This window comes from Puma concolor, chromosome A1 (assembly GCF_028749965.1).
Source record: "Puma concolor isolate L17-30 chromosome A1, mPumCon1.1.hap2, whole genome shotgun sequence".
Lineage (NCBI taxonomy): Eukaryota > Metazoa > Chordata > Mammalia > Carnivora > Felidae > Puma > Puma concolor.
The window spans coordinates 205,470,258-205,682,080 of record NC_141667.1 but is presented as its reverse complement, the minus strand read 5'-3'; the positions used below and the strand labels follow the sequence as shown (position 1 = coordinate 205,682,080).

General features: G+C 37.1%; 1 protein-coding gene, 1 long non-coding RNA gene and 1 pseudogene across 6 annotated transcripts; 2 read left to right on the top strand and 1 right to left on the bottom strand.

Moving 5' to 3' along the window:
• Positions 1 to 10,953: 10,953 nt before the first annotated feature.
• Positions 10,954 to 11,387, bottom strand: LOC147584726 (lipopolysaccharide-induced tumor necrosis factor-alpha factor homolog pseudogene; annotated as a pseudogene).
• A 4,854-nt stretch (positions 11,388 to 16,241) lies between these two features.
• Positions 16,242 to 178,331, top strand: TDRD3 (tudor domain containing 3). Of its 5 annotated transcripts, XM_086710868.1 has the most exons (16): positions 16,242 to 16,376; positions 74,121 to 74,205; positions 79,487 to 79,552; positions 93,580 to 93,740; positions 98,865 to 99,006; positions 105,228 to 105,299; positions 107,843 to 107,992; positions 113,231 to 113,371; positions 116,137 to 116,293; positions 116,969 to 117,094; positions 136,595 to 137,445; positions 142,529 to 142,654; positions 153,523 to 153,608; positions 172,895 to 173,020; positions 175,964 to 176,003; positions 178,070 to 178,331. In XM_086710868.1, exons 1-15 carry the CDS (start codon positions 16,336 to 16,338, stop codon positions 175,977 to 175,979), a joined length of 2,346 nt encoding a protein of 781 aa, XP_086566994.1. In that variant the 5' UTR covers positions 16,242 to 16,335; the 3' UTR covers positions 175,980 to 176,003; positions 178,070 to 178,331. The 5 variants fall into 5 exon arrangements, with proteins under 5 accessions (XP_086566994.1, XP_086566986.1, XP_086567002.1 ...); XM_086710860.1 differs by lacking the exon at positions 175,964 to 176,003; XM_086710876.1 differs by lacking the exons at positions 175,964 to 176,003; positions 178,070 to 178,331 and adding an exon at positions 156,808 to 156,887 and having other exon boundaries at positions 172,895 to 173,005.
• Positions 166,379 to 169,299, top strand: LOC147584725 (uncharacterized). Its single transcript, XR_015252704.1, has 2 exons — positions 166,379 to 167,868; positions 168,100 to 169,299. It is a non-coding gene; the product is annotated as an uncharacterized LOC147584725 (long non-coding RNA).
• Positions 178,332 to 211,823: the final 33,492 nt, after the last annotated feature.

The window sequence follows — 211,823 nt, the reverse complement described above, 5'->3', positions numbered from 1 at the left end:
AATATTATCTGTCAACAAAAAACTGCATCTGTTCTATTTGTTGATGACTGATAAAACAAAGCAGTTTGAATTGCTGCTTTGAACTCAGTGTGGGTTGAATTTCTGCCCCAAGTATTTCAATCATAATAATATTAATGTAATAAATGTTTAAAATATTTGTAATTAATAATAATAATATTTGTGTCTGATACTAAATAGCACCAATCATAATGAATACATAAAATTAATATATATACACATCTATGTATGTGTATAATTTTACTATATTACTATATTTCTATTCTTATTTTTACATTATAGAGACTGACTGAGGGGAAATAGGTATCTTCCTGAAACACTAGCTGTGAGTCCCAGCTACATTCTGTAAACAATCAGGGTCTGGCATAAAATACATATATATTTTTTTAAATTATGAGAGGAAACACCTCTACTTCATTTGACCACTTTTTTCCTTGTACTTCTTACCTTCAGTAAAGCTTAAGAAAAATAGATATCAATTATTATGAGAGAAGAGGCAGAAGAAATATTTTATAATAGTAACAGAAATCCCTCTTTCTAAAAGGCATCTGAAAAATAAATATATTGATACATTTACAGAATTAAACCTAAGAGATGGAGGCATTTTAGAGTTCACTTTTAATCATTTTAAAAATATTTTTTTCAAAACTCGACATAAATATATTTCTCTCTGAGCATCAACCCTGAAATGGGTTTTCACGACCTCACAGTAGTTTTTGTTTTGGACAAATCAGGCAGCACAGGGCATTTCTCGGAACAACACTAGAAAATGGAACATCTTAAAGTATTAATTAGTTTTCCCAACGGGCAACGTTCTGTCTGGTAGTTGCATTACTAACCAATAACCTGGCATAAAATAAATCACAGATATGTCCAATAATGTAGCACGAGAGCAAGTATTGAATCACAGTGCAGACTGAAGGGAGTGACACAAATCAGACACCACAGTGCCTGCAACGTAGCATGCAATTCATACATGTTAGTTTCTCATATCCCAGGATTACTGTGGCTGCCTGACAGATTACCCCAAAATTTAATGGCTTAAAATAATAATAATAGCCACGTATTCTTTGTCATGGTTCCTGCGGTTCAGGAACTAGAAATCGTACAGGACACTGCAGGCTCAACTCTTCTCTGATCCATGCTGTCCGAGGCCTCAGTGGGAAGAGCCAAGGGCTGAAGTCTGAATCATCTGAAGATTCATTTACTCACACGTCTGGCAGTTGCTGGTGATTATCTGTTGCGGGCCTAAGGCTGTTGGCTGGAACTTCCATGCATGGCCTTTCTGTGTGACCTGAGCTTCCTCACAATACGGTGGTTGGGGTCTGAGCGCAAGCATAAGCTAGATGCGGCAAGGGGGCGGGAGGGTGAGGGAGAGGCTAGACTGAGCTGTTTTGTCTTTTGTGATCCAGCCTCAGAAACCAAGCAGCCTTACTTCACCCATATGGGAATGGTCAAGGAAGTTATAGAGACTTAAAAGGAACAAATGATCAACCCCACCTGTCAGTGGAGGCATGTGAATGTCACACGGTAAGAAGAGCATATGGGGCAGGATACACACTGACACAGCCATCTCTGAAACTTGCCAACCTACCATTAATTTGAAGAAATAAAATTACACTTGAAACCATACAAATTTGGAGGGTCTAAAGGACTTCATAATTCAATTATTCACAAAGCCAACACTTTAGGGAAAAAAAAACTCTCTGGAGTCCCTGAGAAGTAAATGATCTGAGTGAGGCCATTCAACTGGTTATTCTAGTGACAATAGTGGAGCCCAGGTTTGCCAAATTTCAATTCTATCATGATTTATTGTATCAGTATTCCATTAAATGTGACTGAGTTTGTTCATTGATTAGAAAAAGGGCTTAATGTATTTAAAACTATCCATCCATTGTACCAGAAATACAATTCTTATATATGAGAAATTTGAATTATTGAAACTAATATTGGGGGAGGATGTTTCCTAGCTGAGGTGTAAAAAGTGTGTAGATGCTAATGCAACCTCACTTGAAATCGCAGGCAGATCAGGTCTGTGAAAATTTGGACCACAGTAATAAACTAATAGTTAACACTTAATCAGCAATGATTTTTATTTGACTTCTCAGAATTTTGATGGGTATCTGAAGGAATGATTTTGGATAACTTATGTCTACAAAAATAGACCTGTTACTTTCTCTTCCTCTCATTCTGAGTCAAGCAGAAGCATTATAAAATTACTCCATTTATCACCCTTTTTAAAAACATTTACTGAAACACTCAACTACTTGAAAACATCATTACAGGTTTATTTTGTTGAAATTTAGAGAACCACCCCCCAGCCTCTTCTATCTGGCTGTCCTCTTTATTGTTTTATTCTTTGCTGTTCCCAAAACCAACCTTCCTTTTCTCACCTTTAAGTCTCTGCCACCTGAAATCCAGGGTAGCTTTGAGAGTTTACAAAAAGCACAAAAATGGGGTTGAATAGGCGGTGGAGGATGGATAACCTGTTACCAGAAGTTTAGACTCAAACCAGTGCTGCCATTGACCAACTACAAATTCGAGCCTCAGTTTTGTCACCTGCAAGATGGGTATTTTACACACACACACACACACACACACACACACACACACACGATCTCTAACAGCTTTGTTGTTAAGATTAAATGAGCTAATACATAGAATGATATATAACATATTGTAAGAACTCCCATTACCTAGCTCATACAAGAGTTATGAGTCAAATTTTCTTTCTTTCTTTCTTTCTTTCTTTCTTTCTTTCTTTCTTTCTTTCTTTCTTTCTTTCCTCCTTTTTCTTTTAATGTTTATTTATTTTTGAGAGAGACAGCAAGTGGGGTAGGGGCAGAGAGAGGGAGGGAGACATAGAATCTGAAGCAGGCTCCAGCCTCTGAGCTATCAGCACAGAGCCCGATGTGGGGCTGGAACCCATGAACTGCGAGATCATGACCTGAGCTGAAGTTGGATGTTTAACTGACTGAGCCACCCAGGCACCCCAAGTTGTTGTTTTTTAAACACTAACTAGATAGAACCAGTCTGCCCAGCAACTCCCTTAATCTCCACTCACATGATCCTCTTCTACAAGAGCTGATCTGTGCCTAAAGATCTTTGTTGAGAAGTAGAACACAGGTAATAGGATAATTTTGAATGAGCAGAGGGGCAAGACAACCTTTTACTTGTTACTGAGACATTTTAGGCATAAAAGTGAACATGAACTGACTTTTTCCCCCGGGCTTAGAAAATTCCCTTTCTAATGCTTTACAGCAAAAATTATCAGACGTGACTCCTGGCTGGTAATTTACGGCTCTCACTATTTTTAGCCCTGGAAAGTCAGTGAAGGGATTTAGATTGTGAGAGCAGTCTCAAAGCCCAGCTAAACTTTCTGGCCTAGTAACATTCTATCCAAGTGCAGAATGCCAGCTAGTACTCCTACAGCTGCTGAGCAGGAACAGAAGGAAAGAAGAAAGAAAGAAAGAAAGAAAGAAAGAAAGAAAGAAAGAAAGAAAGAAAGAAAGAAAGAAAGAAAGAAAGAAGGAAGAAAGAAGAAAAAGGACGAAAGAAAGAAAAATTGTACAAGCTACACTCCCAATTTTGTCATATCCACATACTTCCTGTATTATTATTTGCTTAATATATGTTTTTAAACAGAGCCACTCTTTTTAATGTTTGTTTATTTTTGAGGGTGGGGGGAGGGGCAGAGAGAGAAGAGAGAGAGAGAGAGAGAGAGAGAGAGGATCTGCAGTGGTCTCCGTGCTGAGAGCAGAGAGCCCAATGAGATCATGATGTGAGCTGAAGTTGGATGCTTAACAGATTGAGCTACCTAGGTGCTCCTAAATGGAGCCACTTTTTAAAATCCTATGTGTATTTAGACAAGAAACTTTATTCACTACTGTAAATGGAAAATCAGAGTAAGTTTCCATGAATAGAAAATAATTATAAAAAATAATTACAATGAAAACTAAGTAACATTGTTACATTATGGTTAGAGATTGTTGTCTACAGAAGATTTTGACCTTCAGGCCTGCTATCTTTTTTTTGTTAAAAATGGAGGTTGGCAAATGCTAGAGGGATGTTAGAAATACTTGCTCCAAACAGACACCACTTTTTTGAGGCCATTAGACAAACTGAAAGAGAATTGGAAAGGAGAGCAACTTCCTCACAATGTTTTTGATTCAATATTTATTGAGTCGATGTTATTTAAATCATGTCCACAAGGGCACCTGGGTGGCTCAGTTGGTTAAGCGTCTGACTTGATTCCCACTCAGGTCATGATCTCATGGTCATGAGATCAAGCCCTGCATTGGGCTCTACACTGACAACACAGAGCTTGCTTGGGACTCTCTCTCTCTCTCTCTCTCTCTGTCCCTCCCCTGCTCACCCTCTCTTTCTCAAATAAATAAAAATTTAAAAAATAATAAAATACAATAAATCATGCCCACAAACAGTATGGAAATGCTTATGATAAAAATAATAGACATTTCATGACAAAAATCTAGAAATGATGTCTATGTCTACTTGTCTCATATTTGGGAAATGGTGCATTGGGTAAGAACGTGGTCTGAGTGTTGGATAGACGCAGATTGAAATCTCAGATTTGTCATTTAATGGCACAGCTATCTTGGAAGGGTTATTTTACCACCATAATCCTGTTTCCTCATTTGCATTTAAGAAAATACCTTGCACATTCAACAAATTTTGTTGTGATGATAATGAAGATGAAGATATGTGAATATCAATGTACAGGATGAGCTGAGGAAGGGGACCGTATATAGTTTCTTATTGTTTTATTAAGGTGTTGGCTTATGGCTTGTCAAGCAAATATATTTTAACTTAATTCAGTTTATTTGGTTTAATAATCCATCCACATTATCTGTCCTTCAGGATAGCAGTTCTTCTAGCAACCTGAGTACAGCTTCTGTACTTCTTTGCTCCTTCTTCCTTCTCCCTGCTGTTTACTGTGGTTGTGCCCTAGGCTTAAGAATTGAGCCTCTCCTCAGCATTTACGTTACTCCTCACAACCTGTTTGTAAGGCTTCAACAAGTTCTTTAAGAAGATGACTCTAAAAATCAGCACCTCCAAATCTGCCCTTCATCTGTTTATAGCCCACATTTCGACTCGATACTTGGCATAGTTTGTCACTTCTGCTTCAACATGCCCCAAATTGGCACATTCATTTCATCCTCTTCTCATCAAGGACCCCACTATTTTCCGGTTACTCACGAGTGTCGGAGCTAAGTGTGTGTGTGTTGTGGAGTCAAAACACTCAGGGATCTTAGCTCTTCCATTTATAAATCTGACTGAAAATTACTTGTCAGGATGAACTCACTAAATAAATACACACATATATTTGGATACATATTTTTTTCTTTTGATAATACATATGCGGATATATTTTGGTCAAAACTTCCCAATAATGCAAGAGAAATGGATAGTGGAAGAAATGCCCATAAATAAATATAGCCGGCATCCATTTTACACTGAATTTTCTTACCTAACTGACCACTCTAAAGCGAGGAGTTAACATTAGTTGGAAACAAGGTGAGGAATAAAGCATATTCATGTGTTCTTTCATGTGCCTTCTTGTGAAATGTTAGTTCTAAAATTAATTCCAATTAGTTTTGATAAGTCTTATCAGTGTGCTGAAAAGTGGCATGAGTACCAGAGAGCAGGGACAAATGACAATGATTGAACTCTGGAGAGAATATGAAGACAGAGCTGCATGTTAGGTCGGGTATTAGCGGCGAGCTTCGAAGAGGATAAATGATTTGTAAAATATTTATATGGTAATTTTGTGAACAGTGAGAAAGTATGGGAAAGAATCTTAGCAAATTTCATTAAGTATGAATATTACGACAAAAGTCTACAAAGATCTTTGCGGGTAATTTCCACATCTCTTTAAAAACAGATCATTCTTGGGGTGTCTGGACACCTCAGTCGGGTAAGTGACCTACTCTTGATTTTGGCTCAGGTCACGATGTCATGGTTCCTGGCATTGAGCCCTGAGTTGGTCTCTGTGCTGACAGCGTGGAGCCTGCTTGGGATCCTCTCTCTCTCTGTCTGTCTCTCTCCCGCTCACATGTACATGCTCTATTTCTCTCTTTCTCTGAAAAAAAAAAACAAAAACAAACAAACAAAAAACAACTTTAAAAACAAACCATCCTGGCACTGTTTTAGATCATCTGTGGACACCAAATACTTATGGTCTCTGCACAAAACAGCATAAAAGGCAAGTTTAATGGCTTTAAGGAATATGACAGAATGTAGTACTTGAAGTATATTGAATGAAATAACTAAAAGATATGTAGCCTAACTTTGTACCATGAAGAAAACAAAAGGGGCCAATTCCTCTTGTACATACTTATGAAGTGGCCTATGTTGTAAAGTTGTTGGAAAGTGACTGTCCATGATTTTTATTTGAATTCAAATGACTATGGTAAAATTGGAATATATACAGAAGATACATTAAATTGTGATGATTGATTTTATAAGTGGGTGCAACTAGCATTCTTTTAAATCATATGTTCTTAAAATTTTACTTTACAAGCATTTAGTAGGAATACAACTATGGTAGATAGCTTTTGGGGTGTCTGCTCAGGTAAGTGCCTCAATTGCCAGCTTTTTCTCATGTGGCAGCCTCTGTGTAAAACGTGATCCCATCCTCTGACCATACTGATTGAACCCCATGCTGAGCTCTTTACCCATGCCATGCCAGATGCCTTCTCTGAAATTTCTGTTTGGGATCAAGAATGTGAGATGGTCTCTCTGGGGGATGGGACCAAGATACATAAACTCAGGAGCTAAACACACACACTGTCATACAAATTAGAAAGTAAAGAGAAAGAAGAAAGCAAAGGAGAGTAGGGAACAAAAGAGAGTAGAGATGGAATCTTGCCTGGGAGTCTGGTGGCTTTCAGCTATTCCTTCCTATTCTTCCCAAGGTTCACCACTTTTGTGCTCCTGGGTTCTATAGGACCCCCTGTATCTTTATTCATTCTATTTGAAAAAATTGCTCACTTAAGTCAGCTGTTACTGAAATTGAAGAGGCCTGAAACAACATCTCCTGTATCTACCATACTTTCAGTGGAATATCAAAACTACTTAATGTAGATTTGGAAATGTTTAGTTGAAATCTCAAAGACATTTGAAGTACTCAGTTACTTATAAAAAATGATTAATTGAAATGGGTATGTAGGATACTTAGGTCAGGTAAAGCAAGAAATAAGAAATAATATTTCGAATATATGAATGTAATTCAAACAACAAAGAGAAATAATATAAACAGAATCCTAAAGTACATATCATGAGAAGTGTTGCAGTATATTAGATGATAAAATCCTTAACGAGGGCAGAAGACTCTTCAAGTTGTTACAACGACCAACCATACTGCACATAGATGTGAAACACTAAGATTTCAGAGAATAAAAGACGCCACAATAATTCACTCTGCCATATTCTCATCAGACCTGTATATGTTTTTGTAAAAATAGTACCTGCTAGTTTTGGAAAATACACATACATTTAAGGGCATAAAATCGTGCTGCTTCTATGACCACCCAGATATCTATATTAGTAACATTTATGTGTATGTCCTCTCAATCTTTTTCTTCACTTATAACTCATCTTCCTGTATTTATGTTCAGTTATGCTCATATTTTGTTGTATTTTGTAGTAACTGACAAAACCCACAGTGATAATTTCCGAAATTTAATGTATTAAATAAAATACATGGTTTCTTCCCTAAACAGCTAGAATGGAATCTCTATGAGGACAAGGACTCCATTGGTCTTACTCATGGCTGCCTACCCATGCCTAGCCCCTAAGTAAATACATTTTGTTAAGATAATATTTGAATAAATAGTCTAATGCAAGCACACACATATACATAGCACAAAATCAAGTTTAGTTTATAATTAGTCATTTTAATAATAAAAATACAAATTCTAATATTATACATAAGTTTGCAGCTTTGATTGGACCTTCATGGCACTCACTACAATTGGAACTAATTAACTGTGTGTACATAACTTAATGTTTTTATCCTCAGACTATAAACTTCAAAGGCCGGGATCATGACTGCGGATATTACCTGCAGTGCCTCGCACAATGATTGGCTCCTAGTGTGGGTTTAATACATCCCTGTTGAATCAATAACTGGTTTATTCATGTAGCCTCATGGTTCTCAAAACTTCTTTTTATTTGCTGAATGCTTCATTCAAATTAAATCTGTCATCAAAATGCAGTGTGTAAAGCAAGTTAAAGTAGTGCTGTTCAGCTTTGAGTGGGCTTGGAGGCCTTGACTCCAGCTTCCTGACCCTTCTCCTTGTCCCCTACTGTGGTTCTTGAGGCACCATGGAGAGCCACTAGGGTTCCTTAGAAAATCCTTTGATAAGCCACTGAACCCATCCAACCACTTGGATTCCTTTTTGTAACATTCATCTAATGGAGACTTAGTACCTCCATCACCGGGGAACTCACACTGTTTTGAGGTTGCCTGTTTTCCTTGTCGGACTGCCTCTAGGTTAAGATTTTTTTATTATATTAAGATGAAGTCTTCTCTATAGTCCTTAGAACTACCCTCTGAGACTGACAACAAGTCTAAATGTTCTTGTACATGTGTCTTTCAAATTTCTGAGGGTCACTATTACAGTCTGGTGGGGTTTTTTTGTTTGTTTGTTTTTTTGCCCTCCTCTCCTTTTTTTTTCTTCCTTATTTTTTCTCATACTACTTATATTTCGATTATATTGATGATATAACAGAACAGTATACTAAAATAAAAGTATATTAATGTTATTGTTATAAAGTATCATGTAATAAAAGTGTTGCAACTTGCCTTTTTGAGGTATTTAAAATGTAGCAATAAGTATAAATAATAATATAAAACCATCCATATTCTTACTACTCAAGGAACAGTAACTAATAGATTGTCATAATTGCTCCTATTCTTTTTTTAAAGAAATAAACTTAACCAATGAAGAAAAAAATCCTCTTTGGCAACTACCCTCATACCCCACCAGTATTCTGAGTTTGTCGTGCGTCCTTAAATCGGTTTTCATTCTTCTACATACATGTGTATGCATCTACACATCCAGACATAAATAAATCTGTTCTGTCCAGTATGTAGCCACTGATTTAAATTTATTAAAATAAACTGTAAAAAATCAGTTTCACCATTGGCACTAGCCATATTCTTTTTTTTTTTATAAATAATTCACCAAATGAACAAAAAGACTATTTTTTAAAAAGCAGATTAACACCAAAGTACTATGTAGTATCCATATCCATTGCAAAGATATTTACTGGAACTTTCAAAACATCAAATGAATAAGCCGAATCAATGGTTACAACGATAATTGTCAGCCAATATACCAATTTTTGTTCAAGGTCTAGGTTGATTCTACATAATGTTATTCACGTGCATTCCCTGTGCCTATTTAGTATCAAAATGGGGACTTTTGAAAGTCAAGCCCAGCTTATCTTGATTTTGAAGATGAAATACAAGCTAATCGAGAACTCTGGATTGCTGATTGAGTCATAGAAATCATGTCTTCTGATGTATTTCTGAAAAATAAAATCAGAAACAAGATTCTTTTGAAACAGTCAGGTCCCCAAGCTTTCCAGCACCATGGTACCAGGATGTGCTCAAATTGTGCTTTCCTTTGTCTTTCTAAACTCACCACTGGGAACCCAAAAGGGAGTCTCACTTTAAGAGTTCCATTATAGAGATTTAAAAAGAAAAAAATTTTTTAAATGTTTATTTCTGAGAGAGAGAGAGAGAGAGAGTGCGAGCAGGGGAGGGGCAGAGAGAGAGGGAGACACAGAATCAGAAGCAGGCTCCGGGCTCTGAACTGTCAGCACGGAGCCAGCCATGGGGCTTGAACCCACGAACTGTGAGATCATGACATGAGCCGAAGTTGGATGCTTAACCGACTGAGCCACTCAGGCGCCCCCCATTATAGGGACTTTTAAGAACCACACAGAACCCACACAGAGGCAGTGGATAAGATTATCCATTACTTTTTCTGTTAAGAACAACAACAAAAAGAGAGCGCACTGGCAAATGGGAAAATGATAGCAGTCATATGGTCAAGAAAAATGGTTCTATAAATGTCTCCTTTCAAATTATGTTCAAAGGTGTTTAAGACCAAAAGGGGGTTATAAAATGGTTAATACAAACAATTCCTCTATAAGAAAAAGGCTCTTCATGTAAAGTAGCTGAGGATCTGGTAAAAAGAGCTGAGGGAAGGCAGATCCATGACAAGATCCAGCCCTACACTTGTATCCAGCATGCATTTATGACCTCATGCGTGTGTGTCTTGTGGGTGTGGATAGCTCCTCCTTGTACTTAAAAAGGAATGAAGAAATTAAAGTGAATTTGTGTGCTAATGAAAGCACACAGTTACAGACTCTGAGAGCCACGCCCTTAGTTTATAAGGCAAGATTTCTATCATCAGAAGTGGGAACAGATGAACATGATGGCAGGCACTAAAAGCTGGGCTTGCCGTATTCGGGCCAGAACAGTCTCAAAATTAAGGCAACCTGTGGCCTCTCAGTTTGAGACGGCCCCCAGGAAGGCCCACGGAGGCAAGAAAAGAAGCTGGCCAATGGCCAATTACCAGAAGATATTCAGACGGGGCAATGGTCACAGTTAGATGGGGTGACTTGGGGTCACGGTAGGTGGGAAACCCTTGAACCAACACTCAAGGTGACTGTTTTTGCATGTCCTGTGCACGACTCCAAGCAGCAATCTCTGGGCTTTTAGAGGTGTGTTAATTTTGCGATATTTTTGCCCCAAAAGAAGACATGAAGGTGAAGCCCCTAGAGCGATGAGGCCCCCAAGATGAAACCCCCATCCCCGGGGCTGGACTGGGTAAGAGTTGGAGAGCACTTCCTGCAGCACGTGGCTCCCTTCAGGTCTGGCAGCCTGCTACGTAAATGCTTTTAGTAGGTGCCTAGAAGAGCTTTGCAGTTGGGACAGTCGTGGTCCACAAGTGCATCCGGACAAAAAGGGATGAAGCAGCAAGCAACCAGCTATGCACCCCAGCAGGCACAGGCTCCCCAAAACGGCCAGGTGAGGGCGCCGGCATGATAGGACAGATGAGTCTTTATCATCTTGTTGCAGGAAGGACAACACATCTGGACTGGACGGTTGAAAAAGGAGTCCGGCTACTGCACTTAGTCTGCCCAGCAGTTGCACTGGGGACAGGCAGTGGCTGGGTGTAGTAGCAGGAGAATTTATGCCCTTCCAATTCGGACTCTTCACCAGCCCCATGGTCGGCCCTGGCAGCGGGGCAGGAGGCATGGGGAAGTAACTGTTGCCGGCTGGCACCGAGAAAGACCCGGAGGGCTGCCTGGTAAGATTCTGGAACAGGCATTTTACTGCCACTGGCGCTGCCTGTCCTCACTAGCCTTATTCCAAGTGCACATGTAGCCACATGTGGCAAATGGCTCCTATTCCCATATTGGACAGTGGAGATATAGAATATTTCCATCATTGTGGAGACCTCTGTTGGTATATATATTTTAGTATGTGCTTTTAAAATTTCACATGATGTAATACTGTTTATGTTTATAAAGCTGCTAAACTATTTTGTTTTGTTTTTTAACCTGGCTCTATGTTGTTGAGATCTGCCCAAATTTACATAGAGGTCTAGGGTATTCCTTTAAACTGGCATAGAGCATTTTATTTTATGAGCATACCACCTTTTTTTTTTTTTAACCCATTTATCCTCAATTGAACATTGGCGTTGTTTCCATTCTTCTTTAAAAAAAAAATTTTTTTTAATGTTTATTTATTTTTGAGATAGAGGGAGACAGAGCATGAACGGGGGGAGGGTCAGAGAGAGAGGGAGACACAGAATCTGAAACAGGCTCCAGGCTCTGAGCTGTCAGCACAGAGCCGGACGCAGGGCTCGAACTCACAGACCGTGAGATCATGACTTGAGCCAAAGGCGGACGCCCAACCGACTGAGCCACCCAGGCGCCCCTGTTTTCATTCTTCTATTTGAAAGCAATGTGTCAGCGAATATCTTTCTCTGGAATAAGTATGTAAAAGTGAAAATGTGCAACCATAAGGTATGCACATTTTTCAATTTTGTTAGATATTGCCAAATCACTCTCCAAAGTGGTTGTATCAACTTTACTTTTATGAGGAGTGTATTAGGAATCATTTCCCTGTATCCTTGTCAACATTTGATATTCTTTACTAGTTTTGTTACTGGGTCAGATGAAAAGTGGAATTTTATTGATAGCCCATTGCTTTAATCACTATGTTGCACACCTGAAACTAATATTGTGGTTATTGATATGGTTAAACTTTTCACATATTTATTGATTGGATTTTATTTTTGCATATTGCCTATTCATACACTTTGCACATTTTTCTAATGGGATTTTTACCTGTTTCTTTTATTGTTATTTTTTTAAATCTTTTTTAAACCTTTTTCTTAATGACTTGCAGTACTTATACTCTTACTCTACATACATATCTGACTAATATATCTTAGTACATAGTGATCTACTTCATTTTTTGGTAATGTCTACATGGTCCCTATTATAACTTATTTAAATATTCCCTCATTGTTGGACATTTTAGTTACCTTCAGGGTTTCGTTATTACAAATAATACTGGTACCTTATTGGCTCCCATAAGCATTAATCGTGCTCATTGAATATTTATGGTTCTCTACCTTCTGGCACCTGGTGATTGACTTTCTGTGTTGTCGTATGTCCAGTCCTGGCAGGGCATTAATTTCCAGTGTGAGATTCTCCAGAGTCTTTTTTACCCTCTACTGCTTTGATCAGCAATGTTACTGGTTAATGCTGTGTCAAGATTCTGGAGTGAGGGGGCACCTGGTTGACTCAGCCAGTTGAGGTACTGACTTTGGCTCAAGTCAAGATCTCATGGTTCTGTGGGTTTGAGCTCCGCACCGGGCTCTCTGCTGTCAGGGTGGAGCCTGCTTCAGATCTTCTTCCCCGCTTCTTCCTACATCTCCCTCAGTCACGCTCTATCTCTCAAAATGAAACGTTTTTTTAAAAAAAGGAGTGTGGATGATCATGATGATCAGAGGCCTTCCTCCCCACCCTCCAAACACCCAGTTTGGACAGAAAGTTTTTTTTCTTGTCTTTCTTTATAAAAATAAACACTTTGAATTAAAAGCCACTAACATTCTGTGGTTGTCTGTTGTCATGGCATGACCCCATTTGTCCTGATGGCCACACCCTATTGCTTGTATTTACTAGTTAAGAAACTTTAAAACAAATGGGGTTCATCTGCATGGTTTAGAATCACAGAATTCTAGAAGTTAATTTCTAGAGGTCAACTATTTTACTCTTCCTCTTAAAAATTCATCTCCTAAATCATATCTCCTAGAATAATGGCTAATGGGGTAACAGCAAATTCCCTTTTCTTTAGTTTGTGGAATCCCAGTCCTTTTGTTTGTCTATTCATCAGTTCATGGACATTTTGGATTGTTTCCAAACATCATTGGCTATAATGAATGATGCTAATATGAACATCAAGTACAAGTTTTTGTGTGGACATTAGTTTTTATTTCTCTTGGATATATATACCTAGGAATAGAAATGCAGACTCATATGGAAACTCTATGTTTAACTTTTTGAAAAATTGACAGTTTTCCAAAATAGTTGCACAATTTCACATTCCTACCAACCATGTATGAAGATTCCAATTTCTTCATGTTCTCATCAACACTTGTTTTCATCCATCTTTTCAAGTATAGCCATCCTAGTGGGTGTGAAGCATCTCAATTGTATTTTTTCCCCCCTAAAGTTTATTTTTGAGAGAGAGAGAGAGAGAGAGAGAGAGAGAGAGAGCAGGGGAGGGGCAGAGAGAGAGGGAGAGAGACAATCCCAAGCAGGCTCTGTGATGTCAGCACAGAGCCCTACTAGGGGCTTGAACTCACGAGCAGTGAGATCATGACCCCTGCTGAAATCAAGAGTGGGACCCCTGCTGAAATCAAGATTTCAAAAAAAAATGTTTATTTATTTATTTAGAGAGATAAAGAGTGAGAGAGAGCACAGGGGAGGAGCAGAGAGGGGAGAGGGAGAATCCCAAGCAGGCTCCCCACTGTCAGAGCAGAGACTGTTATACAGGGTTTAAACTTCATGAACCGTGAGATCATGACCAGAGCCAAAATCAAGAGTTGGACACTTAATCGACTGAACCACCCAGATACCCCCAGGATGATGATTTTAAAGAAAAGTGGAATCCCCCCCCCCAATTGTTATAGACTTTTGCTGTAATATTCATATGAAACCGAGCCAGGCAGTTGCTGTTTGTTATTTTTAGTGCCACTCTGAAAGCATGCATTTTACTTATTTTTTTTAATTCAATAAATTATTGTCATTGTTTTTGATGCTAATATTGTACCAAATTTTTCCAGTGGTTATCCTAAACTCATTCTTTAAAATATGTGTTAAAGTAAGGGAATACAGTGTTTCGTGGAGCATATTATTAAAGTTATTGTAAGTGCTTTGCAATGGTAAATTCACTATACCATGAAAACAAATGTATAAAGGACTCACAGTTAAGTAATTCTGATACTAGGACAGCATATCATTTTCATAGTTAACAAGTTAAACTAATTGCACAATGTAAATAATCGGTAAGAGTGGATTCTATTTAACAACCAATAAAAAATATTAGCAATTTGAGCCATCTATTTACCTTCAGAATGGTAAATCTTTTCCTGACTCCTGTATATGATGACTGGTGCCAATAAACTGAAATATACTTGCAGCCAAGTGTATGGCCTAAACACCGTATGCTACTGTAAATTGCAGAGAATAGGATGAAATTATTTCTGATTCTAAATACTTGGAAATATGTTTCATTAAAATTAGTTTCTAAGCAATGTGCTTGAAAACATATTTCGATAGCATTATTGTTAAGAAAGGCATCGAGATTTTAAAACTATGAGTTGGGAAGCCCAGAGTATGTATCCCAGTTAGGAGAAAAATTTGTATTGAGTTTTAGCTCCGCCCACAGCAATTATTTCCTTCCTTCTGTAACTGTCAATTTCCTCCCCAGTCCCAGGAGCTTCTCTGTCCAGTTCCGCAGTCTGTCTTTGTGATGATGGTTTCAAATGAGGCAGCCGCGATGATACGGCTTAAGTTCTCGGTTTCTCCCCGAGACTTGACAGTTGGGGCTGGAACCACACAGAAGCGTCTTTATCTCGAGTACTCACAGAGGTGGAAAACCAGAGAGGGCGGAGCAAACTTTTAGGGAGCGTCTCCCCAGCCCGCGGTCTCTTCCACCTGCTCCTCCCCGATTGGCTGTCGTAAGTCTCAGCCGTCCAATCACGGTGGCGCGCCCAGCGCGCCGTTCCGCGACGCCGACGCGCATGCTTACTCGGGGACCCGCCCCTGTGCTTCATCGCTCCTGAAAGCCGGAGAAGGACACCAGCGAAGCTGTGGGAGCCAGGCCTGGCTGTCTTCGTGCTAACGTCACAGGGCTGCGCTGGGACTTTGGACGGGTCCAGTGGCAGAGCGACATTGAAAACAAACACACAACTGCCCGATTTACTCATGTCCCTTAAGTGGAGGTTTTCCTGGGTTGACCGTTTTCATTGTGGTACAATCTCTGCAAACTGATTTGCCTGTGGGGACTCGAAAAAATGCGACTTCATTCTTTTCTTTGCGTCGGGGCAGATGGAAAAGCGGGGTTAATGGACCGAGTATTTAAAAAAAAAAAGTAAACTTTTCTCTTGTGCAGGGTGACCGGGGTTACCGTTCCTTTGAGTTTTACTACCCCGAAACGAAACACTTCCTCGCAACCGACCCATCCCTCAACCCTAGCATATCCTGGTTTCTGTGAAGTGACCGCCTCTAGGCGCTAGAAATGCGGACGTTACTTTCTGCTCTAGAAAAAACGTCCCCATTAGTTTCCAAGGTGTACAACTCAGAAAAGTGACCCAAAACAAAAAATAATCAGCTTTCGGTGGAGAGGCAAAGTCTCGTGGTCCTTCTTCACAAATTGGCCAGCGACCTCCCGGCCCTAGACGGTCCTTAGCGGGGGGTGGCGGGGGAGGAACAAGGCCTCCGGCGGGCTGCAACTACCAAGCTCCACGCCAGGCCTGCCCCTGCGGCCGCTCGGAAAACGCGGCGAGTGGAACCCGCACGCGGAAGCGCCGGCCGCACTGAGCATGCCCAGTTGCAGAGCCGACCAGAGGAGTTTTTTTTTTTCTTTTCTTTTCTTTCGTTTTTTTTTTTTTTTTTTTTTTTTTGGTCTCAAGTAGGAGGCCTACCCCCCCCACCCCCACCCCCAGCCCCCCACCCCCACCCCCGACCTAAGCAGCTACCATGTCTGAGGTCCCCGGCGCGGCGTTGTCCCAGGCGGGTTGGTAAGTGGCAAGTCCCGCCGGCCGCCCGGCCGCGGGCGCGGGCCGGGGCCCCGAGGAGGGTTGGGGTTGGGGGCGGTGGGTACGTGTCGGGGTAGGCGGAGGCCGCCGCCTGCCCCCGGCCTCTCTCCGGGCCCTCCGGGCCGGCTCCGCCCCCGGCGCCACGCGGAGCCGAGCGAGTCCCCCAGCTCCCCTCGGGGCGGCGGCGGCGGCGGCGCGGCCTGGGCCCCGGGCGGCGGGCGGCGGGTCGGGGAGAGGCCGGGGGGCCGCTGGCAGAGCAGGCAGGGCGGCCGGCGGCCCAGGCCCGAGCGGATCCGCCCGATAGGACCTGCCGCGCCGTGCGCGCCGCTCCGGGTGGTGTTGCTGCGGCGGGACGAGGGGAGGCGAGGGCTGGAGAACCGTGTGCGGCGGAGAGGGGCGAGCGCGGCCGGAGCCCGCGGGCCCACGGGCCCGCGGGAAGTTGAGGGTCGACCCAAGCAAAGCCTGTGCGGCTGCCTGGGCCGCCGCTTCTTTTCCGTAATTTCGGAGTAGTGTACCGACCGGTGTGAAGCTGCCCTCCGTGGCACACTCACAACTTCTGAAGCTAAGAATGACCTCCTTGTCGACTCGTGTGGGTGCTCCGTAGAACTTTTCTTGAAGCGATGGCAGTGTTCTGATTTTTAGACACGTTTCACGTCAAGATTTTAACATCTGAGAGCAACAAAAAATTATGCGAAATTAAGCCGTTTCTGAAACTGAGGTCATTGCAGTTGTTAACATTGTTTAATTTAGTAACGCTTTTCCAGGCCTTCATAGGCACAGAGAGGAGAGGTAGGAAGGATGAAAAAGATTTGCCCCTGCTCTCTGGCAGTTCACTCTCTTAGGGAAAAGAGCAGAGAGGGAGGCATTCAAAGAACGAACACAAAAACGGAGACAGTGGCAAACTGTACAGAGGGGCAGGCAAATGTGCTATGGAATTGGAGGGGAAGGAGAGCTCACTTCCTAGAGAAGTGGGTTTTGAAAGACGGCGAGGAAAGGGCTTTCTAGGCAGAGCCACTGGAGATGCAACACAGAAGTAGGGAAGCGCTTATTGGTTTGCAGAACTGACACTAGATCCTTGTGGTTCGTGGAAGTAGGAGGGTGTCCAGTGAGGCTTAAGACCCGAAAGGTTGGGCCAGATTTAACACCTGTATTTTGAAGAGGGGGCTTCTGGCTGTTCAGGTTAGAAGACTAGCACAGAACTGTTAAAAGCAACTTTACCTATCTAGAAAGTGGTGGAGCTGAAAGGTGAGCACAGGGGGGCTGGTACTTCCCACTGTTATGCGTTGTTCCTACAGTTTTTCCGTGAACACCATTAGCATAACAGACTGTGGAGTTAAAAGCTAACCCTACCCAGTTTTACTTTTGTTCTGGAATTTCTACCTTCAGTTTCTTTACCTCAAAGGATGTATTGAAGAATCTTGGGTCACTCTTCGTTTTATTATTATTATTATTATTATTATTATTATTATTATTATTAAAGTTTCTTTATTCAGAGAGAGAGAAAGCACGCAAGCATGGGAGGGGCAGAGAGAATCCCAAGCAGGCTCCAAGCTGTCCACACAGGGCTGAATTTAGGACCCAATCTCAGGAATCATGAGCTGAGGTGAAGTTGGATGCTTAATTGCCAGAGCCACTCAGGCGCCTCCTTGGATCACTCTTCTATTTCAGTTTTTTTCCCATGCTTCGTTAGATTGAGCCTTAGTTCTTCAACCTAGTGATACAACTTCAGGTACAAACTTGGTCTTTTACTTCTTTCCAACATGACCCCACCTCCTTTAGAAAGGCTAGTCTTATATTTTGGTTCCAAACACATACTAAATTGTTCTTTTTTGGTTTTGGACCCTAAACTCCATAAGGGTGGGGAACTATAACTGATTTTTCTGTGTATTTTTGGTGCCAGGGAGCCACTACAGTGTAGGTTTTCAGTAAAGTCTCATACAACTGACCTTGGGATGCCCCTGCCAATTAGAATTCAGACCCTGCCAATCAGACTGCTAGCAGGGGTTTCCACCCAATCTTAGATAGAGTGCCTCCCTTTGTTATAAAGCTAAAGGAATGTTATATTGTAACATTTGTTACTTTATATCACAAATTATCTGTTTAACATGTTTCTTTTTCCACCAGATTTCTGTTGCTTTTGTAAGGCAGTGACTAATGAAGGCAATAGTAAGCCATGGGTCTAATAAGACTGTTTTTCTAGGAATTTTGGAGTTACATGTAATTCCTAATGGGTCTTGAATGGGTTAGATTTGTGCCAAACAAAAGGATCTCCTAGGCGTTCAGGTGGCCTGTATAGATCTTACATTTAAGTACAGACTTACTATGTTAAAATACAGAATTTCAAATGTTTAGGCAGAGAAGAGTACTAGAAGGAGAATTGATGACCAAAGAGTACCTCTGACCAGTTTATTCCAGTTCTGATATTCTCAGTTTCCTCTAACTCTTGAGATTCTCTGTTATTGTCACTGACAAAACCATTTTTCTTAGTACTTAATCTATTCACTTAATGACTTGTAGGACTTAAAAAGAAATAGATGCTAACCTAAACTATTAAATCCTTTCTATTATCTTCACCTAAAACAATAGGTTAGGGTAATATCTTATGCCAAAAAAGCTTAGGTTTCTAATCTATTATTCCAGTTTGTTATTTTCTGAGTATTTTTCCCCCTCCTAAGTCCTGAATCTTCATTAGAACCCCCACAAAATCAATATTTTAAAATATAACTCCAACAGTAGCCACCCTGGCAGACTTTACAATAATTTTTTTCTTTAGTGATGAGTAGCATAGAAAACATCAGGTTTTGCTGATTTGAACTTTAAAACTTTCAGGGACTTACACAGTATGGTGATTATGTTTAAATAATGCACTAAATAGTACATTGATCTTTTGTGGTACTTAGTTATGTGTGGAATAGACTTCAGTATGAGAGGAGATTTTACTTAATTTGTCTAGATAACAGATTTACTTAATACCTTTTTGGTTTTTCTCCTTGGAGAATCCCTTAAGGGGGATTTGTATATTTCTACTAACCATTTGAATCTTTAAAATTTTTATAGAAATGTCAATCTTTTGAAATTTTTATTTATTTTAAAGTTTATTCATTTTGAGAGAGCGAGCGGGCGTGGGAGAGAGTATCCCAAGTAGGCTCCACAGTGTCAGGAAGGAGCCCATTTTGGGGCTCCAACTCAGGAACCCAGGAGATCATGACCTGAACTGAAATCAAGAGTCAGATGCCCTACCGACTTTCAAAAGGTGCCCCAACCTTTTGAAACTTTAAAAAAATAGAAACATGTTAGAACACAATTAGTTGTGATTTTGTTTTTGAAAAGGTGGAGCGCCTGGGTAGCTCAGTCAGTTAAGCGTTTGACTTTGGCTTTAGGTCATGATCTCATGGTCCCTGGGTTTGTGCTGACAGCTCAGAGCCTGGGGCCTGCTTCTGATTTTTGTGTCTCCCTCTCTCTCTGCCCCTCCCCTGCTTGTGCTGTCTCTATCTCTGTCTGTGTCTCTCTCAAAAATAAATAAACATTTAAAAAAATGAATGAAAAAAAAAAAAGAAAAGGTATTTTCCATAGAATTAGTGGTGGTATAGCTTAATGTCTTCAGGTGCGGATGAAGAAACTGAAGCACCACGGGAATCAAAAATTTCCTCAGTTACAAGTAGCAGAACCAAGAATAGAGCCCAAACGGGCGGAATAAAGATTCAAAACTCATTTCCATCAAGCCATGGTGACCACTTCTAATTTAAATTGTTGATAAAAAAAAATGATACATTTTAAAATAGAAAATTGGATTTAAGCGTTTTGTGGTGTGTAAATTTACTTTCTTCTTTGGGAAAGATAAAGTGCTTATGCTGAGGAATGGTGATTTTGGAAACAAAGAAACCTTTATCTTGCAGTGGCTCACCTAAGGGCTGATTAGGGTTATCTGAAAATCTGGTTAATTGTGTATTTTTCTAAGTCTGAGAATAAGGTCTGAAAAAGTAAGACACTATATTGTATGTCTTTGCCTTACTCAGCAGTTTGGAGTTGAAGACACCATAAGGTAGCATTAGAAATAGTGTGTTTCCATTTGTATTATGAACATAATTTCTGAGAAACTCCAGGTTTCTAACATAACAAGGCTTAGCCAGGTTGTGCTCTGGGATTTTTGTTTTTGTGTTTTGGTGAGGAGGGCAGGGTTAGAGGGAAAATAGAAGGATGAACACAAAGGTCTTCTTACCTTGTTTGCCTTGAATTTCACCTTCCCTTTTGGATTCTCTCTCTTTGATGACTGGTGCTACGACCACACTGACCATCCTCTGGCCCAAGTGTATACTCCTCTCCCTTTCTTTCACCTTGAGACACCTAAGAAAGATGATAGCTTGTAACAGTCTTTATCAAAATTTAGTGCTGAAGAAGAACAACTTTGATATATATTTAGATGGATATAGTCCATCTACAAGTTCTGTCCATTTATTATTTAGGAAGCACAGTGGCAGTATGGCTATAAAGTGAATGCTGTCTTGTCTTGAAGGGGGCCTGCCCTATTCCACATGTTGCCTTGAGAATGATATTTCAAAGTGGTACTTCAGGACATTTTGCTGGAATTTGTAATTCCTGACTTTTAACCTGGCCACAGAGGGAGAGCTTCTTTTCCCATTCCATCACGTGGAAGCTTCCTTCCAAATACATTAATGGTCATGACCAAGAAAGTCAGATTCCTGTCCTGTAGTCCACCCTGCACCTTTCTTGTATGGTTTCTGTTTTCTGAGAGACACAACACTTCCTCAGGAGACTGCTGGTCATTGATCCCAGTCTTTAAGTGAAAAGCAACCTGGGGCACCAGGTTCTGCAGTCGGTTCAGCGTCCTACTTCCGCTCAGGTCATGATCTCGTGGCTTGTGGGTCTGAGCCCCATGTCAGGCTCTGCGCTGATTGTGTCTCCCTCTCTCTGCCCCTCCCCCGCTCACATCTGTCTCTCTCTCTCTCTCTCTCTCTCTCTCTCTCTCAAAAATAAACATAAAAAAATGAAAGAAAAAAAAAAAGAAAAGCAACCTTTGCAGTACCATCAATATAAGTATACCTTTATGCACTACACTGTTGATAATAGTCAGACAATAAGAGTTTATACAAAGAGTATGTGAAATTTTGCTCCCTTATATTCCAACATAATTCTTAGACATAAGTACATTTGTAAAGGATATTAGTAGTTCTTTAGAAGGTTGTACATTAAGTGCAGGATATTTTATTATCTAAAATTATATTCTATCATTACCACTTTGATATAAACATACTCTTGGTATACTCTTTTGGAAAGGATAAGAACCATGAACACACTTTTTAGCTGAAACAATAATAGATCATGTTCAAGAACATTAGAAGAAACCAGTTGATTTATATTTTGGTTTCAGGGGACTTATCAGAGACCTCCTATTTTGAAACATTTCCCATTTCTTTAATGAGCATTTGTAACTATCTCTTTGGTTTACCTTGTTTGTGAAATTATAGTTCAACAGTAATAAGCCTTGTTGACCTTCTGCCTCAAAATATGTTACACATTGCCTGGCAGCTTCTGATACTATAAAGTGCTAAAAAAAATGACTGGATATTCTGTTAAACTGTGCAAGTTTTCAGGTTTCAAGGTGCTGTTTGCAGTGATTTTTTTTTTGGTGAATAACCTATAAATCTAGTTTCAACTGCCTGTAGACTTGACTGCCTCAAGCATAAAGGGGGTATAAAAAGAAACTTGCTACCTCAGCAAGTTGAAAATAATTTTCTCCTCTCACACAGCAGCATTTGCTAAATCAAGTAAAAATTACATAGTAACATTTCAAGAACCATAAAAATATAACTATATCAACTTTTTTGGTTTATGTTTTCTCCTTTTGACAAAAGAATATTGGCATTTTGACTTACCATGTTGCAGTTAAGTCCCAACTATTTAGAAACTGTGATTTTTTTGTAAGATGTAGGCTCTGGAAGTAGCTGAAGAAGACTTTGCCTCCAGATGATCTTTAGAAGAAGTAGACTGCACTCCCAACAATGCAAAAATTTTTGTGTAAAAATTGAGAAACATTTTTATGAGGTCATAGAATGAAAACAAAAGCAGAGAAGAGGGGGCAAGAAATATGTGGTGATAACATAAAATGTTAACAAGGGTGTCAAATCAAGGATACTGAGAGCAGAAAGGAAGCACACTGGTGATATAGAGAAGGAGGAAAGAACCACATCGTGCTCCAGGACTGGACAGAGCCTACCTGTACCTTATTACTATAACCCCTATAGGTTTCACACCCTGACTTGATAGGTGTAAGTCTGTGTGCATGCATGAGCAGTTTTTATACTTATTACAGTTTCACAGCCTTTAAAGTGGAGACAGATAGCTACCCTCATCTTAGGATGGTGCTGCTGAAGATATGGTATCTTTACAACAATAAGTAAGTCTCTGCAATAATGCAGAGAAAGATGTAACCCTATATAGTAATGTGTGTACTGAAATACACGTAGTAAATGTTTATGCATCTTGTACACAAGGCACTGTTTGTTTTGGTGATGATATACTAGTTGGTCAGAATTTAAACATGTCATATACTGGTATTTTGCTTGAGAAGTCTGGGAAGCTTTTCAGAACTAGTGCTGTATAAGCAGGGCATGTTATATACGCCATCTCACATGGTGTCTAGTCTTTGTCTAGGGAAAAAACAAGGCAGATTCACTAACACATTCATTCAACAAATAATTATTAAACATCTTGCTGTGGCAGACTCTTTAGTTCAATCAGATGTAGTCTTAAGGGGAGAAAGCCATTAATTACTTCAAACATTGCACCTGTAAAGTACACTAGAAATGAAAAGGGACATGGTTCTAGATGAGCTTATAGAAGGGAAATTTGGTGTCTTTGTGGTGGTCAGAGAATGCTTCCCTGAGATCTGGAGGATGAGTGGGAATTAAATAGACTAAGTAAGGGTAAAGCAGCATATGCAGAGTTCATAGGGCAGTAAGGAACATGGTGAGTACAAAGGTCTGAAGGACCAGGATGAGTGGAGGGCAAGACAGAGGTGGTATAGTGAGGCGGAACTGGGAGACACTTAGGGTCTGGATCATGTAGCTCAGGCCTTGTTTTTATTCTGGAGGCAGTAGAAATCAGTTGGAAAGTTTTATCAGGGGTTGGGATGGTTGAAGTAGGGATGACATCATAGTTAGATGTTGAGAAATGCTTGCATTGAAGAAAATGGCTCAGAGCTTGGCTTGAGTAGAGTGGTAGAATGGTGGTGATGATTGCGATGGAGAACAGAGATTGATTTGATTGGTATTTGAGAGGTCAAATGGACAGAACTTTTAGATGGACTATATCCATCTAAATATACGCATCTATATAGGGGAAAGAGAGAGAAGGAGGTGTCAAGGGGTTGATTTCTGGGTTTCTGGCTTGTATACCTAAATTGATTACAGTATGGTTAGATAGGGAGTCTTAGAAAAGGAGTACATTTTTGAGGGGTGGATCATGAATTGAAGTTGGACATTATTTGAGTACGAGGTGCCTTTGAGTCATCTAAAGTAAGATGTCAATTAGATATTAGGAAATACTAATCTTGCACTAGGAAGAAGACTGGATTAGAGATATAAATATGGAGTCACTTGGGTATAGCTGATGACTGAAGTAGTGCATGGATGAGATCATCTAAGGCTGCACTTTCCAGTACAGTAGACATTAGCCACATGTGGTTACTGAATACTTGAAATATGTCTAATCCAAATTTGCATGTGATGTAAATGTAAAATACACACCAGGTTGGGAAGACTTAGTACCAAAAAAGGATATAAATATCTCTCATTCATTTTTATATTGTTTGCATATTGAAATAATGCCATCACTATATTGTGTTAAAATATATTATTAAATTAATTGCCCATGTTTCTCTTTACTTTTTAAAATGTGACTACCAGAAAATTTAAAATTACGTATGTGGCTTGCATTACATTTCTATTAGATAGCACCTATCAGTGATCTAAAAATCAAACTTTAAATAAGAAGAGGCTAGGTGCAAGCACTGAGGAATTTCAGCATTAAAAATTTTTTTAATGTATTTTTTAATTTTTTTACATACATTTATTTTTGAGAGACAGAGCATGAGCAGGGGAGGGGCAGAGAGAGAGGGAGACACAGAATCCGAAGCAGGCTCCAGGCTCCGAGCTGTCAGCACAGAGCCGGACGCGGGGGCTCAAACCCACAAACCACGAGATCATGACCTGAGCTGAAGACGCTCAACCAAGTAAGCCACTCAGGCACCCGGGAATTTCAGCATTTTAAAGGAGACTTAGCTTTTTAGGAGCTGCAGGGCAGGGCGGGGGAGCATTGGAATATGAAATCAGTGACTTTTCTGAAAAGAGAAAATGGATATGTCTTTAAGAGTTCTGTGATAAGATTATTTGCTTAGGTCAGTATTGGATTACTGGATTGGATTATTAGAGACTCAGAGCAGTTTTTAAAAACATTTTTTATTTTTTAAATTAAAAAAAAATTTTTTAACGTTTATTTATTTTTGAGACAGAGAGAGACAGAGCATGAACGGGGGAGGGGCAGAGAGAGAGGGAGGCACAGAATCGGAAACAGGCTCCAGGCTCTGAGCCATCAGCCCAGAGCCCGACGCGGGGCTCGAACTCGCAGACCACGAGATCGTGACCTGACTTAAGTCGGACGCTTAACCGACTGAACCACCCAGGCGCCCCTAAAAACATTTTTTAAAACTTCAGACATTTGAAGGTCTCTTTTTTTAATTCCCCCCCCCCAAATCCCCTTAAAACTCCTGTAAATATAAAATGCTTATAAAATTCAGCTGCAACTTTTCAGAAGACAGTCAGTCTATAATGGATATTAAGTGAAGAAAGATATTAAGAAAAAAATTTTTTTATTCTATTAAATTCCTAGGCAGGACCTTGAGAAGTTTGAAAATTAATAAATTTTTAAAAATACAGAATATGAAACATTAAGCATAAATATTGATGGGGAAAAAACTTACATAAATTAAGCCAACAGTTTATAATGGAGTTAAGAATTAATTCAGTTTAAGTTTTGTTTTGGAAGAGAAATGGGGATGTATTTAAGCTTAAGTGTCTGGAAAGTTGGTAGATGATCATGATAAAGTTAGTGAAATAATTTTTCCTTTTGCCATTAATATATTCTAATATTGTTAGATCAAAAGAAATAAGTAAATATTTGGTTTTTCCAAATAGTTAAAATAGTTTGATTGATGTCTTATTTTGTAAGCTCCTGTAGGACGAGGATGAAGTCATATCTCTGAGGTGTTCTGGCATTTAGCGGCGTGCAGGGTCCACAGTAGGCATGTACATGCTTGTGGAATGAATGTTAGTACCATTGTAATTTAGTCTCAGTATGTTTCATCATACTGTTTTTGTGTTCTCCAGGAATATGAACCTTTTTAAGCCTTGTGTAGAGGAGAAAATTGTTACTTGTGAAATGAATGTTGTGAAATTTTAAAAACTAGTTTTATGAAAAAATGTAATTTTTACAGTAATGTAGGAAATAACCTGTTATACAAGCTTTCCCTATCTTTAAAAAATGTTTATTGTTTTAGGGGCGCCTGGGTGGCTCAGTCAATTGAACGTCTGACTTCAGCTCATGTCATGATCTCACAGTCCACGGGTTTGAGCCCCGCGTCGGGCTGTCAGTTCAGAGCCTGGACTCTGCTTCGGATTCTGTGTCTCCCTCTCACTGTGCTCCTCCCCCACTCACGCTCTCTATCAAAAAATGAATAAACCTTAAAAAAAATTTTAAAACATGTTTATTCTTTTCTTTTGAGAGAGAGAGAGAAAGAGCACGTGTGTGTGTGTGCAAGCACAGGAGCAGCAGAGGGGCAGAGAGAGAGAGGGAGAGAGAGAGAATCCCAAGCAGGCTCTGTGCTGTCAGCCCAGAGCCCCCAAGCAGGGTTCAATCCCACAGACCAAGAGATCATGACCTGAGCCGAAATCAAGAGTCTGATGCTTAACCCACTGAGCCACTAGCACCCCAAAGCTTTCTCTATTTATTGATATTTGCTTCTAACTGAATACAAACATACACACTTACAGATATGTTGATAACATTTCTTGCATGGGACAACCAACTGTTTTGGGAGGGGTTTGAAATGTTCTTTCTCAAACCAATGTTAATAGAAACTATTTTCAGAAGTTTGTATAAATTTTAGTATAAATTTGTCCTAGGTCCTAATTATTTCTTTACACTTTTGATATTTTATGGGATACTACAAATTTTTACTTTTCCTTTTGATGTTTCATAATTGCTTGTTATGTCGGGGTCCCTGGTTAGAAAGGCATTAGGAGAGGAGGTTATCATTCATTCTGTGGCCTTTGATGAGGCAGAGAAGTGGACGCTGGGACACTTCCCAGGTTATTAGGCTGGCATAAGGTTCCAGCCCACTGGGTTTTACGTGAGGACCCTGCCAAGCACAGGTTGCTCTTTTGTTAACTTTCAATTATGAACAACAGAAAAGGTCATATATATGTTACTAGTTAGGGGAAGGCCTTCTTCTCATTGGCCTTCCTCAGTTTACCAAACTCAGAATGGCACATACCATTGGCACTTTTTGCTTGAGCTGAGAGCCTAGGTTGGTATGCAGAGGCTTCTGTTCCCGGGAGTTTGCCAGATCTTTTGTCCAGGCTGCTTGCTGAATCTCTGTGTTTCACTCTACATTGTAACCGTGAGATTTCTCCAGGATTGTGTTAATTTGACTTCTTTCCTTAGTTATGCTTCTTGGTACAGGTTAGTACCCAGGCTCTGTCAGATTCCTCTTTGGACATTTTGAAGTTCTACAAGATCAGGATGTTGTTTTTCCTTATTTTGGTTGCTGCTGATAAATTTTTTGACCACTTTTTCTGGTTGTGGTTATGTGCTTTGTTTTTACTTTTTTTTTTTTCTTTATTGAGTTGATTACACATTTGTCAGAAGTCTTCATAAGCATATGTTAATTAGGTGTTTCCTTTCATTAAAAAATGAAACTATTTCATATACATATATTAAAAATATGATTGCTGCAACAATACCATGAAATTGTGTCTGTGTTTTACATCATTGCTGGTGCAAAATAACGATCCCAAATAACATTAACTTTGTCGGTAGACATATCTAGCTATTCTTTGCTACACAGAGACACCTGCCATTTTACTCAATAAATTTTCTACCAGTTATAAGGAAAAGATTTCTTTTGTAGGGATAATCCCCAATTGAAAGATGTCTTCATATAATTAGATGTAGCTTCTTAACAATGAGAGGTTAACATTCAGATTTTGTTTTGACATCATGAAAAAGTTAATCCAGTGTAGTGGTGTAAATGTTAATGGGTACAGAGTAATAATATTTAAATGATACATGACAGAAATCATAGCATGCTTTCTAGAGTCGGATTGTCTTGAAAGGGCAATAAGGCCTTGAACTTTTTTCCAATTTATACTTATGTGAATAAGCATTTATGTTGATATTATTTTAATTAAAATGTAAAACTGGCCTGAGGTATACCCTTCTTAATATTTACAAAACTTCTTTCTATTAGTTAGGTTGAAAGTTAGGCTGATATACAGAGACCCCACATTACAAAGGTCTAAAGAACATAGCCTTTTTTTTTTTTTATTTTTTTTTTTTTCCTCATCACAGAAAAACCCAGTGTTGGGGAATCTGCTTTGTGCTGTCATTTATGGACCCAAGTTCTTTCCATCTAACTTTAGTTGTCCCCTAACTCCTGCTACTCCAAGTGTGGTCCTAAGACCAGAATCATTAGCATTACCTGATACCTTGTTAGCAGTGTAGAGTCTCAGTCTCTACCACAGACCTACTGAATCAGCATCTGTATTTTAACAGGGTTCTCCTAGTGACTTTTTTGTACATTTGAGTTTGAGAAGCACTAGTGTTTTCATGCACATAGGGTAGCTGCGACATCAGGGTTTTAGTTAGCAGAAGGGAAAGGACAGCTGAGAGCCATAGAGTGAGTTCCCTGATGGGAAAGGTGGCACACATCACTTCCTTGGTTTCCAAGAACTTAATCTCACCTACCTAAAAGGCATTCTGGGAAATGTGGCCTAGCTCAGTGATTCTCAAGCTGTCTTCCAATTTTTAAAATTTCCAGTTTTTCACACATCACTACCTTTGTGAAGTACAACATCTTGCAGCAATGTCAGACTGCTTTTAGAATTTCTAAATGGCTTGCCTCAGTTTCTGTACATATTCCATCATGAAGCAGTAACAAAGAGTTTGAAGATTGGTACTGATCAGTGGACCACACTTGAAGTACTTCCCTTCTACCTGGACACATTTTGAATTTTTCACTTACTGATACTGTTCAAATTATGGTAAAGTTGTATGAATTTGGTATGAATGAATGAAGTGAAGCACTTTTTATTTTGTACTTTTGATTTGATTTAATTACTTGCTAATATTCTACTTTTTTTTTTATTTTTAGTGATGATCTGATGTGTGGAAAGGACTTTGCAGTTTGCAAAGCCCTCTTTCTCTAATTATATATCATTCTATAATAATAAGTAGGTTGTATGTATGTATTATATTTGCTTATAAAAGACGATTGCAAGCCTTCTTGGTTTAGTCATGTGGCTGATACCTAGTATGACACATTAAAGAGTGATCATGTTTGTATGAGAAAGTACCTTTCCACTGCATTTTGTTAACTTTCTTATACTTTTGGTTATGAAGTAATATTAGTTTATAGTTGGTGTTATGAGACTTATCTGTGCGGCTGTTATATTGGCTGACATTGCTTGACATGGTTTGAATTATTCCTGCCTAAACATGTTTTCATGAAAAATAAAATTGAATTGGACTGTTGGTGGTCTTTTAAAATGTTTTACTTTATCACAATAACTTTCATGTGTAAATTGAATTGTTTATCGTTACTGGTAATGCTATCCTGCCTTAAGCAAAAGTGTATTTAAAAGATGTATGATTATAGATTTCTATGTATCTAAGACATGTATTTTCAAAGTGGAAAAATAGGCTGTTTGACTGAATGTTTTTGTTATATTCAGCTTGCTTTTTGCTGTTATGGCTTGCCTGGTATTGCCCTGCAGCACCATTTTTTTTTTTTTCTTTTTTGCCTAAGTACCCGCTATGAGTGAACTAAGAAGTCAGCAGGATGTCAGCATTGTGAAAGAGGAATAAGCTTGCAAGCTTGAATTGATTTGTGTTTGAAACTGAGATTAGTAAATTACATGATTTAATTTTTTTTTTAACTTTTATTTATTTTTGAGAGAGACAGAGACAGAGTGCGAGTTGGGGAGAGCAGAGAGAGAGGGAGACACAGAATCTGAAGCAGGCTCCAGGCTCTGAGCTGTCAGCACAGGGCCTGGTGCAGGACTCAAACACACGAACTGTGAGATCCTGACCTGAGCCGAAGTCGGCTGCTTAGCCCACTGAGCCACCCAGGTGCCCCCGTAAATTACATGATTTTACATAGTTAATTCATATTAGAATTAGTAGTTAATTAGAATTATATCACAAAACTGGGTTTTCATGAGTGATTACTTTGAAAAGAGAGTGGTTGTGAAAACAAAACTCTGTGTTCTTGATTTTCAGTTAAATTTATACCTACTTTTTTTTTTTTTTTTTTTTTTTATTAATTTTAAGCGTTAATTGAAGTATAGTTGACACACAAATATACCTGATATGGTTTGTGTTAAAAGCACGGGCTCTGAAGTCCAACTCTCTAGAACCAGGGTCAGTCCTGGTTCTGCCACTGATGAAATAACCTTGAGTACATTAATTAAACTGCTTGCTCCCTCAGTTTATTCATCTCTTAAATGGTGCCCATTGTAGCACCTAATCCATAGTATACTTATGAGGATTAATGAGTTAATACACACAAAGTGTTTCAGAACACTGCTTGTCGTATGCCGAGTGCCCAATAAATACTTGCACTCTTTCTATTGCGTGTTAAGCCTAGACTCTCATAACTTACTGTAGCCAGTAAATAAATTCATGTAATTTGCACATGTATGGATTTCTGAAATTGTGTTACCTTTGAAAAAAATGTGTTCTTTATTTTAGAATATATAGTCTCTTAAAGGGTTACCTTGATAAAGACAAAATCCTTATATCTTACGGGTTTCAATGTGGGTTTTGAATCTCATTATAAAGTATGTTTTAGCATTTGGTAGTCTTATAAATGTTGGTGCCTCAAATTAAAGATAAATAATACAGGTTGAATATTTCATATATTATTTTACTTGTACAGGAAGAATAGACATTTGAGAGAGAAAAACGTCAATATGCAATCTATTATTTTGGATATGAATTTAGTTAAGTCTCAGAAGCTGAAGGCAGGTAATTTAACATTCCTGTTGAAATGTCGCATTGTTATTAAGTATTTACCTTTTAGTGTTATAAATAAGGATTTTATTTAAGGAGCAATGGGATATCCTCCTTAAAAATTAAATGTCTGGAGCCAGTTATGTAATATGTAAATTTATGGAACAATATACTTTAAAAAAAATTTTTTTATGTTTTTATTTTATTTTTGAGACAGAGAGAGACAGAGCATGAGCAGGGGAGGAGCAGAGAGAGAGGGAGACACAGAATCCGAAGCAGGCTCCAGGCTCTGAGCTGTCAGCACAGAGCCCGATGCAGGGCTTGAACTCACAGACTGTGATATCATGACCTGAGCCGAAGTCGGATGCTTAACCGACCGAGCCACCCAGGCGCCCCAGAACAATATACTTTTTTAAAGATTAAATACATTTTTAAAGTACATTTTAAATACATTTTGAGTCAGGCTTAAAAAGGTTTTTTTTGGGGCGCCTGGGTGGCTCAGTCGGTTAAGTGTCCGACTTCAGCTCAGGTCACGATCTGGGTCCTGAGTTCGAGCCCCGCGTCGGGCTCTGGGCTGACGGCTCAGAGCCTGGAGCCTTCTTGCGATTCTGTGTCTCCCTCTCTCTCTGCCCCTCCCCCGTTCATGCTCTGTCTCTCTCTGTCTCAAAAATAAATAAACGTTAATTAAAAAAAAAAAGTTTTTTTAACGTTTGTTTATTTTTGAGAGACGGAGACAGAGCGTGAGTGGGGGAGGGGCAGAGAGAGAGGGAGGGAGACACAGAATCTGAAGCAGGATCCAGGCTCAGGGCTGTCAGCCCAGAGCCCGATGCGGGGTTCGAACTCAGGAACTGTGAGATCATGACCTGGGCTAAGTAGGACACTTAACTAACTGAGTCACCCAGGTGCCCTGATTATGGTTTTTAAAGAAAAAGGATTATATAGCTTTATCCTAAGTACAGAGTTGGCAGACTGTGGCCCAATTTGACCTTATGCTTACTTTTGTAAATAAAGTACTCATACACAGTTAGACCAGGCTTTTGTGCTGTGGACAGAGATCAGTAGTTGTGATAGAGATCCTATGGCCTGCAAAAATACCTACAAGTTTTACTATCTAGCCCTTTACAGAAAAAGTTTACTTAGCTTTACCCTAAGTAATTAGTGAGGTAGATTTATTAGTCAATTATTAGAAGAAGTTGGAATAAGTAGTACATGCTACTTATCCAGTATTTATCAAAAATAACTTTCTAAAACAACCACAATCCTTGTTTATATCCTTATTTGTAATGACTGGTATGAATGGAGCTGCCTCACAGATTAGTAAATCCTAACTATTTGATAGGAATGTGCCGGTACTGGTAGTGGGGCTTTCTATCAAATACAGAATTGTTAGGTGTTTTTGAAATGGTCTACTGATTTTAATAGAACTTTTCCATTATGTCCTAGGGCAGATAGAAATCCTTCATTGGTTTCAATTGAGAATTTCTGTCACACCTGGACAACTTTTGGATTTTATAGAAAACCTAGACTACAGATAGTTTTTATCAAATCAGTGTACTGCTTAAGGAGAGGAAACAGTGGATGTGAAGTTGAAAAACTTGTTAAAACATATCAGTCCTGTGTAAAATATAGAAGTCAGTCATTAAATAACACATTGGGTAACCAATCATACTTAAATTAACCTAATTTATTTGTAAGAAGCTGTTTTAGATTAGAAATAGAATTCATGACAAAAAAATTCATGCCTTGATAGGACAAAGATTGAAGATAAAGTTTTTAACAGTGTTCAGGGGATTAGGCACAAAGGGTCTAATAAGATCCAGTTTTTCAATATCCGTTCTTATACTCATTCATATGTTTCCTTTTTTGGAATGTGTCCTCAAACTTGTAGAGTTGCCGGTCCCACCATGTGGAGATTCATATTCACTGGGATCTATACACAATTTCCGTTTTTGACATTATTCTGATCATAGAAATTACGTTGCTGTTTCATCAGAACTTTTACACTTCATCTAGCCACGTTGGTATCCTGGGGTATAACTAGCACAGTGATAACAAGCAAATGTGCCATTTAACAAATGTAACCAGTAATAGGCAAATGCCATTACTGAGAAAACCAGACCCTGAATTTTAGCTAAATTAAATAGACTACTGCAATCTTGATGGCTCATCCACACACTTGAAAAATATCATAGTTTGGAAGAGTACATTAGTTTTTCTGTAAAAATCATGATTATTTTTACATATCATATTGTAAGATATGCAAATTGAATTGCTTTCTTTTCTCAAATGGCCAAGTTTTGTATGAATGACTTAATGGATTCCCTGTACCACCCTGGTGCAGGGATCCATTGAGAGTTTTAAATCAGGACCATGAAAAAATCAGATTTGCTGAGTTTACAAAGATCACTCTGGCTTTTATTTCAAAGATGGGTTGAGGGATTAATATTCTGGCAGGGACAATTTAAAGAAAAACAATCTTTAGAGATAAACTTCATCAATGAATTTTTTCTTAAGGGAAATTGAAGAAATGGAGAATTCTGGTTCTCTCTCAGTGCCTCTGACTTGTTTCTTTCCTCCCCAGCAATTTAAAAGTAAAATCAGCTAATACAACTTATTCTATTGGTGTTAGTGCTGACAGCTTTTTGATGTTTTTTGCTTTAGAGTTCTTAAATTTGTTGGATGCCTCAAAACTAAGGTATTTATTGGTTTTAAATTTTTTTTTTTCAACGTTTATTTATTTGGGACAGAGAGAGACAGAGCATGAACGGGGGAGGGGCAGAGAGAGAGGGAGACACAGAATCGGAAACAGGCTCCAGGCTCTGAGCCATCAGCCCAGAGCCCGACGCGGGGCTCGAACTCCCGGACCGTGAGATCGTGACCTGGCTGAAGTCGGACGCTTAACCGACTGCGCCACCCAGGCGCCCCTGGTTTTAAACACTATATAAAAATATAATACATATTTTTGTAAATAATGTATACTTGTATGAGATATATATGTTTATATTTATGTAAAAAAGCTTTAGAAGATAGGTATTTTGAAGTGTAAAGATTTTTTTGTTTAAAATTTTTTTTTTAAATGTTTATGTATTTTTGAGAAAGAGAGAGATAAGAGAACACGAGTGGGAGAGGGGCAGAGAAAGAGGAGACACAGAATCTGAAGCAGGCTCCAGGCTCTGAGCTGTCAGCACAGAGCCTGATGTGGGGCTCGAACTCACGAACCGTGAGATCATCATCTAAGTCAAAGTCGGACGCTGAACTGACTGAGCCACCCAGGCACCCCTGAGGGGTAAGGATTTTTAAAGGAAGATCAGGAAGACCTCATAATGTATTTCTTAGATCTAGATTTCTGAAGAAGAGCAGGAATGTTATTTTTTTTTTTTTAACTAATGATGTTTTAGGAGCATATTAATGAAAAAGTAGTCAGATGGGAATACTTGCTCTCACTTTTCTCATGACTGAGCTGATACAGTCAGCTATGGATTCCCTTCTTATTTTAGTGCTGTTTCCAAGCCAGTAGGTGAAGCTATATTTAAAACATTCATTTAATAAGTAAATATTCATTAAGCAAGACATTTTTCTTCAAGATCTGCATTTCCTTTTTAAGAGACTATTATATGTATTCCTTTTCTGGTATTTTTCTTTGTTTTGAAAGTCGCTTCAATGCTGAGCGCATGTATGACTGTGTTCATATGTAGAATTCTATCACCTACGCCTACCATTGCTTCTCTTTCCTGCTGTAGTCTGACATGTGCTACTGAGATGCTTTTGTTGAAGTTACCAGTGACCTCCCACTGAGGTACATTTCAGGCCTTTCCTAACTGACCTCTTTGCTGCATTGGAGAGTATTGGTCAACCCACTCCTTGAAATTCACTATTGTCTCCCTTAACACTGCAGAATTCTTGTTCTCTTTATCCTTCTTGATTCTTCATTTGCTGTCTTTTTATGGTATTCTTATCCCACCCTTCCCTGCCTTTTCTTACTCTCCCTGTTGGTACTACCAAAGTTCGGTTTTTATTCTACATTCTCATTCTTCTTACTTTAACTGATGAATCTCATTTGATTTCATATTTAGACTAGTTTCTACATGCTGATGATTCCTAAATCTGCCTAAACCTGTATTTTAAAATGTGACACATTTTGAAATACACAATTTGTATTATCTTGCTGTACAATTTGAACTAAGTATCATAAAGGCACCTCAGACTTCAGTGTTTCTAACTGTGCTTCTGTTTCTCAGAAGAATGTTTCCAAATTCTCTTTCTATTCTGGCTTAGTCGGTGGTACACTCATCTCACCAGTTACCTAAGAGTCTGTTTTACCTATTCTCTTATATTTAAATGATGAATCAGTCCTGCCTGTTTTACCTTTTGAGTATTTTTCCACTTCAGGCCTTCATTCTTGGGAGCACGTTAGTAGCTTCCTGATTGGTCTTCTTCCTCTCTCAAATCCATCTTTTTCAGGGCTGTTAGAATAAGTTCTTTAAAATGGCTGTTTAACCTTTAGATTTCTCTTCACCTGCAGGATGAAGTCTGTTTTCTTTACAAAGATTTGTGCAGCCTCTTGTTTATCTCTGGCCTCCTTTCTTGCTCCTTCCTCTCCATAGTTTCCATTCTAACAACATCTGCTCGTTGGTCTCTCATGTACATGGTATACTGGTTCCAATTATTGTGTCATGTCTCATCTTGCTGTTTCTGTCTTTAATGCACCATTTAAGTTAGTTGATTCTTTCCTTTCATTTGATTTATTTTTTAAATGTTTATTTATTTTGAGAGGGAGAGAGAGAGGCAGACAGAGAGAGGGAAGAGAGAGAATCCCAAGCAGGCTTTGCACTATCAGCACAGAGCCCCAGGTGGGACTCAGTCCCATGAACCCGTGAGATCATGACCTGATCAAGAGTTGATGCTCAACCAACTGAGCTACCCAGGCGTACCTTGCCTTTCATTTTAAAACATAACCGTCATCTTTTATAGGAAGTCTCTAACAGGAATAAGGTGTCATGTCTCTGAGTTCCTACAATATTGTATCTGTAGCTAATTGTGCTATCTCTACAACTCAGCTAAGCTTCACTGAAACTGAATTTATTTCAGGCAATGTCCATGTTCTTTTTATCTTTGAATTCCCAGGACTACAGACTCAAATGTTTACTGAATAAACTAAGTGATGGGACTTTTCTTTTTTAATTGTAGCATAATTAACACACATTAAAATGTGTAGGCCGTGTTTAGTGGTGATTAAGTTTTGATAGTTGTGTGCACAGAATGTAATCACCATTCCAAACAAAATACAAAATGCCACTGTCACGCAAGAAAGTGTTCTCCTGTTTTGTCTCTTCCACTGGCCTGTTCCCTCCTGGTCATCTTTTTCTGACATTTGTCACCATGAATTAATTTTCCTGTAATTAGACATCATAAAAATGGAATTATTTTTGTCTGACTTCTTAGAAGCCTAACATGTTTTTGAGTTTCATTCATGCCCTTGCCTGTGTCAGTTAGTTTATTCTTAATATTATATAGAATTTCATGTTTACATATGCCATAATTTGTGTAATTACTTTCCTGTTGATAGCCATTTTGGGTTGTTTTTCATGTCTGGTTATTAGGAATAAGACTGTGAACATCTTGTACAAGTATTTTTGTGGGCATATGTTTTCATTTCTTTTGGATAAATATCTAAGAGTAGAATTGGTGGATCCTAGGGCAGCTTTATGTTTATCTTTATAAGAAATAGGCACTTCATTTTCACAATGGAGGTGACATTTTCCATTCCAGCCAACAATGTGTGAGACATTTGGTTTCTCTACTCCCTCATCAAAATTCAGTGTTTTTAGTCCTTTTAATTTTAGCCATACATACTTACATGATATGGCATCTCATTGTGGTTTTAATGTGCTTTTTCTTGATGACTAAAGATAGTAAGATATTGATGTGCTTTTTCATGTGCTTATTATTTTATGAAGTACCTATTTGACTCTTTTGCCCATTTAAAAAATTTGGATTGTTTGACTTTTAAATATTGATTTGTAGGAGTTGCTTATATGTTATAGATAAAAGTCTTTTGACAGTTACATATGCTCTGAATGTCTTTTTCCATCTTTTATTGGTTTATTTCATTAATAGTATCTTTTGATACTAGGAGTGTTTGATTTTGGTAAAGATCAATTTTGTCATTTTTTTTTCTTTCATGATTAGTGCATTTCATGTTCTCTTTAAAAATTGTTCCCCTACTTCAGGTTTGTGAAAATATTCTTTTATGATCGCTTTCAGAAGCTTTAGGCTTATATTTAGATATATGAACTAATTAATTTTGATGTATGGCGTGGGAAAAAGGCTGTTTTATTTATTTATTTTTTTGTGCAAATATTCAGTTGTTTCAGTAACATGTGTTGAAAAGATTTTACTTTCCCTGGATTGACTTGACATTTTGGTTGAAGATCTATTGACCATATCCTGTGGGCCTATATTTAGACACTATTCCATTTCATTGTTCCAGTTGACTTTCCCCATGCCCATATCATACTGTCTTGATTGATACAACTTAATAGAAGAACTGATATCAATTAGTGCGAGTCCTCATGTTTTCTTTGGAGTAATTTGACTATCCTTGATTTTTTGCATTTACATTAAACAAATTTTTTTAATGTTCATTTATTTTTAGAGACAGAGGTAGAATGTGCGTGAGGGAAGGGCAGAGTGAAAGGGAGACACAGAATTGGAGGCAGGTTCCAGGCTCCCAGCTGTTACCATGGAGCCTGATGTGGGGGCTCAAACTCACAAGCCATGAGATCATGACCTGAGCCAAAGTTGGATGCTTAACCAACTGAGCCACCCAGGCGCCACTTTACATATAAATTTTAGAATCACCTTATGTATGTGTTGAACAAAACGCATTCAGACTTCTGATAGCTAGAAGATGGTAATAGTGTAGTAAACAACCTCTCCAAATCTCCTTAAACTATGTAAGTGATGAATCACAGGAATCTACCCCCAAAACCAAGAGCACACTGTATATACACTGTATGTTAGCTAACTTGACAATAAATTATATTAAAAAATTAATAAATAAATAATAAATAAAAATTCAGATTTTACAATACACATTTTCTTTTTTTATATAGGTTTTTTTTTTAATGTTTTTATTTATTTTTAAGACAGAGAGAGAGCATGAGCAGGGGAGGGGCAGAGAGAGAGAGAGGGAGACAGAATCTGAAGCAGGCTCTGGGCTCTGAGCTGTCAGCACAGAGCCTGACATGGGGCTCAAACTCATGAACTGTGAGATCATGACCTGAGCCAAAGTCAGACGCTTAACTGACTGAGGCACCCAGGCGCCCCAATACACATTTTCTTAAACTACAAAAAAAGCCCCCAGTCTCCTTAAACTATACAAATAACTGCACACATATAAAAATTCTGTGTAAAAACCACACTCTCAACGTTATGTAAAGGCAGAGAATGCTGAAACCATCAAACAGCTGAGGGTAAAAAGAAAACATTAACAGAAATCAGCACCATGTTTCCACACACTACCACTCCAACCTTGTCTTGCTGTAGGGTTTGGTGATTCAAGGCAGACTTTGTAAAACTTTTGGAAAAGAAGAAGAGAGATGCAAATGAAATGGCTTGAGAGTGAATAGGAATGACTACCAGAAAGATGAAATCTACCCTAAATCTGAAAATACTAAAGTCGCTTGGTACACCAGAAGAGTATTTTAAAGTATGCATATCTTAAAGGTACCAGGTTCCAATTAAGGCCCCCAGGTGGGAGATTTAAGGAGATCGATACTGTAGAGTTTGCCAGGCATACGACATAAAGAGTGTTAGATGCCATATATGCATGTGCTTTGGGGCTCTCTATTCCATTTCTTTAATCTAGGTGTCTGTTTTAATTACTACTGCTTTGTGGTATATCTTAAAATCTGGGATTGTGATACTGCCACCTTTGTTCTTCTTTCTCCAGATTGCTGTGGCCATTCGAGGTCTTTTGTGGTGCCATACAAATTTTAGCATTATTTGTTCTAGTTCTGTGAAAAATGCTATTGGTGTTTTGGTAGGGATTGCATTAAATCTGTAGATTGCTTTGAGTTAGTGTGGGCATTTTAACAATATTAGTTCTCCCAATCCATGAGCATGGAGTATCTTTGCATTTGTTTGTATCATCTTCAGTTTCTTTCATCAGTGTTTAATAGTTTTCAGGATACAGGTCTTTCACCTCATTGGTGAAGTTTATTCCTAGTTATTTTATCCTTTTTGGTGCAGTTGTAAGTGGGATAGTCTTCTTAGTTTCTCTTTCTGCTACTTCAGAAAGTGTATAGAAATGCAACAGATATTGATTTTGTATGCTTCAATTTTCTGTATTTATTAGTTCTCATAGTTTTTTTTGGTGGCTTCTTTAGGGTTTTTTATGTATAGTATCATGTCATCTGTAAATAGTGAAAGTTTTACTTCTTCCTTACCAATTTGGATGCCTTTTATTTCTTTTTGTTGTTTGATTGCTGTGGCCAGGACTTCCAGTATTCTGTTGAATAGAAGTAGTGACAGTAGACATCCTTATCTTCTGATCTAAGACAATGTTCTGTTTTCCCCCACTAAATATGATGTTAGTTGTGGCTTTTTCACAGATGGTCTTTATTACGTAGCGATACGTTTCCTTTAATCCCATTTTATTGAGAGTTTTTATCATGGATGGATATTGAGTTCCATTAAATGCTTTCTGCATCTATTGAGATGATATGATTTTTATCCTTTGTTTCATTGTGATGTGTCACATTGACTGATATGCAAATATTGAACTACCCTTGCATCCCAGGAATAAATACCACTTGATCGTGGTGAATAACCTTTTTAATATATTATTGTATGCAGTTTGCTGATATTATGTTGAGGATTTTTGCATCTATGTTAATCAGAGACATTGGCCTATAGTTCTCTCTCTTTTTTTAGTGTCTTTATCTAGTTTTGGTATCAGGGTAATGCTGGCCTTGTACAATAAATAAATAGTAGAATAGATAAAGCCTTTCTTCCTCTTCTATTTTTTAGAATAGTTTGAGAAGAATAGGTATTAACTCTTCTTTAAATGTTTAGTAGAATTCACCTGTGAAGCCATCTGGTCTTTTCTTCAGAATTTTTTGATTACTGATTCAATTTCACTGCTAATAATTGGTCTTTTCCAATTTTCTGTTTCTTCCTGATTCAGTCGTGGAAGGTTATGTATTTCTAGGAATTTATCCAGTTCTTCTACGTTTTCCATCTGTTGGTGTACAATTTTTTACATTATTTTCTTACCATCTTTTTTATTTCTTTGGTCAGTGGTTGCTTCTTTTTTATTTCTGATTCTGTTTACTTGAATGACCCCCCCCCCCTTTTTTTATGAGTCTGGCTAAGTACTTACCAATTTTGTTTATCTTTTCACAGAACCAGCTTCTGGTTTCATTGGTGTGTTTTATTGTTCTTTTTTAAAGTCTCTATTTCATTTATTTCTGTTCTAATCTTTATTTTTTCCTTCCTTCTACTGGCTTTGAGCTTTGTTATTCTTTCTCTAGTTCCTTTAGGTGTAAGGTTAGGGTGTTTACTTGAGATTTTTCTTGCTTCTTGAGGTAGGCCTGTATTGCTGTAAACTTCCCTCTTAGAACATCTTTTGCTGCATCCCAAAGTTTCGGACCGTTTTGTTTTCGTTTTCATGTACTTTTTGATTTCTTCTTTGATTCCTTGGTTGACCCATTCATTGTTTAGCAGCATGTTATTTGGCCTCCATGTATTTGTGTTCTTTCCAGATTTTTTTCAGGTGGTTGATTTTTAGTTTCATACCAGTGTGGTGTAAAAAGATACATAATATTATTTCAGTCTTTTTGAATTTATTGAGACTTGTTTTGTGACCTAACATGTGACCTGCTTTGGAGAATGTTCTATGTATGCTTGAAGGTATCTTTTAAATATTAAAGTCATATAAAAATAATTTTCAATATATCATAACTTAAGGAATTCTGTACTTCTCATGCCTTTTTGAGAAGTCTAGGAGATGAGTTTCATTCAACCAAATGATGTTTGGGAAACTTCGTCAAAAGGTTTGATGGTGAGCCTCTTAAAACATATATAAATATATGTGTAAGGTTGAAAGAAAGATGGGGATGAGGATGGAATACTAATGTAAAAATGTTATATATTGTGACAACATTAGAAATAAAGAAACTAGAAAGCAGGAGGAGAGGTGAGAGGGAAAGAGGAAAATAGTCAGTGGGTGCCAAAAGCACCTGATAAGCCAGATTTTAAAAAGTTAAATGAGGAAACTGGACCTAAGTGGATTAAAAAAGATAATGTACAAAGGCACTACTAAAACAAGAATATAGAACTTTGTAAAAACAACAACAAAAAATTAAAGTTAGCAAATTATACACATCTTGTGGACAAAGAACCATGCTAAAAATATCAAAATACAGTTTATAAAATATTGGGATAAAATGTCTCATATAACAAGACCCAACTATATTCTATTTATAAGAGGGATACTTTAAAATAAACTGATTCAGCTCTGTGCCTTCCCTGCTCATGCTCTCTCTCTCTCTCAAAATAAATAAACATTAAAAAATTAAAATAAAGTGATTCAGAGTGGTTAAAAGTAAAAGGATGGACAAAAGCAGGATGGACAAAAGGACCAGATATATGGAACAATATGAGAACAAAGATAGTGATCTTGGCATCAGATATGGTAGAATTCGAGCCCAAAAGCATTAAATGTGACAAAGAAGGTTAATGCTAAAACCCATCCTGGACAATTAAAGTATTACACTTATGACTATTTATGCATCTAAGAGCATAGCAACTACCTTTCTGAAACAAAACCCACAGGAGATGTAAGGACACAAAGATAGAAGCGTAGTGCACTGCACTGCTTTCGCTACTAAGTAAATCAAGAGGACAAATAAGGAGGTAGAAGATCTAAATACTATAATCAATGAGGTTGATCTTATGGGTGCATAGTGAATGCTACACCTTGATAATAGAGAATATACATTCCTATTGGGTACCTATGGCACATTAATCAAATTCATGATATATTAGATTACAAAGAAAGCATTAGTAACTTCCATAAAGTAGAAGTATTACAACATTTTGATTACACTGTGATAAAACTAGAGTTTACTAACATAAGTAAAATAGTCTCTTCCATCTGGAAATTAAAAAAAAATAATCAAACAGTTCCTTGGTAAAAGGGGAAATACAATTAAAATCATGGAGTTAAACATAGCAGCAGTGAAGACACTGCATATCATAATTTATGCAATGCATTTAAAGCAATGATCAGAGAAAAATTCTTTGCACTAACCATTGTTATCAATAAAAATGAAAAAATAAAAGTAAATGAATTAAATTTTTAGTTTCAGAAAAAACTAGAGGAAGAACAACAAAGCAAGCCAAAAGAAAGCAGAAGGAAGAAAAATAATAAAGATAAAAAGCAAAAATTGATGAGGAAGAAAATAGAAAAACAATAACTCTAATAAATAAACCAAATTCCTGGTGTGTTTTTCTCTCTGGCTATATAGTAGCTTTTTAAAAATTATCAGCTTTATTGATCTCATAAAATTCACCCTTTTAAAGTGTACAATTCGGTAACTTTTAGCATATTCACAGTGTTGTGCAGTTGCCACCACTATCTAATTCTATAACGTTTTTATTACCCAAAAAGAAGGCTTATACCCATTAATCATTCCCTCCCCTCACCCCTTTATATTCAAGCGCCTGGCAACCCCTAATCTGCTTTCTGTCTTAATGGATTTGCCTATGGATATTTCATATAAATGGAATCATACAATATGTGGCATTACGTATTTGGTTTCTTTCATTTAGCATAATGTTTTTATGGTTTGCTCATGTTGTAGCATGTATCAGCCCTTCACTCCTTTTTATGACTGAACAGTATTCCACTTATGGAAATAACCACATTTTCTTTATATGCATTCATCACTTGATGAAAAGTCCTGTTGTTTTTGAAAAAGTTAACAAAATAGGGAAATCATTACCTAACTTACTCAAGGGAAAAAAGAAAATACAAATATATAAAATAAGAAATAACAAGGAGAATTAGCAATTGAAGCCAAATAATTAAAAATATCATGAGACCACACTGCAAATACTTTTGAAAACGTATGTGAAATAACTAATTTTCTAGGGAAATACAAATGACTGATGTTGACTCTACTGGTGTTAGAAAGCTTAAGCAAACCAATGACCATAGAAATAATAAAGTTATCAAGGAATAACTCCCAAAAGCATTCAAGCTCAGATACTTTTGCAGGGGAATTCTACCAAATCTTCATATAATGTATAATCTAAATGTTTTGTAAGTTATTTCAGAAAAAAAGAAAGGAAAACTTCCTGATTTCTTTTATAAAGGAAGTGTAACACTGAAACCTAAACCATATGGACAGTACAGTGAAGGAAAACTACAGACAAATACAACTCATTAATGTTGACACAATATTTCTAAACAAATAATAGCAAACATAATTCAGTACTACATTAAGAAAGAAATATATGAGCTTGATTGAATATTAAGAAATCTATTAGTATCATGGACCATATTAATAAATATAAGGAAAAAATCATATGATCTCCATTGATGCTGATTTTGAAAGCCTTTGAGAAAATTTAGCATCCATTCATGATAAAAACACTCAAGAAAATAGGAATGAAGGGATACTTTTTAAGCTGGATACAATGTTATATCATTTAGTCTTAAAGCCCTTGTTTTACATAATGGAGAAACACAGAAAATCATTAACAAAGCAAGGATGCCCAGTACTCTTAACTATTCAACACTGTACCAGAGATATTAGCCAGGGTATTAATCAAGATAAATCAGGATAAAGAAGTTATAAAACTGTCTCAGTCTGCAGATGATATGATATACCTGAAACCCCAGAGAATCAATGAAAAAACTAAATCCGACAATAAAATAATTTAGAGAAGTAGCAGGATGTAAAATTAACACACAAAAATCAATTTCTTCATACACATGAATAATAAACAGGGAACAAAATTGATAGCGATGTTTACCATAGAAACAAAGAAGATTAAATATTTAGGAATAAATTTAACAAATGTGGAAAAGCCTGTATGAAGAAAAATTTAAAGCACTCATTAAAGATACAAAAGTAAAATTGGAAAGACATCTTTGTTCTTGGATAGAACAACTCAACATTATAAGGATGTCAGCTCTCCCTAAGTTACTTTATACATTGAATTAAATCACAATAGAAATATCAACAAGTTACTTTATAGAATTAGGCAAATTGATACTAAAATTTATAATAAAAAACATGTGAGAATATCCAGGAAACCACTTAGAAAGGAACAAAAAAACTATGAGTAGGGGGAATAGCCCTATCAAACATTAAATTATAAAGTCTGTATAATTATGGCAGTGTGGTATTGTTGCGTGAATAGAAAAGCAGAAAGTCCTGAATTAGACTGAAGTACAAATGGAAACTTAGTATGTGGCAAAGGTAATGTCTCATTCTGGTGCCAATGAGGAGAGAGAAACCCACACAGTAATCTGAACAGAGACAATTTAGAATAAAAATTATGAAGTGTAACCGGATATTGGAAAAATGAGTCCGTATCTAGTAAGAAGCAAAGACAATTCCAAAGAATATAGGAATAACAGATATAAGGAGCAGCTATTACCCCTTACGAGGAAGAACTTCCTCTATCCTAAGGGGCTGAGATTCACACCACATTGAAGAAGACAGTAAATGGGAATGGAACTGCTCGTGGTCCTGCGCTGGAAGTCACTTCAGTAGCTTCTTAAAATTTACCTTTAAGATGTAAGGAAAAACTGTTCACAAGGGACAAATCTTCCTGGAGTCACTCCACTATGCAACCACCTGAGAGATGGTGCGCCCTGATGGTATTGGCCATGCTGCCCTGTAGGAGCCTATTGTACAAGAACACTGGAATCACGAAGCAAAACCCTTTTATCCTGCAGTCCCCAGTGCTCTCTACTACGAAGGTTAACATCATTCCAGCTGGCAAAGAAAAAATATGTAAAGGGCTCAGATTTATTTTCACAGTTCAGGCAACATTTGGGGCTGAAAAACAGATTTATGGCATAAGCAGCATCTCAAGGCAGTACAATGAAGGCTCATTTTGAAAGTACTCGGACCACTTGGTAGCCATTCAAAGAAAGGTAAAATTACATCCGTGTCTTTATACCATACACAGAATAAACTCCACATTGATTACAGTCTACTTAAAACCATACATGTAGTAGAAGAAAATGTGGAAAGGACAATTCATATACAAAAAGAGACAAAAATGGTTCTCAAACATATGAGAAATTGTTCATACTTATGGAGACCTGCAAATTAAAGTGACCCTGGGATATCCTAGAACACCCATAGGATGGCAAGTTTTTTTTTAAAAATATATATATGACATATTGTGTTGGCAAGGTTGTGATGAAACAGACACTCTCCTAGGATGCTGTTGTGAATGCAAATTGGTATAACTATGGCAGAGTGAAATCTGGCCCTGCTTCCTCTCTTCAACTGTCTTGAAGACTTGGAATGCCTTGGAGTGCTTTCCCCTACTTCTCCTGAGAGCCTTAAGCCTCTGGTAGCTGAACAATCTGAGCATCTCAGGGGACTTCTCTCAATTCTTTTGCCCCACTTCCTGCTTTTAGTAGTTGAAAGTCTGGAGTGTTTAACTCATTACTTAATATAAATATTAATATGGCTTATTTTAGACTCCCATTTCATTGTTTTCTCCTTATCTCCATTGATCTTTGTATCTCTTTTTTCTACCTTCTTTTTTGGTATAGCATTTATTTAAAAAAATTTATTCATTTTTGAGAGAGAGAGACACACACACACACACACACACACACACACACACACACACACACACACGCTGTGAGTGGGGGAGGGGCAGAGAGAGGGAGGCACAGAATTCAAGGCAGACTCCAGGCTCTGAACTGTCGGCACAGAGCCTGATGTGGGGCTCGAACCCATAAACCATGACATCATGACCTGACCCGAAGTCGGACGCTCAACCGACTGAGCCACTCAGGCGCCCCAACATTCATTTTTTAGTATACTGTTTTGCCTCCTATATTGACCTTTATTATACCTTTTAGTGTCATTTTAAAAATGGCTGCTCTTCAAGAGATTTTGGTATGAAACCTTACGTTATCATAGTTTACCTTCAAATAATAATAACTTCATGAACACTGTAAGAATTTTATAGCAGTGTAATTTTATTTATCCCAGCCTGCCCGTTGTTCTGTTTTTTTCATGTATGTATCCTTCACAGTATTTTTATTATTTCACTTTAAGCAATCTGTAGAGTTAAAGAAATTTACATATGTATGTAAAGGTATTTTAAAAGATTTTCTGTATTTACATACATATTTACCATTTCAGATGCTTTTAATTCTTTCCTATGGTTTCATCTTGTATTATTTTGCTTATGACTAATAACTTCTGTTAGTATTTCTTATATTGTGTCTCTGCTAGTGGTAAATTCTCTCAGCTGTTTCCTTTTTGAAAGATATTTTTTCTGGATATAGATTTATAGGTTGACTTTTTTCCTATTTCAGTACTTTTTAAGATGCGGCTTTATTTTCTTCTGGAATGAATTGTTTCTGAAGACAAGTTAGTGGAAATTCTTACATTTTTCCTCAATACGTAATGTGTCTTTATTCTCTCACTGCTATTAAATTTTTTTTTTTTTTTACACTGTTTTTCACTATCAGTTTGAATGTGATGTGCCTTGCTGTGCTGTGGTTTTCTTTATATTTGATCTGTTTGGGGTTTGTTGAGCTTTTTCATCTGTGGTTTGGTATCTTTGATCCGTTTTAGAAATTATGTAGACACTATTTTTTTATATGTTCTCCTTCATTTTCTCTTTTATTTCTTTTTAGAGCACTACTGACACTCCATATTATTAGCTCCTGTTATCTTGGATTTTCCATTCTGTTAACTCTTCACTTTTTTTTTTAATAATTTAGCTACTTCCTTTTTATCTAATGTTCAATTTCACCAATCCTTTACTCTTTTATGTCTGCTATAAAGCCTATTTATTGAATTTATTTCTGATCCTGTATTTTTCATTTTTAGCATTTCTATTTTTTATTGTTTACCTATCCTTTGAAATTCCTCATCTCTTCCTGCTTATTGTTCAATTTTTCCATACCTTTTTATTTATAGTGCCTACCAGTTTTGACATTTGACTCACCTCTATTCTGTTTTTTTTATTTCATCTTTAAAAAAATTTTTTTTAATTTATTTATTTTTGAGAGAGAGAGACAGAGTGTGAGCAGGGGAAGGGCAGAGAGAGGGAGACACAGAATCCAAGGCAGGCTGCAGGCTTGGAGCTGTCAGCACAGATCCCGACGCGGGGCTCGAACCCACAAACCGTGAGATCGTGACCTGAGCTGAAGTCGGACGTTTAACCGACTGAGCCACCCAGGTGCCCAAACTATTTTATCTTTTGATTGTTACAATCTATTTTTGCTTTATGGTATGCCATCTAATTTTTTATTGCATTGTTTTTGTATAAAACAGCTGTAGAGAATGAAACAAATACTCATTCCCATGCCCTTCTTCTAGATATGCAGTGAGGAGGGATGAGTTAATCAAATTTGTGGTTATTGTGGCTTTTTTTTTTTTTCTTCAGTTTTAATTTGTGGCAAATCACCACTAGTTCAGTTGCTTTGAGGATAGGGTCACAACTTTCTCTTTGATAGGACCTGGGATCTGAACACTGGCAGATTCCAAGGATCTGCTCTTGCTTCACAGTTAAGCTGCCATCTTTAAAACTGTGGGAGATCTGTTTCTCTCCGTTTTGCTGCCTTATCAGACTCATGATTCACGTTCTGCTTTTTGTGCCTCTTTCAGCCCTGTTGCATGTTTCTTCTATTAAAGCCTGGAGTGCCTTGGAATGGTTTCTTTCAGCTTCTACCTTACTCCCTATAGTTGAAAACTTGGCATACCTGGAGATTCAGAAGTGGGGAAAGGTGGGGGGAGATGAGAAGTTCTTTCTTCTCTCCTGCCCTGCCATAGTCCTTTGTAGCTGAAAGCCTGATGTGTTCAGAGGTTACCTCTCAGATTTCCTGCTCTAGAATTATTCTTCTGTAGCTAGAAGTCTATTGTGCCTCCGACAGACTTCTCTCCCTCGTTCTCTTTCTCTCTCTCTCTGTCTCTTTTTTCTGGTCCCAGCTTTTGGCCTACAATACCTGAGCACTTGGTGAAGACTGGTGTGAGATGGCACAGATGGTCCTTGGGTGTCTAATCTGTGAGACCAGACTACATGTGGCTATAAAGTTTGTTACAAGTCTAGCTGATTTCTCCTTGCTCAAAGGGTTAAATTCCTTTTACTTCACCAGGGATGGAATCACTGTGGATCTCTTCTCTCCTGTGAAGGACTAGTCACTTTCTGGAGTTTAATCCCTAGCAGTTTCTTTGTGGCTTCAGTTCTCTAATGGGTTTAAAAATCTATGAATTCGTTGTTTTACCAGTTTGCTTTGGTTGAACGGTTGAGAGTAATGGTCTCTTGCCACTTTGTGGAGCTGCTTCTCTTCTTGATATTTCTAATTTCATAAAACTTCCTCTCTTCATAGTGAGAAAAATGTGGAATTAATAACCAATGAATCATTCTTCTCTTGATTTTGGGTACCTTTATAACTTCATTCAGTATAACAAGTTTGATGCACTTGAGGTAGAATATTGACTCTCTACTCTTAATTTAAAAGAACAGAAGCTAGCTCGTTACCCTAGACTGTTACCGAGCAAAGAAAGGTTCCTTTGAGTGCACCTTGATGATCGTGACATGGAACTTCTGAATTGGAAACTGCATGGTCTTGTAGCCCGGCTCCTTTATTTCCCCCACGGGAAAATATCGCTGTGTTCTAGCTGGCCACAATGAGGTTGCGTGTAATTCCTGGTAGTCTAGCTAGTACACTTTCATTTGTCTTTAGTGCAATGTTTTTATTCTTTACATTTCCACTTTGTAATCTTCAGTCTGCTCTGGCTATCCTTATTTTTCTTTTTTTCCCCCAGACATTAATTTGAATTTTAAAATGTTTACAAAGACAGATTATTTCTCTGGGGTTCTAATTATTTGTATTTGTTTCTCCTGTAACATAAATGGGATCATACATATAAATGGGTTTAAAGTGTGTTACAGTGGCATTAACTAAAACTCTTGATATTACTGTGTATGTAGTTCATTATTTAATTAAAATATAGATTAGTAGTCATGAATAATGCCTTTCTTTGAATTATTTTATGCAACAGAATATACTTCTTCATAAAAATTGGACTTTGATATTAATTTTTGAGATATGGGATTCCAATACAAATAATTTCAGTTTATTTTAATTATAAAAATGAAAAGCTAACCATTTCAAATATGTAATAAACAGTTAGCAATGAATGACTACTTGTTGAATCAGAGAAAGATAAAAAGATAAAATGAGGTCTTCCAGGAATAGGTGCCACCACAAGTTTTGTTTGATATTTTTATGAATGACAGATAAATGGAGATAAAAAAATATGGGGGGTTATTATGACAATTAAATGACATTATGTATCAAATAATTAGGATGATATCTGGCATTTAAAGGTACAGTATTTGCTTGTCATTGTCATCATAATTGTTATTACCATCATCATCATTTTTATCCTCGCCCCATCTTTGTTTCTTTCTGCCTGTTCTGATGATTACTATCATATTCTACACACACTTTCTTATTACTTTGCACTTAAACTTGTGTGATAGAATTTATTTATACTTTTTAGACTACCTAAAGCAGAACTTTTAATCAGGACACTGCCTAATTCAAGAATATCTTTTCATTGCTCATATGGTCAAACCTTTCTTTTATTTAACTTATTATTACTCACTTAACTTACTCAAAATTTGTAGTAGGTTTTTTTAAATTAAATATTTGTTGAATAAATTGAATCAATGGTTCTATTATAGCATTTATAAGATTAGATTACAGTGAAAATTCAGTATATGAATGGTTGATGATACTGTTCTGTTTTTATTTATGTAAATAATATTTCTTATAAAAGATACTCATTGATTTAAAAAAAAATTAACGTTTATTTTTGAGAGAAAGAGAGCATGAGTGGGAGAGGGGCAGAGGGAGAGGGAGACAGAATGTGAAGCAGGCTCCAGGCTCTGAGCTGTCAGCACAGAGCTCAACATGGTGATCGAACTCAACCAGTTGTAAGATCATGACTTGAGCTGAAGTCAAACGCCCAACTGACTGAGCCACCCAGGCGCCCCAGATACTCATTGATTTTTTTTTTTTACTTTTTTTTAATGTTTATTTATTTCTGAGACAGAGAGAGACAGAACATGAGTGGGGGAGGAACAGAGAGAGAGGGAGACACAGAGTCCCAAGCAGGCTCCAGGGTCTGAGCTGTCAGCACAGAGCCCCACGTGGGGCTCGAACTCACAAACCCTGAGATCATGACCTGAGCTGAAGTTGGTCGCTCAACCGACTGAGCCACCCAGGCACCCCTATACTCATTGATTTTTATCAATTGCCTAAAATTTATATCAAAGTATTATATGCTTATAGCTAGAAAAAAACACCAAAGGATACTGAAGGACTTAACAATGAAAACCGTAGTTCCTGCTCCTCTGTCTCTCCCCTTCCCCCATCCTACTTTAATTCTTAAATATTTCTGATGGTTATTTTCCTCCTTGAGAATAATAAGCCTTTATCAAGCTGTTTTGACTTTATAAATTTTAAATTTATATATATTTTTCTTATATTTATCTGTTGATTCATGGGATAGATGAATATTTAGCCTATCCTACTACTTGTCTACCCTCCCTAATAAATTTAATGTTATTTTTTAGAAGCCTATCGCTTGCCCCACTTCTTATCTGTATTTTTCCAGTGTCAAGATAGATCATATGTACATTTTGTCATGTTACCATAATTAAGTCTTCCATAGCTATTATACTGGCTGACACTGTGGCCACAATTAAATTCATAGTATTTCTATTATTGTGACTGTAAATTTTCTTTACAGAAAATCATGTAAATAGCTCTGATATTTTCTTTCTTATATAGTTTTTTGTACTTCCTGTAGTTTCTATTTGCCATTATTACTTATTGACTTTTTTTACATTGCTTGCTTTATCTATTTTTCAGTTCTTTTAGATAGTGGTTCTCAATGGCAGTTTTCCCAACACCCCCACCCCCATGACATTTGGTAATGTCTGGAGACATTTTTGGTTGTCACAACTCAAGGAGTGTCACTGGCATCTAGAGCCTAGGAATGCTGTTAAACATCCTACACTGCACAGGACAGCCCTCTACAACAAAGAATTACCCAACCCCAAGTGTTAATATGTAAGGTTGAGAAACAAAAATAATCACATGTGAGGAATGCCTTCTTCTCCTTGTTTTTCCCACCTTGGGCAGCTCCTTCTGAAGTGTTCCCTCCTTTTTCTAGTCTGAAGTTAATTTTTTTTTTTTTTAGTTCTGCTGTGCATCTCTCTTTTGAGATTTCAATTTATCATTTTCTTGTATTGGGTTCACTTTCTGGTTCCATTTTCTTTCTTAGTTTTTTTCCATTTCTTTATTAGGCCATACGCTTATGTAATTTAATTTGCTATGAATGGATGGATAAAAGTAAATTTTCTTAGGCATTCCATGTCTGAAACTATATTTATTTTGCCCTCACACCTGAATGATATTTTGGATAGGTGTAGAATTACAAGTAGAAATCGTTTTCTTGAAGGCATTAATTACAAAAAGTCTGATGCCAGCCTCATTCATATTTCTTCTTCCTTTTTCCTTCTTCCTTTTTATTTGCTGACTGTAAGTTTGTTAGAATCCTCTTTTTATATCCCTGGTATCTTGAAAATTTACAGTTAAGTATCTGGGTACTTTCCCCCCTCCCCCATTTATTGTATTGGGAACTTTTTTGCTAGGTTATTTCATTATTTATATCTTTAGCTTTGGGAAATTCTCTTATATTTTTTCCTTGCCAGTTTCCTCAATACTCTTCTCTTTCTACAACCTTTATTTAGATATGTGTATGACCCTCTGGATTTTTTCTTTAAGTTCTCTTCTTTTTGGCAGTAAATAAAGCAATTTAAAAAAATTAAAAAATTTTCCTGATAAAGAAGATGTCTCAGGTAGAAGTTCCCTTTGACTCATATCTTAGTCATATCTCCTTCTTTCCTTTTTCAGAAGCAACTGTACTATGATTTTGGCACATATTCTTTTTTTTTTTTAATTTTTTTAATGCTTATTTATTTTTGAGAAAGAGAGAGAGCATGAGTGCGAGTGGGGGATGAGCAGAGAGAGGGAGACACAGAATCCAAAACAGGCTCCAGGCTCTGAGCTGTCAGCACAGAGCCCAACGCGGGGCTCGGACCCAGAACTGCGAGATCATGACCTGAGCCGAAGTCAGATGCTTAACCGATTGAGCCACCCAGGCATCCCTGCATATATTCTTTAAGGTCATTAAAGAATACATTGACCTTTATGTGTACATAAATAATATGTAGGATTGCTTAGTGAATAATTTAAGAATTTATGTAGTTATTGTTTCACATCTTACTCTTTCTGTCCTCTGTCCATGCTGGTATACAAACATCTATTTGTAAGCTCCCCGAAGGCAAAGACTTTGTCTTGCTCATTGTGGAATCCCCAGCACCTAGAACAGTATCTGGCATATGGCTGGGCCTCAATACACATTTCTTAAGTGAGTCAATATAGTTTGTTTTTAATTGCTATGTAGTAGTAAACTGTGTGAATGTACTGCATGTTTTTTTTATTCCTTCCCACACAGATTGACAATTTAGGTCATTTCTGATTTCCATGCTTCTTCTTATAAAAGTGTTGTGAAGCACCCTTATGTGCTGCATCTCTTTGTACTTGTGTTTCAGATTTTTATCAAGATTGCTTACCTAGAGTGGGATGGTTGGGTTGTGGGAAATATGTTTAAAATTTTTAACTTTTAAAATCATGGTTTTGAAACAAGTGCTATTTTTCCTTTTTTTTTTTTTTTTTGTTTTTTTTTTTTGTTTTTTTTGTTTTTTTTTCTTTGAGTGCTCTGCATCCTGGGGCTTTAGTTTTACATTATTCTTTCTTGGAGACTGTCAGCTTTTCAGAATGGTAATCTCCAGCCCAGGATCCAGTCATGCCTGACACTTGAAAGAGTTAACCTTTGATTTTAAGTTATGTTAGCCGATTATTTCTCCTTTTAAAAAAATAATTTTTATCGAGGTACACTGTACAAAGCTTAAAATTAACTATTTGAAAGTGAACAATTCAGTAGTTCTTTTACTTTTTTCTCTTATCTTGTATTTTTTTGTTTTACTTCCTGAGAGACTTCCTAGACATTTTCCAAACTTGCTTTTGGGTTTTTAATTTTGATAAGTATTTTAATTTCTAGGAATTCCCCTTTTTAAAATATTTTTTTTATAACACTCTGCTCTTTTATGGAGTCTTCTTTTATGGATGCTTTAATATGTTTCATGGTGTTTTGTTTTTCTTTGATCTTTTGACTCTAAGGGAAGTAATCAGAGATCCTTTCCTCTTCTGAATTATTTCTGTTTCCTCTAGTGCCATTTTTTTCTGTTCGTAGTTCTTGGTCTCTGTTTCATGTTATAGACTTTTCCCATTTATCTTTGGTATTTGGTTATTAGTTCTTACTTTAAAATGAGCCAGGAGAAAAACTGTATACCTGGAAGGGACTCTTTCTGAAAGGCTTTGCTCTGGAGTGACAAAATGGATTACTTAATAACTCAGTTTAGGACCTATAAATGCTAGAATGGGATGAACTTGTTTATTCCCGGGTACTCAGTGTCTGTACTTGCTATCTTAGTTCTTCCCAAAGAGACTCTGGCTTCCTTAAAGAAAAACCTTCTATTATATGTTTCTTTCTCTTTCCTTTCCTTTTCCTTTCCTTTTCCTTTCCTTTTCCTTTCCTTTCCTTTCCTTTCCTTTCCTTTCCTTTCCTTTCCTTTCCTTTCCTTTCCTTTCTTTTGTCTTGTCTTTTTACTTGTTTGTTTGTTTGTTTGTTTTATATGGCAAACACCTGGCTGCCACAGTTCGAGTGTATGCCATCGAGTACGGACAGAGGGAGTAAGAAAATGTCAGCCAGTTTTCTCCTCTACTGTTTCCCCCTTCCTCTTATTCCTCTGTTTATCTGCAGCTCAGACAACTCTTTTAACGTCTGCTGCCCACAAGGCATGTCCATTTGGCTGTCTGGCAGACACATCAGAGCCAACCTGCCCCAAACTGAATTCATCATCTTTCCCCCAAAACTGCTTCTCACTCTTAACTCTCACCATCCATCCTCACTTTCCTTATTTCCCCTGACTCACCAGCTACTACTATAGAATTTCATCTCTAAATGCCTCTTGCCTCTTGCTGGTTATCGATACCCTCCTTGTCACTGCCCTGTTCTAGGCTATCTTCATCTCTGATTTGGATTGATGTAATAGCTTCCTAGTCAGTGTCTCAGACTTTAATATTGTTCCCCCAGTCTGATTTTCTATTGTATGCAGTCAAAAACATTCCTAGCTGATCCACATGAGAGTTAGAAAAAGAAGAGGTCTGAGGAAAGTACCTTTTTTTTTTTTTTTTTTTGCAAAAGCAAGGCTTTTATCACAATTATCCTGAACGTGAAAATTCAAGTTTTGCTGTGGCATGATGAGGTCCTTTCAGAGAGATGGTGGAAGAACCAGAGGGAAAGGAGCAGCAGGCCTGGAAAGGTGGAACTATAGTTGTTGGAAGCTGAAGAAGGTATATTTTGGCTTTAGAAGTCTTTAATGACTCAGACGTAGATGGGACATTAAAGATGATCTCTTCTAATTCTCTTAGTTTATATGTGATTAACCTGAGGCACAGCAGTGTGAGTTCCTTATCTCAGGTCACACAGGTTTTGAACTTTGACATTTTTTTACTCTGGGTTTAGTGTAGGTACTCAGAGTATAAACTGGGGCCAGACTCCTGGGATTAGTATCCCAGCTCTATTTGTAAGCTATGTGTCCATGAGCAAGTTTCACCAAGCTCTTTGTATTTGAGGTTCCTTATCTGTAAGATGAATAATGCTAGTATATACCTCATAGAATTGTTGTGAGGATTCAATAAGCTCATATGCACAAAGCACTTAGAACGGTGTAAGCACATAACACATACTAAATAGTGTTAGCTGCTGTTATATATTAATGTAAAGCATCCTGAGTTTCATTGGCCTAACTTATACACTGTGTCACTTAATGTTTTCATTTTATAATACAAGAAAATAGCTATGGTGCTATAATATGTTCTCCATGTGTTACAAGGATTACAGTGTACCCCTGGTATTGGTGAAGGATATGGCCTGATTCCTTGTGAATACCACTGTAGAGTATTGAAAAGTTGCCCTAAGACGTGGATATGTGGTGGTTGGCAGAATTCTTCTGTGACTCATTCCTGTAAAGCAGCCATTCAGCAGATGTGCTTCAAATTTGTGACTGAGCAGAACTACACGTTACTATGTTGAGACTTTTAGGGTTACTTACAAATAGTGTTAAATCCTCATACTAATATGTTAATATAAAGTATGTTCTGGGGCACCTTGGTGGCTCAGTTGGTTAAGCGTCTGACTCTTGATCTCAGCTTAGGTCTTGGTTTCAGGGTCGTGAATTCATTGGGTTCTGCGCTGGGCATGAAGTCTACTCAAAAAAAAAAAAAATTCACGTATATATGTGTGTGTGTATGTGTGTGTGTGTGTGTGTGTGTGTGTGTGTGTGTGTGTATGGATGTTCTGAGGATGTTAAATGGCAAAGTTAGGGTCCCTCATCTAATTAACTCTGTATTTAAAAAAATAGAAAAGCAAACAGGTTGTTGATTGCAGGACTTTTCAAATCATTTACTATTTTAGGTTAGCTTCTCCTGTGACTTTCTTAAAAGGCAATATGGTAAATAGCCAGACTTATTTGGTCTTGAGATTGGTTGTTTTGGCAAATGGTGATCTACTGGATTTTGTAGAACAATAATCAATTGCCTTAGAATTGTATTAACATGGCTCAATTATAAGTGAGATCTTTTTTTTTTAATTTTTTTTTTTTTACATTTATTTATTTTTGAGAGGCAGAGAGAGATAGACTGTGAGTGGGGAGGGACAGAGAAAGAAGGAGACACAGAATCCAAAGTAGGCTCCAGGCTCTGAGCAAGCTGTGAGCCCAGAGCCCGATGCAGGGCTTGAACCCATGAACCATGAGATCATGCCCTGAGCTGAAGTCAGATGCCTAACCGACTGAGCCACCCAGGTGCCCTGAGATCTTCTTTTATTAAGGTAGACGATGTAAGAAATTTCAACTTTGTCAAATAAGAAAACTGCGAGTTGAGAAAGGTATAAAATTAACAAATAATATCTTATTTACTTATCACAGACTTTATGATGCTGTATGCCAGTTTAACCTCACAATTGTGGAATGTATTACTGATGCTACAGTTTGCATATAGAACATACTTTTGACTACTATAATTTGCCTATCTTACAACTCTGATCTTTTTTGCACTCATGTGAATTACCATTCACAGAAATGACTGATAATTAGTTGTGTTCTTTCTAATCTCAATTGATGATAGCACTTTCTCCTAAGAGCCTACGCTGATCTTTCCATGCAAACTTAACTGCCTCATTCATCTTACTCATACCAAGTACATTGGAACAGTTTTGTTTCTTTTTATTATAGCTTTTTGTTTTCATGTCTACCAGTTCACTGGACCATGGACTGTTCTTTTTTTTTTTTTTTTTTTTTTGAGAGAGAGAGAGCGAGAGAGAGAAGGAGAAAATGAGTGGGGGAGAGGCAGAGAGAGAGAGAGAGAGAGAGAGAGAGAGAGAGAGAGAGAGAGAGAATCTCAAGCAGGCTCTGCGCTGTCAGTGCAGAGCCCAATGTGGGGCTGGAACTCACAAACTGTGAGATCATGACCTAAGCCGAAATCAAGAGTCAGATGCTTAACTGACTAAGCCACCCACGCTTCCCTGGACCATAGACTTATTCAAGATGGGTCTGAGCTTTTACCTTTGTATTATTTGTAGTGCCAAATAAGTCCCAAATAAAAATTTTGCTGAGGGAAGGAAAAAAATAATTCAGGAGACTGAATTAGCTCTAAAGAAACTTTAAAAAAGTTTTGTTAGTGTTTTTGGTCCTGTAAAAGTCCAAATTCTTGTAACCTAATTTCTGCAACCTGATTTACATAAGTGCTGTTACACACACTAGAAACTATATTTGTGTCTATATTCATTGGCAATGAAGTTTCAGGTTTTTTGACAGATAAAATAACAAGGTTTGAGTCTTTATTTAACATTACCTGCAGGATGAATGTACTGCCAAAATATGGGTTTCATATTTTCTAAATTATGGAAGTTAAAAAAATAGATTCACAAAATACAATTTTGTCAACGTACAGTTTTTTGTATAGACATGTTTTTAAAATAATACTTCCCCAAATACCCTTACCTGTTGCCAGTTTGACTTTTATTCATTTTAGGATTATTATTAACATGTGTTTAATAGAAATGTACATATTTAGTTATTTGTTACTATTATATGATTAAATATCATCTTTTTCATGTGTACATCTTTAAAGTGGGAAGCATGTTTTTACTGGAAAAGATGATGGCCTTGTCTTATAAAAGTTCAGATTTTATAATCTGTAGTAGTTCCTGATTTTTATATGTCAGCTATTATAAAAAATGCTTTACTGCCCTTTTAAAATTAAGAGTCATATCAAGGCTGTTTTCGTGATGAAATTAATGAAGATGTAACTATTACGTGACACGTGCTGTTTCTGGACAATCCACACACATGAGAATGAATACATTGATATATAAATATAAAATCATGAGTTTATCCTGAAACTTCTATTTCTAGTACAACACCAGAGGTTTATTTCTAGCCGTCTACCATCTATATTTGTATCTCCCTTCTCCAACAGTGAGAACCTTGACTTCCTAACATCATCAGTATATTTCCTCATTTGTTCAGAGTAGTTTTAGAGTTGCTACATCACTGTGGAAAAAGAAACCTACTAGAATTCAAGATTTGTTTAGAGTTTCTAATGTTTAATTTAAATGTTTAATTTCTTGTTTACTTGGTTAGTTTATTTTGGTGTGGTTACAGTATTAACATATAGATCATTTATTTCTGTTTGTATTTAATTTTAGGCTCATATCTTGCTAAGTTTTATATTTTGAATGTATTTATCATTATTTCCAATAACAAAAAAGCTGTGAGGCAGCTCTGGTTATTGTAAAGACTGGACTAAGGATTCAAAGGCTTTTGTTTTGTCTAGTGTTGCTACTTTCTGTGTATCATTAATAAATTAGCAAACTTATCTGAAATTCTGGTTCCTCTCTTCTATGTCTCTCCCTTTTTATGTTTACTAAGGTATTGTTTACATACAATTAAACTTGCCAATTTTAAGAGTGCAGTTTGATGGAATTTTAATATATGCAGTTGTGTAAATGGATTTTTCACCTTTCAGCTCCTTTGTATTTGATACCCTCCCTCACCCCAACTCTGAGCACACTCTGATCTGCTTTCTGTCAATAATTTTGCTTTTTCTAAAATTTCATCTAAATGGAATCACACTGTGTAGTCTTTTGTATGTTGCCTTCTTTCACTTGAGATCATGTTTTTGAGATTCAGTCATGCCATTATGTGTATTTTTATTTTGTTTATTTTCATAGTGGTATAAGTATGTTACAATTTTAATAAAGTCCATTCATCAGTTGATGGACTTTTGGGATCCTATAGTTTTTGCTGTTATAAATAATGATGCTTTAAACAGTCATGTACACACTTTTGTGTACTATCATTCCTCTTTTGCATTATTTTTATAGTGGTTTTCCTAAGGAGTATAGTATATGATATCCTTAACTTTTCATACTGCATTTATTGTTAATAATGTACTACTTTATGTAAAATATAGACATGTTGCAGCATCTGTCTTATAATTCACTTAACTTTTTCCACTGTGCTTATCGTGCTGTTAATTCCATTTTATTTCACAAATAGTTTTCCATTCTAGAACTTTAACTTGATTCTTTAATTGTTTATGTCTCTGCTGAAACATCATCTCTCTGCATTGAAAGCATTTTTTCTTAATTGAGAATAGTTATAACATTTATTTTAATGTTCTTATATTTTAGTTCCAACATTTGGTTCATCTTGGGATCAAATTTGATAAATTTTATTTTTTTCTAGAGAATGTGTTTTATTTTTTGGTTCCTTGGTTCTTTGTATGTTGGGTAATTTTGGATTGTTTTCTGGGTATTATGGGTTGTTAAGTGGTGGAGATTTTGGTTCTGTTGCTTTTTACTGATGATATTGTTTCCTAAGTTGTAGATGGCATTTTTTTTTTTTTTTTGGCTGGGCATGAACTGAAGACTCTTCATTTGTGCAGCAATTCCATTTGTCGTTCAAATCTTTTGTCTTGAGCTGGTTTGCCATGAGTCTTTTCTGCACATGGGTTGTTCAGAGGTTGTCAGAGAGGTGGGTAGACAGAGCCTACAGATCCCCTCTCTGGGTTTGTCTCTTGCCTGGTTCCCCCATACCCTTCAGTGCTCCTGGTTTCCTTACTTCCTTTTTCTGTTCCCCAGAGCAGAAAGATTGTTGATATGTCCTTGTGCACACTTGCTTCTGGACTGCCAATGAACTGCACTCTGACCTGGGCTTAAAGCACCAAAGACCATAAGGTGCTTGTAGCTCCCTGTCTTCCACATCCAAGTGAGCATGCATTTCCCAGTATTTTCTGCTCACTTTGTAGTAGCTTTAGTTGATTCTCGTTTGTTTTTTTTTTTTCAGCTTTTTCTTGCAGGGGACTGAGGGTGTCATACTGCTAATAGGTTCTTACTCCATCATACCTAGAACTGGTACTTTAGACATCATATATTGATCCCTGTCTTTTTTTTCTTTTTAAGTTCATTTTGTGAGATAGCGCATGAGCAGGGGAGGGGCAGAGAGAGAGAGAGAGAGAGAGAGAGAGAGAGAGAGAGAGACCTAAGCAGGCTCCACACTGTCAGTGCCGAGCCCGATGTATGACCTGGGCCAAAATCAAGAGTTGGATGCTTAACTGACTGAGCCACAGATGCCCCTGATTCCTGTCTTTTTAAATGGCACTAACAGTGCGCGTGCGCACACACACACACACACACACACACACACACACACACACACACACACATATTCCCCTAATAGGTATGGAAATCCCAGGAGTCAAATATGTCAACTTGAACTCAAGAGTCTGAGAGAGCATAGGGAGGGATCATGTCATTTATTTAAATTCTTATTCAGTCATTGAAAGTGCCTTGTTAATTGTAAAGCTCTCTGGGGATATTTGTTCATCAAGTAAGATTTCTTAAAATTAGAAATTATTTATAAATAATCATTTTTATTAAAACATTTAAGTATTTCCAAAAGCACAATCATAATTTTAGAGCTTAAAGTTCTTTTCTTCTGTTCTAATACATATGACACAGCAGCACCACTTTTAGAAATATCTTGAATAAAATATTAATATTTGTCCTCTGTTTCATGTCTACAAAGATACTCAAGGAAGTGTTGTGTTTTTTTTTTAATTTTTTTTTTTAATGTTTACTTATATTTGAGAGTGACAGAGCATGAGAGGGGGAGGGGCAGAGAGAGAGGGAGACAGAGAATCCAAAACAGGTTACAGGCTCTGAGCTATCAGCACAGAGCCTGATGTGGGGCTTGAACTCATCATGACCTGAGCTGAAGTCGGACACTTAACCGACTGAGCCACCCAGGAGCCCCAAGGAAGTATTGTTAATATAAAGTTAGTAATAGCCTGAATAGTTAAAGTATGGTATAGCCCCTGTGTGGAAGGGACTAGTTTGGTCTATTGAAAAAGATGAAATGGGGAAATCCATATGCTTAAAATGGAAGTTGGCCATGATATATTCTTAAATACGAAGATTTACTGCCAAAACTTTTGTATAAAATGATTCTGTTTTTATAAGCAAACAAATATTTTCTTCTAAATTCCACTCTTATTTATGTGTATGTATATTACAGGGATATATATACCTAAGATTGTTAATAGTGTTTATTTTTTAGAAGAATTAGGGGAGGACCACTTTTAACTTTTTATTATACCTGTCTACAGTTTGTATTTTATTATTTTTATAGACTTAAAAAGTCAATCAAGTTCACACAAGGAATTAATCAGGAATAGCTAATGAAGGCATTTAATTTGAATAGAAAACGTGCTTCTTTGTAGATTCTAATCTAAAGGATTATTTTTCAAAAATGTATTCTTACTGAATTTAACTAGTACTTCCCACATAATTACTTAAATTTATAATAAGTGTATTAGTTTGCTGTGGCTGCTGTAACAAATTGCCACAAACTGTGTGGCTTAAAACAGCAGAACTATGCTCTCAAGCAGTTCTGGAGGCCAAATCAGTTCTTTGACTCTCCTTGCTTATGGGGGTTATTGGCAATCCTTGGTTTAAGACCTCCTCACTCCAGTGTCCGCCTCCATTGTCTCACGGCCTTCTCCTCCTCTTTGTGTCTCTACCCTCTGTGTATCTGCTTCTGAACTCCCTCTGCCTTTCTCCTCTAAGTTTTCTTGTCATTGGATTTAGGGCCCTCATAGATAATCATCTCAAGATCCTTCACTTATCCGTTAAGACCATTTTTCCAATAAAGGCACATATTTACAGGTCCGAGAGATTAGGACATTTTGGCACCACCATTTAGCCCACTACAAAGAGATATGAGGATATATTTAAATGATGTCTTCCAAGCTAAAAATTAACACTTTCTACTACAGCTTTTCAGTTTCAAAAATTTGATCAACACAAGGCATTTTGTGTGTAAGATACATTAAAAAAATGAAAATTAGAATGCATATTTATTGACTAAGATATATATATATACACACACACACACACACACACACATATGTGTGTGTGTGTGTGTGTGTGTGTGTGTGTGTGTGTGTGTGTGTGTGTGTATGGGGGCTGTTTCACTGTTTGGGCAAATAAGTCACTTGTTTAATATTTAATTAAGTTGGTTGCATATTTAAGTGAACACTCTTTTATTTTAGACCTCTTTCATTGTCATTTCACTTTAATTTATGGAGAAATGTTATATTAAAAGATGATAAAAATATGAGTACATATATTACAAATAGGTATTTGCCCTAATTGCCTATGACAATTGAAGTAGATTTTTGTTTAAAGTTTTAAGTAAATGGTATTAGTTTAAATAAATTATAAGTAAATGATAAAGTGTCTAATTTTAAGATTAGTTATTATAATTATAACTCTCTGTACAATATAATTTTAAGTTTATTACTCACCAGATATTTCTTGACATCATTGTTTTATATTTTGATGTAAATGGCAGATTGGGCAAAAATGATGGCAATGTATTTATTTTGCATTGGAAATTCTATTTGGGGCAGAAATAAGTTGCACAGTCTCATGAAGTTATTTTTTTGTTACAAACTATATATATTTATTCATATATGCAAAGTTGGAAGATATCAACAAATTAAATAATAAAATTTTTCCATCTTCCTAACAGTTTCCTTCTATTCTCAATGAACTCTTTGTCAGTAATATGTTAGAAATATGGAGTTCAGGCTTCCTATAAAGAAACATACACACCTTGACTATTAGTTGTAGCCTTTGAGGAAATTCCCTTTATTGTTTAGCAATTCTCATTCTTTTTCTTCTAAGAACCCAGAGGGCATCTTTGAATATCATGTTTCGAAAATATTTTCCAGAACAAACACCAAGAGTATAGTGTTTAAGAAGGAAAAAGAAGTATTATTTACTTAGCATCTACTTTATACCAAGCATTTGCTAGTTCTTTCTCTTTTTATTCTTGAAAACAACTCTGTGAATCAACATTTTCAGCATTATCCCCATTTTTTTTTTTTTTTTTATTCCTTGGGGGTAGAAACTGAGGTGCAGAAAGATTCAATTGGCCGGGATTCCACATGTATTACAGGGCGAGGCTGAGATGTACATGTAGTTTTACCTTACTAAACAGCACAGATCGGATGGCAGTCTCTCCAAGCTTTTCGTAAAAATGCCTGCTAGTTTTTGCTGTGGTATCTTACATTTTTAAACAACCTTTCTTATACGGACTTAACTGAGTGTGCAGTCTCCTGGAGTTAATCCTGGGAGGTCCTCAGCATGAACTCCACAGATACTGATGCTCTATTGTAGCAGTCCACGCACAGGGCATCGGGCCTAAAGCGAGGCTTTCCACCTGATATGTAGTTTTATAGCTGTCACCTTTGGGCTGAGGAAAAGATGACAGCAATATCAAATGCTCTTACATTTTAAAATATGAGTTACTAAAACATAACCTCAGCTCTGCTTCTGAATTAAAATATGAAAATGTTGAATTAGATGAAGGATATAAATTATAACCTCCGATGAAAGTAAAAATATCCAGGATTCATTTTATACTTTTAAATTTATGTGAAGGTCTGGTTAGCAAAAACGAATAATAACATGGTGAGGTTCCCATTGCCACTATTCTTTGTAATATATCAATTATGGGATTTCACAAGAATTACTTATAAAATTTTACTTGCTCAGCTGTTATAACTTTTTTATACCAAATAAGCATTCCAGGGGTAGTCATCATCATAGGTTGGTTTATGTATGGGGAAATATTTTAATATTTAAAAATGGGTTTTAAAAAATAGAAGTTTATGATTTATTGTCAACTATCTTCTTATGGTTATTATCTTAAAATTGCCATGCTTATTTATTTTAATGTCGGAGAAAAGCAACTATCGAAATAACATAGTTATTCTTTGTAACTACTCCACAACAAAAAAGCATTATTCTCTAATAATTTATGTATATTTTTCATAAGTCTCTATTTCCAAAGAATGAACATAGGATAAATTATCTTTTGATACTCTTTAATTTTTTTTCTTATGAGATCTCTCTCAAATACTAATAAATAAGTTTGTTTTTAAATCCTGAGTGATCTTTATAGCAAACACAAATTCTAAAATTGTAATAGTCTATTTTATTTTCTTTGATATCTCTCCTACCCCTTAAAAGCCAGCAAATGCCAGGGTGCCCAGGTAGGCTCAGTCAGTTAAGTGTCCGACTTTGACTCAGGTCATGATCTCATGGATCATGAGTTCAAGCCCTGCATCATGCTCTGTGCTGGCAGCTCAGAGCCTGGAGCCTGCTTCGGATTCTGTGTCTCCCTTTCTTTCTGCCCCTCCCCTACTCTGTCTCTCTCTGTCTCTCAAAAATGAATAAACATTAAAAAAAGAAAAAACCTGCAAATGCCAAAACTTTTATTTTAAAGGTAGTACATCTTTGGAGTCATACCTTTCAGCAATAGGATGATATTTTCCTTTGTGAAGCAAGGTTGTCATCTAGTGGTGTTTTCAAGTAGTACATCTTCAGAATTCACTAATAAAACTTCAGTATTTTAAAGGGAGTGCTTCGCAAAAACAAATGTAGGTTTCAGAACTTAAACACTTTCAAATCTTTTAAATTAGGTATAATAACTTTACAAAGGATTTTCCTTTATAACTTTTTCTAATTTCTATCGTCCAATGTTTAATGTTGGGTCAAAAAATTTTTGTCTGGCCACTGAAATGCTTGAGTAGTATGGGTATTAATCATGATGTATATCAAGGCTTTTTGTTTTGTTTGTTTGTTTGTTTGTTTGTTTTAAATTTTTTTTTAACGTTTATTTATTTTTTTTGGGACAGAGAGAGAGCATGAACGGGGGAGGGGCAGAGAGAGAGGGAGACACAGAATCAGAAACAGGCTCCAGGCTCCGAGCCATCAGCCCAGAGCCCGACGCGGGGCTCGAACTCACGGACCGCGAGATCGTGACCTGGCTGAAGTCGGACGCTTAACCGACTGCGCCACCCAGGCGCCCCTATCAAGGCTTTTTGTAATGCTTCACGTATCTATTTTTTTCTTAGTTTTTGCATATTCATCCTGTTTATGCAGGTTAATTTTCTGAAATTGTTACATTTAAAATGGTAAGGTTTTTATGATGATCTCTGCTTTGGTGTTTCTATTTGAATAATACAAAAATTTGAAAAGTTAGTGTGGAAGAAATTAAATAGATTTTCTGAGGTGTAGTGAGTGTGTGTAAGCATGTACTTGTGGAAAAAATTTAATGTCATAGGTTAGCTTAATGGAAATGGTGTACATTTGTGTATGTAAAGAAATCATAAAACTAAGCACTTTTAAAAAATAGTTTACTTCTGAATAAAATAAGTTTTATATTAAAAATAGTTTACTATATTAAGATCAACAGTAGGTGATTGTACTTTAGTGGTACTTTAAGTAATACATAACTTTTTTCATCTGATCCATTCATACATAAACCATAGAGAAAATTAAATTTCGAGCTAGTGTTGATTCAGGTCCTTATTTTAATTGTTGGAATAAAGATTCCAAGAATTCGCTGGTATTTATTTTGACATAGTAGGTGTCCATGTTACCTAAAGAAGGAAAGAAAATTATAGTTATAGAAGAGATACTTGGTTGTTAATGGAAATGAAATAGAAGACCTCTTTTTTCATTTTTATCTTTTGTGTGTCATAGTACGTTCTCTTCTGAATTATCTTTAGTAGTGTTTTGCTCCTCCTATTCTCTGTGCTTAATAGCGATTTGGGCATAGAATCCCATGGGTTCATTCAGCTTAACTGCTGTCATATCAATTTGTATTGTTTTCAGTGATTTTTTTTACCCATAATGTATCTATAAACTGTAATGGATATATTGATTCCATCTGTACCAAGGGATCTGAAGCAAATTTTGTACCAATTTTTGTTAGCCCTTGGTATTGTACTAATCTTGCTACTCAGTGTGGTTAAACACAGGCATACCTCAGAGATATTGTGCGTTTGGTTTCATATCACTGCAGGAAGAGGAATACCGCCACAAAGCTAGTCAAAGTAATGTTTTGGTTTCCCAGTGCATATAGAAGTTATGTCTTCCCTATAGTCTATTAAATGTACAGTAACATTATGTCCAAAACAATGTGCATAATTTAAAAATACTTCATTGCTAACAAATGCTGTCACCTGACCTTCAGCAAGTTGTGATCTTTTTGCTGGTGGAGGGTCTTGCCTAGATGTTGATGGCTGCTGACTGATCAAGCTGTGGTTGCTGAAGATTGGGGTGGCTATGGCAATTTTTAAAAATGAGACATCAATGAAATTTTCCTCATCACTTGACTTCCTATCATGAACAATTTCTCTGTAGCATGTGATGCTGTTTGATAGCATTTTACCCACAGCAGAACTCCCTTCAAAATTGGAGTCAGTACTCTTAAGCCTGCGGCTGCTTCATCAACTAAGTTTATGTAATATTCTAAGTCCTTTATTTTAATAATCTTCAGGGGCGCCTGGGTGGCTCATTCGGTTAAGCGGCCAACTTTGGCTCAGGTTATGATCTCGCGGTCCGTGAGTTCGAGCCCCGCATCGGGCTCTGTGCTGACAGCTCAGAGCCTGGAGCCTATTTCAGATTCTGTGTCTCCCTCTCTCTGACCCTCCCCCATTCATGCTCTGTCTCTCTCTGTCTCAAAAATAAATAAACGTTAAAAAAATGAAAAAAAAATCTTCACAGTATCTTCACCAGGAACAAATTCCATCTCAAGAAACCACTTGTTTGCTCATCCATACGAACCAACTCCTGATCTGTTTAAGTTTTTATCATGAGATGGCAGCGGTTCAGTCCCATCTTCAGGCTCCACTTCTAATTGTAGCTCTCTTGTTATTTCCACCACATGTACAGTTGCTTGTTCCACTGAAACCTTGAACCCCTCAAAGTCACTGATGAGGGTTGGAATCAACCTCTTCCAAATGCTTGTGAGTGTTGCTATTGTGACTTGTCCTATGAATCAGGAATATTCTTGGGGCACCTGGGTAGCTCAGTCAGTTAAGCGCCCGACTTCAGCTCAGGTCATGATCTCACAGTCCGTGAGTTCGAGCCCCACGTCGGGCTCTGTGCTGACAGCTCAGAGCCTGGAGCCTGCTTCGGATTCTGTGTCTCCCTCTCTCTTGACCCCTCCCCTGCTCACGCTCTGTGTCTCTCTGTCTCAAAAATAAACAAAAACAATTAAAAAAATTAAAAAAAAAAAGAATATTCTTAACGGCATCTGGAATGGTGAATTCTTTCCAGAAGGTCTTTAGTTTAGTTTGCCCGGATCCATCAGAGGAATCACTGTCTATGGCAGCTATAGCTTTTCAAAATGTATTTCTTTTCCTTTTTTTAAAAATGTATTTCTTAAATAACAAACTTCAAAATCTAAATTACTCCTTGACTGCAGAATGGACACAGAATGGATGTTGTGTTAGCAGGCATGAAAACAACATTAATCTTGTACATCTCCATCAGAGATCTTGGGTGACCTGGTGCATTCTCAATGAGCAATAATTAATTTGAAAGGAAGCTTTGTAACTGAGCAGTAAGTTTCAACGTTGGGCTTAAAATATTCAGTAAACCATGTTGTAAAGAGATGTGCTGTAGTCCAGGCTTTGTTGTTTTATTTATAGAGCACAGGTAGAATAGATTTAATGTAATTCTTTTTTTCTTAATTTTTAATGTAATTCCTTTTTTCTTAATTTTTAATATTTATTTATTTTTGAGAGAGACAGAGAGCAAGCAGGGAAGGGGCAGAGAGAGGCACAATCTGAAGCGGGCTTCAGGCTCACTGTCCAAGCTGACAGCACAGAGCCTGATGCAGGACTCGAACTCACAAACTGCAATATCATGACCTGAGCTGAGGTCGATGCTTAACCGACTAAGCCACCCAGGTGCCCCGATTTAATGTAATTCTTAAGGGTGCCTAGGTTTTTCAAAATGGTAAATGATTGTTGGCTTCAACTTAAAATCAGAAAGGGTCAACCTGTCCTTTCAACCTTTGAAGCTAGGCATTGACTTCTCCTCTCTAGCTATGAAAGTCCTAGATGGCATCTTCTAATAGAAAGGTGTTTCATCTGCATTGAAAATCTGTTGTTTAGTGTAGCCACTGGCATTAATGATCTCAGCTAGGTCTTCTGGAGAACTTGTTGCAGCTTCTACTTGCCCACTCGCTGCTTCATCTTGCACTTTTATGTTACGGAGGTGGCTTCTTCCCTTAAACCTCATGAACCAATCCCTGCCAGCGTCAAACGAACTCTGTGACTTCCTTACTTCTCTCAGCTTTCATAGGACTGAAGAGAGTTGGGGCCTTGTTTTGGACTGGATTAGGGTTTGGCTTAAGGGAATGTCATGACTGGTTTGGTCTTCTATCAAAACCATTAAAACTTTCTCCGTGTTGGCAATAAGGCTGTGTCACTTTCTTATCATTTGTGTGTTGCCCGGAATAGCCCATTTAATTTCCTTTAAGAACTGTTTCTTTGCATTTACAACTTGGCAACTGGTGCAGTGGCCCAGCTTTCAGCCTGTCTCTGCTTTTGACATGCTTTCCTCACTAAGCTTAATCATTTTAGCTTTTGATTTAAAGTGAGAGATGTGTGACTCTTCCTTTCACTTCACACTTAGAGGTCAACGTGGGGTTATCAAATGGCTTGATTTCAAGGGAATAGGAAGGCCTGAGAAGGGAGAAATGAGAGAGCAGTGGTTGGTGGAACAGTCAGAGCACACACAGTTATTGATTAAGCTTACTGTCTTACATGGATGTGGTTCATGGCACCCCAAAACAATTACAATAGCAACATTAGAGATCACTGGTCACAGATCACCATAACAAATATGATAACAGTGAAAAAGTTGAAATATTGTGAGAATTCCCAAAGTGTGACACACAGGTAGGAAGTGCACAAATGCTGTTGGAAAAACGACACCGATAGACTTGCTTGACACAGGGTGGCCACAGACCTTCCATTTGTAAAAAATACAATATCTGCAAAGCACAGTATAGCAAAGTACAATAAAACAAGGTATGCCCGCATTATATTTTCCCAAATTGTATTCATAAATAGGAACTTGTAAGCCATTTTCTCCCCCCTAGAGGAGGGAATTAGCAAGTTATTTCAGTGTCTCTGGGATATAATAGCAAAAACTGAATTTTTTTGGCAAGTGTGTTACAATCCACTTACACTATGGGGATGGAAACAGGATAGGCAGAGAGGATAGAGAGACGTTTATTTGGACAGTTTTTAAAAGTATTTTTAAATGTTTTGACAGAGTGCCTGCCTGGCTCATTTGGTAGAACGTGTGACTCGTGATCTTAGGGTCATGATTTCAAGCCCCATCCATGTTGGGTGAAGAGCTTACAAGTGTGTGTGTGTGTGTGTGTGTGTGTGTGTGTGTGTGTGTGTGTGTGTATACACATATATATATTAAATGTTTTGAAGGTTTACAGTAGGTTATTAACTTCCATATTTGATAGGACCGAAGATACCTTTTAATATAAGTGATTTTTAAAATTATTTCATGTTTTATTCCCTTCTTTCCACATACAGGCTTAGCTAATTGGAAGTTAGTTATCTTTATTTTTATTGTGTCTAAGCAGGAATTCATTTGTTAAAATTCCCATTTTGACATTTAGACAAATATTTGGGCCAGTAATCTCAGTGTGGTAGCAAATAATCATGTATAGATCAAAGACCATAAAAACCACACAAGGCCATTTGACTTGGGTTTTATTGCGAGACAGTTAAGACTGCTGTATACCATTCAGTGTTCAGATATGTCCATTTTTTTTTTAAGTTTATTCATTTACTTTGAAAGATCGAGAAAGAGCATGAGTGGGTAGGGGAAGAGAGAGAGGGAGAGAGAATCCCAAGCAAGTCCTGTACTCTCAGCACAGAGCCCAACGTGGGGCTTGATCTCACAAACTGTGAGATCGTGACCAGAGCTGAAATCAAGAGCCAGACTCTTAACCAACTGAGCCACCCAGGTGCCCCCCGTTATTTTTTGATTGAGTTCTTATCCATTTGGGAAGAAGGTTTTCATTCCTAGTTTTCTCATTGGCGTTTGAAAGAATTTTCTTGTGTCATCAGCCTAATTTGTATGTGCAGTAATTGATTCTGTCTTTGATTACTTTAGGAATTCAGGTCTCAGTTCAAACTTGAATGGGCATTCATTGCTTTAGTGGATGAAGATGGGTGGAAGGGAAGAAAACTTTAGTGTTTGCTTGTTAGTATTTCTGGCTAATTAATTAGAACATTCCTCTTCCCTAAAAAAATATGTGGAGTCTGGAAATCTGAAGTAAGGATGAGTTCCATATGTCTAGTTAGTAAAATGTTTAGGCCAAGCTAAATGATTTGACACTTTTTTATTTTGATGTAGACAACTCTGGTAAGAATATTTATTACATGTATAATTATATGCATTGCTTTCCAAGAGTCCTACAAAGTGATCTGAATGAAAGTTCTTTATTCTTCTGCTTGAACAGGAAGTCAGCCATGAATATTACATCATTTGAGAGACACTTGTGGTACAAACTTGCATGTGGAAGACAACTTGAAACTATACAGGAGCAAATAAGCAGATAATTTTAATAAACTAATATGATTAGTAAGTACAAAGTATGTGTTCCACCTGCAGGCTGAACTGTGTTTTGTTTGGCTTATATATTGCTTTACAAAAAAACTAAAAGCTAAAAATGAGAAGATCTGACAGTAATTGCTTTACCTGTCCTCCTACAGTCACCTGGATGCGAATTAAGGCTATCCCCTTTAGATGGGGCATGTAGTCTTCAGCTTGTCCCAGTCCTCCTCATTAGATTTTCAGTGTAGCCAGTGAATAAGTTAGACTCAAGGATTTTACCTGCTTTCAGAGGAATGAATCAAAGGGTAATTGACTGTCTTTTGTCTCACTGGTAGTAAGAGGTATTGATGGTGATCCACTATCTCAATTAGATAAATGAGATTAAAATGATAATATTTGTCTTATCAAAGTTTTCTATCAATTGAGATTCTTGAACTATAGTTTGGGCACGTTTGTTTTATATGCCCAAGTGGGTTCTGAACATGAAATGAAGATGGTTCTGGCAGTAGTACTTACACTGTGTGACCCTTCTTATTGAATATATATTCAATATTTGGAATAGGAAATCCCCTCTTCCCCAAATTGGTGGATAACAATGAATTTTGGAGCTTTTACTTCTAAAGTGAAAAGAGTTGCTCAGGATTACAAATTAAGTGACTCTGAGTAAGATGGGATGTTAATGTCTTCTATTTGTGAATGAAGGAAGCAGTTTCTAAAATCTTTTTTTTTAAATGAGCACTTATTAAACTGTGACTTAAAATGGCATTATTTGAAGTTAAAATTCGTGAGAAATGTTAGTCTATTCTGTGAGTATCATGAAGAAATTTAGCCCTCTAGTGCCTTGCTTGTCAATAAAATGTATTTCAATGTATTTTTAGTACAGAACAGCAATGAGTGATTTTATAATGTTACTGTTCCAAAATCTCCACTAGAATGGAAAAAAATGTATGTGTTTGCTGTTTTAGTAAACAAGAACTCTCTGGGGTTTGTTTCTTCTTTAGGATCTATGCCTTTGGGTTTTGCCAGCTCAAAGATGGTACATGGGAACTGATTACAATTCTCTTCCCTCCAGGTCCGTATTGCAGATGTGCACAGGGATCAGATCTGGCACACCTGCTCCAGTTTTCCCTTCCTTTCTTTCCCAGTGACCACATTAAGGCTGGTGAATGTTGTGTTTTGTTCTTTCAGTTAACTGCGTTACTGTGGTGCATCTTGAAGCCAGTTTGGGCATTTGACTTTTATCATTTGCTTTATCCCTTTTTATTTGTTTTATTCATGGATAATGTTGGAGTATTAAATGTTTACAAAAACAAAAGGATTAATTTGTAAATCTCAGGTTACTGTTAATTTAGATTCAGTCCCAGTGAAAATGGTACAGTATTTATACAAGGATCACCAAGGTGTTACTGGGAAGACCTGTGAATGGGTCTCTTGTTTCTTGATAGGAGTATAGTGGTAAGGCTCAAATCCTTCGATTTTTCAAAATATGAAAGATGAATAAGGGAGACTTGTAAGACATGGAAACTGAGACTCAGCCACATTTTAGAATTTGTTACGTTCAGGAGGCCTTTTAAAGGCATTATTTGAAAGAAATCACATGATATTTGACTTCCACATGTATCAAGTCAAATTTTCACCTCCTTATGGCTTTGGCCTTGACAATTTTTCTTAGACTTTCCCTTTTTTATATATGTAGAGTTAGGTATTTTTGTTGTGATAACAATTTTTGAATCTTTAATTATTAGTATTCTCTGATCTTTTATGATGAAACTAGGCATATTTTTATTTAATATATTATTTTGGAGTTCACTGACTGAATTCGCCTGGTTGTGCTGTTTGTGTGTGTATTGGTGAAATTGCCTAGTTGTTCAGGAAATTGATTTGTATAGGTATTGGCTTATGTTAGTGAGCGTATAGTATTTCTAATATTAGCGATTGTAGTTGATAAATAAAAATGGTGTGTTGTAACGAAAAGACTGATGAACTGGGACTCAGGAGGCATTGTTTTTTTTAACTTTGTGTCACTGAAGTTTGTGTTTTCAGGAAGGTCAGTTAACATCTTTGGGCCTTCTTTCCCTCATCTGTAGAATTGAAGAGGTGAATTTTGATTATTTTTAAAGATTTATTCCAGTTTATCTGTCACCCTATGATCGTTTAAATCTTAAGACTTGCCTTTCTAAAAGCAAAGTATTAGTCATTGTATACTATTTCCACATTGTATAGGAATTTTGAAAATTGTGTTTTTTGTTATCACTTATTCAGGATTTAAGATACCACCCATATCTCTCTGTGTACCATTGCTTTCTATAATTGGTCTCAACCTATATTCATCTCTCATTTCTTCCCCATTTTCTAGCCAGGATATTCTAGGTTTTTGCCTGTAGAAGGTACTTTACACATTTTTACTTTCATGTCGTTCTTCATACTATTCCCTTTTTTGCACTCTTTCCCATCCCCCAGCCACTTTGAGGCACTATAACATTTTGTTTATAATTATTTTGGCCCTGCATGTTAACTGTATATTTATTGTGTGGTGTTGTATATAAGACAGTGAACTCCTTGAAGGCAGGTGTTTAATTTTCATCATTTTACTAATCTTATTAGTGATGCACATAATACTTTTCACATATTAAAGAGGGACTTAATATTTCTAGAAGTGAATTTATAAAATGATTAATGACATGTAGTCAGCTCTTTGGTTGCTGTCTCCAGGTAGTTTACATTGACAAGTGTCTTAGAATCGGTCTGATGTTGGGAATTGATGGTGGAATTGCTGGCCATCAGGAATGACCTCGAGTTAGTTCTGTCAGACTAACACTCCTGTCTCTTTTTACTGGAAGAATATCTGTAGGGGCGATGCTGGCACCGGCCCTTTGGTTAAAGGTCTTAATACTGTTTATGAAAGTTGTGAGATGTTAATGGTCATTTGTATAGGTGGACTTTTGGGAGATGATACCTGAATTCTAGAATTTATCAAAGAAAATAAAATGCTTGAGTTGGGCATGTATGAATGGGTAGAGATGATCCCCCACCCCCTTGGATTCAGTCATCTTTTTACTCTTGAATTAATTATTGTGTGCAATAGATGTGTGGTTGATAAAAGATCAAAAGGCAATAAGGCAATGAGTTAAAAAGCTGAAAAGAGAATAGGAAAGTAAAAGGCATAAGATAAAAAGTTGCCTCTCTTTCTGCCACTTTAAGTTGATAATACATATTAAAGCATGCTGGTGAATATTATGTACAAGAAAGGGGACCTGAGAAGATAAAATGAGAAAGTAGCGGAGAAGCAAATTATCAGGGATTAAATTTAAATCTATGTTATTTTTAGTTCTATTTTAAAACACATCTCAAATCTCTAAGAACTTCTGTATTAACAAATATTTAAGTCAAATATTATATTTGCTTAACAGTAAGAATAGCTCATACGTTCATTAAGAAGTATTTATTTAATGTTTATTCATTTATATTTTTGAGAGAGAGAGAGAGAGAACGGGAGAGCGGCAGAGAGAGAGGGAGGCAGAGGATCCAAAGCAGGCTCCACATTGTCAGTGCAGAACCCAGTGTGGGGCTCAAACTCACAAAACTGTGAGATCATGACCTGAGCTGAAGTCAGATGCTTAACTGACTAAGCCACCCAGGCACCCCAAAAAGTATTTTGATATTTAAATTTCTCAGAAAGCATTTGGATAATTTTTAATGCAACATCCTTTTAAGGATACAAAAGATAGAAAACATGCATTGCCCATTCTTGTTCTATCAGAGATTGTAAATAGGGAATATCTAAGGCCCTTTCCCTAGTATTTGTAGTAGAAGCATTTTATAGTACAGAACAAAACTGCATGTTGACTTAAGAAAATAATCTTGGTTAATTTTTATTTTAGAAAATATTAAGCCATTTATTTTATTTTAACAGGTATCTTTCAGATGAAGGCATTGAAGCTTGTACAAGTTCTCCTGACAAAGTCAATATAAATGACATCATCCTGATTGCTCTCAATGTAGGTTTTGTTTATTATCTTATATAAACATTTTAAATCTGGAAGCTATGTTCACGAGAAACCTCTTATAGAATAAATTGGATATTAAGATAAGTAATATGGAGGACATCTTTTATTTTTATTGTACATTTTAAGTTGCAGTGATGTTTGTTGAATTTGGTAATCTCGTATCAGCCCATTTTTTAGAAATATATGTTTCTTGTAACATCTATTATACAGAATCCAGTGAAAAGAAAAAAATGCAATTAAAACTCTCATTTCCTCCTATTGATCAGTTATAAAATTTCATAACATTTACAGTAGATACATAGTAGCAGAAAAAACTGATCATATTTATTAAAACAAATTACCAGTTAACATAGGAACTGTAGGTAGGTTATAGCTTTTTGACAGCTGTATTTATTGTTTCAAAATAACTTTTCCTGTTAACAAAAGTAATATATATTGTAGAACACTTTAGAATACAAAAGTAAAATAAGAAAATTAGGGCTATTTATAATTACTGTTAATGTTGCGTATTTATTTCTTTCCAGTCTCTCTCCCTCCACCTGTCTGTAATAGCCCTATCTTTTTCATGATTGGGATTGGCTTTTGAATTTTTTTTGAAGTTATAAAAATTATTTGAAATTTAGATGTAAGTTAAATGAATATTCTTTTTTCAGTTTTGTAGTTACCCCAGTGAGAGTTTTTTCATATTGCTTTTATAATAACAACCTATTAAATTATAATTTAATCTATTCAGTTAAAATTATACATTATGATACATAGTCAACTAAATTTATAAGAGAATTACTGCCTGATGAATCCATCATATCACTGCAAAAGAGGTATAACATGAAGCAGAAATGGTAGCAACTGATAAGAACATTTAAGATAAAATAAATGTATAACTGTGTATAACTTTTTCTTTTCAAATTACTTAAATTTACATATAATTAAATGGACTTAAACAGATAAAATTTATGTTTCAATTCTGTCATTTTTTTTTCAGCTTCTTTAAATTTTATTCAATAAAACTAACAAGATCATTTTTTGTTCTAAGCTGAGAATGTAGGTTTTTAATAATAGACTATAAAATTTTTTAAAGTAAGCTTTAGAAGTTATGCATGTTATCTATGACTCCAAAGGGAAATATTCCCTATACACTTTTTTTTTTGACCTGTACCCTAATAAGTGAATTCTACTTTCAAAAAATAGTGAAAGACCTCTATTCATTGAAAAAAATTTCTAAAGATGATGAGGAAGAGATTTCGTGACAATCTCTGCTTTTCTTATTTTTCTTATATATTTAGATAAATAGCAATGAGCTATCTATAATTGGGTGTGAAGCTTTATTATTTTTTAAAAGCTTATTTATGTATTTTGAGAGAGAGTGAGCCCACAGACACGTGAACATGAGTGGGAGAGGGGCAGAGAGAGTGGGAGAGAGAGAATCCCAAGGAGGCTCCCACATGGGGCTCAATCTCATGAGCTCTGAGGTCATGACCTCAAGAGATCAAGAGTCCGACATTTAACCGACTGAGTCACCCAGGTTCAGTTGTAAAACTTTAAAATAAATCAAGATGAAGTATTTGTCCTATGCACATAAGAGGTAATGATAACCATTATTTTATGAATTAATTTTTTTATAATTTTCTCTGAAATATATGGTTGAAAATTCCAGCCTAAGCTATCATGCCACATAATAGGAAAAAAAAATACTTTTAATTAGGATGAGGTCTACACCAGACAGATAATCTACTTTGAACCTTACTTATCATCTTTAAATAAAATCAGGCATTTCTATTGAATTCTTTCATCTTTTGAGTGATCAGTAGCTGAAAAAGGCTTCTATTATTTATTCTTATTACATATAACTTATTACATATTGGGAGAATAATCCATGCATCAGCTTTCTTATGTCCCCCTCCTCCTGTGTGGGGGCACACTGAGCTTGTTCCTTTGTCCAGCAGTGAAAATGCAGTAATATATGTGCAGGTTTTCCCTGCTATCCAAAAGTAGAGCATTCCTATGAAAATTTTATAAGCCAAAATGGTGTAAAGTAAAGAAGCAATTACCATTAATTTATGTGGAAAGATTTTAGAGCGTTCCCAGACCTAAAAAGTAACCTCTCTTAGGCTTTTCTGACACCATAGGGCATATCTTGCTAAAGGATGTACAAAATAAATCAAGATAAAACACAGATGCATACAACACAGTTCAAACCTACTGTGGCTTGATGCTGAGATGCTGAGTGTGGTTCCTGGGGAAGGAGCTTAGCTGTGGCCCTCTCACTGTTTGCGGTGTGTTCTGTTTCTATGAAGGCTTACTATAAAACAAACACTGAACCCTATTTTTGTTTTTCTCCTTTTTCTGTAAAATGAAAATCTTCAAATTTCTTTCAGTTAGTGAAAACTCACGTAGGTCTTTTGTGACAGCAAAGTGGCATAATGTTAACTTTTGCAAAGCAAGGACAACTGGACACTGTTTCTGCTCAGGGAAGTCCACTGGAGACCAGCACCCAAGGCATTGATTGGACTGCTTACAAAAGTACTCTGTGCCTAAATGAAACAATTCTAGACTCCTCCTTCCAAAAAGCAGCTATTCACCATAAATCACATTGTTTATACAAATATATATAGTCTAGGCAGTGGACCACATTTTCAGTTAGGAGATGGTTCAAGTACATAGTTCCCAGATGTCAGCCTAGGGCCAACCTTGTGAAAGCAGGCCCTTCTAAAAACAGCAGCTACATAACTCATTTCTGTATAGATTTTTATGTTGAAAAGGAAGACGCTTAAGTTTTTACTCTACCGAATGGGGAGTAGGAATATTAAGAAATGACATTGAAATCCAACATGCAGTTTGGGGATCAAAAACCTGAATTATTCAGAAGTAAATTAAGTGATAGCTCAGTCTTAAATTACTGAATACTATGTATTGGTAAAAATTTAAAAATAGATTTTTAAAAATTTCTTTTAAGATTCTGTACAATATAAAATGATTTGCCAGATAGATATTCCATTGAACTCACTCAATAAATAGTCAAGAATCTTTTGTATGTGTGCACACATGCATGTCTATTTATAGGCTAAATATTTCTCCTGCATAAATTTTTATGTACAATATCAATGAATTTTTGGACCCACTTGTCCTACTTATCCTGATATAATGGCATCTGAATCAAAATTGCCTTTGCAGTATTTATAAATTGACTTTGATTTTAGGATGCTTAAAGATTTGGTAGGTCATTTTCATTTTGCTAAAAGAATAATGAAATAATATTCATTATGTGGGTACAGCACTTTAAAAGTTAGGCAAACTTTGAATATATTGTCTCCTTTTAGCCTGATAACAACTTTGTGAGGTAGGATTCATGATATTTTTTCCATTTCATAAAAAAGTAAATTACCTGAATTTAGAGAATTTGTGACAGTGTCCACAGTCCTATTAGTTAATTACAGTTTGTAATGAATCAAAGTTTAGGATTTTAGTGTCATGCTTATTTCTACTTCTCATTTTAGTTTATGTTACATTTCGTAATTACTGCTAAAAGCCAGAAATGAGGGACCATGATGTATCATAAAATTTGTATATATTCTGTTTCTTATACATATTTAAATATTTTAGCCTTTGAATGACTTCAAAATAATGCCTATATTTTTATGAACTGTTAGTTGTATTACTGGCTTGATGATTATTCATATTCAGATGATAGCAAAATGTACATGTCTTATATTCACTAAAATTAATATGATAGCTAATATTCATTAAGTGCTTACTCTTTGCAGTTTATTGACTAAGTGCTTTGCGTATATTGACATTTAATCTTCAAAACAATCCTAACATAGGGAAGGCTAATATAAATAGTTTTTGCCCATCTGTTACTCAGTATTTTCAAGATGAAAAAGCTTGCAACTTGAGATATGCTTTATAATTTTTTCACTCCATTATTGGTTAGAGGCTACAAACATGATAAAGCTGATGATGCATTGTTTCACAAGTGTTTTGATTTGGGGCTTAGTTTGCCTGGCAGTTCCATTTGGTGAGTTTGTAGCTTGGGAGTAACCCTTGCATTAAATTGAGAAATAAAATATGAATTATGGTGGTAAAAGACTGGGCGATTGTGTAATTTTATGCTCGTTTCTTAAGCTGATCACATACTGATATTTCAAATAAGAGGATGTTCTATTATTGTAGGTGGTCAAAGGAGACTATCCTACTTCTATGTATTCATTTTATATTACAGTAATTTTAATCATCTAGTGTTTTCCCCTTGAGTCTAACATGAATTTTTGAACAATTTATGTGGTTAAATGCACTGTTTTCTTTTATTTTGCTCTTAAGGAGATGACGAGCTACTGTTATTATATTTTAAGGAATAGCAAAACAATATAAATTTGGTTAGCAATCTAACCTCACACTCCCAGTCACCAAGATAATTTCTTAGCTTAAATAATTAGGCCTTCTTCATGAGTATTGACAGTTTTCCTCTGAGCAAACTTCTACCGTTCCTTTAGTTTGCACTTCCTAAAGAGGACAGTATCCTTTGCGGTTCTGCTTTTTATGTAAATTGTACAGTTGAAGTTTTGTTTTTATGTCAGAAATGCTATAACTTTGTTTATGTCAGTCCTTATGTTTTCCTTTCGATGTTTTGCTTTGGTTTGCTGAGAAATATGTACTTCTGCACTTTCATAGAGTTAGTCATTTCTTCACTAATTTAGATTTCTATAATTTATTTAAGCAAATGAAATATACTTTTACTACAGTAATATCTTACTGTTCTTGCTGTTGCAGTTGTGTTGTTCCCTAGGATATTTGTATGTTATGTAGCTTTGTTTTGGGTATCACAGCTTGTAGAATAATGTGTTTTTGTGGCTCTGCATAGCAAGGTCACATAGGGTTCAGTTATCAAGAATATATTCTGTTTGTGTATTTAAAAGTAGTCATTTGGTTTGGGCTTGGGCATTAAGTTTTTTAGTAAGACTACAGTTTACATAAAAGCAAGTGTTAGGTTTTAATAGAGAAAATTTAGTAAGTTAAAAAGTTATCAAAAGGAATATGACCAGAATTAAGTCCTTAAACATTACTAGTCAACTTACCAGTGTACTTTAAACAACATATGTATGGGACTATGTTATTTGAAAAGATTGATTATATGTCTAGATCTCATAATCAGCTAAAAGATACTTAAATTTCATTCTATAAACCTTAAGTAACTTCATCTTTGTTTATGAGTAAGATTAGATTTAGATTTACTTTTCTCTACAATTATATTTTAATAATAATATTTTTATTTTAGACAGACTTAAGAACAATTGGCAAGAAATTCCTCCCCAGTGACATCAATGGTGGAAAGGTAGAAAAGGTAAAGAAAAATGTTAACTTCCTAAGTTATGCTAACTACAATAAATATGAACATTTACTAAATTATTGCAATTATTTTTTGTCAGTAAAGACTGCAACTGCAAAATATTTTAGAAGTGAATAGATTATAGAGTCATCCTCATAGTAACTTTCTATACAAATGGAAATCAATTGACTTGAACTTTTAAACTTTTGGTGACTTTTTCAACATTTAAAACAAAACTTCTGTTTCAGGAATTATAATTATGGCACACTTACATGTGAGACTTACCAGATATTGCTGGAGTTCAGGACAAGGATCCTTTTGTACCTTTTAATTTTAGTTACCTATTTCCATATTTATTTAATGAATTTATTTATATAAAATTATAAGATTGCGAGAGGATATCAGAAGCAGTTTGTCAAAGCTATGCATTTGGTTATTGCTGTCATTTTGCACCACACACACACACACACACACACATATATATATATATAAATGCATAATATATATAATATAATATAATATAAGTTATATATCATATAATTAGATATCTTAGAATATATATATATATATATATATATTCATGTTATGAATTTTTTCAGTGATCTTTTTAAAATCCGGGATACAGTTTTTAGGTACCAGCTACTCAGTCTTTTACTTCTTATTTATTTATATTCAATTTCTTCTTTTTATTTGAAAATACATGTAAATTGTGTCAGCCAAGAATTTTATGTGCTGTTGGTCACTTTTTGAACTTTTAAAGAACATCATTATCTATAATTTAAATAAATACTTTCAGTGTTTATGTTTAGACTTTGAATAAATAGTCTTATAATTTTAACATTTAGATATTTAATATAGTTATCAGATGTTTTAAATTTTAGATAATTGTAAAAGATCTATGATGTAACAACTTCTCTCATGTTTCTCACATTTTCTAGAGATTAATCCATTTATGTAAATAATGGTCATCGTTTAGGTGGAAAGAACCATAAGAGTTTCTAATCTTACCTAGTTTTTCTAAATTTTTTCTTAATGTTTGTTTATTTTTGAGAGAGACAGAGAGTGAGCAGGTGGGGGAGGGACAGAGACAGAGAGCAGGAGTCACTGAATCCAAAGCTGCACTGACAACTCAGAGCCTGACATGGGGTTTGAACGCACGAACCGTGAGATCGTGACCTGAGTCGAAGTCGGATGCGCAGCCAACTGAGCCACTCAGTTTCCTCATAATCTTATCTAGTTTTTGACACAAATACTCAGAGAAGAAGTCTATAAACTCCTCAGCGATTCATTTTAATGTTTAACAACACTCTGTGTCAGCAGACTTTAATTATATTTTGATCTAAAGTTCTTATGCTACAACTTAAAGTTCATGTCTTCTTTATCTTCCCTTGGAAGTGGAGAACATCTGCTTACCTTCTCTTGGGAGTAATTCTTCATATAGAGGACTTGTAAATGTCATTGCCACAGGTTTATTTTTGCTAAAGCTAGTTTATCTTGATTCCTCTGTTATTCTGTCGCAAACTTTTCATTGAACTTCATTGTTCTCAGAGTTCTCTCTGGCTTCTGTACATCTCTTCTTTTTGGTTGTAGTAGTAGTTCTCAGACTTCAATGTACACCAGAATCACGGTGAGGCCTGCATAAAAGATAGATTGCCAACCCCTCCCCTTCCCTCTCCCCCCACACTTTCTGATTCCGTTGAACTGGGATAGTTCAATGAGAATTTGTATTTTGGACAAGTTTCCATAGGATATCGATTCTGCTGGTCTGGGAAGCATATTTAGCAAGCTTCTGGATTATAGAACCCCAGATTAGGCAGCAATCTTAGGTAGGTCTGATGAGTGTAACAGTTCTTTACCAGAAAAGTAACTAACATGAAAGCAGTCTGTGCATACCTTACATTAGTTTATTTAAGAAAATTTCAAAGCTTTCTAGGTTATTGTTTTCCATGTTCTTGATGTGTCTTCAGGGATTCTGAGAGCGCATCTCTGCTGTAAGCTTGTGGGGATGTTGCTGACGAGGCCTGTGTCTGCTTCTTCCACCTTCTCAGACAGAGCATCCTTGCTTCAAAGAGTTTTTGCCCAGTGATCTCTTTAGGATTTCTTTTGAATGCAGCTAACAACAATGAAAAACACCTTAAAATCTTTAAATGTAGAATTTTCTGTACCAAATTTTATCTTTTAAAATATTCTTAATACTAATGTATCTTTAGGTTATGCATAAAATGAGAAGATTTAAAATAAACCCTTTACACATGAAACAGGAATTGTGTTGGATATCCCTTTCTGTCCTTTGGTTATATTTTTTCCTTTAATTACCTATTTTTAGCACTAAAAATAACTCTCTTCATAGTACCTGTATTAATATGTGAAGGTGTTTTGAAAAATAATTTTAATAGAAATTTTAGAAGCTGGCCCACAGGGAATTGCTCATTTTATTTGCCTTTTGTTCAAAACTCCATATGTTGTATAAATATATAACTATTTTTAGGCTAAGTAAATGTTTAAAGAATATTTTTTTGACATGAATTATTTGTGCTTTTTTCTAAGATAGTACTAACTCAGTATAAGCTACTTTATTTGTGCCTTTATTGAAATGCTTTATTAACCAGCATTTTACCATGTTAATGATGACTGAATCCTTATAAATTTATGGCTCCAGTCACTAAATTATGTTTGTTATAGTTCATGTTTAAAATAAATTTTAAAAAGATTCAAAATAAATTATTTTAATCTGTGCATAAGATAAACAATAGTAAGCAGAGTATTTGTAAATTGTCTTAATCTGTGCATAAGATGTAGGCAATATTTAGTAAACAGAGTATTTGAATAAATAATCTGTTTTTTGGACATGTTGGATTTTGTTATAATAGTATTTTTTAGTTATCTTTTATATTAAAAAAGGAATGAATGAATACAAGAGCTGGGTTGTCCAGTGATCATCCAAATAGATCATCTATTTACATAGTTATAAGTATATGCTTAACTTCCCATAAACAGTTTATGTTTGAGCTTTAGGCCATAAAGATTGTGAGAGTGGAGGGAACTGTGGTGGGGAAACCACCTTTTGCAACTTCTTTACTGAGTGGTTCACGGTAGGCTTTGCATTTCTCAGATATAAAGTCTTGAACCTAGGCTTATAGTCTAAAAATCATGGAACAAAGTAAAAAAAAAAAAAAAAAAAAAAGTAAAACCATTCTTTCTACAAAACTGTTTCGTATTTTTTTTTTTAATTTTTTTAACGTTTATTTATTTTTGAGACAGAGAGAGACAGAGCATGAACAGGGGAGGGTCAGAGAGGGAGACACAGAATCTGAAACAGGCTCCAGGCTCTGAGCTGTCAGCACAGTGCCCGATGCGGGGCTTGAACTCACTGACCGCGAGATCATGACCTGAGCCGAAGTCGGCCGCTTAACGGACTGAGCCACCCAGGCGCCCCTGTTTCGTATTTTTAATATTTTTTAAGCTTAATGTTTTACAGTAGTCATTTTCATAGTTTACGCCTCTGAACCAAAGTATATAAATAGAATTATAAAATATAGGTTAATATAAAAATGCTTTGTTACCAGTCCAGCTATGTGATGACATTATGCATTATTGTAGAACCCTAAAAGGGAAAGGCTTTCAGGTCTGCGTTTATTTTTTGCTTCTAAGTTTTGGAAACGACTGGTTGTACATGCCTTTTTAAACATGAAACTGTGGGTAAAGACCTGATTTTACAAATGGATGGACTGTCTCAAAGCTTCAGCAATACCAACATCAACCACAAGATGGCTTCACTGCCTTAAAATTCAAAGTGAATGCCCTCTTACCAGTAGCCTAGAAAATTAGATGTTTTTAAAAAGAAAAATAATTGAAAAAAGTTTTTAAGTTTTAATTTAAATAAAATTGTATCATGTTTTATGTATGTTAATTTATTCTGTGCTAATAATACAGTTTGTCAGTGTTCCTTCTAATGAGTTATTAAAATTAAGCATACACATTTATTTTTCAGAACAGTGGATTACTCTGAAACATTGATTTTACTATGCAATAAAGCATAGTAAATAAATAAAATAAATAAATACAAGTGCTCATTGGCAATTATTAATAGAACTGTGGAGTTTAAAAACGACTGCATAAAACAATATATATTAGCCACATACTCTGTTCACTTTACTTTTTTTTTTTCCTAATTCTCCCAGAGAACAAAAAGCTAACCAGGTGAAGGATAGACGTGTGGAAATAGGGAAATGATACACTAGTAGAAGGGTTACTTTGGACTGGGAGTCCTGCAATGTTTTCCTCATGTTTCATTTGCTGTAATTGCTCTGAATGTAAGAGAAATCATGTTCTGTGCTGTACTTTGATGTATAAATTGATGCTTTTTGCAGGGGATCTCAAGTTTGGGAAAACCTATTCAAGATTATGTCTATTTCTCACTTAACAGGCTTTTATAATATCCTGTTTTTAAAATTTCTAAGAGGTAGAAACTTTTAGATCTTCTAGTAAATATCACCATATTTATGATTCAGAAAGGGTTTTTTTTTTTTTTGGCTCATTATCATTATTATTTCTTACATTTACACTCTTGCTGTATGTGAATATCACTTGAAAATTTTGAGATAAGGATGAGGGACTACCTTCGCAAAGCTATTTTTCATCATCCCCAGTGCTTTTGACTTGTTTTCCTCTTGTTTTTTGGTTTTTTTTTTTTTTTTTTTGGTGCAAGCTCCTGTCCTGTCTAGGAGAACCCTGATTTTCAGCAAACTCTTCTTTTTCTCCACCTTCTCCTCTTTACTGAAAATCTATTCTGTCCCAGATACTATGTTAAGTAATTTACATCCAATATCTATGTAGTCTTCAGAAGAACACTGAAAACAGAAAAGATTTTTTACTGCAGAGATGCAGTAACTGGAACTTTCTTAAAATCTGTCTTTTGTTGCTACAGCACCTTCATATTGCCATGTAAACACAATGTCTTCCCCTCACTGGCTAGCCAAACTGCTGTTTATTCTTCAAATCCTCACTCAGATGCCACGTATCTCCTAATTTTCTTGACCCCTTTTGAGCAGAATTCATTTTTAAGCATTAACATTTCCTTTGCCCTTTATACCTATATATGCTTCTCTATGTAACAAATGTTGTAGTTTTGGAGCATGTAATAGAAAGATGACAGACTTTGGTGTAAGACAGATCCACATTTGAATTCTAATTCTGCCTCTTACTAGCTGAGTGACCTCTGGCAGAGTACATTACCCTCTGCTCTCAGTTTTCTCATTTAAGATACACAGTGATCCTAACATACTTTATAGATCTGGAGGTAAATTATTGTAAAAACACAAGGAAATACTTTATTTATCAAGGAGTTTTGAATGTTGTGTTTGTGCTAATAAGTTCAAGAGATGCAGAGATAACAGGACAGCCCATGCCTTGTTGGAACCAACAGCCTAATGAGAGATGAAAAAACCTCCATGTTAATGTAGTGAAACACATGCTAGATCAGAAGTACCCGTGATGAAGAGGCAGCTGTCTCAGCTTGGTGAGGCGGAGAGGTTGCTTTTCTTGCTAGACTATTAGGTCTTAGATGTGATTTTCAATGAGGTAATAGTGAACAGATCCTCATTTGGGGACATATTTAAAATCTTAGTGTAGGGTGTATACACACAAACACACACATGTATATGTATATATATATACATGTATATATGTATATACATATGTATATTCAGTATTATTCAGTATTATTCAGTATTATTTCTGTATATTCAGTATTATTTCTATTTGGAAATTTTTGAACAATTAAAAACCTATTTTATTGTACAAACTGTAAAAAATAGAGCTTGACAAAATCTTGACTGGTAAGATAAGTGTAGTGGACGTTTATGATTCCTAGAACCTGAGTTCTTTTCCTGTGCTGGGGTGGGGAGGAATTTCCCATCTTTAGAGTCTTGGTGGTGGAGAAGAAGAAAATTGGAAATAGTTTTTCCCTAGCCTCCCTTGCAACTATGCTATGCATCCGTACCTCTCAGCTCTACTCGTCAGGTGAGCTGCTCCGGGCTTGGGCTAATCACACAACTAAGCGGGAACTGTGGCAAATGCTCTCTGCCGGGAGTAGAAGCTACAGCAAGGCTGAGTCTCTGGGGTAACAGCGGCAGAAGTGCTGAGGTAAGCGTCCAGGGCGGGTGAGACTGAAGGGACGAGGCATGTAGGGTGATGCTTGCAATGTGCAGGGTCCAGCTCCTTAACAGCTCCTAAACGCCGATTATCAGCTTGTCTTCCCAGTTTAGAGTTCAGTGACATCTAGTTGGTACTTGAAATCAGTCACTGGCAAATGCCACCAACACTAAGGCTTCTCATCTCCCCCCCACCCGTCCCAGAACTCTTTTACCGACACACCCCTGCCCCCAGACCAGTTCTGTGGTTTGACTGTGAGTGGTTTTTTCCGCTGGGTAGGCGGCAGACCTAGTTCTTTCATTCTCCTGACATTTCTGTGGACTACGCAGTGTCTTAATTTCAGAATATCATGTACGTTATTTAACTATTTTAAGGTAATATTTGATATGTACAAATATATATGTTTTAAAGCTTAATAATGGTGTGAGTACCTGTGAAACCTCAGCCTGATATAGGAGCTAGAACATTAAAGTGCCACCCTGCCTACTTTATGTGCCCTGGCGCTTCTTCCCTCCCACACCAAGAAATGGAGTTCAGTTTTACTTGACTTTTAAAAATATTCCTAAACAATATGTGGTTTTGTTTTTAGGCTTTATAAAATGATAACATATTGTCTGCTTTCATCATTCAGTGTTGTATTTCTAATAGGTGTCCGTGTTGCACATGGCTATTATTCATTTGTTTTCTCTTCTGTGTAACATAAACTGTGTAAATATACCTCAGTTTACTTATTCATTCTTCTATTGATGGATATTTAGGTGCTTTTCTTCTTCTTTTGATAATAGATGAACTACTTTTAGGAACAAATTTATATATTTTTCCTGATGCATGTATGTGAGTTTCTTTGGGGAACATAACCAGGGATTGAATTATTATGTGCTAGAGCTAAGCAAATGTTTGACTTTATAAGATTATGCCAAATAATTTTTCAGAATGGTTGTGCCAGATTTATCTTAACTTCAGTAGTGTATGGGAGATACCATTAATCTGCATCATTTGTGACTCTTGAAATTATCAATTTTTTTCTAATCTTGTGATTTTAAATATGTTATTCTCCCTTAGGCTATTCTTTCCCTGCCCACGCCCACCCCCGTATAAACTTGAGAATCAAATGACCAAGTTTCTTAAAGTATGTTGGGGTTTTGATTGAAATTGAATTGCCCTTGCAGATGAGCTTTTAAAGACAGTTGACATCTTTCTGGTATTATATTACCAGTGAAGGGTTTATAAGTTGCCTCTGTCAAGAGAAGAAAAAAGCCCTGATCTGTAGCATTTGCTACTTTTTGTAGCAAACATATTACTATCATGGCTGGTTATAAGCTACACCATGAAACCATTGATGCCGGAATTGGGAAGAAATGTGCATCAAAGGCTCTTGTCAACTGGGACAAGCTGCCTCTAGCACATTCCTAGATGTATCTCTTCACTTACTTAGCTTTTCCATAGTTTTATAATTTATTAAAAGTATACAGGTCTTGTATCATTTGTAAGCTTTATTCCTGGAGTATTTTATTTTTATTGCTATAAAGTGGTTTTTTTTAAAGATTAGTTTTTTTCTCTTTGATAATTGTACACTGACTTTAAATTCTGCTACCTTGTACTTAATGTTCTTAATACTATATCTCTCTCTATTTTTTTGTTTTCTTTATAAATTTGCCTTTTGTTGACATTTCACATGAGTGGAATCACACCACTCGTACTCTCTTGTATCTGGCTTCTTTCACTTAATATGTTTTTGAGGTTAATGTGTCAGTAGTTTGTTCCTGTTTATTGCTGAATAGTATTCCATTGTATGGATAGACCACTTTTTTTCTTTTCATTCACAAATTGATGCACATTTAGACTGCTATGCATAGTTTTATTTTTTCACTGCTAATGAAAGTATATTGATGTTTATATTATTTTTTCTTAAATCATTGATTTGAATCTTTACTCTCTGCTTCTTGATCAGTCTTGCTAAGTAGTAGTTTCATTAGTTTTTGCTAACCTTGTATTTTTGTTTGCTATTTCATTAGTTTCTCTTTATTATCTTCTTCTACCTTGGTATAGCTCATTCTGTTGTTCTTTTTCATAGCTTATTAGTTTAGCTCACTTTCTTTTCTCTTTTCTAATGTAAGCTATTAATTTTTTCTCCCCTCACTGCCTTAGCTACATCCCCGAGGTTTTATACGTGTTATTTTCATAATCATTCAGTTCTAAACATTTTTCAGTTTATATTAAGATATATTCTTTGCCTGTTTTAATCATAAAATATTATCATTTGTCTTTTTTTTTAAGTTTATTTATTTATTTTGAGAGGGGGATGGGAGGAGGGGCAGAGAGAGGAGAGAGAGAGAATCCTAAGCAGACTCCACGCTGTCAACATGGAGCCCAATGCAGGGCTGAATCATACAAACCCTGAAATCATGACCTGAGCCAAAATCAAGAGTTAGATGCTTAATCAATGGAGCCATCCAGGAGTCCTTGTCTTTCTTTTTGTTACTGATTTCTCATTTAGTTATATTTTGATCAGAGAACTTGAACTGAGAGCTATATTTGAAATTTCCTAGAGGCTTATATTATAGCTTGATATATATTTGTGAATATTATATGTTTGCTTGAGAAGAATATTTATTCCCTAGTTGTTAGGTTCACAACTCTGTATAAATTTTCTAGACAGGCTTATTATTTTATAGTCTGTTTTTGATTAATTCCAAATTCTCCAGGCCTTAGAAACTTAAATTTGTTTCTTTATTATTATTATTATTTTATGATTCTCATGCTTTGTGGCTTGTTTCTTTGTGAGTCTCTTGATATTTTCTTGTGACTTCATGTTTCTTGATCTTTTTATATGGGAATCCTGGGCACCTGAATCAGCAGTGCTTTCTTCTAGAAGGGACATGTGGAGCTAGTGGGGGTACTACTAATTTACAGTGCGTTGAGGTTTTGGCTAAGGTTAATTTTGCTACGTTTTCACTAGCCTGGAGTTGAGGCTCTCTCAGCTGCAATGCCATTACTACCAGAAGCAAACATAGATATTCTCTGGAGGAAAATGCTCTCCAAATTGAGACTTACCATAGATGCCTGAATGGATGGTGTGAGGAATGTTCTAAAATTTCTAACATTATAAAAAGTTGTCTTTCACTCTAGTTTCTTGAGTCTGATATTATCCTTATAATGGGACAGAGTGTGACAAAGCATACTTTTATCCCCTGTGCTCTTTTCCTGCCCTACCCTTGTGTTTATTAAAATAAATTTTGTTGAAATGGTATTAAGATATTAATGATTTTAAGGCAAAGAAGTAGGTTAAGAAAGAGAGCATCGTAAATGCTATTTAAAGCCTGTCCTTCAGGCTTTTAAAGAAGGTAAAGCAGAACCACTATTTCTTCTTTCAAGGCAGTTTTCTGGAATCATTTGCTCAGTTGCTTGGACCCTAAGGTAGAGATGTGAGTAGTCTAGCCAAAAACTTCTCTAGATAAAAGTGAATGGGAAAAAAATGACCCCTAGAAAATCTTATTGAAACTTTGGAAGTAGTGATAAAAAATGAAATGAATTATGATTTTAAGTACTTAAAAGGACTCTGGAGGATGGAACTGTCTTTATTCTGTTAATTTTAACTCACTTTGCAATAATGTGATGCTAATGTTGTTAGGTTTTGATGGAGCAAATTTATTTCTCAAGGAAATTGATGTGATTATAAAAAGAAATGGCTACCAGATATTTCACAGTAAGTAAAATAAACTGTCCAAACTTAAATGGTTTCTAGAGTCCTAAAAAAATTACAGTTTCAGCAGTTTTTCCAGGTGTGATCAGACTGTAGATAACTTGTTCCATGTCATCCGGCCTTTAGAGAGACTGATAAACAAGAGTGCTATTGACTATGATCAGTAAACTGATGGAGTCATTTAAATCTGGTATTCCGTATCAGTTTAAATGACTGGTTAGGAGTTCAGATTACAGAGGTGTCCATCTTTTTAGAAAGAGAAAGGAATGAAGCCTGGGTGAATTTTTGGGGGCCTCAGATAATATTTCTGGCAGATACTTGATATCATTTATTATGATTAGAAATCTTTACCTAGAGAGACAATGATGAATTCTTCTTACCTATTTAAACTTTTCACAGTCATTTCTTTTACTTGTTCCTTATTACTTAGGCAAAAGAGAAAACCGGACATTAAAGGAATCTTGGGCAAAGATTAATCTTTGTTTTTTATTACTTTCATTTAAAATTTATATGTTTTTTTTTTCTTTTTTCACTTTAGAGTTGCCCTTGACACTAGTTGGACACAGATTCTGAGGCTAAATCTCATTCAGTTTTGTGGATGCCTTTAGATGATTTCAGTTTCAGGGTTTAAAGTTAGGATTTATAAACTTAGAACTATATATAGCATTTTATTCTCCTATTTGTGTTTTATTTAGATCCCATACATCTGTATTTTGTCTGCTACGGAGTATAGTAAACTGAATATTGTGAAAATAATAATGAAAAAGAATCTTTATCTGCTGGCTTCCTTATAGAATCTTTCTGAATTATGTAATCACTGATATTAAGGCTTGATGATTTACATTGAGAAGTGATTATCACAAGACTGTATAATTTAGGAGATTCTAAGAGGAGTCTGATAAATAGTACCTCCTTTTCCACTTAGCTTTTGAATCAATCGAGAAGTAAAGAGTGAGAGATGTGGGTCAAAATATCAACTTTATAATTGATAAAAATTACTTCGAAAGTTGTGGTTTTATTGGAAGACCCGAACGGGCCTATTAACTGAACCACAAACCAGGAGGACTTAAATACTCCTTTATGATAGTGCCAATCCAGTGAAGATGCTGAGTAAATACCTCCCACCTCCGGACTCCTAACTAGATCCCAAGAAAAAGAAAGTTGACGATGAGCCCAGTATATACAGTATCTTCTTCCCGGTCAGATAAGTCAGTCATTCCATAAGGGGTGTATTAGTTTTCTAACGTTGCTATAAAAATTACCACAAACCTGGTGACCTGAAACACAGACATGTATTCTCTCATTGTTCTGTTGGCCAGAAGTCTAAAATCAGAGTGTCAGCAACTTTGGTTCCTTTGGAAGCTCCGAGGGAAAATCTGTTTCATGCCTCTCTCCTAGCTACTGGTAGCTGTGGGCAGTCTTTGGCATTCCTTGCCTTATAGATGTGAACCTCCAACTTTTCCTTCCATCTCCATGTGGCCTTTGCACCGCGCATCTTTCTGTGTGTATTTATACTGTGTATTTATACTGTGTGTTTATTTACTCTTATCTTGTAAGGACACTCATCACTGGATTTCTAGGCCATCCTAATTCTGGATGATCTGATCTTTAATTTTTTTTTTTTTTTAATGTTTGTTTATTTTTGAGAGAGAAAGAGCACGAGTGGGGGAGGGGCAGAGAGAGAGGGAGACACACAATCCGAAGCAGGCTCCAGCCTCTGAGCTGTCAGCACAGAGCCTGACATGGGGCTCAATCTCACGGCCCGCGAGATCATGACCTGAGCCGAAGTCGGACACTTAACCGACTGAGACACCCAGGCACCCCTGGATGGTCTCATCTTTAGATCCTGACCTCGGTTATGCTTGCAAAGGCCTTTTTCCCAAATAAGGTTACATTTACAGGTTCTGGTAGATTTATGTTTTGGAGGGGCCACTATTCAATCCACTGAAAGGGCAGAGAGGCCAAGAATTGGAGTAATTAAATAAGTAAACTTGGGGCGCCTGGGTGGCTCAGTTGGTTAAGCGCCCAACTTGGGGTCAGGTCGTAATCTCATGGCTCATGCGTTTGAGCTGGGTGTCGGGCTCTTTGCTGACAGTTCAGAGCCTGAGGCTCACTTCTGATTCTGTGTCTCCGGCTCTCACTGCCCTTCCCACTCATGTTCTGTCTCTCTCTCTCTCAAAAATAAACAAACATAAAAATTTTTTTACAAATAAGTAAGCTTGTTGCTTGCTAGGAAATATTAGGAGTTGGGGACAGGTGTTACTTCTGATTATTCCCCAGCTTTTTGTTCCCATGGTCAGCTAGGATGTATGAGATCAACAAAATGGTCATTTTCCCACCCAATTTTTGTGTCATTGGCATTATCTTCAATTTTTGTTTCTTTGGTGGAATCTTAAAGCTACTTGTCTGTTTTGTATTAGAGGTTAAAAGCGAACAATATAAGGTATATATCCATTTAACTGCATACAAATAAGAGGCAATTTATTACAACACATTGAAAACAAACAAAATAAGCAAAGGTGTTCTCTCAACCCTCATGGGATGTAGAACTGCCCAGTTCCATAAAGATGCATTGTGATCTGTATGTCATATGGACCGAGTCAGGGTGCCCTTGTCAGGCTGGATAAAAAATACTAGGAAAGTTCCATTTCTTTCTTACTAAGAATTATATAGAAGCAAATGTTTTACTCTCACAGTTCAATGGATATGCTCTCCCTTGGATGCATAAGTCTCACTTTGGAACACCTAAATCTAGATCATCTCTGATCGTCCAACAGAACTTTTTGTAGTGATATGGATACTTTATATCTGTGTTGTCCATGTGCAGAACATTTGAAATATAGCTAATGTGACTCAAGAATTAATTTTAAATTTCTTTTGATTTTCATTAATTTAAATATAAATTTAATAGCTGCATGTGGTTGGTGGACCATATTGGACAGCACAAGCTACACATATGTCAATGTCTAAGCAAAAAATACTGAGAGTAGTAAAATAAAGAGAATGGTGAACGTTATAATAACAATAATCTGCCTATGGCTTAATTTAAATGTCCTTATTTTAATGGCATTAACAAAGCAGAAGAAAAAGTTCATCCTGAATTAGCAGCTTATCTGTACTTGTTAAGGGTTTTGGACTTGTTTTAACTTGGAATTTTTTATAACTGAAAATTGGATGAAATTTTAGTCTCTTGTCTCTAATTATTTTCTTTAGGACTAAATTTATATCAAAATTATTCCTCTGTAGGCAAAATACTGGTAAATATGAAGCAGAAATTTGTTAACTTGGGACATGCTTACTTGAGAAATTAAGTGTAAATGTCAATCATTTCACATTTTCTTTGCAGAAAATATAAATTAAATTAATGTGCACAGAAAGATTGTACTTAAAAGACTATGTAACAAAAAAGTAGCCTTTTTTTTTTCCATTTGTAGGTATGATACTGCTTGAAGGTATAATATTTTATAATGTGGAAAATAACACTTTATGGTAAAGTTATTTTTCAGGCATGTAAGCAGATTTTACCATCATTTCCCAATTATTTCATAAGTATTTTATTATATAAAATTTTCAATAGCAGTTAGTCCATCAATTTTATTTTTGTGTTTAAAATGTGGCCAGGCATTAGATTTAAATATACTTTAAAAGGTAATGCAAAAATAAGTCAGGTATAGCCTACACTTCTTGAACTTTATATGGTTTAAATTTTGGAATTTTGTATTCTTCATTAATGCCAGAAGAGGGTGTACTTTAAACTTGATGTTTTTAAACAGTAAACATTCCTTCCAACTGGTGCTGTAAAGTCGATGTCCCTTAAAAAATTACCAAGTGCTTTAATTTCAGATTGTCCCTTAATGTACATGGGAGGAGATGGGGGGAGGTGTATGTGAATAATTTAGAGCACATGACACTAAAAACACCTATTAACACTGAACACCTTTAATCCAGAAACACAACTTTGTTTTCCTAAAGTTTTCTCATTACTTTCCAAAAATGAATTCAGAATTAGTGAATTCAGACGACCCTTCTGAAGGGTCTCCCCCAAACTCTGATGTATGTAATATAGTTTCACTTTTGACCTTATTTAACTGAAATTATTATAAATGAGAAAGGAAAAGAGAAACACAATAAATGAAAAACAAAGCCATGGCTAGAAAGTGATATTTATTCCTTTGTGTTTTGACAGCTTGAAGGTCCATGTGTTTTGCAAATTCAAAAAATTCGCAATGTTTCTGCACCAAAGGACAACGAGGAATCTCAGGCTGCACCAAGAATGCTGCGTTTGCAGATGACTGATGGTCATATAAGTTGCACCGCTGTTGAATTTAGTTTTATGTCCAAAATAAGGTGAAACTTTATTTTGTATATTTCTCACAGTGTTTGAAAGTGCTATTCAAAATGGATTTTGTTTTACACATTTTGGAAAGAAGAAATGAACTCTTAAGTTCACGTTACAATTTTTCAGAAGATATTAACGAGTGTTTGTATTTCTGCTTTATCTGTATAGGAAAATAGGAATGGATTTACTTCCTCCTTCCTTAAATGTTAATTATAAAAACAAATTCAGGGGGCGCCTGGGTGGCGCAGTCGGTTAAGCGTCCGACTTCAACCAGGTCACGATCTCACGGTCTGTGAGTTCGAGCCCCGCGTCAGGCTCTGGGCTGATGGCTCAGAGCCTGGAGCCTGTTTCCGATTCTGTGTCTCCCTCTCTCTCTGCCCCTCGCCCGTTCATGCTCTGTCTCTCTCTGTCCCAAAAATAAATAAACGTTGAAAAAAAAAATTTCTTAAAACAAATTCAGTTGTTTTGTATGGAGAGTTTTTTTTCAGTAAATTTTAGGTCATTCAAAAATCTCTAAGAACGAACAGAATTTCTTTGAATGTATTACTGCTGCTTCTTTGACAGCTGTGTCCATCACCCTAGAAGTTTTATAGATGAATGAACTTTCTTAGGAAATGACTGAAGCTAGAGAGACGTGCCACTCCACTATCTGAGAGGAGAAGGAACTTCATAAGAAACAGTTTTCCAAATCCCTCTTTTGGCTATTTTTATGAGAAGTTTTTATTTTTATTTGAATAAAGTTGATGTATAACATTGTGTACATTTAATTGTACAGCATGTTACTTTGATACACGTATATTATGATTGCTAACATAACAGAATTTATTACAATACATAATTATAGTATAATACTATTGTCTGTGTTCATTATGCTGTATATCAGATTTCAGTGGCTTATATACTACTCGTTACAAGTTTGTGCCCTTAAATACCATTAATCTTATCCCTCTCTGCCATTCCCTGGTGGCCACTATTTTATTCTCTTCTTACAGGTATAACTTATTTGGGTTCTACATGTAAATGATACACAGTCTTTCTCTGTCTGAATTATCTTGCTTAGCATAATATGTCCAAGGTCCATTCATGTTGTTGCAAATAGCAGAATATTCTCCTTTCTCATGCTAAATAATATTTATTGTGTATATGTACCACATCTTTATTATGCATTCATTTTAGTTGTTTCCAGATTGTGAATAATGTTGCAATAGACATGGGAGTACATATTTGTGGTTGAAATCCTGTTTTCATTCCCTTCGGGTGTATACCCAAAGGTGGGATGGCTGGATTGTATGGTAGATCTAATTTAATTTTTGAGGAATCTCCATATTGTTTTCCATAGTGGTTGGACCAATTTACATTTCTACCAACAATGTATAAAAGTTTGCTTTTCACCACATTCTTACTAACATCTGTTGTCTTTTGTGTTCTTGATGATAACCATTCTAAGAAGTGTGAGGTGATACCTCTTTGTGGTTTTGATTGGCATTTCCCTGATGAATAGTAATGTTGAGCATGTTTTACATGACTGTTGGTCATTTTGATGTCTTCTTTGGAAAAATGTCTGTTCTTCTCATTTTTTAACCAGATTGTTTTTTATTATGTTGACAGAGTTCTTCATATATTTTGGATATTAACCCCTCATCCAATATATAGTTTGCAAAAATTATCTCTGATTCTGTATGTTGTCTTTTCATTTTGTTGTTTTTTTTGCTGTGTAGAAGCTTTTGAGTTATCAAACCCATTTGTTGCTTTTTGCTTTTGTTTTTGTGCTTTGGGTGTCCTCTCCAAAAAAATCATTGCCAAGACCATTACTGATAAGCTTCTTCCCTGCATTTTCTTCTAGGAGCTTTATGGTAGCAGGTTTCATGTTTAAGTCTTTGGTGCATTTCAAGTTAATTTTTGTGAGGGTTGTGAGTTGGGAGTCCAGTTTCACTGTTCTGCTCATGTTTCTATGAAAGGCTTTTAGAGTCATACTTGTTGGAATGGATAAAAGCACTGAGAAGGACTTTATCTTCAGTGTCCCCATTAGTTCAATTTGAGCAATTTTATGAGGTGGCAGTTTTCATTGGGAATTTTCTATGTCATTTTATTTTTTTTTATTTTTTTTTTCAACATTTATTTATTTTTGGGACAGAGAGAGACAGAGCATGAATGGGGGAGGGGCAGAGAGAGAGGGAGACACAGAATCGGAAACAGGCTCCAGGCTCCGAGCCATCAGCCCAGAGCCTGACGCCGGGCTCGAACTCACAGACCGCGAGATCGTGACCTGGCTGAAGTCGGACGCTTAACCGACTGCGCCACCCAGGCGCCCCTACTATGTCATTTTATATGCTCATGTTTGCTGTTCTGGGTCTTGTGAGCTTTTTCACTTAATGTAAACTGCTAGACCACACTCCTCTCCTAAATGAGTGGAGGTACAAAGGTAAAAAAAAAAAAGTTTAGATTTTGCCTCCAGTAGCTCCTCTGCTAAAGAGGTAGCTACGTAAGCAGGCAAGTTATAATAAGTATATATCAACTGAAAGGTAGGAGTATAAAAATTTAACTCTACTTGGGGGAGCCAGAAGTGAGACTTAAAATATGAATAGGTGTTTTGAGAGAGGTGAGAGGGGGAATAGCACATGTAGAGACATGGTGTCCTGAAAACAAATGAGTGAAAAGTTCCATTTGGAAGAGCTTACATGATTTGAGATGGTGGTATGTAGGCAGAAATGTGGTAGGTGGAGGCCTTCTATGCCATGCTCATTAATTTCTCTTCTTTTTTCCCCCCTTCAATCTGTATCTGCCTCTGGTAAAGGAAGTTCCTTCCTTAGGAGATATATGTTTGTCTGAAATATTGATTTTCATATATAAATTGGGTTTTATTGATTTTGTGATTATGTTGTCATTTTGAAGAGTAGGTTTCCTGTTTCTCTGGAGAAAGACAGCCTCTCTTCTTTTGACAAATTCAGTCAGACTCCCTACAAGGGAGTTCACAGATGACTCAGGAAGACTTGCCATGTAATGGCTCCTTCTCTGATTTTACTGCTGTGTATTTCTCTGAGGTAAATGAAAACACAAGATTATCCAGAGAGAAGGGTCCCTTATGTTGCCCTCTGTCTTTTGTTGAATTTATTGCAGTTTGACAATTGAAAATAAATACTACCACTTGCTCATTGACCCATCACTGAAGTAGTATGTCTACTTTTGTGGCTGTAAAAGCAATAGTCTTCAGAACTGTTCTTACGTGTGAATATTTGAAGACATTTTTCAAAGTAAGTGTGGTTAGTGGTTATCTCAAAAAGAGAATAACTCACTAGAGAAGATACACTGGGATCTGGTACCGACTGGGTTCCTCCAGTAGACATTGCATTTCTCTGGGGTGCTTTTTTTTTTTTTTTTTTTTTTTCCAATTTTTTTATCCTACCTCCTGAATGGCTTGAACTTTTAAACACCTGCTTCTCACTGTTTTTGTTTTTTATCTTGTTTTGCTTTTTTAAAAATTGCATTGAAAAGAGAGTAAAAGCACTTTGGGGCGCCAATAAAAATAGTAATTAAACCAAAATGTACTCTCTGAATAAGAGTTACTTAGGGCCTTAAAGGTGATGTAGTAAAAATTATATTAAAATTTTAGCACCTATTTATCCTTTTTGGGACTAGAGCTATCATTTAATGTGGTGAATGGGACTTTTTATCATTTATCCTAATGAAATTGTAAGTCCATCTTCAAATAATTTGACAGTTTTTCCCTCTTAACCTATTAAGGAAAGTTTAAGAAAGGTACAGTCATTTTATACAAAAAGTAGTTTATCATTTGTTTTAAAATTAGCTTTTAGTTTTTTTTTTTTTTTTTTTTTTAATTTTTTTTTCAACGTTTATTTATTTTTGGGATAGAGAGAGACAGAGCATGAACGGGGGAGGGGCAGAGAGAGAGGGAGACACAGAATCGGAAACAGGCTCCAGGCTCCGAGCCATCAGCCCAGAGCCGGACGCGGGGCTCGAACTCACGGACCGCGAGATCGTGACCTGGCTGAAGTCGGACGCTTAACCGACTGCGCCACCCAGGCGCCCCGCTTTTAGTTTTAAATTATTGTACCACAACGTAAATGTCCCTGTAATTTGCATCCGGTTGTTTTTTAAGTTCTTACGTAGTTTTTTTTCTGCTAATTTATGTTTCTACATTTTCTAATTTTACCAATTTGTAACAAATTATTGGCTAAAAATGGTTTTGAAACTAAGTGTTTTTTGTTTTTTTTTAATGTTTATTTTTGAGAGAGACAAAGAGAGCACGAGCAGGGAAGGTGCAGAGAAAGAGAGGGAGACACAGAATCCAAAGCAGGCTCCAGGCCCTGAGCTGTCAGCACAGAGCCCGGTGAACTGTGAGATCATGACCTGAGCCAAAGTTGGACGCTTAACCGACTGAGCCACCCAGGCACCCTGAAAAATAAGTTTTATGTAAATGATATAATTCAGTAATTATAGTAGTTTCTTTAAAGAGTACAGCACCCTGTACTTAGAACTTTGTTTTTAATCCCTAAATGATGATACAGAATTATGAAAATCTGGATCTGTCATTCACCTGAAGTTGGGAAAAATGTCTTCACTTAGTGTCACTGTATTCAGTTGTGCTGATAAATATTGTCTTTAGTTTACTATACTTACTACCACAGAAGTCTCTACTTAAGGGTTAGGTTAGGCAAGGTTATTCATGACTCTTTGTTCTGTAAGTTACGTGGGATGACAGAGTGACAGAGCTTGGGATCCTCAGAATAATTTTTATCAGATAATATCTTACTCTGTATAGGATCTTTGAGGCTTTGAAAACAGACATATTGTATTCCTTCTTGTTAATAGCTGTTCTAACAACCATCTTTCTTCAGAACAGACCAATGATATCAACACTTTCACTGATTTTGCTGTTGCATCTATCAGCACATGGTGAATATCCTGAACTTTAAAAAATGTGAACAATGTTAAGCCATTTCAGTATGGTTTTCTGATTCATCCTAAGTGCTTGAGACTATGTAGCCAGTCTCCTGAAAAAAAGTTTCTCTATGAGTGTGTTTTGAAGAACTTGACCAGGTTCAGGACTGAATTCCAGTTTGGGGAAGGAGCACCAATGTATTTTAACTCTTTTTCTTTTTTCCTTGATTTAGCCTGAACACACCACCTGGAACTAAAGTGAAGCTCTCAGGCATCGTGGATATAAAAAATGGATTCCTGCTCTTGAATGACTCAAACACCACAGTTCTTGGTGGTGAAGTAGAACACCTTATTGAGAAGTGGGAGTTACAGAGAGTAAGTGCAAACTAAGAAAAATGGCTAGAACTTTAACAAACTCTACTCTTTTTAATGTATTCTGGGTTTTAAGATCTTCCCATAGTAAAAAGTAAAATTAGTCTTTTGTGTCAGAGTTGAATAGAACGGAAAACAGTGATCTTTACAGAAAACTACCTTTGATTAGCATAGTTTGTCTTCAGAAGATGTCATTTTTCAGTATTTGCTACATTTTATTACATATTTTTAAAAGTAATTCTTTACTGACAAGTTTTCAAAATTCCCAAGATACCTGTTATAAACTATGTGTAATGTATTTGTGTGTAATTCTGCAAAAGCCAAATATTTGTGAATATATATGAATATAATGTATGTCTATTTGTCTCAGCTACAAACACGCGTATGTACAACTGAAAGCAAGTTGTTTGTGTAGAGTGTCGCAATAACGGAGAGATTCTTACTGTATTTGTTTTCCTAGGCACATTAGTTGGTGTTTTTCCCATTTATGTTAACGATATCTTCATCCTTCTAGTCATAGGTTATCTAAGGGTTGTGTGTCTAGTTTGCTTCCAGCAACCAATTCTGTTGATCCACTGCTGTCAGATCTCCTATCCTTCCCTTGCTCTCCAGTTCCATCGCTTTTGCAATAGTTTGTCTTTTTATTTTCAGTTTATTTCTTAATTTTTAAAATATTCACAACTTGATTATTTTAGTTTACGTCTTTTGCATCTCACACCTGGACTACTGCAGTAGCCTTTTCAATGGTATCTCCACATATCCTTTCTCCATCTTCTAATTTATTTTATTTACTTCTGCAAGACTATTTTCCTTCAGTATCACTCAGAACATGTCATACCCTGCTTTTATTTCAAATGTCTTTATTTGGCATTCAAGGCTATTTATAGTCTAGCCCTAGTTCCAGTTTACCTTTTTAACTTCCTATATTATTTTACATGGATTTTGTTCTAACCAAATGGAACCACTTACTCTTTCTTTGCTTCTCTATGCTTTCCTTAGTTATACTTTCGGGGGTAAAATCTTTTTCCACATTTACATCATTCATCTTGTTCTCTTTCTCCTGATCCCTGAATGGCCAAATTGTCCCATGCTTTTAGACCCAAATCAAATGCTTGCTTCTTTGCCAAGTGAAGTAGTTGGTCCTTTATTGAATTCTTTGAACATTTTATTTGTGTTAAGTATATTACTTTTTACCTAGCACTAGAATTATGTTTACTTATCTCCTTTAATAGATTATAAGCTTCTTGAGGTCAGAATTGTTTGTGCCTTTGTTTAATTCCATGAATATTTGTTGAACAGTCTGTAGATACTGTGCTGGACCCTTGCATCAGGAAACCATGTAATCCTCCTAACAGTCTTATAAGGGAGTATTATGTCCATATAGATCAGGAAATGCACTTAAAGAACTGTTAAATAATTTATTTTATGATTACAGATCTAATAGATGACAGATCTGAGCCTCCTCTAACACAGAAGCTCAGGATGTGTACATGCAAAAACATTATAACAAATGATTGTGGAATGAATGAATTATAAAGCACATAAATCTAATTACTCTTTGATCTAAAATTGATGTTCCTGTGCTGCTCCAAATCTTGCCTGTTACCTGGAATGAGCCAAGGAACCTAGTAACATTTGAAGATTTTCCTATTTTATGATACATTATTCTTTTCTGTTTTCTTGCTTTGAAAGTGCCTCTGTTTGGGAGGTAAATAGATAAAGAAATTTAGGCATATATTTTATTCCTTAGTACTAATTACTTACAATACTAATGTGCTACCTTTAGGTCTGCTGTACTATGCAGTATAAGATAATGTTCCCTACCTGCATTGTTTAATTAAAATGTTACAAAAGCAGAAGTGGCTTGATAGTTTTACATAAATAGCCAAGATTATGAACCTTGAATTTCCCAGAGAAATCCCACCCATTTCATGTAACTCTTTCCTTTCACAAGTTGATAAATTATATTTTTATTATTAGACATTTTTTAGAGTGTGGTAAGATGCCATTAAGTCAGACCAACATCTTACATTATTTTCCTAATGCCAGCCAAAACTACTTCACTAACTGTAAAATCAATTAAACATTCCTAGAAACTTCCTCACTCCTAAAACACACCCCCCCCACACACAAAGATTATTAGTAGTTTGATAGTTATCTTTGTAATATTTTATTATATTATGTTTACACTTTGTTTCCTGAAAACTGTGTTAATATTTCTTTTTAGGGGGCAATAAAAATTTATACTAAAAAGTGTTTAAAACATCTTGCAATGATTATAGTTCTCTTGATTTATAGTTGTTGCTGCTGTTTTAATTTGGTAACCGTAGCCATGTAGAAACCATGGAGAGTTTAATTACTGAAGCATCTGGCAGGTGGTACACATAGAAATCAGATGTACGCATAGAAACCATAGACCATAAAGTTAATTTTCAAAAAGGGTCCTAACCATTTTGTAAAATAAATGGGTTAAGGGGACATGGGCAGTATTTAAACTGTGTGCATGTTTTGTAGCTATAACAAATTGTGATAGGTGAAGAGAAGAAGAAAAACTCAAACCTCAAAATGTTTTGTACATTTGGCAAAGACCAGTTCTAGAGAGTTCTGTGCCAGATGTAATTTGCAAAGTAATGTAGTTTCTGTAACATTTTAGTGCCCCCCACCCTGTTGCCATGACAGATCTGGGTTTGTTTGTTTTTTCTTTGTGTGTGTGTGTGTGTGTGTTTAGTAATGTATACATAACATAAAATTTACCATTTTTACCATTTTAAATGTAAAAATCAGTGGCATTAAGTACCTTTATATTGTTAAACAACCATTACATCATCCATCTCTAGAATTTTTATCTTCCCAAACTTAAACTCTGTACCCATAAAACAACTTCCCATCCTCCTATACCCACCTCCAGTCTCTGGTAATCGCCATTCTACTTTCTGTCTCTATGAATTCAACTACTCTAGGTACGTCATATAAGTGAAATCCTGTGATATTTGTCCTTTAGTGTCTGGTGTATTTTACTTAGCATAATGTCTTCAGGGTTCATCCATGTTGTAGCATGTGTCAGAATTGCTGGACTTTTTTAGGCTGAGTACTATTCCATTGTATATTCCATATACACGCACACACGCACATACAGCATTTCAGTGTTTTCTAATTCATCCATTGATGGACATTAGGGTTGTTCCTACCTTTTGGCTAATTGTGAACAGTTCTGTTATGAACAAGGTTGGACAAATATCTGTTCAGGTTTCTGCTTTCAGCTCTTTTGGACATACAACCAGAGTAGAATTGCTGAGTCATATGGCAGGTAATCCTATGTTTAATTTTTTGAGTAACTGCCATATTGTTTTCTACAGTAATTGCACCATTTTATATTCCCGCCAGCAATGCACAAGGGATCTAATTTCTCCACATCCTCGCCAATCCTTGGTATTTCATTTTTTATAATAACCATTCTAATAGGTGTGAAGTGGAATCTCATTGTGGCTTTGATTTGCATTTCCCTATGCTTAGTGATATTTAGTGCTTTCCATAGGCTACTTGTATGTCTTCTTTGGAGAAATGTTTATGTCCTTTGTCCATTTTTTAACTGGTTTGTTTAGCTTTTGTCCTATTCCTGATATTTTCTGGGCATCAGTTCTTTGAGATGTATGAAATACAAATATTTTTTCACATTCCGTGGGTTGTCCTTTTACTCTATTGATAGTATCCTTTGATGCACAAAAGGTTTTAATTTTGATGAAGTTTGATTTCATGTTTTTTTTCTTTTGTTGCTTGTGCTTTTGATGTCATATCCAAGAAATCATTACCAAATCCAGTGTCCTGAAACTTTGCTTCTGTCTTTTTTTCTAAGAGTTTTATGGGTTTAAATTTAGGTATTTGATCCATTTTAAATTAATGTTTGTATATGATACAAGTTAAGGGTCCAACTTCATTGTTTTGCCTATGGATATTCAGTTTTCCCAGCACCATTTCTCTCTTTCCCCAATGAACGGTCTTGTCCACACTCTTCAAAAATGATTTGACCACATATGCAAGCAAGGGTTTATTTCTGGGTTCTTTATTCTTTTTGTTCCCTATGTCTGTCTTCATGCCAGTACCACTCTGTTTCGATTATAGTAAGTTGTAGTAGGTTGTATAACTGAGAAACATGAGGACTTTTCAGGATAGTTATGGTATTCAGGGTCCCTTGAGATTCCATATGAATTGTAGGATGAATTTTTCTGTATCTGCAAAAAATTTCTTGTGATTTTGATAGGAATTGTATTAAATCTTAATAATATTGATATCTTAATAATATTAATTCTTTCAATCCTTGACCATGGGATATCTTTGCATTTATTAATATCATCTTTAATTTCTTTTAGCAGTCTTTTATAGTTTTCAGTGTACAAGTCTCTTAAGTTTATCTCCCAAGTGTTTTATTCTTTTTGATGCTATTGTAAAGGGAAGCTTACAATCTACAGTGGTTTTTTTGCTCAGTCTAGTTCTCAGCAATGACTTTAGGGAATTCATATGCTGGTTTCTGGAGCCTCTTTTCTCCACATGTCCCTCTTTTACAAAACTCTGCCCCAACATCAGCCTGCCTGAAGTTGATTCTCTCAGGTTGGCTCTCTGCGCTGACTGAATCATGCCTCTGAGCAGACATGCATAGCTCATATGGTTCGATTTTGTTTATTTCTCTTTCTTTCAGGGACTATAGTCCTGCACTACTTACTGTCGTATGTCTTAAAACAGTTTTTTCTTACAAGTTGTCCAGATTCCTGCTTGTTTGTAGAGGGAGGTGAAGTCTGACTTCTGTACATTCATGAGGATGAGAAGTATCAACCCTGTAATATGTTTTAAATTATATAATCTGTATTGACAGATGGCATTATTAGCAGTTTGTGTGAGTTTTTAAAGGAAGTTACAGTATAAATTGAAATGATTGATGCTTGAATATCTTGATTATTCAAGATAGGTCTTTCCTATCTGAGGAAAGACCCCTAGATAATTGAATACGCTGCTGGTTTTTAAAAAGTAGGTTAACATCTTATGTACAGCTTGTAAAGAAATATGACAGTCCTATAAAGTTTATATTATTCTTTGCTTAATCAGCTGAATAGTCTTGTACAGACCCTGCCTCTCAAGGACTCAGTCTCACAAGACTACTTCCTTGTGCCAGTTGCAAATAGTGGGTCCCTGGGTTACCCACATGTCAGTACGTTGTGGGTACAAATTGGTGGTTCCTGTGACCTCCTGCTTGGGTTTGATAATTTGCTATAATGGCTCACAAAAATCAGGGAAACACTTTACTTACTATTAACAGGTTTACTATAAATTTAGGATATTGTAAAAGACGCAAATGAACACCCAAATGAAGCTACAAGATCTAGAAGAGTCCTGAACACAGGAGCCTCCGTCCCTGTGGAATTTGGTGTGTTCTACCCTTCCAGCACGTGGATGTGTTCATCAAACTGGAAGCTCCCAGAACCCTGTTGTATAGGGGGTTTCATGGAGGCTCATTATATAGGCAAGATTGACTAAACCACTGAACATTGGCGACTAACTCATTCTCCAACCTTCCAATCATATTATTGGAGCCTCTGGCAGCCAGCCCCCATCCTGGAGCTATTCAGGAGCCCATCAATAGTGACCTCATTAGCATAAACTCAGGTATCCTCAAAGAAGCTTATTATGAATAACAGAAGATGCTCCTCTGACCCCAATCACTCAGGAAATTCCAAAAGTTTTAGGAGCTCTGTTCCAAGAACTGGGGAAGAAGCCCAAATATATATATATTTTTATTACATTGCAGTATCTCAAATATTTGCTAGTAGATTTTATGTATAAAAATTTATTTTGAAGATAATTTTCAGGTAATATTTGTCTGTCGGATTATAGTTTTAGTGCGCTTTTAAAATTTTTGTTACCGTTGTTTCTTGTCTTGAATTAACTCCTTGTTGAAGAGGGTATTTTTTTACTGTGTTTTCTTTTTATGGGAGCAGGTTGGTAAGTACTTCTGAAAATTCTATGTGAATGTGTAGTTTAGTATGGGAGATGAGGAGAGAACCTTTGCCTAATTATTGCCTAATTACACAAAATGTTTTTATGTAGTTTAAAATTATTTATACAAGCCTTTTTTTTTTTTTTTCCTATTCTATATAAGAATCTACTAACATAAGTGGATTCCTGGTACATTGTAAATGGTATAATTTCTGTCTTATGACTCACTTTTCTCACAGAGCTTGTCAAAACACAATAGAAGTAATATTGGAACTGAAGGTGGACCACCTCCTTTTGTGCCTTTTGGACAGGTAATGACTTCCATGTTGGCAGATGAATTTAATCAGCAAAAAAGTGTTTTTCATTTGTATTCAAGCTGTGTTTAGTTTTGTGTGGAACTATTCATTTAGAGGTCATGGAGTTATGTGGAAATCTATTAAATACAGAAATTTAATAATTGTGGTTTTTTTCTTTAACTACATTGTTGGTGTAGATTCTTTTCTCAAGAGCTGTTAACCAAAATATTGAAGCAGTTAAGAGGCATACTTGAAGAGCAACTTATAACTAATTAAGATAGCCTGGTGGTAGAGGCTTTGTTTTTTTGTTCTTGTTGTTGTTTTTTGTTTTTTTGAGAGAGAGAAATTCAAAAGTAAGACAGATGTATGCTGTAATTTCGCACTTTTTTCGGTAGACACAAAAGAGGGAAAGGAAAAAATGAAAATGTCAACAGAGAGGTGAGACATAAAGGTGCGAACCCAGAGACAGGGAAGGGCATCACTGCACTTTAGTGGGGTTTTTGTCCCAGTTGTTCTTTCCTGGATTCTAATCTTCGGCCTTGATCCAAATTACCTGTCTCAATCAAGAACTTAATTTTATTTCCATTTGATATTTTTCTTTTTAACCACAGCAGCCCTGATCCTTCTCTTACAGAAGCTAAAAGTTTCCTCCTCACTATTTTTCAACCCACCCTCTGCAAAATGTTACAGTGGGGTAACTCCTTAGCTGCCTGGAATCTTGGGCCTTCCTGATTTTACTCAGCATTCCACTGTTATTCACAACAGTCTCCTGCAGCCTTTTCCTGTTTTATCCCTGATGAATCTGAGATTCATCCCTGTGGCAGCTTGCTCTTTGCTTCATGATAGCACCAACATTTAGCTGTTGGTAATCTGCCTTGCGTTTGCTCTTCATTTGCTTCATTCCACCCAGATAAATGGGTGGAATCTGTTGACTGGCATCCTTTTGAAACACATTTTTGTAAGGTCAACTCAAAATTGAATTAAAGTCATTCTCTCATCATGGCTATTTTGAAAATAATTTAAAAATATGTTGACTCTACTGTGCTTTGGAGCAAGGCACAGTCAAGATGAGAGGAGGCATGATGCCCTGTGATCTGATCCATGTTGCTGATATTCTCTCTCCCACCAATGTCACAAAAACCTTCAGAATGCAAACAGAGTGTAAACAGTCGAATGATTTATATTTTAATAATATAAATACATGTTTGCAAGAATTTGCTTTCCTCTTAAACATTTTGGTGATAATATTTCTTTTATGAATTACTCAGAGAAACGTAATTTTGAGAGAGCGCAGGGAAGAGGCAGAGAGGGAGGGAGAGAATCACAAGCAGGCTCCACGCTATCAGCTCAGAGGCCCATGTGGGGCTCAATCCTACAAATCATGAGATCATGACCTGAGCTGAAATCAAGAGTCAGACAGACACTTAACCAACTGAACCACCCAGGCACCCCTTATGGTTTTTTAAATTAGGAATATATTAAAAGGTATAGTTTCACTAATATTTCTTATCCAGTCCATTCTAAAATATTCTTGTTCAGTTTATCTTAGCCTTGTACATGGGTTAAAGATAGATAATGCTGGATGTGTGCCAATAGCAACAGGATATATTAATATTGCTGAAAACCTGTATTTGTACAACACATTTGTGTGAGTATATGTTTTTCTTTTTTTATTAGTGAGTTGAGAAAAGGCTCATTTTATAGGATTTTTACTGCTAGGATTGGAAGGGAGAACAGAATTCAGGGCTTATTTTTAAGCAGTGTTGGCTTTTTAAAATTATCCTAAGAAATTAAAAATCAAAAACTTTGGGGGCAGTTGGGTGGCTCAGTCAGTTAAGTGTCCAACTTCGGCTCAGGTCATGATCTCGCGGTTCGTGAGTTCGATCCCCGCATCAGGCTCTGTGCTGACAGCTCAGAGCCTGGAGCCTGCTTCGGATTCTGTGTCTCCCTCTCTCTCTCTACCCCTCCCCCACTCTCATTCTGTCTCTCTCTCTTTCTCTCTCTCTTAAAAATAAACATTAAAAAAAATTTTTTTTTAAAAAATCAAAAACTTTGTAGCCTGATTGAGAGAGCAGTTATGTTTTTAGTTTTTAGTTTGTAAGTTCAGAGACAGCTCTTTATATTTAAAATAACCATACTATACTACTTAACCGTCATATGCATATTGTGTCATAATATGGAAATCAAACTCTTAATAAAAAACTGAACTTGTCTCTTCTTGTACAGTAGTATAGACTGTTTGAAGTTTAAAATTATTTCAAGTTATTATCCTAAAATGCTACATAAATCTCTTGGTTCAATGTGTGTCTTAAATATGTGCCCTATTTTAGATGGCCATTATGTAGCTTTACATTTTATTTACCAGTTACATTTATTTACAAGTGACTTTAATCAATTCTCTACCTTTATTTTTAAATCTTTGGGAAAGAATTAAACTTTTATGAGCTCTCAATTGTTAAAGCAACACAAACCTTTCTTTTGAGGTGTTACTTTCTTATGAAAAACTTGGATCTCTTTTGGAACTACTGAAGTGTTTTATTTTTCTCTATTATTACCAGAAGTGCACGTCTCATGTCCAAGTGGATAGTAGAGAACTTGACCGAAGAAAGACATTGCAAGTCACAATGCCTGTCAAACCTACAAATGACAATGATGAATTTGAAAAACAAAGGACTGCTGCTATTGCGGAAGTTGCAAAGAGCAAAGAAGTAAGAAACTAGATCTTTATAAACTCTTATTCTTTGTCATTATGTTCTATTTAAGTCACTCAGAATCATTATTGTCTTTCCATATAAGGTAACTAATTCAACAAACTTTCGACATTCTTCTTGTATATTTCAACAGTAGAAATGCCCTGGGCCTTTATGGAGCCTTAAGCTCACACATTTTGCTCACAAGTTCTTGCTAGCAAACCACTCTTCTTTCCTCCCTTTTCCTTTTCTTCTTAATAGAGTAACAACGAAACACAACATTTTTCATGATGGCAGAGGATTTTCTGTTGTTAGTTGGGCTAGATACCACCTGTGAGGAATGCAAGTAAAGATAGATCAGAAGAGGGGCGCCTGGGAGGCTCAGTGGGTTAAGCATCTGACTTTGACTCAGGTCATGATCTCACAGTTCGCAGGTTCAAGCCCTGTGTCGGGGCTCTGCACTGCAGCTCAGAGCCTGGAGTCTGCTTCAGATTCTGTGTCTTCCTCTCTCTCTCCCTCCCCTGCTCATGTGCATGCATGAGTCTCTTCTCTCTCTCTCAAAAATAAATAAACATTTAAAAAAAAAAGATTGATCAGAGGATAAATCATGGCTTAGTATTAACATTTTTGTTAGTTTTCATTCTTCAATCTACTTAGTAAAAAATAATTTTTTTCTTTGGATCCTGTACATTTATGCCCTTCCCACACACACACACACACACACACACACACACACACACACACACATCCATCATGTTCTCTTAACAGCCAAATGGTTTTCTTTTAATTATTTAAAATTTCTTGCTTATTTGAAATAGGTGTTTTCTCTAGTTAGTTATTCATTTTAGACTTTGAGAAGAAGTTTAAGTTCATGAATTAGTTGCTTAGACAGACTCTCCTTCTCTTAACCAGTGAGATTAGAATACTTTCCTTTATTTAAAACCAGTAATAAAGCTTAGCTAACAACTGCTTTCCTATTTAATTTTGAAGTATAAGTAAGAGATTTATTGAATTTTGATTGTTCTTCCTGCAGTGTCTTTCCGTAATCAGTCTGATCCAAGAGCACAAGCTCTGGAGTCAGGCAGCCTGGAAGTGTATCCTGCTGACAGCCTTCGATAAGTTACTTAGCTTTTCGTACCTGATTTTTCTTCATCTTTGTAAAGGGGATAATAACGGCACCCACTTCATATGGTTGCTGTTAGAATTAAACTGATAATCTTTAAAACATTTATAACGCTGCATGTGGCACAGTTCAAATTTTCCTTCACTGAAAGCTCTCCGTAAATGTGACTATTGTCATTCCTTAGTGTCTTTTATGTTCTAAGGTACATGCTTTTAAAAATCGTTTTTCATGCTTCTGAAATTAATGCATTTTGCATAGTTTACATAAAATATATTTCTTTTTTCCTAAAAGGCTGTTAAAATTATGGAATTTAAAAAGAGTATATGGGACATATATCAATTTCTTAATGATTATAGGAAAGTTGTTTTTTTGATGTACATTTTTCTCACACAAACTTTCCTTCCAAAACTTTGATGCAGGGTATGGCTATTTTCTAGAATATAGTTAAACTGTAATATGCTTCATTTTTTAAAGCCATAATTGATCACATTGTATTTTGTATAAATATTTGATAAATAAAGAATCCTAGCTTTCCAAAGCAAACTTAAAACTACTCAGTTTATATATGAGAGAACTGATGGTGGTTCAAAACTACCCGAACTTGCCCAGTGTTACCCAATGGCAAATTTAGGTCTAATCCTATGTGTATTATAGATTATCCTTATATCTATAGATCTGTCTCTATAGGTAAGTACACACACACACACACACACACACACACACACACACACACAAGCACAGATTTATATTTAATCTAAATGCCTGAACAATGGAGCACCTGGGTGGCTCAGTCAGTTAAGCATCTGACTCTTGACTTTGGCTCAGGTCATGATCTCACAGTTTGTGAGTTTGAGTCCAACATCGGCCTCTGTGCTGACAGCACAGAGCCTGCTTGAGATTCTCTCTCTCTCTGTCTCTCTTCTCTCACCCACTTGCTCTTGTGCTCTCTCTCTCAAAATAAATAAATAAACTTAAAAAAATAAATGTCTGAACAGCAAAATCATAAGAGCACAATAGTTTTAGAAAGATGTTTTATGATCATCCATTCAAACAATTATGTGGATTTGGTAGAATTTAGTGCACATGATCAAGCCATGATTTTCATATATTTTTTCCATTATTTGTTTATTCAGCAATCTTATGAAAATCTGTATGCAAAGAAGTGTTCTAAATGCTTAGATTAAGAGTCCCTGGGTGGCTCAGGTGGTTAAGCATCTAACTCTTGATCTCAGCTCAGGTCATGATCTCTTGATTCGTGAAGTCAAGCCCCACATCAGGCTGATAGTGCAGAGCCTGTTTGGGATTCTCGCTCTCTGCCCCTCCCCTGCTCATGCTCTTTCTTTCTGGATCTCTCTCTTTCTCAAAATAAATCAATAAACTTTTAAAAAATGTAAAAACTAGGGGCACCTGAGTGGCTCAGTCAGCTAAGCACCGACTTCAGCTGAGGTCATGATCTCGTAGTTCATGAGTACAAGCCCCACGTCGGGCTCTGTGCTGACAGTTTGGAGCCTGGAGCCTGCTTCAGAATCTGTGTCTCCCTCTCTCTCAGCCCCTCCCCTGCTTGCTCTCTCTCTCTCTCTCTCTCTCTCTCTGTCTCTCTCAAAAATAAACACAGACAAAAAAAATTGTTTTTTTAAATTAAAAAAATAAATGCTTATGTTAAGTCAGTGAACAAAATAGACAAAAGATCCCTGCCCTTATCAAGCTTATATTTTAGTAAAGGAGAAAACTATTTATATGTAAGTCGTATGGGAAGTTAGAAATCAGTAAGCTCTATAGGAAGAAAAAAAATAAAGTAGGTTGGGGAGTTGGGAGTACTGGTTGGGGATGGGGTGCACCTAACATAGGATGGTCAGAAATTAAGAATTCTTTTTGTGTAGTTTACATTCTAGTAAGGACACTAAATAATATAAACATGCTAAATAAATAAGTTTCAGATTTCAGTTTTAAATAGAGTGATTTAATTAGGTCCCAAGATGATGAGATCTGAGCTAAGACTTGAAGGAGGTAAGAGAATTAGCTATGTGGTTACCTGAGAAAGAAAAGTCTTTACAAAGGCTCTAAAGCAGGAGTATGTGTTCAAAGAATAGGAAGGTAGCCGGTGGAAGCAGAGAGAACAAAGGGACAAGAAGTAGACCATAAAGTTAATGGTGATAATGTAGGTCAGCTTATATATGGCTCTGTGAGCCATGTTTAAAAAACTGGTCTTTATTCAGAGAGAAATGAGAGCCTTTAGAGGTGTTCAGCACAACAGTAACATCAACTGACCTACATTTAAAAAAGCTAATTGAGGGGGCGCCTGGGTGGCTCAGCCGGTTAAGTCACGGATCGTGAGATTGAGCCCTGTGTCAGTCTTTGCACTGGCAACAGCCTGCTTGGGGTTCTCTCTCCCTCTCTCTTTGCTCCTCCCCCTCTTGTGCACACTCTCACTCTCTCAAAATAAATAAATAAACATTAAAATAAATAAATAAAAAGCTAATTCTGGCTGCTATGTTCAGAGTAGATTGTAGAGAAGAAGATTGAACCAAACAGGTTAGGAAATTATTGAATGATCCAGGGAGGGGAAAAATGATGGTAGCTTGGATGAAGATGGCAGCTGCATAGGTGGTGTGAAGTGGTCAGATTATGGAATTTTGAAAGTAGAACTATCACAGTTTCTGAGATATTGAATGTGGTACATGAGGGAGGTATCATGAATGATTCCAAGGGTTTTGCCCTAAGAAATTGGCAGGTTAGAGTTTCTTACTTTGAATTAGAGAAGACTGTAGTGGAACAGGTTTGAGGATAAAGATTTGGTATTCTGTTTTGATCATAGTAGTGTTGAAGTGTGCCTGTCAGACATCATGTGGCTTCGTAGGCAGTGAGACAGAAGAGTATAATTGGAAAAGTGAGCTTTGGAAGAGATGCATTTGGAAGTTGTAAGCATATATGGATGCCTATTTAAAATCATCAGGCTATATAAGTGATGACCTTCCAAACTTCCAAATCTATTGCATAAACCAAAAATTGAATGAATCTAGTAATGCACCTTTGGTCTTTGAAGGTGTGGTTTTAATTTTGGTTTAAATAAAATTTAAATATTGTGGTGGTGTATCAACTACATAATAGATATTTTATACGTTGTCTGGTTAATGCTTATCTACTATCATTTTTCTATTTCTCAGGTTCTGTTTATTTATATTTTCATCAGATTGAAAATAATTTCCCAGTATCTCATAAATTTATATCTAGGATGTTTTCTTACTGTAATAATTTTAAAACACATGTAAAAATATTTATTATTATCACTAATAACAATCAAGTCTTGACTTCTTCCTCTTTTATTGGATCTATTAGAGCTCTAAAGATGCTGTATGACCACATATTTAATTTAATACTGTACAAGTAACAGCAGTGGGTTACTTTTCAATCATGAATTTGTATCTTTATGACTAATGTCCTTTACATTCTTGTCTTTTTATAATAGTTTTGATGAAAATGAGATCAGAGCAGATTTTCAAATGTGATTAAACATAATTATTGAAATAATTCAAACAAAATAAGAAATAAAGGCTTTAAAGTTTTCTATACATAATTAGTAAGATAGCATATTATGTAATTAATGTAAATAGTAAGTTAGTGATGAGAATTTTAATCCAGTGTTAAAATTCACATTATTTGTTTACTTTTTAAGTTTGTATAAATAATCATATTATTGGATCATGGACATAATGTAACTGATTCCTAGACATGTTGAGTGCCTTGCTAAAAATAGACTTGCTACGTGTCTGGGTATATAACCCAGCTCTCGTGATTTATCAGTCGTGTATCGTGCCATAGAATTATTTTAACACCTAAACTCCATAATGCTAATATTATTGTATTTTCTTCTATGTTGTTGTCTACTTCAGTTTATTCTGATGACTTGCCTTGAAGACTTAACGATGCTAATTTTGTAAATTTTTTATTGCTTCACCCGGACTTGTGGAAAGAAGAGATGATGGCCAGTACATATTTTTTGAAAAGAATCAGTTAGCATAATTGAGAAGCGTTTCGTTACTTGTTTTACCAGATGTTTTTGGTTGCAGACTAGTCTTGAGAACTATCTTTCCATATTATTTACCTACATCTCTTTGTCTTTCACTTATTTAAAGACCAAGACATTTGGAGGTGGTGGTGGTGGTGCTAGAAGTAACCTCAACATGAGTGCTGCTGGGAACCGAACTAGAGAAATCTTACAGAAAGAAAAGTCAGCCAAACCGGAGGGGAAACATGAGGGTGTCTACAGAGAACTGGTAAGGCCAAAGAATCAACCACAGAGTTAATGTGTTCTGCCTTATCTGGATGATTTTTCTGTCCTTTCTCACAACCACTCCTGGCTTTATTCAGCACGTTATGAATGAACTTTACAACTCTTAAGAAGGTTTTCATTAAGGATTGTCGCTAATCGTGGAGCATCTGGATTGTTTGAAAGATAATTTACTTAAAACCTCCATCGTACTTAAATTTCTAATGTCTGAATTATGTCTTTTGGAATAGCTTGATGAAAAGCCATCACATTTAATAGAGGACATTTAATGGAGATTATTTTGTATAAGATGATGCCTCAGGAACATCCTTTCCCTTCCCTTCTCCATATCCTTCTCAAATTTTCTGTAAAGTGATTTTGTTTTGTTTTGTTTTGCTCTTTGTAAAAATGTATTAGAACAAGTAAATGTGTATTCTGGTCTCATTTGCAAAATATACTTGGATTTTTAAGATAAATGATAGGAGTCAAAGTTATTTCTGGTATGCTGCAGTGTTCTCATACATGAGAGAACTGACAAGAATTCTTTTTCCTCTGCCTTTAGAAGTTGAATGACTTTAGATGCTTTTATCTGTAGAGTAGGGGATACTAAGACTGACTTAAATAATAGGGATTTATTATTTCACATAACTAGAAATTCAGAAGTAGATGGTTACAAAGGTTGATAAATCCAGCAGTACAACAATGTTGGAGCTCTGGTGAGCATCTCTGTGATTTTTTGGCTTTCTTCTCAGGGATACAGGACTCTTTGTGTATCAAGTCTTCACACAAAAAGTTCAAAGGCAGGAAGGAAAGGGTGTAGGTCTATTTTATCAGACAAGAAAATATTTTCTGAAATCTCCAGAAAGTTCCATTTATGTCTTAACGACTAGAGATAGGTCACATGTCCACTTCTAAATCAGTCACTGGCCAAGGAGAACTATGGGCCAGGCTGTCTCTTCCTTGAACATAGTACCATTTCATGGACTTTTACAAAAGTCAGTTTCAGGTTAGAGTAGATACAGCGAACTGAAAAAATATGGTCCCTAACTCAAGAAGCTTTCAAACTTCAGTAAATTGAGAATACTTCTCTGGGGATGTCTTGCCATAGAACATCAGAGACCAGCAGTTTGGGGTTGTGGCAAGGATTAAACATATGAAGGGAGTGACATTGCAAAGATGGTGGAGTCGAGAGCTCCAGGAATTGGCCTCTCCACCCAAACAACTATTTAGGTGACAAGTACTCTCTGAAACAACGGTTTTAGAATTCTGAAGGCTGGTAGTCAAATACTTGAGGATCCAGAATAGTGAGTAATGAAGAAAGAGGATAATGGAACAGAGACTTCAGTGATCACATATCACAAGGAATATAATCCTTGCAAAGAAAGTTTGGAAAAGTCACTACACAAACTTACAACAGCAGCTTTCATCAAGTAACAATAGCAATCCCTGAGGAGGAGGGAGAATCTGATTTCCAAAATTACTGCCATTATAGTATTCAAAATGTCCAGTTCTCAACAACAAAAAATTACAAAGCCTACCAAAAAACAGCAAAGTACAACCCACTTAGGGGAAAAAAAAGAAATTGACAGGAAATTTCCTTGAAGAAGCCCAGGCATTGGACTGACTAAACAAAGACTTTAAATGCACTATCTTAAATATGCTCAAACGTCTGAAGGGAACTGTTGACAGAGAACAAAGAGAAATCGAGAGAACAATATATGAACAAGTGGGGAATATCAGTAAAGAGAGATTATTAAAAAAAAGAAACCAAATAGAATTTCTGGAGCAGAAAAATACAGTAACTGAAATGAAAAATTAGCAGATTCAACATCAGACTGGAACAGGCAGAGAAAAAAATCAGTGAACTTTGATACTGGGCAATTGAAATCACCCAGTCTAAGATGCGGAAAGAGAAAAGAGTGAAGAAAAAAAGAGGATAAGGGACCTATGGGGTACCATCAAAAAATTTCTTTATGGGATATGTTTATGTTACTTAAAAAGTTCTTGAATTCTACTCAGCTCTAGATTTTTCAAGGAGATTTTGGTTCATGGCATTTTAAGGTAGATTTTCCTATTTGAGGTACAGGCTATCACAGCATCATAGATAGTATTGCTAATGAGTATAGAAAGAATACTGGAACAGAGAGAGTAAAAAAAAAAAATAAAACTACTGAGATAGCACCTTTTTGTTAGCTTCATTTTATCTTTGCAGTTTTGGAGAAGTGAAATATTAAGCAAGAAAAGTTTTCATTAGATGGTTTTCACTGTATTATTTTCAGAAGCTTCTTTCTGACATATATGATTTTCTTTCTTTTCCTTTCTTTCATTCATTCATTCACTCTTTTGTAATGGTAGTTGTAAAGTCAGAGAGTACTTGAGGCACAACCCCACATATCATACAGAATTTTCCTCGACTATTGGTATGAACAAACAGCAAGTGGATGTTGTATTAGTATGGCATTTTTTCTATAACCATGAATGTAATTTTTAATTTAAAAACAGTATACATAGGGGTACCTGGGTGGCTCAGTCGGTTAAGTGTCCGACTCTTGGATCAGATAATGATCTCACGGTTTGTGAGTTTGAGCCCCGCATTGGGCTCGAATCCCTGCCTGGGATTCTCTCTCTCCCTCTCTCTCTGCCCCTCTTCCACTCACTCTGTCTCTAAAAATAAATAAACTTAAAAAAAAAAGAAACTATACATATACTTAAAAACGTATACCTTGCTTATTTATTGGCCATTAGCGTAGCTTTGCTTTTAATTTCTTACAGGTTGATGAGAAGGCTCTGAAACACATAACAGAAATGGGCTTCAGTAAAGAAGCATCGAGGCAAGCTCTTATGGATAATGGCAACAACTTAGAAGCAGCGCTGAATGTACTTCTTAACAGCAATAAACACAAACCTGTTACAGGTCCACCTCTGAGAGGTAGAGTTCATTAAGCCATGTGACAGATAGTATTGTTTGCATTTCTGGCTGAGGTTTTGTTGCTGGGCGGGGGGACAGTATAACTTCATTTACTCTTTGTGGTAAGAGGAAGGAGCACCAGTTAGGGCATCACAGAGACTTGTGCAAGTTCCTCCAAGTTTCTCTGTCTTCATCTTTATGTAAAGTAGGTCTAATAATACCTTACTTAACAGGGTTGTTATAAGTAATAGAGAAAATATAATATGAAATGAGTAGTTCTGTTAATTATTTTTAGAACTATGCCCCTTGTATAAATGACTAGTCTGCAGACTTTTAAAAATTATCAAGAACATGACTTTTATTTAGTGCTATTCTTTGGTCATTCAAGTCTTAATCCTCTATTCTTTTAAAGGATTAGTGGTTACAGAAAAATTTTATAAGAATGATTTTTTTCTCTTAAAAGATAATTTACATGAACAAATTCAAATTTCCAGATAGATCATTTAGAGGACTAAAGGTACTAGTTGATATAATCATTTTAAAAACGTATTTATTTAAAAGATGCAGAATATACAGAAAAACGTGAAAAGAAAGACATACAAAATCATACTTGAGGTGACTGATGATTCTTTTTTGGTGTATTTTCTCCTTTTGTTTTTGCACGTACAATAAACGTGTCTTGCTTTACTTCTTCAGGTAAGGGAAAAGGCAGGGGGAGAATAAGATCTGAAGAAGAGGAGGAGCTGGGAAATGCAAGGCCGTCAGCTCCAAGCACGTTATTTGACTTCCTGGAGTCTAAAATGGGGACTTTGAGTGTGGAAGGTAGGCTACCTTAAAATAGATTGCTTTTTATTTGTTTGTTCTTGTAATGTTTATTAATTTTGAGAGAGAGAGAGAGAGGGAGAGAGAGAGAGAGAGAGAGAGAGAGAGAGAGAGAGAGAGAGAGACAGTGAGTGACTACTGGGGAGGGGCAGAGAGAGAATCCCAAGCAGGGTCTGCACCGTCAGCACAGAGCCCAACACGGTGCTCAAACTCACAACCTGTGAAATCATGACCTGAGCCAAAATCAAGAGTTGGACGCTTAACAGACTGAGCCACTCAGGCTCCCCTAATGTAGATTTCTTTTAAAAAGACCAAACTTTAGAATTGCACCAAAAAAAGTTTAATAAAAGAACTGACAATACAAACTTCTATCTGGGTGTTGAAAATTAAAATTTTTAAATTACAAATTTACTGTTTAACAGAAGCACAGAACAAAATTTTTGATTGTTACAGTCTGAAAATACAAAAGGCAGCTTATTTTGCCCTCTAACGCTAAAATAGGTAATATTGCCAAGATCTTTCCCCCAACTTCACTAGATAACAGATTTAGCTATGAAAACTGATTGTTATGTTGGAGAATTTATTATTATATAATTTTATATAACACTTTGTGAAATTGGCCTATCTCTTCTTTCTCCACATATTACATATTTTATGGAAATATTCACACAATGAGTGAATATGCTCCCACAATATGATGTATTCCTTAATATGACATATTTTAGTGATTAACATAAATACTGAAAAGATAAAGAATGTTAAATGTGTATCTTTTTTCTAAGCATGGGATAAGTAAGTATTTTCTAAAATAGTATATTTTTAAAAATATGAGTCCAAAACATTAGGAAAATACCCTTTTTTCTTTTAAATTTATTATTTATTTAAGAGAGTGAGCATGAGCACAAGCAGGGGAGGGACAGAAAAAGGGAGAGAGAGAGAGTGAGACAGAATCCCAAGCAGGCTCAGCACTCTGTGCTGAGCCCGGTGCAGGGCTAGATCCACAACTGTGAGATCATGACCTGAGCTGAAATCAGAGTTGGATGCTTAACAAGTGAGTCACCCAGGTGCCCCAGGGAGATATACTTTTAAATTCAGTTTTCTCTTTCAGATATATTTTTACTTAAAAAAAAAAAGTTGGAGATAAAATGCTATGATAACAAATTTGAAATGTCCAGATTTCATGAAAATGGAAGCTCATTGCTAGATTATATAGAAAAGGCAATGTATTTTGAAAAAGTGTTTGATGTAGGTGAGATTTGTAAGCACACATTTAACAGCAATGTTTTCTTGGTTGTAAAACATAATGTATTGGTTTTCCATTGCTGTTGAATAGATTACCACAAATTTGGTGGCTTAAAACAATGCAAAATTATCTCATGGTTTCTGTGGGTCAGGAGTCCAGGCAAACTTAGTTGGGACCTTTGCTGAAGATCTCACATCCTGAAATCAAGATTTCAGTTGGGGCTATGACCTTGGCTGAGGCTTAAGGTTCTCTCCTAAGCTCACTGGTTGTTAGCAAAATTCAGTTCTTGTAGATTAAGACCAAAGTCCCCATTTTCTTGCTTGATGTTGCCTGGGGAGTGCTTTTAGCTCCTGGAAGCTCTCGAGTTCTTGCCACCTGATCGCCTCTGTAGGCAGTTCACGTCATGTTTGTTTGCTTCTGTAAAGCCAGCAAGAGAATCTCTACTGCTTCTTCAAATCTCTGCCTTTCTGATATTTTTGTCCCAACTTCCTTTATACTCTCCCAATCAGAACTTTGGTGATTTTCTTTTACCTTTCTGTCTCCCTACATTTGCTTTTGACTCCTGCAGTATCTCCTAAATCATAATGAGGTTGAGACTGAGATACTAATTTTGCTGTGACCTATGTGCTTATAATGCTTCAGTTCTCACAGAACATATTCTATACCAACAAAATGAAATGATATTAGCATTCCATTTGGAAAAAGGTATGAAAGTTAATTAAGATACATGACCTGGATACTACACTCAAAAACAAATGTCAGTGTCTTCTGAGGAGACAGAAGTTTATGAAGACTTCTGGTAATATAGGGTATTGTTTTAGTAGATGTGTTTTATTTATGACACTGCTATTAATATGACACAGAATCTGATAGCATGTGAGAAAAAATATGGACTTTATAGTAATAATATTCCAGATCCTTGGCTTTTACAAGGTGTATAATCTGACCTTCAGACACGTGTGCAGAGGAATATTGGATCAAGGACAGGCCAAGTAGAGGGAGCTCTGGGCATCCAGGCTTAGAGGCATCAGATCACCAGTTCCCTATCTTTGGGACAGTGTGGGAGAGGTGGAGCCAGAGGGCCAGAGATAGAAGTGGTAAGCTGGGGATGGATCAAAAACATTTTGTCCTAAGGAGTTTTTATTTCATGTAGATGGCAGTGCAAAACTGTAATGGCTGTGAAACTTCACTGTGAGAACAATGGAGTTTGTTCGGTGCTTTCAGGCAAAAAAAATTTTTTGTGTCTGCAAGGGGGAACATGGGATTGAGACTGAAGTGAGACTGCATTATATGGGCTCCGAGGAATTCTTCATTCTGTAGATGTATTTTATGTAGTATTTATTTGTACCAGGACTATGGTAAGTGGTGGGGATATAGAATATAATAAACTAGCTCTTTCAAAACATTTGGGGGAAATACAGGGATCTTGTAGCTCTTACCCCAAAGAAGCTTACTGTCTACTTTGTGAGACAGAAGAAACCACAAACTAAAGAGACACAGAAATACTAATTAAAAAGGACTTTATCATTTACTTAGTATAAACCACACTGAACAGCATATAAAGGCTTAGCAGAGGCTGTTTCGAATACAGTAATCAGACATGATTTATATTTGTACAGGCACACCTTGGAGACATTAGAGGCTCAGTTCCAGACCACCAGAATAAAGCATATATTGTAATAAAGTAAATATCGCAATAAAGTGGGTCAAATTATTTTTAAAATTTTTAAATGCATATAGAAGTTATGTTTACGTTATACTGTAGACTATTTAATATGCAACTGCATTATGCCTATAAAACAATGTACATACCTTGATTAAAAAACACTTTAGTGTTAAAAAGCGCTAACCATCATCTGAGCTTTCAGAAAGTCATAATCACTGATGATAGATCACCATAACAATGTTTGAAATATTAAATAATAATATTACCAAAATGTGACAGACATGAAGTGAGTGGTGCTGTTGGAAAAAATGACACCAATAGACTTGTTGGACACAGGGTTGCCCCAGACCTTCAATTTATAAAAAAATGTAGTATCTGTGAAGCACAATAAAATGAGGTATGCTTGTAATCTATAATATTTAAAAGTTTTAGTGCCAAAATAAGACCAACTAGTTATTTTGAATGACTAGAATATACTTTAATCAGGCAGACTTGAAAATACCGTTTGGTTTAATATTTCATTGTTTTAAATGTTTGACCAGAACCTGATTCTGTCAGTAGCAGCTCTTCTGACCCTAAACTTTTTCTTTAATGATGTTGACATCATTCGTAACAGATTGATTATAACACATGACCACAAACAGCTGGACAATAAAATGATACATATATATCCTGAAGATTATTGTGCTTGTAGATGTTTCTCATATTGTCCTGTCTCTGCCTTCATGTAATCCTATTACAATGAAGGTGATGGAATAGATGTGAGTGCTCTGTGTGTGGTTGCTCTCACCATTATTCTTTCTCTCGCTAACCCACTCTATACTACTAGAGTTTTCTTAGGTGAGCTGGGGTTCATAGTAAAATAAATGGATGAGGCAAACAACTGAATTGTTTTTCTGCTCATTTTATGGTTTTATGGTTTTTTTTAAATTGAAAATAAAACCTGAAATAACTTTTTACTGTCATAAAATTGAGTCTCCGTGTTGGTCTTCTCTTAGAATTTGGTCATTGTTCCATAAATACTATGTTCTAAAATTAACACTTTGTTGATGGGAGAAAATGTTGTCCATTTTCCGAAGGAAAACCTAGAAGGCTTTTCAGGATGGAGTCTCCATAATGTTTAATGGTTGAATGCCTTATGGATAGCTAACGAAAAACGTTAGGATCTTATAATTTTAATGTTCAAAACATGGGTGTCATCATGTGGGTCTGTTATAGTCCCAGATTGATTATAAAGAAATAATCATTATTCATCATTATTCAGTGATACATATATTTGGGGTTTTTAAATTTTTGTTTCTAGTTTAGCTGAATAATCAAATCTTTCTTCTATGTTTTGTATCATATGATCTGTCTGAGGATTTTGTTTAATGTTAATACCCTAGAAATCATCTTTTGGCCGAGTAAACAAATGTAGGCCTGGATGGACTTGTTATTATCATATCCAATCCTGTGTAATGTGTCAGGCTTCTGGAAAAAAAAAAAATGCATCCTTTAAGAATGAGCTTCTGACAAATTTAAGGCATGTTAGTAATACTTTTACTTCCACATTATATCATATATTTTTGTCTAAAAGTGGGCTATCATTTTTTATTCTAATTTTTTAAAACTTTCATCAGAGGTCGTTGATCATCACATGTACTTTTTTTTAGAGAGATTTTCTCTTAACATTAACTTTTTGTTGTATCTTTAAATTGGAATCAAACATAATTCTAGTTGACATTTTTTTTATCAGTATTCTGAAAAAAATGAGGCTGCCTTACATTGTTTTCTGAGAGTAATCACTAATTAAAGTGTTTCTCTGTGACATGTGATGACTTGGTGTCAACTTGGGAACATTTAACTGACCACCTTGTGATAGGATTGTGTCCAAAAGGTTCTTATATAGAGATTTTTTTAAATTTCGTTTTACAGACTGGATACTATAATTGGTGACTAGATTATCAAGCCAACTTTCAAAAATCATATACTTTGTGCCATCATATACTTTATCAATATATCGCCTTGTTATACATAACTACCATTTAAATCAATGTCCATTGGGAATATGTGTTTTATTTTATTTTATTTTTTTTTTTAATTTTTTTTTCAACGTTTATTTATTTTTGGGACAGAGAGAGACAGAGCATGAACGGGCGAGGGGCAGAGAGAGAGGGAGACACAGAATCAGAAACAGGCTCCAGGCTCTGAGCCATCAGCCCAGAGCCCGACGCGGGGCTCGAACTCACGGACCGCGAGATCGTGACCTGGCTGAAGTCGGACGCTTACCCGACTGCGCCACGCAGGCGCCCCAGGAATATGTGTTTTAAATTTCAACTTGAGATGGAAAGAATAGGTTTGATTTGTTCAATTATTATGGAAGCTTAGGTTGGCCAGAGATGGGAGTAGGAATACCCTGAGACAATAACTTTACTGTTTTAACTTTCTACATCTAAATAAGACCAGGAAAACCTTAATTTGTTCTGAATGGGGAACAAAAGACATGGTGAGAATAGTGGACAGAGTAACTGTCTTACATTTGTATTTATCTATTATTCCCTCTTTGATATAGCCTATCCTGTAATTGTATGTTATCAATTTTATTTATGTTTCTTCATATCTTGCATCGGAATTGTAGAAAGCAGAATAAAGAATATAACTTACTCATATGTTGAGTAAACACTTGGAAGAATATGAAGAACATATTCCACCAAATAGAGATATTTTTATGAAAAGGATAAGATTTAAATTAAACAAATATAGGAACTAAGAACTCATCTAACATTTATAAATGTTCATAGAGTTCTGTAATTCCTCAAGAAGCACAATTATCTATTTCTGCCTTTTGGCTTATTGGTAATAATTGAGAAAAGCACCTCTTACCTAGTTATATCGTGCCCTTCTGCTTTCGAACTTGCCAGCTTGTGTCTTTCTTGTAGGGCATACTGAAGGAACTAGGAAGTACCCAACACCTTCTTTGGCTACTTTCTTTAACAGCATCAGCTTCCTTCATTAGATGGTCTCAGTTTCAAGACCATAGACTACAGTTTTACTGCACAGTGAGGAGTTCAGACTTCCTGTTAGGGGATGCAGAGACTCTCATGATCCAGCACTCTTTTTTTTGCTAAACAAGTTTTACGTTTGAGGTTCTGTCACTTGTATCACCCTATTTTCTGGCACCAACTTATAAATTAGTTTGCTTTAAGATGTAAGCCAGAGAAATACAAAGAAAGATTTTTTTTTGCCTCAATAACTGGAAAATTGTTCTGCCTCTGAATGCTGCTTTTTTTGTATACTGGCAGACTGTCTCCATGTGGTAACAATAATTGATCCAGGTAGCTCCAGGTGTAGCATAAGGCCAAGATATAAGGGGGCATAATGACGTATAAAGATACACAGGTAGAAAGACTCCATTTTGCAAGTGAATATTTGGCGGGGAAAGATAAGTATCTATCATTGCATAATTATTGGTTACCCAAGTTCAACTGAGTTCCACCAATGATATTGGCATTGTTGTATGTGGAGTGGCTAGGACAGAAACCCAGAAGACTTGCACAACCATTGGTGTCAGATATGAGATAAAAGGTAATACAAAAATATATTTGTCAGAAACAGGGAAATGGTCCTCATATCTAGGAGGTCAGATAGAAAAAGGCCTTCTGTCCCCTTAGTCTGAAAAACACAGGACATCTTAATTGATTAACTGATATAATTGATTTCATCAGTATCATATATAAGGAGAAAGGAGTAGTTCCCACCACTACCTTCCCCTGGAAAGCAGGATTCTATTCCCAAAAGAAGGAGAGAATTGTCAAGATGCTGGAATAGAGAAGTACAACTGATTCTACTACTAAGTTAAATTACAACTTTTGTATTTATTAGTTGTATGTCTTTGGGAAGGTTACATAACCTCTTAAACCTTAACATCTTTATTGGGAAATGGGGGAATAGTAACAGCACCTAGCTGTCGGGTTGTTGAGAATATCAAATTAGATATGGCGCATAAAATGCTAATTACAGTGCTTGACACTTAAGCCTCCACATAACGGTAGTTCTTCCACCAGCACCACTACCATCATCTCCATGATTAGCAACAGTAGCAACAGCCTCCTTCACTCATCACCTCCTCGTCTCCACCCCCACTGCTCTACTCCAGGCCTTCATCACCCCGCCCCTGACTCCTTGCAGAACTTTATCATCCCATTCTCCATATTGTGGTCAGCGATCTTTCAAAACACAAACTTAATCCCACTACCCTCTTGCTTAAAATACTCTATTATCTCTTCTCATTGTCAGAATAACATTCAGACTCTGCTATGCATACTGTTTTTGTGGTGTTCTATTACTCTATATCCTGTGGGTTTTGTGAGAAGTAGTATTTACTTGGTTAACATTACTGCCTAATTTCAAATTCTGCATAATATTCAGTTGTAAATAATATATTTAGATATTGGCAGATATAATATTGGTGGTTGACGGGTAATTGACATGAAGTTTCATACTTTTGATAGTTGTTAGGTGTCTTTTTTGGTCTTGTTTTCTTTTAATCAGGTTTCAAGTCAGCTTAAATAGTTTGGCTTATAGATTTATAGCTCAAATTTTAAAGACTGAAGAATAGGAAGTATGGGAAGGATATGCGATATAATGGTAATAGTTCAATTAGAAAAGCAGGAAACTAAGTCAGGAAAAGAGACTGTGTATGTGTTAGGCTACATGTTCTTGAGAAGGGTTTCCTCAAGAAAGGATTGCCCAAGTAGAGATCTTCCTTGACTTAAGATAGGGTTACTTACTAGTAAACCCATCGTAAGTTGAAAATATCGCAAGTCAAAACACATTTAATACACCTAGCCTAAGGTGTATACACTGAACATCATAGTTTAGCCTAGCCTAAGTTAAGCGTGTTCAGAAAATGTACATCAGCCTACAATTGGGCAAAATCATCTAATACAAAACCTATTCTGTAACAAAGTGTTGAATGTCTCATGTAATCTGTGGAATTCTCAAATGAAAATACTGTGAAAATATTCTGCAGTGCTGCACATGTAATGTCCTGATTCTAAATGTGAATTTAGTAGTTATTTAAATTTGATAATTATATACAAAAATTGTGTGTGGATTTAGGGATAATTTTAGTGAAAATTTTTAAAGGAAATATATAGAAAGTTGGTTAAAATTAGCTTACCAAGGGGCGGCTGGGTGGCGCAGTCGGTTAAGCGTCCGACTTCAGCCAGGTCATGATCTCGCGGTCCGTGAGTTCGAGCCCCGCGTCAGGCTCTGGGCTGATGGCTCGGAGCCTGGAGCCTGTTTCCGATTCTGTGTCTCCCTCTCTCTCTGCCCGTCCCCTGTTCATGCTCTGTCTCTCTCTGTCCCAAAAATAAATAAACGTTGAAAAAAAAAAAAAATTAGCTTACCAAAAATTCGAAATGCACTTTTTAAAACATGTCTTAGAAGGACATTTTAAAAATAGGAGCTAAGAATTGAGGTTAATAAATTCTTTGATCATGTACCACAGAAGTGTATTATTTCCTGTTGTATCTGTGTTACCTGATAAGTTTAGAAAAAATTAAAAATATAGTCAACAAAAGAAAAGGAAAATGGCCCATGGTCTCATCACCATATTCTGTTTTTGTTTCTGCTTGAGATCATACTTAAATAACCTGCATTTTTTTCCCAACAATAAAATATAACTCTATTTCTATGTAATTATATATTTCTGTCAGCATGATTTTTAATGGCTGCATAGTAATCGATTATAATTCCATTAATGCTGTTAGTAATTTGAAAGTTTCCAAATTTTGCTTATAACAATAACCTTCTAAAATAGTCTTTTAGTTAAATTTGGTTAAATTTACATATTGATGATTATTTTTTCAGACACATGTACAGAAATCAAATTATGTGGCATATTTTTAAAATATGTTAACCATGCTATCAGTTATGACATATAATTAATTTTCTTTGGTGCTTAGATCTATAGAAGAGATACACAGCTTTGCTCAGAATACTAGGACAAGTGAGCCTCTTTTTCATTTTTGCCATTCTTCTGTTTTCCTCCTCCTCAATTAATGGTCCATTCATTTAAGCATTTAATGACCATAAAATAAAATATGTGCCATTATTGAATATCTACTATATGCTGGGAACTGTTCTAGGTGCTTTGCATACTATTAATTCATAAATCGTTTAATCATCTGCAAATGCAAAAGATACATTGTTATTTCCATTTGACAGATAAGTTATAGGCTTGGAGATAAAACATATTACCCGTAAGAACTAAAGATCTGGAATTTGGACCTTTGTCTGTCTGATTCCCAACTCAGAACTCTTTCTACCATGCCCCATTTCTAAACATCTGTTGGGTTTTTGGGGAAAGAGCAACCGACAGTTTAATGTTAAGATACACCAATTTTTAAAAACCAAGGAGAGACATCAAGCAAGCAGTTGTGTTTAGAGATCAAGTAGAGGTGGAGGAGCCAGCAAAGGAAACTGAGAAAAGAGCTGAAAGAAGTAGGAGTATGAGAGTGAGTGAGAGACGAGATGAAAAGTGTCCATTGAGTTTACATAGCATAAATAGCACACAGGTGAATGTTAACAGCAGGCTGTGGGAGAAGAGGCGGGGGTGAGGGAATGCCCTGTTTTTTAGCTTTTCCTCATTTCTGTGGTGTAAATATTTCCACTGTGGCTGATCTCAGACAATCAATAGTTTAACAATCAGCTTCCAGATTTTCTGAAAATTTAATGTTAGGTCTTATACAATGTTCACATTGGGTCCAGCACACCACTGATTGAAGACCTTGACAAAAATAGTGCTAGTAAAGTGGTAGGATTGAAAGATAAGCTGAAGGATATCCAGCAGATAATTGTTATATGGATATTAAAATGGTGATTTTGAAGAGAGTGATAAGAGAGAACACATTTAATATCGCATGAAAAAGTGAAGCTAAATGCTTGAGATGATGGGTGATTTCTCTTCCTGCCTATCACATAATATTTTTTAAAGTTTACATTTTATTTTTACAGTATTTGGAAAACATAATCATTTAATAAGTACTTGTATTTGCATGTACCTACAAGGCATAAGATATAGTCCCTGTTCTTATATTTTGTAATCTAAATCAGAACTCATTCAGAATAAATTTGTAGAGGAAAGTTTTTTGTTTTTGTTTTTGTTTTTTTTAATTGAGGAAACAAAGTATACAGATTTTGAGCTGATAGACTAATTTTCAGAGCCGAAGAGTTTTGTGATTATTGCAGAATATATACAACATCTAAAGACAGTTTACACAAAAAGCCCTGATTTGTATCATTGAGAAAATTAGTTGAGAATTATGTATAAAATGGCTGAAATACAGATCTAGGAATATTAGAATGTGTTATGCTTCATTTATGATGTGAGTTCATGTACTAATCAGGTGAGACCATCTTTTTGTAGCAAATACCTTTAATGACTTATGTTTATTTTGTTTCACTTGTTGGAGGATTACTCTCAGTTTCAGCTATTCTACCAGAATCATTTTCTGTATCAGTAGGTAACCTGTTGCAGTGGGGTACTGTGGCTTTTTAAAAATAGTATTCTAGCCCATAAATGGACATTCCTTTGCTTTTTCTCTCTAAAAATTCTCCTTATTTTCATTTTTTGCCCCTAAAAATAAAGTACCTTTAAATGTCACTAGCATATTTTGGCTTCAAATTGTGAAAGTTCTCATTTTTGTTTTGCTATAGTTTTCTGTGAAATTTGCAAGAAATGTGTTACAAAGATAATGTGGAGTCTAAAATTATCATAGTCATGATCCTGGAAAATACTAATCAGCTTGGAAGAAAAGATCACACAAGTTAAGTTTAGTTTCTTACGCTTGACAGATATTTCCTGTATGAGAGTTTTAGTTGTTCTGACACACCATCCTTTGAGTTTTTGCAAGTTTGATAATAAGTGACATTTTAGTTGACGTTTCCAGTGTGTTTTTGCAGTACACATTGATATTTGAGTTAAAGCAGAAAGATACACATTGTATTTCTAAGTGGTTTGTGACTCACAAGTTTAGCATCTCTTGTATAAACTCCCAGTTTATCAACAAGGGGGACATTACCTGACTCAACTGAGTCGACCAATGAACAGCTGAACGAAAGGCATCAGTGGCAGTGAGTAATATGGGGATGACAGTAAGGCTGCAGTGCCATGTTGGATTAAAAAAATTCTTGTGTTATTATGTGTCCACAATACGCTAGGAAGATGAAATAATCCAGCTTGAGTTTTACAAGAAACACGGAAGTATGACTGACAGTGCTCACTTGGTATTAGAGTTGGTTGCTGTCTGTGGGGTTGAAGGAGAAAAAGTGAAATCTAAGTTGAGATCTGAAGAGAAGCCAGAAGGGCGACTCCTGGGACACCTTCAGGCACTGTGCAGGCATGCAAGGATGTGTGATCAAAATATACTGAAAACACTCAAGGGGCCCCTGGGTGGCTCAGTCAGTTAAGTGTCTAACTCTTGATTTTGGCTCAGGTCATGATCTCATGGGTTCATGAGTTCAAGCCCCGTGTCTGGCTCCACACTGACAGTGCAGATCCTGCCTCTCCCCTCTCTCTCTGCTCCTCAACTGCTTGTTCTCTCTCTCTCTCTCTCTGTCTCTCTCTCTCTCTCTCGAAACAAATAAATAAACTTAAAAAAAAAAAAAAGAAAAGAAAACAGAACAAGACTTTTCTCATTTACCAGGAAACAAAACTCTGTTTTAGAGTGCCTATTAGTTACGGATGAAGAAAAGGCCAAACTGGCTAGAAAAGCCCTCTGAAGAGGACATTATGCGTTTAATGTGTTTAGGGGTAGAAGAAAAATTAAATGAATCCAGTGGCATATTTTGCATATGAGATGTGTGATGAAGCTATACTCCTGCAATTTGTTTATAAGGAAGAAAAAGAAGGAAAATCAGCTGAATTAAATATATGTATTTTCATTTAATGAATTGACCTGTATAGCAAATGCTTTTTTTTTTTTTTTTTTTTTTTACCCTGGCAAAAATATTTTTATGGTAATGCTAACCTGTGTTCTGTGAGGAAATACTGAAAATGACTCCTGGTTATTAATGACTTAATGTTACCAGCACAATGGTATTGTTGTTGAGGCTGTATAGCAGGGAGGTTAATACTGGAGTCTGGAACCTGAGTGCTCGGTTAATCCCAGTTCTACCCCAGTTCATTGTATGCCCTTGGTTAAGCTTCTCCCCCTTCCATATTTGCAAGGTGAGGGTGTTCTTATAGTCGTACCCTGAGCTAAGCTCATTTGGTCATTTACCTATGTGAGCAATCCCAGTGTACTCCCCGAACTATGAACCTTTTGTTTTCTTTTGCACCTGTAAGCACTGGCTCGGACTCTGCCTGCCTTTTGAGCAGGACTGGAGAACGGGCAGCAGTTGTACTGTGGGTGCACGTTGTGTTTCCTCAGCGTTCTTCTATCTGTTCGTTTATAGCAGCGGTGATTTTAGGCGTCACACCCACCCTTTCTTTTTCATGCATTTTTTTCTCTCTGTTTTTGAACAGGATTTGCGACACTAAAGGATTAATTCTGTGAACACTGAGTATCACACATGTTTATTTGTGAGCTTAGCCTTAAGCTTAACGTTCATCACAATTAAGAGAGAGTATCAGGAAAATTAAAAAAAGAAAAATTACGCCTTTGAGTAATGAAAGAAAATGCCATGTCCAATTACTAATGTTCATTTTTGTGTCTTTTTTTCTGGAATTTGCTGTTTTTATTTGGCATAAAGGACATCAATTTTGGGGTATTGCTATTTGTAACTGTTCCTCCCTTGAAATTAATAATTACCAGTGACTGTGTTTTTACCTAAAATTGGGCCTGCCAAGATTTTTTTAGGAACACATTAACTCCACGAAGCAAGTTTCCAGGCCAGGACTTTTGCGCATGCTGTTCCTGCTCCTTGGACCACTCTTCTCGACTTTATTGCATTGCTTCTCATTCTTTAGAGCACAACCGAAGCACGGCTTCTTCAGAGAAATGCTCCCCCTGAGTTGGTATATACCCACTCCTCCCAGTTTTATATGAGTCTATATATCTCCCTCTTTGTCTTTTTCACAATTTTAAGCTGTGTTATTAGTTGGTTTACTTATTTGTTGTTTACTTCTTCCCATTATACCTAAAGCAGCACCGGATAGAGCACTTAGGAGCCTTACTACTGCTTTGTATACAATGACTAGAACGGTGTTGATGCTTGTCCATAGTCAGTGCTCACTAACTATAGTACAGAGTAACTTAATGAAGGAAATAGGTAGGTAGCATTATTCCAGTTTTAAAAGGTAACACAGCTGCTTAGTGGTAGGACTGGGACTTACTTTCAATTGTCAGTCTAATTCCAAAGGCCCTATATGGGCCATAAGAAAAGCAATTTCACAAATATTTTCTAATTGATTCTTCACCATAATCTTGTAATAAATATAATTATCCACACTTTCCAGATGAAGAAACTGGGGCTCTTTGGGACTTTATTAACGACGCATCACTCGGAAGTGGGAGAATTAATTTATTTTGCTTGAGCTCAGTGTTTATATGTTGTGCAGTCTTTCTCTGTAATCACTTGAACTCAATCTAACTCTGTCCCAATGCTTTCATGCAAACCTTTCATACAGAAAATAATACAGGGAAGTGTATTTTCTATTTCAGTATTGCCCTCTTAGCTGAGCCCAGGTGACAGTGTTAAACAGGTAATGGTTTTGAACTTGGAAACTTGTTCCATGCCCATTGCTTTTAGTAACTGTATCTTTCTTTGAGCAAATACTTACTGAATACCATCTGTTTGCCTGACTGTTGTAGCCAGGCACTGGAAAAAAAAAAATGCCAAGTAAGGCCTACACTCCACCTTTAATTTGGTTAATACTTAATAATATTTAAAGTACCCTCCTTTAAGAAAAAAAAAAAACATGCAATATCAAAAAGAATGAGATAACTCTAGGTACTGACTTGGAAAGATATGGCGGCCAGGGAGCCTGGATGGCTCAGTTGGTTAATTTTACAACTGACTCGGGTCATGATCTCGCATTTCGTGGGTTCGAGCCCCACATCAGGCTCTGAGTTAACAGCTCAGAGCCTGGAGCCTGCTTCCAATTCTGTGCCTCCCTCTCTCTCTGCCCCTTCCCCGTTCATGCTCTGTTGTGTGCATGCGCTCTCTCGCTCTCTCTCTCTCAAAAATAAACATTAAAAAAAAAGTATACTACAGCCTATGAGATATGGGTGAGTCTGCCTTTTTGTTGTTGTTTAAAATTTAAAAATATGTATAGATATATCTGTATGGCTTATATAAAAAGGAAGGATAACCTCTGAAATGTTAATAGTGTCCATCCCTAGAGGTGGAATTGGTTAGGCAGAAGGTAGTACTTTTATTCTGTATGTATTTTTTATGATAGGATTATTAGCAATTTTTACTTTTTAAAATATTTATTAGTATTTTCTAAGATAGAAACATTTTAAAGGGTATATAAAAGAAATTTTATCTAGAGAATGTTTATAATATTTTAAGTAGAAAACAGTATTAGAGTAAGATTTTGATTTTCTGATCTAAATTTTCTCTATAATATGACTTACATAATTTGACAGTAAAGTTTTTACTAAAGCATTCTTTCTGCCCTATTTGCAACAACAAGCACAACAAAAAACCAAACGCAAACAAAAAATAAATAGAGTCAGGTAAGGATCCTAACTAAAGTTAGGGATTGTGGTAGGGGAGTCCTGTAAATAGGGAAGTGCCTTACCATCCAAGTGTTGTTTAAATTGGCTTGCATGATTATAATGCTAATAGTAATCGTAATAATAACAGTGACCGTTAACATTTACTGAGTGCTTATTAAAGCCAGATACTGTTCTAAGTACTTTGCATGTATTAAACTTAGTCAATCCTTTGAGGTAGGCTCTACTGTTATCCCATACCTTAAAGATGAGGCTCAGAAAAGCTGTATCTTACCTAAGGTTACAAAACTATTAATTGGCAGAGCTGTGGTGTAACCTATGCAGCCCTTCTGCAGAGGTTGTACCCACACACTTGCTACCTCTGGGTGTCAGTTTGTGAGATTCTAAGTTCAGCCAACTGTTAATAGGGGTTTCGGGTTGTTTTTTTGTTTGTTTGTTTGTTTTTTCTTGCATTAATGGAAAGAGATTATTAATTTTAGCTCAGGATTCTGGTAATATCCAAAGTTTCCTGGTATCCAAATTTATTTTTTCAGCCCAACAGGGATTAGGAAAGAGCCTTTGTGATTGCTGCATCTCACCAGAAATGAACAGATGTAGGTGACAGAATTGTAACTAACATGTTGTTGGTTGCATTCTGTTTTGTTTCTCTAGGCAAGCAGCTTGGCATAGTGGAAAGTAGTGGTTTCGTTAGATTTGAGTTTAAATTCTGGCACCAACATTTTCTAGCTTCTAGGCTTCTTTGTTTCTTTTTGTAAAATAAAGATAATACTGCCCTTCGGAGTGGTTATGAGAATTACATGAAATAATGTAAGCAAAAGACCTTCTAAGTAGAGTTGTCAGGCACATAGTAAAATCTAAATAAATATTAAGTCACTTCTTCTTCTGGTAGATGTCTCAGAATAAATTGAAGAGTCATCTTGGGAAACAAAACGTACTTGATTTTCTACTACAAAATGTAGGTACAACTGTGACTGCAAAATGAATATTCAGCAAAGAAATATTAATAGTTTAAGATGCCTGATTAATTCAGCACATTCTTATATACAAACCAAATAATTTGTGGCAATTAATAAAAAATTTTAATGATCCATGCATTTGAACTCATGGGAATGTAAAACATTATAATCAGTTATCTTATAAACATACATTTGAAACTCGTGATCTAGTGTAGTAAGAACATTTTATCATAAGTCAGACTGAACTCATACAGCAATCTTTTATTAGTTTTTTTCATATGAACTTTTTTTTAAATTTAATTTAATTAATTTTTTATTTGAGAGAGAGAGAAAGAAGAACTTACTGGGGGTAGGGCAGAGAGAGGGAGAGAAAGAGAATCCCAAGCAGACTCCACACTGTCAGCACAGAGCCTGATGCAGGGCTTGATCCCTCCAACTGTGAGATTATGACGTGAGCCACAATCGAGAGTTGGACACTTAACCAACTGAACCGTCCAGACACCCCTCATAAAAGCTTTTTTTTTTTTTTTTTTTTTTTTTTTTTACTTGACCCGGCTCAGTCAGTGGAGCATGAGACTCTCAATCTCAGAACAATGAGTTTAAGCCCCATGTTGGGTGTGAAGCCTACTTAAAAAAACAAAAACAAACAAACAAACAAACAAACAAAAAACAGAAAAAAAGAAGAAGATGAGGGTATCACTTTGATCTTTTAGATGTCACAGTTTCGTCTATTTTGTGATGAATTTTTCCATTATTTTTGCTAATATCCCTTTTTTTCTCCCATTAAATACTAAATGTTACCTATTTCTATTTATGTGTTTGTTTCATGTTTCTTCTTCAGGTCTTCAAAAAAAAAGCCTACATTTTATTCCACTGCCTATACAGAAAAGTATCTCGGTATATTTATTGTTAGAGTGACTGTAGACCTGGCCAGTAGTGTTGAGTAGTATTTTGGGTGGTTTGAAATCATCATGCCTTTGGAAGAATGTGGCAGAGAGCAAGTAGATTCTGAGTGGAGAACTGAGGAACTTTCTGTTTGATTTTGGGGTATTTCTTTATTTAAAATCACATTTTCCACAATTTAGTAATTAGGCATATTCTGCTATTTATTTAATATGTTAGCTCAGTTTCAAAATACCTACTCTGTATCTGACTTCCTTACGTAACAATGTAGGACAAAAGATCTTAGGGTTAAGGAAGTTCAAGAATGATGAAACATTTAAGAACCTTCCTTTCTTGACTTACTTTTATTTTATTTTTGAAAAAAATGGATGTATATGAAAACTATATTCTTTCAAAAGCACAGTTGTATTTTCTGCCTTATTTAGTTTATTTCTAAGAGCTATTTTTATTTAATTTTTTTTAATGTTTATTTATTTTGAGATAGAGCATGCACACACATGCTCACGTGGGTGTGAGAGCAGGGAGGGACAGAGAGAGAATCCCAACCAGGGTCCCTGCTGTCAATGTGGAGCCTGATGCAGGGCTCAATCTCAGGAACCATGAGATTGTGACCTGAGCCAAAATCAAGAGTCGTACGTTTAACTGACTGAGCCACCCAGGCACCCCACTTAGTTAAAAGAATAATTTTTTTAATGGATTTTTCCCTGACAGTATTATCTCAACATAATAATAAAGTATATTCATATATAATGTATATTATAATATACAATGAATGTGTATTAGTAAATTACTCATTTTATTTTTTACTCTAATGTACAACATCAATTAAATAAATATGGCAATCTTTTTTTTTTTCCTTTTAGAGGAATTGAAGTCAAGTTCTCCCATATTGTGTATACATGGTTATCCAGATCCCTGTCTGTAGTGCAGAATACTTAGTTACTCTCATGATGACCTAAGTTATTTGTGCTTCCTGACCATCATAGATATTGGTGGCCCTTAATGGAATAATTTAAGAAAAAATCTATTCCTAATCATAGTACATCCAAAATGCTTACTTCTGAAATATCTATTCAAACCTAATTGACGACAAATAAAATACCTTCATATTTGACTTATTTTGGAAGCTGAAAATTGTCTTCAACTCACTGTACATGGGACCTCTCTCTGTTAAACAAATCTCATAACACCTGTATCTGAAGATGGCTGGTGGGGCCTATTGATAATGTGTGTGAAATGCTAGCGTGTCATGCTTAGTACATAGCAGATAGTCAGCAAGAGGCAGCTGCTGTTTTTATCCCCCAGTAATGAGTGGAACAAATGCCAGTACATGCTTTATGCTGAAAATGCTCATTTGTGTCCTGCTTATGTTCACTATTCTTGCTTTCCTAAATCTTCACTCCTGGATAATAATGCCAGCAGAAACCAAAGGTGACCATTTTTCTTCTCTCTAAAGAAGGATTTAATATTGACTACAGTTGTTAAAAATAGGATAGTTGTGTTATATGTATAAAGAAAATCTTGGGAAAAGTGATTTTTAAAAAACATCCCTGTAAACAGTCTTGGCTACTATTTGAGATCTTGCATATTGGAAACATGTATTCTTTGTCGAAATTAATGGGTGATTTGGCTGGATGTAGAATTGTACTTAGGAAATAATTTTCCTTTAATTTCAAAGACATTTAAAGCCTATTAGACTGGCTTTAGCTTCCAGTGGTTCTGTTGAGAGGTTTCTTGCCAGTTCGAGTCTTGATTTTTACTGTGACTTGTTTTGTCACTCACGAACTTTTAAAGGTCTTCTCTTTATCCCTGTTTGAGACATTTTACCTGGTACCTTTTGCCTCTGGTGGGTGTTTGAAAATGTATGGAGACAGTTTTGTTCGTCACAGTAACTATGGAGGATGCTTTGATTCTTTAGCATTTAGTAACTGGAGGTCAGAAAGGTTAATTTTCTTGCATTGCAGGAAACAGTCTCACCCAAAATGTCATTAGTGCCACTGTTGAGAAATGTTGTGACCTTGTGTATGACAAGAGAAACAAGACATGTACATCAAAGACCACTCAATATGTTTGGTAATAAGGTTACAGACATGCTGTGTGAAACAGTGAAGGAAGAAAGTGTAAATGGCATTGTTACTAATTGAAATAGAATGAAAATCACTACATGAAATACAGCCATTAAATTATCTATGAGTATATATTTACCATGTTACCGCTTTGGGTTTCTAGTTTGACATTATCTGTGCTATTATGCTTAATCATATTTTTGACACTTTTTTCCATATTTCCAAGTAGAGTTGTTCTTAATTACTAAGTCAAAGAAATTACTCTTTTCTGTAAGTAGGGTATCTGTTTGTACTCTTTTTTTAAAAAAATTTTTAATCTTTGTTTTTGAGAGAGAGAGAGAGAGAGACAGAATCAGAAGCAGGCTCCAGACTCTGAGCTGTCATCAGCACAGAGCCTGATATGGGGCTCGAACTCATGCACCATGAGATCATAACCTGAGCTGAAGTAGGACACTTAACCAACTGAGCCACCCAGGTGCCCCTGTAATCTAAACACTTAGCAATTCTAGATGCAGAAAGATTTGAGGAATAACATTTTTGCAAAGGCTAGAACCTGACTGCCAATGATAGCTGTACATATTTAAATTGAAGTGGGATTCAGGAAAGGGTTGAGGAGGGTTGTACTTGTGTTCTTTCATAGCAGCTTCTGGGTCAGCAGTTTGCAATTCTGTTTCATTACTGTTTGGGGGAAGTGAATTACCAGAACAGCACATATAGATAGCTATGTTATAAGAGTACAAACATTCAAGGACAAAGACGAATTCCTTTTGGATTATTCTTTACTTCATTAATGCAGCTGACCAGGAAAACTACATTAGAAATACAGAACTATAAGGAAGCAGAGAGGGATTAAGATAATGAGGTGGGAAGGTAGTGGAAAATGTTAAAATAGCAGTTTGATAATTTGTATTAATATAATTTGTTGATATTTTTAAATAATTCAGTATTAATTCAGAGTCTTCATTTTAATATGCATATAATAACTTTTACTTTTCAGAACCTAAACCACAGCCGCAGCAGCTTCATCAGGGACAACACCGATTGTCAAATACTGAGCAAAATGGAGTCAAAGATAGTAATCAACCACGGTATCTGCCTCGAAATGATACCAGACAGCCAAGAAATGAAAAGCCTCCTCGTTTTCAAAGAGACCCCCAAAATTCAAAGTCAGTTTTAGAAGGCAGTGGATTACCTAGAAACAGAGGTGCTGAAAGACCAAGTACTTCTTCAGGATCCGAAGCATGGGCTGAAGAGAGAATCAAGTGTGATAGACCCTATTCTAGATATGACAGAACTAAAGATGCTTCCTACCTTTTAAGCTCTCAGCACAATGATGGTGCTTTTAAAAAAAGGGATAACTCTATGCAAAGCAGATCAGGAAAAGGTCCGTCCTATGCAGAGGTGAAAGAAAACCCACTTCCTCAAGAATCCATTGACTATAATAATCAAAAACGTGGGAAAAGAGAAAACCAAACGACAAATCCTGATCATTTTTATGACAGGAAACCACGAACAATAAATAACGAAAGTTTCAGTGGTGTAAAAATTGAAAAACATTTTAATGTAAATACTGATTTCCAGAATCCCGTCCGAACTAATAGTTTCGTTGGTGTTCCAAATGGAGAGACAGAAATGCCACTGAAGGGCAGGCGAGTAGGACCTATTAAGCCAGCAGGACCCATCACAGCTACACCCTATGATGATAAAGTATTTTACAATAGTGGGCCCAAAAGAAGATCTGGGCCAATTAAACCAGAAAAAGTACTAGAATCATCTATTCCTATGGAGTATGCAAAATTGTGGAAACCTGGAGATGAATGTTTTGCACTTTATTGGGAAGACAACAAGGTATGCATGCTGTAAGGTTTTCATATTCTAATGTTATTAAATGTCACCTCCTAGTGAGACTGTAGAAGGCCATTGCTTTGGGACTATGAGTTTTGTTCTATGGCTGTATCTGTTTAAAGTCTTTGAACAGATTTATAGATACGTAATTTATAAAAGAGGAAAAATAAAATATTTAATATTTTTTATGGATCCTTATAGAGAATCAGTCTCATAAAATTTGGTTAAGTAAGGTCTGATTTTAGATTGCCTATCGGAATAGTATTTAAAAGCGATTAAGTAGAGTTGATCAGTTATTTCACTTACCGAATGAACTGTCAATGTTTGCTTTTCTTTCTAGTAAAGTTATACTGATTCACAAGGAAGAAAATGAATTGAGTGGCACAGAGTTAAATTCTGCAGATTACATTTAAATTAAAGAAAATATACAATCAGCCTACTTAAAGAAATAACAGAAAGGTTAATTATTTAGCTAATAATAAATGATAATTATTAAGCCAATAATTTAAACACTCTTTAGTTCTACATTATATGCTGACTACAGTGGAAAGAGGGAAATCATGGAGAAAAGGTAAGGGAAAGACAGAAGATGTGGTCAAGAAGGAATACGGTGGATCGGTTAAAAGAGCCTGGGTGAGAGGGAGAAGACCAATAGAGAACAGGAAAGGAAAGAGAAAAAAGGAACCCTCAGAGAGAAGGACCCTTGCACATATTTTCCCTTCTGCCCAACGTACTCTTCTACCAACTATTCTCATCATTGAGAGCTTGGTTGCAATATCACTTCCTAGAGAAGCCTTCTTTGACATGCCCCCTCCTCCCTTCTACACTGTTGTCTTTCTCAGTGCCTTATTCACCTTCTAAAACTTACCACAATTTGTATTTTTAGTTTTGGTTCTTGGATTGATAACTCCTTCCCCTACCATAATTTCGAGTTTCTTGAAGGCAGGGCTATGTCTGTCTAGTTTTCCTCTGCAGCCCTGCTTCTCCTGTAATATAGGGATTTCATAATTATTTATGGACTCTGTTAATTAGTTAATTCTGAATAGGGCACTTATGTAGGAAAAAAGTAGAGTGGTAGGGGACTGGAGATACCAGCAAGATAGTAATAAACAGACTCATAGTATAGATCTGGGTGGATCAAGTCCAGCAAAAAAAAAAAAAAACAAAAAACAAAAAAACAAAAAACTTGAATTATTTCATGGGTAGAATAGTTTCAGTTCATAAAGTAAGGCTGTACCCATGAGAGTGTATCTTTGGCTAAACAGAGAGGTGGAGGCAAAGTTAACTACAGTTTTCAAGGAACTGAAATTCAGGCTAGGGAATGTGGTTGGATCTTTTAAAAGGATGCTATAGGTCCTGGGATCAGGAAATGGGCCCTACTGTGTTCAGTGAATGATGAAGTATAAGCAAGATGTTAGATGTTTCCTAATGAGAGCAGCAAGGAGAGGGGTATCGGCTGGTATAGCTAGATGGCACAGTCCTGTAAGGTTTTTGTATGATGGTGGGATAGCATCTATCTACAAGCAGCATCCCGACTGTCAAGTTTTCATTCAAGGTTAGAAGGAGGGGGAGACAGCGGTTTTTGTCTTGGTTTTGGTTTTGTGTTTTTTTTAGTTCCAGAAAAGCAACAGCCTTTCCAGAAATCTCACTGGTTGGAACTATTTCACGTGGCTCTTCCCCAGCTGTTAGGAAGGCTTAGGAAGCAAGTGTTCTTCACTACTCAGACTCTAACTGTTAACAACTCAGACCACTTTCCAACATACAGGAACTATTTGATTTGGGTAGTGGGGGATTACTTATGTTTAGCTGTTTCTCCCTCATGATAAAGGCAAGAAAAGGTGAAGTAGTTGGAAATCAGTGCAGGTTTATAGAGCTAACAGTGTCTATCTTAGGATGAGTGGCCACTTGTGTCAGATGCTTCTGTGAAAGTTTGATTAAGATGATAATGGAAAAGTTTTTGTTTTTTTTTTTTATTGGACAATCTGAGATTTTTGGTGATCTTGATGAGCAGAGAAAGTTTGGAGTTGAAGTTGGAGTTGAAAGGCCAATAATTTTTGAAAGTCTTAGTAGATAAGTCAGGATTTCCATTGAAATCCCACAAGGATCATGCCCTAGTAGTAAGTGCAAAACTCATACAAACAAGCCATTACACAGCTAAAACCAACGATTTACAGGCTCAAAGATACCTGTTTGTACTCTGTCTGCCAAAGGAAAATATAATCCCCCTTTTTGGGAAGAATAACATTTTCTAGACCTCCTCAATATTTCATCTGCAATGTCTGCAATCCTATGAAAAAATTAGAGGGCATGGTTAAAAATGGAGAGAGAGAGGAAGAGAAAATGAATGACTAGGAATAAATAAAGCAACAGAAAATATTAACAGAGCTACATATATTTAGATATTGGATTTAACAGACAAGTTCTTCAACAAATATTGACTAAACCGTAATTGAGTAGCTGCTAAGAGTCAGGTGCTTGGGATATATCAGATAGTTCTGGTTATGCTATTATCCTAATTTCTTCAAACACCTGATGGAATTATTAATAAAGTTTACTTTTAACTGTAATTATCTCAAAAAAACCAATAACAATGAGTTCATCTGTTGCCTTTCCTGAATATATTTAATATAATGTCATATAGTTTGTGAAAGACCGTACTTAACAATTCCCAAAGTGTTTTGAGCTTTTGTTCTTAGAATAATTGCATGATCTTCTGAGGTGACTAACTTGATTTTAATTGGATATGCACTCTCAGTTTAGAATGAGGGACTGTACGCTCTCTCTGTATTACACCATTAAACAAATGAACAGTATTTACCCTCTGAAAAAGATGAGATTAGTTATCTTCTGAAAACACCTAATTTAAGAGATAGCTTTTAAATGTTTTGTCAAGAATAAGCAACTTTCCAATTTTCTAACCAGAGACCAACGAAGATAAAGATTTAAGAAAAACGTGAGTTGTAACGGTCCTTAGGAAACTCTAGCCATAATAGCATTATAGTGATGTAATGCAGATAATTAACCAATTGGTATAATCTATCATTTAAAAAATTCTTTACGCTACCTTGCCTTCTTTCAGCCTTTATTTCCATAGAAGGATTGGGAATTTGGACCAATTCTCCTTCTCCTTCTAGACTGCTATAATTAGTTCAGCTCTTTCTGCTCTCTCTACTGGAATGCTGTAACAACCTCCAAAATGGTTTCTGTGCCTTAAACCTTATTCCTGTTAAATTTGTCATTGGAATTACCATCACTGATCCTGGTCTTAGACCTTGTCATTCTTCCTAGTTAAAATCTTTTACCTGTGGAATAAATAGAGCCTGCAGCATGCATACAGAGCCTCTTTCAGCTGGTCCTTACCTTCTTGTCCCGTCTTATTTCCTATTGGTTGACCCTCCTCACATCACGTCATAATTAATTTTAAACTGTTTGTAGTTTCCTGCACTCATCTCCATGTTTTAGGTCTCTGTAACTTCCCGTGGTGCACCCTTCTCAGTTGTTTGCTTGGCTAAACCTTCTTCATCCTTGAAGACTGTATCCATTGTTATCTGCCACAGGAAGTTCGTCCCCAACTCCTCAGCCCTATTAAGTGCCATGTCACTGCACCATTATTACGGTACTCTCCATGTTATATAGAAGTCAGTTTTCACACATTTGTTTTCGTTAGACTCTAAGCTCCTAAAAGGATGTCAACTTATTATTACTCTTGTTTGTTGAACTTACCAGAACTGACATAATTATCTGAGAAGCTTACAAACTCACAGCAATTCATAGATCACAGAAGTGTGACACTAAGAAATAAAGGAGAAAAGGATAGACGTGAATGTATGTCAGGAACTCTAATATAAGAAAAAGAATTCCAGCATGGTGTTTTTAAACTTGCTAGCATCTAGAACTGGGAAGGAAACACCATGGATTAACTTAATAACCTTTGTGATGTAAAGTATACTATTTAATCAGTAAAAACATTTTTTTTTCCCCCTGGTGTACTCAGGATAACATATTTTAGAAGGAGGTAGAGAATAAGAATTTTTGTTGCCTTTAACATTTTCTGATTCTGGTGGGCTTATTAAGAGATACTGTTAGAGTGTTATAGTAGAGCATCCAATTACCCTAATTTGAAGGAAATATTCCTTAAGAGTAAATAGTTTTTACTTTTCATTTTGTCTTCACTAAGCAACATTCAGACCTATAATTTGGGTCCTGAATGGGTTGACCTGTAGCAGAGAAGTACTCCAATTAGTTGACCTACTTGTGGTTACATTAACAGAAAAAAATTAAGATTGTTGTTGTTATGTAAATCAGCTCCTTCTGAGTTTATTAACGTGAATTAATTCCCAGAGCCAAATTATACTAGGTAAACTGGTAAAATAAAAGTATTTGGTCTTTCAGTGTCTCAAATCTGATAAATCCTGGATATAAGTAATGTGTTTACTCCTTATCTGACATCCCTACTTCACCCCATTAGCCTGTGATGACTATGGCGGGGAACCTTTTTCTCTGAGATTTATTTTTGTCATATATTTATGCTCCATAGTTATATTTTCTGATTAGTACATAAGAATAATCTTACTAATATTGGTTAAGGGCTTCAGTGGCTTGCAACAAAACAGAACACTAGTTTTGCGGGGTGTTTTTTTATTCCCGTTAACATGTGAATATTCTTCTCTACTGACCCTTCTCAGTTCTGTCCTGAAATCTTACTACTGCCCCGTGTATGTCAGAACTCACATGGATGAGAGAATTTATCTCTTTTTTTAGCCAATTTATGATTATCTGCAGGTAAGTTTTCTTTCTTAAAAATATTATTCTCTTAAAAATTTTCTTTGAAATACTGTGTAATTGAAAGTTGCTAAGAGAGTAGATCTTAAAAGTTCTCAGCACAAGAAGAAAATTTGTAACTTTTGTGGTGATGGACATTAAACTTGTTGTGGTGATCCTTTCACAATATATACATAGCTCAATAAAAAAGAATTTTAAAAAATGAGCTTTCAAAAAATATACATTGTATTTATATTTCCATCAAACATTGCCCTTTGTAGACAATGTGGATTGTCATCTTCCCAACTCCTTTCTGTGTCCTCAGTTCTACCGAGCAGAAGTTGAAGCTCTCCATTCTTCTGGCATGACAGCGGTTGTTAAATTCATTGATTATGGAAACTATGAAGAGGTGCTACTAAGCAACATGAGGCCCATTCAGACAGAGGCATGGGTACGTGATTCAAATTCTGTACGAAGGCATAGGCTGTTTTGAAGAAAATACATAGCTCTAAAAGTTTAGTCATAGCAATACAAAATCTGCCAGTGGGAAAAATATTTTGAATTTACTTAAAACTGGCTACTCCTAAAGTAAGATTCTAGTTTAATAATTACATTGAACTACAATAAAAATGAATGCATTGGAATTCACTTTCCTTGTGTAATGCTTTGTTATATTATGCTTTGGAAATGGGTGCCCTTATTTACAGTTGCAAGCCTTTATGCATATTTTGTTCTTTCCCAGTTTGTTACCTTAAATTTGACTAGATTATGTCCAGCAGTTATCAAATTTAAATCTCTGATGAATACGTGTATGTTCTTTATTATTTTCGTTACATATCAAATTAAGAAAAACACTTTAAATTATATATGAAGTCATGCTGCATTTACTACATATGTGTTTATATATGTATACATACAGACTAACTATAATATCTCTGTTTAGTAATTACTTGATTTTGTTGCCAAATGTATGTCAATGTTCTGTGGTAATTTTGATGATGTAACTGAGAACAGTTGACTTCATGGAGTCCATTATATATAAGGGCTTATGTGACTTTATATAGATTCTCGGCTACATTTAGGCAAAAACGGAGGACAAGGCACATTAAAATTGGTTTCATAAAGTTTTTTTTAACTTCCTTTTTCCACTTTATGGGTAGCTGTTAATAAACTTATCATTAAATGTCTAACTCGTTTCTATTTCTCTAAAGTACCAAAATATACTATAAAATGGTATTATACAGACATTAGTCTTATCATTGAAGTATACAGGTTTCTCTCAGTTGTTCCCTTTTAGTTTAGTTTAGTTTAGTTTTGGTCTCCTTACATTTTTCTGTCACCACCTCAGTGTCACCCACTCCCCTCACACACGCAGCCCACCGTCCACTCTCCCCAAGATAAAGAAAACAACAACCAAAAGCCTAGTACCAGTAATTGTGCTTTGGGCCATGGAAATTTCTAGATAATTTATCATTTTATATTTTATAGTATATTACTAATGATTCATATGTTTAATTAATAGATCTTTTCCCTCACTCTCATTGTCTAAAGTTTAGCCACTTTTTCTCTAAAGGACTGAAATACCATCAATATCTAATCTATGCCTTTCTTTTAATGGAGAAACTTGATGTAACCATATGTTTGCCCTTTTGATTCTCCTATGACTGCTACTTTCATTCTCTTTTTCCATTAATACATCTTAATCTTGTTTTGATGGTAAAATTAATTATTTATTTATAGGTTATGTATTCCCAGAAGTTGAGTCCTTGTTTGCTATTTGTAATGTGCTCCCAAATGTGTTTAACCATTACAGTCAAAGTCAAACTAGAATTTTTACGTTCAGGTTTTTTTTTTTTTTTTTTTTTTTAAGAGGATTTGATAAGAGATTGATTTTATTCTTTTCTCCCTAGAGAAAAATTTAGTTTCCTTACTTCACTTCTTTTCTACTTCCTTTTTCTGTTTCAGGGTGGCCATAACTGATGAGCACATTGTCATTCCTCACTGTAGCTCTTCCATTCAAAGATGTTTGCTACTGAGTGATCATTTTCTTTCTAGTCAGTGATTTTCCCTTTCCCCCTTTAATACCCCTCTTTCTGTTATCATTAATTTTTAAGTCAATGTAAACTTAGCTGGACAATAAATTTCTCAGATGTCACAGTCCATGTAGTGTTTCTGAGCCAAGCAATACTTTTCTACTTTCTACCCATTTGTGAATACTCATCTATTCTCTTTTCTAATTTTTTTTTTTTTTTACTTATTTACTTTATTTTGCAGTCCACCTAAAAATCTTTTATAAGATGCTTGAAATATGTTACAGTGAGAAGCACGAGAGAATCACTAAATCTTTTGGAGATTCTGGTATTACTTTTCTGCTGTGATTGTTGATATTTTATGATTTTGCATAAGTTAATATGACAAATATAGTTGGATCATGAACATCGTTATTGGGGATAAGATCATTCTTCATTCTTTCTCTGCATGAGTAATTGACTTAGTTTGTAGAAGCATCTCCTTGATATTCAGTAGCCACTAGCTTAACATATCTTCATCCATCTCCATTTTTTAAAAATACATATGTGCATATATACATAAAAAGGCCCTGAATAAAAGCTGTTTATGCAGTTGTCAATACATTTAGTGTAGAGTTGGTCTGGAGTTCTCTTGGCCTCTGAGAGTATTAATGTTGGGGTCTATGAGCACTTTTTCTTATTGTAACTGGAATTGTGACAAATTTTAAATTAAAGCAAAATATTCACTATATCAATAAGAAGATGATTCTAATTGGTAAACATACTAGAAAAATTAAAGGGCTGCAAAGGTACAGTGTTCATTCACCCCATGGATTGTGTAATTTTTAATTTTTAACTCTTGGTCTCTTTTTAATTGTGAAATTATATTTTATCTCTTAGAAGGTGTTTGTTTCTTATTGGTGTAAGATTTGGGAAAAACCTCCTTTTCCTAAATGTAGCAGTGTTCATTCATTGAAGATGTTTCTAATAGTTTGCAGGAAAAACAGCCCAAAAGCCTGCATATAAACCAAAAGCTTTTATAGAAATCAGTTGCCTGTATTCTCTATTAAAGGTGTAAGGATAAATCATTAAATAAAAAGCATGAAATATTAAGAGACTCAATGACTAAGTTAATAGTCTCTCATATGGAAAATTAAAATAAAAATCTACCTAATACTTTAAGGGTTAGTATTTTTCTCACGAAGTTTAGGAATTATTTGCCTATGCTCTCTACACTAAATACCTACTTTTCCCTTTCCATATGGATATGTATTTTTCCTTCCAGAACATATTCAGTGATGATATTTCAGATGGTGAAAATATATGTTCTGATTATGATTAAGTACTTTATTTCCTCCAAAATGATTTAGTAAACTTTTTAATAAGTCATCCTTGATTTTTTTTGTTCTAGCTAGATTTCACCTGGTTCTTTTAGATGTCGTTAAATATTCTCTCTTAACTTTAGCATATTTATTATAGTGAACTCTCTAACTATCACACATAATGTGGGGTTCATAACTTATTCTTAACTGGATAAATGCTCTCGCTTTTTTCCCCCAATGTTCTTTGAACATGATACGATTTTCCTTATTTTTCCAAAGTAAATGAAGCGTTAGGGAGTCTCATATTATTTATAAAATTATATAGGAAGAAAAGTATACATATATTATTTTATATTTCTGTTTACTGTATGAGAAAACATTAGGGGCAAAGAAAACTGCTGTTTGTGTTTCCTGCAGGCCCTTTCCAAATTGGTTCCTTTTAACTCTAAAACTAATACCAGGAAACCAGTAAAAAGATGCCTCAGGCAATTTGGAATTATTGTAAAATACCCTGGTGCTGCTGCTCAGACAAACCTTTTGTGTTTTTAGAGTGTGGTTTCTTCTGAATTGCCTTCCTAAGCCTGTAGAGACACTTGTCAAGTCTTGATTTTCCAAGTATTTTTATGACCTGGATTCTATTGAGACTTTTATATCCCAAGAAATGTTTTAGAACTTGCTAGTTTCTAAACTTTCTTTTTATATATTCATCGTATTTGCTTCTTAGTATCAGGAAATAATTATTGTTCAGCTATTGTTCCAAATGAAACCATTATGATTACATAGGTAATGCTTAGTTCCAAGGCCTTAACATACACATCATCTTGGTCATTAATTTTGGACAGATGGGTTATTACTGCATTTAGATGATCATCCCGTTTTAAATGTTTTTCTGTATTCATATATTCAAAAATATTCTTTGCATATCTATTAGGTACTACGTAGGCTCTATTCTAAGTGAAGGATATATGTTAGTGCGCAAAGCACACAAAAATCCCTGCCCACTGCACAAAGTTAGAAGAAAGTTATAGTTCCACTTATGTGAATCAAACTTAAATATCTCATGGGGGTCTTCATTCTTTCTTCTTGAAGTTTTAAAACAAAATGCGAGTGGAAAAAATCTTGTTTACTAAAGTCTTAATTAAGTAATGTTTAGGTCTTTATTTTATTCCACCGTAGCTTGAAGATAAAATTAACGTGGAAGAAAAAAGCATGACTTAATGACTTTTACTTGATTCAAAAGGTCGTATCTATTTAAAAAGTAAAATTTGCTTTTAGGAGGATTTGGGTTTTGCTTTTTTAAATAATTATATATATATATTTCAGTTTTACTGTACTTTACAAAAGGATCTGTCGATCTGAACTTTTACTTTTGAAGTACGTTTGCACAAAATTTTATAATGACATCCTGGAATACACATTTGAAAGTTATCTTTTCAAATTCAAATGACACTCACAAAAAGCTATAAATTATTCTACAACTAATAAAAATATTAAAAAGAAACATATTACCAAAAAACCCCTAACCTATTTAATGACAGTGATTGAAAGTTATGATACATAAATTAACGACTTAAAATGGATCCTAAATGTATTAGAACAAGGTCATGTTAGTAATTTTAATGATGTAGTGATAAAGTTAGGCTATATCTGGGTTGTGTTTGATATTAAAAGATCATAATAGATATTAAAAAGAGGACAATTGTTACCGAAATCATTAACTTCAAAGGAATATTAGAATTATGTAACAGTGAAGTTCTGCCAATTAGTAGCCAATAAAAAGTACAAGCACATATTTGATCATAGTCCAAAGGTTTTTCATTTTTGCTGATAAATTCTTAAATAAATTAGTGGGTATAATTTACCACACTTAAATTTCTGCATTAAAAGCATAAGTTGATTAAGGTCACTAAAATACTGAAATACATTTTCTTCCACCATACATATTTCGGGAAACTTTCCTTTCAAACATTGTCCTATAGGCCATGCCCATTTTGTTTTGTCTTGTTTTGTTGCAGTATAAACAGAGTTAGTCAGAATGAAACTGTACTGATAGCTTAGCCCAATTTAAGAACATATGGGTGATGGAATTTGGGGATTCCATGCAGTGTCTTCAAGCTTTGATTTCATAAAGTTTGGTTATACTTGATATTCTTTATTTCTTCATCAATTGCTCAGCCTTTCACAATTCCCACCAGAGGTTGTGGATTACACAGAAGGACTTTACTGGAGATATGAAAGCTGCTGATGAAGAGGGAGAGATTATTCATTCATAAATGCGTACCATATACATAGAGATGTCAACTTCATACTGTTGGTATCTACCCCCTGAAGCCCAAATTTTGTTTTAGGTTTGTGATAGCCAAACCTAACAGTTGATTATGAAAATGTTGACATCTACGTTTGACCCTGCTATATTATTTAACAGAGACATTTTATTTCACCATTTAAATTAATCCTAAGAAAATAATAAACTAGATAATAATTTTAAAAACCTATACAAAAAGTACTGTTTGAATTTTGCTATTTGATAACTTCGTAGATTGTAATCTACCCAAAGGAGCTATATATAAAGACATGTTTAAAACATTTCTGGGTAATCTGAGGTTTTCTTTATTGAGCACTGAATGTACAGGTTATTTGTTTATGTCATGTTCCTTTTTTCTGAAGGTGAAATAACTTCCAAAGTGAAATAACATGGCAGGGTATTACCCAAGATGTGCCGTCTTTTTAAAATTATTATAGTCATACTAGTCAGTTTGTTTCTAACTTTAACTATAATTCATAAGACAATTTGAGCCTTACATTATTTGGTTATCAATATTAAGAATCAAGCTAGCATAACTGTTTGAAAAGTCCACAGCAATTATTTTTGCATAAATGAATACCAGCAGATATGATGTTAATCTTTTATCTTCTAAGTCTCACCTTTATTAATAGCAACCTAAAGTGTGGTGCCCTGAATTATGATGTTTGTTAGTTAAAGTTAAAATCATGTTGCTTTTAGATTTATGCCAAATATCCTCTGATTTACATTTCCCTTCAAAGTAGTCTTTAAGGAAGCATCATGGGAGAGAGCAGCAGCCGAAGGGTGCTGGGATTGTCAGGTGAACTGATTTTTTCCTTTGGCGTTTTTGATTTAGTAGGCTCAAGCCTTGTTCTCTTCGAAGTGTAAATTTTTGTTTTTTCGTTTATTTTACGTACCAGGGCTTTTAAAATTGCCGTTTCAAACTGCACTGAATTTTACCATTCCTTTGCATATAATACAAAAGACTTGCTAATATACTTATTGCACAGAAAATAAAATAGTAAAATAAATGAATCTGAGGAATATTTTTGTTTTGTTTTATTTCTCTGTCCCAACGGTGTTACTCTTATCCTGGGCATGTGCCTTGACTAGACACTTATGTCAGTATATTTTAAAGATTGTTTTCAATCCGAAGAGGCATCCTTGAATTAAAAAAATACACACAGTTCTATTTCAGTTTCTAGTGAATTTCTGAGCCTCTTCCATCTGCACCTAAAGAAGCTGAAAAATAGTGTTGCGTTGTTGGACCACAGCACTTTCAGATGGAATCCCCGCAATACATCTTTCCTCCCCTAAAGTCTGGGATTGACCATACATATTGGATTGCATACCATAGGGGGTTGTCAACTGTCCTTTCATCTTGTGTCTCCACTTAATACTGTTTTTGTGTATTCTTTGGTCATCTTGTTTGTTAGTCATCTCTCTCTGTTTTCATTTTTATTTCCAAAACATTCTTGTATCCTCTTGGCTTTTTTTTTTTTTTTTTTAACCGTTCTTTCTTTCCTTTCTTTCTTTATTTCACCTTTGGTAGGTGGTATCTCTTGATGTATATGGACTACTTTTCCTATTGATCTTAATTTTCTGAACTTTACTGGATCTATGCTATTTACTCTAGAATCCTGTGTGATAGGCTTCACTAGGAAAGAGTGGAGTTTGATCTGTCTCCTTGTGAGAAATACTCTAATGTTATAGAGCTTCCAATTCCATTAAACTTGGGAACTACTAGCAAGAGTTTTACACCTTGGCTTGAAATAACTCCCTTAGCAACCTGTCATTGACTGAGAGCACCATTCAGAAGGGAAAGGAAGTACTACAACAGTGAGTACATTTTATTTGCCTAAAAAAGAAAACCCATATGGTTTATTAAGAGTAAACATAGTTGAAGAGGCTCTATTTAAGCAACTTAGACCACTGTAAGAATACAAAAGTCATCAGTTTTTTGTGCAGATGGTTTTATGCCTAATCCATCTAGAAGGTGTGTTCTGAGAATATTAGTTCTGCTTTTTAGTTAAATACATTTAGAAAATGCTGGGTTAAAAAAATTAAGCATGCTTTTTTTTTTTTTTTTTATGGGACCTCTTTGAGCCAATAACAGACTAATATGTATTTTATTTTATCTTGTTTTTCTCCATTTATTTAGGTCTTCTGTAATTTCCTTCATCAGTGCTTTGTAGTTAACATGCAACCTTGCTAATATCACTTATTGGATCTATGAGCTTATGTTCATTTGCTTTGGGTGCTTTTGTTTTTTATTTTTTTTATTTAGAAAATACTGTTGAACATTCACATCAGTTGATACATATTTTAATCTCTGAGAGAGAGAGAGATACTGTGTATTGCTTCACAAACTTATTTGTTCATGGAACTTTTTTTTTAACCTGTTATAGAACCTGTTACAGAAAATCTACAGGACATATTTTGGAAAACGTCTTAGCTGTCTTGTTACCTTCTTTCTAGTTTTCAAATTTTCCCAGCTTTAAGATAGGGTGAAGATTTAGCTTTAAATATATTGTTTTAGATATTCCAAACTTCTTAAGAGGAACATAATATTATATTTTTATGTTATAAATAGAGACTAAATATATAGTAAAAGGCAGTTTGTCCTCAAACATGTTCTCTCATCTTATAACTCACTGGTCTTTTAATTTTATTTTAACTTAATTCTAATTCTAAAAACTTCTATGTATTAACATTTAGAAATTGTCATTTGTGGAGACTACCATTAGAGTTTTTATAATATTGCTGTCCTTCTCTGTAATTCTCACCCAATAACCTACATGATGTTTACATGTTCCAGCAGTAAGGCATTTTCATCATCTATTTGGGTTTTGAATTTGTTATTCCCCAATAAACTAGTCTGAGACAAAATCTGAAATCCCTTTTTTTGTTGTTTTTAAGATGACATTTCAAAAAGAAAGTGTCAAAGCAAGTTAATTCCAGTGGGTAAGTGAACATTGTTAAGTGAAGGAGATTCCTAAAAGACCAAAAATTCTGTTTTGTTTCAACATTTATATTGCTCTTTTACTAATAGGCTTGTATGTTCTAAAGCTTTTGAATAATATTGTTTTAATTAGTTGAAAGCTTGTTAAAAGCCTCCTGGAAAATAAGCAAGCTCTTATACTTAACTGCTCTTGATCTCCCTTTCTTCTTTTCCTGGTTACAACAGTTAAGTGAGATGAATTGATAATCTTGGATAGAATTCCACAGCTCACTTGAGTGAACTAGAGGGGGAAATATTCTTATTTTAAGAAACCTGCCTTTTCCAGGCACTTATAATTATAAACAAGGGCAGAATTTATGGTTGGATAATAGCTAGTGAGAGTGCAAAAGAACTCTTTAAATAAGTGGTAGATATATACTGTAAGTACCAGCTCTTTTAGAGCTTGAAGGGATTAGAATTTTAAGTAAGCACATGAACGGGCTTGATAACTAAAACAGTAGAAGGAGGTCAGAAATTATGTGTTGATTTATGATTTATGGATGATTTATGTAGTCTTGGTGGGCACCTTTATTACTGAAGAGTCCTTTGTCAGACATCAAGCCTGAGCGTAATAGTCTAATATGATAGTTTTCCAATACATAGTCTTTGAATGCTTTTTGTAGCAAAGCTACTTCAGAAAATAGATTGCCCTATATACCCAAAGGATTAAAAGGATATAAGAGAAGTAGAAGATAGATTTCCTTCCTTCCAGAAACCATCTAATAAATATTAATAAGGCCTCCATCAGACCTAGATGGTTCCAGTCTGGGAACCATTGTTGGAATGGTTCTTGATTACAATTTTGTTATGCATGTTAAACGAATAGGATAGCGTGAAGGAGGGAAGTGGGGAAGGCTAACATTGACTTTTCAAAACTAGAACTAACTTTAAAGACCTTTTATTGACACTTTTATCTTGCCTGAAGTATGCTCATTTTTTCCCAGATCATGTGATTAAAAAATTAGGGTAAGCCTTTTTGGTCATGCTTAACCAACAACTTACTATATAAAGTAAGATATTAGAAGTCAGTTTAATTCTGTTTCTTTCTGGTTCAAATTTTAAAATGTATGGGCTTGTGTTCTTCTTTTTTTTTTTTTTTAATGTTGGAAACCATTTTTGGTACTATTTAATGAATGATTTTAGGAGAATATAATGATCATTTTATCTTGAAGAGACTAATGTAAATAAAGCTTAAAATAATGTGGAGAAAATATACTAATTTTTTTCTTACCTCATAAAATCATTAGATAATATAAATATTATTATTATTAGGAATTCCTGAATTTGACCATCAGTATTCAAAAGAATGTTAGGCTTAATTAGATTTTTCAAATATGTAATTGAAGTCTTAAAGCAAAGGGAAAAGGGAGGCATATCAAAAGCTTGAAAGTATTAGTACTTACTCGAAATTTTTTGTTTATTCTAGGTAAACTTTTTTTCTTCTTCTATTTTGCTCATTTTCTGTCCTTTTCCTCTTCCCCCTTACCCAGACTCTTCTTCCTTGTCCTCTTCCTCTTTGGTTTTGTGTCTGAGTATTTGCCTTTTTATTCATCTTAAAGGTTTCACGTGGCTTTTAACTATTAGATTGGGTATGTTCCATCTCAGACAAGACTGATCCTCAAATGAAGTCTGGTTAAATAGAGCATTTTTCAAGTGCAGAAAACCTTTGAAAGCTTTGGGAACAAATGAATTGATATCCTTGGTTGATCTTTTATAAGCCCTGATTATAATTGATGCTTACGTAGCACCTAGACCTAACTGACACAAGTTCTCATAAATGCAAAGACTCTGTTAGAGACAGATGTACTGGAGCTGAGTACAAAAAGATCTAGAAGGATAAAAAGTTGGTTAAATGCCAAGTTGATTTAAATTGTACCCTTGTATTAGGAAATGAGAAAAGAAAAAAATTCTCATTGAATATATTTAAAGCTTACTTGAAATGTAAGTAATCAAGATGAGAAATTAAATATCTAATTCTTTAAGAAAAATTAAGGAACTATTCAAGAAACTAGGTACTGAAAACTCTAAACTTTGTCATAGAAAATTAATTATAAAAGGCTACATTAAAGACCTTTTAGATATTAATTTAGAAATATGAGATTTACATCTCATTTATAAGAAGATGATACATTTTCCTATTAATTTGTTGAAAATACTTGGCTATAAAAAGACTGAATATTCTGTCCATTCTAATGATTATAATTGCTTTAATGAAATAATCACTGAGGGAAGATGATTAAAATAGAAAAAAAATGGCCATAGAGTAGGGTTAAATATATATTTGGTATCTGGGTTCTTAGGTATTTTTCAAAATAATTTTTATAATGGTATAATTTAAAAAGGTTTGACTCAAACTGCTAAACAAAACATTTCAAACAAACTGCTTTGATTAATTTCAATTATAAAAAAAAAATTTTTACTTTCTGAAGTGAGAATTACTATACTTTGAGATTCCAGTAAATTTCACATCAGTGGCAAAGTACTGCCAAAATTACTTCTGACATCATTTACTACTTAGTGCTATTCTTGAGCCCGAGCCTGAGAAACATTTTCAGATTCTGTGTGCTGTATCCTGAGAGAATTTGATGCAAAGAGGCCACTGCAAGAGTTACATGTCTGCTCTGCTTGGCCTTTAAAAGAAGGGGAGAGGGCAAGGCTGGTCTTGGGCATATTACTTCCACCTCCCTTTTGCCCCTGCTTCAGCTCCAGGGGAGCTGGAAATGCACAGGAAGAATCAGAAGACCTGGGTCGAGTCCCGGCTCTGCCACTTACTACCTAAGTGACTTTGGGTAAGTTACTTAATATCTCTGGGTCTCAGTTTCAGTACAGGGTTGTCGTGAGGATTAAGTAATACAATCAATGGAAATGTGCTTTGTAAACTCCCAAGGTATATAGAAACATACATTTTTATCATTGTAACCTTGGCCTTCTTCCCTGTTCTTCTATAGTATAGTGTCCTCAGCTATGTTATTTTTAAAGCAACCCAAAATGACTTAATTCCTTTTGCTTCTCCCTGTGTCCTCTCCACATTGGAATTCTTATTCCTATCTTCTGCATGCTTCAGAGTTAAATATTCTAAGAATACAAAACCAGTCTAGTTAAATTAATTTCACCATGAAGTGTGGATTACTGTTACCGCTTCTTACCTTTCACACTCCTACCTTTCTCCTTTATTCTCAGAATTATGTGTTTAGAAACGTGAAGAATCTACTGCATGTATATTCAGACAGTGTTGAGGAGCAATGTTTTGGCAGAGGGAAATCCTATTACCTTAAATCCTATTACCATGAATTAGTAAGGTGGACTGGGAAAATGGGAATATGATTGTGCCTCTAGTCCTTTCTCTGCGGGAAAAGAGATGGAAGGAGTTTGGGATTTAAAAGCTCTTGAGAAGTCTCACTGAAAACCTAGATCCTCAACTTGAGGTGTAATCATAGATGGGAAAAGGGATTTAATGACCATAACTCTCAAAGAGTTATATCTGACTGGGCCTCATCTTTGCTTCTCAGTAAAGTAAGTTCTAGCCCACCCTCAGCCAAACTATGCTCATAATGCCTAGGATCTTTTCTGGGTGCTCCGTGTATAGAGGCTGTGTGGAGCTAAGGAAGGAAAGAGAACTTGCCTTCTGGATCACATCTGGTTCCAGATCAAGGGATCTTTATGAGGGCGTAAAAGAGCTTAAATCTCTACCTGGTCCAGCCCTCCGTGTAATCTAAGAATGCTTGATCTGGCTATGTGTAAATAATAACAATAATAGCCACTTACCGTGAACTGCTTGCCATTAATGCCTAATTATCATGGATCACAATAACAGTTAATCATGCCATGATTAGATTAACTTTCTTAAAGATTTTATTTATTTTCTTTTGTTTTTACAGCCTTGACCTTTTGACTTATGCTCAATATGGTTTCTTGCTGAAGTAGCAGTGTCATCTTTCATAACTAAGAATTAGAAATATTGAACTCTAGGAGTATTCAAACGCAAATTGAAACAATTACATGCAGGGCTAAATGTATGAGTTGGTGGGGAAAAATTAGGTAAAGCTCATGCTGGCAAGGATGCAGTGATGTGAGTACTCTTAAACATGGCCAACGGCGGTGTAAATTGATGTAATCCTTCTGATTTTTTCCAAGCCTAAAGAGTGTTTAAAACCAATAATCCCACAGTTGTTAATCTCTCCTAGGGAAAGAGCAAAGGAAATAAGCTAATTGCTGAGAGATGATCATTGCAGCATTGTGATAAAAACTAGAAGTTACCTAAATGCCTAACAATAATAAGAGAATGGTAAAATAAGTGATCTTCCACCTAATGGATGAAATATGATACAGCTGTCATAAAAGATCATTATGAAGGCTGTAATGTCTTGGGAAATATTTATGATGAGTGAATAAAGCCAATTTATAGATTTGGATGAGAATACATTCAAGGTAATGGCTTAGTGTAGTAGAATTATGTACACTCTGTGTGTCTACATACACTTTTTCAATTTTATAAACTTTCTGTCATTTTGTATTATGATTTTTTATTTGAAAAAGTAAAAGCAAGCAAAATAAAATTAGCAGGAAGGAAGTTGATCATAATTAGGGAATTTTAGTGTTAAAAATCCCTAAAATTTGCAAAAAGGATCTGAAAATATGAGAGTTTAAAAAAGTATGAGAAACAAAACATCACCTTTTAATTTTTAATTTTGCCTTTGCCTTCAGTGAGGTTAATGGCAATGCAGTTATGGTTTTTTCATGATAAAATACCATGGTCTTTAAACTTGTTCCTGTCTGTAATTAGTAAATGAAAACAACTGAACAAATAGAGTTACTTCTGCAAAGTCTTATCACCTATTTTCATTCTGTCCATACAGCCTACTCCCCAATTCCTTGCAAAATTCTCCCTTAATTATACTGTTCCCAAAATGCTTATACACCTTCAGAATTCAGGCTCTCCCAAGTGCTTTCAAATACAGAGCAAAATACATTTCTCCTATGAAATGTTTCTTTAATCTGTACTTACCTACCATTCATAATTTTAGGAATATGTTACTCTGTAGTTATAATATTTTGTTTGACTCTTTGTCCCTGGTTAGCATTTGATATGTTATTAAAATATTAAGTAAAAAGTGAAGTTTTTATTTTGAGGTTTTCCTATTATCATTTCAAATATGTATCAGTCTATTCCACCAGCCTGTTTCTTGAGCACTTGTTATGTGGCTTTAGCTCTCAACCCAGAACAGTGGTGAGCACATTTCCGTAGAATGATTATGTGCTAGGCAGTGGAAACACACAGATGAGCAGTCTCTGCCCTCAAGGAGTCACAGACTAGCAGAGGAGCCCAGCAAGTAAGCCGACACCTGTTCATCCTGAGCAGAGCACAGAATACCTAACTGAGTCAGGAACCAATTCATGGAAGAATCAAGGCCTTCCCTGACTATTCCTGTTATAAAAACAGCAGTGTGCCATCACACAAATTCTCTTTCCCCTTTGCCCTGCTTTATTTTCTGCACATATTGGTCCTGCCTCCAACCCCCCGAAGTGAAGTCAGTGTGAGAACAGACACTTTGTCTCAGCTAATACTTCAGCATTCAGAACAGTACCTGAAACATAAGGGGCTCTCAATAAATATTTGTTAACTCTGGATGAATGAAGTTTGATGTGAATCTCGAAAGTCGTGAAGGGAACTTAGAACTTAGTTTGGGAAAAAAAAGGGAGGAAAGTAAGAAAACAGAGTAACCAGGGAAATTCTAGAGGGCATGGTAGGGTGAGGTATGTTGGCAACAGTACAGGTGGGTGTAGTAAATGTCAGTAGACGAGGCTGCCAAGGCAGGTGGGGTCAAAGCGTGAAGAGTAAGGTGGGTTATGGTGAGGAGTTTGAATTTTATCCCTCAGAATAGGGACTATGGAAGGATTTTAGGCAGGAGAGTGTCATATACATTTCTCCTATGAAATGTTTCTTTAATCTGTACTTACCTACCATTCATGTGATCTTTGATTTAACAGATTGTTGCCTGGTATGGAAAATGGGTTTCAGTGAAAGCAGAGAGCCTGGAGACCAGTGATTGCAATAGTTAAGGCAAGAGGTGAGACCCTGGAGTTATCAAAATTTAGGCAAAATTAAAGAGTATGGGTAAGACTGCCTGGAGAAAGTGTGCAAAGAGAAAAACAAGGACTGGAGTCAGACTTCTGGGGGAATTCGTTAAGGGGTGGGGAGAGGCATTAGGAAAGTCTGGCCAGGGAGGACAGGGGTTTGGCCAACAGGAATGACTGCTGAATCCATAAAATATAATGCTGGAAACATCAAGGAAGATAAGAACTAAAAAGTACTAGTGGATTTGGCAATCGGTAGGTGACTGGTAACTGTAGAATGCATTTCCGGTGGAATTGGTGCAGGAGGATCGCAACTTAGGGTTTCTTGAGAATGGGCAAAAAGAAAATGAAGTGTAGGCTACTTTTAAGACCTTGGTTGTGAAGATAAAGAGCATAGAGGATGAGAATAAAGAGTAAAGGAGCTCAAGGGAAATGCCCAAGCGTGTTTACATCAAAGGCACAGTGAAGCAAAGAAGGAAGGAGAAGTTGTAAAAATGGGAATAAAGATTTTTAAGATCCCAGGCCATGGTAAGAAAGTGGGGCACAATAACGTGATTTCGGGTATGTTGAGGAACACTAGAGAAAGGAGGAGAAAGAAGTAAATAAAGATGTGGGTGAGGTTAAGTTGTTGGGTTTCAGGGAAGGAAGCTGAATAACTGTAATGAAACTCTCTTCTCTATGAAGTAAAATCAGGTCATCAGTTGAAAGTAATGAGATCAAGAAGAGGAGATGAATTTTGAAGAGCGAGGTAAAGATTTAGAGACTGCCCAGGAATATGACAGAGGGAGTTAGCCAAGAATGTATTTTCACAGCAGAAGTTTTCAACCCTTAGTAAAAGTCATGTGTAAAGCCTACTGCGACAGTTCATTCTCAGTTTCTAGTCTTTTAGTACAAGAAAAGTGTAAGTGGATATACAGATGAGAAGAACTTTCCATGTTTATTAAACAGAAACTAACAGTTAACTCCTAGCCAATTTTCGCTAGAGGTTTTTACTAGGAACCTGATATTTGAAAGTCTGCACAAACATAATGACTATATTATTGCTCTATGACCTCAGCAAAGTTTAGTATTGGAAAATGCCCTGTGAAGGTGGATTTAAGCATACCATTAACATTAATACAATCCTAGGAATATTAACAAAGTTTCAGGGCTTCTTTTTTTTTAAATTTTTTTTAATGTTTATTTATTTTTTATTTTTGAGAGACAGAGACAGAGTGTGGGTGGGGGAGGGGCAGAGAGAGAGAGAAAGACACAGAATCTGAAGAGGCTCCAGGCTCTGAGCCATCAGCACAGAGCCCAATGCGGGGCTTGAACTCACAAGCCGTGAGATCATGACCTGAGCCAAAGTCGGACGCTCAACTGACTGAGCCACCCAAGCGCCCCAAAGTTTCAGGGCTTCTTGAGCTCATCTTGATGCCAGGCAGTGATATATTAAATAGATAAAAATGTTAATTAGGTACTTGAACATTCTAAGACACAGTGTGTGTGTGTGTGTGTGTGTGTGTGTGTGTGTGTGTGTGTGTGTACGCATGCGAGCACACGAAAGATATTAGTGTTTTAAAAGCTGTGATAGTTACTACATTGTTCATTTAGAGAACAAAATAAGGTAGGAAAATTTTTTAAAAACTGCTGTTTAATCTGGTGAGACCTCATCTGTCTATTGACCTGTCCACCTGTTACTGACTGATTCACGGAGAAAGATTTTCCTTACATGGACATGGTTTTAAATAAGGAATTTTTGTTAATGTTCATGACAGTTTTTGCATGACAGTTATAAAGAGTTGACACTTACTAGCTATGGAAGTATAAAACAGAATCCAAATAAGAAACTAAGTAATCCTGTTAAGAACATATACTCTTCACAGTTTTGGAGTTAATTTATAAACTACCATGGGATACTCTTGTTCTGTCACCAAAGGGGATGTCTCATCATGGACATACCACACAACAAAATTGATAGAGTTTCTAAAAAGAGCCTAAATAGCTTATAGTCTCTTGCTAAGACCAGAGAGAGCTTAGAAAAATAGTCTGTCTCAAGTTGATGCTGCTGAATGTGATAAACACTCAAACAGAGAAGCATAATACTACTACTACGTGAGGCATCAAATTCTGAAATTAAGGAACATCCCTTATTTAAAAAAAATTAAAGTTCTGAGGTAAAGTTAAGACCTTGATAATTAAGTATACAACAGAATTATTTGTGTTAATCCAAGCCCCTGAGGATAAATATCTTGGAACATGTAATAGTTTGTATTGGTACATTTTACTGCTTTATTACATTCTCCTTCTCATAGTCATGTTCTCGGGAGTGTTAATGCTCCCGTCTGTAGATACCTAGGTGGGGAACATTAACTTGGATGAATTTTATAAAGACAATTACTATATTTGGTAGCCTGATAGGATTTGCCCCGGTAAAGAAGTTTGCCTCTGGGTTCCTTTCTTCACTGGAAGAAAAATGAGTATGTTGCTAATTGACCAGATTCTCAGCCTCTCTTTTATATTTGACATTGGTTATTAACACCGATAATTGTAAGAATCACTTTGGAAATGTAAAGTGCCACCTGGAGGCTCATTTAGCATTGCGTGTTAGGTTTTTAACTTCTATAATTCACTAAGATAATATAGTCAAATTGCTTGACTCGAACCACTGAAAGAAAAACTGTTTATGTTTTATGTGGCATTATAAAGAATAGAACTTTACATTTGTGAAGCATTAATAATAGCACACTTTATCGAACACTTAATTTTGTACCAGACATGATTCTAAGCTCTTTATTTACTTTAATTCATGTAAAGTATAGTAGCTGTTTATGAAGAGTGTAACCACCTCACTGTCTTTTGTTCTCTCAATTGAGTCCTTCAGAGTAGATAGCATTATGGATAATTGGTGCTTTACAGCAGGAACTGTGGCACCTAAGTGTTATTATATCTACTTTATTTTATTAATTTCACGATGTGCTTAAAATGCAACTTAGATGGAAAGCACCTGATTTTTATCTTTTTGTATAAACTTCGAAGAGTTTAACATGATCAGTCTAATTCTCTTGTTCAGCCTCTGCATCCACTGGGATGTGTGAAAAGAGCAGCATAACCAGGGCAAGATATATCCTCTTTTTTAGCCTCAGGTTTGTTTTCTCTTCTGAAAAATAGCAATAAAAATATGCAATTTGATAGGGTTGTTGTAAGGATCATAGTAGCTGTTCAATAAGCGTTTTGTTCAGTCATTGAATGATTGAAACGCCTCACACATAGGTTTTTAATTACTGTTGGTTCCATTTCTTTAGTTTTCCTTCTAGGCTGTGGAAAGAGCAGCTTTCCTTCACTGCCCATCTCTTTAAAGTGACGTTTGTTGATCCTGGATTGCAACATCAGCAGCTACTAACTGGAACTTTCAAATCAGGAGTTGGGTGTCCATCCCAAATTATCCCTCTTCGAAGGAAAACCAGACTGCTTCCCTGTGCCATCTTTTTCTTCAAATGAATTCCTTTTTCTTTTATATTTCTTTTTAAAATGTTCTTTTCTATTAGGATGTTACTAGTAGAATGAACTTCTGTATTAGGACTTTTAAAATGCAATCCTAATATAAAAATCCACAAATCTTTTAAAAGTAAACTAGTTTTTCCCACAAACTAAAAGAACTGTGTTCTTTTAAGCTAATAGTATTGCCTGCAAAGCTATAAAATTTCCATCATTTTCTTAATGCAAAACCATTTTCCTTCACACTTTTGAAGTCCTGTGTTTGCAACAGCCTTCATAAATTGGCGACCCCTATCCTGGCTCTGACACAAACCTGCTCAGCCCATCCTGCTGTCGGTGTACCTGCTGCTTGCCATTGACAGGATTCTTGTCAAAACCGGGGATTGCATAAATCAGTGTTTAACCCTGGACAGGCTTTTTCTCATTTCAGTTCAGCTTTTAAAAGACTGTCGTGTCCTTATTCATATGTAATGAAAGTGAAATTTGACTACCATCATACACGTTATACTTTCAGAGTTTGTAAACTCTGAAGAGCATCATAAACATTCCTAGTCTTACTGATTTTTTTTTGTTGTTGTTGTTAAGCCTTAATTAGTAATCCTCAGTTTTACAAATTCCTGTACAAAAATGACATCATCACTAATTGTCTACTGGCCTTTCCTTCTAGTCCAGAGGACCTACTTGCCTTACTTTTTACTTTAATAAGCAGCTTACATCATGTGTGTGTGGTGGGGGCGCGGGGGTGGTGGTGGGAGAGAGAAGAGAGGAGTATTAAGTTGTGTAAAGGAATATACGTTAAATAATCTTACGGATGAATTTAGAATTATTAAAAAGTGGATTGTTTTACCTTGATTCTTTTCAGAAGGGTACATATTAAGTGTTTGAAAAACCTAAGAAAATCTTTTGACTCCGTAATACTTCCTAACTTGACCTTGCTGTCATTGTTCCACTGTGACTCTATGGACAAGGAGAAATAGCTTCATTCTCGAACAAGGAGAACAAAACACATATTTAATAAGAACAAATATGTATTATGTTCTTTTGTACAAGATGATGAGCAAATTACCCTCAAGAGTATATTATCAGTTCTCCCAGCCTGTGTTGAACATCTAAAACAGAGTTCCTGAATTTCAGTAAACTAGAAATAGTATTATTACAGGAAAATATAATATGTTTAATAGCCTTGATTAAATCAGGTGATATATGCTGTCTAATTTTCCTTTACCTGAGTTGACAGAGATAAGTTTCTCTCCCTTATTATTCTTAGAGTAAATCTTTGTGATACCTTTCTCTTTCTTCAACTATCTAACCGTCAAAAATGATTGAGAAGGTCTCCTAAACTTGGAAAGAGAATGATTTTTTTTTTAAAGCTAATTCCTCATATACTGAACATTTTGAAATCCCAATGGGAGGAAAAGAAATCCATAAATTTAAGCATACTGAAATCCACAAATTTAAGCATAGTTAACACCAAGATGAAATGTTATTTCTCTACTAACTTATTGAGGGAAAAGGGAATAAATGGTTGAGAACGTGAAGGTTAGAGTACTTACGTTCAAGACTTCACTATAATTGGAACACTCATACACCAGACCACCATGTATAACTCTTGAGCTGCATTAACCAATTTAATATCTACAGGAACCCTATGAAATAATTATTAGCATTCCCATCTTACATACACGGGAAACTACAAATACGGGTTCAGAGTCATGAAGTAACTTGCCTAAAATCTTTGAGCTAGTAAGTTACAAAGCTGATATTCAAGTTTTGGATTCACTGACACCATCACACATGATCCTACATTTTACCTGTAAATGAACGTAGATGATACCAAACTACTTGAGGATTTTTGTGGGAGTTTAATGAAATAGTATATATAAAAATATTCAGCATTGTAAGTAAATGTGTACTTCAATATGTGATACATTGTTTTGATTAAGGTATCTTTCAAACAGTTTATTCAACCTTAATTCTCATGAATTTAGAGAGTTTTGAATGGAAAAGTGAAGACATGTGGGTAGAAGTATCAGCTAGAAAGTATCTTACATAGGGCAGAAAAAAAATCAACTTGTTCCTTTCACTTACTATTGTATTGCTAAGAGAATTTAATCTCAAACCGAGACTCTCTTTTTATCCTCTAAATTTCCCTGGAATCTAGTTTTAGGATTATACTACATTTTAGCCATCTGTTTAGGTCGTACCCTTTTAGATAGTAGTCCTAATTTTCACTATTCGAAAGAAAGAGAGGAAAGGAAGGAAGGAAGGAAGGAAGGAAGGAAGGAAGGAAGGAAGGAAAGAAGGATCACCAAATCACCATTTGTCGGAAAAACTGACTTAATATTATATATTCAGAATACACCAATGATAATACGGTGCCAAAATAATATCTTTCATTAGTGTATGGGTTTCAACTGCGATGAAATTTAAGACCTTAGATTGGGGAAATAATTATTTTCAAATACAGAATGATATAGACCTACGAGTAGGTTATAGGGACTCTGCTTGATGACAAGCACAATATGAACAAGTAGTGATTGAGCAGCTGCTGAAAACATTAAAGCAAGGCTAGATTGCACTAATAGATTTATATAGAGTTTGTTCACTATGGGAAATAATAGTATTATGTTCCAAGCAGACTTTACATGGAATATTATCTGAAAACTAGGTTCTAAAGAATAGTAACTATTAAAGTGAAATAAAAGAAAAGACATTGAAGATGATGGAAGATTCTAGAAATAATAGTATTTGACAAGTGATTCCAAGAGCTGAGTCTTTGGCTTCTAGAAAGTAGAAGACTGAAGAGAGATATAATACTTGTTTAAAATAGCTTAAAATCTTTCATATGGCAAAGGAAACAGACTCAACTAGAAATGTAGGTGGGACTTCTAGAAATGCAGATTTGTACTTTGTTGTGCAGAACAAGAGAGCCTAAAAGAGCCTGAGTACCCCTCACCAGAGTTACCTGAAGGCTGAAGGCGGTAGGTGGATCTTGTACTGAGATCAGATCACTGACTCCTGTAGTCCTTCTACAGGACTTTGTTAACTGGCCTGTTAATGGATAAGGGTTTCTAAACATCTGTTATTATGGTTCACTAAAGAGAAATATTTTCAGTTCATTATGCAGACTTTGTTAGTATGGGTTTTTAGGTATGAATGGGATTTAAATGTATAACGATGTTTGTCACATTGGGCCGCTTTCTGCTTGAAGATTTAAGTGTTTAACTTTTTTCCTGTCAGTCTTCCTTTATGTTCATTAAGGGGGTGAACACATCAGCAGTGATTTCATTTCTGTGTTATTAGGCATGGCGACTTTTTTCTTATAGTTAAATAAAGCATGTCAAGTCATGTGTCCCCTCCCTCCTCCAACCTTCCATACTTTTTAATGGCAAAGATCTGGCCTATATTTCCTCAATTTGACACGGAGATTTTTTTTTTCTATTTCTGTTTCTTAAATCTGTATTACACGTCACTGTAGCATACCGTAAGTGTTTGTCTCAGGTGGTCAGTTACATAATATGCATCGGGCTGACTTTTAGAGTAAGAAGTGCTCTGGCATTATGGTGCAGAAATCATTACTTTCAGAGAAAGAATTAGTTAACCCATCTTAAATTGTGTTATATTAGCCTGCCCATTTAAGATGTAAAAATGATATAAATTATGAGAGCAAAATGATTAACCACTTGTGATTAGTGCTCATATGTCTTGACCATAAGATATTCTAAAACATTGGTTGCTTTTGCATAGATAATTTGTAGGCATTGACCTAAAAACAGATCAACATAGATAGGCATTGTCTATTATGAATTGTCATTGCTGTACAACTTTTTAAATAGTGTTTCTAACTGGTTCCTTTTTATAGCATTTACCAAAATTTAAAGGGTATGATCTAAAGGCAAGATATTCAAAGAGACTGATCACATTAACTTATTTTTGGCTTCCTCTTAAAATGTTCAGATTTTATGCAAATCGTGTCTATAACTTTTGACTGATTTTCAAGAGTGCTTCTTTGCCAGTTTCCTCCCCTTTTTTGTTCTGTTTTCCTTTTTTCTCTATAATAAATTAAAAAAAAAAATACCTCCCAAAGAAACAAAACCAGTGGTAACAATAGAATTAAACTATTAACAATTAAACAAACTATTCGTTTTAATGTGTAGATCATTTTTTTTTAATTTCAGTAGATAAAAATGGCAAGTGTGTGGCAAGAATCTTCCTCCTTGCATTGGCTCTTTCATTTTTTTTTTTTCCAGTGACTCTTCCACTTTCCTTATCTGCCCAAAACAACCTGAGGAATAGCAGCAAACTTCCTAAATTTTAGCAAAGTCTGTGAGTCTAGATAGTTTAATTGAAATGGGCACATATATTGTATTGTCAAAGGGTTACTTATTTCACAACAGTAGAGAACATAGAAGGCTTATTTGATAAACCCTTCCTAAGTATTAAAACGTCATATAGTTCTCCATGTAAACCTATGAGTTCATTATTATTTTCTGTGTGAGAAAACTGAGACCAAGAGAAGTTGAGTAACATGCCTCAAAGTGGTAGAGGCTAAACTGAGACTCAGATCTGACTTAAGAGACTGAGGTCTCAAATAACAATGTCATGAAGTATCTCTCAAGGAAATCTTTGAGTACATCGGCATATCTGGGAGCAGGATATGCTCCGTACCTTGATTTCTGGGCAAGCTTTTGGAATCTATTTAATCTTAAGCTAAAGCAGCCAATGAGTTTTAGAGAGGTGCACATTTTTATAAAACATATATTCATTCTTTGGACCTCACTGTAGTATTTCAGCAAAGATTATGACCAGTAAATGATGTTTGTGCTAGGACAGAGACCTCGGGACAGAGGCCATCCGTTTACTTAAAAATGATCTTAAGCTAGCTATTAGAAAAAAGTAAGCCAAACTGTCTGAAGCAAGATATGTAAATATGCACTATGTGATGCAATGGAAAGGACTTTGGAGCAGACAGCCCGGAGTCTTATTCAAGCGTGGCCACTTATATACCTTTGGGTAAATTACTTTGTTTCTTCATCTGTAGAATGGTGAGATTAGGTAACTCAAAGCACTGTTGCAAGGATTAAATGAGATAGAATGCAAAATGCCAGACACACAATGGAATAAACATCCATTTCCTTTTTCTCTGTTCCAAGTTGTAAATAAACTCAGGTGTGTTTTTGAACGTAGGAGTGTCTGTACTTTTGCAATTTGGTAATGGTGACATGTTTACTAGTCTCTTTTTCATATCCTCGTAGTTAAAATATGGATGGAGCATTTTGAAGTTCAGCTCAATTTCCTTAAGTGCCTAAACTGCCAAAAATGGCTTGTCTACTTTATACTAAAGGGTCGGTGATCTTAATGAAATTAGAGGAGGGACTATGATGAAGAGTACGGTGTTTGCTTTTACTGTCATTTAAACATCTAGTTTTCTTCTGTGTTAGTTTTCTTATGTAGGTTGTGCTCTAGCTGGCAGGGCATAGAGTAAAATCCTTGAACCAAGGTTTCTGATAATTTCCTAATATAACATCATCAACAATATCAATTTTTGTATAAATCTAAAAAAATATACTCTTTTCTGAAAAGATCAGAACCACAGTGAAATGTCTCATTTTTCTCCTGAAATCCTGTGTGATACAGGAATGAAAGCATTGGGTTCTGTCAGCCATGCATTTTGGAACAGCTGTTTAGTAATTAGATCAGATTGAATCACATTATTATTATTATTTTTTTTTTTTTTGGTCTTGAATCAGTATTTTTCTTTTCTGCTATAAAATATCTGATTTAGGGGTGCCTGGGTGGCGCAGTCGGTTGAGTGTCCGACTTCAGCCAGGTCACGATCTCACGGTCCGGGAGTTCGAGCCCCGCGTCAGGCTCTGGGCTGATGGCTCAGAGCCTGGAGCCTGTTTCCGATTCTGTGTCTCCCTCTCTCTCTGCCCCTCCCCCGTTCATGCTCTGTCTCTGTCACAAAAATAAAATAAACGTTGAAAAAAAAATTAAAAAAAAAATATCAGATTTAAATAAAATATTCTTGGACATGGTACGTATTAAAGGGATGATCTTAGATCTGCTCTGAGGAAAGGGGAGACTCTAATTCTAAGTGGTATAATTCTAAAATGGTATCTTCTTTTACCCAAAGTTTCAAACATAGAGAAATTAGTCTATTACAAAATTACTTATTTTGGTTATATATGACACTCTCATATGTTAGTGAAACTTGAGGTTTTTTTTTTTCCTCACCTAGGTGCAGAAGGTTTTATTACCAAATGAGGCATTTAATTCATTGAAGTCAAAAGAAGTGTTTAGATGTTCTCTGTGATAGAAGGCAAAGGCAAAAGGGTTCCAAACTCTGAGTCAGAGGCCTACTTTTTGGTTCCTCTTCTTCCACCAGCTCACTTTCTTGTATTCATCAAGTCAGTCGACCCAGCTAGTTCCCTGTGTTTAGCAGAGGCTGAACTAGATGGGGCTAGTTTTTGTGCCATAGGGAGTGACAGAGCTTGGAGGGGCTGAGGAAGAGAAAGCCAAGGGGATACTGCTTGCTAACACATGTAAAACACTCACTGTAACCTGGGCCCATCTACTTTAGGGTGAAATTCTATATAAAATTTCATATGAAGCCAGAGTGCCACATTTACCCAAAATATAAACGATAATTCTGATATATTTTTTTTTAATGTAATCTGCTCCGTTCGAGTATCTCCAATTCCTCTTCCAATTCTGGCATTCATTATAACTACATTCCTCACCCTCATTCTTTGGGAGCAGAGTGAAAGACAGGACTGTGAGTCAGAAGACTTGTGTTCTAGCTCAGGTTACGGGACTAATTCCTTGAGCAAATAATAGTTTTTAGGTATTTGGATTACTGTTCTTTACAGAAACTTTCTGTTTTATAGAAAACAGTTTGTGGTTCCAGGCTACCACAAGCCTGGTTTGTTTTGTGATACAGCTGTAAATATTCAATTGGAACATATTTCTTAAACAAGAATAATTGGTAAATTAAGTTCAGCATTGATCATAATACACGATTCTAGTGGGCACAGATGTTATACATAACCTTCACAGAAAATAAAAAACCAATCCAGCTTTTACTTTCAATTTTAAGTCACTCTAATATAATGGAATGTTAGTATAATTGATTTAAAATAGGTTACTTAAAAATATTTTAAATTCTTCTTTACATGATTTTTTGTTCTTGTTTTTGAATGGGGCAGAGATACTTTATTTCACCTGTTTGGACTGTAACGTAAAATCAAAGGTCAGAGTTTCAGTGGGGATGAAGAGGAAATGTTATAAATATCCAAGGTATAATCAAAATTGAACACAACCTAAAAATCAATTCAGAAAGCTCCATAAACTTCAAAGTGGCTTTCACACATTAATTCATTCTCATGGCATCCCAAGGATGAAAGCAGTTTAATTGTCATATTCTAGTTACTGATAACCACAGGAAGAATCTGAATGGATTGAAATGTGCCATTTTATTTTATTTTTTTTTTCAACGTTTATTTATTTTTGGGACAGAGAGAGACAGAGCATGAACAGGGAAGGGGCAGAGAGAGAGGGAGACACAGAATCGGAAACAGGCTCCAGGCTCTGAGCCATCAGCCCAGAGCCCGACGCGGGGCTCGAACTCACGGACCGCAAGATCGTGACCTGGCTGAAGTCGGACGCTTAACCGACTGCGCCACCCAGGCGCCCCAATGTGCCATTTTATTAATAAGGCATGTCAAGAAACATTTTACCAATATTAAGGATCCATGACATCATCAGCACTATTCAAGGCACAAAGTATCCCACTGACATGGCCTATTTTACAGCCTATTTTTTTTTAATATACTTCATTTTTTTAGAACAGTTTTAGATTCTTCGGAAAAGAAGATACAGAGACTTCCCATATGCTCCCTGCCCCCCACCCCTACACACAGCCTCCCCCATTATCAATATCTCCCACTAGAGTAATGCATTTGCTCAGAGTCCGTGGTTTACATTGGGCTTCATTGTTGGTGTGTACATTCAGTGGGTTTGGACAAATGTATAATAACATGTATCTACCGTAATAGTATCATAACACAATGGTTTCACTACCCTAAAAATCCCCTGTGCTCTGCCATTCATCCCTCTGTTCTCCCTTACCCTGGACAACCTCTAATCTTTTCACTGTCTCCATAGTTTTGCCTTTATTACATGATGTTTTGGGAAAGCAAGTTTGTCTTTAACTTTTGTTTAGGTTTTGTATTAAAATGAGTTTATATTTCTATAAACTGGCTACAGAAGCTCATCAGGCAGGCAAAAGGTGGCCTGGAAATTCACAGAGTGAGTGATTCATATGTGAATCACTGATAGAGATATGTACTCATTAATATTTCATTATTCAAAGTATCCTAAATTTCAAGGCTTGTTGTTGAGAGTACATGGTGTTCATTTCATCTGCTGGATTATGTTTTTGTGACTACTATACAAATTCTGTGAGAAGGAACTGACTAGAAGAAATTTTATTAAATTACACACAAAATACCTATTAAAAGATGTGTGACAGTAGTAATAAGTTTTTCTAAGTTTTTTTATGAAGAGAATTGCCAGCCCTGCTCCCCACTCTCACCAACCAAATAATCTCTGATTGTCTCCTCACAGAGTCATGGTTGTGGGAAAATGCTGAAGGAATGGTAATTTAAGATAAGATATATGAATATGTCAGTGAAGCAGAGGAAAATGTGTGGCATTGTTGGCAAATAGAGCCCTCTCCCCGCCCCCCAACAAAATTTCCATAGAGATTTGGGTTAGCATTTCAGCCTTAGAGACAGACAAGAAAGCTGGCAAACCCAAGCTTTCTGAATTTCAGAATTATTTTCCAGGCTGGCACTTAGGAGTAGGAAGTTTCCTCCTCCTCCATTGGCCTAGCCCAGGGTTTCTCAATTCTGGCACTGATGGCATTAGAACTGGGTAATTCTTTGTTGTGTAGGCTGCCCTGTGCCTTTTAGAATATTTAGCAACATCGTTGGCCTCCACCCGTTAGATGTAGTAACAACTCGCCTACACCTTACCCTCTCACTTTGTAACAACCAGAAATATCTTCAAACCCACTAGATGCCAGTAGCATCCCTCAGTTGTAGCAACCAAAAATGTGTCCAGACAGTGGTTAAGGTCCCCTGGGGGGCAAAAAATCACTTTCAGTTGAGAACCACTGATCCAGCACCTTCCTTAAAATACTCATTTGTATGGTTCACCTTGTTTTTTCATTTTTTTAATTTTTGTTTTTGGGTTTTTTGGGGTTTTTTTGTTTGTTTGTTTTTTGATTTGTTATTTTTGCACTTCACCTTGTAGAACAGAGAACCCTACCTCTATTTAAATGTTGCATACCTTTTACTGAGGTATGATTCAGGTTCCGAGTGACTGATTTCCAATGAGCTTTTGTACCAGAGCTCATTTATAAATGAGGGAAGATGTATTTGTCTGTGTTCTCACTCCAGATACAGTGTATGCTGAAGATTATACTCAAGAAAGATGTGACCTGTCAAACATGTTTCATAGGTGAAGTTGTCATCTCCTTTTTGCACTGGTCCTGGGACTTTTTATTTTCTTCAAACTGTCATTCCGTTCATGCTTGATGACACGGTGATTATTGTATTTTATATCTTCTCAATAAAAGGAGCAATAAGCTAGTAAATATTGGCATGAAAAGAGGATGCATTTTGAATCTTAGTTATGTAGTATTTTTAAACCAGGTTTAATCTGAAAACATGGTTTAGGGGGGGCAAAAATCTGAGTCCCAATAAAATAGTTCTGAATCTCAAAGTTTAGGTGAAGATGACATTGGTCAGTTTCATTTTATGAAAGTTATCGCAGAATTTGTGAAGAATCTTGCCTGAGAGTCAGAAACAGAATGGAGCTGGTCTGGACCCTTCCTTGAATAAGCTCTGTGACATGGAAAACTGAGTTCGCTTCTCAGGGTTTAGAGATTCCTTGTCTGTCAGATCTAAGGGGAGGGACAAGACTATATGGCTTTCCAGAACAGTGCCAGCTCAAACATAGTGTCAGATTTTTAAAAATATGTTTTGAACTATCATATTATTTAATTTTTTTGAGTTTTAAATCTATTACAGAGTAGCAAAACCTACAAGAGGAAGAAAAGTTAGCAGCAAGAACTAGGTATAAATGTCATTCAAGGATGACTCCAAGTAAACTCACCTATTAAGTTTAGCTGTGTATTACATAAAATGGAAAGAGGTATTCCTTCGGTGCTAAAAATGACTAGCTATGGAATATACGAAGTAGTTTCTGTGGGTGACCAGGTTTGCCCTCAAGTACTCTGCAAGAGGAATATTTAAAAGTTAAAAAGGCAAGATTGTGCTTTTGACGATCACTGAAAACCAAGCTGTCAGAATCGTTTTTATTTTTTGCTTCTATCTTGCATAAAAAGATGGTGAAGACATCAAATAACGTGAAAGAAATCTCATGGTCGGTCATCTTTATAAAACCATTTAATTGGCTCTGGCTAGTATAGTCTGTGAATCTTTTAGACACAGAAGAGACAGCTTTTCAAATAGCAATGCCATATTATATAGATCCAGCTCCCTCACTCAACAAATGTAGCTTCCTACCTTTAGCAGTGTTTTCTATTGATAAATTATAGATTTTTAGATGTCCTCTCAGCCAGTTCCGCAGTGGGGTGTGGAGAAAAAGAAGCATTCCATTCTAATTCTTGAAATAATTACTTCATCTACTACAGTAAGAAATATATGTTCATTCTTCTCAGTTAATATGCAAAGCTTCAAATGTTGCCCTATGTCATAAAATTAAATAGCCTTTTGTCAAATTTAGCCATAATATTTGACCATCATCATTCAAAACAGTGACCAGAGTAATTAAAAATAGTTCTTTCCTTTCCTGAACACTTTGTAATTTTTCTTATTGCATTTAATTGATATTCTAAATTGTAGACCTAGTATCTGACACTTCTAACCATTTTGAGATTGATTGTCAATGAAAGGGACACAGGAAAGGAGAGCTTAACCTGAAAGTTTGTCTCTAAGAGGCAGTTACTGAGTTCTGCCGATACATTGTCACATTTCTCCATTCTCTTATTTAGGTGATGATGGCCCCTTAAGGATGATCATTAATTTTTGGCTATTGGTTTATTTCTTTTTACATGCAGGCTGAGATGTAAACATTTAAGCAGTTCAGTTGCACTTGAATCAAAACCCAGGTTTGCCTTAGAAGTGTTAGGGCAAAGTCACAAAGTTTTCCTGGGCTTCAGTGTCCTTTGTATAAAATGGAAATAATTGTTCTTTAAGAATACCGTGGAGGATGCCTAAGAATAAGAGTTATGTCCGTGCCATATATTAAATAATCATTTCTAAATGATAGGATTTGATCAAATTATCTTAGCATATTTCTGCTTCTCTCAGGTAAAATTGTAATAGTTGGATCCGTAAAATTCGAAGAATAGAACTCAGTCTCTCATATAACTTCTTATGTTATTAATAGGGTCAAAAGAAAGCAATCTTTTGGGAAAGATGATTCAGAGATAAAGTGAGGAGGAGGAAGATGTGGGATACATTTCCAAAATCATGCAAATTATTATGTTCTGATAATTCAGTTGGAATTTAAACTCTACTTTTGAAATAGATGCTGTTCCTTTCATAAACAAAACTGAGAGCCAATTTTTTCCTGTCTTCAAGAGGGAGCATACTTCATAGCTGCATTCATTTAAAAATACTAAAATTACAGGGTGGCAGCACTCAGTAAGAAACCAGTGTGGCTTTGGCTACATTTCTGTTGCTTCTAAGTTCTTTTCAAATATTACAATTAACTGTATTCTTTCTGCTGTTTAATCTGCTTATCCTAATTTTTCCATGCTATTCCTTGAGCTGATAGATGTATCCCCTCAATAAGAAAGAAAATGAGAAGAAAGTAGTTTGTGTCTTACTGTGGTGATTGCTATGTCTTGCATGAAGCTTTCTTTATATGTAAACTGTATTTCCCTCCTCATTCCAGTCCATTATTTTTTCCTGTCTCTAGATGTAAGGTTCTTAACGATGTTGGAGATCTCATCAGATGAGGACAGACAGCTGGTGAATGTTCTCTGGCTCTTCACCCCTCTTCCATATCTTACCAAAATCCTCTTCCATGACAATACCTACAAATATTTAGAAGCCCAAATATTCAGGAAAATTTTTATTATAATGCTTGTTTTTCTGTGTTTTCACGCCCTTGTGTCAAGTCATTTGGTGAGATAATCATGCTATTATTATGTGGAAATAGTTTCCTTTTCTGAAATTAAATTTGATTCTAATCTTACCACTGTCAAGTTCATTCTTCTGTTATCAAGGACCAAAAGATTGTTAACAATGTCCCTGCTTTTTTTTTTTTTTTTCCTTTCCCCTTGCCTCCCTCTGTTATAAAAGTTGACAGATGTGAATCCCAAGGCAGCTTAAGAGGGCATATCAAAATCGGCACCATAGAGTTATTAACTTAGGAAACTTGGAGCTATTTTGAACATGTTTAAATCACTATTCTTTGCAAATAGGAGGAAGAAGGCACCTATGACCAAACGCTTGAGTTCCGCAGAGGAGGTGATGGTCAGCCAAGAAGATCCACTAGGCCCACACAGCAGTTTTACCAACCTCCCCGGGCGCGGAACTAATATGAGAAGGTAAACTTGACATTGTGAGGTGGTTTCCATATAAAGAAAGATGCTATTTATGCTAAATGTGTAAGTACAATTATTGATGTTTTATAACATCATAGAAAAAACTGATATTTCAGACCTTTCAATTATAAAGTATGTAAGATTATACCATAGTCACAAGCTACTTTTGCACCAAATCTTTCCTCACACGTATAACCCCTAACCCCCTCTTTTCTCTATACTTACTCTCTTCTGTCAGAGGTGATGCCAATCAGTAAAATGTCAGTAAGTTTGAAAGCAGGAAGAAAATAAAAGGAAACAAAGGACCAGATAACCACCAACTTGGATAATTGAGGTTTTTTATTATTTAACAAATTTCAGTCCTTGTTAAAAAAGAGGAAATGTTTCATTGTATATCTTCAGAAATTGGATGAAGGTAACATGATTGCTTACTGAGACGTGATGTGGCGGCTATGTGCTATTGATCCAGAAACTTTCATCTTAGAGTTTCAGAGAGTTGCTATCTGAAAATCATCTTCAATAGGAAGGATGAGAAATATAACAGAAAAGTCAGGAAATTATGGGAGCAATCTAAGGCATCTCATTTTGATCAATAAAGACCTTAGTTTTTAATGTGTTATTAGAAGGTAATACTTTTGCCATCTTTGGTAACATCTCTGTTTCTTCATTATGCCAGGATTTTTTAATATATTCAGAGTTTTCCCATTACAGCTTTTGTTATATATCACTGTAAAGACTATGAGACTATTTTAGACTCAACTATATCTTTTTCTCAGTCTCTTCTTCTCAGTAACAAGACCATTGAGAATTTAAAGAAATGGTTCTCCATTTCTCATTTCAGCTATTCATTTTGTTAAGGTTGTTATCCACATTGTATTTCCCCCCTCCTAAGTGACTCTCAGGTTTTCAAACCAGCTGTGACTTTTTAGCACTTGAAATTGCAGCTAGTCTGAATTGAGATGTGCTGTAAATGAAAAATGCACATCAAATTTTAAAGACTTAGTTTAAAAAAGTAAAAGATTAGTAATTTGCAGTATTTATGTATTGAAATGAGAGTATTTTTGATAGATTGGATTAAATCAAATATGTCATTAACGTTACTTCGCCCTATTTGTGCTTTTTTTAATGAGACTAGAGGGAAATTTGAAATTACATGTGTGTCTCACATCGTGCCTGTGCTGGGCAGCACTGTCCTGGAGTCTTAGATCCCCTTCAGCTCTTCCGGAGCTCCTTCTCTGGTTACAAATTAGTTCTGTCATCCTAAGTGAAGGAACGTTTTCTTCTGTTTTCTGGTCCTTAGCCCCTTGTGTAGTAATCTGCCTGGAGTAGAAGTCTGGTGCTACCTGACTTCTGATTTACCTGAGCAGGCCAGAGTTCCATCTTTTTCTCTTATCACTGGCTTTTCTTTGTGCCTAATACAAGGCCATCGAGTAAACAGACGTGACCTACCATCCATAGTTATCACAGAAGGACTGATTCTCGACTTTGGGCATTTTTCTATGGCGAGAACTGACCAAAGCAGAGTCAGAGTATAGATAATGGCTTCCACAGCTTCACACCGTACAAGATTGAACATCCACTTTTGACGTAAGTTCAGTTGCTTACAATGAAATCACATGTAAGGTGAATGAAAACTGAGAATTCCTTTATAGCTTTCTGAGGGCTTTGCATTGTTTAAACCAAGGTTTTAAAATAAGGCTGAAGTGGGACGCCCAGGTGGCTCAGTCAGTTAAGCCCCTGACTTGGGCCCAGGCCATGATCCCACAGTTTGTGGGTTCACATCCTGCATTGGGTTCTGTGCAGACAGCTCAGAGCCTGGAGCCTGCTTCAGGTTCTGTGTCTCCCTCTCTCTGCCCCTCCCCCACTTGCAGTCTGTGTGTGTCTCTCTCTCTCTCTCAAAAATGAAGAAAACGTTCAGAATATTTTTTTTAGTAAATAAAATAAAGCCGAAGGTTCTCAACTTCCTGACTGCTCTAGGGTAGTGGTTCCCTAGCAGCGGATGCAGGACTGGGACTCCTCAAGGGTGTCCTGAGGCTGCAGAATAGAAGTGGGGTAGGGCCTGGCAGGGCTACAAGTGGAAAGGAGGAAAGGAGATGGTGAGAGTGAGTAAGGCTGCAGCCAGAAGCCTGGAACAACATCCTCTTGGCCCTTTTTTAGTTTCTTTCATATGTTTTCTAGGCTAGGCTTCCATGGAAAATTACCTCTGAAAAAGAACATACTGCTTAAATCAGGAACCATAGCCCCACAGTAATTGTGGCTCATTGATACCAAACAGTACAATGCAGACTGTTCCCAATCAGCTGAAACATCACAGTGTTAGTGGTTTTCTGCTCCCTGGCTTAAAATGCCCATTTTTCCCAGATGCTTGCTTTGGATTGTACTGTTGATGTGGGAAATGTGTGACACAGAGATTCTGGATTCCTGACATCAGTGAGAATAACTTTGCTGGTGGGGGGCAGTTTCATGATAGCATCACTAAAGCAACCTCTCACTACAAAATTTACTCTGAAAAATAAATAGTCAAGACACATGATCTTGGTTGAAACAATTATAATTTTTTTATTTTAGTTCAAACATGGAAAGATTATGAAGTAGAATTATCTTTTTGATATACTGTCTGTGAATGGGAGGTTCAACAATAGTAAGAATTATACTTTTTGTTCTTGTCACGCAACCCAATATATTATTTTCTTCTTGAGAGAAAAGGTATTTTTATTTCCTCATTCCTGGTTTCCATTAACCTAAGCATTTAAAAAGAAGATATACATTGTAGCTGGCCATTTGACTTCCAGCAGATATAAGTATGAATTCTAATATGTGCTGAAATTTTTCTCAGATTTTGTTATCTAAAATTATTCAAGATAGTAAGAAATACTTCAGGCACTTTCTACTCTCACTTTTAAAAAATCTATAATTTCATAGTCGTACTTTTTTTTAATGTTTCAGGTACTTTGTTAGGTGATGAATGACACATAGTAGCTGTTCAGTAAGTGTTTATTAAATACGTATATTTTGATAAAGTTTTTGGTAAGATTTTATAAATTACATAATTCACACATTCTCTGGTTGTCCTGGAGAGTTTTTCCTCTAAGCCCTCTCTCCCACCACCACCACCTCATCACGTGCACATACACTTCCCCTCGAGGTGCAGAGGGAGTTGGATTCAACTTGGTCTTGGTCCCAAACACACCGTCAGTGACTCGCAAAAGCAGGAGCTCCCTGGGGGTCTGGGCAAGGTCGGAGAAGGAGGTCTCGGGGAGCAACGTGGGCAGATAGGCCCAAGTCTGAGACAGCGTGGTGGAGAGTCAGATCTGGGCCTTGAGGGGGGACAGGGCCCAAACACCAAACTTCTCGTTCCTGGACTTGTTATAATTGTCACAGACAACTCAGAAATATGAGTAGCTATGGATGGAGAAATTATACCCAATTCTTTAATCAGTGAAACCGACCATAACTGTGTGCATTTGAAGAGGTTTCTGATGTGACTGGAGTCCTGGGAACTAGGTACCAATTAGCGGACGCAGGCGAATGCTCAGAAATAGTTTGAAGCTTCATTTTCTTGGTCGGGGAGAGCCCCCTGAAGACACTCTGAAGGCCGAGGAGGACTGAAGGGGGAGAGGCAGAGTTCACAGGAAGTGGCTCCAGTGGCAAGAGTAGAACGTGTGAACCCAAACAGTGCATGTTAAACGTATGGATTGGTGGTGACTCAAGAATGTAGCTTTAGACGCATTAAGAGTTTGATGTGTTTGGTGATAATGAACTTCTGAATAAGAGTAATGTGATGAAAATTAAGCTTAGGAAATATTGCTCTTGGATATGGGGTGGGTTACAGCCCTGTAATCCATGGGAAAGACTGTAAGAAGCTATCACAGCATTCCAGTGGCAGAGTGCACATCCCGTTGTGAAAAGAGAGGAGTGGCAGACCTGGGTGGGAAGACTTTGTAAGACACATCAGCATGAAGTCCCCCTACCCACCACCGGGCCACCAAGGCTAATGCTCGGCGCAGGAAGCCGTTTAATAAACATTGACTCACGTTGAGTATTCACTTCCAGTTTCTTATTTGTGTGAAGAAAGAATGGTCTTCAGGTTTTTACATATCAGCCAGAAACCACAAACCCAAGAGCCATGCATAGACCTATTACCTAAATGCTGTGACTTAGTTTTTTCCGAAATCCAGGTTTAGCTTTCAGCTGGTAAAAGATACATTTTTAAATGTCAATTTTTTTTTTTTTTTTTTTTAATCTGATCCAGCATCCTTTTGCAACACTTTGCAAATCAAGGTCAGGGAAATTATTGCTCTAAAGATAGCCGCTGCAGAGCCCTCTGGTGCCAGCAGGCTAGACGTCATGTGAGGATAGCAATACCCGAAGCTCTTCATTTCTGAGCAGGACACTGTTACTTCGGAAGACTTGTGATCTGTTTGTATGCAGCAAGGGCACTCTGCCGCCCCTGCCCAAGTGTTCTTTAGTGCATGAGGCTGAAATACGACCAGGGCAAACAGCTTCTCTCTCTGCTTCTCTCAGCTCTGTCTGTCATCACCACCCAAAGAGGTTCACCTAGAGCAGTGCCTGGTAAAGACTGGGAGCAGGCGGGAGCGGGGAGCGGGAGACAGACCCCCATCAATTACCTGTGTGGACTGAACCAATCCAGAGGTGTTCAAAGGGGAAATGGAGGGAGGTGGGATCCGGGTAGAAGTGGTTCACTGGGAGAGTGCATATCTTTTTTAGGCCATCCTCTGTTAAATACTATTCAGTTAATCCAAATTCCTAAAATTAGCATGCCAGCAATAATAGGGCTCACGATGACAGACACGTGCTCTAAGAATTTCTAGAAGAAAAATTATTTTGGAAGATTTCTATTTTTGTTTATATATTGATATATAGAAGTTATGTTTATAAATTAGATAGCAGTACCCAATGTATTCTACTTGAGATCTGTTAATGTTTGTACAAGCACTCCACATTTAGGTATGTTTCAGCAGAAGTGTATCTTGAGTACGGAGAAGTCAACTTGAGGATCCAATCTCACCTTCCCCCTCTCTTTTTAAATAGAGTCTTTGTGAAGAAAGGAGCCACTGACTGAAACATCCTGGTCAAAACCTGTTGATAGACCGCCTACTTTCCCTTCAGAATAAATAAGGTGCAGCCATGACGGATATTATTATTGGAGAATGGAACAACAGATTTTAGAGGGAAAAAACCCCAGCCCTCATGGAGAATGGGAAAAATACTAAGTTAACTAAAGCAAGTACCTTTTACAAGTGAAAGAGAATCTTTTCTTCTGCCATCAATAAAACCAGTGCGCTGTTATATACATTGTTTTACTGTATGTTTTATTTGCTGAATATTATCTTTCTTGTTCATCTGGTATTCACCCCCTATTATAGCATCACAGCATACTGAAGACCCTCCCCATAATTACAGAATAACCTGACTGACACAGCTTGCCATATGTCATACAAAAACAACGTGTAGCCAGTTAGCATTTCTTGGTAAGGTAATAGCTGCTAAATGTGATAGCCAAAACTTGATAGCCATATTTAAAACTTGAATATGTTGTGTTTAACACTCTGCTAACTTTTTCAAATGTAATTCAATCAAAAGCCAGGCATTCCCTTCCTTTTAAAATTTGCAGCAGATCTTTCAAGATGTGTCTGGTTGTAGACAATGGAAAACCCAACTCAAACCGGCTTAAGACACTAAATGGAATCCACTCGCTCACTGAAACAGTAGGTTTCAGTTGGTTTAATTCAGGGACTCAGAGTTGTCAACAAAGACCCTGATTCTTTGCATCTTTCATTTCTGCTTTCTCTGGCATCAGCTTCATCCTACAGCAGGCTGCCCCACGGGACCATGAGGTGGCTTCAACTCCCAGACCTGTGAAGTCCAGGGATGGGGTTGGGGTCACTTCCAGAAGTACTCTCAAAAGAGAAAAGAAGCCTTTCTCCTGATACTGCATTTACCTATATTGTGCTCTTTTCCGCCTGGGAACCAGTGACTTCAGCAAGGGTCTGTGGATTAGTTTAGGCCTTCGATCCAAGTGCTTTGATCCAAGTGCTTCAATATTATAAGTGGAGGTGGAAGCACATTTTGAGGCAGAAATACGTGTCTGAAAGCCAACATACTTGCCAAAAGGAGAGGGAGACCAGAATGTCCATTACAGAGAACAAACATGTCTAAACTATAAATTTTGTGTAATAGGACGAAGACAATCTTCCCATAGTCTCAATCCTGTGAGGCCAGAAGAGAACAGTTAAAAAGAAAGAAGAAGAAAGGAGGGAGGGGGGAAGGAAGGAAGGAAGGAAGGAAGGAAGGAAGGAAGGAAGGAAGGAAGGAAGAAAGGAAGGAAGAAAGGAAGGAAGAAAGGAAGGAAGGAAGGATTTTGTTTTCAAAATCCTCTGGTCAAAGTAATTGACAAAATGTCATACTTTGCTTTGAAGGAGAGGGCTTTAGGATGTTGCTCAAGGCCTATTCTACATTTTCTTTATTAATCCACAGTTCATTGTTTCTACAACATCATAATAAGTGAAAGGGTGCAGGTGAAAATGACATGGCTAACAGTGTTGAGTTTTCTCTTTTCTGTCTTTTGTTCGTTACCATTGCTGTGCATCGTAATCAACTAGGAATGGGATGACGTAGGCATGGTATTTTAAAAAAGATTTCCAAGGAATCTGAAGTGTCTCCTGGGTTGAGAACCAGGGGAGGAACCATGGTAGTTTTGATTAATTTGACGGCTGATAGGTCAGTAAGGGAAGAGGCAGAAGACCTTAAACTTGAGGTAAGTGGTTGTCCACGTTTTCTCGTTTAACAGAACAATCCTACCGAGTGCAGTGTTACCTAGAATAGACTCTCGATGGCTGGCACTAGAAATGGCTAGTGGTTGGTAACTCAGCAGTCCCTAAGAACAGCTGTGTATGAAAGATGTGATGTATATGATTTGACCTGAAAGTTTAAGTACAGCCAGGGAGCCAGCCTCACTGTGGCTGCTGGAACACAGAAGGGCAGGAGTCCGTTCCTGACAGAGCAAGATGTACTGGGCTAAGTATACCAAAAGACAAGCTTCTCTGTGTCTTTCTGTAAGTAGGGCAGCCGCTGGCCTGCATGTGCAAGTGGTATGTGATAATAATCGTTACGATTGGCCAAGGTTTTCCTGGGTGCCAGCGCTGCGTTAAACACCTTGCACTTGTTGTCTTTTGTAACCTTCACAGCAACTCTTGACATACGCACTTCTATCGCCACTCTGCAGCTGAAGCAGCTCCTTCAGAGAGGTTAAGCCACTTGCCCAGGACACAAAGTGCAAGGGTTAGAGCCTGGATTCAAAGCGGACAGTGGACAAGCACGCTCAAGGAAGATGGTTAGAAACCCGCATCAGCGGAGTGCCTTTTCTCTTCCCTCTTTTCCCCTCTTATTGTTTGTTTTGGTTTGCGTTGTGGATATATTCTGTCATGTGAATTAGCCCCTTAGGTTTGCTCCACAATTTGTCATTGCCGTACCCGGTGATGTTCACAGTTGACCGTTCCTCCTAGTTCTGTGGCGGATCCTTGTCTCCCCGACTCACCGTCCCTCTCCTTTCTTCCGGCTCTCCCTCACGTTTCAAACCCTACTTGTCCTTTGACTTCCCATATCCATATTCCTGGCTCAGTTTCTCGTTTCTCCTTTCAAAGAAAAAAAAATGATTTTAATTACAGTTCAAAAATGGATGTTTCCGTGTGAGTTCAGTCACTACTTCACGAGTACTAATGGGGTCCTGGGCACTGTGCTGTCACCAAGCCCGGCTTGCTCTCCAGTCTGCTAGTGCTCGTGGTCTGGCTCCCTTAGCTGGCTTTGCTTTCGGCATATTATCCTTTTCACGTTCCTTTTATTTATTATAACTTCCTCCCTTAACAGTTTTTTGTGTACTTTTACTTTTGCTAAACTGCTGAAAACTATCCATTTTTTTAGTTTTAATATTTTACCTTCTGTTCTCTATTATGTTTTTGATGTTTTTAATTTTAAAGTATTTTCCCCCTCTGGGCCATGGGTATTAGTTTTCTGAAGGAAGTCTTCACAGTTTGGGGAAAGCACCCGAGGCTGCCTCCAAACCTTCTGCCACCTTCCCCGGGTGGCTGACACCATGTGGGATGGTTAGTACTGCCAACCATGTCTTTCCCACCCTTTCACTTATTAAGATACTGGAGGGGGCGCCTGGGTGGCTCAGTTGGTTAAGCGTCCGACTTTGGCTGGAGTCATGATCTCATAGTTCGTGGGATCAAGCCCACGTCAGGCTCTGTGCAGACAGCATAGAGCCTGCTTGGGATTCTCTCTATCCCTGTCTCTCTGCCCCTTCTCTGCTTGTGCCATCTCTCTCTCTCTCTCTTTCTCTCTCTCTCTCTCTCTCTCAAAAATAAATAAACTTTAAAAAATATACTATAGAAACAACTATCAGTTAATAAATGAAGAAGACTAAGAGTTGGTAGGCTCTAAGAGAATTCCTAAGCCCTCTTCTTCAAAGCAGAGTACTAGATTTTGTCACTTATTTTGGCCAGAAGAAGATTCCCTTGAGCTCCCTCCCCTCTTCTTTTCCCTCCCTCCTTGTCTCTCCCTATTTTCTTCCTCCCTCCCTCTTTCTCTGCTTCCCTCTTTCTCTAATTACTCACTTCGAGCTTTTTAGGACTATGAGACTGTCTTTGTCCTATTAGATAAAGTGTTCGTAGTATATTTGACCTTCCAGGCTCGAGCCATAATGGCAACAACCCCAGCCTCGTATAGTCTCCTAGTGTCTCTGTAGTTAACTTGTCTCGTGGGCCTGCCTCTGTGACTCTTAGCCAACACTGGTTGATAAAGAGACACGTTTGGCGAACATTTATTTTCCTGCCATTTATTTTGTCTCCTTTGAGAACATAGGCGTGAAACACACCAATAGCACAGTGCCTGCTACAAAAGACTTGGGATCCCTCTGGTCTATAGAAATAACAAGGAAAGCTGGGTTTGCTACCTGGAGATTATGAGGCTCAAAAAGGCTTAGAGATTCTGCTCACAAGAGGATGAAACCGTTTCCCTTGGCGAAGACTAGTAGGTACGAGGAACACAGTGGTCAGAGGGGAAGTGGAAGGTCAAAATAAGGGTATTAAACAAAGGAAAGGGCTCTTAGGGAAATACCTGAAAAGGAAGAGCAGACTCTTTCGGCTCTCATTCTCCAAGAGAGCAAGCCATCTGCATAAAGGAGAATTCCCCCGCCCACTCAGAATGTAAAAACCCTAGCCTTATTACCCCTTATGTTAAGAGTTTTCTGCTAAATGATCTCAGGTTGGTCTCTGGCAGTGGATGGGTTTTCTGGCACATGGTAACTCCTTTCTCTTCTTTGCTAATTTTTCCATCTGCCTTCTTTTCAGATAACAAGGTTTATTTTATGACCATGGTTAGACCGCTAATGTAGGTTAAAATCTCAAGTCCTTGCTTGCTAGTATTGTCAGGTGCACATTATAATACAATCCTAGATAGTGAACATTATAACATGAGGGAACTCTAATGGCATCATATTTTGTTTCACATTAGGATAGCCTTAACTGAAGTAATATAATGATTCAATTCAAAGACTGCTGGGGTACCCTCAATAAGTCTTATAGATGACTTTGAGAGACTAGCTGCCTCTAGTATTGCAGGGTCTAGGTAGGGTGTTTTTATTTTATTTAAATAATAATTTTAGAGTAGCTGTTGTTAGGAAAAGTACCCCTAGGAAAGGACAAACAGGATTTTTTTTGGGGGGGATACCTATTTTTATGTTGATGGTTTGAGGAGTACAGAAATATCCATAATTATCACAGGCTAAGTGCTTTGGGGTTTTATAGGAAAAGAACAAAACTTAGAAGAATGTGGTGACCTGTACTAATTATGAGTGGCAAACTCTTGCCCTTTCATCATTAAAGAAAGGCAATTTTGTTAAAGTTCAAGGTTTTGTAGGGCTTCTGCTTATGGTCAGGATAAAGCAACAGAGGATGGATTTGCCTTCCTGCCTGAAACCCTTAAAGAACTAGACAAAATATATGAGACACTGGAACTCCAGACATTGGCCACAAGGCAACGAGGTACTGTGAGTCTTGACGGATGGGAAGCAACTAGGTGAGCCCTGCAATTGCTCCAGACTACTGCCTAGAGAAAGTTTGGAGACTGTTGGGGGGGGGGGGGGGAAGGGGGGGTTGGAACCCAGCCAGTGTGTTTTGTTCTCTGTGAGTTGAGAGATGGAGGAGGCAATTTAGGGGAGACAGAGTAGGAAGATTTTGCAGGGCAGAATATCAGGAAATGGCACATAGACCTAGGTATAATACCTAAAGCTGGGAGAAAACACAGGAAATTTTTATGACTTTGCATGTAGACGGAGTTCTAAACTCTATAACACCAAAAACATGATCCATAAAAGAACCAGTTGATAAATACAGCACTTAATCAAATTAAGAATTTCTGCTTTTCAAAGATACTGTTAAAAAACTAGAAAGACAAGACACAGAGTTGGAAAAATATATTTGCAAATCACATATCTGATAAAGGACTTCTATACAGAATATATAAGGAATTCTCAAAACCCAGTAAGAAAACAACCCAATAAAAAATAGGCAAAAGATTCGAACATACATTTGACCAAAGAAGATACACAGATGGCAATTAAGCACATGAAAAGATGCTCAACATTAAGTAAATACAAATTAAAACCATAATGAGATAACAATTGTACATATATTAATATGACCAAAATTGAAAAGTACCCCCCCCCTACCAAGATGTGGAGGGACTGGAACTCTCATACACTGCTGGTGAGAATGTGAAATGGTATAAACTGTTTGGGAAATAGTTTGGCAGATTCTTAAAATGTTAAATATATACTTATTGAATGATCCAGTCATTTTAATCCTGTTTACTCATGATAATGAAAGCATATGTTCATACTTAGATTTGTACATGAATGTTCATAGCATCTTTATTTGTGATAGCCCAAACTGGAAACAACTCAAAATCTGTTAACATGTAGGGGAGCAAAATTTGTCACCCCAAAATATGTGTCTTTGGCAATGGCTGATAATTTTGAAGAAACAGATGGCTCAGGAAGAACTTTTGATCTTCCCCCTCACTGCTTAAAAGAATTGAGATAGAGGGGGCACCTGGGTGGCTCAGTCGGTTGAGTGTCCGACTCTTGGTTTTGGCTCCTGTCACGATCTCCCAGTTCATGGGATTGAGTCCTGCCTCAGGCTCCACACTGATAGCAGGGAGCTTGCTTGGAATTCTCTCCCTTTCTCTCTGGCCCTCTCTCACTCGTGCTTTCTGTCTCTTTCTCAAAATAAAATAAATGAACATTAAAAAAGAAAAAAAACTGTTTGAAGGAATTTAGATAGAGGACCGACTCCAGGAAAGGAGCTGTCACCATAGATAATTATGAACTAGGAGTGGTAGACAGGGAGGAACTTGGCAAAGTCTGTTAAAATTCCTATGTCCCATTGTTTCTGTATGGCTCAGCAAACATTTGTTTACCAAACATTTACTCTTTTTCATTTTTTGGTAAATTGTTTCCCTTCTCTTTGACATCCCAGGCCCCAACCCCCTTCTCCTTAGCTCTGCATGGCATAAAAGCCTCACTTGCCTGACTACCTGTGATTCTCATATTCTTATGGAGCCCTGTACATATGTAATTAGATTAGATTTTCTCCTATTAATCTGTCTCATATGAATTTAATTCTTAGGCCAGTCAAAAGAATCTTGAAGCATAGAGAAAAACTTTTCCTCCCCAACAAACATGTAAGGGGATAAACAAATTGTAGTATATCTATAGATGAAATACAACTTAAGAATGAAAAGCAACTACAAGTATAAATGTCAAAATAATTATGCTGAGTGAAAGAGGCTAGCACCCCACCAACCCCACTTCCTGAGAGAAAAAGAATGAGAGAGCAAACACACTGGAGGATTACATTTGTAGAAAGCTATAGAAAATGCAAAGTAATCCCTAGTGGCAAAAGCCGATAATGAGTGCTTGCCAAGGCTGGGGAGGAGTGGAGTGGGAAGAAGGAATCACCAAAGGGCATGAGGAAACTTTCTGGGGCAATGGATGTGTTCACTCTCTTGACTGTAGTGATGGTTTCATATATATATATATATATATATATATATATATATATATATATATGCCAAAATTTATCAAATGGGACCATTAAATATATGCACTTTGCTGTATGCCAGTTACACCTCAATAAAAACAATTGTGAACCCAATGTGAGTATTTTCTTGCTCCTTACTAACTCACTGGAATAATAGTGGGCATTATGGCTGCATTCAATGAAACATTCATAACTTTCCACTCTTCATTGGGTTATGCTAACGATATGTTGACAGTTACAATTGTCTTTGTTAGGAAATATTTAACATAAAAATATTAATAATTCTTTATGATCATTTTAGACACTTTAAATTATTGCTGTTATTTGTAAAGCTCTTGATTCTCAGAGGACAGAGAAGTTGTTATAATTGTTGATACATTCGTTGTGTTACTAGTACTTGGACTAACTCTTCTTGTGGCCTGAGGTTTTATGTATATGTACGTGTGTCTAAATTTTCTATTGTTAAACTTTCATCTGTCAGAAAACCCAGGCACTTCCTTAGAAGGACTAGGGTTTTTTATAAACATTTGTCTGTATGAGCCCTCTCAATTTTTTTCTTTGTATTTACTATACAGTTTTCAAGTGCTGACCGAAGTAACTCTAGTACATGAGGCTTAATTTGCTGCTTAATAGGTCCTTGTTTTAATTTTATACATCTTTTACATCTCTTTGGAAAATACAGCTCATAGGTGAATAACTTTGGCATTTTTACAGTGCTTTGAATTCTTCTAAGCTTTCCATGGCATCTTTTTCAAACATGCAGTAATTTCTCCCCCACCAATTTAATATTAGATCTGCATGATATACACGCCCTAAAATAAATACAGTTACAGAGTATTTACGTACTATTGTAACTCTCCTGTTTTTTTGTAGTCAGGTTTATGCACACTGAATAAATAACTGGCACATTTTGCCTTAACCTGTTGCTTTGGATTTATAACATGCTAAAACTCATAAGCTCAATAGAAGAATCCAGATACATGTGATAATCACAAGGTTGAAGATTTTCATAACCATTGTATAGGAAACATTCCATTTTGAGATGAAACAGTAATTTTTCCATGTCTTCATGGTATGCACACAACATAACCCCCTTTATATATAATGGTTTCCATCTAAATTTTTCTTTGTAGCTCTCAAAAAAGCTTTAAGAAGTCTTTTTTTTTTTTTTTTTTTTTGGTCCTGCTGAGGAACATGGCCCAAGGAATTCAGGCCATTTGCTACTTCCTCGTTCATGGAAAATACAAGTAGAAGCATTTCTGGCCTGGTCAGATTACAGTTTAGTTATCTCCCAAAATAATTTCTTCCATGAATTAATTTAATCACCTTAGTAGAAAATTGTGTCGTGTGCTGTATGTAAGCTGCTTAAGTAAAATCAGCAGAATTGTCCCTTCCAAGTTCCATTCATACCACTTCTTGGAATTTAAATCTTAGATCCATCATGGCAAATAGTTCCTACTTAGCAAGCCCATGTCCAGTTACCAAGGTGGGATTTTCTGGGTTCAAATGTTCCTACTTTAAACCCTGAATCTGATTCTTTACTTAGATTTAAGACACCAATAAACGAAAGCTACTAATATTATCAGAGTCATACTACAATGCACCAATGGAATTACTTGTTAATTCACCTAAACACTTTTGCAGAGGAGTGGACATCGTTTTTGTTGTCTATCCAGACCCTCTTCTCTCGGCATTGCTTCTCCCCACTGTCTTCAGCACATGGTTTCAGAGAGAACCCTATGTTTTTTTATTTAAATTTTTTTAAATGTTTTATTTATTCTTGAGGGTAAGAGAGACAGAGCATGAGTGAGAGAAGGGCACAGAGAGGGACACAGAATCCGAAGCAGACTCCAGGCTCTGAGCTGTCAGCACAGAGCCCGACGTGGGGCTCGAACTCACGAGCCATGAGAGCATGACCTGAGCTGACGTCAGACGCTCAACCCAGTGAGCCACCCAGGCGGCCCAAAATACTATGTTTGCATAGTATTTAGCATAGAGAGAAAGTAGAATCGTGAAATAGCGGGAGACAAAGGTTCTATGGCTTCTTGACTTTGTGACGTTGGTAAATCAGCTTAACCCTTCCTAAGTTTGTTTCCCCATCTGGGAACTGGGGATAATAGTAGTAAACTTGACCCTTGAACAACATGAGTTTGAATTGCACAACTCCATTTACACGCAGATTTTTTTCTTCAGTAAGCACAGTACAACGTTGTAATATATTTTTCTCTTCCTTATGATTTACTTAATAGCATTCTCTTTTTTCTAACTTGTAAGAATACTGCATATAATACATATAATGTACAAAATATGTGTTAATCAACTGTTTATGTTACTGGTGAGGCTTCTGGTTAACAGTCTAGCAGCAGTTAAGTTTTGGGGGTGTCAAAAGTTATACATGGGTTTTTGACTACACATGGAGGTCAGTGCCCCAACCCTTGCTTTGTTCAATGGTCAACTGTACTTATAAGATTATTGTGAGAGAGAGAGAGACACAGCCTCTGGCCTTCAGAACCGGGCCTGGCACTCAACTCTCTTGTTGCCCATAAGCAATTTCACAGGATACCGACAGCAGACAAGGTCACTGTGACCATGCTGAGGCAAGAAACAACAAAAGCGCTCCATAATCATGTCTGAATATCAAAAATCAACAACAGACATAAGAAAAAAAATCAAAACCGTAAGAAGAATATTGTTCAAGCCACAAAAACGACCGAATGTCCCCTTTACTGGCGATTACTGGAATGACCATAATTCCACAGCTGCTTTGCCAGGTACAGCTTTTGTTCTACTTCACTTGTCCCACCATCTGGATAAAAATGATCGTGATGTCCAATCACAAAATGTTCTTGCTTCCTGACAGCATCCAGTGCCGAGCGAAGCCCACTTGTCTTGCACCATCCCAGAGTCCCCTAACACCAGGTCAGACCCTACTGTATTAACTATTCTAGTTTCTGTATCTGATGTTTTGCCTTCTGGGGCACTGCTGCCTTGATCCACGCTTTCACATGCAAACTAACCACTCCAGAGCCTATTTACACTCCTGAGACACTAACCCCTTGTCCTAATCTCCCCGGCACCAGACAGTGACAACTAAGGGCAGCCCCACAACCCAGTGAAATCGTTCCACCTCTCCTAAACCTAGTAAGCCCATTCCTTCCTGGGAGGCCACAATAAAGGCATTCCCCTTTCCCCTCGCTCTCTGCCTGCCACCAGCCTCAGTGTTCTTTCCTGTGGCATATCCCCTACTCTGGGGAACAGTACAAAAAAATATATCTTTTCAATGGCAATTGTCTTGTGTCGTTCTCACCGAACTGGAATGAAAGCAAAATCTCATGTACATTTTTAAATGCCTGTAAGTTCTTTCCAACATCCTCTTACTCACACATTCCACAGTTCTCCATGCCATGTGGTCTCTTGCATTTAGGTGAGCCAATAAGCCAAGTTCATTTTACGGCACGTATGTTTTTTGTGGTCTTTGGCTGGAGAACATTAATATGAGGTCATGTGAAGTAATGCCTGTAAAGGCCAATCACTGAAAACCGTAAACACTTCAATGATATCATTAAAAATGTCATCTAGTTCCCTTGCCCATGAGTCATTGGCTCAGGAGATGACCTTGGGGGACCAATGAGATTTCTCTTTAGACAAATGGACCTGCAACAAGTGAACTTCAGAAGTTACTGAACCTGTTTTGTTGTTTTCTCTATCTAGGAAATAGAACCTGATGAGGGTTTGGAGTGATGGGGGGGGGGGGGGCGGGTCCGGAGCCAACGACCAAGAAACAATTCTCAAAGACGTCTTTGGTGAAAAAGGTGGTTTTATTAAAGTGCGGGGACAGGACCCGAGGGCAGAAAGCACTGTCATGGACCCCGTGGAGAGACAGGTAATATATCTGGGAGTTGGGGGAGGTAAAGTCAAGGGGAAGTTTTCAATGAGATTTTCATATGCTGAAGAAGATTCACAGGATACTGGAGGCCTGGCTATTGTCAAGCTGAGGTTGTTTTTCCCTCTAGCAAAACATTAGTTAGCTTTAAGACTGTAGGGAGTTCCAGGAGAAATATTTAACTCTGCCAGCCTCTAGTACCTGTCAGTGGGCTGCAGGTTATAAGGAAATTTAATTTTATCTGTCATTCATTTCCTTCTGCCTTTGTTTCCCATATTATTATGGAGGGGTGATGTTGGGGATCCAGGAAACCAAGTCTATAGGTTTCTGGAGATCGCTACTGATAAGATTGCCTTTTTCCTGCAGTTTACTAAAATATTTGAAAACTTGTGGAGACCCATGTCCTGTATGAGTGTGATCTCTATCACTTAGCCATTTGTTTTGTTTTCTTTCCTTTCCTTTGTCCTTGGGCAGCCAGGAGTGGCCGAGGAATATCACACACATCCCACCTGGGATGGCGGGAAGGCTAGCTTGCACTTTGTCCTCAACCTGTCCCACGCTCCTTCATCAGAACCCATCTACTATGATAGAGTAGAAAGCATTTAATGCTCACAGAGAAGTGGGGGGTGGGGGTGGGGTGGGGGTGATAAGAGAATTAACTGAGTTCCTCACCAGTATCTTGTTTATGCCCATTCCCTGAGTCTGGTGAAGTCTCTTCCCTTGGATCCTGTGAGATACCCCAGGATCCTAATTAATCCCAATACAGTTTGCTTAAGGGAGACTAAGTATGTTACTTTCAGCCAAAACAAAATCCTCACAGATGTAATTAACATAACAATTAATTATAATAAATTAATTAGGGGTGTCTGGGTGGCTCAGTCAGTTAAGTGTCTGACTCTTGATTTCAGCTCAGGTCATGATCTCATGGTTTGTGAGATCGAGCTCCCAGTTCGGCGCTATGCTGACAGTGTGGAGCCTGCTTGGGATTTTCTCTCTCTCTCTCTCTCTCTCTCTCTTTCTCTCTCTCTGCCCCCACCCTGCTTGTACACACTTTCTCATTCTCTCTCTCTCTCTCTCCCTCCAAAATAAATAAACTTTAAAAAATTAATTAATAAATAATATATTAAATAGGTAAGTTCATAAGCACCTTCCATATTACAAGGAATTGGTAATATTTTCTAGCTATGAGAGAATTTCCTTCGACATCTCTTTTTCTAATTTCTATACCCTTCCACTTTTGTGGAAGCATCATATGAGCTCAGCATCCCATGGGCTTCCTAACAGTAAGTTTTTTATTAGGACCCTTCACAATCTTGTTACACTTACCACAAATATAAGAGCTGCCACGGCTGGTGGGGTAGGGGTGTGAGTGGGTGAGGTGGGGGTAGGGGGACAATGCTTCCTTCTTTTGGTCTCTGCTTGTTCTGGGCTGGGTAGCTCTGAATAGGGTGTCTGTCTAAGGTCGTAAGCATCCCAGGCTTTTAAGGCTGTGCTTTTTGAATATTTTCCCCACATGATCCCTAAACATTAAAATACAAAACAAAATCAGCCAAATGACTTCTGGCATAACTTTAAGGCGATGTAAAAAAATTATATGAGGATTTTATAAGTTGCAAAGATACAGTTCCTCCCATGGTGTATATGGTGTGCTTTTAATGTATTTATGTATTTTCTTCAAAACCTTGGAGCTGCACATTTAACTTGTTCAGCTTTTGGACCATGTTCTCCATTTTCCATAGGTTAGCCAAGGCCAGTGCTCAGGCCAGACTGGTCAGCCAAATCAAAGCATGGGGGCTTGGGGCTCAGAAAATGTTTTAATTTTCTTCCCCCCCCCCCCCCCCCCCCCGAATCAACAAATATGGCATAGTACTGAAAGGGCTGGCCTACGCCAGCCGACTCCATCTTGTTCTGTGTCCTTCACCTTGACCACACCTCCTCCCCTTGAGTAACCCCCCCCTCACCTGCCTAACAGGACTCGACCCTTCCCCAGGACCCTTCCCCAGCCAATCGGCTGAGGCCATAGCCATTACCTCACCAACTGCCCCCAGGCCCCAATAAAACCTTTGTCCTTTTGAAACTCGCTCTCTTTCCCTGGTATCTCACCGCTGCGTCGGTGCAGGTAGGGGATTGAGCTCGAGCTAGCTCGAATAAAGGCTCTTTGCTTTTGCATCGGACTCGGCTCCCTAGTGGTCTTTGGGGATCACGAATTCTGGGCATAACAAGTACCTTTCTTTGAAACATTCATCTCAGTCCTGAATTCTAAGGTAGATGGAGCCTGGCTGTGTGTTTGTCACAACGAAAGATGACTCAGGGTGCCTTGGCCACCTTCTCTTCACAGCAGCTCCGGGACTCTCCCTCAGCGGATAGTTCTTCTTGAGTCTTCTCCCCTGCCACCCCTTCTCCCCAACCAGGAAGAAAGCAGCATTTTGAGATCCATGGAAGTTAAGAGCTATGCCTTTCTCCTCTTCCTTCCCCTTCTTCTTCTTGTTCTAAATGTATCTATTTTTTATCAAAAGCATATTGGTTTCAGATAGGGGTATTGTTGCAGGACTTTTCACCGCAATGCCCGGGATTCGTTGTCTTCCCGTTTCAATGAATGAAAGAGGAATGAAAGAGGTGGACACAAAATAAGCGGCAGGCAAAGGTTGATTAGAATATAAGATTAGAAAGGAAGAATAGGAGGAAAGCTCTCTTCACAGAGAGGGGACACTGCAAAGTGAATGCCCGAGGACTGTAGGCAAGGGTCCTTGTTTTGTAAGGTTCTGGTCAGCCCTCCCCCTGCCCTACCCCCTGTTCCTGCTCAGGTTCTACCCTTATTGGCTTCATAGCTCTAGGCACTGGGTTGTCCATTCCTGATTGGTTCATTTCCATCGTATGAGGGGTGGTCTATGGTCATACTTTGGTCTTTTGTCAAATTCCTGAGGGAAACCTGAGGGGGAGTAGATGGGGTCTGTTACATTCTTAAGAGGAACCTTGGGTTTGCTGTGGTCAGACAGTCCCAGCATTGTTCGAACATAGATGTTTTTCCCCACCCTGGGACCTCAGGCCCTAAGCTTTCCCTGTCTGCCTACTGAACCCTATCTTCTCCTATCATAGTATCGGACAATCATAAATGCACAGGCCCCTTTTTATGCCTTTTCTTTGTTGTAAGAGAGAGAAAGATGACCCTGAACAGCCAGGAGGAAGAGGAAGAAGTGGCAGAGGAGACATAAGCATTACATTTGGAAAGATCAGTTTTTGGAAGAATAAAAATGAAAATTTCAGGGTTTAGAAAATGTTTCCTTCAAACTACTCAAGTCTGTGTGGCCTATGGAAATCGTCAGGTCTCCCCAGATGTAGGTATCCCCTAGTGAAATATCAGTGCTGTTGCCTAAGGCAGCAATGCCCCATGTTTAGAGACCAGCAGAATTTTCCAGAAGGCTGGCTTACAGGCGGCTGCCGGCTCCACCCCCAAGATTCTGATTCTGTGGCTCTCAGCTCCGCCCTGGGAATATGCATGTGAGCCAGTCTCCTGAGCTGATGCTTTTGGCCAGCTGCAACTCTCAGAAACACCCTTCGGAAAGGATAAACAGAATCTTCCGCAGCTTTAGAAATGCAGGTCACGGCCTCAGAATCAGAAGGCTTAGGGGTGGCGTGTGTAATAAGGAAAAGTAAAACTTAAAAATAAGAGGTTTAATTCTCCCTGTTGAAAATAAGGGAAGAGATTCCTCTCCCTCCTTTTTCTCAGAACCTTACTTTAGAAAACTTGTAATTGTTGGTAGTTTCTTCTCTCTTTGAAATGTATATAAATCCTTTGAAAACTAGATAGGCCTTTGTCAGCTTGATGACCCATGAATGCCGTTCTCAGGGACCTGGGAGGCATCTCTTTGAAATGTAAACACAAGGAATGTACTCCCTCCTTCTCCTAGTTTCTGTGGGAGGCAGGGTGCTCTGCAGAAGGTGCAAAGTGCCAATCGCAAAAGGTATGAGAATTTTGTTTCTCCACTAGATAAAGCCGATAAACTAATACAGACCTGTAGGCAGAATCCCCAGAAAAAGAAAGACAACAACACATAGCTTTCTTGACATAAGAAAAATCATTTTAGGCCCACAGCCATCTTGTGAAAGAATGTAAGAGCAAAGAGCCAGTAGCAGTCCGGGAGATAGCCTAATCGTACTCAGAAGAGAAGACTGACCCACACATCCCCTGGAGTTATCCTTGCAGGATAAACCCCTTTGAGCACACAGATACCAGACCAACTGGAGCCAGAGAAGTAATGATGTGGATTCCGGCAGGTCCTCATGACTTTGACGTGGACGCAGTCACCTTAAGGTGAGTTTTGCCCCGGGTCTGTGTTGTATTCCCCATTACACAAGCCCCTTCATGAATACATACACACACTTAGCTTAAAATTTCCCCAGTTTTGTTATTGGGGAGACACTACTTTGGGAACCATCCCCATGTCTTCTTTTATTTATTGCAGGTAAAACCCTTTCTTTTCCTATTCTCGGCTCTGTCTTTTAGCTTGACATCCACCAAGAGGCAAGCCCAGTTCCGGGTAACCACCCCACTTGGTATAAGGATAAACTATGTATAACAAATGATGCTGTCCCCTTACTTGCGGACTAGTTATTGTTTATCTTGAGAACCTGTCTGTAACGGGTTCTATCTGCTTGGCTATATGAGGGGGTGAGATTTCTTTCTGTCATTGCCATCTAATCTCTTAGCAGACTGCCTGTGATATGTGTCACATTCAGGCTTAATGCTCATTCACTAATTGTGAGAAGTAAGGGAGATGATTCATTTTTAGAAATACCAAACAAAAGCTGTGCTGTCTAGTTAACAGTAGGTTTACAACCTATTGGAAATATGTATGAACCCGCCTCCCCCAACAATGGAGTCCCAAACCCTTGGACACTTCACTTCCTGGTTCTGCTTCCCCTCTCCATTTCGCGGGCTTTGCAATGAGCATGTGCCAAAGAACAAAGGGGGGACTGAAAGTTTCTGTGTCACCTTAGGAACTGGACATTTGTTCCAATCAGACTACTTTTGGCCTTACATGGGCATAGGCGACGGCCAGGTAAGGCTGTAACTTCTGTAGTACTTAGCCAATGAAGAACCAGGGGAGGGGCTTCACACTAGGAGATAAATTGCCTGCTGTAACTGTCCTGAGTGTGCCTGTCCCTCAGACACTGCTCTTGCAAGAATGTTGATTAAAGCCTCGCTTCACTCTGCTCTGAGTCTCAGCATCCCTCCTTTGATTGGGTCAGCGGGCTTATTTCCCAACTAATGATACCCTCAGGCTGGGTCCAAGGATCAAGAGGGGGTCCCATAAGGCCAGCCAAGAGGGCCCTTGGCTTTGCACAGGATAGAAATTAAATGTAAGCCAGGAGGAAGTGAGAGCAGAGTTTGTTGAAGGCATAAAAAGAGAACAGATATAGACAGAGTGTCTGGGAGACTCAGAGAGGAAAGAAGAGAGAGTCTTGCCTTTGCCTGGGGTCTGGACTTTTTACTGAGGATTGTGGTTCTGTGTACAAGTCTTCTCAGGCATCCAGGAACAAAGACAAGTAGTTAAGTGTCCTCCATAAGTTATGTATGCCCGGAGCCGGGGGCCTTGGTGAGTCAGTCGTCTTGGAAACCTGGTAACTCCTTCGATGTTACCTACTGTGCTGAGGGCCACCAAAAGATCATTAAATCCTTGACCTTTACAAAGAGGACGTACATTCTCTGTTCTTTAAGGTGTGTGTAAGGCAGGGGTATAGGTCCTAGCAAAAATAACTGCAGAAAAAGGAGTGAAAAGAGCAGTTTTTCATGGGGTCCCTTTAGTCTCCCTGTCTCAGTAATACAACTGTTTCCTGTTCCTCCTGTCTTTGTGGCAAGGTTTTTCTGGATTGAGAGAAGATTTTGTTTTTTAATGCTATTCCTCCAACATGGGCAAGTTGTCTTTATTATAGGTTCCTCAGGGTAAATAGTGAGACTGACCCTAGGGTAGAACCCACAGCCCTGGAGAAGCAATTTTGCAAAACATCAGAAGCAATTTCTTTCACGTGCTCTGTTGCCATATGAGATACAGATATACTATCCATCAAATGTTTCAAGGTTCACAATTCTTGGGCAATAATTGCTGTACTCAAGTATTAAAGAAAGAACACAAGAAAGGTTGAATGAATATGGATTGTGTATGAGTGGATAGATCTCTATCCCAGGACCTTTGGGATCACCTCCCTTCCTATCCCGGTGAACTCTCTGGACTACCCAGAGGAAACCCCCATGTTCAGTAGTAGAGTGGATCTTTGTAGATACACCTTAGTGTTAGAGTGCAGCTTTGCAAATGTCGGTTGGAGGCTTGAACCTCACACCCACCACTCCCTGGTGAGATGTTAGTCATTTGATTTAAGTTTGAGCTTCAGTTCACAGAACATAGCAATTATAGTACAGTAGTGTTGCAGGAATTTTTACCTCAATACATGGGGTTTGTTGCCTCGCCGCTTCAAAGAATGAAGAGGTGGACACAACAAAATGAGCAGCAGGCGGGGGCGCCTGGGTGGCCAGTCGGTTGGGCGTCCGACTTCGGCCCATGTCATGATCTCCCAGTTTGTGAGTTCGAGCCCCGCGTCAGGCTCTGTGCTCACAGCTCAGAGCCTGGAGCCTGCTTCGGATTCTGTGTCTCCCTCTCTCTCTGCCCCTCCCCAACTCATGCTCTGTCTCTCTCTCTCTTAAAAATAAATAAAACATAAAAAATTTTTTTTTTAATGAGCAGCAGGCAAATGTTTACTAGGGTATAAGATCAGAAATGAAGAATAGTATGAAAGCTCTCTTTATAGAGAGGGTGCATTTGAAATGCCCAAGTAGAGGTAAGGGTCTTTGTTTTCTAAGGTTCTGGTCACCCCCCTCCCCTTCCCTTCCCTGTTTTTCCTTCTCAGGTTCTATTCTTATTGGCTTGATAACTGTAAGCTCTGGGATGTCATTCCTGATTAGTTCAACAACATTGTGTGAGGGGTCAGACTATGGTCATACTGCCCCTCATATGACATCAGTTTTATGGTTTACTTATTTTAGTCAGGTATTTTGATTGTCACATTCCTGAGGGAACCTGACGGGGAGTAGGTGGGGTCGGTTACATTCGTAAGAGGAACCTTACGTGTGAGGGGGTTTGCTGTGGTCAGACGCTCCCAACATTGTTCCCAAATATGTGTTTTTTCCCACCCAGGGACTCCAGGCCCTAACCTTTCCCTCTCTGCCTATTTTATCCTATCTGTTCCCATCATAGTAGGAGAGGGAAACTTTTCCATTCTTCCCTTCTATGTTCTTTGGCCTAATAATTAAATTGCCATAAGACAGATTAACAGGATAAAAACAAATTTAACTAGTACATACAGGAGCCCCACATGAGAGGCTCCCTGGCAGTCAGGCAGTTGAGGCTTATATACCATTGTGAGCTAAGGAGACGGGGGTAGAAGGGTGGGAAGAGCGAATGTTTGATAAACATGTTCGTCACACCAGGCAGAGACAATGAGACACAGAGAAGAATTGGAACACACAGGCCCTGCTGAGCTCCCCCCACTCACCACACCTGCCCTTCACTCTGTTGTTCTTGCTGGTGATTGCTCTCCTCCTGGACCAGGTCCTCTATCTAAATATTTAGGAGTTAAGGAGGAGGTAAAAAGCTCTTCTGGAGTCTTTTGGGTCTTGACTGCCCTCAGCTCAGAATACTCCACATGCCAAAGTGGCCCGCTATGAAGAGGCTCATTCTGAACCCCTTCAGTCGCCATCCAAGAGGGCAGCTGTGAGGTATGGATGAGCCAGACACATACAAGACAGTGGCTGCTCTGGCAAAGAGCCAAGACTGGTCAGCCAGTGCCCACCAGCATCTTTTTTCTTTTTATAAATCGATGCATAACTGACATATAACATATATTAGTTCTAAATGTACATCATCATGAATCCATATTTGTATACATTGTGGAATGATTACCATATCCATCACCATATATTATTAAGAATTATGTTTTTTTGTGGTGAGGGTTGTTAAGATCTACTCTTTCAGCAACCTTCAAGTATATGATACAGTATTGTTAACTGCAGTCACGATATTGTACATTATATCCCCGGAACTTATTCATCTTATAACTAGAAGTTTGTACCTTTTGATCCCCTCACTCACTTTGCCTGCCACTACCCCCTACCCCTGGCAACCATCGGTTTTCTGTATCTGTGAGCTTGGGATTTTAAATCAGAGCATACACAGTCAGTGCCTGGCATTCCTGGCTTGAAACTGGACCCTTTCACATGTTCAATATCAATGGTGTCCCGTATGGGACAGCCGTCCCATACTCATGGACCCCAGGGTTCTCTGCCCACCCCTTAAGCCCACTGTCCGTTGTACTTCCTATTCCAAAGAATCACATGTTGCCACTTACTCCCATTCCTTTGCTGTCTGAACGATCAACTTGTTTTTGATTGTCAGTGTCTATTCTGATTCTGTGTCTTCACCCACTGAGGGCTCTTTATCTTCTCCCTAATGAGGGGTAGAGAAAGTGTAAGGGTTAAATTGTAGTGTAGGGCTAACGCTTACCTTGAAAAATAACAGCTTTGTTCTGACACCAAAGGTCAAAAGATAACAGCCTTGCCTTTACTCTTGTAAATCATGCTTCATACTCTTGTGAATCAGGCTTTACCAATGAAGGAAACAAAAGCTCAAAAAAAGAGCATCAGTGACAAGGTCAAGGAGATCCACTGGTTGCAACTTAGCGGCAGAAAGTCTAAAATAATCACCTCATTCGATAACTGTTTCTGACTCATCTGGCAACTGTTTCTGATTCATCTGGGAACTGTTTCTCTGTTCTGTTCCCAGATAATGATAAAACGATGTGATCGGCTTTAAAAACTCTGTACCCCGGCTGTTCGGGGCTGCACAGTGTTGGTCCCGATCAGTCCACCTTGCCTCTATTGTAATAAACTTTGTTGTGACTGTCACTGGTGCCCGTAGCATTCTGTTTCAGGAGTCGTGTGGATGCAACAAAAGACCTATAGAATTTACTGAACAGGGGTGCCTGGGTGGCTCAGTCAGTTAGGCGTCCGACTTCGGCTCAGGTCATGATCTCATGGTTCATGAGTTCAAGCCTCGCATCGGGCTCTGTGCTGACAGCTCAGAGCCTAAAGCCTACATCAGATTCTGTGACTCTGTCTCTCTCTGCCCCTCCCCTGCTCATGCTCTGTTTCTGTCTCTCAAAAAAATAAATAAATAAATAAATGCTAAAAAATTTGTTTTAAAGTAATAAATAAATAAAAGAATTCAATGAACAAATTTCAGGATAAAAATCTTAACACTGCTTTACAAGCCAAAACTAAAATTCTCAAAGTGTAATGTATATTCTGAGGTAAATTTTAATGAATAGCAGGGCAGAAGAAGTCACCAGGATTTTTGAGTACTAAATAGCAATTTCCTGTCTTTTGAGAATTCATCTAACATAGCGCTTTCTAACACAATATGTGAAGAATTGGGTTTTATTATTAAGCTCAGTTGCAATTTCATTTGAAATTATAACATTTTACACATACTGTTTAAAGTGGCTAAATGTGCAATTTGTATTTCTCATAAACTCTAATTACATTTTAAGGAGTATACAGGCAAAAATAAAGTTTAACTTCCATACTTACTATAAAATCAATTAAAGAAATTCAAAAACACTAATGAAAATTTTGCAGATATTACACTTGTGCAAATAGAGACCAAAATCCTCTGTTAGCAAAATGTTTCATCTTTAGTTTTCCCACAACAGTTGTATTTGTAAGGATAAGAAAGGTGTTAATGAACCATGCATCCATCCATCCATCAGGTTATTCATTCAGTAAATCAGTCACTAACTGAAACTTAACATCACCTGCTTTTGAGATTCTAAAAGGATTAACATTATGAGGCTGTCCATGCAAAGTTTAAGAGAGAAGATAAGACACGATGCAACAGAGGAAGAATAGATTTCTTTAATCTTGGAGGTAACATTTGGGAAGATAGAGATCATCCTTAAAGGAGATAGAAGGACAGACAGAAAAATCATGGGCTTTGGAAGCAAAAGACCTGGGTAAATTTCTAGTGCCACTCTTTACTAGCTGTGTGACCCAGGGCAGCCTGCTTAAATACTCTAAATTTACCTTGTCTATAAAACGGGAGATGTTATAGCATTACCACACAACCTTGTTCGGAGGATTAATTGAGTTAAAATCAGCAAATCACACTACTTTGCATATAGTAGGTCTCAATAAATTCCAGTTCCACCCCATTCATCCGATTTCTCTTAGTTTGGATTTTTTTTTTTTTTTTAATATTTAAACCTCTTGGGGTGCCAGGGTGGCTCAGTCGGTTGAGCATCCAGCTCCAGCTCAGGTCATGATCTCACAGTCTGTGAGGTCGAGCCCCACATTGGGCTCTGCGCTGACAGCTCAGAACCTGGAGCCTGCTTCGTATTCTGTCTCTCCCTCTCTCTTTGTCTCACCCCTGCTTGCACTCTGACTCTATCTCTCTCTCTTTCAAAAATGAATAAATGTTAAAAAAAATTTAAATATTTAAACCTCTGGATTTAACCCATTTATTCAGTCATTTAAACATTCATTGAACACATACAATATGCCTGGCACTGTGATAGGTGCTCGGGATCCAAAGATGAATAATTCACAATTCCTGCTGGGTATAATCATTTACTAGAGGAGAAAGACCCATGAATAAATCGACACACTAGAGAATACAAGAGGAGTAGAATGGCTCCAGGGGTCCAGAAGAGAATGCATTGCCTCTGTCTTAAAAGGTGGGAGAGGAGGGTTCAGATTTATGGCTACCTTGGCAACTGGTACGCCATAAATGTATCCAAATGGAGACTTTTTGCAAGCAAGTAGTCCTAGTAGTTCTTTAAAAAATGCTCCCATTTATTAGACACTAATGAAAAGTGATAAAGAAGGCAAAATGGTTGCCAACAGGGGGAGGCAGATTTGCAAAGTCCAAGTGCCTGGGTCTGTATCTGTGTGCTATCCCGTATTAACTGTCTGCAGGTTATTATTTATTTATTTATTTTTGGTGGGGCAGGGAGGGGGGGGGAGTGCAAGTCGGGGAAGGGCCAAAAGGGAGACAGAGGTTATGAAGGGACTCTGCCCTGACAGGTTGACAGCAGTGAGCCCAATGTGGGGCTCAAACTCACAAACCCCGAGATTATGACCTGAGTCGCAATCAGATGCTCAAACAACTGTGCCACCCAGGCGCCCCTGTCTGCAGGATATTTAGCTTCTCTCAGCCTCCAGTTCCTCATGTGAGGATAGTAACTGCATCTATCTATATCACTGACTCTTCAATGAAAACAAAAAATTACGTAAAACGCTGCATTCTGTGGCTGGAACATGTTAAATATTTGATATTAGCTGCTATTATTATTACTTGCCTAAGCCTTCTTGCAAGCATTAACATAGGTGTTTTTCTTTTTAAAAGGACATGCTCCAATTATGATGGCAGAAATAAAAAGGGCCCTTCCATCCTGGGATTTAGGAGTTCTCCCGGTTACCCATTCTCCCTCTCCTATTGCTGCCTTGGGGTATCTGGTGTGGCACCAAGAAGAACGGGCAGGAAAGCGCTGCTGTTCCATCGCATCATAATTCCACACATGTAGAAACAGCTCCCCCTCCAGAAAGTGGGGAAACTGCCTGTCCTCGGGGATGTCTCAAGGCCAGAGGGGATGATCTCTATGAAAGTGCCTTTGAAGGAAATAATTGGGTTCATTCAAAGTTTAATTATGATCATTTTGAACACAAAATGATTTCCCAGCATCCTGTATAACATAAGCTTTTTTGAGCTTAAATACATTTACCTTTTACCCTCTCCTACCACCATGTTTGATACATAAAAGACGCCCTCAAATGATGGTTAAGTTGTCAAATAAAATCGTATGTACCGAAGGCTACCTGTACTGAAGCCGTGTCCGGGAATAATTTATTTTTTAAAAAATGTTTTTTAAATCACTTTTTAAGTTGAAGTATGTGAATGCAAACATTTCAGTCTTTGGCACCAGCTGGGTATTTGATTTCACGGCCTTGTTTTCACATTCCCAGTTACCTAGACGTGCGCACAGACCACAGACGCACACATATTTGTTCTTTGTTATTCTAACAGCACCTGGCGCTCCTGCTTGAGGTTTGGCTTTGCTTTTTGATGTCGGAAGTCGGCTTGGGGATTGCAGTGGGACGCTGCGAGCTCGGAGGCAATAGGGGAAAGGCGCCAACGTCTGAACTGGTGCCTAATCCTCCGCTTCCTCCTCTTGGGAGCGCACCTAATTCAAGGATTTAGAGAGGCCTGCCACACCTTTCGGCTGTATTGGGCTGCAATTCATCTTTGGAGCAAAGGGATTCCAAATGTAAAGGTCAAACCACTCGGCAGCCGCCTTGGCATCTAACAGAATGCTTCTGTGTCCCAGGGGCATCTACCGCCGACCAGAGCCCTCTCAGCGCAGGATCCAGGTCGGTCCCTGACTGCACAGGCTTTTCTTGGCACGCACAGCAAAGGCTTCGGGGCGTTTCCATCTGCCACCTGCCAAAAGGCTGCAGCCGGTGTGCGGTCCAAGTGCCTGGCTTGAACGCGTTCCAGCGCTGTGTTCTGTGGCTTTGAGGTTTGCCCTCGCTCGCGCCCGCCGTGTGTGGGAAGGTCCCCTGGGAACCGAGGCGGCGGCTCTGCGCGCAGGGCTTATCGAAGGTGTTCCGCTGTGCGACAAATGGAAAGCAGCCAGGCTCTTGGAGGAGGCTTACAACTTGCCAATTATTTTCCGGGGCACTTCGGTGTGTTGCCTTCTTCCTGTTCTCAAGTCTGCACGTAGCAAGGTGCTTTCCTTTAACTTCTCCTCTTCCTTTTTTCCCCCCTTTCCTTTTCCTTCCTGTTTTTACGCCACACAGTTGTTAAGTCCCAATTTTGTATTGCCCGATTGCGTTCCCTTTGTAAAATTTGCGATATCACCTCTCGAATCTGGCAGCGTACATGCTTGCTAACTTACTCCATTCCCCACCCCCCTCCGTGTTCAGGGTTTTATTTCTACTTCGCATCTAGTTTATAATGTCTTTTATTAAGATTGGAAACTTAATTATGTACGTATTTGAAACCTGAACCCGTTAAGTCGATAGATCCCTTGAAAACGTTGTTTGCCAGGTGCGCAATCACAGTGAATGTGCAAAAATGTTGCCCAATTAGTTTTTAAAGCTTAACTGAAAACAGGCTGAGGGACTAGCTTTTTAAGTGGAGAAAAATGGCTCCCTAGATGTTAGAAGAAATACGGAAAATGCATGAAATGAGTGAGAAATAAAATTATGAGGATTATACCCACAGGAAAGATATCAGGGGAGAGACACTGAAAGGAAAGAGGAAAATGAAGATTTTACAATGTAAACAGTAGCAGGTTCCCCTCCTGGAGGAAGTCGGAGGCTGCTCAGCTCACCCCCCTGCCCTTGGGTCTCTCTGGGTTCTCTGCATCCTGAGTCAGTCACCACCTCCGCTGTGTGTCTGCACACGACCACCTCCTCCTTGTGTGTCTATAGACACATGGGGGTGATCGGATGCTTCACATTGTCATCATGACTTATTCACCGTCTCTCCCATCAGACTATAAGCATCTCAGGGGCAGGAATCATGACAAGTGTCCAGGACAGGAAAGGTTAGTCGTTGGAAGGAGCAGTAGTGTCTGATGGGCCTGACCCCCTTCAAGGGGGTCAGGGATGTGCTACTCTGGCAGCTGGAAGGCAGTCAGTTGAGAGCCCTTCAGCTTGCAGCCTTTGGAGGATGCCCTCAGCTGCGGACAGCTGCCTTGGCCCAGGTCACACCCTTCTGGGGTCATACATCTCCAATGACTGGTGCCCCCATCCCGGCCTGGCTTGGGACAGCTCTGAAATGTTGCTCTAGCTTCAGAGCTTCTCCGTGGGCTTGGCCAGGCTCTCAGTGGCCTGCATTGCCAGTGGCCTTCTCTCTCTGTCCACTCCTATTTTGCCCCTTGTTTACACAGGTGTTTGGCCCAAGGGCACTGGCTAATGGACACTCTATACACAAAATCCCATCTGAGTCTGCCTCTTGGAGAACCCTACCTGCAACCCCGTTTAGCTGAGGATGGTAAATAATTAGGGCAAGGGGTAGAGAATTTAGGAGGAAGTATTTTAATATCTTAAATGATGTGGGGTTCTAAAGGAGAATGAGGAGATATAAAACAACAACAAAAAAAATGTAGTCTGGTGGAAAGAATAATTGCTGGGGAGTTCCCAGACCTGGTGCTTATGTGGGCTCTCCTAAGAGCTGAATGCGTGACCTTGGGACAGTCCCAGCAACCCATGGGCCTCCCTCCTCTTCTACAAAGGGAAGAGAGTTGGAAAAGCATATTCCCAAAGTACCTCCTTCCTCTGCCCTTCCATCAGTCTGGATTAGAAACTCTAAGAACATTTAGCAGAATTTGACTGTAACCACGAGATTTCCAAAGATGACCTCGAAACTGTAAATCCAGGAGACAAAGCTGAAGGAAAAGAAAATGTGCCATTCAGCGTTCGAGGCGGTGATCTAACATCCCTCGGAGTCTGTCATTTTGACAACTCACAGACGTGTGAGGAAGGCGTTCCTTTGATGGCTGCTTGTCTAGAGATAACTGTGCTTTTCAAAGGAATGAGGTGAGGGAACAAGGAGGGCATGGGCTTGGCAGACGGTGGAAATTGGAATGGAAACACCATGGGGAGTAAGTCAGACAGAAAAAACACAATTATTGACAGTGGAGATGAAGAGACTGACAAAGAGGAATATTTTATAGACACAGAAGAAAAGCTTCTTGCAAATCAAGAAGTTTGGCCGGAAATGAGAAGTTGCAATCTTACTTAGTTTCATTGTGTTTGGTTCCATTTTGTTTGCCTTTAGTTAAAACAATAGTTATTCATCACATAATCAAATGCCTATTTTTATCAGGTAGGCTTCTTTGATGCAGTCAAAAAAGGGAACAAAATAATAAAAGAAGAATTTGTGGTCAGAGTAGGAAGTGGCTAACAGAATAGAAGGAAAAGTCAAACAAGCCAGCTCCCAGGATAGGACCCAGGAAGCCTCCAGGGCTCTAACAGCAGGAGCAAGAGAGAGGCTTTCCAGGATCCAGGCTTCCCAACCTTTTCATCCTGTGAAGCCTTAACTTTCCAGGAGAGAAGGTAAAGAGACTAACTTGTGCTATCCTTGGCTGGAAGGAAAGGAAGGACCCCCTTGCCTGATGATTGGGGAGGAGCCATTCCCCAGAGGAAATCAAGTTTCTGTCACCAAAAGAAAGGAACAAAGGATGCATGCAGGCCAGCAAAACTTTCAGAAAGTTCCCCCCACCCCCTAAGCATTGCTATAGCCATGGCTTATGTTGGTGAGAGGCACAGAGATGAGCCCTACTCACCGGGAGCATGGAGCCTAGTAAGAAAGCGTAACAAGGTATGACAAATCCTGCTGGCTAGTGACCTTATAGCCATTCCCGCCTTGTTTTTTCTTGCCTAGCTCTACCTCATAGTTTGACAAAGTGAAGTACTCACTTTCCCAGACTCCCTTGCAGCTAGAAATGGCTAAGTGACATGGTTTTAGCCTGTATGTATAAGCAGAAGCCTGCTAGAGGGCTGACGGAAAACCCTTTGCTTTCTGTGATAAAAGAGACAGATGCATCTGGTACAGTCCTTTCCCTCCTTTTCCTGCTTGAGACATGATGTCTGGTGCTACATCCATGAGGATAAAACACCAATTGAAATAGTGGAGGAGAAGAATGAACAAGGCTCGGGGCTTCCTTGTTATTTGTAAGCCCCTTTGCTATTTGTAGATGGATGCATTTCTTTTACATTTTTTAAATTGTTTTAAATGCTTATTTTATTTATTTTGAGAGAGAGAGAGAGCGCATATGCACATGAGTAGGGGAGGGGCAGAGACAGAATGAGAGAGCAAATCCCAAGCAGGCTCCATGCTGTCAGTGCAGAGCCCGACTCAGGGCTCAAACTCAAAAACGGTGAGATCATGACCTGAATCATGATGACTCTCATGAAACCAAGAGTCAGTCGCTTAACCAACTGAGCTTCTCAGGCGCCCCTTGCTGAATGTATTTCTAACTGATATATAGGAGTCTGAACTATGGAGTCTGGGATGGAATCTTTGAGGCAGTGAATACGACATGAAAAGGGGTTATGCAGATGTGGATTGCAGGGAAGGACAAGCACTCCAGGTGGTCTAGGAGTAAGAACATCTGTGCCCACTTCCTCCATGATGCATATAACCTGGGCCAGCCTAACTTTTCTGAGCCCAGTTTCATCCCACAGAATCCACCTTCACCTGCCTTCCTCAACTTGGGAAAACATGGTCTTTGTTTTATTCAAGGAAAATCCCTCCGCTGTGGTCTGATGCAATTGTCTCCCAGGAATTTATTGACTGTTATTCTTTCTGTTTTATAATCTCTCCCTCTCTATTGGCTCCTTACCCAAAGACTGCCTCCGTTCTCAAGTCTCTCGTATTTAAAAAAAACCAAAGCCTCTTTCAGCTACTGTATTGTTTGTCTTTTTTCTCTTGAACATTTTATTCTTTTTGTATTTACTTCCTCACTTCTCTGTAACTCCCTCCCTTAGTGCTGTGAGACAGCCACAGTCTACCGCTATGTGGAACTGTTCTGAGAAAAGTCACAGTGTCACTAGAAGGTAATTTCTATGCATGCAGGGATCTTCTCTCTTTTGTTCCCCATGGGATGTCCTGTCTCCAGAGGAGGGCCCGGAACATAATAGTTGCTCAAGAAATAAATAAATGTCTCCCTAATCATCAAAGAAAATGAATCCTACCTGTTTTGCCTCACTTGACTTCTCAGGAGCTTTGTCATTTTTGAGCACTTCTGTGGTGAGACCCACACATCTTAGTTTTTGTAACATAATTGTTTCTACTTCTCTTTGAAATTTTTATTATGGAAAAATTTCATAAATGGATATGAAGGAAAAATAAAATAACAAAGGTCCCAGTACCCAATGCCCAGCTTCAACTCATGGCCAATCTTGTTTCATCTGAACCTTCACTCCTCTCTCATGTTAATTTGAAACAACCCTAGACACCCTTCTATTTCACCCATAAATATTTCAGATTTCATTGCCAAAAGAAATGAAATCTTTTAAGCAGCATAATCTCAACACTGTCATTACACATAAAAAAATAACAAATCCTTGAGGTGCCTGGGCGGCTCAGTTGGTTAAGCGTCTGATTCTTGGTTTCAGCTTAGGTCATGATCTCGCGGTTTCATGACTTAAAGCCCCCTGTGGGGCTCTGTGCTGACAGTGCAGAGCCTGCTTGGGATTCTCTCTAGAGAGAGAATCTCTCTCTGTCCCTCCCCCACTTGCACTGTCTCTGTCTCTCTCAAAATAAATAAATAAACTTAAAGATAACAATTCCTTAATATCATCAGCTTCATTCTTGATTTTATTTTGAGCTGTCTTGATTATTATTTTGGAGGCTGGAATACCTTTCTGTTTCTGTTTCTTCTACCTAGACTTTATCTTATTGGTAAATTGGGAAATTGGAGTGAGACCTGGTCAGGTTTTTCTGAGCTCTTTCTAGAAACAACCCAGTTGTGGGAGTCCTGTACCTCTGCCCTTGCTGAAGCGTAGCTCCCAGGGTCATATTTGGCCTATAGTTTGTCTACCTCTGCCATGCCTGGGCAGGTAAGTTAAATTAACAGTGAACCCTTAGGAAGCCCATCTGCTTTGGTCAATAATCAGACTGATATTTTATGTTCAGCCACCTGACATCCATACCGGTCTCCCAGTCAGTTCTGAAATCAGGAGGAAAAAACTATGTGAAGCCCTATCAACAAAAGGAGAATATTATTCAGAAACATTGAGGTAAACACCAGAAGAAAGAGCTAATCAGTTGAAAGTGATTGTTTCTGGGGAGGGAAGATGACATAGGAGGTGGTGGACAGTGAGCTTCTTTTTGATTTAAGCCTCTTCACAATATATGGCCCCTGAAGGTCTAGACATAGGATATATTGATAGGTATAAAAATGATGGGGCACTGGGTGGCTCAATCAGTTAATGTCTAACTCTTGGTTTTGGGTCAGGTCATGATCTCATAGTTTGTGACTTCAAGCCCTGGTCAGGCTCTGCAATGCCAGTGTGGACCCTGCTTGGGATTCTCTCTCTCCTCCTCTTTCTGCTCCTCTCTCTCTCTCTCTCTCTCTCTCTGTCTCTCAAAATAAATAAATAAAATTTTTAAAAAATTTAAAAATCAATGAAAACATGTCATATCAAAACCTAGAGGAGCTTAACTCAAAATCCCCTCATCTTACCTGGCCCCTCCTCTTTCAGGGAACACTACCATCTATCAGAAATCTTGGAGTCCTCCTGCTTCTTCTTGCCCTTTCTTTCCAGATTTTGGTGGTGAGCAGGACTTCTATAATGTGTCCTGTTCTCATCACAACTTCTGTGTTCCCACTGCTCTTGTCTTGGTTCATGTCCTTCACCATCCTTTGCTGGACAATTACAGCAGCCCCTGCTTGGTCCATCTGATATGGGCTGAATTGTGTCTACCTTAAATTCCTATGTTGAAGTTCTAACCCCAGTCAGAATGCGACTGTATTTGTATGTGGGGCCTTTAAGAGGTAATTAAGGTAAAATAAGTCCACATTTATGGGCTTTATATGACTGAGTCCTTTTAGGAAGAGGAGATTAGGACAGAGAAAGGCATAAAAGAAAGCTCTTGTGCAAACAGAGAAGACGACCACCTACAAGCCATGGAGAGAGGCTTTAAAAGACACAATCCTACTAATACTTTGATCTTGGACTTTCAGCTTCCAGAACTGTGAGAAAATAAACTTCTGTTGTTTAAGCCGCTGAGGCAGTGGTGCTTTGTCATGGCAGCCTTGACGAACCAATACACCAGCACCCCTGCCCTTCTTGGCCATGATCTGATTCAACTTCCAAAACAGTGTCAGAGGAAGCTCTCAATAATGCACATCTAATCGAGTTATTCTCCTGCTTAAAATCCTTAAATGACTCTTCTACATGCTAGATAAAACCTATCTCCTTAGCCTGACACGGGAAGCCTTCCCTTATCTTCCCTCCTTACACCGAAGCACCAACTTTAGTGAAGTATCTGCACATCCAAGGAGGCCACCCTAATTCAGGCTTTACTGTCTCTGCAGGTGTATTTTCCTTGCTCAGAAGACCTTTACCCTTCTCAGCATTTTCGAGTCTCAGGTCAAACCCCATTTCCCCTGGGAAACCTTTCTTACCCCTTCAGATAGAATCAATATTCTTTCCTTATGTTCACTTTGGACCCTATATAGACTTCTACCTGACACTTGCAGTATTTTTATTGCCATTGCTTTTATCTTATTTATCTAATCCTTAAAAGCAGAGACTATGTTGTAACTTTGCAGACACAGGACCTAACATAATACCACGCACATAATGGGTGCTCAAAAGATGTTGACCAACCACCTGATTAAATGAATGAATCTGGAAAACTGGAATAATTATGTTAGTTTAGAATACCTCAAAGAGCTATTTTCCAATAATACATGTGGACATTTTAAACAGTGCCTAGAAATAAGTAATTTTTGAATTTTTAAAGACAAATTGAAATTGCAACTTACTACTTGATCTTGAGTTCGAATGTACTCGAATAGTGGGTCATTTCCAACCCTTAACATGGTGTTGCTTTTTCTTTAAAACACGGGATCATGAAAATGTATTTTTGGAGAAGGTAGAGATGATCTGATCCAACCATTCTATTTCATCAACAAGGAAGCTAAGAAACAGCAACTGTGCCCATGAGCACACGGGCCCGCTGTTACCAGAGCCGGGATGCTTGATTCCATGTGTGATACACTGATTCTGCCTCCGATGAAGACAGAAACACCGCAGTTAGATTGGTTTGAGGAAAAGGGATCTGAAATGTAATTCCACCAAGAAAAAAGCCACCAAATTTACATTTATAAAAGTAATAGAAAGACTCTGATTCTTAAATTGTTTCTAAATAAAATATTGTGAATGAACTTCATCCAATATTGATATGTCCTTTGGCACTGGAGCATTTTAGAGTATTTATTTGTTATTGTGAAAAATTGCATTTGAATAATGTATAACAAGATGCGTATTCAAATTGCCTCTGAATAATGTATAACAAGAACGTTTATTCATTTGGCACCTTTCTTTCAAGGAAGTACAAATACCTGGTGTACTTTGAATTAGGTATGGCTTGCTGGGTACTTGCTTTTTCACTTAACTGTAACATTTTGGATACCACAGTAATGGTTTGAACCTAAAGCAGCAGCACTCCACAACCTGAGAACATCTTGACCAAGGAAAAAATTTACATAGTCTACCTCATCCATTAGCACAACTTGGAAGCACTGTCTTGGAATGAAGAACTTGAAGTTGTGCCTGTTGGTGGAATTTCAGACATTTCTGACCCTTTGGAGGAGGCTGCAGGACCAGTCACCCACAGGCTTCTGTATGCAAGCCTGTTGTGGTGCCTCAATGACAATGCGTGACCACAGATGAGAAAGATGAGCATTCTCTCCACTACTTCCAGAACACAATGTTCAGCTCAGCAAGAGCTACAGGAAATCCAGCACAGCTTTGCCGCTTTGAAACTTCAAGAGGCTTTGTTCCTGACACAGGTATGGGCTGGCTCTGGTGGTTGTGGGACTGGCAGTAGGAGTGGGGGGAGGTTCCCTCAAGAATCATACTGAACAGCAGCCATCAGCAGGGCAAAGAGCATACATGAACTTACTGGAGACACTCCTGGAGACTCCCTCAAATTACTGGGCAAGACTTTGAGGGGGTGCAGAAGGTCCTATATTGGCACGGTGGGATAGATAGACCTCATTCAGTCATTAGCAAACCTATGTGAGACAGTCTTCTTGGGGCTGGAGATGTAGCAGTGAAGAAAACAAAGATTCCATTCTTGTGAAGTTTACACAAAGTGAGGAGGAGGGGATGATACAGGCTATGAACTGAATCGTTTCCCCTAAAAATTTGTACATTGAAGCCTTAACCCCCCAAGTGATGATTTTTGGAGATGGGGCCTTTGGGAGGTAATTAGGTACAGATGAGGGCATGAAGGTGGAGTCCTCATGATGGTGGTGGTGTCCTTGAAGAAGAGACATCAGAGAGCTTTCTTTCTCTCTTTCTACCATGTGAGGACACAGTAAAAACATGACTGTCTACAAGTCAGGAAGAAAACCCTCACCAGGGAATCAAATTGGCTACCACTTTGATCTTGGAATTCCCATCCTCTGGAACTGTGAGAAATCAATTCCTGTTGCTTAGGTCACCCAATCTATGGTATATTTTGTTATGGCAGCCCTAGCTGACTAATACAATAAAGAATGTAAATAACACATAGATAAGTTACCTAGTATGTTAGGAAGTGATACGTGCTATAGAATTTTATTTATTTTTATTTAGAGAGAGAGAGAGTGAGTGGGGGAGAGGAGCAGAGGGAGGGAGGGAGAGAGAGAGAGAGAGAGAGAGAGAATCTCAAGCAGGCTCCACACTTAGCGCAGAGCCCAGTGCAGTGCTCGATCCCACAACCCTGGGATCATGACCTGCGCTGAAATCAAGCTGGATGCTGAACTGACTGAGCCACCCAGGCACCCTCCTATAGAACTTTTTTTTTTTTTTTTTTTAAAGAAGCAGGATAAATGAGATCAAGAGTATAGGTGTGGGAAACAAAGTTGGTCAGACTAGGACTCATTAAGAAGGTGATATCTAAACAAAGAATTGAAGGAGATAAAGCAGGTAACTGATGGAAATGTGTTTCAGATAGCAGGTATAGCTAGGGCAATGGTCCTAACATGGGAAGGTGGTTGGGATGTTCTTGCAACGCCAATGAGGCCAGCATGGCTGGAGGGGGGTAAACAAGGGGGAGAACATAAGCATAAGGTCAGAACAATGATCTGGGTCTAGATCACAAGGGCCTTGTGGACCTTTGTAAGGATTTACTCTGAGTGAAATGGGGAGATACTATGGAGTTTTGAATAGGGAATGACATGATTACATTTAAGTTTAAAAAGATCTCTTGAGCTGCTGTGTTGAGGTCAGCATAGACTCTGGAAAGCCAGCCAAGACAGCATTGCAGTAATGTAGATGAAAGCTTAGACCAGCTGGTCGCAGTGAAAGTGGTAAGAAATGGTCAGATTCTGGATAAGTTTTGCAAGTAAAGCTAACAAGATTTGTTGTGTTAGAGACAGGGAGGCATCAAGGATGGCTGCCTTGATTAATGGGAAGAATGCAGCTGCTATCAAATGAGATAGGAAGGTATTGCTAGTGCAGATTTGGGGCTTTCAGGAGTTTGGTTTTGGCCATATTGAGTTTGAGATGTCTATTGGTCATTTCAAGTGGGGATGTCAAGGCTTGAATTATTTCAGTTATTGTGAACTCATGAGCACCTCAAGTGATGAATGCTAGGGAAATATGGATTACATCCACAACATGACCTTAAGTTGGCAGGGTTTGAAGGGATATTTGTTGAAGTCGTGAGTGTGACTTGTTAGAAGTTGGATGTATCCATGGCATAGTTGGAGAAGTGGCTCAATTTTCAGCGCTGGTCATTGTCATCTCTTTGTAAAAGGATCTGAATGCTTCCAGGCAAAACTACTTTGGATCCTCCTATTTTTTGAAATGAAAGTAATTATTTCCTTATGTGCTTGATTCTCCCACTTAATCACGAGCTCCTTGAAGGCAGCGCTGCACTGTCTTTATCCCTGTATTTCAAGCAATTGACAAGCTAGTGTCCAGATGCAATAAATGCTTATTTAGTGAATAAATACAGTTTTG

Excerpts from the sequence above, each read along its gene's own strand:
- TDRD3 (XM_086710860.1), top strand. The coding sequence starts at position 16,336 with ATGTCTGAGGTCCCCGGCGCGGCGTTGTCCCAGGCGGGTTG. Across the intron at positions 74,206-79,486 it reads TCATCCTGATTGCTCTCAAT|ACAGACTTAAGAACAATTGG; the intron begins GTAGGTTTTGTT and ends TTTTTATTTTAG. Across the intron at positions 117,095-136,594 it reads GGGGACTTTGAGTGTGGAAG|AACCTAAACCACAGCCGCAG; the intron begins GTAGGCTACCTT and ends TTTACTTTTCAG.